The 245,650-nt window shown below is 42.5% G+C and overlaps 1 protein-coding gene and 1 pseudogene across 1 annotated transcript; one reads left to right on the top strand and one right to left on the bottom strand.

Annotated features, from left to right (window-relative positions):
* Positions 1 to 2,176: 2,176 nt before the first annotated feature.
* On the bottom strand, positions 2,177 to 136,984 carry LOC148025160 (putative serine/threonine protein kinase IREH1). Its single transcript, XM_087694915.1, has 18 exons — positions 136,170 to 136,984; positions 134,566 to 136,030; positions 114,090 to 114,169; positions 113,787 to 113,975; positions 112,280 to 113,620; positions 84,819 to 84,991; positions 57,173 to 57,422; positions 52,312 to 52,404; positions 51,772 to 51,912; positions 51,587 to 51,679; positions 50,634 to 50,841; positions 50,428 to 50,513; positions 49,960 to 50,048; positions 36,648 to 36,699; positions 10,673 to 10,729; positions 10,422 to 10,583; positions 3,411 to 3,488; positions 2,177 to 3,288 (listed from the first exon to the last, which is right to left on the bottom strand). The coding sequence occupies exons 2-18, from the start codon at positions 135,632 to 135,634 to the stop codon at positions 3,193 to 3,195; spliced, it is 4,257 nt and encodes a 1,418-aa protein (XP_087551041.1). The 5' UTR covers positions 135,635 to 136,030; positions 136,170 to 136,984; the 3' UTR covers positions 2,177 to 3,192.
* Positions 136,985 to 140,357: 3,373 nt separating this feature from the next.
* On the top strand, positions 140,358 to 141,367 carry LOC148025159 (uncharacterized; annotated as a pseudogene).
* Positions 141,368 to 245,650: the final 104,283 nt, after the last annotated feature.

Genomic DNA, 245,650 nt, shown 5'->3' with positions numbered 1-245,650 from the left:
CTCACCCTAAAGGGAATAAGGTAGACCCCTATGCTCCAACATGGACTGGGCCATATTTAGCATGGTCCAATTTGCTCACTCTACCACAACATTCTCAGATGGTGTTCGGATGGGAGTACTCCACCCGAATCCCATGAACCTAGGAAAACTCAAAAAAGAGGATCTACCCATATGCCTTGAATCTTGAAAGTTGTTTGCCTCCACAAACACCTTCCATTCATGGAAAAAGCAAAGTATACATAGCTTTTATACTCTTAAAAAAAAGGCTGCACATAATAATTGAAGTAGGCAACAATCAAATTCAAATATTTGACCTTCCCAAGGGAGGACATGACCATAGGTCCACAAAGGTCGACGTGAACCAACTCAAGCGGTGAAGAAGCCCTCCACATGGCAACCTGGAGATGTGGCTATGATGCTACTTGCCCCTCAAACTAGTAGAGCAAAGGGGGTGAAGAGGAGGGAAATCACAAAGTTGCTCTACCATCTTCCTTCAAGAAGCTCAACGAATCATGTCGATGTTGGGATAAATTGTAATGAGCATGACAAGGCAGGCCAAGCTCGTGGATAGGCCTTGCAACTAAGATTGTAAGTGTGTAAAGCCCACCCTCCTATGTACCAGTCCAAAGAGCTGCTCTCGTACACTCATGCTCTACAATCATTGCATATATGGTAAAGACCACACGAGTGCCTAGCTAGGTAAGGCCATAAAAAGATAAGAGGTTAAAGCGTAGCTTCAAAACATAAAGAACTCTTAACATAAGAAGATTGTTTGTCTGCAAATAAGAGAATGGTCTCCATTCCACGAATTGAAACTATAGAGTTGTCACCAATGGTCACAATGCCTCCTCTGTATGTCAAATCCTGAAGCCAATCCTATCTATAGGTCATATGAGAAGAAACACAACTATCCATAAGCCAAGGGTTCTCCTGGGAAGAAATAAAAACCATATCCTCCTCGATAAGTATATGCACAAAGATAGATTGTCCTTGTGGGGGGTCACCTTCAAATGCTTCAGATCCTTCTTTGGCTTCAAATGGAGGTACTTTTGCCAACCCTTCTCCTTGAGTCAATGCTCTTTCCATAGTGTGGACACTAGGGCTTTTTCTCCTTCAAGTCCTTTTTATCCTCTTCCTTCTTTTCCTTAGCCTTATCCTTTTGCTGTTACTTCTTCCCACCTCATGTATTAGCAATAAATGCCTTGGTGGAGCCAAAACCATTGGGTGCCACCTCTTTGAGTTGCTCGTCATGCTCCAAGACAAGTAGTGAAAGCTTCTTCCATAAAAGTCTCTCATGGGTTTGCTAGGTGGCAAGCTTTTGTAGAGGATATCGAACACCTCCTCTTGAGATGATGTCGCCTCCTCTTGGATGGTTGCCTTTGCAACAAAACGCAGACAATAACACCAAAAATCTCACATACATTTGCAACAAATGCAAGGACTAAAGGTTGTGTTTGATGATTGACCTCCTTTGCAAGAGATCTCACCTCCATTCTCTTAGTTAAGCTATGATATCATGCGAGAGCACACGATAGAAGAAGAAACAAGCAGAGAGAGAGAGAGAGAGAGAGAGAGAGAGAGAGAGAGAGAGAGAGAGGCAAGGGGGAGGAAGCAAAAGATGAAGAAAGAAATACTACACTAATTGAAGAAGAATTTTAAGTACAATGATTAAGATTGATCAATCACTGCACACAACCCGAAGTGTTAGTGGGGGCACTAGATTAAGCTGAGATGATGAAGGTAGCACCAATGTCAAAGAGTGTTGGAGAGGAGTGTGCTAATGATAACTTGTAGAAGTGAGCCATCAATGAGGTGGCTAGAAATAGCCAACATCCTCCAAATTTGATTGACTACTGCAAGAGGCCCTAAATCTATCAAGCTATAACAAATGCGCAAAAAATGGTTGCAATAAATGCAATGCGATTGTTGGAAAAAATGATGACAAAAAATCCAATAGTTGTGAAGCATAACTTATCTATGGGTTGCAAACCTACAAAGCCAATTTCAAGAAATCTTAACTTGCTCGAGTGAATGTGAATAATTAGTACCACTTTTTATCCGAGCGAGATTTCAGTGTCATATACTATTTCTAGACGTTTTAGATTATCCTGTGAAAAGGTTTTCTCCCTGAAATTGCTGGGTGGATTGAGTGCTGTTAACATTCATCTTTGAGTACTAACATGAAAATTGGCTTAATTGCACAAATTTTGCTAATGATCAAAAACCTTGAATTCAAATGCTGGCTGCCTTGTGCATGAATGCATTTGGCAATCAAATCATTAAGCATAGAATTTCGGGACATCCTCAAGGTTACTCCTGTGTCCTTTTGCTACAAAGTTGCTGTAAAGTTGATAGACGCCCTTATATGGCTGTCAAATTGACAGAATTCAGGGGCGTGTTGGTCATCTTCTCCTTTAATTCATGTCTGGCGAGTGCTTCCAAGCAAAAGAAAAAAGATCCGATCGTTGAGCTTGATAGTGTATTTACGCCACGGAACATTTTGCATTTTGGACCAGCGACTTCCAAGGAACCTCGTTGAAATAAGCACATTGAGAGAGAGAGAGAGAGAGAGATGCCCTTTGCCAAACTAGTTGAAGCAAGACCAATCCCGTGGTAGATTGAGAATTACCTTTCGTGATTGCCAATAATCTAAATGTGGTAAGGAGTAATGATATAGCTGCATTCTGCTACCTCCACTCAGGAGGAACGCGTTAGTCCAGATACTTCCACGCATTGCCAGTAAGTATACAATGAGCTACATCATAAATGTCCCATATGCGTACGATCATGCGTATTTCTGTCCTGTAACTTTCCAGAATCTTCTCAACCATCCTCTGAAAGCTAGCGCACCAGTTTTTGGGGACTTTTAACGGATGCTGTAATTGCTAGTTGCTGAACACTTATCCAGTACATCGATCGGAAAAATACATTTGCTGATGCTATGCTGTTCTGTACATTACAGTAAGGGACTTGCCCCCAAAAACTCTACTTTTCACTAAGGGCCAATATACACTCTACTGCACTCAACTGAATCCAGTGGCAGTGCACAACTGGGTCAAGTGCTGACAAGGATATCAGAGTCAAAATTGGATTGCTAGTGAGTGGCTCCAACGTGTGGCAGTGGTCAGAAGAAACGGTTCAGTATTTGCACATAATTTACATTAGACTGGATTCATCCATTAGTAGAAAAATTCATGATGCTGATTGATTCCGAGAATGACCCTTGGAAGAGTCCCTTCCGGTTTGTGAAAGAAGGTCATAATTCATATGGACGAGTTGCGACAAATTCTGCACATGCACAGATAGTCCTTATGCAAATTAGCAGCAGAATCTAATTATGTGCTCGGTAGCAGACCAGTAGGTAAGGGCCTAAGAGAGTTGAAATATTTCCTGTATTGATAATATAATACCTTGAAGGAGAAATTGCTGAAAGTCTGTTCCACAGAAGGGCTGCTTTCAAATTCAGCAAGCTCCCCACATTCATCATCCTGTTACAAGAAAGTTAGAAACTAACTTCTCTATTGTTGCCCCTGATACAGCTGTCATATGATATTAATTGAAAGGAACAATTGTAAAAGTCGAGGGAAAACTGAAGTACAACAAAGCAGGAGAGATACAAACATAAGTAAAACAAGCATTTACAGAGAAGGATGTACACCCTCATCTACATAGGCGCTTGCAGACCCATTGTCTGTGCCACAGCATCCCTTCACGCTTCTACATCATTTTCTACTACCAAAAGGACACAGAAATTTCACAAAGCACATTAGTCAGGCCAAGTGAGACTGATCAGCAGGTAATCGTGGCTGATCAAGGCACTGTACCCTTGCACAGTGGAGTCTGGACATGCCCTAAGGTTCTTAGTGTGAGAGTGTGCTCTTAGGCTATAGAGTACAGGAGTTGCACGAAATCTCATTTCGTTCCTGGAAAACAGTGTTTCCATATCTTGATGTTTCGACAAATGCAAAAAGCATTTCTGCTTGTCACATTGATGTGGGTGAGAAATCACAATCATTGGTCGTTCAAAGGTGAATAAGCTTATGTGGATTATGAACTAAAAACAAATGATTTAATGTGTATACTTGTACACCTTTAACTGGAGGCCTGCTCGTGCTTCCCAACAGCTGCTGACGATTCGTCCAACCTCGTTAGGAGGAAAGACAGGGAGAGCCCATGTTTACAATAATAGATACAAATAACCTGAATTGGCTATGTAAAAGATAGCTTGACATCAATTGTAGAACCAAAGCAAAATTCAAATCACTATGGAACTTGACTTTCTATTCATGTGTAGATCCTAGGTAGAGAATGAGACTACAAATGACTATAATGTACAATGCCCCTATTCATCACAAAGCATTTGAAAGCAATATGTTCCTAAAACATATTGCAAGCTCTATAACCTTTATTTGAAAATCCATTTCATCGTATTTGCAACTATGTTCTAGAATTGCAAAAATGCATCTACTAATTCTAATTCCATTAATTTTAAAAAAAGCTCCCAAGAAAAGCCTTGCTTACATGTGTATGCACGTATAGGTGAATAGGCGTTGTGTTTTGACATTATGACATATGTGGGGTTTATCAAAGTTTTGCATTTGCGCTTTGTTTCATGATGAAAGGCAATATGAATCCTTTGTCATGAGTTGGTTTCCGTTTTGTTGCAAGAAAGAACAATCCAAGTAAAACAAGTCCATTATGTGTGTTGCGGACCAAGCTTTTGTGGCTAGTCAAAAAGGTGAAGAAAAATCTTATATTCTGCTAGTCAACAAAAATTTACAAATGCTCTTCAAACAAAGAAGGTTGATAAGAATGAGAAGAAAAAAGAGAGTTAAACATTTGCAATTATTGTAAAACAAAAGATCATGTAATTAAGGACAATCCTAAAATGGTTGTAACCGATACTAAGAGGGAAGAGGCTAGTATGCTTGTTAGAGATGCCTCTAATTCTAAGTGAAAATCTGCAAATGTTGTGCAAGATACGGAGTGGGAATTTAATGTGTAATTATGACCCTTCTTAACATGATTCTTGTATATCTCTTGTGGATTCAAATATGTGGGGTTTCAAAAAACGTGCCCCTAAACATATTACTTCTTTACATAGTCTGTTCACTTTTCTTGAGCATGCCGGTTAAGGGTAGTATTGTGACATGTGCCAATAACTCTTCATTATATGAAAGGAGTTGAAAAAATTGTGTTGACTATTGTTAATGCTAGTACTTTCTTAATTACAGATGCTTCGTATGTACCAAAGATCAACAAGAATTTATAGTCAATTTTTGAACTTGCTAAGATTGGCTTGATTGTGAAGTTTGTTGATGACAGATGTATAGTTCTTGATCTCTCTTATGGAGAAACAATTATTTCATCTAGTTCACTATGTCGTGGGCTATATAAGCTCAATAACTATGATAAATCTAGGGAAGACATGGCACATGCAGGTAAATTCCCAAGCAATTTTAGATGCAAAACTTCGACATGTGTGTTTTAGTCATCTAAATTTAGAGGGTTTGATGTGCCAATAAAAATCTGATATGGTGTCTTCATACCCTAGTCTTGAGATGCCTAGAAAACACACTAATAAAGATTTGGGGTACTTTTGTAGGACACTGTTTCAGATGCGGTTAGTTGGGCCATTTCGTTTCGGAATGCGACAAAAATACGGAGGTAGTGCACGGCCCTATGGATTAAGATATGGAAATGCAAGACCACCACCCTCAGCACATGTTTCAGCAAACAGTACTTGATCCATAGCACCTTCCCCAACAAGGTCGTGAGGAAGGCAAGTAGAATGACCCTCACGAGGGTGGGGAGCGTCCTTCGACTGTGATAGGGCGGAATTTGTCTCCTCGAGAGGATTCTTGGGTCATTGTGGTTCGTCGTAATGCTAGGCAAGATTTTGGATTGATTCCTGCCCATCCTTCGCCGCCCCCAATCACTCAAACCTTCTAATGCAGAGGTAGGGTTCTTATATGAAACCTCAAATCTTTGCGTACCCCAACAGTGGAAGTTAAAAGGACTTATGATTCAGCCTTGCAATTCGATGCTCATGGAAGGCTTGTGCCTCCTCGAGACGTTTTCTGCTCCCAGCAATGGCAGTTGCCTTCCCGAGCTTCGATTGCGGGTCTGCAGAGAGTAGATCTTGTAGATGTTATACGTATTGAAATGGAGAGATTCCAAGCTGCCAAGGCTATAGATGTAAAAGGGAAAGGGAAAGTGAAGGTTTAGTAGTTTTTCTTATTTTTTGATTGATCATGAAACTTGCTTTGTGGAATGTAAAAGGTATTTCTTCGGGCAACAAGCAGTATTGGTGGTGGAAAGTTATGCTTGCTGGAACTTGGGATGTTTTTTGTGCTGTGGAGCACAAACAACATTCTTTGGCTGGATCTTCTGATGATTATGCGGTCTTATTTAGTGGTTGCGCTCTATACAAATCAAGAGTTATGTTGGCTATCAAATCCTCCTTGCAACCAGCATTGGTTTCTCAAGATACCCGCGGCCGATTTCTGAACCTGGAAATATGTTATGAGGGGGAGGTTCTGTGGATTGTAGGCATATATGCTCCTTCTAATGCAAGGGATCGTTCTCAGCTTTGGGATGACCTGCACTGCATTGCCTTGGCTCGTTAAGGCTTTGTTATGGGTGACTTTAATGCATGTGTTTCTGTAGATCAGGCGACCTCCACATTTGGTTATGGATGGTCCTGAGCGGCAAGCTTGGGATGCTTTTGTAGTGGCATCTTTGAAACAAGACATGTGGTCTTGGATGTATCCATCACAAGCTGGATATACTTATCGCTCTTTTCAGCATCCAAATACTTGGGCCAGACTGGATAGAATCTACATCTGCCAAAGTGACTTCTTTCTTCCTGCAGTAATTGTAATGCGGATGGAAAGACAACATGTTCTGTCAGATCATTCCCCTTTGGTCCTGGAAATGAGCCACAGACCTGTTCATGCATTCAAGGTTCTCCTTGCCCATTTGCCTCTTCGGTTTAATCAATCTTTTTTGAAGCAAAATCAGTTTTTGGTAGATGTTCAACACCTGATAACTTCTTTTAGCTTGAAGGTTCTATCTACAGGAATGGAAGCATGGGCGGTTTTTAGGAATAATGCGTGAGCCTTATCTCGACAATATGGTATTCAGCATGCTTCCTTGTTTCAAGCTGAATTGCAACATGCTCAAGCTTTTTTAGCCCATTCCTTGGCTTTGTGTTAGACTAGGGATTCCGATGATGACTTGCTCACTTGCATTGAATGGCTGAAAGGTAGGGTCCAATCTCTTCAGGAAGAGGAGTATGCAAAATACAAACTGTTAGCCAGAGCCAAAGCTTTACATGATAACAATAGTCAAACTCATCAATTTTTTGCTCGTCTGTATTAGAAATATGCGTGGGAAAATATTGTGCGCTTAAAGGATGGGCAAGGTGATATGGTGATTGATCTTGCCTCCATTATTCGGATGACTGTAGACATTTATAGGGCCTTGTTGGGTCCGCAAGAGATCCTTACAGACGTCGTTCTCTCTGCTCGAACATACATTTGTGGCATGGTTAGTAATCAGGTCGCACCAGAATGGGTGAATCTAATGGAGGCTGATATTTCTGAAGAGGAAGTGGAAGAAGTGCTATCTCACTTGCCTCGAAGAATAAGTCTAGGCTGGGATGGGCTTTCTAATGAGTTGTTTTCAGCCAATGTGCAACTGCTTAAGAACCCATTAACTCGATTGTGTTAACAGGTGTGGAACTCGGGTATGATGCCTTCAGATTGGAAGATTGTAGTCATTAGGTTGTTGCCCAAAGTTCCCTCTCCGTCCTCTTTGAAAGAATGGAGACCCATTTCAGTTATGGGATCGTTATGTAAAATCTTCTCTAAGATCATTGCCAACACATTGCAGAATGTATTTCAGCACCTCATTCATCCACATCAATACAGTTTCATTAAAGGTCGGAATATAATGCACAACATTTTGAATGTCCAGCTAGGAATCGATTATGCCAAAGCTTCTAGCCAGCAGGTTGTTATGCTTCAACTGGATATTGAGAAGGCATTTGATCATGTTAGTTGGTCAATTTTGCGGCAATTAATGTCTACAATGGATTTTGACCATGTATGATTTCTCTAGTTGATACCATTAGTCATGATGCTGTGGCCCATATTGCTCTTAATGGAGGGATTACGGAGGAAATTGCCTTATCTCAGTCTCTTCCGCAAGGCTGTCCACTCAGCCCCTTGCTGTTTGCTTTGGTAACTCACCCGATGCTCTCTTTATTGGATAAGTTGGCAGGTCAAGGTGAGATAGTTGGCTTATCTCTTCCTGGCGGTGATTAGCTGGTGGGCCAATCTCTGGCAAATGATTCTTTTATGTTCCTCAAGGCGGATCCTATTAATGTCAATCAGGCAATGATGGCCTGGAACCTTTTTGCTTTGGCATCGGGTCTTCACATTAATACTCAGAAATCCATCTTTCTCTCCTGTACGGAGAATGAGCTGCAGGCCTTGGGATGCAATGGAATTTTTGATCCCGAGGGGCAATATAACTAGACACCTGGGATATCCTATTGGTGTGGGGGTTGCTCCTCATGCTTTGTTGGATTGGATGGCATCTCGAATCCATGACAGGTTCATGTATTGGAAATCTCAGAGTTGGCCTATTCATGTTAGACTAAAAGTGGCTCAATGCAAAATGATCAGTATGATTTCGTTCTTTCTGCCGTTGTTGCGTTGGACTAAGAAGTCCCTTTTGGAATTGGTCCAGCCTATCAGATTTATGCTGTGGAAAAAAAAAGGCAATCGTTTGGGGCAAGTATGGATCTCCTAGCAGTATGTGACCACTCTGAAAAGGATGGGGGGTGCAGCTTTGTTGGATGTTAATTTGCATATGGCCACTTTGAGGCTGTCTCTTTTGCAGAGTCTATGAATTCAGTGTCATCCTTGGTCAGATATTGCCAAATTCTTCATAGAAAAGACTGGCATCTCTCATGGAAGCACAATTATTCATGCTTCTTGGTGGCATGCACTTAATTCTACGAGGCCCATAAAGGTCTCCCAATCTTTTCTGCTTTCTCATTTAATTGCTTCATGGTAGGAGATACTTCGTTTTGCTGTCTGGCGTGCTTCGGATATTCGTAAGGAGGAAAATTTGCTGCAAGAAGAAATATTGGCTTCCTCAAGGTTGTTCGATCGGCCACACAAGGATTTGCAACGAGATAAGTTTGATCGGATGGCTAGGTTAGGGTTGAAGACAGTCTGTGATGGGGTTGTTCCGGGGCAGCCCCGCCTTTAGATGTATTCGTGAGTACTTTAGGGTGCCTCGTGGATAGAAGGAGATTTGGTCATCAATACAAGATTGTCTTCAGAGGTTCTCTCCTTTGCCTGTGTTACAACCATTGCATCCATGCCTGACTGGAAGTTTGTGCTTCCTGATGATTTTCAGAAAAGGTTAGCAAATCAGATATATCATTAGATGGTGGAAGCTAAAAGATGGGTCACGCGGAAGGTTAATAAGTTTTGGCATCTCAGGGATAGCAAAAAGAAGTGGCAAGAAACATTTATCAGCTTTGGAAGTCTAAGGTTCCATATTAGGGTAAAGTGTTCATGTGGAGGCTGCTCATTGGGGGTCTTTCAACGGCAGAAGTGCTCCGTGCCCAAAAGATCTCTGCAGGCCGCTGTGTTTCTGTACTACCTGCGATGAGACATTGCTTCACCTCTTTGTCTCTTGCCCTGTGGCGAGACAAATTTGGAATTTCATTTCCCCCGTGTGGTTCTTGGTGTGCCAGCACCGCATACTTGTTCGTTCATGGATTATGGGAAATATGTCCTCTATGCCCTCTTTGTCTTGAGATTGTTCCTACCTGTTCCATTTTCTTAGATGGACAGCCCTGTGGCACATATGGCGTACTCGCAATGCCTTTATTTTTGATTTGGCATCGGGCATCCATGGGCATGTGGTCTGTGTGCGTGGATTGGTCTTATGGCAAATCACTTCTATGTTGTCAGCAGACCTGGTCCTTCTGGACATTGCTGCTCCCTGGCTGGCGATTGTTCGCTCTACTCCCGCTGTTCTTTCTGTCTGATTTATTAGAATTGGTTATGTAATACGTTGTTCTGAGAAGCCTGCTCACATCTTGTAAATTTCTACAGTGACAGTGTGAGAGAGACTGATGGTCTGATGTAATAGCATGTAAGAGATACAGTGAGAATGTTGACCTGATGGTCTCATGTAAATATTTACTACTTAATTCAATTATCTTCACGAAAAAAAAGAAGTCTACATGGTACAGAGCCTGATACAGATATCATTTCACATAAAGATCTTATCCAAGTCGAGCACAAAACATATCAAATTAACAACACCTAGAGTGGTCTGCCACTGTCATTTTCCAAAAACATGTGCACACATCAAAGTACAGTTGCTCATACCCCTTCGTTCAGTATCGCCCTCAATGAACTGGTACTTGAAGAACTTGTTGAGCAATCACTTGAATCTCCAAACTGAGGGGATAAGTGAGAGTATCCTTCCAAGTGTCTAGAGGTGAAATAGCTGGTATCTTCAACACTTTCAGGACTTGGAACAAAAGCAGCCTGCAACCAGATGGACACTCCATTTACTCCAGCTGGCTTTATAGATTTTGCATCCAGGAAGTTCTTTTCCTGATTAATAAAAGATGTACCTTCTGTCTTGCAAGGTTGTCCCAGCTTATATCTTTAAAGAAAGGATGTGCTTTTACCTGCTATACAAAAATCATTAGCTCACATGGCAAAGCTCCAACTTTTACTAAACAAAATAGGACAATGAATTTAATTATGCTTAGTAAGAATTGAACAATTAAACCTACTTGTTAGCTCCCATGGAAAAGCTCCAAACTTTTCGTTAAACAGGCCATGCTAATGCATTTCATTATGCTAAGTAAGAATTGAAGGATCAAGCATCAAAAAATGTGTTACACTCTTAAGGAACAAAAAGGTATGCCCTGCTGGTAGTGCATAACCTGTCAAGGTTATGCAATTCATCTGGTGGGACGTCCAGCATGGCTCCACCATTGTCAGCTCTCCAGGTACAGCCTGTGAGCCTTCAAGCCTGGGCCTGCAATTGTCATCATCTGTACCTACACTAGATGACTAGGATGTCATTGTGGAAGCCATAAAGCTTGTGCTAAATTTTTGAACAACTTGGATGAGACACAGCAGCCTTGACCACTCAGACCACTGCACGAACAGCCCTAGAATTCCTATACAAATGACTTCTAGGCCCATTGGTTTTGGATCTAGACCCTTTGGGGGTCTTAATAACAAAAGGACCATAGTTGCCAGGGGTTTCTAAAACAGGAGGAATGATCTCATACGTTTCACTAAAAACGTCAAAAATGGGCTTCCTTCAAAACAGGACCATAGTTGCCAGGGCTTTCTAAAAACGGAGGAATGATCTCATATGTTTCACTAAAAACGTAAAAAATGGGCTTCCTTCAAGATGGAAAAAAACTATGTTACTTCATATCCATACAGAAGACAACTCATATGACATAGCAAACACACATTGATGATGATTCGTCATTTTGTACCATACAAACAAACATTCAGCATAACATCAATATTTACTTGCATTATGATTCATTATCCATGACTATCATCCACTTTGCCTGTAGAAGAATCCTGGATGGCAAATAAACCAATACACATTATTAATTATATCCATGTCATTGTATCTAAGGAATCCATGGCAAGTGTTAATTACAAAAGTGAAAAACTTTTTTTAGGATAGAGTTTTCCTCTCTTAAGGGTTTCAAATAGCATTTATTAAATGATTAAGTATGAAATGAATTTCCTAACCCTATGAAACAGGTTTTTTGGCAATTATGCATGGGAACAAACATCTTGACATAGAACAAAAATGTGACTGGCCAAGAATTGTCATTCCTTGTGACTATGCCCCGCTACTAGCCCAAAGCTTAAGGCATAGTTTATATTGGTTTTATGGCAGAGTGGTGGGCTTGATAACCATTCTTCTATACTTCCATGGTACACTTTTATATGTATATCATGTCCAATGAGTAGGTTCATTTGATATGATATGGGTGTTTCATTAGTATCAAAGTAACCTACTACACTCTACCATCTACCATGGAAACGTGCATGAAACCACTTGAAGCTCATGGGACCATGATCATCTTGCCTGTGGCGGCAAGTCTACTCCAGTCCTAGATAGAGTAGCAAAAGGAAACCTCTTTGATTGTCTCCAAACCTTTGAAGGGGAAAAGGGGGAATCAATGCTCCATGGAAGCCTTAACATCAGCAAGCACATGTTCACATGGACCAATGTCTTTATTGGGCACATGGGCAAGATGATCTTTGATCCTTGTGGCTGCCCCTCCTCTTTGAATGCCGCAATAATTGCATTGCCACTGCTTGGAGCCACCACCACCTCCGTAAGCTTGGAGCACTGTGACATGACTCCATGCTTGATCCTTTGGCATGTTGATTATTCCCGAATCCCACCGGAATCCTGAGTTTGCTGGGTCGCGCGCGCGCATGTGTGTGTGTGTGAGAGAGAGAGAGAGAGAGACTTGCAAGTGCCAAGGCTGAGACTCCATTGCCCACGATTGTGTGTGCACTGTGTGTGAGAGTCTAGAGAGAGAGAGAGAGAGAGAGAGAGAGAGAGAGAGAGAGAGAAGGCCAAAACGCAGGTGTGTGCAGAGCCCATGGCTGCCGGCAGCATTTGAGAAACGAGCATGCGCAGGCTGCAGCAATTTTCAAATCGGGGCTCTCGTTTTTTCACGTGGGGGCTCAAAAACGTAGGGCAAAATTGCCTAAAAAGGCCTGCAAAGAATGTGTTGAAAAGTCAAAAAAAAGGGGGAGGGGGATCGAAAATGGCAATTCTATGTAGCAGAAACGACAAGAAAAGCTTTAGGATAGCATGCTCTAGAGCGGACCATGCTAGAGCTCATAGACTTGCCTAGGACAAGGCAAGTCTACGAGGCTCACGATGGCCCCCTCAAGAGCAGACCATGCCGAAGCTCTCGTATCTACCTAGGGTAAGGCAAGTCCAAAAACTTGTAGACTTCGTTAGGGAAGGGCAAGTCTACAAGCTCTAGGATGGTGCACTCTAGAGCAAACCATCCCATAGCTCATACACATGGTTGGTGGAAAGGCACATTTACAACCTTAGGGATGGTCCCGCTATAGGACCATGCTAGAGCTCATAAACTTGCCTAGGTCCAACTATCCCAAAGCTCTTACACTTGCCTTGGATCCAAGCTACATCTACGAGCTTTGGGATGGTTCACTCTGAGAGCACCATAACAAAGCTCGTAGACCCATGTGGTGCAAGGTAGGTTTACAAGCCGCGAGATAATCTACTATAGACTGGACCATGCTAAAGCCTATAGACCTGCATGGAGCAAGGAAGATTTGCAAGCTTTGGGATGGTTTGCCCTATAGGAGACCATGCTAAAGCTCATCAACCTAGTGGGACCAAGGCAAGTCTAAAAGCTCCAAGATGGTCTACCCTAATGAGGACCATGCCAGAGCTTGTAGACTTGTTGGCTAAGGCCAAGGTAAATCTACGAGTTGCAAGATGACTTACTTGGGTCATTCGTAGGTCCAAGGCAAGTCTACAAGCTCTAGAATCTGATTGGAGCTTATGGTTTAGCATAACTTCTTCTTAAGAATTTGCATTATTGAAAGGGAGTCCATGCCAAAGCTCGTAGACGTGCCTTGCCCCAAGTAGGTTTATGAGCAGGTCTACAAGCAAACCATCCCCATGCTCATAGACTTGCTCTGCTTGACCCAAGATTCCATGCTTTGGGATGGTTTGCTCTAAAGTAGACCAACCTTGAGCTCATAGCCTCTTCAAATGTTATCTTTTAAAAATCATCTAACATAGACATTCATGTTATTTCTTTCATATTCATGAATGAGAAGTTTCTTTTTTTCAATATCTTTGTACTCCAATATAGTCATAGGGAAGCAACTTTTTGAGCTATGGCATGGCCTGCACTTGCATCCCAAAAACTTTATTTGGAGATGAGGTCAAGAGTGTAGCTGAGCTCGTTAAAGCTACTGATTGTGAGCAGAGGTGCATGCATTTGATTCCCAACTCCCATAAATTTGCAATGTCCTCATCTACCATAGACAATTAAGATAGCTCTATCTAGAACTAAACTAGGTCATGTTTATGGTCATTTTGAAGGTTTTGGGCCTTATGAGCTCAAATTTGGGATCAAAATCACAATATTTTGTACTCTTGTGTGTTCTATGTATGGATCATGGCAATGCCTCTCTCTCTCTCTCTCGCGTAATAGACGATTGTATTATTTATGAAAAAAGTACAAAATTACTTGATTATAAGATACAGGATGGCTCTAGGCCATCATGCATAAAATGAGACAACACATTCAAGTGCAAAGGAAGTAGAGTGACTAGAGGGGGGTAGAAGAAAGTGTAGCATGCCAAGAAGGCAAATCCTATCTAGGGAGAATATTTGCTAACATTGATCAATCAAGTCGGGGCTGCCAATGAAGAAGTCCTTTAAAGCAGACTACATAACTCAACATCCCCAATGAAACATCAAAGATGAATGCATTCCTTGTGCTCCATATATGTGAACAACCCCAGAAGCATAAGAAGTGAAAGAGTACTTTCATATCAGTTTGCATCAAATCTCTAAACCTAGGATGTCCAAACTTCAAAGACACTATCCCTTGTGAAAGCATCGATAGCCCAACCACTCGGAACCAAATGGCCAATAGTAGTGACTAAACCTTCTATACCACTGAGTAAGTAAGAAACCTTTGGTTCCATAGAAAGTAGCCTCGAATTGATCTAAAGGACATAAAAGCCCCATTGGCAAGGAGAAGAGCATCAACAATAGTGACTAGTCCCAGGCATGCCATCCTAAACAACATCAGCCTTTGTTCTTATGTGCCTTGCTAGGAGAGAAGCTTTGAAATAGCCAGCACTTCGGCTCTCAGAGAATTTGTTGCCTCTCGATCCGGAGGTGGGTGCCAAGAAGGAATAACAAGGACCCATCTCCAAGAGTGGACCAAATGATTTAACAGCATGGAAGACTTAAGATGGAAAGGTGGTTCAGCGTTAACCACGTGCCACGATGAGGCAAAAATCCTAGTGTTCCCAAGCTTAATACCCCGAGTCTAAATTAAAAACTTGGCAGTCAAAGACCAAGGTTGCCTTCCCTCACAGAAAGCCTAGAATAGCTCTCTCTCTCTCTCTCTCTCTCTCTCTCTCTCTCTCTCTCTCTCTCTCTCTTTTGTGAACAAGAGTATATTCATGATAGTTGGTCATTTTTGCGGCAATTAATGTCTACAGCGGGATTCGGCCCTCGCATGATTTTTTTGGTTGATACCATTAGTCAAGGTGCCGTGGCTCGTATTGCACTTAATGGAGGGATCGCGGAGGGAATTGCCTTATCTCGGTCTCTTTGGCAAGGCTGCCCTGTCAGACCTTTGCTGTTTGCATTAGTCACCCACCCAATGCTCTCACTGTTGGATAAGTTGGCTGATCAAGACGAGATAGTTGGCTTATCTCTTCCCTGTGGTGCCCATCTTGTGGGTCAATCTTTGGCGGATGATTCTTTTATGTTCCTCAAGGCTGATCACACTAATGTTAATCAGGCAATGGTGGCGTGGAATCTTTTTTCTTTGGCATCGAGTCTTCATATTAACACTCATAAATCTACTCTACTCTCCTGTACAAAGAATGATCTGCAGGCCTTGGGCTGGAATGGAATTGTGATTCCATGGGGAAATATAACTAGACACTTGGGATATGCTATTGGTGTGGAGGTAGCTCCCTGTGCCTTACTCGATTGGATGGCCTCTCGGATTTATGATAGGTTCATGTACTAGAAATCTCAATCAAAGCTGAGCTCTACCTGTCAGACTAAAAGTTGCTCAATGCATTATGATCAGTATGATTTCGTTCTTTTTGCCATTGTTTCCCTTGACTAAGAAGTCCCTTTCGGAATAGGTTCAGCCTATCAGATTCATGTTGTGGAAAAAAAAAGGCAATTGTTTGAGACAGGTGTGGATTTCGTGGCAGCATGCGACTACTCCTAGAAGAATGGGGGATGCAGCTTTGTTGGATGTTAACTTACATATGGCTACTTTGAGGCTAACCCTTTTGCAAGCTCTATGTATACAGAGTCATCCTTGGTTAGATATTGCTGAATTTTTCATAGAAAAGATAGGCATATCTCATGGTAGCATGGTTATTTATGCTTTGGTGGCATGTGCTTGATTCCACAAGGCCTATTAAGGTCTCCCAATCTTTTCTTCTTTCAGCTCTCTCTTTCTCTCTCTCTCTCTCTCTCCCCCTCTCTCTCTCACGGTATTATGACATGTGAGAAGCATGAGCCCTTCAATTTCCATGCCATGCATGTCGAGAAGCACACAAACAAGTTCAACTCCCACCAATGGACATGCAAATATTGCAAGAAGCGGTACACAAGTGTTGAGAGCTGACTTCTCCAACATCTTTCCAAGACCCCACTAGAGTGAGTTTGCTCCATGCAAAGAAATCCCTCAAAACATCATAGACAAGATTCTCAACAAGATGAGAGGGGGATCCACTAGAGGAGGAGAAAGTCACTTGCATCAGTTAAAGATACACCTGCATTCGAGACTTCCTCATAAGTAGCCATGGGTGTTGGTGCCAATACGCCACCCAGAATCCTTAGCTAGTGAATCGCTATCTGAGTCCGACAGGACTTGGTCATTCCCATTCTCTATTTGCTGGTCAAGAAAAGTCATATCGATACCATTTGTCACCTGCAGATTATCCATCACCCAGCGAGCAAGAACTTCTTTCTGCCCCTTGTTGCAAGTTTGTCAAGACACACTCTGTCACGAGGAGCTATAGCAAGTACCCAGCACCAGGTGGCACATGATAGTTTAGCAAGACGATGGGCAGTCGAAAGGGCGTAGCTAATCCTTATTTGCCCTCTCTCTCAAATGCAAGGCTAGGCACAGGTCGCAGAGCAGGGTTGGGCTACTTGCGACTGGGTGCAATAGGTGTGCTAGGGTAGGGTTCGAGCAGGAACGGGAGTTTGAGCAAGAATGGGCCATTTTCTCTCTCTCTCTCTCTCCTTGTGTGTGTGTGTGTGTGTGTAAACTATAATTTGTGGTTGCAGATGGGCCCCTCAAATGTGGTGCAGGTTGTTACCAACAATGCACTTAATTGTCAGTGCATGGCCGTTTGCTTGAGGTTAAGTTTCCTATGGTTGTGTGGGCAGTTGAATTAAAGGAGCCTTCTTCAATTCAGTTTGCTTACACGTGGTTGTTCTTGAAACGCATTCATGAGGTATGGTCTCCCCTATGCCAAACAATGGTGTCCACTCTATGGAATGAGTGGAAGAAGCACGAGACAAAAAGGGCCAAAGTCATTCAATGCCTATGTCTTAACAAGCAATTTTGGCAAAAAGTCCATGCCATTGTTATTGTTGTGACTCCCTTTTATAGGCTGTTGCGTACGAGCGATTGCAAGGGGTTCACCATGGGTTGTCTTGTCACTACACTTCCTTAAATCGACATTGGTGGAGGCACATGCTTGCACGCTAATCATAGTGACACAACATGCACATCTTCTAGAGATAGAAGAGAGGAGATGGGCCATCCGTGGTTTTGCAACATTCGTATATCTGTCCTACAAATGGCGAGCGGTCATGGATGATAGAAAGCATTGTCTAAACCAGCTTGCATATTTCACTCGTGTGGTTCCCATGGATGACTGCAACGTAGTGTTAGAGGAGCTAGGATGCTACACAGATGAGAGAGGGCCTGTGGCATTTGTTTATGCCACTTGTTGGAGGAGAGAGTCACTAATAGGCCTCTCTTTTGGTGGCAGAATTTTGGATGCACACTAGAGACTCTTCATCCCTTTGCCATGAGACTCTTTTCTTAGAATTGCTCTTTGGGTACGTGTGACAAAAAATGGAGTGTATATTCTCTCATTCACATATAGATTCGGAATCAGCTTAGCATATGACAATAAAAGCAACTAGTCTCTTGCCGCATTTGCTTATGCATCATGAGGATCATGACGAGCATGGGTGGTCCAAAGCAAGTAAACACTTAACCATGAATCATGATTCATAAATTTCAAATGATAGGTCAAGTTTTAATTTGTTGTTTTGACCTTATGACACTCGTTACATTCATAGTTAGTGTGTTGGTGGGCAAGGACTTCGGGTAGGTGGTAGTAGGGGTTCAGTCTGCATCCTTGGACATCGATCAAGGGTAGTTCAAGTGGTTTGCAGACATATGAGAGGGGTATGAGCACAAGGAATTCGAGTAGGTGGTCGTAGGGGCATGGTCATTCTACACCCTTCAACATCGATGAGGGGTGGTTCAAGTGCCTTGCAGACATGCCAGGGGGACTCTAGTAGCTCTCATCCCATGCCTCCTTTGCATACATAGCCATTGCCTAGGGAGCCATCATTTGATGATGATGGTAACTTCATCAATCAGAATGAGTATGAAGGGTCTCACCACTCAATGTTGATTACTCATCTTCAGACTCTCTTGATAAGCACTCCAAATAGTTATGATGATGATGATGATGATAGTGATGGCTCATCATAGGCCTCTCTCTTTTCTATATGATTGTATCCACTCTTGATTCCTACCTATGATCTATGATCCATGTTTGATGTATTTCGTTGTACTGCATGTTGCAGATGTGACTACTAGGACCTAGCATATGCTAATTTTGGCTTTTAACATCATGTATTCATCTTGATTCTTATTTAGTAATGGCATTGCTATTTTCACCTTAAAACATGTGTTCTATCATTTATAGCTTTTTTTTAAAAACCGAGGTAATTTTTCTTTTCGTACTAATATTGTACCCTACCATATAAAATCGTAAGGTACTATTTCGTATTGTATATTTTTGTACCATACCTTTGGTCTTCAAAACATGCATTCAGCAAGCACTCTTGGCTCTTTGGCCACATGTTGAGATGTTTGATGCAAAGCCTGTTGATGACACAACCCTTTCTATTGAGGATGATCTAGAGGTGCTTAGGGGCACCTTGTATGCCCTATTCACATTTTTCTTAGAGGCAGCTACCAAAATCAGGTGGAAAAGTCCATTGGTAATCTCAAATATCCTGCCTCGTGCTTGGAATGGGAAAGTGTAACTCTATTTTTGGATAATTATTAGTAGAGAACAAACCATAACGTTTTAATAGCTTTCGCCCGGGGCTAGATGCTTCAGCAGTTAGGAACCTTGAAGTATTTTTCAAGAGAGATTTTTTTTGACTCGATAATAGTTTAGTCGATTCACCACAGAGCATGTCACCACAGTTGCCACTCTTAATCAACAACTGGACTGTATAAAAAGCCTGTCCATCTGAGAATGATTAGGAGGCAATTAATTTATTAAGTATAGAAAGACTATCTCAGTACTCTCTCTTCTTATTGAAGAAGGCAATAAACTTTAAGAAACTTGGGTTCAAAAGCCTTTTGATCAAATTATACCCTCTGATCAAGCTATCTGCTCAGCCTTTTGAACAAATCACACACTCTGATCAAGTGATCTTCTCACAGATGAGACCCAGTCCTTCGAAATGCCCCCCCTACCTGGTGCCAAGAATTGAAATATTTTATATGCCACATGAACTTAAGAGTGTGGTCATCTAGGCTGGGTGCTTAGCTCTAGGTGTCAATCTTGTGCTTCCATAGAAAGAACTTATGTAGGCTTCTCTTATCATTTTTCATCCAAGTTGGGATGCCCAACCTATGCACATTCACCAATGCACAATTATGCCTTACACAATTGTCAGCTTGATGTCCACAACTGTGACAAATATCTAGACTCTCTTTTAATCTCATCTCCTTGGCACCCTTGAAACCACTTATGATAAAGAAGCTTGTTTCTCAATTCTAATGTACAGTAAATGCACCAAACACATAACAAACGTGACATACTTTGCTGGATTGCTTCAATGACTACATAGAGAAGGATTTGTTGTGTTGTAGTAGTGACTACTTCAATACAACCTTGCTGGACCTAGTTCTCTCTTTGCTAAGAAAGTCATCATGCAAATGCAAGCTTATACAAAGCTAGCGCCAAAATTGCAAGCATAGCCACAAAACTACTTGCAACTACCTTCTAAGTCATAATGCCAATTCAATCTTGCACAGAACCAGCTATAAATTTATAGCCATCAACTATCTGCCAGGAAATTTATAATGCAAATGCAATATTGAACAAAGCCATGACTATTGAAGTAATTGCCATGGAATTACTTAAGAAGGTGCTACTAGTGGGGAAAGGATACTGGGCTTGGACAGTGATTTGTGTGCACACACACACATGCACACGTGCATGCGCACACGCACTACGAGAGAGAGAGAGAGAGAGAGAGAGAGAGAGAGAGAGAGGCGCGATGGCTGAACATCGAGGTCTGGCGAGTGACGGCTGAACATCGAGGTCTGGCCCTGGCGACTTGCCCTGTACAGTGGGCGCGCTTCCTTGCCCTGTGCGCAGCAACCTGAGATCTTTCCTCGGGGCTGCGCAAGTTCTGTTCGGCCCACCGTGCAGAAGGAACGAGAGAGAGAGAGAGAGAGAGAGAGAGAAAACAGCCGAAGACTTACTGGCCTTGGTCCGTTCCTTGCTCCTGGATTCCCCTGATGATGATTTTCTGCTGTCTCTGGAGAGGCGGTTGGCCCATCTTATTCAAGTGTTTCAGTTGAAATCTTATCAACAGGCCAAGCTGCACAACTTGATGGACACAATGCAAGATAGCACCTGCCAGTCTCATAAGTTCTTTCGCGCCTTGCATGCATCTCCGCCCCGCGAAAATATGACCAGACTCCAGGATTCAGAAGGTCGCATGGTCACGGATCCACAGACCATTGTCACTATGTGCAGAAACTATTTTATGGATCTTCTTGGTTCCTCTTCCTCGCCTTCTGGCCAGGTTACGCATGCCCGTGCGGTCTTCTATCATCTGGTCCGCCAGCAGGTTCCAGTTGATATGCAAGCCGCTTTGGAGACGGATATTTGCGAGGACGAGGTTATGGATGTTTTGTTGCACCTGCTGAATGATAAAAGCCCTGGCTGGGATGGTCTCACTAATGAATTCTTTTAGACCTCGGCCACGCAGTTGGCGAAGCCATTGGTGGCCATGTTTCAGCAGGTGTGGGAAACGGGGGTCATGCCCTCCTCATGGAAAGAAGGCCTTATCAAACTAATTCCAAAGGTCCCTTCGCCGTCAAAGTTGCAACACTGGCGACCAATCTCGTTGATGGGCTCCATGTATAAAATCTACTCCAAAGTGCTGGCGAATCGGCTCCACAAGCACCTTCCAGCTATTGTGCATCCTCTCCAATATGGTTTCATTAAGGGCCGCAACATTCTGCATAATATCTTAAATGTGCAAATGGCCATTGACTATGCGCGGCACTCCGGTCAGGAAGTGGTATTGATCCAATTGGACTTGGAAAAGGCATTTGATTATGTGGACTGGTCTTTCATTGCAAACCTCATGTCGGCTATGGGCTTTGGTACCCGAATGTCCCGATTGATCTACACCATTAGTGCTGAGGCTTCCTCCAGAGTTATGCTTAATGGTGGAGTTACAGAGCCATTTGTCCTTGCATGCTCGGTCCGACAGGGTTGTCCTTTGAGCCCTCTCTTCTTTGCCCTGGCGACTCACCCGGTCCTTTCAATGTTATCCTCCATGGCAGCCTCTGCCCAGCTGGCCGGTCTGTCTCTTCCGTTGGGTCAGCACTTCGTTAGCCAATCTTTGGCGGATGACACCTTTATGATTTTGCAGGCGGACAGGGACAACATTCGAAGGGCATTAGATGTTTGGACACTCTTTGGTCAGGCCTCTGGGCTTCGCATCAATGCCCTTAAGTCAGCCCTTCTCAGTTGTACGGAGCCTGATTTGCAGTCCTTAGGCTGGCAAGGCCGGGTGGTTTCCCGTGGCTCCATTGTCAGGCATCTTGGATACCCATTGGGGGTGGATGTACGGCCAAAAGCCCTGCTGGAGTGGATTTCACAAAAATTGGCAGCAAAGTTTATGTATTGGAAGTCGCAAGCGTGGCCATTCCATGTCCGCCTCAAAGTGGCCCAGACAATCATGCTTCCAATGCTAACGTATTTCCTGCCATTGTTGCCATGGACTCCTACTACTTTGAAGGCCCTCACTCAGCCCATCCGTTTCATGCTATGGAAGAAGGACTCACTGCAGGCCGGCATTTCCTGGATTTCTTGGTCACACGCATGTACCCCTAAGCGCATGGGTGGCGGAGCGATTTTGGATGCACACACTCATATGTTAGCTCTCCGTTGGTCCCTTTTTCGTGCCATGTGTGTGGATCACCACCCTTGGTCCATCATAGCCCGTTATTTTCTTGAGGACAGCGGGCTCCGCCATGGCAACACACGGCTTCGGGCTTCCTGGTGGCATGTCCTTAATGCTGACTCTCGTGTTTCCAGTCCCTCTTCCTCGTTGTTACTGCACTTGGTCGCCTCTTGGAAAGTAGTGCTCCAAAAGGCCCGCTGGCACCTAGTGGGGGACCGCTTGCAGACTAATTCCTTTCAGCTGGAATTGTTGGCAGTATCGAGACTCCTTTCATGGGAAGATAAACATCAACTCAGACCAAGATTTAATCGCATGGCCCGTTTAGGTGTGATGTCGGTTGCGGATGCTACCCTTGCTACTCGCAATGTCCTCGTCTCATTTCGGACTGCTCGGCGACTCTTTAAGATCCCGCGTGGATACCGTGATTTGTGGGAGCTGCTTTCGTCGAAGCTTCAGGATCGGCAACCCTTTCCTGCCTTGACGGTGGATCGCCCTTGGCAGGACTGGGATCTTGCAGGCCGCCTGAGTCTGGAAAAGGCCTCCACTAATCAGGTGTATCATCTTCTTGTTCAAGATTACCAATGGCTGGGAGAGAAAGCTAACACTGTTTGGGGACTGCGGAAATCGCTGTCATGGTGGCACAAAACGCTGATGGAGGGCTGGCAAAATAAGACACCTTTCTAATGCAAGGTTTTTCTTTGGCGGGTAATGATTGGTGGTCTTCCTCTGGCCTCGGCCCTTGCCAAGCGTCGCATCTCGAATGGCAATTGTTTCTTCTGTACCACACCGGCGGAATCGGCCCGACATCGTTTTCTCTCTTACCCGCTCGCCAAGAATATCTGGTCACTCTTGTCGCACATTTGGCGCGCGGTGGTGGGATCCTCGCTAACTCCTTTCGATTGGGTTTTTGTGCGCCCGATGTATTCCGCACCGCCACAGTTGCATGAGAAGATCTTATTTCACTTTTTCAGATATTGGGGATGCTGGCACATTTGGACAACGCGCAATGCTTTTCTCTTTGATTCGGCCTCTAATGTACCCCGACATATTGCCAGGCTTAAAGGGCTCTTGCATTGGCAGCTGGATATCATCCGACACTCCGACTTGCTCCCTCGAGAGGATTTGCATCCGTGGCATATGGCAATTGCCTCTGGGTCGTTGCCATGATTGGTGTAACTTTTTCAGTGCATTACTACGAGGCTTCCCCACACGTTGGCCTAGGGCCCTCGTGTATCTTGTAATCAGAGAAAAGAGAGAGAGAGAGAAAGAGAGAACCTCTTCACATGATGGCTTTGTGTCATCATGTATCTTGTAATCCAGTATTTTTTTCGTAATTAATATAATTACCTTTTACGAAAAAAAAAAAAAAAAAAAACAGTGCAGCAACCTGAGATCTTCCCTCAGGGTTGCGCAAGTCCTGTTCGGCCCAGCGTGCAGAAGGAATGAGAGAGAGAGAGAGAGAGAGAGAGAGAGAGAGCCACACCCTACTCGTTTGTGCCCAGCGCTTCCTACCTGCCCTGCGCCCCCTGTGCTCCCGTGGGGCTGGGACCTGTGTACCACCAGCAGGCATCTCAGCCTCCTGTCGCCTGTTCCTGCAGCGTGCAGGGCAGGCTGTTTGCCCCGTAAGCTCGCGTCTCTGATCCGACCTGCCAGAAGAGGAGAGAGGGCCTCGTCAGGAGCAGGAAATAAGCAGACAGACTGCATGCAGCAGGTCGGAGAGCCATAAGCTCCTCGCGGCGGAAACCCTACCGTCGTCGATAGCCTCTGGCCCCCGCGATTGATTTCCTGTCGAACGGCCGCCCCTATCAGGGCCACATCTGCGCACAAGAAGGCATGCAGGGTTTGCATTTACCTTGAATCGATCGGCACTCAGCAGCAAAGAGGGGACTGTTTCAGGTCCAGGTTGCCTGGGCTTACAGGTTACAGCTAGAAGCTGCCCCACCACTCAGGCGGCTGCACTGCAGACTTCACCTCTTCTAGGTTTCGGGCACAACAGAAAGAATTCTGTGATACAGTAGAGGGTCGTCCTCCGCCGTGTGAGAAACCAGCGTACAGGGGTACAGATATCTAACTCAGCAGACAGCGATCTGCACTGTGCGTCAGTCCTCCTTCGAGATCAGATCGTGATACACGATGGCTGGTTTGGATCTGGATTTCATAGACCAAACGGTGGCAGCACTTGGCCCGGATTCTGATGCTGAGGAACCTGAGGATATGGTTCCGTGCACCGAAGAGATGCCCCCTGGTCCTGACATCTAGCCTGCGGGTAAACGTACCAAGCATACTTCGGAAGAGATAGGTGTTCATCAGGATCGTTCCTATGCTCAGGTTGCTTCGGATTCTGTGGACTCTCAGGATGTTGACTGGGAGCATTTGCTGGAATTTGCCAACACTCTGCTTGGCGATTATGTTCAACATAATCAGGAAGTCTTTTCTGACTCTGCACCTGACGATGTTCCGGAAGCCACCGTGGACCCAAAAAGTGTCCTGCGCTCCTTTTCGGTGTTTTATGATCGCGCCGTGATACTCTTCTTCACTGGTCGAATCCCGCTGCTTTCCCGTATTCGCCAGTGGCTGCACAGTCTGCTACAAGGGGAATGTGTTGAAGAGATTTTTGTTGGGTCCCGAGGTTTTTTTGAGGTCCTGTTGAAATCTGAGACGCACCGTGCTGCTGTCCTGTCTAAACTGCCTTTGTTTTTTGATCGCCGGTTGGTTCATGTGGTTCCATGGCGCCCAATGGCAGATTTTCAGCGTCTGCTGCAACGTGAATGCCCTGTGTGGGTAGAAGTGGAAAATTGTCCGGCTGTTTACTGGCCACTATTGAAGGATGCTATGGCCGCTGTGGGCACTGTTCTGGTCCCTCCCAGTCTCAGGGCAGTGAATCGCAACCGCTTGTGTATGTTATGGGACACTGCAAGGAAAAGGCTTGCTTGGTTACGCCTCAATTGCTCTGGCATGAATCCGTTACACTTTCGTTTGAAATGGGGCAATTTTGCAGGACATTGCTTTTCCTGTGGACAGTTGGGGCATTTTATGGCCGAATGCCCGGAGCAGCAACACACTTCAGATGTTGGCCATGTGGCGCCGTCCATGGAAGATATGGTGTGTGATGCTCCGACGCTGGATACTATCCACCCGCCCCAAGTTCTGGCCAAAGGTAAACAACAGGTTTTGGGTCTGGATTCCCGTGCCACTGATTGGGTTGAAGTACGTGCAAAAAAAGGCAACAGGGTTGTTGCTGGCATGGAGAATACTGTGCCTACTACATCACAAGATTCCATGCGTACATATATGCGCAGGAAGGAAATGTTGTCTTCCGAGCACTCTGCTCCTGCTATGCTTTCCTCTGCCCCCCGTCCTCAGCCCGCCAGGAAAATGTATTCGGATCGTCCAAAGGGTCCACCTGCTAAGCTGGCTTTTGATACTAGAGGCAATGTCATTACCCCGTGGGACCGTCGTTATCCTCGTTCCTACTCCAAGCCTGCAGATATGCCGTCTACTTCCAAATCTGGTCCTCAGAACTCTTTTGCGGTGTTGGTGGATTTCTTGGACGAGGGACTCCTGGACATTCTCGCCGACAAAGTCAAATCGAGGCAAGCTGTGCCTCGTACCTGATTTTGTTTTGAATACACATGAAAATAGCCACGTGGAATGTGCGAGGAATTTGTTCTCGACACAAACAACATGCCATGTGGACTGCATTGTATGAGAATCAGTGGGATGTCCTGTGCGCTGTTGAGCACAAGACTCACGGTGAAGCCGGAAAAGTTGTGGATTGCCATGGCTTTCGTTTGTTCTATGCAGGGACACAGGCCATGCATTATTCGGGTGTGCTCATGATTGTACATGACAAATATCAGCCTGTTCTTATTAAAAATGATGTTCATGGCCGCTTTTTGGTGATTGAAATTTTATTCGAAGGGGAAATCTTATGGTTACTTGGCCTCTATGCCCCGAATGATTCGTTATCTCGTCGGGAGCTTTGGCAGACTTTGCAGTCCTCCTTGTCACTTGGCAGACGGGGCTTCTTCATGGGGGATTTCAATATGTGTGTTGATTCTTCCCAGTCCACATCGGAGCATTCGGTAATCGATGCGCCGGAAAGTCGTATGTGGCAGGAGTTGGCTCTTGCTGTTCTTAAGCAAGATCTCTGGTCCTGGCTACACCCGTCTTCTACAGGGTTTACTTTCCATTCTGCCCAGTATGCAACAACATGGTCGCGGTTAGACCGTATATATATCATGCAGAATGATGATTTTCTTCCCGAGATGCTTGGAATAAAAGTGTTGCAGCAATATGCCTTGTCGGACCTTTCAAGCAATTTCTGGAGAGACTCCCTTTGCGTTTCAACTCGTCTTACTTGAAGCATGCAATCTTTCAGGGCTATATGCAGCAATTGATTGACAGATTCTTCTTGGACTTCTCCTCTCAGGGCACTGCGTCATTTGACAGATTGCTCTCTAATGTGTAGCGGGTTGCTCGGCAGTATGGGATCTATCATGCCTCTCTTTGTCGGCAGCGTCGACAGGCAGCGGAAGACCTGCTGGTTTTGGTTCGTTCTCTGCTGTGGTGGACACTCCGGATGATGCATTTCTGCTCGCACTGGCCATGCGTGTGGCTGATCTTATTAAAGCGTTCCAGTTGAAATCATATCAGTAGGCCAAATTGCAACATCTGACAGAGACTTTACAAGATAGTGCATGTCAGACACATAAGTTCTTTCGAGCTCTCCACGCCTCTCCTGCTCGAGAGAATATGACCAGACTCGAAGATGCAGAAGGTCACCTTATCCTGGATCCGCAGACTATTGTGCATATGTGCAGGAATTTTTTCCGTGACCTTCTCGGTTCCACTTCTCCACCTTCAGCCCAAATTACTCAGGCCCGTTCGGTTTTTTATGACCTGGTCCGCAATCAGCTTCCGCAGGACATGCAAGCTACTATGGAGTCAGATATTTGTGAGGCAGAGGTCATGGACGTCTTGTTACACTTGCCCAAGGATAAAAGTCCGGGTTGGGATGGTCTCACCAATGAGTTCTTTGAAGCTTTTGCTACCTAACTGGCGAAACCATTGCAGGCTTTGTTTCAGCAGGTGTGGGAAACGGGGATCATGCCTTCCTCATGGAAAGAAGGACTTATTAAACTGCTTCCAAAAGTTCATTCGCCATCTAAGTTGACACAGTGGCGCCCAATTTCTTTGATGGGTTCCATGTACAAAATCTTTTCCAAAGTAATGGCGAATCGGCTCCCTAAGCATCTCCCTGCCATTGTGCACCCTCTTCAGTATGGTTTCATTAAGGGCCGAAATATTCTGCACAATGTACTGAATGCTCAACTGGCAATTGATTATGCAAGGCATTCTAACCAGGAGGTAGTACTGATTCAACTGGACCTGGAAAAGGCTTTTAACTATCTGGACTGGTCTTTCGTTGCTGAACTTATGTCTGCTATGGGCTTTGGTGCTCGGATGTCTCGTCTAATCTACACCATTAGCGCTGCGGCGTCTTCGCAAGTCATGCTGAACGGAGGAGTTACTGAGCCATTTGTCCTTGCCCGCTCTGTCAGACAGGGGTGCCCTTTGAGCCCTTTATTCTTTGCCCTTGCGACACATCCAGTTCTTTCGATGTTATCTCATATGGCAGCCTCTTCTCAGTTGGCCGGATTGTCGCTTCCTACAGGACATCACTTCATTCGCCAATCCCTGGCGGATGATAGCTTTATGATTTTGAGTGCGGACAAGGATAACCTTCGAAAAGCATTGGATGTTTGGGGTCTCTTTGGTCAGGCGTCGGGCCTTCGGATCAATGCGCTCAAATCAGCCATTCTCAGCTGCACGGAGTCGGATTTGCAGTCCTTGGACTGGCAGGGTCTGGTTGTTCCTCGTGGCTTCATTGTCAGGCATCTTGGGTACCCTTTGGGTGTTGCTGTTTCCCCAAAGCAGCTTCTGCAGTGGATTTCTCAGAAAATGGTGGCTAAGTTTATGTATTGGAAGTCTCAGGCCTGGCCCTTCCATGTTCGCCTCAAAATAGCACAGACAATTATGTTGCCAATGCTCACATATTTCTTGCCATTGTTGCCTTGGACTACTACGACTCTGAATGCTCTTACTCAGTCTATTCGTTTCATGCTATGGAAGAAGGACTCATTGCATGCAGGTATTTCCTGGATCTCTTGGTCGCATGCGTGCACCCCCAAACGCATGGGTGGCGGAGCTATTTTAGATGCCCAAAGTCACATGCAGGCACTCCGTTCGTCTCTTTTCTGCGCCATGTGCTCGGATCATCATCCATGGGTCGATATAGCCCGTTATTTCCTTGAGGGCCATGGGCTTCTGCATGGCAATACCCAAATCCGGAGTTCTTGGTGGCATGTTCTTAATGCTGATTCACGGTTCTCCAGTTCTTCTTCATCGCTGCTTACTCATTTGGTATGTTCCTGGAAACAAGTCCTCCAGAAGGCTCAGTGGCATCCAACGGAGGATCGCTTAGCTACTAACTCTTTTCGATTGGAATTGCTGGCAGTCTCGCGTTTACTTTCATGGGAAGGTAAACATGAGCTTAGACCACAATTCAACCGGATGGCACGTTTGGGCTTGTCTTCGGTTGCGGATGCCACCCTTGCCAGTCGCAATGTGCTTATATCGTTTCGTACAGCTAGGAGGCTTTTCAGGATCCCTCGTGGATATAGGCCTTTATGGGAACAGCTTTTGAGGGTGCTCCAAAGCAGACAACCCTTTCCTGCCCTTGCTTCCGATCATCCCTGGCAGGATTGGGACCTACAAGGCCGGCTGAATTTAAGCAAAGCTTCTGGTAACCAAGTGTATCATCTTCTGATTAAAGATCATCAATGGCTAGTTACTAAAGCGAATGCTTTATGGGGATTGCGTAAATCCCAGTCATGGTGGAGGGCTACTGTGATGGAGGGCTGGTTGAACAAGACACCCTTCAAATATAAAGTCTTTCTTTGGAGAGTGATGATTGGTGGTCTTCCGCTTGCTTCAGCTCTTTCCAAGCGACGAATCTCCAATGGCAACTGTTTCTTTTGCACCACTACTGTGGAATCCGCCCGCCACCGATTTATTTCTTGCCCCATCGCTAAGAAAGTCTGGTTATTTTTGTCGGCTGTTTGGCAAAGGGTGGTTGGTTTCACCCTGCACCCCTTTGATTGGGTTTTTGGGCAGCCCAAATACCCTACTCCGGCACAGCCACATATGAAGCTCATGTATCACTTGCTTCGATATTGGGGCTGTTGGCACAACTGGACCATTCGGAATGCTTTTCTTTTTGACTCCGCCTATAATGTTCAGCGGCATATTGCGAGGCTTAAGGGCCTCTTGTATTGGCAGTTAGATCTTCTCCAGCATTTTGATTTACTCTCTAGGGAGGACTTACGTCCCTGGCATATGGAAATTTCCTCCGCGTCTTTGCCATGACGTTGTAACTTGTAGTATCTCTTCACATGATGGCTTAGATTGTCGTCATGTATCTTGTAATCAAGTAATCTTGTATTTTTTTCGTAATTAATACAATTACCTTTTACGAAAAAGAGAGAGAGAGAGAGAGAGAGAGAGAGAAAGAGAGAGAGAGAGAGAGAGAACACATTGGTCACTCTTGTAGCAGCCCTCTGTCTGTTCCTCCTCACCAGTTCTAACATCGCCACGATTAGCCAGAGAAGGTTCACCACTGACGTGGTGCTGTTGGCGGGGGCGCTGTTACTCAGCCAGACAGTTATAGGCACTGCGAGTCTGGCTACGATCTCATCACCAGGAGGCGAGGGAGTGAACCAGCTAGCGGGTGCAGTACAGACAGGAGGTGAGTGCAGGAGAATAATTGGTTGCGGGCGCAGATCAGGTGGTGGGTGCTATTCAGGTGACGACCTGCAGGTAGCTTGAAGGTCAGACCTGGGCCCTAAAGAGTGCAGGGTCCGTTCTGCCCGAGAGACGGAGAGAGAGGCCTGCGTCGTTTTTGCCCCCTGTGAGCTCCTGGCTCGCCCTCTGACCGGCACAAATATTGACACAACATGGCTAGTCTAGATATGGCTTTTATAGACCAAACAGTGGCAGCTCTTGGTCCGGATTCCGATACAAAGGAACCAGAGGATATGGTTCCTTGCACAGAGGAGATGCCCCCTAGTCCTAACTTCCAGCCTGTGGGCAAACGCACCAAGCATACTTCGGAAGCGACAATGGATAATCAGAAATGTTCTTATGCTCAAGTTGCCTCTGATTCTGCGGATTCTCAGGATGTTGACTGGGAGCATTTGCTGGAGTTTGCCAACACTTTGCTTGGCGATTATGTTCAACATAATCATGAAGCATTTTCTGACTCTGGAACTGAAGATGTTCTGGAAGCCATTGTGGACCCGAAAAATCCGTGGTGGGCTCTGTTCTGGTCCCCCCGAGCCTTAGGGCCATGAATCGTAACCGTTTGTGTATGTTATGGGACACTGCTCGGAAAAGGCCTGCTTGGTTAGGTCTTAATTGCTCTGGCATGCATCCTTTGCACTTTCGTTTGAAATGGGGTAACTTTGCGGTGCATTGCTTTTCGAGTGGAAAATTGGGGCATTTTATGGCCGAATGCCCAGAGAAGCAACTGACTTCAGATGCTGAGCATGTTGTGCTGCCCATGGAAGATATGGTGCTTGATGCTCCATCGCAGGATGCAACCCAGCCACCTATAGTTCTGGATAAAGGTAAACAACAGGTTTCGGGTTTGGATTCCCGTGGCAATGACTGGGTAGATGTACGTGCAAAAAAAAGTAAAAGGTTTGATGCTGGCATGGCAGATACTGTGCCTACTGCTTCACAAGAGTCCATGCGCACTTATATGTGCAGGAAAGAAATGTTGTCTTTGGAGCACCCTGCTCAAGCTATGGTTTCTTCTGCTCCCCGTAATCAGCCTACTAGGAGAGTATATACGGACGGCCCAAAGGGTCCACCTGCTAAGTTGGCTTTTGATACTAGAGGTAACGTGATTACCCGATGGGATGGTCGTTATCCCCGTTCCATCCCCAAGACAGTGGATGTACCGTCTACCTCCAAATCTGGCTGCCAGAACTCTTTTGCCATGTTAGCTGATTTTTTGGATGAGGGAGTCCTTGACATTCTAGTAGAAAAGGTTAAATCGAGGCAAGCTGTACCTTGTACTTGATTTTCTTTTTTGAATACACATAAAGATAGCCACGTGAAATGTGCGAGGTATTTGTTCTCGCCATAAGCAACATGGCATGTGGACTGTATTGCATGAGAATCAGTGGGATGTCTTGTGTGCTGTTGAGTACAAGGGTCACGGTGAAGCAGGCAAAGTTGTGGATTGCCATGGGTTTCGCTTATTTTATGCAAGGACACATGCCATGCATTATTCTGGTGTGCTTATGATTGTACATGAGAAATATCAGCCTATTCTTCTTAAAAATGATGTACATGGCCATTTTGTGGTGATTGAAGTTCTATTTGAAGGAGAGATCTTATGGTTACTTGGCCTCTATGCTCCGAATGATCCTTTATCCCGCCGGGATCTTTGGAATACTTTGCAGACCTCCTTGTCACTTGGCAGACGGGGTTTTCGAATGGGGGATTTTAATATGTGTGTTGATTCTTCACAGTCCACATCAGAGCATTCGGTGATGGACGCTCCGGAAAGTCGTGTGTGGAATGCGTTTGCTCTGGCCGTACTTAAGCAAGATCTCTGGTCTTGGCTACACCCTTCTTCTATAGGGTTTACTTTCCATTCTGCGCAGTATGCAACTACATGGTCGCGGTTGAACCGCATGTACATCATGCAGAATGATTATTTTCTTCCTGAGATGCTCGAAATGAAAGTGTTGCAACAATATGCCTTGTCAGACCATTTCCCTCTACAGCTTAAGATGCTTGCACAACCCATTGCACCTTTTAAGCAATTTCTGGATAGACTACCTTTGCGTTTCAACTCGTCTTATTTGAAACATTCAATCTTTTAGGGCTATATGCAACAATTGATTGATAGATTCTTATTGGACTTCTCCTCTGAGGGCAATGTTTCGTTTGAACAATTGCTCTCTAATGTGCAGCGGGTTGTTCGGCAGTATGGGATCCATCATGCCTCTCTTTGTCGGCGGCGTCGACAAGCAGCGGAAAACTTACTGGCTTTGGTTCGTTCTCTCCTGGTGGACTCTCCAGATGATGTATTTTTGCTGCCACTGGCGATGCGTTTGGCTGATCTTATTAAAGAGTTTCAGTTGAAATCATATCAGCAGGCCGAATTGCAAAATTTGACTGAGAATTTGCAAGATAATGCTTGTCAGACTCATAAGTTCTTTCGAGCTCTACATGCTTCTCTTGCTCGAGAAAATATGACTAGACTCCAAGATCCAGAAGGTTAAATGATCATTGATCCTGAGACTATTGTGAATATGTGCAGGAATTATTTTCTCGACCTTCTTGGTTCTTCTCCTTCACCTTTTGACCAAGCTACTCATGCACGTTCAATTTTCTATTATTTGCTCCACAATCACGTTCCACAGGATATGCAAACTACTTCGGAGACAGATATTTGTGAGGCAGAGATTATGGATATTTTGTTACACCTTCCCAAGGATAAAAGTCCCGGTTGGGATGGTCTTACCAATGAATTCTTTGAGGTTTTTGCTACTCAACTGGTGAAACCATTGACGACTATGTTTCAGCAGGTTTGGGAAATGGGGTTCATGCCTTCCTCATGGAAAGAAGGTCTTATCAAACTGCTTTCAAAAGTTCCTTCGCCGTCCATGTTGAACCATTGGAGACCAATTTCTTTGATTGGTTCGATGTATAAAATCTTTTCCAAAGTGATGGCGAATCGGCTCCACAAGCATCTTCCGGCCATTGTGCATCCTCTTCAATATGGTTTCATTAAGGGCTGAAACATTTTGCATAATATCTTGAATGTGCAAATGGCTATTGACTATGCAAGGCACTCTAATCAGGAAGTGGTATTGATTCAATTGGACCTAGAAAAGGGTTTTGATTATTTAGACTGGTCTTTCATTGCACAACTGATGTCCAATATGGGCTTTAGTACTTGGATGTCCTGCTTGATCTACACTATTAGTGCTGCAGCCTCTTCGCGAGTTATGTTAAATGGCGGTGTTACCGAGCCATTTATCCTTGCACGCTCTGTGAGACACGGTTGCCCTTTGAGTCCTCTCTTCTTTGCCCTTGCAACTCATCCGGTTCTTTCGATGTTATCTTCTATGGCAGCTTCGACTCAGTTGGCTGGATTGTCGCATCCTTTTGGACAGCACTTCATTAGTCAATCTTTGGCTGATGATAGTTTTATGATTTTGCGTACAGACAAGGATAATCTTCGCAAAGCATTAGAGGTTTGGACGCTCTTTGGTCAGGCGTCTGGTCTTCATATTAATGCTTTCAAATCAGCCACTCTCAGTTGCACGGAGTCAGATGTACAGTCATTGGGCTGGCAGGGAATGGTTGTTCCCCATGGTTCCATTGTCAGGCATCTTGGGTACCCGTTGGGTATTGATGTTCGGCCAAAGCAACTACTAGATTGGATTTCACAAAAATTGGCAGCCAAGTTTCTGTATTGGAAGTCGCAGGTTCGGCCCTTTCATGTTTGCCTCAAAGTGGCTCAGACAATTATGTTGTCAATGCTCACATATTTCTTGCCATTGCTGCCTTGGACTACTACTACTTTGAATGCTCTTACTCAGTACATTCCTTTCATGTTATGGAAGAAGGACTCCTTGCATGCAGGCATTTCATGGATTTCTTGGTGCATGCATGTATCCCCAAACACATGGGTGGTGGGGCTATTTTGGATGCCGAAACTCATATGCTCGCACTTCGTTGGTCTCTGTTTCGTGGCATGTGCTTGATCATCACCCGTGGGTCGTTATAGCCCATTATTTTCTTGAGGATCACGGGCTTGTGCATGGTAATACCCAAATTCGGAGCTCCTAGTGGCATGTTCTTAATGCAGACTCTCGGTTTTCTAGTCCTTCCTCATCCCTGCTTGCTCATTTGGTATGCTCTTGGAAATTGGTTCTCCAGAAGGCTCGGTGGCATCCAGCTGAGGACCACTTACATACTAACTCTTTTCAACTGGAATTGTTGGCAGCCTCGCGATTACTTTCTTGGGAAGGTAAACATGAGCTCACACCAAAATTTAACCGCATGGCACGTTTGGGCTTGACTTCAGTTGTTTGCAGATGCTACCCTTGCCAGTCGCAATGTGTTGATATCGTTTCGTACAGCCAGGAGGCTTTTCAAAATCCCTCGTGGATACCGTGATTTATGGGAATAGCTTTTGCTAATGCTCCAGAGCAGACAACTGTTTCTTGCCCTTGCTTTGGATCGTCCTTGGCAGGATTGGGACCTTGCACGTTGGTTGAATTTGGAAAAGGCCTCAGCTAACCAGGTGTATCATCTTCTGATTAAAGATCATCAATGGCTGGTTACTAAACCTAATACTGTATGGGGATTGCGTAAATCTCAGTCATGGTGGAAGGCAACTGTGATGGAGGGCTGGTTGAACAAGACACCTTTCAAATGCAAGGTCTTTCTTTGGAGGGTGATGATTGGTGGTCTTCCTCTTGCTTCAGCCCTTTCTAAGCGCCGAATCTCTAACGGCAATTGTTTCTTTTGCACCACCAGCGTGGAATCGGCCCGTCATTGATTTATTTCTTGCCCTCTCGCTAAGAATATTTGGGCACTCTTGTTAGCGGTTTGGCAAGCAGTGGTTGGTTTCTCGCTTAGCCCTTTTGATTGGGTTTTTGTATGGCCCAAATACCCCGCACAGGCACAGTTGCATATGAAGATCTTGTTTCACTTTCTTAGATACTGGGGCTGCTGGCACAAATGGACCACTCGGAATGCCTTTCTTTTCGATTCGGCCTCTAATGTTCCTGGACATATTGCGAGGCTTAAAGGTCTCCTGCATTGGCAGATAGATCTCATTCGCCACTCTGACTTACTCCCTCGGGAGGACTTACTTCCCTAGCATATGGCAATTTCCTCTGCGTCTTTGCCATGACCTTTGTAACTTGATGGTTTAGAGCCATCATGTATCCTGTAATCATGTGAACTTGTACCTTTTTTTGTGTGTGTGGATATATTTGGTCCAACAACTTTGTATATTTGAGCCAAATACACAAACTCCTTGTCAAGGGTTCTGAGAGTCCCAAGTATTTTTCTACAAAGTGAAAAAAAACCACACAAAGGGCAGTTGGCTATGTCAAACTAACAAAAATAATGGCCAAGTTTGGCTTGAAGTTTGTAGCAACTGGTTTCATTTGCTGCTCATGACTTGCACAATTGGATATTCAAAATGTTTGGCCAAATACTCAGCCAAATATTTTGAACTCCCCTCCATCAACCTCTTGCCCTCTTGCCTCCACTAAGAGATGCCTGCAACAGTGGTTCTGGGCACCAACTCAAAGCTCTTTTGAAAGGAACTTTTGTAGAAAGTGCCTCTTTTGCAGCAAGAAACTTCAATGAAATGCTAGCTCATTTGAATATAAGTATGCCCATACCAAAGCTCACATTCCAAAGAAATGCTATTAACATACTCACCTTTCACCCACTAGGGATAAACAAAACCTACACCAAGATTCATCACATTCCTGGAGCATCTTTCTGCACATATTGCCATGACCATGAGCCTTACAATTTGGATTTGCAAGTTTCAACTTCATTCTTCACAGAACAGACTTGAATCAGTAAATTATGTTTCCACACACTCTGACCCGATACCTGCTATCACAATACCGTTGTTGTTCCATAAGCTGACGAGCTTGTTTTCCAGAATACTTAATCTAGTAATTTTACGATAGCATTTTCCTTGCTTGTTAAGCAGGAAGCAGCTATTTCATTCCCCATATTTTCTACATTTAAACAGGGAGGTGAAAATCATGTATAAAGAACTTTAGTTTAAAAAGTTCCAGACTGACTGTAAATTTCAAGATTACATTCAAATGAAATCAAGGGAAATTCTTCAAGTCTGAAGCCTAGATTTAGATACCATCCAAAGTACTCTCTCCAGATTTAGAGACCATCCGAAGTACTCTCTCCACTCACTCCTGCCCCTGCCTTCTCTAAATTTTCAAATAATTCTGCAGGCTTCTGAGTGCCTCAATCAATCAACCCTCTGACAATGACAGACCAGGTTTACTAATAAGATGCATTCAAACACACTATTGTCAGAATTTATTAAAAGCTCTCCAAAAGCTATTGATGTCCAATTTTAGATTCGAATTCTCAGCATGCTATGACAATTTACAACTACACAATATACCTTTCGAATTCTTAGCATGCTACAACAATTAACAACTACACTATACCTCAGCAGCACCTTTTGCTCCCAGCCGCTCGTTTGGATCTTCAGTAAGTAGTCTGCATTAATGGCAATTACAGTTCACCACCACCTCATATGCAAACATTACTAGGGAAGCAAACAAATGAACAAGATAAAAGGAGTAGTAGAACAAGAGACCAGGGAAGGCAAAGAATGTGTCATATGTGCATAGATGCATGTCTACGTGTGTTTGTGCATGTGTGAGCATGTGTGTGCACATGCCCATTTGTAAATAAATGACTTAATGAGCATTGGACTCCATTCAGAAAATTCAATTTTGTGTGCGCGTGCACATGCATGAGAGAGAGAGAGAGAGAGAGAGCTCAAAATAGAACATTTTCCAGTTTTGAGGCATTTTTGAGGTGTTGATCCTTGGAAGTGTCAGATGGGTCAAATTGTGCATGCAAAAAAATATGTAACAGATGTGCAGCCACAGTAACGTGGGACAGGGGCAGGAACAGGGATGGGTCGGGGATGAAGGTCGGCCAAAAGTAGGGAACATGGATGGAAGAGTTGGACAAGGGGTGGGATGGCATACACAATAACATTTTAAATTCCAAGGTTACTGAATGCATGCGTTTGATATATTGGATGGAGGTGTAGTTGTGCTAAAAAAGGTGCACTACACATTAAACCTTCATGTGCTAATCAAACAGCCCAAAATATCAAATGGACTTAGCATGCTTTCTAGTGCCTACCCCATTCAGTGGCTGCACTGCGTTTCTTCCCAGCCTTCTAACACCGTCAAATTCCTGCTGTTAAAGTGGCCTATCTGAATCCTGATGCCGGCCTAATCTGGTGGAGTCTTCTCCATCTGCGTTCTTCTACCTACACTTTCTATAGCATCTGCTCCAGCAGCTGCTACCCAACCTGACTTGGTGTAGTCAGGCCCTCCAGCCCCTATCACCATCAACACTAGCCTAGGTTTTTGCTGTTCCGGCTGATGCCTGCCTGCTGGTCAACATCTGCATCTAATGGATTGCCTCCTTGACATCCATGACATGGTGCACTGCTGCATTTTGCTCCGCATTAGGGCCTATGGTTGTCACCTTGGTCATGGTGAATCATCCTGCTGACACTCCTCGTTCCAGTTGTATTTTTGCTGCCTGCCTACTCCATCATCAGCGTTTCCTCCAACTAGTTTTTCTACACTTGGGAGATCCACCTATGGTGGATGAAACATTCCAACACCTCCCTCAACCTACTCCCATGAGAGCCATCAGCTATTGGACAGCCCTATCCTTGAGCAGTGTGTATGCATTCATTCATTACTCAGCTCTTTTCATGCATTCAGTTCACCTTCAATTTTATTGTTTGCATTAGCAACTTTGTTCACTATGTTTTAGTCATGGTCATACACTTTGCCAATTCTATCTCCACAAGGTGGGTAAATGTCTCTTATCACAGAATATGTGCATGTGCATCCACACATACGTGCTCTTTCCATTGTAGAAAATCTGTGTATCATGTGGGCTGATTTGGTACGGCTCCATTAGAAAGTATGTAGATTTTAAGCATGTAAGTGTGACAAGGGGAGGAAACAAATTTAATTAACATAGTTAACAACCTAGAGGATGAAGGCTGAAAACTCAAAACCCAAAAATAAAAGTCCCCTCTCAACCACCCTCAACTCTTAGGATAGTGATGATAGTGCACATAGCACAATTAGGGCTAAGTTTTGTTAGGAGACTTAGTACTAGTAATAACCATCCTCAACTTAACTCTCACTTAGGATAGTGACGACAGTACACATAGCACAATTAGGGCTAAGTTTTCTTAGGAGACTTAACACTCACTTAGGATAGTGACGACACTACACATAGCACAATTAGGGCTAAGTTTTCTATGGAGACTTAGTACTAGTAATAAACATCCTCAACTTAACTCTCACTTAGGATAGTGATGACAATACACATAGCACAATTAGGGCTAAGTTCTCTTAGGAGCCTTAGTACTAGTAATCTTAAGTTTTTCTATTCAATAAAATTTTGTGCATTTTAACACACCCATAGTAAACGTTATTCATTGTACTCTAATTCATTCTAATGAGTATATTCATTCATGTGCTTTGTGTGTGTGTGTGTGTGTGTGTGTGTGTGTGTGTGTGTGAGTGAGTGAGTGAAGAACCTTAAATAAAATGAAAGAATTTACATCACCCCTTCTAGCCAGCCATAAAACCCATGAAAATGCCAACAATTACAAGTAAAGCCAAAAGACTACAAAAACATAGCAAACAAATATCACATAGGCACCATAATATAAGTAGAGGGAACAACGTCGAGCCAAGGAGCAGCCATGTTAGGGAGAACCACATCCACCAAAACCATGGACGAGATCCTCAATAACAATAATCCTGAAACACAAGCCACACGGCTACGAGGCTGAATAAAAAATGAAGGCATTCTGAGTGTGCCAAATGTGCCAACATCTAAGAAAATGTAAGAGGCACAGATGATCTAACTAGAGCATATACAAAGAGAGCATGTTATGGTAGAATTCCACAATTGGAGAAATATATCCCTCCATTTCCCTCTTGAATGATGGACATGCCATACTTTATTGGCTTTCATAGTGACCCTTCTCTTGTCCTCTGCCATCTTATGCTAGATTTGATTAGCTGATCTTTTCTAAAAGATCATACAAACATCCAATTCTACCAAGGTGAAGAAGGCTGAAAAGTACACACAGAGTATACTACTAAATCTGCTCTTGTAAGGACGACCAAACTTGGTTGCAGCCTTTCGGCACGTGAAAGTACTAGCAAATGCAACAGAAAGAATAAAGATGTGGTTGCCCAATAACAACAACATCATCGATTGTGTACAATTCCAATCGAGTGATCCAATTAAATGTATATTGCTGCAAGTCTTCATTAGGCAAATCTAATAGCCTAGAAGTGGCCAACACTTCTGCCTATAATGAATTCCCCTCCTTTCAAAGATGATTAGGACACTAGACTATGAAAAGGAATATCCTACTAAGAACCAATCAATTGAGTAACATTTGTAAAGATTTAAGAGACCAATCTCCTCAACAAAAAGTCCCGCAATATCAGTCCAAGGATGACTCTGCACACATAGGGCTTGCAAAAGCAACATTCTTACAGCTACCACATGGAGAGAGATCCAACAAAACTGCTCCCCCAACCGTTTTGTAGTAAAATACCACCAACAAATCGACACCTAGCCCAAGTGATTCCCTTTTGTTTTACAGAGCATAAAGTGGATAGGCTGCACCAATTCCAACAGAGACTTCTTGGTCTAAGGAACTATGGGCCAAAAATACAAGACCATAATACTCATGATGGAATAAGCCACTTTGAACCACACATGAAGAGGCTAGCCTTGATATTTCCAATACACAAGCCTATCATGAATCCAGGAGGACATCCACTCAAGCAAGGCCCAAGGAGCCATATCCACATTAATGGGATATCCTAAGTGTCAAGGAATTTTGCCTTTATAGACAACAATTCCTTGCCAACCCAAAACTTGCAAATTAGTCTACAAGAAATCATTGTAGACTTCTCGAGATTAGTATAAAGCGCCAAAGCTAAACCAAACAAACTCCAAAGAGCCATTGCCCGATTCACATTGGTCCAGTCAGCCCTAAGTAACATAAAGAAATGGTTTGCCAAAGATTGACCCAAAAGTTGAGCAACACTAAGAAGAGTCAAACCAACAATCTTTCCATCATCAGCTAGCCTATTCAATAAAGACAGAATCCGGTGATGATCAATGCAAACTATGAAGGACTAAGAGGGAATCCTTGACTGAGAGAATAGGACAAAGCAATCTCATCTATGAACCCCCCATTTAGAACAATATAAACCATAGCGTCCTAGCGTCTAAGCCCTAAGCTCACAAGCATAGGTTTTCCGTGATTTTTATGTGATGGTTTTTATTTCTTGGGTCTTGGTTTTACCTATGAGACACCTTTTATTGGGCTATCTCGCTTCCAATCTAATTAACAAGATGATGCTTCTGTTTGCCGCATCGAAGTTTTTCTTTTTAGAAAGATTATCCTTTTGTACCAATTTCATCAAAGTTTTTGAAATCAATAAGAGAAGTCATATTTGACCAAAACCCATGGTAGACATCAGTTGTCGTAGGAAAGACCAACTAACATGATCATAATTCTTTTCAATATCCAATTGGATCATAACAAACTGCAAGCTAGCTCCCTCTTGTACTATGAAACTGTGAATGGCTGATTAAATCAGTTATGATTTTACCAAGTTGATCCTACCAGTAGTTATATGCTTGTCTCAAAGATTAAGCTCTCTCTTGCTCTCTCTCTCTCTCTCTGTGCATTCCCCCCCAAGAAAAAGTGGTATTACAGCCCTCCAACACTCACCACCATCGGACCTCACCAACATTGCTATTCAGCTCAACACTTGGCCAGTCCTAGCCACCATTCAAGATATTACCTTTGGCGTGGCTCTTGTCATCCATTCACTGATAGTCCTACAACATTCACCAGTTCACCGGCAGTCACCATTCTGCTGCCCGCTGACTCAGCTTCCAACACCACCATTTGCAGAAGCTACAGCTGAGACACCTCCTGCTAGCACCAGCAGATTGCATCGCCCTAGCCGGCTCCACTACCACTGCCTTAATCTTGTTCATTTCCACCTGCCTCTCCAGCCTGTACAGCAACGCCCTTACCTGCAGGTCAGCACCCTGCCTCCTCAATGCTGCCCCAGTCCACATCCAGCAGCTGAGACACTGCCACCCTTCTGAAGGTCTGCTGTGGCTTCTGTTCCCTGCCAGCTACCCATGCAGCAGCTCTGCCTCGGCTCAGTCCTTCAGCACTGTCCATTTCAGCCAGCCACTTCTTTGCAGAATCCATCTCAGACTTATGGGTCTTTTCAAACATTTGCGGCAATTTCACCCCTATACTTTTGGACTTTCGACCAATTTAAAGACATTGGCAAATATCAGCATCCAATTTGGCAATTCCTTTGAGATCAGCCAACATTCAGCACACAGTAGTATCTATTTCATCAATTTTCTAATCTGAACACATTACAAATTGGGGCTTTTCCTCAAACTGCCTTCCTCAGCCCTCAAATCATCCTCCCTTACATTGTCTTTGTTATCTCTCACCCTGAGCCCACAAACTTTGGGGTAGTTGCTACGGTGCATTGAGGATGTCATTTTCCAGATTCTCGGAGCTGATTCAAGCACGCATCAAAGCGAAATTGAGCATTTGAACATTTTCAGGATTCTCAGAGCTGAATCGGTCACACATTGAAGCAAAACTGAGCACTTGCATATTTTCTAAGGCATCCCAATCAAGCACCTGCTGCTGCCATTTTATTGAGGATGTCTACAGCCTTCAGACACTTCATCAGCACTTTATTTGCCGGTCACTATCTCAAATAAAATATACCAATTTGTATTTCTAATTTCAGCATCATTTCTCTCTCTTTATTTATTTGATTCAAGAAAGAGATAGGCAGTGTGTGTCCTTAAACCTGGCATTTAAGGCAGGTAGCAAGCTATTCTATACTTGGTTGAACACCTATCTTCTCTAGGGTGATAATTTCATTCTCTTCATCTATCTATTGTCATCTTTGATGATCAATCACAATGACTATGAACATGGCATGCTTAGACACCTCCAATTATCCTATGTGGGTTCATCTGATGCAACAAGACCTTGTTGCCAGGAACTTATGGAAAAATAGAATCTAGCACTAAGGGGAGGACCACATCTCTAGCCCCTCACACACCCGTGACCATGAGCTCTCCGTTACTCAGTGGTGATCATGATGCATAGTCAGCTACTCTAACCCTTCCTACACAAAAGCACATTTGTTGGGATAATCATGAATGCCTAAGCACATGATCTCATGGCTATATTAGTAAGCACAGCAATTGTCTCTCACATTAGGTCATGTCAACCAACAAAGCAAGCATGGGATCAGCTTGCTTGCCTTTATCAAGTATTGAATGAGGCACATGCTCATTAACTTTGTAAGGAACTCAAGATCCTTCACATGGATGAAGGAGGTAATATGGATTCTTTTTTTACCAAGAATTAAATATCTTAGGAGCAATTGTTAAACATTGATCAAGTTAATCCTAACAATCAGCTTGTATCAACTATACTTCACGGTTTGTCTCGATCAGGGTAGACAAGTACGATTCGTCCGATCCGTCCAGTCTGTGGACTTGGTATAGTACCAAACGTACACAAAAAAACCTCAAATAAAATCCGATGTTCCATACGGTCATTAAAAAATACATTAAAAAAAGGGTTAGGCTAGTAAATATTACTTGTTTTAGCATGAGAGTAACTACCCATGAGATAGAGTATCATAAGATATTACAAATCCGATATTAATACAATTTACAAACCACAAATGACTAGAGGTTGAGACAAATTGTAAATCCAAGACTTTAATCACAAGTAATTTCCAAGATCCAATGTTATTTATAAGATTGAAGACATGTACAATGGATTTTAAAAAAAGTTAGCTGCAATGATGCATCATGGTTCATGGATTAGGATATAGCAAGTCACAAGTGCCAAGTAGCAAGTGCCAAAAGTAGTAGATAGTACATACAAAAAGAAACTTAAGGCTAAGACTTAAGGTGAACTATGTATAATGGGAAGGCTTCATGAAGAGACTTGGGTATTGTAAGAGGAGTAAAGAATAAGGAGATATAGGTAGAGGGAAGGGAAGGGAAAGAAGAGGAGGTAAAGGAAGAGGAAATGGAAATAGAGCTATACGGGATGAGACACAAGAGGAAGAGGATGTAGAGGTAGAGTCTAGAGAGAAGTAGATGGAGTAATAGACGAGCTTGTAAGAGAGAGGTAGAAGAAGAGGAGGTGGTAAGTGAGGTATAGGCAGAGGTCAATTAGGAGAAAGGGGAAAAGGGTAGAGCAGAAAATGACTTTTCTTTGAATAATTCAAAAAAAAAAAAAGGGGGAGGGGGGGGAGGTAGCTAGGCGGATTGTACTATATGGATCTATCTGCAGATGGAGTGCAACCATGGTCTGAATCTTATCCAGGTTTTGCTACCATGACTATGGATAACCAAGTCAACTACACCTTTGACCAACTTCTTTCTTTGTTATTACAACAAGAGCAAACCTGTGTCATTCGCAATGCAACAATGGCATTCGAGCAAGCCTAACCCCAACAAAAAGGAAAAGGAAAATCTCAAGGTGAATCAAAGAATGTTGATCAAAAACCAGCAAGCACATGGGTTGGTCATAATGCGTCATATTGCTTGATTACTCTTCAATCACTTCAAAAAAGATTTTCGATGTTAGGGTTGATTTGAAAGTTTAAAAAGGGAATAGCCACTCCAAACACGGAACAACAGCAGGAACATGCTGCAAAAGGCTGGAATGGGACAAGGAATGCCAGGGAGCGTACTTGCAGCATTTCACCTCTGGATGCCTACAAGCTGCAAGACTGCATTAATCCGTTCCTAAGTTCCAGAACTGCCATTCCCTGTTTCTATGGTGTGACATCAGCAATATAAACCATTCTTACTCCTGCCATCCTATTGAACCTTGGGCAGCCATCTTGTTGTCCTTCCTGCAAGACTAACCTATGGTGTTGGCATGCAATCGATCCTCCACTAAACGCCAAAGCACCTTCTGAAGCACAACCTTCCATAAGCAAACAAAATGAGTAAATAGAAGAGAAGACAGTACAGTATTTGGGTAATCAATGTTGAGCATATGCCACTAGGAGCCTTGGATTTTAGTGCTCCTGTGCACAGCACCCTAGTCCTCAAGAAAATAGAGGGCAATAGAGACCCAACGTTGTTGACCAGCATAGATCGATCATTGCTTGAAACAATGATGAACAAAGGGCAACCATATGACTCTCCACATCCAGAAAACAGCACCAATATCAATGTATTCTAGGGAGCAAATATGGCTCCAGGAAGCCCAAGAAACCTATGGCAAAATGAAACCCTAGTGATCACAGTAAAATGCACACTGCCCTGCAGACTACACCTGCCTCACATCTGAGTCTACAGCAACTTGCTTCAATTCCCTGGACTACACCTGCCTCACATCTGAGTCTACAGCAAGCCAGAAGGCCACCAAACGCAATACACAAATATCATGCGAAGCGCACAACAGGAGTGGAGCAAACAATATGCAGCCACCCAGCAACCACTTCAAGGAGAACTAGGTCTGCCAAAACCATGGAAGAGACATGGGTCACGTGACCATGGATACCTAGAATAAAAAATAAAGGCATTACAAGTTCACCAAATGTACTAAAGAGCAATCCATCAAAGAAACTGGAAGAGACAAGGATGACCTGGCTCCAATGTGGTCAAAGGCCCCTTGCCCATCACCCAAGAATGAATGGCCATTTGCAGCAGCTGAGTCACGGAGGTCCAAAGAAGGAAGTAAAGCCCCAAATCTTTCTAGTAACAAGGCAAGAGATGAAGAGATGAATCGAGAGCTCTTCACATGTAATACAAACGATACAACGGCCATGGGAGCTCTTGCAAAAACACAGCACATGCCAAGTGGGAAGACCCCCCAAAAGCAGCCTCCATATGAAAACTTTCTCCTATAAAGGAATCTTAGACTTTCACAATTGAAAATGTCTGTCCAGCAGCCTCCCTCTACTATACCGAACACGCCATGCTTTGTTGGGTTTCTCATTAACCCATCTGTTATCCTCTACCATCTCATGGGAAATCTAATTAGCTGACCTTTTCAAGAAGTCATCTAGTTTCACAAACACCCAATCTTGCCAAGAGGAAAAAGGTTGAAAAGAAGCCAACTGAGTATGCCACTGAAGCTGCTCCTACAACATCAACCAAATCTGGCTATAGCCTCTAGGTACCCAAAGGTACTAGCAAATGCCGCAGAAAAAATATCAAGGCGGGGTTGTTGACAAACGATAACATCCATAGTCTTTTCATATGCTTTTCATAGGCATACACATATGGGTATAAAAGTATGTTTCACCGTTACTATTTGAAGCATTTGTGACCTGAAAAATTAACATGCTTTTCTACAAGTATACATTTAATTAACCACATTTTCCCAAGACACACACATTTTAAAACATATATTATAATGTGAAAACTTGACAAAATTTGAACCATATGTGACCTGAAAATTTAACATACTTTTCTACAAGGGACCCATAATAGAAATGGGTCTCCATCTATTTCAAGCTGCATGAGGGGCCTTTTTCTGTCTCTCTTTTTTCATAATAGGTAATTGTATTAATTATGAAAAAAAGGTACAGGATTACAAGATTACAAGATGTAGGATGGCTCTAGACCATTTTACAAAATCTCAAAAGTTCGGCATGTCCAAGAATACAAAGATAGAATCACGATCAAAAGTACAAATGAACCAGATGGCATGCATGGGCACGCGGGCTGAAGAAGCTAGAGTGTGCCAAGAAACCAGATCTTGTCTCAGGACGATAGCCGCCATCTCAATCATGTGGAGTAGCCAATCAAGAAGGCCTCTCAAGCAAGAACTCTCTCAAGCAAGCACGAAGTTCTATCTCAAAGCATATTTTCTTGTTAGGGCACTATATGAAAGGAATATCTGTTAAGGCAGTCCATCTAAGGAACTAGAAATGGCAGGAATAATCAGAATGCAAAGAAGGCACAGAGGGCAGCTTTCCCATAATCCGTGAATGGGCTGTTATCCGGACCTGAGTCGCTGAGATCCACACATGAGAAAAAAAACACCAAATCTGTCTCACAACTAGACAAGAGGCAAAAAGATGAAGCAAAGTTTCATCACATGTAGTGCAGAATACACAACGACCAGCAGAGATCTTTCGAGCACGCAACACCTCTCCAATTGGAAGACCACCAATCACGAGTCTCCATAATAAGAATTTACCCTGATAGGAAACCTTAGACTTCCAAAGCTGAAGGAATCTTTCCTGCCACTTCTTTTTGCCATCCCTAATATGCCATAATTTATTCACCTTTGTAGTGACCCATCTCTTGGCCTCCACCATCTGATGGTATATCTGATTAGCACACCTCTCCTCGAAATCATCCAGGATCACAAACTTCTAGTCATGCCATGGAAACAATGTCTATAGCACCGGTAAAAGAGAGAACCTTTGAAGTTTGACCTGTATCGATGACCAGATATCACAATATCCACGGGGTACCCGAAAGTGTTGACGAATACGCCGAAAAGAGTAAATCCGGGACTACCCAAGAATAACACCCTCAAAAACTGTCTGCAACCCTAAACGAGCCATCCGATTAAACTTGAGTCTATGCAAACCTTTGTCCGGCCAATCCAACAACCTGAAGGAGGCCTAGCCTTCTCCTTGCAGCGAATTCGCCTCCTTGCGAATCTCAGAGGGACGCCAAACTGAAAAACGTAAGATCTCCTACCACGATGTAATCACATGAGAAGGGAGAAAAAAATGGGTGATCTTAATAGGCCTCGAGGAATTAAGAACATGCTACCAGGAGGCACGAATAATTGTGTTACCATGAGAGATGCCAATCTTTTCAATCAAAACTTTTGCAACGTCTGACCAAGGATGACTCTGTACACATAACGCCTGCAAAAGGCCCAACCTCAAGGGTTTCATATGCAAACTAACATCCAACAAAGCTGCTCCCCCCATTAGTTTAGGCGTAGTCACATGCTGCCAAGAAATCCCAGACCTGACCCAAACGATTCCCTTTTTTTTTCCACAACATAAACCTGATAGGCTGAACTAGTTCCAAAAGGGACTTCTTAGTCCAGGGAAGCAGTGGCAAAAAGAATGATATCATACTAATCATAATACTTTGAGCAACTTTCAGTCTGACATGTAAAGGCCAACCTTGAGATTTCGAGTACACGAACGTGTGATGAATCCGGGGGGCCATCCAATCCATAAGGCTCGGGGTGCTGCCTCCACACCAATAGGATATCCCATGTGTCTAGTGATATTTCCCTTTGAGATCACAATTCCATGCCAGCCCAAGGCCTGCAAATTAGTCTCCGTACTAGATAAAAGTGTAGATTTCTGACTATTAATACGAAGACCAAATGCCAAAGCTAAAAGATTCCACACCACCATTGCCCGATTAACCATAGTGCGATCAGCCTTAAGGAACATAAAAGAATCATCTGCCAAAGATTGGCCCACAAGTTGAGCACTATGGTAAGACACAAGCCAACTATCTCACTTTGATCAGCCAACTTATCCAACAATGAGAGCATCGGGTGAGCGACCAAAGCAAAGAGCAAAGGGTTGAGAGGGTAGCCTTGCCTTAGAGACTAAGATAAGGCAATTTCTTCCGTGATCCCTCCATTAAGAGCAATACAAGCCACATCTCCCTGACCAATAGTATTAACAAGAGAAACCATGCGAGGGCCAAATCCCATTGCAGACAATAATTGCCGCAAAAAGGACCAGCTAACGTGATCAAATGCCTTCTCAATATTGAACTGAAGCATAAGTACTTGCTGTCTTGAAGTTTTAGCATAGTCAATTCCCAGTTGAACATTCAAGATGTTATGTAATTATATTTCAACCTTTAATGAAACCATATTGACGTGGATGAATCAGGTGTGGAAAAACTTTATGCAATCTGTTGCCAATAATTTTGGAGAAAATTTTATATAACAAACCCATCGAAAATAGGTCTCCATTGTTTCAAAGAGATTGGAGAGGGAACCTTGGGCAACAACCTCATGACAACAATCTTCCAGTCTAATAGCATGATACCAGAATTCCACACTTGATGACATAGGTGAGTCAATGGGTCTTTAAGCTGTTGCACATTAGCTAAAAATAGCTCATTAGGAAGCCCATCCCAAACAGGGCTATTCCTTTGAGGTAGGTGGGATAGCACTTCTTCCACTTCATCTTCTGAAATATCCGCCTCCGTTAAACCCCCCCATTCTCCTTTGACCTGGTTGCTGACCAACTCACAAATATATTGGTGAGCACAAACAACAACATCAGAAAAATTTCCTTGTGGACCCAAGCACAAACAACAACATCAGAAAAATTTCCTTGTGGACCCAACAAGGACTTATAAAAGCCAACACACATACGAATGATGGAGGCCAGATCAGTCACCATAACACCCTATTCATCCATTAAACGCGCAATATTTTCCCGAGCATATTTCTGGTGCAAGAGAGCACAGAATTGATGGGATTGACAGTTATTATCATATAAAGCTTCAGCTCTGGCCAGCAGTCTCTATTTTGCATGTTCCTCTTCCTAAAGAGAATGAACCCTGCCTTTCAACCATTCAATGCATGTGAGCACCTCCCATTGTATCCCTACGTGAGCACTATTTTGTCTTGTACACTGCCTTAGCTTCTTTTATAGTATATCACTAATCATAATCAAGCACGTCACATTTTGATGTCCAATGACGATCAACATTGGACATGATTTTGTTTCATAGGCTGATTTGGGCCTTAGAAGACGTTTTAACACACACACACACACATACACACACACACACACATTCCCTCCCCTTGAAATTTGGAAGTTGGAAATTGTGGCTTTCCTGTAATCAATGGCAGCAAGCTCTTACAGCTCAATTCCTTCATCTAGTACATATGATTGTCTAGTTGGCCTGATTGCACTTACTTTTATATTGACTCAGACTTCAATTTTATAATTTGTGTCTTGTGCGCTTTTGTATCTAGTATGATTTTTTTTAAAGTTCTTTAAAGATGCTTTTAAATTTAGTACTTCTCTCATAAAATGTTAAAATATGCTAAAGATTTAGGGTCACATATGATTCAGGTCCAGGGTTCAAATCATACTTTTGCATACACAAAAACTATGCTACCATCAACCACCCTAAGAGCACATGTAAACTTGGACCAAACATACTCCTCAAAGGCCTTCCAAATGTGGGCATCTACACAAAGTAACTTCAGAAGGCATAAGACCTACGTGATGGCCATTATAACAAGGAACATGAGGATTATTAGATAAGAATATTGGAAGTAGGAAAGAAAAAGATAGAGCCCATTACGACTATAGTCAACCCATAGATATCATACCCAGAAAGGAGAACAGCTGTCCATTTTCGCAATGCCAACTGAAGATATGACACACACTAATACTGGTGCTGCATACTACTGTCAGTCCTCTAGCATTCCCATTTCCATTCTAGTTACACACTACTTTTCCTTGGAAATTCATAAGTCACTTGTTGCGAGGCAGATAGACACCACTCTTAAAAGATTTCTGAAGCTTTGCAAGCAATTTAGCATTTAACTCCACCAGAGAATCAAAAGAAAGAAAGTTACTGAGCCAGCCAATTCCACAGGATGATGAAAGAAAGACTCACTTGTCAATCAAGTCTTTAGCCTGGTAGGACATTTCTTCCGGAATGTGTGGCCACAGAATGTTCCGATTAAGTATGTTATCAAAAATCATCTGTCATAGGCCTTACATTAAAGATAATTATGCAAAACCAGCTGGTCAAATTTCAACATGGTGCACCTCTATATAAAAGTTCGACAAGGTTTGAGTTTATTTGACCAAATTACAAAACAGTCTAGGCCGTGATACTATATGTACAGCACCTTGGACCTGCCTTCTAGAGGAAGATGGCATCATCTTTATCAATAAACAAATGATGAAATACAAAGACCTTTCAATAGCATGCTCTTAGAGATGGCCTGTAATAAAAACCTAGAACATGCAAGATTTAAAAGCCAATTAATGTTATATGCTTGCTGTCCTTAACATCCTTTCAGGAATCAGAACTAATTCCCATATAAGGCACAACGGATGCTTCAAGCTTCTAGATTACCTGAGGATGATCCGCATTGAAAGGTGGCACACCAGCGAGACATTCATAAAGGACGACACCAACTGACCACCAATCAGCCGTATAACCTAATTCAAGTGTAGAAGTCGAATCCCTCCATAAGCATATCAAATTCATGTAAGACTATTCTAAACAGATTGATATGTTGAATCATCAAACACTTTACAGAGAGTACAAACAGTGCATACCATGCTCTGTCCCTAGAAGAATTTCAGGTGCCAGATAATCTGGTGTGCCGACAGCTGACCGTCCTTTCCGACGCTCTCTCTGCATTGCTTGTTCCCCTGCATCTTTGAAAATTGTTTCATCCATAGGAACAGGGCCATTTGCACCAGGACCAGACAGGTCATCTGTACTATCAATTAGGCCAACTTTTGAGAGGCCAAAGTCTGTCAACTGTCCAACCCAACCACATTGTCATCAGAAAGGGGGGGGGGTTTCACTTGTTTTTCTTTTGTAATGCAGCCTTTGGGTCGCAAATAAATGATCCTGAACTTAAGTCCTTCCAAATTCACTCAAGCAAAATGAGAAAGTGCATATTCTTTCAGGTAAATTGAGATAATGCCACAATTGTGCTTAGAATTGCATATATCCCTAAGATGCGTTTGCATCTTGTTGAAAGGCTCAAATGTGTTTGTATATATCAAAGTGTTCCAGTAAGAAAAGCATGATCAGCAAAACAAGTGATTTAGGTCGAAAGCTGTGATAGTCATCAAGCCTTTCCCAGTTCAGTTATCACAAGCTGACATCCTTGTCGCCACAAATACTGAGATGGATTACGCCTCCTGGAAATTTATTTCTTTAGTGGAATACAAATTACATTCGAACCAGTAAAAATTTGCACAGAACCAGCACTCCAACAAATCATCCCACAACCAAATGGCACAGCTTCGTAGCAGAACATGCCAATTCTACAAGTACTGACATTTGTGACATTCGGGTACATGACTAGCAGGGGAGCAGGACTCTCACTATTTTGCAAATAATTTACCCACAGCATGTATCACAGTTCTTTTTATAGTGCTAAAATGTGCCTACAGTTTTTGATCCTGCCCCTGCATATCCGGGTGTGTATCTGTTTCATCTATACTTCAAAACTGGGCATGATCACAATGCAATTAAGAGGAGTTTTGAAAGCCACCTTGATGTGCCCATCTCGAGCAATAAGAATGTTGTCTGGCTTCAGGTCTCGATGTACAACACCTAGTGAATGTAAGTACTCCAATGCTAGAACCTGAATACAAAAGCTCAACACACTTGGCCACAATGAGATGTACATAATACAAGACGGAGCTACAACAAGCAGAGGCTCAAAGGCTCACTTACAAGTTCTGCTATGTACACTCGAGCCACATGTTCATCCAAGCAACCCAGGTGTCTCAGCAAGGAGTACAGATCACCTCCATTTAGATACTCCATAACAAGATAAAGATTGTCTCTACAAGTGAAAGAGTAGAAAAAACGCACCTACAGCCCCAAACAAACACAACAGTGGAAATTACATGTAGAGTAACTGTAAATACCCTCAACATCTTCCTCTCTTCTTTTGAAGAGAATAAAATATACAAGAGCTTGTGTCACTTGATTTTCTTTTCTTTTGCAAGAAAAGATAATCAGCATGTAAACAATCAGCCGCAATTCAACATGTCATTCTGTAATGTCTGTTTCCTTGCCATGTCAGCTATGCATGCATAAAACAAGATACTTTCATACTAATTCTCCAGCATTCCTTCTTGTAAAGAACACTGACTATCAGTTGAAGAAATTCAAAAAGAAGACTCAATGTAAGAGTATTGTCGAGAACAATGCCTCCAACATCAACTGAGCTTCCAAATAAACTAAGCTTCAGTAAATCTGATCACTTACCACAAAAGGATTGCACACTGTAATTAATATGTCACGCTCGGCTAAGATATTCTCTACTGCGTTCTTCCTAATCATGTCAATCTTCCGCAGAACCTGCAAACAGGTAATTTCCCAAAGTTTAAAAACATAAGAAGGGAAATTCACACTCTTGTTTGCAAAAACTTGGACAAAGTAATCAAAAAGTCTTCAATAATACCTTTAAGAAAGAAGATTCAGCACAACACGATTGCCAAAGTTAATGGGTGACAAATGTTGCAGTAATAAATTGAAGTTGTACTATATTTCATGTGAACCAATCTATGAATTTAAAAAAAGGAAACAGCTCATGAGAGACTTCTAAAAAAGAGCTGTGAACCAACCAGCGGACAAACAAGTGACGCTTTTCCATCACAAGAAAAGAGGTACTGAGAGTTTTGCATGGTTCCTGCCGCAAACAGGAAGCAGAGTGAGGAGAGACAAGGCAGAGAGGGGAGGAAGAAGGGGAGAGGAGGGCACCTAGTCGTGGACAAGAGATGTCTTCTTGGTTGGCCATATGAAAAGTCACTCTCTTTTCTCTCAAAGCTTGAGCTCTTGCTTGTTAATCCAATAAAGAAACCCTCAACTTACTGACGATCTGATTTCGGTACCCAAGTCCCCTGAACTTACATATTAACAGCTACATACACCAAGCACATTTATAAACACCAGAAAGTACATACAAACAAAGACGACTACCCTTTAGCAAAGAAGTTCAGCAAATTTCTTCTGTTGGAGAGAAATCTGCATACATGTACAAGACAGAATGAAACTAGGGATTTCATCAAGGCAACAGTGTGCTACCCTTATTAGTATAGAGAAAGAGGCGGAGGTTAAGACAGGGAATTCAATCGCCGGAATATCATCACAAGTGTTATAGGTGGTGTTCAATCACTTGATCAGGCAATGTCTAAGCTGTTAGTATACTCCATCGAAATAAGATTGTTTATATCATATCCTAAAAATTGTCAAGTTAGTCTGCTAGCACAAAAAGTAGCAGAGACAGCGAGGTTCACTTACATCAGCCTAGCCACAGACCTTCTATGACACTTACATCAGCCTAGCCACAGACCTTCTATGACCAGCTCAACCCTAGGACCTATTTGAGCATCAAAGACCAATAAGCTGAAGACCACAGAGGAAAGAGACCCATTCCATATGACAGCCAAGAAAATTTCAGGTATGGTATGCTGATGGCAATACCCAATTTTTTTCACCACAGAAACTTTGCTTAGCCAGCAACAGAACCCAGGAGCTTCCGTCATTATCGAAGCACTAGAAGTAATACGAACTTACCCATATAGTGTTGCATGCTGACAGAGAAGAATTCTGACAACAGCCAGTAGATGTTGGATGGACAGTCTCAAGACAACCGATCTTTTTTCTCCACTACTGGACTGTCCCCACCCATTTCTCAGCATTGTTTTTGCCATTGTTATTAATCCTCATCCATAATCGGCAGATGCAAACCACTGGAGACCTAAGCCAGAAAAATAGATAATGAAACTGTACACCTGAGAAAATGGGATACATATCAAGTGTAAGAGTTTACCTAGACAGATAGGAAACCCTATGTAAACCATTAATAAAATGCCATGATGTGCACACTCCCTTGTGAACACTCCTCAACTATGGATGGACCAACAAATGTAGGGAATCCACCATGATGTCATACTTTCCAAGTCAACACTCGCAACCTAAAACGGACTTAGAATCTACAAAAATTCATACCATCTACACACCTGGACCGGCAAGATAGGGGATGACACAACTGGAAACACCTTTTCTTTTGGCTGTTTTCGCATAACACAGGCTGGTGCACCAAAAGCACACCACCCTCAGAGATGGAGCAGCATGAGCACCGAAGGAACCACTGCAGCTGGAGGCCAAAAAACCAAGGTGGCAGTCTCCATCAGGCCTGCCAAGCTAAGCAGCACACATTCTAGTGTCAAGGTTGCTATGCTTCTTGCTGTTTTGCAAATTATGTCACCAGGTGATGATACTTTTTGCAGTTGCTTTCCTTAGTTACTTATAGAAATATTTTATTTTTCTTTTCTTTAGTTGCTATTGCCTTTTACCCCAAGAGTTCTCTTGGATTTAGCCGGGATCTTTGCATGGCCAAAAGAGGCAACCATTGGGACAAATTTGACTAATGGTTTGTCTGAGCCTTGGGACTGGATTGAATGGGCACTGAAGAATAGAATGCCAATGGCTTGGGACTATATGCTTAGCCACTGGAGATGGTGCAGGACAATGAGTCTGGCCAAGACAGAAGATGCACATGTGAGAATGCCCACGGAATAAAAGTCACCATAACTGAGCCACATTACACTTTTTGATGTGGTTGCAATCATAAAAGGTGCTTAGAATAACTAGAAGAATGCAAGGTCCACCATCCCTACAATTTAGGGAGTTACTATTCTTGGACCCCAGAATCTCTTTGCGTCATTATCTTATATTTTACACGAGGATTAATTCTGTGGTTTGTGCTGAGGTCTGGAGATGGTGCAGGACTGAGTCTGGCCAAGACAGAAGATGCACATGTGAGAATGTCCACAGAATAAAAGTCACCATAACTGAGCCACATTACACTTTTTGATGTGGTTGCAATCATAAAAGGTGCTTAGAATAACTAGAAGAATGCAAGGTCCACCATCCCTATAATTTAGGGAGTTACTATTTTTGGACCCCAGAATCTCTTCGCATCATTATCTTATATTTTACACAAGGATTAATTCTATGGTTTATGCCGAGCTCAAATTTTGCACCGATCATGGAGAATTTTAGACCCAAAGGTTTAAACATAAAAATTGCTACATTTATGCCATGTGTCACAATTTGGGCACAAATTTCCAAAAGAGAGAGAGAGAGAGAGCATTTAAAGAAAAAATGTAATAGGTAGAAGGGGCAGATCTGAGCGTGCAGTTTTCAGGGGCTGAGGGCAGATTGTTGCAAGTACATCAGCTATGGAGAGTACTTCTTCATCTCTAGCTCATGTACGGAGGTAGAGCTTGCTCCCTCTGGTCAACCCTCTCTCAATTCTCAGAGGAAATGCTCTGCATGATGGGCTGATTTAATCGAATGTACAGTTTTGTGTTTCTTTGCTCTTCTGCTGAGGCAAGAGCCTCACTGTTTAAGTTCAGGAGCAGCTGATTGCTCCGACAATGCAGGAACTAAAGAAAGTGTTGACCACGCCACACAAGAACAAGGTTTTCAGCTTTGATTTAGTGTTGTTTGTGGGACCGTTTTATTGTTGGAATGATATCAAGGCTAAAGGGTTTGTAGTTCAACTAGTATGGAACAGAACTGGAATGGAATAAGGCTGAGAACAGGTCAAGAAACAAGTGAAAAACAGTAAATACAGAGTTCTGCAGATTGCAATTCTACACTTAAATTATTTAGTTATACTCACAAAAAGTGTTTTCCTGCTTGGGATGTTGTTCTGGATATGCTGTATTGTCCTTATGCACCTGAAATTTACTCAAAAAATATGAAATCCAATTGTTCACAGGTTTTGTACTTTGGAACACTTCTTTTTTTTTGTAACCTTCCATCTTTTAATTGATAAAGAAATGTTGAGAGGGGCGCCGGTCTTCGGGGCCAATCTGGTGTTGAGCGAGGGACTGAGGTCTCTATTTGTGTGTGTATGTGAAAAGACCAAGTATTAATTGAAGGGACTACCGCTTTATGTGAGTCATAGACCGGTTTCAAATTAGGCCAGAGTTTACATGACAGCCTTCTTATAGCTATAGTGAAATTTTACAAAATATAATGGTAAGTGTCAAAAACTTCTCAAATCCCTTATTTCCTTTGGGCTCTCCTTTTCCATTGATACATCAGCCTCCATTGTTGGAGGAAACGGTGTATTCACTTTCTTCCTGGATTTAGGGAAGCACATTTGTGCTGCATTCATTTCACTAAAGGTTGATTTTTGTTTCTTTCACTTCTCACCCACAAAGTCTTTCTATTGGCCCTTGGAGGACAGTTGCATGCAGATCAAAGTGTGTCCGGTGTAAATCCTTGACGTTGTTCTTAGATCAGGTTGACTCCCCTTGCCAATTGGGACCGACAATGCCTAGTTATTATACCTTCTTGTTTTGTATGTCTGATCACATCCATCGATCAAAGACTTGTCTTTAGGCACTCTGGAAAGATTGTATTGCTTAACAGGGTTGTCTGATGAGAATTCTACTAGTATCCTAACTTTCAAACTTTTATTTCCCTCTTTTGGGAGTATCTTTATGTGACTTGCCACCTGCCAGCAAGTTTCAAATAAAACTGAACTAACAGAACCCTTTTGCTCCCCAGACTCGCTTATCAGCACTTACTGAGACCATGAAAGACTTATAAAAACCAATGAACTAACCAATCTAGATGGGCATAGGCATTGTCTAACCAACGAAACCTCAAGCACTTAACCAAGGCTCCTTCTAGATCAGATCACAACTCCCCTTGCCAATTTGGACTGATAATATTAAGTTCTCATACATCCTTGTTTGGTATGTCTGACCACTTCCATCAATCACAGACTAGTGTTTAGGCAGTGCATTCTGGAACAATTGTATCAGTTATGAAAGTTTTTCTGGCACTCAGAGAGAAATCTACAAGTATGTATTGTCACTTTTTTATTTCCCCTTTGGTAAGTATCTTACATAACTTGTAGCCCATCAACCAGTTCCAGTTGAACTTAACCAATGAAGAACCCTTCATTTCCCAAAATCACTCATAAAGACTTCCAAACTGAAAAGAACAGAAAAACTTATCCAAGCAAAATAAATTGAAACAATCTTGAGGAGCATAAGCACTTCATGAGTAAAGAAAAAAGCACCAACAAACTTCAGCTCACTTTGATTGCAAAAAGGTCTCCAGTTGTCCGCTTCCGTGCAAGAAATACCCTTCCAAAAGCACCACGACTAATTAGCTTCAAGATCTCAAAATCCTCAATACTGATCCTGTCATTATGAGAAGAATGAGTCGGAGTCGATTTGAAGCTTTGAAACCCATCATCTGTTGACATGCCATCATCTTCAAAGAGACCACCCATTGAATCAGTCCTCCTATGATCACTTGATCCACTTATTAAGTAGATCTTCTCCCTGCAGAAATAGATAAGCATTCTTCAGAGCTGACACTGATACGGTTAGTGACCAATCTAGTTTTCAAGTTTGTCATTTCAGGTCAATTTGCACTCACAGCTCAAGGGTTCTAAACAACTCTATGAAACGAAACAAACTGATTGAAAAGCATGCACACTAACATATCTACGCAACTGGAATTTTTTCTCCCAGTTGTGCAGCACTTAACGCTGCAAAACCTGCACAGCCCCTTATCACTTGAATAGACATCCAATTCTAGGCCAATAAAAGAGGTGAAAGGTAAAGCATTTTAACATAGCTCTTACTCATACCCTTCCAATCTCCACTATGAGATACACTCAGCAAACATTGTATTCATGGATAAAATCAACTCTGCTAATCTCCATGAGCTTGGAAAGGTGAACTCATGACTAAAGCAACTCTGCTAGTCTCCACAAGCTTGGAAAGGTGAACTCAAATCACAGACCGGGAAAAAGAGAACCCCTCCAGAAACAGAATGTTCACATCACTTGGTTGTCGATTTGCATAGACCATTCAAACTGACCACAGTCCAGGACAAAAGCATGCTACATAAAAGTTTTACATTCAACAGCCAGCTTTATTTTCTAAGCAACAGTAAATCACTTCCTCACACTCAACATAAAGTCCAGCAAACGCAATGGTTTGACAAACGCAATGATCCTAACCTCGATCGGAGTTTGATGGAGATGGAGGAGCTCTGACATGCCATTGTGTGTGCATAAACTAGGAGTAGTCATTTGTTGCTGTTTTCAGCCTAATCAGACTCTATATAACCTGCTTTTTGGTGTGGTGGCTTAGGGTCTAGGTGCTTAGAAGCTAAGACTTAGAATACAAGTTTCATACTCAAAATTAAGGCTTTCTAATTTCCAAGCTTTAAAAGAGTTCTACAAAAGGCATAACTTCAGAGCAGCTTTCTGATGCATACAAGAATTTTGACACATTATAAATATGCTGATTGCAAAGAAAGAACGATTGTAAATAAGTGCAAAACCATACAAGACAGTGAGTGATAACTATTTATTGCCTCTTAGTTTCTCTTACTCTCTGTCTCCCTCTTCCTCATCCATGTCATAGTCTTCAGTTGTTGTAGGCAAATCCTCTTCATTATCCTCCTCCTCATTAACGAATAAAGTTGAAACAGATAGAGAGGACTCTATCATTTTAAATGACTAAACATTAAATATTTAAGGATTTAAGCTTAATTAATGAAACATTTAACATTTCAACATTAAATATTCAACAACTATTTAATGTTATAAGTTTTAAAGAAAACCTTACATTCAAACATTTAACATTTAACAATAAAACACTAACAATGCTTAAGAACATTTTTTTCCCGATAAAATGTGGCTGATTATATTACTCAAAAAAACTAATTACAACGGAGTGCTCATGCTCAACAGACTAGCTGGAGCTGATGCGAAGTCACAAATACATCATGAATACAAGCCTCTCAAGGCGGTCTAGGGGGGATGGGGGCAAGAAGCCATGGAGGGGGGGTGTATCACCATCTGGGGCTGCCTGCCAGCATCACAAAAAACAGGTCCTGGCCAAACCCAATATGCATGAAATGACTATGGAGTTCCTGACGAGCCCGGGACTCACCTTGCACCTAATCCCAACAGCCGCGGAGGGAGTGGATGGTGCAGGTCCAAAGCTCTGCTAAGGTCGCCTATGCTGAAAGTCTCTCTCCGCCGAAAGTCTCCTGACACTGCGCCTTCCAGATATGCCATCCAGTAAGACTCCCTATGATCTCCCATACCTCGGAGTGGTCTACTATGGGCTCCAATACCTGATGGATGCGTAGCGCCTCCTAGCCAACCACTGCGCATGACCCTGCCTTGATGATGAATATCGTGTCCTGCATCCCGGCCTCATACAGAAGGTGTTGGCCCTAGCTGACTACCTGCCAACACAAAGCTCCCCATGAGATATATCTAAGGCTAAGTGCTATATGGCGAAGGATGCCTCATGCTCCTCCCCACACGAGCTGCGCCTCCTCACATGACCAAAGGCAGTGCTTAAGGGTTTCCAGAGGCTGCTGTGTCCAACCCTTACACCCTCCCTACTTCTGCATCTAGGCAAGCCAACTTCCCACCACCAAGCCTCCATGTGCCACCAGCCATAAGAAGTACGATACCCTCATCGACCTCCAGCTATCCCATAGGCGGTGCAAGAAGGTCCGTCAGAACGGCTCCGTGATGCTCCGCTCCACCCAATGCTTGCTACGTGATGGCGCTCAATCCATGTCCTTCTGCATCAGTACGTGTCTGCCAATCCTGACAATGTATTACAGGAACCTCGGTGGCTTCTTGGCGACTGCCGTGGCCGGCCATAGCCACTCTCCTGGATTCCATTCCAGCTCATCAAGTGGTCTCCCCTCCCAAATCCAAAGGCACCACTCCCAGAGCTCCTTCCAGAAAACATAGGGGTCCAGTCGCCATGTCTTCCCCTAAAGGCCCACCACTCGAATCCTCCTCCATGGAAGCAATGTATCTATAAGAAGTAAATGTAAACTCCTCCATCATGGCCAGATGGGATTTCAAAAGACAATATCATATCACCCTTTTGGAGGGTGATGAAAGCATAAGAGAAGATTTAATCCATTAGGCATTTCCCTCATTAAGCTTGCTCCCTAATGAGTGGGAGTTCTTGTCATCAGTGTGCATCGAAGAGGTGCGAAGGCCTGTGTCATAGGTAATACTGAGATTGACTTTGACGAAAATGCAATTGTATAATGGCCAATAGAATTGACAGTAAGCAACCCCTCTCTTGATTTTTATTATGGCCGCTTTATCTCTCTCTCTTACCTTATTTTGTATCATTGTTTATAGGAAAGAGAGCAATGATCCGAACAAGTCTCCCGAGGACTAATTAATCCCTCATCTTGTTGCCCTCTGTCAAGGGCCAGACGCCCCCCTCTTGAATAGTAAAGAAAGTCCCCTGCGGGGCGCCGCCCACTCTACCTGCCACCTGTAGGGTGATGCCTGCTGGTGAAAACCTAGGACCCATACCTCCCCGGGCTCTATCGGCACTCATATCAAGGGAGCAAGCCACTCCACAGGTATTTCTACGCCTATCTCCCTTCGCCTCAACTCCACTCCTCTCTCGCAACCTAATACTCACTGCAACACCTCCTCGTCCGCCATCCTGTACACCTCCCGCCATGTCCTGATGGTACGAGCCAGGCCGGCCTCCCAACTAGCCCACTAGATGTGGGGGCGCTCGCCAATCTGTGCCCCTTCCCGATCTTTGACCTAGGGGTTCCATTCACCGGCTGACGATCTATCTCCTCTTGGCAGCCTGGGGTGCTCTGGATTGGGGCCTTACAGAGGCCCTACCACACGCGGACTAAGCTATGTAGAAAAGTTGATCTGTTGGGCCCGGGAGGGGGGGGGGAATCTGGGCTGACGTGAAGATCCATCTCAGGGACGGCCTCCACTCCCCACCAAGTCTCGGTCTACAATCCTGAAGACCCTCTTGCACTAGGACCTTCCAGGTCTACCCTCCCGATGTGAGGCCGCGGACTACACAAGACGAGGAGAAACACCAACATGAGACGATGTACTAGAACGTCGCTAGGACCTGGTTAACCACCAGGGCTTGGCCGGCTAGTGAGAAACGAGCCATCCTCCATTAGGTCAGCAATCCGAATAGAATCGAGGACTGGAAGAAACTCTTGGCGGGAGTGATGTTGAGTCCCACCTAGAATCCTAGGTACCAGATGGTCTGCTCTCTGCTCACTCATCTAAATCCAAGGTGGACGCCCCACTTTGTGCTAGAGTCCGAGTCTGTGAGAAAACCAACCGACTTTCGCCAGTTGATTTTCGCTCCCGCTGCTGAACAGAGCAGCTCAAGAGCCAGGCTCACTCTCTCCAACATCAACTCATCATCGTCTATGTAGAGTGTTGTATCGTCTGCATAAGTCTAGAAACTCAGTCTCCTCTCTCACCGGAAGTCGGAGGCCGCGTAAACCCCTCACACCGGACCCGAGGAAGTGAGACATAGCCTTTGCAAAGAGTAGTAACAGGTACGGAGCTAGGGGGCAGCCCTGTCGGACCAATCTCTCCAACCGAAACTCCTCTCCACGCCTACCACCTATAAGAACCCTGCTGGTGGCCGATCAATAAATTGCGGAGACCCCGTGAATCCAAGCCTGTGGCAAAACCCAACCTCACCATGGTGCCCTCTAGAAAATCCCAGTCCACCCTGTCATAAGCTTTCTCCCAATCCAAGAGAAGTACGGCTAGTCTCTGTCCACTGTGCTGAGCCCACTCTGTCGCCTCGAAGAAGGTAAATACATTGTCCAGGATGCTCCTATCCTGGACAAAGCCTGTCTGTGTGTCATGGATGATGTCTGGCAGCACAGGGCATAGTCGTCTACCAATCATCTTTGCCAATGCCTTATAGGCCACTGAAAATAAGGTGATCGATCTCCACTGGGAAACCTCCAATCGATCTCCCCCTTTGGGGAGAAGACTGATAAGGCCTGCCGAAAGGATCCCTGTGATCTGTCCTGAAGTGAAAATCTCTTGCAACACCATCAGTAAGGGGTCCTTCACCACTTCCCAGTAGGTGGTAAAGAAGACCTTGGAGAGGCCATCCTCTCCCGGGCATTTCTGCCCGTCCTGTGTATGGAAAGCCTCTTCTAGTTCCTTCTCTGTGAAGGGGGCTAGGAGGGAGCGTCCCATCTCCTCTATAACAAGGGACGGGATGTGATCCCACACCTGCTGTCTACATTTTGATGTCCTCTAGCTGAGGTTGTCTCCTGCTCGAAAAGGCGAACGTAGTAGTCAATGGCAATCTACATCACCTCGTCTGAGCTAGAACGAGTCCTCCCATACGGATCACGGAGGCTGCGTATCTGCACTCTTGAGGTGCGAGGCTGGTGCACATGGAATAACTCCTTGCACATCGTATCCCCCTTCCGCCCCCAAAAATCTGCTGAGGTGCGGAAAGAGAACTCTGAGCACCTGTCCTCTAGGCCCGCAATGGCTACTTGCACTCGCATCTCCTGTGCGTGGAGAGTGGGATCCCCTGGTGCCTCCTGTAGTAATCTCTGCGTGGCTGCAAAGTCCCGCCGTAGTGCTCTCTCCTCTTCCCAACTCTGTTGCCTGGCCTGTATGGCTACCTCTTAGCAAATATTGCATGATTCGGCTAGGACCTCTGCAACCTCCTCTACGATCCGATCCCTCCTACCCCATTCCCTAGTCCAAAGCAGCTCTATCTGTCTTGCCACCTCCTCCCTCCTATAGATTCAGTCAGGGATCCGACAGGATCGTGTATCTAGGGCAGTTGGGGGTCTAGTGTCAGGAGAACCGGGTAGTGCAGACACGTGGTGCTCGCAAACTGCCCGATCTGGCCTCCACGAGAACCTCCGCACTCTCCCACATAAAATCTGTCCAACTGCTCCACTAGGACTCCGCCTAGCCGCCTGTATCCCCAGGAGAAGTCCAGCGACCTCTCCATCCTACGGAAGGCAGGGTCTCTCCAGGCATCGCGTGCACCTACTACTAGTAGAAATACCTCCCATGCCTCCTACTCCTCCCCGGTCATGCCCTGGTAGTTTCTACCTCTGCCTTGTTGGTCCTCCAACGCCTCCAAGTTGTTGAAGTCTCCTCCAACAATCCAAGAGTCCACCTCTGGGAGTCTCTCGGCGATCTCCACCCAAAACCTGCTGCGTGCCCTAACCTTCATAGGGGCATAGACATTGAGGACTCCCAAGCACGAGTCCCCAATGTCTAGTCTGATCCATAAAACCCTCCCTGCCACTATCGTCCTGTGGTCTCCTACACAGGCAGTGAGACTCGTGCCAAAAGAGGTGCATACGCCTCCACTCATGCCGTGGGCACCTATGGCATGCTCCCAGTAGGAGACAGCGGGCACAAGCAACATGTCACAAACAGACACGCAACGCAAGAGGTCAACCTACTCAGCTTGCCAAGGCAACACGGAAACAAGTCCAACAGGTGGGAGACCAGGTCCGGGTCAACGCCAGGACAGGCTTGCTCTCTTTTTTCTCAATTTTTTTTACTTTCTACCATTTTTCTTTCTCCCCTTTGCCGGGCATTCACATGCACAAGTACAATGTGCAATTTTGACAAAGAAACTAGGGATTTCCTGGATTGGGGGACTTCAACGCAGAACAAGAGAATCTGACTCAGAAATCGCACATTCTGTGCACATTTGCCTGACAAATTTTGGGGTTTTTCACATTTTCGTGGAATTTCTTCAATTTGCAAATTCCCTTCAATTTGTCCAACAACTATTTGGTATATGCACTTGGGTACATGTATTGATATAATCTCAACAGATTTCGTTCTGAAAATTTAGGACTTTTGATCAAAATTGTTGAATTTGTGCCCGGCAATGCTTTTGGAGCAGAAATTGCAATGAAATTTTGGGGATTTCACATGTAATCGGTGCCTTGGTCTCTAGATGTGTCAGTAATTTCTTGAGGAGTGCAGCAATAGACACTCTAATTCTCAAAATCCATTTGTAGATCTAAAACTTCTACAATCTCGTGATTTTCATTGCTGGTTGGTACTGGCAATGTACCGTGGTTACTTGTCTTACGTTTGGGCTTGCCTTTGGTGACTTTTTTAGTTAATTTAGTATTGCAAATTTTGGCTGGAAACAATGACAGCAGCAATCTTTTGCACATCAAGAAGCTTGAGAGTGCACATAATTTTGCAATATAGCAAAAACAGTGCTACAATGTCTTGGTGCAGAAGAAACACGTGAAGCCCATCAAACTAAAGGGAATAAAACCAGCAACCATGGAACAAGAAGAGCGGGATGACTTGGATGAGCTTCCCCACTCTACCATTGAGCTCTTAGTGTCAGACAACTTGCTCTTTAACATTGAGAAGCTGAATTCAGCCTATGCAATGTGGCAAAGGCTTCAAGAATTGTATGCCTAGAAAAGTGCAGCCAACAAAGTTTATTGGCTGAAAAAATTAATGAACTTTCACATGAAAGAAGGTACAACCATGTTTGTACATTTGAACGAGTTCAACTCAATTTTCAATCAGCTGATTGCTTTGGATTTCCATATTGATGATGAGTTCAAGGCTACTTTCTTGCTATGCACTTTTCCTAAAAGTTGAGATACTTTCACAATAGCTTTGAGTAATTTGAATGCTCAACTATTGTATTCTGATATGGAGAGCTCTTTGCTAATGGAAGAACTCAAAAGGCAAAATAATTCAACAAACAAGTCTTCTAATGCATTGCACACTAGAGGCAGATTTCAACAAAAGGGTAGTTCTGAAAATAGAGCACACAATAAGTCTCGTGGCAAAAATGTGGAGTGTCATCATTGTGGCAAAAAAGGGCACTACAAACCGAACTCTTTTCAATTGAAGAGAGAGAGAGGCAAAAACAAAAACACTAAAGACAGCAAGGTTGAGAAAAAGGACAGCCAACCTACAACAAAGAGCAATGTGAAAATACAAGAGGTCAATGTAATCACTCATGAGAATGACAATGACGGTGATGTACTTCTTGCTTCTTCTTTGAGTGCACATGCATTGATTGCAAATTCTAAGGGTGACATGCACACTTGGATACTTGATTCATGTACGTTTTTTCATGTCACACCACATCATGAGTGGTTTTCTAACTGTAATGGTGGTGCACATGGTATTGTCCACTTGGGGGATAACTATGCATGTAAAATTGCACACATTGCCAATGTAAAACTGGAATTTCAACATGGCTTCATGTTTATTTTGCATAATGTGAAACATGTACCTCAACTCAAGAAGAGCTTGATAAGCACAAGATAGCTAGATGATGAAGGCTATCACACCACCTTTGGGGATAACAACTGGAAAATTTGTAGGGGCTCTTGTATTGTTGCCAAGGGCTCCAAAAGTGATACTTTGTTTCCTTTGCATGTATCTAGTGTGCGTGACCATGTAGTCGCCATAACCGAGCAACCAAGTGTTTCTTTGTGGCATAGCCAGTCAAACTATAATGAAAGTACTTTCTCGCCTGGGTTATTTGCGATCTTGGAGGTATGTTGATTTTGAACATTGTTATCATTGTATTTATGGTAAACATGCTCAAACGTCATATAAAAAATCTATTTCTCTAAAGTCTTTACCCTTAGAGTTGGTACATTTACATATATGTTAAATGCCAGGATTATCTCTATGGGAAGAGAAGTATTTCATTACCTTTGTTAATGATGTCACACGCAAAGTATAGGTTTATTTAATCCATCGCAAAAACAAGGCCTTGGATAAATTAAAAAAATTCTAGACACTTGTTTAAAATCAGACCAGCAAAACATCAAAGTGTCTTCGCTCTAACAATGGTGGAGAATATGTATCCAAAGCCTTTCGGGAGTTTTGTGACAGCAAAGGAATTAAAAGGAAACTCACTGCTCCTAATCCATCCCAAAATAATGTTGCACAGCGTATGAATAGAACCATTCAAGACAAGGTCCGTACAATGTTGTCACATGCTACTTTACCTTGTGGACTTTGGGCAGAGGCTATTATGATAGCCATATGGTTGATTAATCGATCACCAAACAAGTCTTTTTGGGTGGGGGAGAGGAGTCCCTCAAGAAGCATGGTCGACCAAGCCACCTTTATATGCTCACTTAAGAGTGTTTGGTTGTAATACCTTGGTGCACATTCGCAAGGAAGAACATAGAAAACTTGAGCCAAAGTCTTGTAAATGTATTTTCCTAGGATATGGTGATTAAGGTGAGATGGGGTATCGATTATGGGATCCCAAGAAAAGAAAAGTAGTATGCAGCAATGATGTTATCTTCCGAGAACATCGCATGCACAAACAGGCTAAAAAGACAGAGGAGGTCAAGAGGGTTGTACTCCAAGAGGATGTACAGAATGCCCATTAGACAGCAACATATACCTGCTATAAATGTCCTTGAAAATGCAGGGAATGATACTGCAAATGATCAATAAGATCTTGCCCATGATGTACCACAAATTCAGCAAGAACAGATGCCTTTGGAACAACCAGAACCGGTTGTACAGCATGCTGAACATGCAGAAAAGCAAGCTGTTAATACAGATTTGCAGGTTAAACAGCCAACAAATCTTGACCATTGGGTCCGTAGGTCGAGCAAAGTGCAAAGACAGCAAGATAGGTTTGTTCTTGGTGTCAATCATGGGGCTGATTATGTCATGTTAACAGATTGTGGTGAGCCATCATGCTTCCAAGAAGCAATGGATAGAAATGATAGTAAGAAATGGCATAAGGCTATGCTGTCAGAGATGGAATCTCTCATAAAAAATGGCACTTGGGATTTAGTGGATTTGCCTAAAGGGCAAAAAGTACTACCATGCAAATGGGTTTACAAAATGAAAGTCGCTTTTGGTTCTTTGCCAAAGTACAAGGCACAACCGGTTGCTAAGGGTACACGCAAGAACATGGAATTGATTTTGATGAAATCCTTTCTCCAATAGTCAAAATGACTACGTTGTGAACCATCTTGTGCTTAGTTACATCTCAAGATATGGAGCTCGTACAGATGGATGCGAAAACCACTTTCTTACATGGTGATCTGCATGAGGAGATCTATATGCAGCAACCTGAGGGTTTTACTAAAGGAAAAGAGCACATGGTTTGTAAGCTCAAGAAGCGTTTGTATGGGCTAAAACAGGCACCACGAGAATGGTATCACAAATTTGATACATTTATGCAATCTTAGTGATTTCATTGCTCTAAAGTTGATCACTGCTTATACACCAAGAAGGCAACAAATGGCAACTTTATTCTCTTCGTTTTGTATGTGGATGGCATACTCATTGCAAGGAAGGATGTTCATTCCTTGGACTCCTTGAAGCAAAGTTTACACAATAGCTTTGCTATGAAGGATCTTGATGAGGCCAATCACATTCTTGGTATGCATGTACTCAGAGACAGATCGAAGGGTCTTCTTTATTTGTCACAACAGGAGTATGTCACTAAGGGTTTGCAACATTTCAATATGGAGGGGGGAAGCCATTGGTGTACCATTGCCTCCATATGTGAAACTTAGTGCCAATGACAATCCAATATCTAATGATGGAAAGGCTGAAATGGCCAAGTTACCTTATGCTTCAGCAATTGGTAGCTTGATGTATGCTATGGTTGCTACACTACCTAACATTGCATTTGCATTGGGAGTGGTTAACAAATACATGGCATATCCTAGCAAAAAGCATTGGGAAGCAGTGAAGGATATCATGAGATACCTTAAGGGCACAAAGGATTTGTGTATCTGCTTTGGTAAGCAGAAGTCATCTGTTGTTGGCTTCATGGATGAAGACTATGCTAGTCATCCTAACTGCGGAAAGTCTACTTCAAGATATGTGTTCAAGTTCACAAGTGGAGCAATCTCTTCGATATCCAAGTTGCAAAAGTGTATTGCATTATCTACTACAGAGGTAGAATATGTGGCTACCACTGAGGCATGCAAAGAAGCTTTATAGCTTTCACGTCTGGTGAGAAAGCTTGATATTACAGAGGTTCCCATCCTCCATTGTGACAGTCGGAGTGCTATCATGCTAGCACGGAATCCTGCATTTCAAGCAAATAGAAAGCACATACAGGTGAAGTATCATTTTATCAAGGATGTACAGATGATAACCTTGCAAACCTTCTCACAAAGGGTCTTCGAGAAGAGCCGTTTGCTCATTGCCGCCTGATAATGGGGGTTGGATAGTATATATGTGTATTTCAGCTTTGTACGTACATAGACCTAGCTCATTCTTTTCTCTACCTTCAAGCATGTTGCCTTTAGGTGGCAGGTTGTTGGAAATAAAGACTCATCGTGCCTTTTATGGTCTTCGGATGTGAACGCACCCTTACACTCTTATACTTTATATATTATCTAAACCTAAAGTCGTACACCCATCATTGTACCAAATACTGATTGTGTAGTGCTCTCACTCTCCTTCTACTCACTCTTTCTACTCTTCTTTCTGCACTCAATCTTGATCCTAGCTAGGGTAACAGGTATTATAGAGCGACAAAATCAAACCATGTTGGAGATGGCTAGTTCATGCTTTTGCACAAATGGCTACCTTGTAGCCCTTGGGCCAAGGTTATTGCCACAACCGCCCATATCCACAATTGCTCCCCTATAGTTGTAGTAACTTGGAAGACCCCAAATTAGACCTATTTAGGTGGAAGCTCCTTTTGCCCGTTTTTGGGTATTCAAATGTGATGCGTACATACATGTGTCGATGCCAAATCCAACAGACGACACTTTGGCAAACGTATGAAGGGTTTATATTAAATTTATGTGTACCCATGTCATCAATCATGACCTTGACCCTATGCCCTCCTACTCATCAGAAAATCTTACTAAACTCATGTGACCCAAATGAGGATTGCCACATAATATCTTCATATTTGTTTCCTTGGCAAAAACGTTTACGTTTCCCTTTTTTCTTTTTAGGGAAATTCCAAGCAAAAGGATTTGGCCCAAAAAAAAAACCCCGAAAAAAAAATCTAAAACCTAACTTTTCCTTTCTAGCACCTTCAAAACCCTATGGAGAGTGTTAGATGGCGTCATACGAAATTCTGATGTTTGTAAGGTCCCCAAGTTTATTGCCATTTATTGTATGCTCTCCTTCATTGGACAAGGGTGTTTCACCTAGCAGTCACAACTTGAATTCAACCCCAAAAGCCTCTCTTCTTATAAGCTCTTACTCTCATTCGCTCTTCTCATTCTCAACCACCTCTCCTCTCATTTACTCTTTCTCACTTTGTGCCTACTCAACTAAGAGTGCCCCTCTCACTTGCTTTAGGGTTTTATATCAGTAGGCTTGAGGGCATGTAGTCAAGCAAAAACTATGCCACTAGAGCACCCCAAGTGTAGACTCAAGCAATCGAGTCAAAGTATGGTCATACCAACATTTAATGGGTCTTTATTCTCTCGAGCAATGTGTGAAGATGGCACCACTCAACCATTGGGGGCCATCAGTATCTTACACTCTTTTTAAAATGAGGTGTCCTGACATTCTTAATGGCTTTAATAATGGCCTTTTTTTTTTCCAATCACTTGGAGAAAGAGATCGATTGTTTGAAACAAAATATGTCTTCTTACTCCCAAATCTATTGAGAGCAGCATGCTCCTAACGAACCACCTGCAATAACTTTACAAGACTTAGGTGGCTGAAAATGATGATGTTTCATGAGAAGTAGATCTGAGTAAGGCATTGGTCTTGCACCAGATTAGTAGAGCTATGTTTGGAGCTCCTCCATTGTGATAGAGGCTTTTACCCAATCAGTATCATTCTCATACATAAATTGAGAGCTCCCCAAACATGATATGCATGGCTGGCCCTTGAGTCCTCACAAGAACTTGCTAATGAGGATGATACTTCATGTTGATATGCTTAGATGGCATCATGGTTTCAATTACATGGAATCGCCATGCACACATTACCACCCTTTCAACAATCCCTTCATGTTAGCATCTCTCACTTACAACCACTTAGAGATGGGCAAGCATAAATAATACACATCCTTGTGCCAATATTACTTAGCCATAACTCATTAAAAATGAATCATAACTACTATTAGAACCACATGGGATGCATCCATTAACTCTAAACCAGAATTGTTGTGATCAAACAACCTAGTAAAGGAAAAACAAAGCATAAACCTGGTTGAACTACCAATGGCATCCAATAACACTATCGTCCACAAAAACCAACTGAATACCACTCATTAATGATGATCATCACCCTCTTTTGATTTTCCTATGATCTCTGAAATGCATACTTAACCTTCTCATAAACTCCATCCATGTTCTCCACATAACAATTAGTCTCAAAGATCTTATTCTTAGTGTGCAAAATAGGAGGCGCTTTCTTGCCATCCTCCATAACCTCAAATGGAGCCTTACCAATGGAACTATACACCATATTCTTATATCCAATCTCTACCAAAGACAAGCATTGCTTCCACTTTGTCTTACACTCTAACATATAGCACCTCAAGAGATCTAAGACTGTGGAGTTTGCTTCTTCATCAACCTTTATCTCCTTCCTCACAGCAATGAAATAGATCTACTTACTAAACCTAATGATTGTCAATATCCCTTCATTCCCTGCAGATATCTTAGGAAAATCAAATATAAAAATCCATAGCAATGCTTGCCAAGGTCTATTAGGTATAGACATGGGCTATAATAAACCTAGGATCTTTTGTCTCTCATACTTGACCTTCTAATAAACAATGCATTTGTGTACAATTTGATCATAAACATTGGTAAAGTCCGAATCAGCACCATGCAGATTTTTCATGGCATCCGACTCAAGATGATAGACCGTAGTTACTATTGAAATCTCAAACTTTCTTGATAGTGCATCAAACACTACATTCTCTTTGCCATCAATATGCACAATCTGAAAGTAAACCATTAAGAGGAAGTTTTCCCATCTCATATGCTTCTCAAATAACTTTGTTTTGGTCAAAAAGTAACACAATGTCTTATCATCTATTTGTACAATGAAATCAACCCCTAGAGAATAGTGTTTCTAGGTGGAAGGAGCATGAATCACAATAAGTAATTCCTTTTCATAAACCTGTAATTCTTCTCTGTACCATGGAGGACATGACTTTCATACCACATGACCATCTTGCATTGAAACAACCCCAATGCTATTACTATATGGATCACACTTTCTACTACTACCTATCTAAATGGAACACCCTTCCTTTACAAAGCATCCAACAGAGAAGCAATTTCACCAAAGTGCCAAACATACCTTTTGTAATAAGAAGATAAGCTCAAAAAGCGGTAAACTTCATGTACATTTCACAAGTGTGCCCTTGACTATATTGCCTAAAATTTCATGGGATCCATGCATATCCCATCACTTGATACAATATGCCCCAAAAAGTGGATTTTATGTAAAAAGAACTCACTCTTCTTGCCATCGATCACTAACCCATGCTTACGAAGCTCATTAAACACTATGTCTAAGTGCTTTCTATGCTTCTCCTTATTCTTTCAACGCGCAATCATCTCATCAGGCAATGTACCCACAAATGCTTTATGTGATCTAAATATATTATCCGTCATCCAGTTGAGCGTGGCAAGAGCATTTGTAAACCCAAATGGCATGACAACAAACTCATAAAGCCCAAAAGATGACCTAAATGGTGTCATTAGCACATTCCTAGCCTTATACAAATTTGTTGAAACCCACCTTTCACATCAAAATGGCTCAAAATGGTTGACCCCTACAATCTATCAATAACATCATCAATCCTAGGAATTGGAAATTCATTCTTCATCGTGATCTTCTTCAATGCATGGTAGTCAATGCACATACACCACAAGCCATCCTTCTTTTAGACCAAAAGTATTAGCAACAATAAGGAGATGAGCTGGGCTAAATTGGTCCCATTTCATCCCACTCATTAACTTGGCTCATAATCTCCTCATGTTAGACTGCACTCACACTATACAGTGGCTGGCTTAGAGGGCTGCTTCCGACGATCAAATTTATACCACGACACAATCTTCCGATTGTTCAGACAGTTGCTGCCTCAAAAGTAACTAACAAAAGCAATTAGCATACATTTCCAAATATGTGATCCCTATCCAACTTAGATATATTCTCTACATTTTTATTATCATATTCATACTTCGTAAAAGCCAAGTATGCTAAAAGATTATTTTTCTTTACTTTGAAATGCCAAAAGTTAATACAACATGGACATATTTCCCTTTTACTTTTACATCCAAGATATGGCCCTTGCTCTTACACCAAATACTAATGACTTTGTCATGGGAGTCAATCCCTACATGCACACGATGACACCAAGGAATACTTGTCTTGAGGACATGTATTTTTTAAAACTCTCTTAACATGTGGATTAATTTATAATCACATGGTTAAGTAGATGTTGCACATCTGAGGTGTACCTAAGGTTAGAGTAAATCTACGAGCTCGAAACCAGAGGAAATCATGGGATATCAAAGGCAAAAGTTGCTATTAGTTATGCCGCACAGGTACTTGGTGGTATCCGTTGTCAATTGCTAGCCTAGGTCATTCATCTGGCCATAAGTGTCAGTTGGTGACATTACAAAAGTGGTATTTAATAATACCTAATGCCAATCTAATGATCAAAGATGGTGCAAAGACACTCATGAATGGGAGTTGCCTAGCCAACTAAATTATTGGCCGGTCTGATTATTTTTCAAGGCATCGAAATTGTTATTAGATTTTTTTAGTATTTAATCAATGAAAATTAATATTTAAGTATGGATAATGTTGAAAAAACCATTTGGGAACATTGCCACTTGTCAAAAATGCTCATGCAAGACTCAAAAACGTCTTTAGAGGCTAGACAGAGGCATTTTAGTATATTCAACTTGCAAGAGAGAGAGAGGAGATGCTGCTGGTCTCATTTGCAGCCATTGCAAGACCTTCTGAGGCAGCTAGGGGCAGGAGAAGACCAACCAACAACAAGTGACAGCATCTATAGGGTGTTGAGACAAGGCAACATTAATAAATGACAGATTTTCTTCAGTTCTTCGCGAAGAAGTCTGAATTTTCTCTCTCCTCAGCATTCTCACTCATCTCCCAACCTTTCTGCAGCCTTGCTCCGAAGATTACAGCATTGAGATCACCACAGGCTGAGAAATTTCAAATTTCTCTGCTGTAAACCCTAATCTGCAGCAGAAATTAGGGTTTAGCAACAGCCTCAAGAAGCGTGCTAAAAATTGGAAGCTCCAAGGCTTGGATTCAATAAGGCTGAAGCTGTTTTCAGTCAAATGCAAGTTGAGGGACCAGAAAATCAATGAATTTGGGGCATTTTCCATCTCCATCAAAGCGGGTGAAGGCAAATTGGTTGCCCGAATCAAGGGGCAAATTAGATTGAAGACTTGCTTGTCATTTTGGACAACAGCAAGGGGAGTTGAAATATCGAAAGGGATTGAAAGAATCCCATTGTACTTCAATTTTTTCTTCAATTAAGTTAAAGAAGTACCGAAAGGGGTGCCAGTTTTGGGGCCAATAGGGTATCCATTGTCCAAGATTGTACGTTAATTTGCATTTCTCAGTTTTGTAATAAATATTACTCAGTTTTGTAATAAATATTACTGCAGGAACTAAGTTGTAATCAATGAACTACAACCCACCCACGGAACGAAGGCTAGTTTCGATACGTCACAACCCTCAAGTGGTGCAGTTGTCCACGTAACTCTCAATATGCAAGCAAAGCTTCCCAATAAGAGGTGTGACTAGGTCTACAAGGCCCTTGCATGCCATATCAATCTCTCCCAAAGATCCCATCTCATCCTGTTGATGCCGAGAGAGGCTGCTATATTTGTGGAGATAAAATTGGCTCTCGCCTCATTATCAAAGAAAATCAATGCATATTGATCCTTGATCTTCCCCCATACTCTACAAAACTCAATAGCAACATCATTGGGTTAACCACTAACTATATCATATCAGACACCAAACCAGCCGATGTTTTAGGTTTTCCCCTTGAGATCTCCCTTATTTTCAGCTTTTACAACTTGCTACCTATTGGGATAGTCCTTTGTCTCTTCTAAGTCCTATTTTTAAATCTACTTTTCTAACCAGCTTTCAAAAACTTTTTGGATGGCTTCTCATCATCATCTTGGAAGCCCAAATCCTTTCCACACAACAAAGAATTGACTATACTTGCCATCCCTATGAGCAGTGAAACATTGGTCAAAATAGTTTTGACACAAAAATTCATTTCTCCTTTCAAGAGCCCACAATAATACTTCACAATTTTCTCATGAAAAATAATAGCACGATAAGAAGTAACGGGCAGCAATGCCTCCCAAAACTACTAATTATATTGCTCCAAATTTTTGCATTGTGATACATCCAACTTATCACAAGTAGTCTTAACATCACCTTCAAAGGTACTCATCAACCAATTAGGAGTAAACATTTGCTTAAATTGTATCCAAGTTGTTGGTGCTCTACCTTGCATTAGAAGTATGGACAACTATTGCAGTACCTTTCCATTCAAAAAGATAGCTGCCTATCGAATCTTAGAATACTTGATGAAGTTGCCTCTTCAAGTAAGTAACATCAAACTCTTAAATGAAAGTCAAGGCTTTCAATCCATCTTGCACACCACTAAACACCTCAAACCTTCAACCCCTTACCACCCTCATCATAATCCTTCATTTGCCCTTTTGAGTCAAGTTATCATAAACTAGTAGTTGCAAAAAGCATTCATTTGTTGTATTTGCATTATAATCAGAATTGTATGAAGCATTTCCATGACCAGCATTCATTCCTTGAGGCCCATACACACCAGCAAGTGCAAAAGCATTACCATATATGCCACTTTGTGCCCCAAGCATCATGTACATACTACAATACATCGGGTTTTGCATTCCACTTGCCATATCTGGATACATTGAACTTTGCATTCCATGCATTGGTTGCTACATATCATAAAGATTTGTACCATGTATGTCCTCAACTAGCCATAGCATGGAATATCATACCACCACCAAAGTACCCCACGTGCTCCATATTTGCATGCATATCTTGTTGTTCGAAATCCATTGGATTGGCACTACCAAGATAGCCTTATATTTGTGTGTCCTTCTAAACTAGCACTAGTTGCTTCTACTCATTACCAACATCTAGTATCTTGAGGTTGCGGTGGCTCTTCTTTCAAGCTTTTGGCTGTCCCAAACCCTCAGAGGATGACAATTCTTCTCGCTCTCGTTGTCCTTCTTTGGAGAGTTCAAGAATCTCATGAATTGAGGATCCTTGGCCAACTAAGCCAAAATATTTGTTGTTGTCCTCAGCTAAGCCTTAAAATGGTCATCAAATTCTTCATCTCCTTCCTGGTCATCAGCATCTTTGGCCTACAAGAATCCACTGCTTGCTCTAAATTTACATTTTTTTCTTGCTGCCCACGCAAAAAGCCAGTTTCAAGATAAAGCATTACATTTTCCCTATTGCTTTTTCTACCTTTAGAACATGAAGCATCGTCATGACTTGATGTTAAATCCATAGTTGCACTCGTACTACATACAGACCGGTCCATTTGATATGGTTCCCATACTATGTGTATCCATACCAATTCATACCAAAAAATAGGCTATTTTTGGGCCATGCAAACTTAACCATAAAATATTCCAACTTCCAAATCTTACATTTATAATCATAATCCCAAGCCTCTTGGGTGTCCTCTCTCTCTCTCTCTCTCTTTTTTTTTTTAGTAAAAGGTAATTGTATTAATTACGAAAAAAATACAAGATTACTTGATTACAAGATACATGACGACAATCTAAGCCATCATGTGAAGAGGTACTACAAGTTACAACGTCATGGCAAAGACGCGGAGGAAATTTCCATATGCCAGGGACGTAAGTCCTCCCTAGAGAGTAAATCAGAATGCTAGAGAAGATCTAACTGCCAATACAAGAGGCCCTTAAGCCTCGCAATATGCCGCTGAACATTATAGGCGGAGTCAAAAAGAAAAGCATTCCGAATGGTCCAGTTGTGCCAACAGCCCCAATATCGAAGAAAGTGATACATGAGCTTCATATGTGGCTGTGCCGGAGTAGGGTATTTGGGCTGCCCAAAAACCCAATCAAAGGGGCGTAGGGTGAAACCAACCACCCCTTGCCAAACAGCCGACAAAAATAACCAGACTTTCTTAGCGATGGGGCAAGAAATAAATCGGTGGCGGGCGGATTCCACAGTAGTGGTGCAAAAGAAACAGTTGCCATTGGAGATTCGTCGCTTGGAAAGAGCTGAAGCAAGCGGAAGACCACCAATCATCACTCTCCAAAGAAAGACTTTATATTTGAAGGGTGTCTTGTTCAACCAGCCCTCCATCACAGTAGCCCTCCACCATGACTGGGATTTACGCAATCCCCATAAAGCATTCGCTTTAGTAACTAGCCATTGATGATCTTTAATCAGAAGATGATACACTTGGTTAGCAGAAGCTTTGCTTAAATTCAGCCGGCCTTGTAGGTCCCAATCCTGCCAGGGATGATCCGAAGCAAGGGCAGGAAAGGGTTGTCTCCTTTGGAGCACACTCAAAAGCTGTTCCCATAAAGGCCTATATCCACGAGGGATCCTGAAAAGCCTCCTAGCTGTACGAAACGATATAAGCACATTGCGACTGGCAAGGGTGGCATCCGCAACCGAAGACAAGCCCAAACGTGCCATCCGGTTGAATTGTGGTCTAAGCTCATGTTTACCTTCCCATGAAAGTAAACGCGAGACTGCCAGCAATTCCAATCGAAAAGAGTTAGTAGCTAAGCGATCCTCCGCTGGATGCCACTGAGCCTTCTGGAGGACCTGTTTCCAGGAACATACCAAATGAGTAAGCAGCGATGAAGAAGAACTGGAGAACCGCGAATCAGCATTAAGAACATGCCACCAAGAACTCCGGATTTGGGTATTGCCATGCAGAAGCCCATGGCCCTCAAGGAAATAACGGGCTATATCGACCCATGGATGATGATCCGAGCACATGGCGCGGAAAAGAGACCAACGGAGTGCCTGCATGTGACTTTGGGCATCTAAAATAGCTCCGCCACCCATGCGTTTGGGGGTGCACGCATGCGACCAAGAGATCCAGGAAATACTTGCATGCAATGAGTCCTTCTTCCATAGCATGAAACGAATAGACTGAGTAAGAGCATTCAGAGTCGTAGTAGTCCAAGGCAACAATGGCAAGAAATATGTGAGCATTGGCAACATAATTGTCTGTGCTATTTTGAGGCGAACATGGAAGGGCCAGGCCTGAGACTTCCAATACATAAACTTAGCCACCATTTTCTGAGAAATCCACTGCAGAAGCTGCTTTGGGGAAACATCAACACCCAAAGGGTACCCAAGATGCCTGACAATGGAGCCAGGAACAACCAGACCCTGCCAGTCCAAGGACTGCAAATTCGACTCCGTGCAGCTGAGAATGGCTGATTTGAGCGCATTGATCCGAAGGCTGGACACCTATCCAAAGAGACCCCAAACATCCAATGCTTTTCGAAGGTTATCCTTGTCCGCACGCAAAATCATAAAGCTATCATCCGCCAGGGATTGGCTAATGAAGTGCTGTCCTGTAGGAAGCGACAGTCCGGCCAACTGAGAAGCGGCTGCCATATGAGATAACATCGAAAGAACTGGATGTGTCGCAAGGGCAAAGAATAAAGGGCTCAAAGGGCACCCCTGTCTGACAGAGCGGGCAAGGACAAATGGCTCAGTAACTCCTCCGTTCAGCATGACTCGCGAAGACGCCGCAGCGCTAATGGTGTAGATTAGACGAGACATCCGAGCACCAAAGCCCATAGCAGACATAAGTTCAGCAACGAAAGACCAGTCCAGATAGTCAAAAGCCTTTTCCAGGTTCAGTTGAATCAGTACTACCTCCTGATTAGAATGCCTTGCATAATCAATTGCCAATTGAGCATTCAGTACATTGTGCAGAATATTTCGGCCCTTAATGAAACCATACTGAAGAGGGTGCACAATGGCAGGGAGATGCTTATGGAGCCGATTCGCCATTACTTTGGAAAAGATTTTGTACATGGAACCCATCAAAGAAATTGGGCGCCACTGTGTCAACTTAGATGGCGAAGGAACTTTTGGAAGCAGTTTAATAAGTCCTTCTTTCCATGAGGAAGGCATGATCCCCGTTTCACACACCTGCTGAAACAAAGCCTGCAATGGTTTCGCCAGTTGGGTAGCAAAAGCTTCAAAGAGCTCATTGGTGAGACCATCCCAACCCGGACTTTTATCCTTGGGCAAGTCTAACAAGACGTCCATGAGCTCTGCCTCACAAATATCTGACTCCATAGTAGCTTGCATATCCTGCGGAAGCTGATTGCGGACCAGGTCATAAAAAACCGAACGGGCCTGAGTAATCTGGGCTGAAGGTGAAGAAGTGGAACTGAGAAGGTCATGGAAATAATTCCTGCACATATGCACAATAGTCTGCGGATCCAGGATAAGGTGGCCTTCTGCATCCTCGAGTCTGGTCATATTCTCTCGAGCAGGAGAGGCGTGGAGAGCTCGAAAGAACTTATGGGTCTGACATGCACTATCTTGCAAAGTCTCCGTCGGATGTTGCAATTTGGCCTGCTGATATGATTTCAACTGGAACGCTTTAATAAGATCAGCCACCCACATGGCCAGTGCGAGCAGAAATGCATCATCCGGAGTGTCCACCAGCAGAGAACGAACCAAAACCAGCAGGTCCTCCGCTGCCTGTCGACGCCGCCGACAAAGAGAGGCATGATAGATCCCATACTGCCGAGCAACCCGCTGCACATTAGAGAGCAATCTGTCAAATGACGCAGTGCCCTGAGAGGAGAAGTCCAAGAAGAATCTGTCAATCAATTGTTGCATATAGCCCTGAAAGATTGCATGCTTCAAGTAAGACGAGTTGAAACGCAAAGGGAGTCTCTCCAGAAATTGCTTGAAAGGTGCAATGGGTTGTGCCAGCAGCTCGAGTTGCAAAGGGAAATGGTCCGACAAGGCATATTGCTGCAACACTTTTATTCCGAGCATCTCGGGAAGAAAATCATCATTCTGCATGATATATATACGGTCTAACTGCGACCATGTTGTTGCATACTGGGCAGAATGGAAAGTAAACCCTGTAGAAGACGGGTGTAGCCAGGACCAAAGATCTTGCTTAAGAACAGCAAGAGCCAACTCCTGCCACATACGACTTTCCGGCACATCCATTACCGAATGCTCCGATGTGGACTGGGAAGAATCAACACACATATTGAAATCCCCCATGAAAAAGCCCCGTCTGCCAAGTGACAAGGAGGACTGCAAAGTCTGCCAAAGCTCCCGACGAGATAACGACTCATTCGGGGCATAGAGGCCAAGTAACCATAAGATTTCCCCTTCGAATAAAATTTCAATCACCAAAAAGCGGCCATGAACATCATTTTTAATAAGAACAGGCTGATATTTGTCATGTACAATCATGAGCACACCCGAATAATGCATGGCCTGTGTCCCTGCATAGAACAAACGAAAGCCATGGCAATCCATAACTTTTCCGACTTCACCGTGACTCTTGTGCTCAACAGCGCACAGGACATCCCACTGATTCTCATACAATGCAGTCCACATGGCATGTTGTTTGTGTCGAGAACAAATTCCTCGCACATTCCACGTGGCTATTTTCATGTGTATTCAAAACAAAATCAGGTACGAGGCACAGCTTGCCTCGATTTGACTTTGTCGGCGAGAATGTCCAGGACTCCCTCGTCCAAGAAATCCGCCAACACCGCAAAAGAGTTCTGAGGACCAGATTTGGAAGTAGACGGGAATAACGACGGTCCCACGGGGTAATGACATTGCCTCTGGTATCAAAAGCCAGCTTAGCAGGTGGACCCTTTGGACGATCCGAATACATTTTCCTGGCGGGCTGAGGACGGGGGGCAGAGAAAAGCATAGCAAGAGCAGAGCGCTCGGAAGACAACATTTCCTTCCTGCGCATATATGTACGGATGGAATCTTGTGATGTAGTAGGCACAGTATTCTCCATGCCAGCAACAACCCTGTTGCCTTTTTTTGCACGTACTTCAACCCAATCAGTGGCACGGGAATCCAGACCCGAAACCTATTGTTTACCTTTGGCCAGAACTTGGGGCGGGTGGATAGTATCCAGCAACGGAGCATCACACACCATATCTTCCATGGGCGGCGCCACATGGCCAACATCTGAAGTGTGTTGCTGCTCCGGGCATTCGGCCATAAAATGCCCCAACTGTCCACAGGAAAAGCAATGTCCTGCAAAATTGCCCCATTTCAAACAAAAGTGTAACGAATGCATGCCAGAGCAATTGAGGCGCAACCAAGCAGGCCTTTTCCTTGCAGTGTCCCATAACATACACAAGCGGTTGCGATTCACCGCCCTGAGACTGGGAGGGACCAGAACAGTGCCCACAGCGGCCATAGCATCCTTCAATAGTGGCCAGTAAACAGCCGGACAATTTTTCACTTCTACCCACACAGGGCATTCACGTTGCAGCAGACGCTGAAAATCTGCCATTGGGCCCCATGAAACCACATGAACCAACCGGCGATCAAAAAACAAAGGCAGTTTAGACAGGAGAGCAGCACGGTGCGTCTCAGATTTTAACAGGACCTCAAAAAAACCTCGGGACCCAACAAAAATCTCTTCAATACATTCCCCTTGTAGCAGACTGTGCAGCCACTGGCGAATACGGGAAAGCAGCGGGATTCGACCAGTGAAGAAGAGTATCACGGCGCGATCATAAAACACCGAAAAGGAGCGCAGGACACTTTTTGGGTCCACGGTGGCTTCCGGAACATCGTCAGGTGCAGAGTCAGAAAAGACTTCCTGATTATGTTGAACATAATCGCCAAGCAGAGTGTTGGCAAATTCCAGCAAATGCTCCCAGTCAACATCCTGAGAGTCCACAGAATCCGAAGCAACCTGAGCATAGGAACGATCCTGATGAACACCTATCTCTTCCGAAGTATGCTTGGTACGTTTACCCGCAGGCTGGATGTCAGGACCAGGGGGCATCTCTTCGGTGCACGGAACCATATCCTCAGGTTCCTCAGCATCAGAATCCGGGCCAAGTGCTGCCACCGTTTGGTCTATGAAATCCAGATCCAAACCAGCCATCGTGTATCACGATCTGATCTCGAAGGAGGACTGACGCACAGTGCAGATCGCTGTCTGCTGAGTTAGATATCTGTACCCCTGTACGCTGGTTTCTCACACGGCGGAGGACGACCCTCTACTGTATCACAGAATTCTTTCTGTTGTGCCCGAAACCTAGAAGAGGTGAAGTCTGCAGTGCAGCCGCCTGAGTGGTGGGGCAGCTTCTAGCTGTAACCTGTAAGCCCAGGCAACCTGGACCTGAAACAGTCCCCTCTTTGCTGCTGAGTGCCGATCGATTCAAGGTAAATGCAAACCCTGCATGCCTTCTTGTGCGCAGATGTGGCCCTGATAGGGGCGGCCGTTCGACAGGAAATCAATCGCGGGGGCGAGAGGCTATCAAAGACGGTAGGGTTTCCGCCGCAAGGAGCTTACGGCTCTCCGACATGCTGCATGCAGTCTGTCTGCTTATTTCCTGCTCCTGACGAGGCCCTCTCTCCTCTTCTGGCAGGTCGGATCAGAGACCCGAACTTACGGGGCAAACAGCCTGCCCTGCACGCTGCAGGAACAGGCGACAGGAGGCTGAGATGCCTGCTGGTGGTACACAGGTCCCAGCCCCACGGGAGCACAGGGGGCGCAGGGCAGGTAGGAAGCGCTGGGCACAAACGAGTAGGGTGTGGCTCTCTCTCTCTCTCTCTCTCTCTCTCTCTCTCTCTCTCTCTCTCTCTCTCTTTCCTTCTGCACGCTGGGCCGAACAGGACTTGCGCAACCCTGAGGGAAGATCTCAGGTTGCTGCGCACAGGGCAAGGAAGCGCGCCCGCTGTACAGGGCCTCTCTCTCTCTCTCTCTCTCTCTCTCTCTCTTTCCTTCTGCACGCTGGGCCGAACAGGACTTGCGCAACCCTGAGGGAAGATCTCAGGTTGCTGCGCACAGGGCAAGGAAGCGCGCCCGCTGTACAGGGCCTCTCTCTCTCTCTCTCTCTCTCTCTCTCTCTCTCTCTCTCTCAAAAAGAATGAAAAGCCTCTCTCTCCATCACCCTGCACTTTGCTTTTTTGCATGATGTATCATGTATTATGTATGTATCCACTCCCATTTGTCTACTTGTAACTTGTTGTGCATGTTATACATCAAGTTTTGTCTTGTTACCCTCATGTATTTATGGTATGAATTCTAATGGCATTGCTATTTTGTTGTAAAAATGTATTCTATCATTTGTAGTCCAAAATTACGAAGTTCTTTTTCGTGCTAATATCATATCATACCTTATAAAATCTTACAATACCAATTAGTACCTTATTTTATCGTACCCTATGGTATCATATCTTTTATACCTGACAACTATGCCCAAATCACTATATGATGATATGTCTCGTGTAACACACTCAGCTAATCACAATTTCACTAATATGAAACTTCACTGACTTGGACACAACAGCCTCAACCCCACCTACTCAAGGAAATTGATGTATGCCACCAATGGAACCATGAAATCAGCCTTCCTTCTTGGCAAGGGTGGTGATAACCTGATTTAACTCAAATTACACCAAGCATTAGATGTCAAAAGAAGATGTACAAGCGAGACAATAGGGTTTGCGGGGAGGAACAAGGAGTGAACTCGGTAAACATTGAAGAAGAGAAGAGAAGAGAAGAGAAGAGAAGAGAAGAGAGAAGAAACTCTGATGAATGGAATAATGAAGACTTGAATCATGGAGTGCCGTAGCACAAGGAAGATGATGATGACAACCACGAACCACAAATCGCAATGTCCTCCTAAAGGGATGTTAGGGTAGTGGGGAGGCTGGAGAGAAGAGGTGACGTACTAAATGAATCAGCCCTGAGGAATAAGTGAGAGAGTGGCCTATAAATAGGTAGCATCAGCTAGGATGGCGCCCCTTTTTGGGGCTGCAAACCCTAAACGCAAAAACACAAAAACGCAAACTACGGGTGAAGGGTCAAGGGTTTCTCAACATTAGATACACAAATCTGGAAATACACACTTTATCACATAATCTTGGACACTTGACAACCAATTGGCCCCAACGATGGGTGTCCCAACGAGGGCTAGCTCTTCTAGGAGGGCATAATTTGCTCCTTGATTGTACAACAACTTGGGCTTGGTTTAGATCTTCAATTTCTTGCATGCAAGCCACAATAATTTAGAATGGCCTACCACTCAGATCAATTGTAAAATTAATGCCTTCAACTACAACCATGAGTACCTCAGTCTTCAGTAATTGAGCACAGATCCAAAGGTGGCTGTGGAAACCCTAATGGCTGCTGCAAATCAGCGTTTCAGCAGCAATTTCTTCAATTGCTCTTCACCAATGCATGATGAGAATTATTGAGGGAATGTCAAAGAATAAGAGAGAATCAGCTGAAAGGAATATCTTTTGAATGGTAGCTTTAATGAGATTTCTAATGGTGCCAACTGCTTCAAAAGGGGGATAAAACCCTAGCGCGTCTAATGGGTCCTCCTCTTCTATCACCACCTCTCAGTGAGGTAGACAAGGAAACCTGCTACCCGTCCTATCAGGCTGCACAATCAGCTGTCGCTTCTCTCAAAGCTCATCCGATGGCAGTTCCCTCCAACCTCAGCCGGAATGACCCTCAACCAGCCCCCAAACAGCCTTCTCTCAGTTTGTATGGGTAATTCTGACAAGTGGCAGCCTCTTTTGGCACCTAGCAGCCTTCTAATTGTAATTTCCAGCTTTAATTAATTTCTTACCAGAATTTAAATTTTGAAAATTAATTAGTTATCCACTTGACCCTGCCCAAGAACTAGCTAGTGCCCATTAACAATTAATGTCCTAACCCCCATCTGACATTTTATGGTCCCAACATTAATAGGCTTTGGACCTAGCAATGATTTAATCATTAATGCATAGTCCTACAATGACACCACTGGACATTTAATGGCCTAGACCCCAAACTTGCACCAAGTACCCACAACTACATGTCCAGCATAACTTTGTACAACTTTTGCCAATGTCACCCACTGTTCACTGGTGTTATTTAGGTCATCACCATTACTCAACTGACTTGCACTTCACATATGCTCCTCACATGTGCACAACTCAATAATGCCAAAGCTAAGCATTTAAAAATACACGTCCTCATGACAAATGTCTTTGGAATTAGGTCTTCTCCAACACAAATACGCAAAGACGCCATGCCACCTATTGCCCTCAACTCAAATGTTCAGGTATGCACACACACAAGAGAGGAAAGACATACTAAAGGCTAGAATTTGAGTTTTATCTAAGTGCGCTCAACAAAGAGAACTGAATTGTAAGAGGCGGTCACACCATGAAGTAAATGTTACCATCAAAAATAGTGCCTCGAAAGTAGCCCAGTTCAAAAGACTTGATATTTCCCAAAGTGTCTAGAAGCACACTCAAGAAAGGACAGTAGCATAAGCACACATGCATACATAGAGAGGACGAGTATGGAAAAGTAGAATGTTCTACAGTTATCTTACAAGTACAAGCCTGCTCAATTCAAGTGAACTGCTGAAATGACTTCTTCTCTGTGCCTCATGAAACTAGTTCTTCACCATAAACGGCCAGAAAATAGTCAAGGTTCATGAAACAAGCGATATATTTAATTAAGTTCCTCTTACTCACTAGACACGAGACAGAAGCAATACAGTCAACACAATTGTGCTTATTAAGTAAAACTAGCCCTCCTCCACAGACAACAAACGAAAAGATTTTGACACAAGTGTCAAACATGCATGGTTGTAGAAAGAGATGATAATGTTGAATAAACGACCTCACAAGCTTATCAATACGCCTTCCAAATGTGTCTACAGTGAGAGCCTCGATCTTGTTGCGAGCCAGAAGTTCGTGCAGATCTTCTAGATAAGATGCCAAAAATTCCACTGCTCCCTCCTCTAAGACACCTTTGTTAGCTACATCACGTGCAATACATGCAAGTTCACATATCTGTCATAGTAACATTGATTAGTCAAATAGACAATTCTTTCAAAACTAGCAGAACTTTGTAAACAAAGGACATCTACAATTGTACCAGTAACATGCCCAGAATTTGCCAGGGTCTGGCACCCATGAACAAAACAAACAGCTGCATCTCATATAGGAAACCCTGAACATTTTTTAACTCAAAAAACACATAAAATGATAAATATATTTCTTACATACAAAACATTTTAGCATAAAGCTTTAAATACTCCCCTCTCAGGTTCTTCATACTCAAAATTCTTTAAGTGTGGTTTGCAAGAACATTTGACCCAGTCCAGCCAATCCACCAGCTCACTGCTGCGCAGTTCTTACTGGCTGCTCCCACTTCACTGCTTAACTGTCCTGAAATTGTAGCTGGAGACTGCTCTTCTATGTCTCTGACTTTTGCATTTCGGCTGACTCCCTAGAGGTAACTGTAAGAACCTCTCCCACAGGTTGACATATCCACAATTGTATTATAGACTATACCTAAGTCTGTACACATAGCTACAAAATACATCCTGATGCATGAAATTGGCAAGAACTGTCTGAGATGCTGATCTACAGTCTGTTGAACATGTGGACAAAGTGACATGACAATGTAACAGGACTATGAAGATGCCAGATGCAGAACAGGGAACCCGATGACAATGGCAAGCTGATGGCAGCTGATTGCATGGGTAGATACAAGACATGGCTTTAATTAAGGCTGAACGTAAAGTGCAAGGTAAAATTGAATTGACAAACCAAAAATGTAAGTGATAGACACGAGGTAACCATCGATTGGACCTATTATAGTCCAATTGTGGTTCTATCCTGCTGGCAATTAATGAAAAGAGACACCTTGTGCACATTAATACATCCTGCTGCCGTGTGGTTCATATGTGATTTCGCAATTAGCTCTGGTTATAAAACTAAATTACTGCCAGTACATGTGGACAGTAATACAAGATGTTGAGATGAAGTTGTTTTGAAACATGCTTTGGCATCTTCAAAGCCAAATAAGTGGTGGGTATCCTAGTGGAGCCACTAGTGAGGATACACTAGAATTTGCATGGAAAACACTGGTGAGTGCAAACAAAACAAGGACAATGAACTCACACAAAATACAAATGGACGAGGAAATTAGTGAATGCTGAAAATTCAATGACCAACCTCAGTATGCAAGGTGTGATATAACAGATGCTGGAAGAGCGGAGAGCTGTCCAACAACTCTCTTGTGGGAATCAGCTGAGAGAGAGTGCCAAAGGGTGTCATCCTCTGGAATGGATCCTGAGTGCAGCAAGCCACTTGTGCTTGATGCTAGATGCTGATCAAGATGTGTGGAAACAACAATGGCTGGAATAAATGTCAAACACAGTATGTCCTAAGTAGGAGAGGCTGTAGAGGATAAATGGAGCCCATCCACATAAGGGAAAGTGTGGCCAGAAACTAAAACAAACTTGTCCAAAGAAATGGATCCCCAAATCCAGCATATACAAGGTGTTGGAATGACAAAGTTTGAATATTGGTAAAAATGAGAAAAAGCAACATGGTGAAGATAGATAGCTAAACAATTGCAGGAGTGAGACTTGAAGCTCAAAAACATAGCAGTCTACGCAGCCGGAACAGCGAGTGCAAGCACTATGATGCTCCTTGCTATGAAGGTAGACTAGGGTACCAAAGAAAACACTACCGATGTACGAACCCGACTAACACACGGTTAACTTAAGAATGCCAAAGAAGAAGAAGAGACTGAAGAATGAAAGAATGATGAAGGAAACTACTACAACAGTGTGGGCACAAGCAGCTAGGGTTGTCCAACAAACATTTTCTCTAATGGGATCCTGCAGAGAAAGAGCGTCAAAGAGTACAATCCTCCAAGAATGGATCGCAGGTGCAACAAACCATGAATGTTGGACAAGAAATTGTTGAGCTAAGAAAAGCATGACATGCTGATTAACCTCTTAAACAGCCCCAAAACATGCTTTATTTAATGAAAAACACAAAAACGGTGCACAGTTCAAGAGAGTTTATGTGAAACCTTAATTTGGGAGGATGCATCCACATCTATAAATAGACAAGCTGCCCCATTCAGTCTTTACCCTTTTGTCCGGGTTTCTCACTCTACAGTGTAGATTTCAGCCATCAACCACCTACCATTTGCTGTCCAACCATCATCGACTGCAGCCCATCACTATCAAAAGCTAAGCAACCTGTTTCTAACCATCGCCCTGTTATTCGGAGGTCTTGATATGGGACGTCATCATAGAACCTGATCAGCCTACATTTTCAACATTTAGTACCAACCGAAAGCTTGCTACTATCTCTCACACCAAGCGACTATTGCAATACTTGCATTTTTTCTGTCCAATAGGCCATCTACATCAACAAATACCTCTCCTATTATCACCTGACACATCTTTGCCTCTAGTGATGAGTTTTCGACTTTCTCTAGTGGTACACCATTCCATTTGCCACATTTCAACCTCTGACTATTGTGTTTTCATGACCAGCATGTTGCCCTTCATTATTCAAGACTCTCTCATCTCCAACTGGTAGGTACACTACTTGGGATTTGTCTCCATTGGATGTCACTCTTCGACACTTTTGCTCTGCCCTTGGGCACTCTTGACACTCTTCATTCATTTACAATTTTCATTCACTTCAAAGATGTGTTATTTCTCTCTCCTTCTACTTGAGTTTGTTTGTTTCAGTTTTCGGTTATGCTTTTAGGGTTTGAGTTTTGCACGTCTGTGTCTGTATCATTGTGCTCCTATCATGGTGCTACAGTGCAAACCCTAGCAACTATTCCACAATTTTCTTCACATGGTATCAAAGCCAATGCTCTTGTAAAGAGTATCCTACGGATATTGTGGAGTGCTAGGTTTTATGTGAGACACACAAACAACTCGTAACCAAATCACAATGTCTCAATCACCTCCTTCTCCCAACCCCATGATGTCAATCAAGCTTCTCCATCATTGGAGGCCCTGAGGAGGCATTATGGACTTTGCGGGAAAGACGACACCCCAACTTCACCTTCACCTTCTTTGTTTTCTCCTCCTCCAGATTTCAATCTCATGACAAAGGAGTTTGAAGAGTGCTTACACATCACATATAGTCGAACTTAAACCACCAACTTTGCTACTCCATTCGGAGCGGTTGGTGAGGCTGGCGACCTCTCTAATCATGGACAACATACAACATTTGGGACGACTAGCAACCCATCTCCTTCATCTCAACCAAGCCCACTATCAAATTCGTACAACCCCTTTGCGTCTTATGAATCAAAAACCTCTCCTGTTTCTCCTTTTGATGTGCAAGATCCAAATGTTTTTTTGTATGTAAACTTCAACAGATAGGGCTCTCGAGGCAAACATCCTCCATTAAGTATATCTACATTTTCTGTTTCACTTGAGCATGTAAGCCACTCTTCTCAAATCCCTCACATCAAACCTTCTTCTAGCCCACATATCGATTTTCTCTCTTCTTCATTGCAAAACCCTGCATTACTCTCCACATCCACACCTTTCAAATTGGGAGTTGGATCCGTAGTTTTCGCTACTAGCACTTCTCATTCTCCATTCCATACTAACACTTTCCTACCACATCACATCACAGCACATCATTACAGGGAATGCCACCCTTTAACACAGTGCCATCCACTCACCCTCAAGCCACTTTGCAGTATCGAGCTTCATTACAAAGAATCCCACCCTCTGACACAGTTCCCTCCACCTTTCCGCAAGTGAGCACATCATTTCCCACTAGGAGAGCTGTGATCGAAACCCCCCTTACTAACAAAACTTACATACCTCCTTTAAGCTCACACGCATAGGGATTTACATCCTCTGCTTAGGGCACGTCATCATACTTTCCGTGGGTCATTCCTACGAAGGGATTCCCATCCTCTACTCCACATGTCCCTATCTCTTTACAAATGGCTCTGCATGCGGTTACCATGCCCATGCCTATTCTGTGTATGCCCACCTTTGGATCCACTGTGCACACTTCTTACATGCATAGGCAGTACTCTGTGACCTAGTCCCAAGTGTTCTCCATTCCCCCACCCTACCCATGCTATCCATTTATCCAAGCACTATCACTCCTATTGCAACAGCCAAGAATGCCTTCACAGATAAGACTAAATTTAAAAAGTCGAATTTCACCACTTAGTCGAACTTCATGCAACAACTCCAAGAGTCTCAAGGACTTTGAGACCTTGTTATTGGTCTTTAGCTCACAGTGATCACATCAAACAATGGAGAGAACCCGCAAGGCCACAATCAATGTTGAATTAATGCAAGGGTTGCTTCCTGAATTCCACTCTCAATTACAGCATTTTTCCCTCCCATCTAAGCATTGGAGTCATCTCATTGACTTTATGCAGCAAGATATCGCACTTGACGTCTTAATCTCGATTTTAAGCTTCAAGAGTTTTCCATTAAGGAAGGGGATGATCTGAAAGTCAACTTGGCCAAATATCGATGTTTGCTCACTGAGTTTGCCACTATTGGCTCCCCGAAGTCAACAAACAATGATTAGGTCACATCGTTCCTAAACAACTTGTCCAAAAAAAACCTCCATTTTATCCAGCACATTATCTCACTACCTATATTGCCGACCTTCCACGAGTCCGAGTGTCAATTCTTGCATTACGCAAGGCTACATGATCAAGTCCACAAGAAAGCCTCCACGTAGCCTTACTCCAAGGAAAGAGGGTTGCTTGCCTCTTCGAGAGAGAGAAAACCAACAATGACAACAACTTGCAAGATGCAAAGGCAAGCCAAACCAAGGGTGACTCCTCTTCTTCAAAAGGAACCAAAGAAACAAAGCCCATCTAGCAACAACTCCCTAAAGAAAATAGGTTTCACACAAATTGCAAAAAATTGGGCCGTGTGGATGAGGACTGTCGTACCAAGGCCCAAGGTCTTCCACCTAGAAAACGACATTGCACCACGGCAACTGTCTCCACTCTAACTAGCCAGTCCAATGACGCTCTCCTCCTACTACCACCCCATTGACTCCTTCGACCCCAACAGCTACTTAACATGTAGCATGCGGTTAGCCTCGACAAACAACCTTTCTCACTACCCCTGAGGATCTCCTTGATTGATCTACGAGTTCCAATTCAATTGCACTTTAAACATTTACTTCATATTTACCCCCATCTATGACTACCTCACCCCTCGTCAAGCGTTTCATTGGCATAACCCTGCTAGTCGGCAGACTTGATGGTGGCCACATCCGTACCTTATCTCCATCTTTGCACTCTTAGGTCTTTAAGCCATTGAGCTGCGCCCATAGGATTTTATCCTTGGATTTTTATTTTTAAGTGTTCTTCTGTATTTACCCACACACACATAACCATTTGCATCATTGCATTGTTTATTCGTTTAGCTTTTTACTTTTGTTTTATTTTATTTTTTCAAGCATCTCACTATTTATCTATGCGTTTGCAAATTTTCATCTCTTTTGCAAGGTTTTGTTTCTCATGTAAGGCTACCATGTAGGTTTGCACCAATCCTAAGTGTGCTAAAGACTTGGAATGTGCATCATTCCATTCTCAATTTCATCTTTCTAAGAGTTTTGCTCTTCTGCCAGCATGGAGGCTTCTCCTCCTAAGGCGGATCATGCAACATCTCTCTTGATGCTATCATGGGAGTGAATCCTACCTTTATCTTCCAATTGTGATGCTTACTCACATCATGGTTCTCGATACCACCCGAAGGCTGGCAACATTGGGCTCCCCTTCCTTCCCTCACACTCAACATCCATAGTTGAGAGGGGATTGCTACCATTCTTGGTATTCTATGGGTTTCAGCAATTGTCTTCAACATTGGCCTTTCCACCCCCATTGAACCTCCTCCTTTTGCATTGCATGATTTCATCATCTTTCTAAAGAGCACTTGGGAAAGTGGAAAATTTTCCCACGAGGGACACTGTCCAAGTGAAACCTGCTCCATGAGCATTTCACATCATGTAGCATCCTCATTGTGTAGAGCCTCTCTTGACAGATCAAGTTGTTTCCACTAGCGGTCTATATACCACACCACCATTACTTCATCACCCTTTCCTCATCATCGATACACTCAAGTGGATAGGTAGCTTGTCTATTTTATAATGGGTTGAACCTAACCATCCCTTCTCATTCTCCCATATGGTACAATTACTTAATCGACCACAAATCATCTCTCAAATCACCTTTACCAAACAAACAAATTTTATTTAAAAACCAAACGCACATACACACACACAAAAAGTTCATTGTGGTTACATCCGCCTTTGCAAGACTGGGTAGGCCACTGGGTAGCCAACACACACCCTTTGTCCGATACCTTATCCTCTCTAAGGTGTCTACTTGGACTCCCTTGGTAAGATAACCAAGGCCTCTATAGGATTTGGTAAGCCACTGGGTAGCCACCGTGTACCCTTTACCCGATACCCTCGTTACTTTGGGATGGGATGCCTTGGGCAAACCTAGATTGGTCTTCCTTTCTAATGATGTTTTGGGCTTTAGAAAGGGTGTTCAGCTAAGAAATGCATAACATGTTGATTAGTCTCTTAAACAACCCCAAAACATGCTTACTTAATGAAAAACACAAAAACAATGTGTGGTTTGAGAGAGTTTAAGTGAGAACCTAATTTGGAAGGGTCCATCCATACCTATAAATAGACAGGCCACCCCCATTTAGTCATCATTTTGTGCAAGTTTCTCACTCTACCGTGAAAATTTCAGCCATCAGCCACCTACCATCTGCTATCCAATCATCACCAATAGCATCCCATCACTATCCAACCCTAGGCGACCTATTTCAAGCCATCATCCTACTGTTTGGCGGTCTCCATCTGCTGCGCCATCATAACACCTGATCAGCTTGCGTTTTCAGTGTTTGGTGCCACGGGATACACTACTACCATCTCTCCCACCAGGTGACTATTGCAATACCTGCGTTTTTGCTGTCCAACAAGCCGCCTACATCACCAAATACCTCTCATCTTGTCGCCTAAAAGCTCTCTACCTCGTGTGATCAGTTAACAACCTTCTCTGGTGGTACACTACTACGTTTACCAAATTTCAGCCTCCTACTGCTGTGTTTTGGTGGCCAGCTTGCTGCCCTTCATTATTCAACTTTCTCTCATCTCCGACTGGTGGTTACGGTATTACTATGACCTTGGACACTCTGTACACTCTTCACTTATTTCCAGTGTTCATTCACTTCCAAGTTGTGTTCTTTCTCTCTCCTTTTACTTATGTTTGTTTCTATGTTTGAGTTTTGAGTTTCGCTATTAGGGTTTGAGTTTTGCACATTTGTGTCTCTTTCATTGTGTTTCTGTCGTGGTCATACACTCTATGTTTCCTCAATGCAAACCCTAGCAACTAATCCAAAGTTGTATTCACAGAAACCTCATATGAGTGCATAGCTCAAGACAATACAGTAGCAAACCGGATGTAAAAATTCAGCAATCTATAGGGCTAAAATGGCAAAAACCAAATAGTATACCCACTAGTTATCACTTTGCTAGCTGAAACCGCATTAGTCTAGAGAGGTACCATAGTTGTCACAAACACCAAGTCAAAAACGCAGCTATAGGATGCAACATTGCAAGCTTGATGTAAGCAATAGCAAGCCAAGACAAAATACAGTTGTTTTGGAGAAGGCAACAACTAGGTGAAACCACCAAAGCTGGCAGCAGCATCAACAAGGAAGAGCCACCAACTGGCTAGGCGACAGCAACTAGATGGTTGGGTGGCAAAAAGTATCATGAGGACGTGAAATTTTCACATGTTTCAATCTTGTCGATAACATTTAATTAAGTTATTGATCAAATATGCAAGATTGCTTAGCACATGTGATACGCATGGTGGTTATTTCATGGTGATAGACCAAGGACCCTGAGGATGCAATGTGTGCTAAAGGCAAAAGTTGCAATAAGTTATATCTGACAGATACTAGGTGATACCCGGTGTAGGATTTGGGCCTAGACCAATTTATTTGCCACTAATGTCAATGGTGATATTACAGACTAGGCAGTAATTAATTAATTATTGTCAGTCTCAAGGTCAACAACTACTCGTAGATGCTTGGAAGACAAATTGGCCTAGCCAATTTAATTATTGGCTAGTGGAATTAATTTTTCGAGCACACTAGAATAATTATTAAATTAATTTTCAAAATCAATATCCTGAAAATTAATTTAATAAGCTGGATAATGCTGAAAAATGGGATTAAAAGACTGCCACTTGGAAAAACTTGCCCTTGCAAGTGGGAGAAACGTTTTTCGAGGCTAGTGGAAGTTTATTCCAACCATTGTGACAGAGGAAAAGACTGTTAGAGAGCAAGGAGAGACTATTGATGTGGTTTCTAGCCACCATGGATCAATCCACCAGGTGACAGCAATTTGGAACACTCCAGGAGCACGTGAGAGCAGCCCAAGGTCGTTTTGGTGCAAGTGACAACATATGAGAGGGGGCAGCAATCTTTCTAGTAGTCCTAAGTTATAGGTGACAACTTCCATGGCTATTTGAGGAGGACAGCAACAGTTTATCAGCATTTCTTGCAATGAAACTCTGAAATTTCTCTCTTTACAGCATTCACTCTCATCCCCTAGCCATCTCTCAAGTTATCTCAGTATTTTCTAGCAATTTGAGCCATTAGAAGAAGAGATTTCAATCAATCTCTGCTATAAACTCTAATTTACAAAAAAGATTAAGGTTTTGACAGCCGTCTCAAGATGCATGCTCAAAATTGAAGGCCTAGGACTTGAATTCCGGCAGCTGAAATTGAGAAATTTTACGTAGATTCAAGAGGCCAGCCAACCAATATTAAATTTGGGACTGATTTTGTCTTTCAAGGAGTAGAGTAAAGGTCAATCTCCAAGCAAACCAAGGGGCAAATTGGTTTGGAGGCTTGCTAGTCAGTTTTGACAACAAGAGGCACTTGCATTACCAAAGGAGTTCAAAGGATCTCAGTTATACTCCTTCCATTTGCAATATAAGATAAAGGAATACCATAAGGGGTGCCGATTGTGGGGCCAACAGGGTGTCCAATGTCCAAGATTAAAGTCGTAAAGTGTGCATTTTCAGTTTACGTGAATTTTATGTTTGTTGCAATGAGTGCTAGATCGGGTTTTACCACCCTATCCGAAGAGAAAGGCTAGTTTTAGTAAGTTCAGTGTGTTAAAGAACAACTGGTTAATTAACTTTGACCTCCTTTTTTCAACTCATTAAACACCCCCAAAACTCAACTATAAAATGTACCTAAAGTATCTAACACCTAGATTTAATACACTCAAAGTGCGAAGGTGCCAAGACACGACAGAAAAAGTACTTGAAGTGTCTGAACGCCCACACTTAATACACCCAAAGTGTCCGAATGTGAAGACACAATAAAAAGCAAACGGGTATTCTTTTCAAAATGTTTACATAGTCTGTTACATATTAAATTGTTTCCTTTGTATGTACTTGGAAGAGGTGAGAGGCTATAGATGGGAGACGGCATACTATTCCAAAGCTCATCACCAAGGGGGGCCCAAAGGGTCTGCAAGAGTGGCAATATTGTATAGGGAGGGGCTACAGCATATGGTACAGGTCATGCAAAGAGATGAGGAGCCTTGCTCTATGTGGATCTAGATACATACAAATTGCCCACGTGATATATGCATGGCAATATGCTACTTTACTCCAACAAATTCTCCATATGCACCGCAAGGGTAAGAGTCACCATATCTACCATTATATGAGGATATTATTCATTATTCCAGTATTTGAGATGTTCTATTGGCTAGGGACTTCAATACTCACATACCATAGAGATAGGTCCCTTCTTCAAGTGCGAGGGCATGTACACACACACACAAAGAGAGAAAGAGAGCACCAAAGGAGATGGGGCTCAGCCTAACATCACAAGGCACAACTAAGCCTACAAATTATGATGGCCACCTCCTAGCCTTGGAAGGCACACATGGATTAGCCATACTTAACGGCTTGGATAGATGGCATGGATCGAATACTCTCACTTGCTTTCCACATAAGCATGCATCCAAACGTACATGAGAAACCTCCTTCGGAGAATCTATACAAAGACTAGGACGAGCACGGTGCACTATCTCCTCGTAGGGGCCTTATTTCTCATCCCCAACATAGTCTTTCAACATGTTCTTTGTTCACTAGAAGTGGCAGCCAACCACACATTCCTACAATTTACCATCACCTATAGACATGATGTGATCCCTCCAATGAGTAGCCACCCAAGATTCCCCAAATATCACTTCAACAGAAAGATAGCGACTGCTTACTCAAATCATCTCTATTGGAGCTTATAGGATTTTACAACATAGCTTGCCAAAGCCCATTTCACCCCCCTCCAAGAAAGAATGTTTCAGACCATAGTTGGTATCACGAGGACTACAAGGAAACCTATCTTCATCTCCAGCCACATGAAGCAAACAACCAAACATGCTCTATCTCTCGCCGCTTAATGCAACTAAACAAGAGATCATTTCTATCCAGATTGGAGGATGAGTTTTACAAGGAGACATGGAAGGCACTTGAGGAACCCCGAGCCCATACACCCATCATGTCCCCATATACGTGGCACACATATCCTACCTCACTATATTAGGTACATGGGCAACCACCATTGCCCCAACCACAAGAGGACAGACCCATGTCATCTACCTTCTTCAACAGAGCAAGGGTTCGTAACACCATCGATAGACTCCAAAATGGCCATACCCAAGACCATGATGGACTAGTAGCAGAGCACCTATCACATGCCAAAGATATCCTACCAGCCCTTCTAGCCCAGCTATTCAACAAGGCCCTATGTGAACACTTACCTGCTAGTTGGTCAGCTAATACTACAGTACCAATCCTAAAAGTTGGAGACCCCACGGTTCCTATGAACTATAGGACGATCATGGTTGGCCACGTGCTAGCCAAGCTTTATGGATCAATACTAGAGTATGAGCTAAGAAAATGGGCAAAGAAGCACCACCATCAAGCATGTTCACAAGCAAGGTTTAGAAGGGGCTACTCTACTCTTCGCCATATCCTCACACTCAGAGCCATCATCGTGGAGAGCAGGGCACAAGGGAGACGGGTCTACTGCTACTTTGTGGATTTCCAAAAGGCCTTTGATACAGTACCACGTGCTAGGCTCATTTAGAGACTACAAGAGTTGGAGGTCTCAATGGAGATCAGATGGGCGATACTATCAATGTACGTATCTATTATAGGATGGGTACGAGCACCAACAAGGCTATCGGAGGAGATCCCCAATACCATTGGAGTGAAACAAGGATGCCCATTTTCACCTACTCTATTCGGCCTTTATATTGATGAGATGTCAAACTACATTGATCAACATGGAGGGAAGGGAGCTGGCTTGGGAGGGGCATTGATACCCATATTATTGTATCCTAATAGCATAGTCCTGATCTCCAACATACTGGAGGAATTGCAATGCCACCTTGATGCACTACAAGCCCTCTCTCAAGACAGGGATCTCATAGTGAACCTTCAAAAAACCAAGGTTATGGTGTTTAATACTTTCTCACAGTGGATTCGGCGATCAATATACCATTTCACATCTGTAGAAGAGATAGTGGACATGGTCCAAAGATATACTTAGTTGGGGATTATATTTTCATGGCCAAGATTCACTTTGAGGAGAGCAGCGGAGAATAGATTGACACAAGGCTATGCGGCTCTGGGGTAGATAGAGAGCCAGTGCCCACGCACACACTTTCAGGAGCCCCAAACGAAGCTCTAGCTCTTTAACAATCCTAAGGTATGACCACGTCACTTGCACTAGAAAGCAAGAGAAAGAGGGGCTACCAAGCCCCTCCCTTGATCTGAAGAAGATGATATTGTCCACACCTTAGCCTTGGCCATAGGATTCAAGTCAGAGTCAGAGGAGGTGGATGACTCGGCGGAGAAGTCTGTATTATGCTTCTTCTTCTCCTCCTCGATAACACTGGGCCTTTGACTTCTTCCTTCTATCACCTCTCTCTAAAGCTCTAAGGGTGTCACTAGAGGCACCACACTCCAATGGAGGCCTCTCCTATAACTGCAAAGATGTCTCATGCTTAAAAAGCTATTGAGAAAAAAAATGCATTACATGCTGATTAGCCTCTTAAACAGCCCCAAAACACACTTATTAACTTGAGAATGCAAGAACAATGCGCGGTTCAAGAGAGCTTCAGTGAACCCTAATTTGGAAGGGTCCATCCACATCCATAAATAGACACACTATCCCAATTCAGTTTTCATCCTTTTGTGCAAGTTTCTCACTCTACCATGTAAATTTTAACTATCAGCCACCTACCACTTGCCATCTAGCCATCACTGACTATAGCCCATCACTATCCAATCCTAGGTGGCATGTTTCCATCCATCACCCTATTATTTGGAGGTCTCCATTTGTTGCGTCATCATAGCACATGATCAACTACATTTTCAACACCTCGTGCCAAGCGACATGCTATTTATTGCCATCTCTCCCACCAGGTGACTGCTATAGTACCTGCGCTTTTTATGTCCAACAAGCCGTCTACATCGGCAAACACCTCTCCTGTGTCGCTTAACAATTCTCTGTCTCGGGTGATCAGTTTTCAGCCTTCTCTGGTGGTACACCACTACATTTACCAAATTTCAACATTCAACTACTATGTTTTGGTGACCAACTTGCCGCCCTTCAATATTCAACACTCTCTCATCTATGACTAGGGATTACAATTATAACCAGCGTTCCTTCCGTGCATGGGTGGTAAACCCTTTATTACAACTTAATTACAGCAACAAACAATAAATGCAAATCTGAAAATACAAATTTACCTACCGATCTTGGACAATGGACACCCGATTGGCCCCAAAATTGGCGCCCCTTTCGGTATTTCTTTAGCTTTATTGAAAAAAAAAAGTTGATTTAAAATGGGATTCTCCTGATCCCCTTCGCAATCCAAACTCCCCTTGCTATCCAAAGTGACCAGCAAGTCTTCAATCTATTTTACACCTTGATTCGGACACTTAATTGCCCTTCACCCACTTCATAGACGATGAAAATGCCCCAAATTCAATGGGTGGCTAGTCCTCCACCTGAATTTAGTTGAAATTCACCTTCAGCCTTGAAAAATGCAAGTCTTGGAGCTTGCAGTTTTTGGCACGCTAACCGATGCTTCTGCTAAACCCTAATTTCTATTACAAATTAGTTGCAAATTAGGGTTTACATCAAAGAAATCTGAAATTTCTCAACCTCTGGCAATCTCAATGCTACGATCTTTGGAGCAAGGCTGTAGAAAGGCTAGGAGATGAGAGAGAAAATTCAAACTTTCTTCGCAAAGAACTAAAGAAAATCTGTCATTTACTACTGCTGCCCTGTCTCAACAACTTATAGATGCAAAGAACTGAAGAAAATCAGTCATTTTCTACTGCTGCCCTGTCTCAACTGCTTGTAGATGCAAAGAATTGAAGAAAATTAGTCATTTACTACTGTTGCCCTATCTCAACAACATGTAGATGCTATCACTTGCTGTTAATTCGTCTTCTCCTACCCCTGGTTGCCTCAGAAGGTCCTCCAATGGCTCCAAATCAGACCAATAGCATCTCCTCTCTCTCTCTTACAAGCTGAATACACTAAAAATGCCTCTCTCCAGCCTCTAAAGACGTTTTTCAGACTTGCATGGGCATTTTTTATAAGTGGCAGCCTTCCCAAATGGTTTTTCCAACATTAGCCATAATTAAATATTAATTTTCAGTCTTTAAATACTGAAAATTAATCTAATAATTATTTCGATGCCTTGAAAAATAATCTGACTGGCCAATAATTAAATTGGCTAGGCAACTTCCATTCTGGAGTGTCTCTGTGCCATCTTTGATCATCACATTGGTGTTAGCTACCATTAAACGCCACTTCTCTAGTGTCACCAACTGACACTTATGGCCAAATGAATGACCTAGGACAACAACTAGCACCAAATACCACCAAATACTTGTGCGGCATAACTTATAACAACTTTTGCCTTTGACATCCTGTGATTTCCTCGGCTCCCATACTCGTTAATTTACTCTAACCCCAATTACAGCTCACATTGCAACATTTACTTAACCATGTGATTAAAAATTAATCCACATGTTAAGTGAGGTTTCAAAAATACATGTCCTCAAGACAACAATACTTGGGATCCATCTTCAATGGACATCACTCTCCGACACTACTACTCTACCCTTGGACACTCTATACACTCCTCATTCATTTACAATTTTCATTCACCTTAGAGTTATGTTCTTTCTCTCTCCTTCTGCTTGTGTCTATTTCTGTGCTACGATTTTCGGTTTTGCCTTTAGGGTTTGAGTTTTGAATATATGTGTTTATATTGTTGTTTCTCTCTCATGGTCATACACTCTGTCTTTTCTCGATTGCAAACCTTAGCAACAACTCCACAATTTTCTTCACCATGGTATCAAAGTTGATACTCTTGTAAAGAGTATCCTACGAATATTGTGGAGTGCTAGATTTTGTGCAAGGCGCACAAACAACTCGTAATCAAATCACAATGTCTCGGTCACCTTCTTCTCCAATCCCCATGATGTAAATCAAGCTTCTCCATCATTGGAGGCCATGAGGAGGCATTATGGACTTGGTGAGAAAGACGACACCCCACCTTTACCTTCACCTTCTTTGTTTTCTCTTGTTCCTGATTTCAATCTCATAACAAAGGAGTTTGAAGAGTACTTGCACATCATGTATATTCGAACTTACACCCCTCCTAGCAACTTTACTACTACATCCAGACCAATTGGTGAACCTGGCCACCTCTCTAATCATGGATGACATATAATATTTGGGATGGCTGGTGACCCATCTTCTTCATCTCAACCAGGGAAATGTCAAGTTCATACAACCCCTTTGAGTCGTATAAATCAAAACCCTCTAACTATTTCTCCTTTTGCTGTGCAGGATCCGGATGATTAACAACTTCAATAGAGGGGGCTCTCCAAGTAAACATCCTTCATCAAGTTTATCTACATCTTTTGTTTCATTTAAGCGTGTAAGCCACTCTTCTCAAATCCCTCACATCCCACCCTCTTCTAGCCCACACCTCTATTTCCTCTCTTTTTTATTCCAAAACCTTGGATTACAATCCAAATCCGCATCCCCTACATTGGGACTTGGAATCTTCATCTCCACTCCTAGCACATTCTCATTGTCCGTTCCATACTCACACTTTCCTACCACTCCACATCACAGTGCATCGTTACAAGGAATGCCACCCTTTCACACTGTACTATCCCCTTACCCTCAAGCCACTTTCCATCGCAGGGCTTTGTTACAAGGAATGCCACCCTTTAATACATTTCTCTCCACCTTTCCGCAAGTTAGCACATCATTTTCCATGGAACGGCTATAATGGGCATCCCTCTCACTACCCACAATCACATATCATTTAACCTCTCAAACACATGGATTTTTATCCTTAAATTATGGTCACTTCTACGCAAGGATTTCCATCCTCTGCTCCACATGTCCCTATCCCTCCACCATGGGCTCCCCACATAATTACCATTTCCATGCCTCATCAATCCATGCTCACATTCGGATCCACTGTGCACACTTCTCGTGTGCATGGTGGGCACTTTGGAACCCAATCCCAAGTGTACTCCATTCCCCCACCCTATCCACCCTACCCACCCTATCCATCTTATCTGAGCACTACCGCTCCTATTGCAACGGCCAAGAATGCAACAAGGATTTTACACGTTTCAATGGGTTAAACTTCACTCCTTAGTCGAAATTCATGCAACAAGTGCTCGAAACTCAAGGCCTTTAGGACTTTGTCATTGGTCTAGATCCTATGTCAAACCCTCGATTGGCTTACCCTCATCACATCCATCAATGGAGAGTCCACAATGCCACAACTAATGTTGAGTTAATGCAAGCGTTGCTTCCTAAGTTCCACTCTCAGTTACAGCATTTTCCCCTCGCATCTGAGTACTGGAGTCATCTCATTGACCAATATGCGGCAAGAGATCACACTTGATCTATCAATCTCGAATTTCAACTTCAAGAGTTTTCCATTTTTCCATTTTATCCAACACATTATCTCAATACATATATTGCCGACCTTCTAGGAGTTTGAGTGTCAATTCTTGCATTACACAAGGGTGAGTGACAAAGTCCACAAGAAAGGCTCCACACAGTCTTACTCCGAACAGAGGGGGTTGGTTGCCTCTTCTTCGAGAGGGAAAACCAAGAGTGACAACAACTTGCAAGATGCGAAGGCAAGCCAAACCAAGAGTGACTACCCTTCTTTAAACGGAACAAAAGAAACAAAACCCATCTAGTAACAACTCCCTTAAAAAAATAGGTTTTGCACACACTGCCAAAGATCGAGTCATATGGACGAGAAGTTTTTTAGCAAGGCCGATGCTCTTCCACCTAGAAAACCACAGCAAACCACAGCAATTGCCTCCACTCCAATTGGCCAGTTCAACGGGGCTACACCTCCCACTGCTGCCCCATCTCCTCCTTCAGAACCCCACAACTAGAGCACCTGTGACACGCGGACAGCCTTAGCATATAGTCTCTTTTGCTACCTCCGAGATACAGCCTAATTGGTCTACAAGTTCCAATCCCATTGCACTTTGCACATCCACTTCAAATTCACCTCCATCTGGGACTACCTCAACCCCTCATCAAGCATTTCATTGGCACGGCCCTATTAATGGACGTACGCAATGGTGGCCATATCCTTAGCTTCTCTCCATCTTTGCACTCTTAGATCTTCAGGCTATTGAGTTGTGCCCGTATGATTTTTCCCTTAGATTTTTATTCTTAAGTCTTCCGCTATATCCACTCACATACACGTACACATTTGCATCATTCCATTGTTCGTTCAATTATCTTTTCCTTTCACTTTTGTTTTGGCTTTTTAAGCATTTGACTACTAACCTTTGTGCTTGCAGATCATCTCTTTTGCAGGATTTTGTTTTCAAAGTAGATCTACTAACATGCAGGTTTACACCAGTCTTACCTAGGCTAGAGAGTTGGGATCCACGTTGTTCCATTTATCATTTCCTTATCCTAGGAGTTTTGCTCTTCTAGCAGCATGGAGACTTTCCCTCCTAAGGCGGATCGTGCAGCATCTCTCTTGATGCTATCATGGCGGTAACTTCTATCATGTTCTTTAAGTTGGGATGCTTCCTCACATCATGGTTCTTGGCAGCACACAAAGACCAACATCCGGCTTCTCTTCCTCCTTTGGTATCGATATCCAAGGTTGAGAGGGGGTTCCTAAACTTCTCAATATTCTACAAGTTTTAGCACTTGCCTTCAACCTTGGCCTTTCCCCCCAATTGTATCACCTCCTTTTACAATGCATGATTTCATTATCTTTGTAAAGGGCGCTTGGGCAAGTAAACAATTTTTCCACAAGACACACTTTCCAAGTGGCACCTACTGCATGAGCATTTCACATGTAGCATATTCATTACGCATAGCAACACTAAACGGATCCTAAGTTGTTTTCACCAACGGTTTGTACACCACACCACCATTACTTCATCACCCTTCCATCATCATCAGCACCCTTCAGTGAATGGGAAGCTTATCTATTTGTGATGGGTTGGACCTAACCATCCCTTCTCATTCTCCCATTTGATACAGTTACTTCGACCACAAACCATCTCTCAAAGTACTTTATTTTATTTTAACCCAAAAAAACAAGTTCATTGTGGTTCCATCCACCTTTAAAGAAGTTGGTAGGCCACTGAACAACCAATGGGTACCCTTCATCCAATGCCCAATCCTCTCTAGTGACTACTTGGACTCCCTTGGTAATATAACCATCACCCTTGTAGTCTTGGTAGGACACTAGGCAACCATCATGCACCCTTCGCCCGATATCCTAGCCGCTTTGGGGTGTGATACCTTGGGCAAAACCGGGTTGGCCTTACTTTATAGCCCTATTTTGAGCTTGGGAAAGGGTGTTGAGCTTAAAAATGCATTACATGCTGACTAGCCTCTTACACAATCCCAAAACATGCTTATTTAATGAAAAACAAAAAAGAAGATGCGTTGTTCAAGAGAGTTTTAGTGAAACCTTGATTTGGGAGGATCCATCTATATCTATTAATAGACAAGCTGCTCCCATTCACTTTTCATTCTTTTGTGCATGGATTCTCACTCTACCGTGCAGATCTCAGCCATCAACCACCTACCATCTGTTGTCCAACCATCACCCACTTGCAGCCCATCACTATCCACCCCCTAGGCGGCCTATTTCCAACCATCACCCTGCTGTTTGAAGATCTCCATATGTTGCATCATCATGAAAAGCTTCCTTTTCTCTAACAAAGTTTTATCCTATTGCAAGCATTCCTTAAATACAACATTCCCTTGAGGTGTCTCTTGGGACTGGTTTTCCTTCTTTGCCTTATTAGGACAATGACCAACCATGTGTCCTTTTTCTCCACAAGAATGTTGCTAAGTGATGATATGTTAAGCTTCTTTTTGGATAGCAAGGAAGGTGTATCTCCATTCTTATACTTTGGTTCTTGTCTATCTAACTTCTTTTCGTCAAATATCTCGGTCTTCTTCTTTATGGTTCTTCTTTTAAGGCTTACCAAAAATCCACGGCATATGCAATCTTTCAGCTTCTAAGGCCACATCTTGAGCTACTTCCAAAGTATTATGCTTTGTCATCTTGATAGCTCATCGTACCATTGGATAGAATCCATGGATAAACTTTCTCATCTCCATACTGAAAGGAACTTCATTAAAGATATAAATTTAAGAGATACAACTACAAACCTGTTGATATATGTTTCAACATTGTCTCCATGGCTTTGCTTTAGCTCAGTTTATTCTTCTTCCATATCGGCTTCAATTTAAAGCAGTATTTTTTAGATGCATTTTAACCATCTTATTCTTTGATTATTCTATATAATCTTCACCACCAAAATCAACATCAAATTGTTGAGTAAAAGATACAACTTTCTTAGAATCTCTTTTGCCATAGAAAACATCAAACTTCACGCTCTTCTCTCCAAGCTTAAAGTCTCTTTTAGCATTGTTTTCCTTTACTAAAAGCATCTTTGGAGATTCAACTACCATGGAAATAGCCGATTCTTTGACTTTCTCCTTATCCTTCTCCATAGAGAGATGCTTGGGACAAGAGAAAATAGCTTGGGTATAATGAGACTTTGAAGTCAATGCTTGGGTGGATCTTTGAATGATAGGTAATGTGTTACCTTTCATATACTTAGTTGCACCAATAACATTGGTGCCTTCCACGCTGGGATAGGCCTTCGCGGCTATAATACCACCTATCTCAAGAGCCTTCTTTGTAAGGAAATTTTCAAAGACCTTCGCTTAAACCCATGCTTTAGCCCTTCTCTACATCAAAGCTCGAATTTCTAAATCAGCTTCTAGCTTCTTGTATCTTTGTATCTTCTCATAATCACACAAGCATACAAATATAGAATATCGAAAGCCTTTCAGTTGTTCACCTAAATTCTCCTCTTCGCCTCTTGACATGGTGAGAAAGTTGGGCCCAAAGATCTTGTCACCCAAAAAAGTTCTTGCAAAGAAAAATTCCTAGCTCTGCTACCAATGCAAGCACAGGAAAGAGTATGAGAATGACAATACTTTGAGCTTAACCAACTAGATCAATTATCACTATAAAAATTAAAAGATAAAAAGAGACAGAAAGAGAGAGAGAGAGAGAGAGAGAGAGAGAAAAGTCAACACAACATTGAGAGGGAAATAGGTCTCTTCCCCTTTATAGAAATTTATTAAAACAAACCACGGGCACCAAATGCCTAAACCATATACAAAAAAATTAATTTGCCACAATTCTAAAATTTCGGATTTTGAAACGCTAATTTCTAAAAAATCCAAGTAACAAGCTGATTTTCATCTTTAGTGCTTAGATTAGATCAAGCTAAATAGAAAGTGCTTCTTGGATGAGAGATAGATACGAGAGTACAAAGCATATGGCTGAAATTTCAACACAAGTGCTTATTCCAAATGAAGAGAGAGACTTCCAATATATAGATGTGAGACTTGGGTACTCAAAAGTGAAGAGTAGAGATTATAAATGACGAGTGTTTGTTAAAAATGACAAGTGTAGGAACACTTGTCTCTTCAAAATGACACATGTCCTATTCTAGATGCCACATGCCACTTTTCTAGAGAAAGAAGCTTATAAACCTTCTACTCTAAAAATCTATCAAATGGTTAAGTGAAGGGAGAAGCCCAAGTGAAAGTATGAGCAACGGAAAGCAAAAGAGGTGTGAGCTATAGCAGATGGACCAAGAAAACAAGAGAGAGAGACTCACGATGTGGAAATTCCAATAGTCACAATGTATGACCGGTCTTTCCTTTATTCAAATGTCACTGAAAAAATAAAGAATAAAGTGACAGTGATGGGCATTCGCCGCCTGCAATGTGCAGGTGCAGGAACTGTCAGAGTAGTAATACACGGGCAGCTAGGCACAAGCGCCTTTACTCCCAACAACCTTCAACTTAAAAGTGAATGTGCGTCGAGAACAACAAAAAAATGACAAAGTACAATGTGATATAGAGTACAAGAAGATGAGGAATAGAGGTTATCTCATTCAACGCCCATCAACTTCCTAAGGAAGGGAAAACGCTCTACTGAGAGACTTTTCATTAGCAAATCTGCAGGATTTTAGTCCGTTGAGATCTTGACAAGGTCAACAAACTTGTCCTCAATGACCTCTCTGATAAAGCGATACCGTATCTCAATGTGCTTCATCTTCGCATGGAAGACCAAATTCTTGGATAACTAGATAGGACTCATAGAATCCGAATGTAGTATAGAGACCACGTAAATCATACTAAGATCGCCACCAGGTGGCCTAACCAAAGAGCCTCCTTGCAAACCTTAGTGGCTGCAACATACTCAACCTCTGTAGTAGAGAGAGCCATGCATTTTTGCACCTTGGACATCCAAGAAACAGCATCCCCAACAAAGGTAAACACATAGCCACAAGTGGATTTCCTACTTCTTGCATGTCTTGCATAATCAGAGTCAGTGTACCCCACGACTTCTATATCTTGGCCACAATAACATATACGCATATCTGTTGTATCCTTTAGGTACCTCATGATACCCTTGACGGCATCCCAATGCCCTGCTAGGTGTAGCCATATAATGTACCACACCTCCCACAGCAAAAGCTATGTCAGGACGAGTAGCTATCATGGCATACATCAAACTGCCCACTGTGGATGCATAAGGGCCTTCTACTCATCAAATTGCGGACAACCGGCCTGGCCCACCTTCACATGAGAAGGCAGAGGACAACCAATAGGCTTAACATCCTACATATGAAACCACTCAAGAACCTTCTCGATATACTCCTGTGGAGAAGTAAATGAGCCCTTGAGAGCGGTCACACATAATGCGTATCTCAAGAATATGTGAGGCATGTCCCATGTCTTTCATCTCAAAGCTCCTGTTGAGCTAACTTCTTAGAGCATCCACCTCATTAGGAGCTCTCCCAATAATCAACATATCATCCACATAGAGTACAAAAATCAAAAGGCTGTCATCACAAGCCTTCTCCATGTATAAATACAGATCCATATCACGGTGTGTATAGCCTAGTGAATGCATAAAAGCATCAAATTCGTGGTATCATTTCCTAGGTGTCTGCTTAAGGCCATAAAGACTCTTTCTCAATCTGCACACTAGGTGTTCATAGAGAAACTCGTTGATAAACTTTAACTTTGACATATTTTGAAGGCAATAGACCAAAGTGGCCATTGACTTAATGTTGAATTCGTTACTACTTGAAAAACACTGATCATTGCAGTCTGCATAGCTAATTGATCCATCAATTGTGACTATACTTGTTCCATGTTCTGCTTCTCTTGTAATATTTGCTCGACAAAATTCTCGGTTTGGAACACAATATCTTCTAAATGATTCATCTCCTCGTCGTAAGGATTGAGCCAGCTTTTTGTTCTTTAATGCTTCACGCTCTGCATCAGCTATCTATTTGTAGTTGAGTGATTTTATTCAACAAAAATGAATTTTGATACCTTCAAAACTGAATATCTTCCCCTTTATAGTGGAATGAAAGAAAATTTCAGAGACGTTGAAAAGAAGAAAGTAGAAGAAATACTAGTAAGAAAGTTCTCTAGAGATTGAGGCCCCTTTGATTCTCTTCTGTTGAGTACAAACAAACTGGGTGGAGTCAATTCCCTGATAAATGATATAATCAAGAGGCAAGCACTAGCACCAATCTAGAGATATGTGAGAAGAGAAAATGCAAAAATCAAAGCCAAGAAAAAGCTAGTAGTAGAAGCCTGCTTTGATACCCTTATGGTATTCTTTACAAAAGTCCAAATGGTGAATCAAGGTCCCCTTCCCAGTCAGACCCCTCTTGGAAATGTTGATGGCATGCCAACAAATATAATCCTCTTGCTAATCTTTAAGATAGAGTACAATGAAGATCATGATCTTCATATAGCCAAGTTCATGTAGCCTGAGTAGCTAACAATGCTAGGACCCCAGAGCATTAGTTGGCGATATTTCCCACCACTTTCAAAGGCATGGTGTTTCGATGGTATAAGAGACAAACAACAAGAACTTTTGGCACATGAAATGACTTGAAGGTGGCATTTCTCACCAAATTCAGGCATGAAGATTTTGAAGAGCACATGCCAGAGGAGTTCATGAACTTAAGCAGTAGTCTAGAGAACGGATGGAAATATATGTCTTTACAATGGAATCATAACGAAGAGGTGGACCAACCATAACTTGGATAAAGGCTTCCAGGAGGGAGTTTTTCTTAAAGGCATACAACTAGAAGTTCATAAGTTTGTGGAGCTGAGAAGATTAGTCAACCTACAAGCTGCAATGAAAGATATAAGACTATATGAATGAAGTTGAAGCAAGGTTGTCTATGACTTCTTTTCAACTGCATGCAAAGCATGCGTCCATATTGCAGCCTCCTTTAACTTGGCATTGTTCTTGGCTAGCAACAAGCATATGTGTGGTTGACCTTCACCTCTGTATTCTTGGCAACTGTATCTAGGTCCATCGACAGGCCCACGATATCCCGCCCATAGTCTCCAAGATCCATTGCTCCTTCAGCTTCTTTGTCCTTCTACTTGATTGCCCTTCATTGAATACATTTCTACTTCTTTCTCCTTCCACTTGATTGTCCTCCATTAAATACTTTTCTGCTTCTGCTTTGTCTCCTCATATTTCATCATCTTCTTTCTATTCCTTGCTTCTTCTTCTTCGTTCCTTTTATGTTTCATCTTTTTTTTCCTTTTCCTTCCATTAATCTAAGTTTGTATGGCCTCCATGAATGACCTCCTATCGAAGACCCTCTCAATACCTTTTACTAGTAAAGGAGGTAGCATGCAAGTCCCCATTTAAGAAAGTCGTATTGACATCCATCGGATAAAGATCTAGATCTAACTGAGCAACCAATGCTAGTACCAAGCATAGTGTAGTCATCTTGACTATAAGAGAAAAGACTTCCTTGAAGTCAACACCATGCTCTTGTTTAAAATCCTTAGCAATCAATCTGGCCTTATAAGCAGGCTTGGGGCGTCCAAGGATACTCTTCAACTTGTACACCCACTTGCATCGCAATGCACACTTTCTACTAAGCAAAGGAACCAACTCCCACGTATGATTTTTCTGTAAAGAGTCAAACTCTGACTGCATGGCCCTCTCCTAAGAATGACTATCACCACGGCGCATGGCCTCATCATAAGTGAGAGACTCACATGCATCTGTCACCGTCACATAATCAACGAATGTCTCAAACTGCTCAGGAGGACGTCTAGCTCTAGCAAAGCGTCTCAAGGCAAGCTAAGGAGCCTCCACATTCTATCTAACATCATGATCATGGACAACTAGAGCATCAATTGCCGCTACAAGCTGTCTACATGGCTGCACAGGAGCAAGAGGCTCCTCCTAAAAGACAACCCTACGTATCTCAACTATCCGCTCAGGCTGCTTATGCATCTTTTCCTCATCGAAAACTACATTATGGCTACGGATGACTTTTCGAGCCTGTGGATCCCATAGGTAATAGTCCATCTCACCTTCATCCCCATAACCAAGAAAAATGCATTTCACAAACTTAAGATCCAGCTTTGTCGCTTGTCCTTGGATACATGGCAAAAAACCTCATAACCAAAGATATGCAAAGGCTCCCTCTCATCATAAAATTGCTCAAAGGCTTTAGAGACATACTCACATCCATTATTTGACCATAAGCATTTCAGCCCATACCCAGACTGGTTCTCAACCAATGCAACCCAACGTCGAAAGGTAGCAAAACATCAGATTTTAACTTTATGGAATATGCCCAGACCTTATGTGAGTAATCATCAATGAATGTGACAAAGTACTTTCCACCTCCTAACAACTGACAAGTCATAGGTCCACAGACATCAGAATAAACAAGAGCCAAAGGCTCGCCCATACACAGAGTGTCAGACTTCTTATGCGTACCACATGTCTACCTGCCATACAAACAATGATCACATGACTCAAAACATTTATAGTCAAGAAACAAAAGATACTGCAAACAAGTAAGCATTTTCATTTTCTTTGAGGGCATGTGCCCAAGGCAATGATACCAAAGCGATACATGTGAAACTACAACCATTGACAAAACATAATCTACGGATCCAAATATAACCAAGGGATATAAAGTGCCAACCTTGGCACCACATACCAAAACAAGGTTCCCACGGGTGATCTTCCAAGAAGAATCCCCAATGCTCTAATTGTCGAGAGACGGTATGGCTATTGAGCAACACCTCAATGCTATAGTCTAAGGTTCCACAAATGAAGAAAGTCCATCTGAGAGTGAACAGAAAGACATCAACATACTCGAGTAATATCATATTCAAATACCCACTTACATTTAAATAAAAAGTTGAATTACATTGCAAATCAGATGATTCAACTTTTTTAATAAACCAAATATAAGTAGTAACACTTAAAAGGAAAAACATTCACTAAATTCCAATGCTGAAATCATATGTATATTTTTTTTAATGACCCCAAATAATAAATAGCCCTCAATGATATAAAAATGATAATCAAGTTCAAAAGAAAATACATGATTTTTGCAATCAATGTACAACGAAAAATATTTATCAAAAAACCACAGTATGCCAAGAATGGTATCGATATGGCTAAGGCTCATAGATTGGAAGTCCATAAGCTCATATTACTGTCGGATCAAAAGATCTAAACATGATACCACATGATCCGAGCGATCCACAATAAGGCCCTCCGTAAATTGAACACAATAAATTCTGTTAGCAAGTATTGTGTAGAGTTGTACTTTATGTACCAACAAAGAAAAAATAAAAATATGAGTGGAGTCATTATCAAACAAAACTATAACTTCTTGGCCATTTATATGTCTAATGACCTTTAAAAGGTCATGCAAGCCAAACACAATTTTATTAACATAACTATCATTGCAACTACTCATATTAACAAAACAATCTTCCAATAAAACTTTAGAAGATATACCTCGAGCTTCAAGAGTATTTATTAAAGTCTTAGAAGTAGGCTTCACCTTCTTATTCTAGGTGCACTCTCAATCATTGCAGAAGTAATAGGTTTGATGGCAAGTGAATCAACGATCCTTTCAGCAATTCTTGTTGAGCTGACCTTGCAATTCTTCTTTTTATGCAACTCCAGATATGGCTGACAAATTGCTGCCAAGATAGAAGACTTCCTTGACTTAAAGATAGAGGCAGCTCGATGGAAATCCCCTATCGACGATTGGCTACCCCTATTCATACCCAAAATATTATCAATTTCTTTGCATATCTATAGACATCCTCAAATAAGAGTAGCGGTGTAGTCCAATGACAATCCAAAAAGGTATGACATGTAGAGCAATGCTTGAGAATCGTCCAAGACCCTTGTTTTATACAAAAAATCTTTAAACTCCTATGAATATGCATCCAAGCTCTTCTTCCCCATATCTAGCTGAAATAATTGTTGAAATTTTTCAATCCCATCATCGGTTACAAAAAGTTGCTAAAAATGGATTGAAAATCAATCCATGTCTCCAACTTGGCATATAGCCTTGCCCACAAAGCATACATCTTCTCCTATAACATGATTTGTATCTGCCTGATACATTGAACATCATCAAACTGATACAAATCAAAATACACCATTTATTTGGCTTGCCATGAATCAATACTCGTCTCATCACATTCCATCTTTTCCCCTTTAAGGAGATTAGATTGAAACTAAAATACAACATCCTCATGGTTACAAGCACAAACAAAAAATAGGGAGTGCACAATTCGGGCAATTGTCGTGGCATGTCCTTAATTTAAGCTTAGAGAATCACCACTAGCAATGAATCTCCATTAGATTTAAAGGAAGAATACACTTCCAGATGCATCAAAAGGTATCCTCCTATGTTGAGGTTAGATAGAAATATGTGCATCGAAAGGAGAGACACCGCAGGAAGTCATGATAGTAAGAGAGAACGCATAAGCCAAGAGAAAATAATAAGATTGAGAGAGTGTGTAAGGATGTGTGCTAATCAGAATTGAGAGAGAAACAAGGCATTGTGGAGAGTAGGATTGCAAACAAAGTGCATTTAATGCAAATCTATTCAGTTGGTCCCTCCCCCGCAAAATAAGCAAGGGGGCAGCTTAGTTAAAAATAGTGTTTACTACATTGAGCATTGCATTATTCATTATTCACTCTTCTTCCTAAGTTACTATTCACCTCTAAGTTCTATTATTATCTCCTATCCCATGTTTCTATGCTCCCAACCTAGTTCCAAAATCATCTACCCTTAGCTCCAAGCGCTCCATGTCTCTAGGCTAGTTAGCCAAAACCTTGACCCTAGAGTTTGTATTGCAAACATTGTACATCATCCATGCATATAACATCAGAACTAGCTAAAAACAAGAAGGAAAAAATGTGGATGTGGGGAAATCCTTGATTCAAACTTTGGCCAAAATGTCTCTATTTTATTGTAGCTTTCTGCTGTCAAATTTGACTCAGCAGCTCTTGTATGTGCATCTTACCTGGTTAGCGATATGTAATGTGCTCCATTGACTAAAATCGTAAAAACTAAAGATCAAGTGAACATAACACATAACATACAACTTGCCTATGCAATGTCTGGTCCTCGTTAATTGAACTACATCAGTGACTTTCTGAACAAACTTCTTTGAATTGGTACACAGTACACACCACAAAATCCATGTAAGAGACATGCACAAAAAATTGACCAACCTGTGTCATGTCTTCTAACTCTGCAAAACTGTTTCGCTCAGCACACAATAGATCAAGCTGGCTGGTTCTGGGAGTGGTTAGAGTTGAGCGAGGTGTTCCACTTCCTGCAGAAGATGATGCAACACCCTGGTCTGATTTATATCCAAGAAGCCGCTTGAAATTTATCAGGCTGGGTCCTCGTAACTCCTCAATACTTGCACTATCTATACACATGTCATCATATCTGCCCTCGATAACTCTTCCCTGTAGATCATTTGATTGAGGGGATGCATTGTCAAATGCATCATGTAGACTTGATTTGAATGGTCTCATACCATCAGGACTATCTTCAGCAGTTGTCTGATTGCTTTTTGGTGTATTCAGTTCTGCTATCTTCTCCAAATTATCTGCCAGCATTCTCAAACGTTCATCTAGGTTCAATCCTTGAACATCACAATAATCAGCTAATGTACACCGTAAAGAATGGGACTCCAACCGCAATGTGGGAACCTCTTCTTCACAAATTCTACAGATGACAGATTCAGGTTCTTCTCTTTCCGAATCAGTCCAACACCATGGTGCTTTATGGGCATGTTTTGAGGGACTTGACACCGACTGTCCATCTACCTCAGCAACTTTCCCTTCTGTTTGATCCCATTTGTCTTGCACCTGTCCTGAAGCCAGGTTGTAGTCACTCCTCGCATCAAAGCCCTCAGACAATGCAGCAGTCAATTTTCTCAAATCAAGGCCACTGGAATCAGCTTGAGAGACTTTAGGTGAGCTTGTTTGCTCATTCCTGAGCTTTACTTTTTCTAAAGGAAACCTAGGCTTTCTAGGTTTTTTTAACACCTTTGATGGTGGCACACCTAAATCATTTCTAGCAGATAGTTCTAAAACTTCAGGGAGGAGCTTTCTGGAGGTGGCTGCAGCCTGTACTCTCTTTCCACCAGCAGATGTCAATGTGCGTTCAACAGATGGAACACCTTTCAAGCACTGTTGAACTTTATGCAAACCTTCTCCCTCAGGACTTGACTCCTTTTGAAATTGAAGCAACCTAGTGCAACGCGTCAGTATGAAAAGCATGCGAGTATGGAGCTGCTTCAACAAGCCCATAGGTAACTCCTGCCGTCGCTCATCTAGCTCACGCACAATCTTTTCACATTCCCGACGGAAGTCAACAGGCGAGAACAAAGTGCACTTCCGAGCTAGAACCAGTAAATCTTCCACATTTGCCTTCCACTGTGGAAAGGAATCGGCATTGCGGTCTAGAATCTCAACTAGATCAGCTGCAAACAAATTAAGGTCTGCATCCACTTCTTCCTTAGCAGTATTAAATCTTGCCCGTAAAGCAGCCAATAATTCCTGCAAATACATGAAAAACATCAGTATGTAAAATGGCAACCTAAATGGCAAAACAAGTCCCTACTGCAAACTCCATCTCAAAATAAATAGATTGACTGCAGCAGGATCAATAAGTAAGAAAGTGAAAGTTAAGACATTCGACCAAACTTCATAAAATGTCAAGTACCTCCATATCATTATCACTATGCGGGCGAGAAACATCATATGGACGTCCTCCTCTGGGGCCCAACTCATGTGAGAAACTTTTTATATCCTTAGGCCACTTCTTAAAGATACGGACCTCAGAGACCTGTGGTACGGACTGGAATGTTGGAGATTCCGTTTCTTTAATTACATCCAGCTGTTTTGAAGCAACCTGCATGCAAAAGCAATCGCTATGTAATTGAAACTGAATTGCAACTAGTGAGAATTAACATTTTTAGGATAATGATAATATCACAATAAATGTGCTCATAACTGAACACGGTACCTCAACTTCATAGCTGTCATCAAACTCACTGTCAAGGTACGATAAGAGAGAGGGTGGATCCTTCTTCTCCACCACACGATCTTCATGAAACAGGTCATAACATGGTTAGCAGCCATAAATCTCAAGTTCATTACATAAAATCACAAAAGGTGTAGCAGTGTGCTTAACACCTTGAATTCTTTCCAACTTCTATGAGACTCCCAACCTATCACTACCTCCCTCATCAACATATATCTAACCATGCAGCTTGTTGTACTACTATTTTCACTGAATAGCACTCTTCATGCACCCTGTTTGACAGTCCCAAACGTGAATAAACTGATACCTTGAATCCTTCAATATGTACAAATCGCTCCCTATGCATAACTGTATAGTAGTTCTAGATCTCTGGTTTCTTTAGAGAGAGAAACAAGCCCAACAAATGGCCTTCAAGCCCATACAAAGAGGTCTTGGCTTTTGGTGCTTAATATGTCAAAAACCATCTGCCTCCAACACCAGTGCTGAAGAGAGAAAGCAATGGAAGGCCCTGCCATCAAATTAAAGGCTAAAACACTTTCATGAACTGTCAAGGTCTGAGTGATTGGTGCTTCATACATTAAAAATCATCTACCACCCACACAAGTTCTGGAAGGTGTGCACACAGCTGGCACATAGCAATATTAGGTCCTGGGTAGCTCCAGAAACTGAAGCAGCTTCTGTGCAGTTCTTCTCAGCAAGCCCCTGAAGGCTGTTCTCGGGATTGTGGAGGAAGCACTTAGCAGAGAATCTCATATGCATCATTGGCACTCCAAGAACCATAAGATTACCAAAACGTTCAAATGCTGCAGCCCATGTAACGAACATAGGAATCTTCCCACTTACTAAGTTCGTTAGTACTACTTTATGAGCCCAAGGCACAAGATGCATGAGAAGCTGCATGTGTAGAATGTCCCACTTAGTAAGTCTACTACTGCTACTCTAAGAGCCAAAGGCATAAGATGCTTGATAGGCTACATCAATGCCAAATCTTTTTACAAGTTCAAGTTTCTGATTTCATTTGCAGGTAAACCCCTTCTTGTGACCATTTGAATGGCACTGAACCCCTTCTTGTGACCATTTGAATGGCACTGCACCTCCATGTGCTCTGATATCACTGAATATGCAATTACTAGAGGTCTTCCACGTACCTAACATGCATATAGATGTGTATTACATATATTTCATTCCTACTCAGAAACTTTTCAGAGGCGGTCAAGCATTAAACACTACAGCAATTCAAAAGCTTACAGCATGCACATAAATAAATCATTTCCCTTTTATATGAAAACCTTCAAAGGTAAAGGGACTAAAAAAACAATTGTTTTCAAATGGCTGAGATAGACTCTTGAGCCAGAAAAATCAAGGTTTGTATTAACAGTAAATTGACACACATTAAGGCCAAATTTTCTCCATAAAACAGCCCCAAAAAGCTTTATTTATGTTGAATGAGTTTGTTTGTGTGCAATAAGACAAATCCCCAAAAATCCCCTACAAAAAAGCATGTCATGCACATCCTTTGTCTACTCCCACACTTGCATTCTTCATTCAGTCTTCTCTTCTACAGTGTTCCCTGTCCATCAACCAGCCTCCCTTTTGCGTTTTGGAGTGGCATAATGCCACCCAACTACCCTTCAGCCAGCCTATGCTGCCACCCAACCAGGAGGAGGTCCACCAGTCCTCTAGGCTGTTCCCTGCTGCAACCAGCTGCCACCACAACAAACAGGTTGCTACTTAGTGCACAGGAGCTGTCGCCAGCAGGTTCTTACTTCATCCACCTGCAATTTCTGCTGCTGCTCCTGCTGCAGCCAGTCATCCAAGTTTAAAATGCTGTTGCCACCTCAGTCTTGTCAGTCTTCTGCTGCCTTTACAGCAGCTGCTAACCCCTTTTGCTGCCTCTTGACCAGGAGCTGTCACCTTCTCACAGCAAACTCCTGCGCTGCTGCCCCTAGAGGTCACTTTTTCATCATCATCAGCTACAAAGGACTGTGTTTGCTCCCTTCACTGCTGTCTGCATCTATCTGGTGTCTTCTTCAACACCCCCTGCTTGGAGGACTGCATTTTGCTTCCTCCACACTGCATACTCCTTCACAGCTGCAGCCTCCCTTCATCATCCGGGACAGCGCAGCCATATCAAGTCACTCCATCATCACTATATCTTTGGTGCATGCCTCAGCCACCATCCTAAAGACACGAGGACCTAAGACCATTGTATCATCATTTGATTTCATTCATCATTCTTCCATTTTTTGTGTTTTTGAGTTCATTCACTACTAGCATTTGTCATACACTCTCATCTCCACTGCAAACCCTACTGTTTCTTTACATAGTAAAGAAGGCTAAGCAAAGTGCTCTCAAATCCAAAGATCCTCATTCTCCATGAACACAAGTTGCAAGAAACAATGAGATCACTACTAACTCAAATTCCTTCACTATACTTCCCCTTTGATTGCCACACAAACCACTACATCCACCTATTGCAGTAAGACAGGTCTCTCCGCCTCACATTGTCATCATCAACCATTGCTTCCTACACCACCGGAGCATATGTGTCTTCCCAAAGCAACTTGCTACAGATGTTTCCCCTCCCAAGTCTTTACCTACACAAAGCAATAAGACATTGGCGAAGCACGCTAATGTTGAGAATGTAAGCATGTGAACTCTCCTTATACTGGAGGGGATAAGGGTAGCTAGGTGTAAGTGAACTCGAGGACAAGGGCACAAGAGGAAACTGTCATAAGGACATGTATTTTTGAAACCTCACTTAACATGTGGATTGATTTTTAATCACATGATTGAGTAAATGATACACGTGTAAGGTACAACTGGGTTAAAGTAAATTTACGAGCCCGGGACCCGAAAAAATCACAGGATGTCAAAGGCAAAAGTTGCTATAAATTATGCCGCACTAGTACTTGGTGGTATTTGGTGCCAGTTGTTGGTCTAGGTCATCCATTTGGCCATAAGTGTCAATTGGTGACACCAGAGAAGTGGTGTTTAATGGTACCTAATGCTCATCTAATCGTCAAAGATGGCACAGAGACACTCGGGAATGAAAGTTGCCTAGCCATTATTGGCCAATCATATCATTTTTCAGGGCACCGAAATAATTATTAGATTAAGTTTCAGTATTTTAAGACTGAAAATTAATATTTAATTATGAAAAATGCTGGAAAACCCATTTGGAAAGACTGCCACTTATGAAAAATGCCCGTGCAAGATTGAAAAACGTCTTTAGAGCCTGGAGAGAGGCATTTCTATAAATTCAGCCTGCAAGAGAGAGGGAGGGGGGCTGCTGGTCTGATTTGCAGCCATTGGAGGACCTTCTGAGGCAGCCAGGGGCAAAAGAAGACCAATCAACAGCAGGAGACAGCATCTACAGGCTGTTGAGGCAGGGCAACAGCAGTAAATGACTGATTTTCTTCAATTCTTTGCATCTACATGCTGTAGTGGCAGCGCAACAGCTGCACTTCACTGATTTTCAGTCATTCTTCGCGACAAAACTCTGAATTTTCTCTCTCTACAGTTTGCCCTCTCATCTCCCAGCCATTTCACAGCCTTGCTCCGAAGATCTCAGTACTTGGACCCTTGGAGGCTAAGAAATTGCAAATTTCTCTGCTGTAAACCCTAATTTACAGCAGAAATTAGGGTTTAGCAACAGCCTTGGGAAGGTGCCAAAAATTGGAAGCTCCAAGTCTTGGATTCAACAAGGCTGAAGGTGAATTTTAGCTGAATTCAGGTGGAGGACTAGCCAGCCATTGAATTTGGGGCATTTTCATCGTCTATGAAGTGGGTGAAGGCCAATGAAGTGCCCGAATCAAGGGCAAAATAGATTGAAGACTTGCTAGTCACTTTGGACAGCAAGGGGAGTTGAAATACAGAAAGGGATTGGGAGAATCCCATTGTAAGTCAACTTTTTCTTCAATAAAGCTAAAGAAATATAAAAAGGGGCGTCAATTTTGGGGCTAATCGGGTGTGCATTGTCCAAGATCAAGAGGTAAATTTGTATTTTCAGATTTGCATTTATTGTTTGATGTTGTAATTAAGTTGTAATCAAGGATTTACCACCCTATCCGAGGAGGAAGGCTGGTTTCAGAAACCCTAACCCTAACTTTTCCAGATGCAGAATGAGAGTGTACCAGTTGTACCTTTGAACAACTTACTAAGCAAGATCTTCTTATACTTGAACTCTCTCTCTCCCTCATGTGCACACTCTCATGCTTCCACTTTGTCTTTCCACATGGTATCAAAGCCAACTCTGATTCAATAAGCTTCCTTCAGCCATATCCTAGCCTAAGTGCACAAGAAGATCCTTTATCTTCTCATTTACCTTCTTTTCCACCATAGCCAATCTAGTCCCCTGACCTTGGAGGAGCTGATGTGTGCAAAGGAGGCAGTATTAGCTCCTGATTTCTTTCTTAAGACTTCATCCTCAGCTCAAGGTGCTCCAATACGGCGCATCTCTCGTTGACATTGGGCGACGTGAAGGGCAGCATTGTTGGGATGTAAAGGTCCTTTATTCACCTCCGTGTATTTTACACGTGTATTGTTATGTTGTACATGTGAATGCACCCTTACGGGCCCTAAGTATAAATACATTTTATTCTTTGTGTACCAACACATTGTTGGTACACCCAAATCTGTTCGTCACTCTTACTCTCACTCTCACTCACCTGTTCACTTCCTCTGCTGCAAATCTTCACCCTTCCGCTACCCGCGCGCTCCAACAACTGGTATCAGTGTTGAGGTCAAGGTGCTCGCGCTCCTCGAAGTCCGCGTGAGACATCACCAGCTCTTCGCTCGCGAGAAATCAGTAAGTCGTCACTCATACAGGTCAGGTCGTCACTGTTTCAGGCACGTGTATGTGCTGGACAGTCAGGCGACACTGTTGCAGGTCACGTTTTGTGCAAGCGACAGCCTGATAGACAGGCTATGGGTCGTTTTTGACCTGGCAGGCAGGGACAGGTCGTTTTTGATCAAGCGGCAGTCAAACAGGTCACGAGCAGCCAAGACAGGTCGTTTTTGACCAGGCAGGCAGTCACGAACAAGTCACGAGCAGCCACGCGCAGGCTGCACAGGTCAACGCTGGTGACAAAAACTGCAGCGACAGGCTGCGTGGCACCAGGCGCAGGCTGCACAGTCACGGGATGCAGTTTTTCGGCACGTTTTCTGAGCAGGCGACAGCTCACGCAAGTCTGCGTGGCATCTGACAGGCAGCGCGACAGTCAACGGCTACAGTTCGACACATTTTTCTTCCAGAAATTTTTACATTTTTCTAAGGTTTACTGCAAGCAACCCTTTGGCCACTGACGGGAGTTCACGTGCGCAAGCATAGTTCTCAGATTTGGTCAAATTTGAACCTGGAAATTTGGGGCTTTTCCCAGATTTGATGCTGTTTATGCTTGACAGTGACATCTGTGTCAGAAATTGCAGACATTGTGCGCATTGACCTCAATTAATTTGGGGATTTTTCAAAATTTGTTGGAATTTTGCTCATCCGAGTAAAATTTCTTGGCATTGGACCAAGAAAAATTGGGGCATTTTATGTATTGATGCAATTTTTCTCAGCTGAGTCAGTTTGGGTGACATTTGCGCACATTTGGACCTGGAAATTTGGGATTTTGTGCAGAATTTGATAAATTTCTGCATTATTTGCCTGTGCAATGGCTGGTTTATGTCAAAACAGCAAAGGATTATTGCTGGTTATGCAAGAACAGCAGTGTATTTGCTGATTTAGCTTGTGCTCTTGCAGTTCAGTGCTTTTACACTTGTACTTGTGAAAAAATGGCTGCAACTTCTTCCAGTTCTGACATTAAAAGTTTGATGGAAATCAAGCGATTTGATGGTCAGGGCTTTGATCTTTGGAAAGATCGTATGCAGGGCATACTGTTCTTAAAGGATTGTGAGGATGCTTTGCAAATGGATAAACCCGCACAAATGTCTGAGGCGGATTGGGCCAAAGTCAATAAAAGGGCTGTGGCTTATATAAAGATGGGTGTCACTGATGACATTTTGACAGACATTAAGGGTTTAGACACTGGTCATGCAATATGGGAGAAGTTGAAGACTACCTATGAGATCACCACACCTGTTAATCAGGTGCATTTAATGCGCAAGTTGGTGAATATGCGGCTGGATGAGTCCAAGCCTGCAGCTGAGCACTTGAGTGCATTTACTGGCATTTTAAATCAGCTCAAGTAAGTTGAGGGCGATCTTTTTGATCATGACATTGTCTGACTCTTGGGAGACTTTGGTTGTTTCTCTCAGCAATAACCCCAATCTCACATATGATGGTGTGAGGGGTTCCATCTTGAATGAAGAAATTAGACGTAAGTCTAGTGGAGAAGGCAGCAACTCAGCTTATAATGTTAGAGGCAGGGCTGAAAAGAAAAATGCAAATGCTGGACAAAGAAGTAGGAGCAAGAGCAAAGGAAAAGAAAAGAGTGATGTTACATGCTATCAGTGTGGTCAGAAAGGGCCACAAGAAGCCTGATTGCAGGTATTACAAGAAGGAACAAGAGAGAAAGAAGAATGCAGGAGACAAAAAGAAGAAAGAGGAAAGGACAGATGCATCTGAGGCAGGTAAAGGCAAGGAAAAGGCCAATGTGGCCTCTAGTGTTGTCATAGAGGAGCTCTCAGATGCAGAGGCTGATGTATTATGTGCAGTGGATTATGATGCCCTTGTATGTCACATGCAGGATATGCAGATTACCAAGGCTGATGTGATTGATGCACTTTTGTCAGTTGATGATTGTGTCACTCAGACTTGGATTGTAGACTCTGGTGCCTCTTTCCATGTGACTCCATGCTTGGAGTGTTTTGCTACTTTTGATGCAGGCTGTTATGGCAAGGTTTAAACACCTTGGAAATAATCATGCTTGCAGCATTGATGGGATTGGCACCATACACTTGTCTTTGGATAATGGGCAAGAACTTGTGTTGAAAGGTGTCAGATATGTGTCTGGCATCAAGAAGAGTTTACTATCTGTTGGACAGCTTGACTTGCATGGTTACACCACACTGTTTGGTGGTGGTTTGTGGAAATTAAAAAGGGGTTCCATGCTGATTGCTAAAGGAACCAAGAAGGGCACTTTGTATTGTCTGCACTGTAAAGCCTTGAATGGCAAGTTTCTTGCAGTTGCTGAAATTGGCTATCATTTGGAGTTATGGCATAAGAGGGCCATATGAGCCAGAAAGGTCTTGATGTTCTTACCTCTTTGAAGAGGGTTGATGGAAAAGGCTCTAAACTTGATTTTTGTAATGACTGTTAGTTTGGAAAGCAAATGAAAATTTCCTTTTACTCTGGTGTCTCCCGTAAGTCAAATGTATTGGACTTGGTGCATCTGATGTATGTAGCAAGCCTTTGAAATCGTTGGGTGGTGCTGCATACTTTGCCTCTTTTATTGATGATTGTTCCAGGAAGATTTGGGTTTATTTGTTGAAAAAGAAAAGTGAAGTGTTTGCTGTTTTTAAAACATTTCACGCATTCGTGACCACTCAGACAGGTAGAAAGTTGAAATGCTTGAGAACTGATAATGGGGGTGAGTTCACATCAAATGAATTTAAGTCCTCTTGTGACTTGCATGGGATCAAGAGGGAGCTTACAGCCCCTTACAGCCCTTCTTCAAATGGTGTGGCTGAAAGATACAATAGGACTCTATGTGAGAGAGTGCGGTGCATGCTGTCTACTGCTAATCTCCCTCATGAATTTTGGGGAGAGGCACTTAAAACCGCGTTTCACATTTGCAACCGCTCTCCAAACAGGTCCCTAAATAATGGCATTCCTGAGGAGGTTTGGTCTGGCAAACCGGCCTCATATGACCATTTACAAATATTCGGCTGTGATGCTTTTGTGCATGTTAGAAATGAGCTGAGGAATAAACTTGACCCGAAATCCACCAAAGGCATTTTCATGGGCTATGGTGATGAGGGTGAATTTGGCTATAGAGTGTGGCTACCTCAGTCCAAGAAAATTGTTCGCAGTCGTAATGTTGTGTTTAATGAGGCAAAGTTGCTGAAAGGTACTTTAGCCTCTGATGAAGACATGAAAAATGTCAAATTTCAGAATTTGCAGCCACCTATTACTTCAAATGATGAGCCTCATGGTGCTGTACCACAGGCTGAAACTGATGATCAGCCAGTTATCTTTGAGCCAGATGATGATGGACAGCAAATAGAAGCACAGGGAGGTTATGGACAGCAAGATAGACTTGCTGATTATGAAAATGCAGGTGCTGGAAATGAAAATGAAGGTGCTGTACAGCATGAACAGCATGCTGAAAATGGCTTACAGCAGCCAATAAATGCTGAAAATAACATGCCTCCAGATGTAGATTCAATTCCTGAGAATGTAGATCATTGGGTACGTAGGTTTACACGCCCAAGAAGGCAGCCACATAGGTATGACCCCTCTTTGCATTATGTGATGCTTCCTGATGAGGGTGAGCCTCTGACATATAAAGAGGCTAAGTCATGCAAATTCAGTAATAAGTGGGAGCTAGCTATGCAGGAAGAGATTAAATCTCTGTATGCTAATGATACTTGGGATCTTGTGTCATTGCCCAAAGGAAGAAAGCCTCTTCCAAACAAATGGGTTTACAAAGTAAAGACAGTTGATGGGAAACCCAAGTACAAGGCAAGATTAGTTGCCAAAGGTTATGCACAGAAGGAAGGGATTGACTTCCAGGAGGTCTTCTCACCTGTTGTGAAGATGACCACACTACGTGTGCTTTTTGCTCTCACTGCTGTATTGGATTTAGAGCTGTACCAAATGGATGTGAAAACAGCTTTTCTGCATGGTGACATTGATGAGGAGATCTACATGAAACAACCCGAGGGTTTTGTGGTTCCTGGAAAAGAGCAGTTGGTGTGTAAACTAAAACGCAGCTTATATGGGCTGAAACAAGCACCACGGCAGTGGTACAAAAAGTTTGACACTTTTATGCTCTCTCATGGGTTTACGCGCAGCCATGCAGATCATTGTTTGTATATGAAAAAGGATACAGATGGCAGCCCTATCATACTTGTTTTGTATGTGGATGATATGTTGTTAGCTGGGAAGAGAAAGACTAGCTTGGATGCTCTCAAAGATCAGCTGAAATCAGCTTTTTCCATGAAAGATTTGGGGAATGCAGAGCATATATTGGGCATGAGGATTTGTAGGGATAGAACGCAGAAATTGCTGTTCTTATCTCAAGAAAAGTACATTGAAAAGGTACTGGACAGATTTAACATGGCTGAAGCTAAGCCTCTCGGAGTACCCTTACCTCCATACCTTAAGCTTAGTAAAGCCAACAGCCCAAAAGATGACATGGAAGCCAATGCTATGAAGGGAGTCCCTTATGCATCAGCTTGTGGCTCTCTTATGTATGCTATGGTGGCTACTCGTCCAGACATTGCTCATGCAGTGGGAGTTGTCAGCAGGTTTATGTCAAATCCTGGCAAACCACATTGGGAGGCTGTCAAGAGTATTCTTAGATATCTGAAGGGTACACAAAGAAAGTGTATTTGCTATGGGCAGGGTGCACTTAATTTGCAGGGTTATTGTGATGCAAACATGGCAGGTGACTTAGACACTCGCAGGTCCACTAGCGGGTATGTCTTTACAGTTGCTGGAGGGGCCGTCTCTTGGTGCCCCAGGTTGCAGAACATTGTCGCACAGAGTACTACTGAAGCTGAATACATATCAGCTACTGAAGCTTCTAAGGAAGCTATATGGTTGAGCAGACTTGCAGAGGATCTCGGCATGTCTATGAGTACTCCAGTGTTGGGATGTGATAGCCAGAGTGCTGTGTATCTGGCTAAAAATGCCATGTATCATTCACGCACAAAGCATATTGATGTGCGATATCACTTTATCAGACAGATTCTGGAGGATGGTCTAATCACATTGACCAAGATCAAAACACAGGATAACCCTGCAGATGTTCTCACTAAAAGTCTAGGCAAGGCTCAGCATGAGCATTGCATACGACTAGTGGGAGTTGGTTAAAGGTTCACTCCGGACCTTTAAGTGGGAGGTTGTTGGGATGTAAAGGTCCTTTATTCACACCTCCGTGTATTTTACACGTGTATTGTTATGTTGTACATGTGAATGCACCCTTACGGGCCGTAAGTATAAATACATTTTATTCTTTGTGTACCAACACATTGTTGGTACACCCAAATCTGTTCGTCACTCTTACTCTCACTCTCACTCACCTGTTCACTTCCTCTGCTGCAAATCTTCATGCTTCCGCTACCCCGCGCTCCAACAAGCATTGTAGCAGACGCAAAAATCGACGCAGTTTTGGCAACGTGAAGTCCCAGAGCTTGGCGTGACCTGTAGACGGCACAATCCTCCCGGCTATCATAGGGCTATTGTAGCCCCTATAGTGGACTATCTTTACCTAAGAGGGCTTGCACTAATTCCTCCTCTGTTGGTTGCTGTGACCAAAACCCTAACTGTCGGTTTTCTCGCAGCCATAGCCAAGAAGCTTCAAACTTCCTATTTTTCGCTTTCTTCAATCTAGAATCATTAACAGTGATTCTAATCACTGAAGCATATGCTCTAAAGTGTGTTCCCGATCTGTAAGTAGCTCCAACACTCGGGGGACATCATAAGTTCACCGAGAAGCATGCTCTCAACACCGGTAATGAGTCAAGTATCTCACCAAGCTTGACAAGGTAAATACCTAAACATCTCAATCTTGAGATGAGTGCTTCTAAGCACTAAAAGGGCATTTAGTGACATTAGTGCTATTGCCTTATGTCGAAACATGAATATTGATGTGATTGAAATCTCCTCAAACTCTTCACCAAGTGTCAAAGTCATTAATCGACCTTGCTCAACCAAATGCTCGTACACTAAACCACCAGGTGGGGTGGAGCCAAAAGTCCAGTCAAAGTTCACCTCATTGAAACCTAGGAAAACAGTAAAAGTTAAATCAAGGTTTGTTTGAAGGACGGGACCACCAAAATCTTACCTTGAGATATTACTGTTAGAGAGTCATTTCCTGGACAGCAAAGTGCCACGTCAGCAGTACGGACAGCAGAGAAGCCATGTCAGCAAAGCAGGTGCACAACAGGAGCCACGTCAGCTGCCGCAGATGCCACCTGGCAGCAGACTCATCAGTCAAACAATAGTTTGATCAATCAGACAATTTTTATCATTATTTTATGCAGTCGGCTGCATTTACTACAACCGATTTGGTGTTGGGCACTATTTTTTCTTGGCTATTTATAGTCAGTTTGTGGCACACTCTCACATATTCTGATCTGAAATCTGACAAAGACGGCCTGCTGAGACTGACAGCACGCGGGCTGACGGAGATCGAGGTCCTCAAGGCAGAGACACACGCAGATATTTTCTCTACACCCGTGTATATTTCTACACTCCTATACAGCATACTACACTGCAGATTTTCTGTGTTTCACTATCTCCTTTTCTCTCTCTCTCTTCTCTCTGTGTTCACTCTCTCTCAGTCTTTGTCCTACACTTCCGCATCGCTACACTCTGACATGGTATCAGAGCAGTGAAATCGGACACACTAATTGAAGAACCTACCTGAAGAGGAGATTTCAACGCAACACAAGGCTGCATTTTCAGCATTCGAGGGCGAGCGGGAGGGCGAGCATCGGAACAAGGCTGAAGCAAGTGTGGGCATGCGGAAAAGGAGTCCAGCTGGTGAATTTGCTGCAGGTTATTGCTGTTCAAAGAGGAGGAAGGCTGTGTTATAGGCCTTCCACTGCAGATTTTACCTTTTCATCGCCTCCGGCGGCTGCAGAAGGTTCGGGACGCAGAGGAAACAGCCCTAACAAGCTGCGTTCGTCACTTACACAGTCAGAGGGGGCTGATTTTGCGTTTGTGCAGGCATTGCAGGTGAACATGTCTACAAAAACTGATTTGGAGTTCCAAGAGATAATGGACAAGAAGGTGCTTGTCCTACCAGCTCTTCCATCGATCAGAAGCTTGATGGTGACAATTACCGCATCTAGCGGGTGATGATGTTGGCCATTCTAGAGTCTTATGATTTGGCGAAGCTTGTGATGGAGGAGATTAATAGGTCTTCAATGAGATGAGTCCAAGCTCTCTTCAAGTGCTCGTGCGGAGTTGACCAAGGCCCAGTCTCATTGGGACAAACTAAATGCCAGGATTCGTTCTTTTCTTTTTCTGTCTTGCACTACAGCCGTGATAGCTCACATCAAGCACTTGATGGTGGTTCGAGAGATATGGCTAGAGCTTGATCAAATGTATAACCGGATGACCCTGATGAAGAGGGTTTCTTTGGAGGTGCAGGTGTGGACCTTGTCCGTGAATAAGTCTTCTTCACTTCGGGAACACATCAATAAGCTTTGGCAGTTTCAAATGCAGGTTCAAAATGCGGGGAAGCCAATTTCCTCCAAAGACATGGCGATCACTTTATTGTCCCAGTTGCCGCCACGATTCAATACCTTTTATTCCGCTCTTATTGCATCAGGGCGGGAGTCGACTCTTTGGTGAAAAGAGTTGGTTCCTATGGTCTTGGACCAAGAGAAACAGTTGATTGGACAGAATGCTTCCAAATCGGAGGCTTTGGTTGGTCAAGCCTCTCAGAAAAAGGGGAAGGACCAAAAGAAGAAGGAGGACAACAAATCCAAGAAGCCAAGGAGAAGGAATCGACTTGTCATATTTGTGGTAAGGCCGGTCATTGGAAGAAGGATTGCCCCGACAAAGACAAGAAGGACACCAAGAAGAAGGACACAAAGGATTCTGGAGCGGTGGCTGCACCCTCGTCAGCTGCTTTTCTGCACTTAGCAATCATTAAGGACTCTTCACCAAAGACTTCTGATGCTGCGATGACAGCTCCCTAGGCTCAAGAGTGGATCGTGGACAATGGTGCCTCACGGCATATGACTCCTTCTCCCATTGCTGCTGCCATTCGCGACCTTCGCGTGGGCAGATTCTCATTGGAGACAGCTCTTCTATGTATTGCTACGCGGGATGAGATGCAACTGATTCCAGATGGACGTGGTGGTACCCATACTTCCGATGTGTTACATGTGCCAGGCTTGGGGTATCATTTGCTTTCGGTCCATGAGATTTGTTCTCTTGGTCTCTTGGTGGAGTTTGACAATGATGTTGTTCAAGTTCTTGATTGTGAATCGAGGCAGATACTCTCTGCAGGGTATGAGGAGAATGGCATCTACAAATTGAAGTCTTCTACAGCTCTTACCTCTCTTCTTATCCCTTAGACACAGTCGGAGCTATGGCATACTCGGTTTGGCCACCTGAACTATGCGTATCTTCGAAAGGCGTCGCGAGCATCGTTTGTCCGAGGTTTGGAGGACATAGTTGTGAGCCATCAGCCATGTGTCTCCTGCATTCATGGAAAACTGCATCGGGATGCAATTCCCAACAAAGCTTCGAGGCGGTCTTCTGCACCTATGGAGCTTGTATCTACGGATCTTTATGACCCGATGAGGACCGAGTCCCTAAAGGGGAGCTTGTACTTCATGTTGATCGTAGATGACTATAGCAGGCTAACTTGGGCCTATTTCTTGACATTGAAGTCGAAGACTTTCTCTCACTTCAAGGATTGGCTTCTCTTTGAGGAGAATTGATCTGGCTGGCAACTGAAGACCTTGCGTTCGGACAAGGGCGGTGAATTTATGTCTAATGAGTTGGCTTGTTTTTGTGCGGATAGGGGCATTCACCAGGAGTTTGCTAACACCAGCACTCCTCAAGAGAATGGCATTTTGGAGCGGAAGAACAAAAGTGTGATCAAGATGGCGCACACCATGATGGAGCACAGACAAACACCTCAGTTTCTGCAAGCTAAGGCCGTGGCTACTGCAGTTCACATCCTCAATCAATCTCCCACTTCGACTGTTGACAGGATGACACCTTCTGAGGCTTACTTTGGAACTAAGCCAGATATCTCTTATTTCCGGATCTTTGGCTGTGACGCTTATGTGCACATCCCGAAGATGCAGCGTGACAAGTTCGAGCCGGCTTCTCAACAACAAATTTTTGTTGGCTACAACTCCCCCTCCCAAGGTTATCGTCTGTTTGATCTCGTCAAGCGAGATGTCTACACGAGCCGAGATGTGCGGTTCATGGAAGTTCCAGCCACATAGGGGGGTAAGGAGCACCCTGTACTTGGAGATCCAAGGGAAAGTTGGGCTCCCGAGACAATTCCTTTGGAGCCAGAGCCTCTTGATGAAGATTCTTCTTCTGATTCAGAGTCTTTCCTTGCACCGGCCACCCCAGTGGAGCTTCTGCCAGTGGATGTTCCCGAGTCTTCAACAGATAGAGAGCAACGGCGAGGAGAAGTCCGGCCTTCCCCTCGTTGGGCCCGTGACACACTCCAAGATTCAGGGATCGAGGGGGTCCCTAAGGAGTGGGAACTACATGATGGACCGCGAAGGTCACGGAGAAACTAGGCACATTCTACAGAGCTTGTTTGCTCTAACTATTGTTTGATGACCCATGTTATGCAGGATCGCGAGCCCACTGCAGTGAAGGAGGCTTTGCAATCTAACCATTGGCAGAAGGCTATGGAAGCCGAGCTGGAGGCTATTGAGAGGAATGGCACTTGGTCCCTTGTGCCTCATCCCTCTCACAAGAAGGTGATTGGCGTCAAGTGGGTCTTCAAGACGAAGTATCTTAGCGATGGTTCTTTGGACAAGCACGAGGCTCGCCTTGTTGCTAAAGGTTTTGCTCAGCGTCCAAGCATTGACTTCCATTATACTTTTGCCCCCATTGCTTGTATGGCGCCTATTCAAGTTGTTCCTGCCTTGGCTGGCCATAGGGGATGGCATGTCTATCAGTTGGATGTAAAGTCGGCCTTTCTCAATGGTGACTTGCAAGAGGAGATCTATGTTGAGTAGCCTCCTATCTTTGGATCCTCGGATGGGCAAGTTTACAAGTTGAAGAAGGCATGTATGGCCTCAAGCAAGCTCCGCATGCATGGAACGAGAAGATTAACTTGTTTCTTCAGTCGAAGTTGGGATATCGGCGATCCAAGGCCGATCTGCAACTTTATGTACACACTTCCGAGGCTAGTCGTGTGTTGTTTGTGTTGTATGTTGATGATTTGATTCTGACAGGGGATCATGCACAGAAGGTCCAAGAGACCAAGACAGCTTTACATCAGACGTTCAAGATGATGGATTTGGGGCTTCTTCATTTCTTCTTGGGTCACAAGATTTATCAGTCTCAGAGGGGGATTTTCATCTTTCAACAGCGATACATTCAGGAGCTCTTGGTGACTTTTGAGATTGAGACTTGTCGGACCAGTTCTACTTCTATGGATCCGAACTGGAAGGCCACTTCACACTCCGATTCTCCCTTGACGGATGCTTTCTGCTACCGTCAGTTGATTGGATCCTTGATTTGGCTACTCAACACTAGTGTTGATCTTTGTTTTGATGTGGGTCTTTTGGCGGAGTTCATGAGTGAACCCAAACAGGTGCATTGGCAGGCTGCTCTGAGGATTCTTTGGTATTTGAGAGAAACCTCTGACTTAGGGATCTCGTATCCCGCAGGTACAGATGCTTCCGATCTTATTCTTGTAGGTTGAAGCGACTCGAATTGGGCTGGCGATGTGGACCACCGGCGGTCTACTACAGGCTATTGTTTTACCTTGGGTACAGGTATTATCTCTTGGAGTAGTAAGAAGCAGCCCACAATAGCCCTTTCTTCTACTGAGGCAGAATATCAGGTTGCGTCTTCTACCACATGTGAGGTTGTGTGGCTTCTGGAGGAGCTTGGCTGCCCCAAACTCGTCCTACTCTTCTGGGGTGCGACAATGAGAGTTGCATTGCCTTGGTATGGAATCCTATATTCCATGCCAGGATAAAGCACATTGAGATCCAGTATCATTCATTCGAGAGAAGCTTTTGGATGGGACCATTGATGTGGAGTACTGCAAGACGGAGGATAATCTTGCAGATTTGTTCAGGAAGGCGCTTCCCCACGCTCTTCTTCGAAGACGTTCTAGATCCCTCAGTCTTTTGACCTGTCCAAGATCTGAGAGGGGGTGTTAAAAGAGTCATTTCCTGGATAGTAGAGTGCCACGTCAGCGGTACGGACAGCAGAGGAGCCACGTCAACTGCTGCAGATGCCACCTGGCAACAGACTCATCAGTCGGACAGCAGTTTGATCAATAGGATAGTTTTTATCATTATTTTATGCAGTCAACTGCATTTACTGCAATCGCCCTGGTGCTAGGCACTATTTTTTCTTGGCTATTTATAGTCAATTTGTGGCACACTCGCATATTCTGATCTGACATCTGACAGAGACGGCGTGCTAAGATTGACAGCATGCGAGCTGACGGAGATCGAGATCCTCAAGGCGGAGACACACGCAGATATTTTCTTTGCACCCGTGTATATTTCTGCACTCCTATACATCATACTACATTGCAGATTTTCTGCGTTTCACTCTCCTTTTCTCTCTTTTTTTTTTTCGTAATCTCCTTTTCTCTCTCTCTCTCTTCTCTCTGTGTTCACTCTCTCTCAATCTTTATCCTACGCTTCCACATCGCTGTACTCAGAGAATTACATATATATGATTTTCAACCTTTTTCATCCTTACAGCTTTAAAGTTGGTTATCATTTGTAGAGCTATCAATTCCCTTATTTGGTTCGTACTTGGCCACCTGTAAAAGGACTAGACATTGCCATTGCCTAAGGCAATAGGTAAGACCTTCCTATAATGGCCATGGCCTATGCAAATGTAAGGCCTTAAATCCACAAGTTTAATGGAAAAGATTTCCATCCCTGGCAAGTCCTGGTAAAATATAAAATGATGGAATGAGGCTACTGGCCCTTCATAAAAGGGACCAAAGTTATTGACCCATCAAATCCCCTTGATGTAGAAGACGATGAAAGAGCTCAGGCCATCATTATACTTCATTTGGATGAACCTTTAATTTATCATATTGACCAACTCTCCACTGCCAAGGAAAAGTGGGATGAGCTTGAAAGGCTCTATGGCGCTACAAGGAAGAACTCCAAGATTTTTCTAAAGATTGAGTTTTTTAGCTTGGAGTATTAACAGGGAGAAGATCTAAGCAAGTTTATTTCACATACGAAGGGGCTCATGGCACAATTGGCCTCCTTTCAAGCACCAATTCATGATGAAGATGCCATTGCCATCCTTCTGAAGTCTGTAAAGAAGGTCTTTCCAACCCTTGTTACTACCCTTACTAATATCCCAAACCCAACTTTGGCAAGTACCATCCAATCATGCCTAGATGAAAAGAAGAGAAACCATAACGAAGGCTCTTCAGCATTTACTTCACGTGAGCAAGTGTTAGTCCCTACAGCTTCTACAAAGTGCTCCTTTTGTCATAAAAAATGACATATTGTAAGTAATTGCTAGAAGAAGTACCCCAAAAAAATGAAGTGAAATAAATGCAAAAACACTGGGCATATCACAAGTAAGTGTCCCAATGTTCTAGAAGTACCTAAGGAATTAGAGGCCAATTTTGCCTCCCAATCCATAAATGATCAACTCTTTTGAGTCTTGTAAACTCTCTACCACAAATGATCAACTCTTTTGAGTCTTGTAAACTCTCTACCTATAACCATCTTTTGTAGCTTGATTTATAAAGGCATCTCGTTGTGGATTGGGGGGGGGGGGGGGGGGGTGTCCTATCATGCTTTATCCAATGCCACCTGGCATTGAGGGGGGGTGTTGAGAATGTAAGCATATGAACTCTCCTTATACTGGAGGGGATAAGGGTAGCTAGATGTAAATGAACTGGAGGATAGGAGAGCAAGGGAAAACCCTAACCCTAACTTCTCCAAAGGCTATATAAATTGCCTAAAGGTCACTCTCACTGTAGAGGAGAGTGTACCAATTGTACCTTTGAACAACTTACTAAGCAAGATCTTCTTCTTGTACTTGAGCTCTCTCTTCCTCTTGTGCACACTCTCATGCTTCCACTGTTTTTTTCCACAGCTAAACCCTTTTGAGCACCTAGAGGCCATGAGACCCTAGTGCACAATAAGCCCTCCTAGAGATCAATGCAACCAACCATTAAGGTTTTCCCACGCCTACTTTCAAGTTCAGCAACCTCTACGGACCTTAACTCCATAGTGCCCTAGATTGAGAGACTAACTATTTGCCACTCTCAACTCCGTAATCGGCTCCATCACGGGACACTAATTATCGCTTGTAAAGGAAGCAAAGGGAAACCCAATGACCACTCTCATATCATTAGTGTACTTCATCCAATTGCAATTCAAGATAATGAAATACTGCAAGGGGCACCAATTTTGGGGGCCATCTGAGTGTCCATTGTCCATGGTTAAGTTTTAACATTTGTCCTTCAGTTTATGTGCATTTAATGCTTGCTGTAATTTGAGTTAAATCAGGCTTATACCACCCTTCTCAAGAAGAAAGGCTGGTTTCATCAAATGTGGGGCTGATAAAGAGGGTGCAACCTGCTGGACAGCCTAAATCTGTTCTGAATGCAGCCTCCATAAAGTGGGTGATGGCTAGGAACTATCATCTAGGTGCTCAAGTGGCAGCAAGAGCTGGAAATACACAATAATGATGAAGATGATATGTTGTCCATGGAAGAGTGAAACTAACAAATGCAGCAATGGAAATGATGAACACATTGTGAGGCTGCTGGGTGGACTCAAAACACAGCAATCTGGAGTGTCTGGAGCTGATGGCAATGTGAAGACAACCTCCAAAATGAAATCGCATGCTGATAAGGCATCGTGATCAGCTAGACAGCACTGCAAACTGAGATATCTACTAGGGTAGGGGTATGGCCAGCAATGGTAGAGGGCTGAGGCTCAGTGTGTGATGGGGGAATGATGATGAATAAATGAGAGAGTAAGTGTGGAGTGAAGACTGCCCATGCCCTATTTATAGGCACATAAGCCACTGAACTATCTAGGGTGGCGCCCCACTCTCAAGTGGCGCCCAAATACTAATAAATGATACAAATAAAGCCTTTTGGGGGTACGGCGGTAAATGAAAACCAAGATACAAATTGACAAAATACAATGAACTTAATGACTTTGGTATCTCAAGCCCACAAAGGTACCCTGTAAGGAATGAAAGAGACATTCTCCACCTTGTAATCCAAGTATTCCACCTGAAAGGAAACCTCTAAGAGCAATAGATGGCGCCACAAACGCGACCTTGGGAGAGAAACCACTAACTTCACGTCTCCATGCTAGCAAGAATACGAAAGCATAGGCACCAAGTCACGGCTGAAACATTCAAGGTAGAACCTACAGATCCTAGGTAGGTAGGTGAGATGGCAGCTCAATGTCAACAACCCCATCCAAGGAAGATGAAGAATGCAAAGGCTTTTCGCCAAGGTGTGCAAAGGACCACACCATGAGTAGTGACCCCCTCTAAAAGTGGAGAATAGGATCCCCCTCTTATAGAGATAGGGAATCTGAAAACCCATAGATCACAGCCTCCAAAGTGTCTGATGATGAAGGAAGGACTGCCGGTGTTGCTGGAGAAGGTATCTAAGACTGCAATGGAACACATCATTGCATTGGGGAGACACATACCTGACAGGTGGGACATCCCTTAATCTGTCCCCGACAATTGTCCCATCCCCAAGACAAGATACCAATTAGGGGATGGTCAGCAAGGGACATTCTAGCCTGGTTTGGCCAAATTCAGGCACATTTTTATGCTTGTTCTTGGCCTCTTTTTGGCCCTTTTTATTGGACTTTTCTTGGCGAATGTAGCCCATTTTTTGTGTGTTGTCTCTCGAAACTTGTGTAAGCAAACAGTAGCTTGCAACCTTGCTTCTCACCTTAACTTATTCAAAACTTATGCCTCAGCCATCCAGCCTCTTCTTGCAATTCATCCGTGCATGTCAGCCCATTTTCAGGCCCTTCTAGCTAATTTCAGCTCATACACAGCCCGTAACATCATTCTCATCCCTATTTCAGCCCATATCAGCCCCATTCTAGCCCCACCTCAGCCATACATCATTAGTGCATTGCATTTTTACATGACGTCTGCTGGATTTGACCATCTTCTGTTCCCATCCCAATCCCCGTACAACTGCAGTATCCTAAGCTCACAACTGGAGACACCCTGAGGAGCTCTTCTTGGAGCAACGAAATCAGCCATGATGCCATCACATACACACAGATGGAGCTCAAGGTACAGCTAAAACTGTTAAATTTAGTTACATTAGCTCCAAGTCTCCCAGCTCTACTTTCACAGCTAATGGCTGGAGAAAAACATTACCTTTGGTAGTAAGCTTGTTTCGTTCTAGCTATCAACAACAAAATAAGGCATACAGCCATGAAACCTTCCTCTGCCAGAACATGTCCAATACCTCTCGTTGTTCCTGTAGCAGGAATCCTAATCACTAGGCTTTTCCTCACATTTGCTTTTAAGATTATGAGTGAAAAAGTTCCAAGTTGGCCACAGCTAAGATTAGTCAGACTTCAAGTCACTTTAATTACACAGAAGCCAAAATAGTCCAGTATACCTCACCTGATTTGTAGGGGGGAATATCAAAATACTCCATTGAGTAGAAACCATCGTTTTTCTTCATTGCATCACTGGCAGCAGCATGACTGCCCACTAAATCTGATGATCTCCTTCCAATCTGCCCCCTTTGAGACCATTGTGTATCTGCCTTCAACTTACGCCTATTTTTTCCTTCAGAACTTTGTGGTGTCATTACTGAATCACGTGAGCCTCTTCCAGCTGGAGTTTTACTATGCTTCCCATCCTGAAGGGTTACACTCACACTCTCACCATGTGGTTTATCTGCATCAACTCTCTCTTTAGAATCTACGTCCTGTGAAAAAAGATTGTCTGCCTTCTGCACACCAACTCTTCCAGCGTCACCTTTCATAGACTTACTTTCTATCTGCCCAGCTTCACCTCCACTTTCCAAGCCATCCTTGTACAGAGGTCCAGAGCGAGTTTTTATTGGATTCAGCCCACGTGAGAAGAGAGTCAGAGATGAGGTGTCCAGATCTGAACTTTCATGAGCAATCACACCAGCATTTGGAGATTCTGCAGTAGCAACATGTTTTGCCTTGCCCTTCTCTTCTGCCTTGCTTTCACCTTTCCTTACAGGACTTGGGATTGAAGAAAAAAAATCCCATGTTTTCTGTACACTCAGATTATAGTTGCCGTCTCTCCAGCCTTTTTTTGACTTGGCATCTTCGGCTCCAGTTCGATCGTCTTTCTGTGGAGGGGCCTCTTTCCCATCTGTAAAAGCACAATCGGTATCAAACTGCAGCCTGGTTTCACCAACCTTATCTGACACTTTGGAGGTTTCTTTGAGTGAGCTCAGATTTTGTTGCTTTAATGCTTCCCCAGCTACAACGTAACTTTTCTGCCCACCTTTCTCTTCTGCCTTTGGAGCAGGAAGACAATGCTTTGACGTGTTACCATCATCTTCAACCTTGCTAGCAGCCAGAACCTGCAGTTTCTGATGCTGATCCTGCTCCTTCTGTGAAACCACCTTAGCATCAGAATGCTTACCGTTTTTCCATGCCTCCTTTTGCTGCCCTTTCAGCTTACTGGTAAGCTTGCCAAAAGGCCCCATGCTGCACCAGAATGTTACTGAGATCAGAAGAAACCAGAGTGGCAACTAACTGTAGGCTGCATCATCAGCTTACTGCATAAGCTAAAGGTGAGCATAGGCCAAAGCCTAAGGTTATGATTGCAAATACCACCGACAGATTGCACGAGGCTAACATGACGTGCTGTTCAGACGCTGCAACAGATTCCTTCTCTTCTCCCAACTGCCCTACCACTGACATTATGGGTGCTAATAGAAAAAGACTGCATTCAAAGGGACTTGCCAGCAAAAAAACAAGCTGACACTTCAATAGTCTGGCTTGGAGTGCAGCACCTGTGCTCCACTGTCTGCTCCCGACCCAAGTGAAGTTCACAGAGCAGTGATCCTGTGGAAACAATGGCACGGATCTTGCTACCCGACCTGCAGAGCAAGAGCGACACTAGATCTGTTTACATCGATAGTTTGTACAGGCCCTGTAGGAGAGACTTGCGCCAAACCCTGGAGTGGATTCTGGACAATGGTAGGGCAAAGAAGGCGATGGAGGAAGGGCATCCCTTACCTGCAAGGAAGATGTGTTTTTTTTGAAAACATGCTGCAATCTGGCAACTGCCACTGATCCTGTTGTTTCATCGGCCCTGATTTTTGCTCCTCTCGGGAAGAAAAAGAAAAAACCAGTTTTGTTGGTGCCGTGAAAAAGCTCTATAAAATCCAGCCTAAATTGCGCACCGACATGGCCAATCTCCCGCGTCCAAATCCAAGCCTGGCCCTTATCCAATTATCAATCCACCATTCCTTCCCTCCTTGTCGAACCAGCCCTTGATTCCTCCCCTTTCTCCCCTCTTCCATTCCCCTGGTCCTCTACCTGCGTATCACTGCTAGCACGCGCACACTGGCGAGGCCTTCTGTGTCCTCCATGGCCGCTGATCTAAAAAATCAAATAGAATAATGGTGATAATAATAATCACTGACTGAGGAGAAAAGAGTGCACACGTAGGAGACCGACAATGGTGAACACACGCACACAGAATAGAGTCCTCTTTGTGGGGCGATAGGCTAACTGCTTTCCACGGGATCTCACAAAATCACAAAGGGGCGGGACCTTTGAAAAACAAATGCCCTGTGCATGTGTCCCACTCTGAAAGAAGCGAATACTCTGCCCCCACACAGGCCAAGGAGGGGAGGGGCCCGAGCGAGAGAGAGAGAGAGAGATTTTTTGTGTATAAAAACACCAGAAAAAGAGGACGGCTGCAGCCTGCTGCTCTCTTCTGTGTGTTTTAGGTAGCACTTCTCGGCGAGCTTCTTGCTCTACAACATTTTAGCTTTGCTTGCCTGGCTTTGCTCCGTTAGCTGCCCCTTCCACCAATGATTATCCTCCCGTCTTCGCATTGCGAGCGTTTGCCTCACATATTCCCATCCCTTAGGCATTTCACACCTAGATTTTCTCGGTGCTATGCACGAGTGTTCTTTTGGTGCTTTGTACCACGTATCTTTCACACTAACATGGAGCACAAGTGCTACCTCATACTCCATCACTTCGGTTCAACATGGAGAATGACTTCCATCCAAGACATCTACAAACTCCATCCCTTTCTTCCACTTGAGATTCTTACTTTCATAATAAGCCCTCACATATTCCATCTCTTGAGTCCATAATACACACATGGAGAATGACTTCAATTGAAGACATCCACAAATTCCAACCCTTCACTTGGGATCATGACTTGCATAATACACCCATATAAATGACTTTCATTCAAGACCGCTAAACAAATCCCTTTCCTCGAGTACATCACATTACACATAGAGAGAAAGACTTGCATTGACTACAAGTGATCCACAAATCCCTTGAGTTCTTTACACGCATTGGGAAGACTTTTGATTAGAAGACCATGGTTTCTACTACTTGTGATACGAGTCTTGCACATTTGTTTATTTTTTTTTACCAATAGACACTTCCACAACTTATGGTTGCATACGTTTTGATTTTAAAGGGTGAGCATTGGGCTTGCTATGTAATTGTACAACTCCAAATACAAGTTCCATGCAAATTGGATATTGAACCTCTACCCCTTCTTTGAGCTCATTCAACCACTTGAAGTGATTTCAAAGCACATATATATATATATATATATATATGCAATTTTTTTGAACCACTACCCCTTCTTCGAGCTCATCCAACTCCTTGAAGTGATTTCAAAGCATGTACATATACAATTTTTTTAATTATTGTGTAAAGTCTGGCAACAAAGCCCTTGCACTTCCAAGCAGTTCAAAACAAATCTATAGTTGATCATATCTATGTTTAGATTTAGAGGATATCTTTGGGAGAAACTTAGATCTTAACATTTTTAACATCTAGGGTTGTGTACACATGCCATAATCGAAGTGATGTGATTGACACTCTTAATAGAACATGATCATTGGGTAGCTACCTCCTAGATTCTCAGTAAGTTGTGAAGCTTAAAGCACTATGCATTATGCTATTGCCTTGCTTTTGCTTATGGTAAAACTCATGTATCATTGCTCTTTCTTATTTCTATGCTACCAACTTTATCTCTTATTGCTAAAGCTTATTGGCCCCGGGACATTCTCCCAATCTAGTATCTACTAATCTTGGATGGCTTATGATTCTCAAGTCCCTAAACTCCTTTATGCAATAAACTTAAAGGCAACTCTCTTTCTTGCCTCTAAAGATATGAATTGTTAATAAAGGTTGAGAGAGTGTTTCATTTCTTGAACTAGGACATGGTGAAGGGAATGACAACCAAGTTGTGCCCCTAACACTTGCAATATGTATCTAATGCAAGGTGCTAACCTTTTTCTTTTGTATGGATGCAGGTAACATGTGCAAGCTCTCCATATCATTTCATGTGTAGAGTTATTTCAGCAAATATGGCTACTTAAGTGTTGTACTTTATGATTCTGAGATCATTTGCCTTGTTGTTATACATTTTGTATCATTCATCATTATGGATTATCAAGCATTAACCCTTTTGTAAATATGTTGTATCTTGTTTGGAATTGTTTTCTTATTGGATCTATGCATGTTATGCTAAGGCCTTGTTGTAACACACACGCATACATAGGAATAACAATTTCTCAAATGATTATTAAGTAAACTAAAGGCCTTGTGATATAACTCCAATGTTCAATTAAGAGTATCCGTTGCTTTGATTACAGCCCATGTACATGATCCCATATCTTACAAATGTTTGGATCTAAGTTTCTCCCTAAGATACCCTCTAGATCTATTAAGAGTATCAGTCACTTTGATTATGACATGCACACGACCCTATGATATATGTAGCAACATGAGACTTGGTTAGTTAGCCAAGTTAGCATATCATCAATATCAAACGTAGGTGGCAATTTTGGGATCTAATCCAACCATGTGTTCAAGACACTAGCATGGGATTAAACATATCCCACATCAAAGCTTATCAAAGCATTGGGTTCTTGCCAAACAACTAAACAATGGTTAGGATAGAGTGAAGTTTGATAACTTTGATCATATGTATTATAGCTTGTAAGGTGTAAACCATATCTACAAAGTCACAATATTGTACCACATTGTAGCTTGCAAACCTTCCTTTAGCACCTCAATCAAGCCATCAATAGCATTTCGCACTGTATAGCTTCAACCTATGAATAGTTCTTCAACTATTCTATTTAATAGTCATGTTAATGAACACAATTGCTGCTCGAGCAAGCGGTGTCAAGCCATGAAAGGTAAAAGATGTAAGATTACCATTACATGTAGACTGTCCAATAGTAGTGCCATCAAGCCATAGAGCTACAGTACAATATTGTAGCTTAAGCAATAGTAAGCCAAGAGAGCAAGCCCACCAAAGACTATGCTCCCACGAGAGGTATACACATGTAGCTAGAGCCATTACAATTGTTGCTGGTATTGCTAAAGTCTACGAATAGTCATTCAATAGCACCATTTAATGTTTATGCTATAGTACACTACTATCACTCACGTAAGTTGTGTCAAGCCATCAAAGGTACATCACACAAATTTACCATAGCATGTCGATTGTCCAACAATAGCACCATCAAGCCACTAAGTTGCAGTATACTACTACAACCCAAGCAATAGATGCCAAGGGAGGAAGACCACTAAAGATTGTGTTTCCACTACTAGTATACACATGAAGCTCGAGCCATTGCAGTTGTGGTTGGTACTACTTTTACAATAGTGAGCACATGAAGTATTACCAAACAATGTGATCAACTTCCAAGAGTCACTTGTGAAGATGTTTGCCTTGGAGGTTATGGGTACAGTAGCAGCTTATGATGAGCTCGATAGTTGATGCAGGCAAAACAAAGCTTTGGGGTAAAGGGGTTGAGTAGAGTAAGAGTGTAGCCTTATCTTTTTTTTTGTGCCAACCAACTATTGAATAGCTCAATGACCTTGCCATTAAGATGATATGTAACTTTACCACAAGGGAAGCTTTTTGAAGTTAGTGTCATTAACTAGCCACTTTAAATTACACGTGGGATTAATCATCCATTCTTTGGCAAGATCAATAGAGCTTGGGGTGACATGTTAGGCCACAATAAGGGTGGCAATCAATTACAAGTGATTATCGGTCAAAATAGAGATGTAAATGGCATTATACTAATAATAAAGGAAAACATATATGCAAAAAAATTGGAGACATGTGTGTGTGTGCGTGCATGTGTGTGTGTGTGTGTGTGTCTCCTCAATATAAGATATCATGTCCTTGCAAGGAAGGCTACCATGTTGCATACTTTCTTCCGTCAGCAACAGCCATGGACTTGTATGCTAGCATCCATGTGTGCCAGCATGAGCACTTCTGCATATGGTCATTGGATTATGGATTTCTGGGAGGTTGTCATTGGCAGATTTGTGGGCAGAATACCTGGCTGTCCTTTCTCTACTACTTTGATACTTGATTGGAAACAGGTTCTCTCTAAGGTCAAATGGGCTTCTGATAGTTGTTTGGGGACAAACTCCATGCGAAAAGAAAGCATTCACATTGGAGTGCCATATTTGACATTCCTCTTGCTTTACAAGAACCTGTTCGGGCATACAATCTTATGAAACTGGGAATTAGGTACATACAGGATGTGGTGGATGATCGGGGATATACTTTATCCTTTCCGCGTGCCATGACCTCTTATGCATTGGGAATGCATCATAGGTTTATATGGAAGAAAATTGCTGATTTACTGCATCCCTTTCTACCAATTCCACCTATGCTTGATACAGACAGGCTTATGGATTGGCAATTATAGCCATCTACTGCATGCATTCGTCCTGTCTCTCTTTCTGCCTTAACTTCCATCAAAGTATACAAGCTTCTTTAGCCTGCCCCATGGATTCAGCAACATGCTAATTCTCAGTGGCACTTAACAAAGTCTCTTGCATGGTGGCGGAAGAATCGTAGGATGCTCTAGAAGTGTAAAATGCCACTGAAACAAAGGCTTTTCCTTTGGAGATGCTTGACATGCACACTGTCAGTGGGGGTCACACTTGCTAAATGTCACATTGCATCATCCGCATGTCTGAGATGTTTGGCTCCCTCAGAGACTGTCCCTCATTTATTTTGGCATTGTCCTTGTTCCAGGATCCTCCTCAGGAGAATTTCAGATTCACTTCGGCTTCGTTTCCCGAGTCATCTTTGGGAAACATTTCTGGCTCTTTGGCAGATTTATGCATTCTTTGTCTCAATACTCACTCTTTCTTTTTTGGGTGAGATATTGGGCTCTTTGGACAATCTGGAGTGATCATAATTTGGCATACTTGGGTCGCCAAAATCACCAGCAATATGAATCCTTCCAAGCCTCACTGTAGCAATCTCTATATGATGCCAACTATGAGGGTGACATGGACGTTTCGTGCATAGAGCTTTTCTTTTTATGTTTCTGATAGTTTGAGAAGAAGCATAAAAAAATGGATGAGAGGTTACAAAAGTAGAGGATAAATTGAGTGGGTGATGGGGTCTTCGATGTCAGTGGTTGATTATGGGTTGTCAAATGTATTTGACCTTAGGCAAGCCCGTGGTATTGTCCCACGCTTGAGAACCCAGTTCATGTACAAGGGGAGGTGATGTGGGTGTGACTTAGGGAGACAGGTTTACCCTAGGCGAGTGTAAACTCCCTAGGTGTGTCATGCCCTTAGTGTGTCGTGAGTGTGAAGTGGGGGAGGGGCTAGGGATATAATTGTCCCTAGGTGTAGTGTTTGTGGCACTCAAATGGTATATGCGAATTCCATTTCGTCCTTTTCTTATACTTCATCTTTTGTCCTTTCTTTTCCTATTCTTTCACTTGTTTGTTTTTTGTTTTGTTTTGTTTGTTGGCATTCAATACATTGGGAGGGGGCACAAATGGTATATGCGAATTCCATTTCGTCCTTTTCTTATACTTCATCTTTTGTCCTTTCTTTTCCTATTCTTTCACTTGTTTGTTTTTTGTTTTGTTTTGTTTGTTGACATTCAATACATTGGGAGGGAGCACGCTAGATGCATCTCGATGCTCTTCAGGAGCTATACTACAAGGGGGCCTAAGAGACTTAGTAAGGAAGGGTCTACTTTGCAAGTAGTCCTTTATGTTAATGCATACATTTAGAGGTGTTATTGATAGAAAGGGGTGGTTTCACTTAGTGAAGCAGTTGTCATTCATATCTTCGAGAATGCCATACAAAATGAAGGCAAGAGTGTAGCTCTCATTATAAGATGGGCCATCGCATAGCTATCAATTTCTATATTTAGATAAAAAAACAGTGGTGATAGTCGGCGGGCCTCTTTTGCTACGGGCTTTTGCTGATGAAAAATCCTAAGTACCCTAAGATAATTACATGTAGTAATAAAGGCAGGGTCAGGGCATGATTAAACTCATAGAGAAGTGCATAAGGATGGCCGGATATCTCGCTTGGTGAAGATTAGGCACTCCTTCTGGATTCCCTGCATTCACGTTGTAGATCCTTGGGAAATTGTACCTGCCATGCATATCCAAGTTATAATCTATCCCTATTCTCTACGAATATGGCATTGTAGGTGGGATTGTTGCACTTGTCTGGTATGGTGCTGCAAAAGGCCATCCAAACATCAAGATTGGAGTCCCAAATGCATGGCCTTCATTTTAGTTGGGCTTCGTATCCACACTGACGGTCTTTGGAATCTCCCAAACCTTGTCTTGCCAATAGTCCATGGGCTCTCTCTACCACCTTGTAGGATGTCTTGCTCTTTTCTCTATCCATCTATTTTCTAATCATTGGGTGAGCCGAATCACATGTTCCACCACTCTTAGAGACAAGGCCCTATCTAGGAGTGAGGGCACTGGAAGAAGAATTTGAATGGTTGGCATTTGTTCTCCCACTGCACCCAAAAAAGGTCTCTAAGTCTTCCATGGGTCTTTTCCTCCTAAGCGCTGGCCTTTTTCTCCATCCTTTCCATGCCTTGATTCTGGCATTAAGACAATATCATGACCATTTGTTCGTACTCTTTCTAGATTCTGAGCATCTCCTCTTTCTCCTGTCTAAGGCGGTTGAGCTACTTTGCCATTCATTATTGCTCTAAAAGGGCCACTTAGAGTTGTTTTTTCCACCTCTCTCAACTTTTTGGTCGACACTTCATCTCTCTATGCCTTGACCTCATGCAGTTCCTTAAGCAATTGTTCCTTTTGTTGTTTCTCCTTATGGAACTCTGCATAAGCTTGGGTCCTTACTCTTTCCAACTCCTTAATGAGCTTGTCTCCGATTTTCTTCAGTAGTTGATCGAGGTATTCTTGCATTTTCTTATTTTGTTGTTGCAAGAGGACTGAAAACTCCTCCTCCAGCATCATCTATTCTCCTCTTTCCTCACCTTGGGGCTCTTTTACATCCTTCTTGTCCTTCATCCCTTCGAGTCCCTTTTTAGCTTCCAACTCCTTCCTTAGGTCACTTATTTGCCTTTGTTAGGTAGCTATTTGGCATGTTTTTTCAAGTTGTGGTAAGCCGAGAATGGTTCTCTTTTAGTTTCCAAATCCACCACTATTGCCTTCCTCTCTTCTTTCACTCTTTCTAGTTGGCCTGGTAGTTCTTGGACATATTCATCATACTGTGCCGATCTTGACATGGCTGAGAGTATGGACATAGCTGAGGCTTGTACCCTGGCCTTCTTTGGGTATTTCCTTGATTGTGCATCCACAATGGCAAGCCTCTTCGTCCGTGACACTAGGGTTCCTCCATTAGGTGTTGGACCAAGCTGTTGCACCATGTTGACTAGCTACTATACCCAAGCCATCATGTTGCTTTGGTTCACTATTGCGTCAGTTGTTTCTTGTGTGGTGGTAGTGGTGGCAACCATGACGGGCGGGGGTGGGTCCAATAGGGTCCTTCCTTTGCCTTCCACTACAAGTCCTTGAGTTGTTTCTACCACTATGGAGTCGGTACTAAGTGCATCTTCTAGGCTCCTCCTAGCCAACTGTTCTATTTCGGAGGATTCCTCGACTAACAGCTAATGGCAAGAGCCATCTGCTCATCTCGTCTCTTTACTCTTTCCTTCTCCTCTTGTTGCTACTTCTTTTGTTCCTCCTCTAACTTCCTTGATTTCTTTTGCATGACTGCTAAGGCTTTGTCCTCTCTTGTTGTAGTTTCCTTCTTCTTGCCTAGGATTTTTAGCATGCTTTTTTCCTTCTTCCCTAGCTTGATGGGACTGAACCCTTCCCACCTTGCTCACTAATGGTCCTTTCGCTGGAACCCTTCTATTGCCACTATGCTTGGGGTTAAGCTCCTTCCTTCCTTGCAACCCGCTCTGTTTTTCTTTCTATGGCTTTCTAGGTTCTTTGTCTCACATTTCTCACTTTTGGAGACATTGACGGGCTTTTTTGTGACCAAGAAGAGGTGCTGCTCTTGAATAGGAGATCTCTTAGGTGTCTCTCCTACTTCTTCCCTTTCCATCTCTTCCACGACTTCTTGGATTATGGCCATCTCAACACCCCTCCAAACCCTATCATGGATGCTTTCAATGCAGACATTTTCCTATTTGATTTAGTCGCGGTGGCCTTGGGGTTGACGATTCAATTGTTTTACGAACATAGGCATTCAAATTTACTTTATCTAGGGCCCCTGCTGTAATGCTTTCAAGCATCGACACTAGAATCTAGGCCATGAGTGTGTTGTACCAGTGACTAGAGAAAAGGGCATGCACCATCTTTGCCTGTAACTAGACGGCGGGGTCAAGGATGTCTGCTAGACTAATCCCATCATTGGCATGCACCTTAGTCTTCAACATCTTCAGCATGCTGTAAACATCCCTCTTCTCTCTTTTTCCTTGTGTGTTTGCCAATCCTAATGCCTTCTCCGCAATTTCAAGGATAAGTACAACTTCTACGCTTTTGGGTCAGTCTCCTTGCTTGACGATTACCATACCATTGTTCTTTCTTGCATCAAAAGTTCTCAAGAACTTGGTGCATTTGTCATGGTTGATTTTTTTGGCTAACCTTCTCTATGTATTTGTGGAGATTACATTGATCAACTATTTGCTTCACCGTGCATTCCTTGGTCACCAACTCTTCCAAATTGCTAATGTTGTGGTACTCTATCTAATTGTAGACTTGTGTCTTAGTGGCCAATCGGTACCTATTGTGCTCTTCCTCCGAGAATGGAAGTTGTCTAGCCATCTCAAGTTCTTGTTATGGCACAATAGCTTACAATTAGCTCATTTGAGAGTACCTTTTGCATAAAAGGAAAAATTTTAAGAACAAACACTATGGAATGGTGTGATGTTCCAGTATGGAATGAAGTTTTTTTTATACTTCAAGCAATCCATACATTCCAAATACAAATTCCATAAAAAAATTTCTTCAAGTATAAGTTCACTTTATTCATCCTTTTTTTCCTTTGAAGTTTTGAAGTTCAAGTCATATTTTCTTTTCCACCTTACCCCCTCCTCCTCTCCCCCCCCCCCCCCCATGAATGATGAAGTTCATTCCTAGGATTAGAGGATGAAGGGTTAAGGGCATTAAACACCTGCTTGTTGTGCTTTATTTCTTCATGAGCCAAGTGTAATATTGTGGGTTATACTCTAAGTGGGCGTGATCGTCCATGTTTTTTACGCCTAATGCCTATGTGTATGAGGTAGGTCAAGACATCAGTTAGGAAGTCATCAGTGTTTATCCTGCTAGCGATGTGCAATTCTTCCTCAGTCAGGAGTTGATCCAAATAGGGATGGGCCATAACATGCTCTTCTATTGGTCGATTACGTATGATGGCCAATACTCTAAATGAGGTAGGAGCAACATAGGTTGGATATACTCAGAGGTTTTGATTGCGCATCTCTGTTGCTCGGCATTGGTCATAATTTGGCAGCTCTCTTGCTCCCATTAGAGACAGAGAGCATACCATTTTCGCAGAAAGGAATAGTCAAATTCGGCTAGCTATTTCAGCTCTTTCAAATCTTGGGTTGTGTAGAGTCTTTGCTCTTGTTGTAGGAGGCGAGCAACCACTGTTTGAGAGCTTACTCTCGAGAGATCTTATTCACAATCACCTTAGGAATCTTAATAAACATGAATTTGTATTCCTCCCAAGTGCATGACAAAAGCATACATTTGTTTCTAATGGCTTGTCAAGGAGGCCTAAATCCAACCATTCATAGCTTTTAGCAAACGTGGTGAATTTGGCATCTAAGCATTTGATGCAAGTGACTAGGTTGTCCCCTGTATTCGCGGCTGGGTTTGAGGCCAAAGTAAGGATAGATCTCCTCTTATAGGAGGGTCTAAGGCTTGCAGTAGGAGGTTGGGTTTGGTTGGACTAGATAACTTAGCTACTAATGCATGTCTCATGGGCTGGTCAGTGGAGTGTTTGGTAGTCACTTGTGCAATGGGTTTGTCTTGTAGCTCAGTTGACGTGTTGGTTTCTGCTTGTGGAGCAGTTGGAATATTAAAAGTATCAAGGTGAGTCGGTTTAGATGCAGCGGGATGTGGTTTTGATCGATAGACATGTTAAGGCTCGATGGGTTTGGTTCCTTTTGGGTCAATTCGGTTCTCATACCTAGCTGGCTTACAATCTCATAGAGATGGATTGGAAGGCGGTGGTTGAGAGACACACATGCCACTCGTGGTCTGGGCAACCAAATCCAAGCGTGGCCTTCGTACTAGCCTTGAGCATGCAATAGGGCTTTGGGCACCCATCGCGGCTTAACCATTCATTGGTTCTTCCTATAGCATCAACTTTGTCTCCTAGGCCTAGGATGTGAGATTATGGGATTATGAGTTTGTGTGGGTTAGCTTCTAGTCGAATGCGACGATTGTCATTTGGGTACCCATCTGAGTTGCTACTTAGTGGTTTATTGTGGTAGTTGTGGTTGGTTTATTGTGGTGGATTGGGATAAGTTATGACCCCCTTCCTTCTTAAGGTTGGTACTAAGTTGCTCTATTGGTGGCATTGTGACCTTACATGGAGCCGTGTTGTCCTTGCTAAAAGTCATTACTATCTGAACATTGCCAATGGTAAGGGAATATGCTGTGAGTCATAGTTGATACTGCACTGTGCTTGTTTCTTGAATGCATATCCTAGAGTAGTGATTCCTTAACAACGGCCTTGGTATTAGGCATTATGTAGAAGATCATTAGTAGGATTTCGGATGCTAGCTTGCACTTTTGCAATAGTACATAAGGCTGTCTTCCAAACGGATTGAGTTTAGCATTAGTAGGTTGCAATTGGGACTGACCAATGAGGGTCCAATGATTGTGTGTAAGGATATTACAAGTCAGCTCCCTCGTCAATGAGTGCATCAAAGGCATATGTCTTGTGACCGATATGCGCAAGTATGCAGGTGCCACTACTTTCTCGTCCTCATCCTCTATCTCAGTGATGGTGGCTACTCTTGCATTTATAGGCAGGTCAGCATTAGAGGCTCATGTAGTGGGTGCATTGGAGGGTAGCACTTCTTGAGGCAACTGCCATTAAAGAAGCCTATGCTCTCTCCCTCTAGAGTCTTGAGCTCTATGTTGTCAGTTTGACTAATGTAGCAGACCTTGAAAGGTCCCGATTCTCTAGACTTCATCTTTTGCTTTTGGCCCTTCATCGAGTACAGGAGCACTAGGTCACTCTGCTCGAAGTTGCATTGTTTAACATGCTTGTCAACCCAGCTCTTGCATCTCATCTTTTCGTAGATAAGTGTATGAGTTACCATGGGTCAAGTTTCAGAGAGCATTCTAACTCCACCAAGTGTTTTGTCTATGCTTGCTTTTCATCCCATCTCTCTTTTATTGCCACTCTCAAGCTTGGAATAAAGAGCTCCATTGGCAAGATTGCTTTGGTCCCATAGGTTAGCTTGAATGGTGTCTATCATACGGTTGTCTTGTAAGTTGTCCTATAGGCCCATAGTGCTGCCATGAGCTTACTGTCCTAGTTAGTGTGCGAGGTGGAGACTACCTTAGTCAGGACATTTATTAGGATCTTATTCGTAGATTCTACTTGACCATTAGCTTGAGGGTAATATGGTGAGGATTTCCTATGGATGATCAAGAAGGTGGATAGAAAATGACCAATCACTTCATTAATAAAGTGTGTGCCTTGATCACTAACTAGTTCGATGGGGTAGCCAATTTGCAAGATCACTTGCTCCTAAAGGAACTTAGCCATGATCCTAACATCATTCTTTCTAGTGGCTCGAGCTTTAGTCTATTTCATGCGATAATCCATTGCCACAATTATGTACTTTGCCTGTGAGTACTGCAGTGTAGGACTAATTAGCCTAACGAAGTTGATTCTCCACTTTTCAAAGGGTTATTATGCAATTACCAGGATCAACCCCATCTTGTTCTTATGGAGGGGGACTTTGGTTCTTTGGCACTCGTCGCAATGCTTCATGAACTTAGCTGCATCACGAAATAGGGTGGGCCACCATAGTTGAGATTGCAGCACCTTGCATGTTGCGGTGTCTCGGTTGAAGTGTCCTCCAACAATTCCACCATATGCGCTTCAGCAAAGTGCATTGTGCATCTCGTGCTCACACACACATCTTCATAGTAATCCGTCCTATCCTAGTCTATAAAGCTATCCGACTATTAACTGATAAGATTAAACCTTGAGGATAAGGTGCTGTAGCCTAGCCTTCTCTACAGGTCTCTCAAGCCATCCATGCTCTAGGATTTGGACTATGTCATCTGTCTAATACGGTGTTAGATCCGCCCTAAACAGGTCTCTCTCACTAGACATTCTAAAAAGTTGCATATCTGGTAGGTTGTCTACGATGCTTTGGTCAATAGCTTTTCTTATGGGTATGCAAGACATATGGTTTGCCATTGTAGTGCTACTTACCCTTGCGTACAACCATGGTGAAGCTAAAATCTAGAACCAAAATTAACCATGTAACTATACATCCTATAGCACAAGGGTTGTTTACTAAATAAAGCAAATCTTGATGGTCAACGAAGAAGGTAAAGGGCATAGCTAAAAGATAATGATGGAACTTCTTCACAGTGAATACCACAGCTAGGCCTTTCCTCTCCATTGTGGAGTAATTTATCTTCGTATCTGTGAGTTGTCTGCTAGTAGCAAAGCTCACATGATAATCAAGATTATGTTGACCAGGTTGGCACACAAAAGCTCCCATGGCGAACTTTGATGCATGAATGTACACATGAAATGTTATGTTCCAATTTGGGACTCGCAAGATTGGTATGGTCGTAAGAGTATTCTCTAGTTCCTCGTAAGCGTGTTGGCATTCCTCGGTCCACTCAAATACGATCAATAATTTGTAAAGGGGTCTAGCAATCGATGCATAGTTTAAAATGAATCATTGATAGTACCATGTGTGTCTCAGGAAGCATTAAACTCCGTTACAGTTCGTGGGTGGTGCTAAATTGACAATGACCCTAACTTTGGAGAAGTCAGTGGCAGTGCTATTCTTAGACACTGCATGCCCTAAGATGCATCCATGCTTTACCCAAAGCTGGCACTTCAGGGGGTTCAAGGAGAGATTATACAATCTACACCGCTCAAAGTTTATCTAGGTGTTCGCTCCAACTAGATTGGATACATAGATTGTCGATGAATACCTCAGATTCTTGCCTAAGCATGTCTTTGAAGATGACGCACATTAGGCGCTAAAAGATAGCTGGTGCATTCATTAGCCCAAATGGCATAACTATGTAGGCAAATACATCCCATTCGGCCGTGAATGCTATCTTATATGTCGTCATGGTGTATCTGCACATGGTTTTGTAGCCTGAGAAGCCATCCATAAAATTGTAGGCTTCCTTTCCCGCTACTCTTTTGAGCATGCGGTCCATGTAGGGTAGTGGATAGTTATCCCTCTTAGTTGCAACATTGATCTTTTTATAATTCACACACACTTGAATTTTCCTTTCTTCTATATGACAATTACTATAGGTGACACCCAGTCTGTATGCTTAATTCTATATATGAATTTTGCCTTTAATGGCTTATCTATCTCCTCCTTAATGGTGTGTGCATGCTTGGAATTTATTGGGTATGGTCGCTACTTAACTGGCATTGCATCAGGAGTCATAGGGATGTTATAAGTCACAACCCAGCAATCTACTCCATTTAGTTCATTTAAGGACCAAGCAAACACATCTATGCACTCTCTATGAGAGTGATAAGATTAGCCTTCTCTTTTTCAATTAGGCTATCGACTATGAATATGGGTCGAGGCTTTTTACATTTCCTTGCTAAGTTCACTTCCTTAACCTTAGTGGGCCCTTCTATCGGTTCACTTGCATATCCTTGCCTCTTATCTTCTAGCAAGATCACCACCCTATTGCCCTTGTTGAATTTCGTGAAGCGCTTTAGTAGATCTTGGGGCTTCCTTTGCTCTTTGACTTCTGATCCCTTTGATTGCTTCCTCTTTTCCTGCCTCAACCGCCTGCGCCTTAGGTGGACCGGTAGGTTCCCTTTGGTGCATTTGATCTTAGGTGGTTGGGCTATCTTTGGATTGCTCTTGGAGCTCACTTCCAATTCCAAGTTAAACTCACAACCCTCGCTAGAAGAAGGAGTTTCCCTTGGTGGTTGAGCTTTGAGGCTGATTTGGTCCTAAAGAGTAGTGTGGTACTTGATTGAACCAATCCAGCTTGCTCATAGTCCATTACACCTAGATGTTCCAATCACATTCCAACCTGATGACTCCTCTTTCAATCATAAAGATGTTGGCTTCCCGTGGCTTGGAGTCTACTCATATTTGTTCGATCACTCGGCCGTCCATATCATACTCTATTGTATCCACCTCTTCCTCTCTCCCCTCATTCGTAGAGTAGGAGTCTTTGTATTCATTGTCCAAATGGTGATATTTTGACTGGTCATCCTCTCCTAGGTTTCTTCTCTCTTGGCCTTCCTTCCATTCGTTAGCAATGCCCAATTGTACAATAGGTTCAAGTCACGCTTTTTGGTCCGTTACCACTTCAGCTTGTCCATGAGGTCCTTGAGGAGTTTGAGATTGGAAGTTGGGTCACTAGCTAGCTCTCTCATCAAGTATTCAAGAATCCCTTGGAGTTTGGGCCAATTAGATGGGATGTGAAAGGGGATAGGTGTTGGTCGATTACTAGAGCTCTTGACCATCATGTAGAGTGATATTGATGGTGGGATCCTACTATTCAGCAGCAACTGAGATGGTGTGACTTTGTGGGAGTCACCAGCTACCCTCACAGCCTATTTATAATCCTCCTCATCATTTGAGAATGGAAAATCGATGGTGGCTAGCACATGCATCCAATCTCGCTCATCCTCAAGGAAAGGGATATACCTTGTTAATGGCATGTAGAAATCATCGGCTTGTGTGTCTCCTTTTAAGATAGAAAAGATGGCATCTAAGTTGATTGGTGCTGTCTTCCAAGTGCCCATCTCGACTCTTATAGATTTTGATATGTTGCCTAAGAATATTAGACCGTTGTCCTAGTCTTCTATCACATGTGCACTTCACATCTAGGTTGGCCTAGCAGGATGTTGTAGTCCACTCCCCTCATGACTATGAAGTTCATTGTGAGAATTAGACTCCAACTATTTTCAAGGGTTAGTCTTGTAGTACTCCAAATGGTCTAACCTACATTCCATTAGCCAATGTGATGTTAAACCTAGCAGTCTTCATAGGTGGGTCACCCCAAGCTTGCAGGATTATATGGCTAGGCACATTGACTCCCACTCCTATATCTATAATTCCCTTGTGGCATCTCTTGATGCGTTGACAGGTAAGACCACATATATCTCCATGCCTTCCTAAAAAGCATTTATGTGCAAAGACTTAGGCATTGAGTTTAGGGTTAAGCTCGATATGTGCATTACTGCACCATGGTTAGGCAATTTGGTCGCTCCAGGCTTGTCAGGTCTTTCTACCCACTACTTCAACCCTTGCCATAGTATTGGGTTTTGCCTAAATAGCTCTCCAAGAGATAGAGTTACATGGGCTGATATTGATGTTGTGCGTAGGTTTCCAACCACTTACATTTCATTAGGGTCTATACTCTTTTACCAATGATCTCAATTGGTCTGCCTGCTTGTGGTGTCTAGGCTTTGTCCATGCAGTGCCACATGGGGTGTGGATGTGTCTCTCAATCTTAACCACATTGGCAAGACTAGTGTGCACATGCTAGAGAGCTCATCGTTCTCATTTTCTATGATAGGTTTAGCATCTTCTTTGAGGTGTTCTTGGGATTCTCTCACAAAATCCTTGACCTTATCCACTACTAATTGGCGCCTTGGGTCGGGATACTCCCTAATCTTGGCACTCCCTTTTTCTACCATCTTCGGAGTAGATGTTTTTGCTTCTGCATCTGTGACTTGCTTACCCTTGGGTAATGTGGTGGCACTATTTGTCTTAAGCATTACCTTAGTCTCAACCCTCTTTCTCCTTCTCCTATGGCTCTTCTTTCCTATTGAAGTTATGCCAAGGTTACTAGGTCTAGGTAATGAGATACCGATTTGCTTCATTTATGCTTGGGTCATGATATTTAATAGAATCATGGTGGCCTTACCATCAATTATGTTGCCTCCGAATAGTCCCAAGGGTACGAATGGCACAATTATTGAACTAGTGGAAGGTTTCCACCTAGTGTACTCGGCATACAAGTGTGTGATCCCACACTTTGGATATGTTAGATCGGCTTTGTCTCGATCGACTTGCTCACTTTTGAGGCACCCAGATGAGATATATTCTAGGTGACCGCAAGTCCAGCATGCAATGTGTTCTTAGTTTTGTTCTCCTAGTCCTCTACCTCTTCCCCTACTTAACGCTATTATTGACATTGGTTTGAAATCCATCAAGATGGGGTTACCCTTTTCATCATACGAGATGTAAGGGCTCACATATACTTCATTCCTCATTCAACTCCTCTACATAATGTATCGAAGTGTCGTTCAGTGGATGGGTCCGGATGGGTCCAGGTGGTCTAGGTATCCCTATATGATTGATGTCCAACCATCCTAGGAATGGTTGGTTTTTAGTCATTGGGTGCTTGGAGAGGTAATGGAGCTCCCCTCTCAAAGTGCAGTGGCCTATTCCCTAGGAGGTAATAAGACTGGTTGTATGGTCGCGTGTATGAAAATCATATTGGCAATCTACAATGCACCGCATCGTGGTTAAACCTTTTGCAATTGCACATGGTCTTGACCTAGGATCCAAGCACTTGGGTGGAAGGTGATTTCCTCTGCAATGCACACATTGCACGTGGGGTTGTGTGGTCCTTCTCATCATCTCTTAAAGCTTAGCCAACTCTAGCTTCATATTAGCCAACTCTTGCGACATCCTTTTGCTTGTCTTGTGTGCCTTGGCTAGATCTCTCACTAATGGTCGTAGCTCTCTTTGAGGATCTAGTGGCAGTCTCTTGGATCGTGGTTTTGGAGCTTCTCACCTTGAGCACATCATCCACGCGTATGGCTTCTTCAAAGACCCTAACTAGCACATCCCTTTGCAAGTTCAAGTTTCTCACCAAGGCCTTATAGAGCTCCTCGCTTTGGATTCCATTTATAAATACAGTGGAGACTACTCGTTTGTTAGGTCATTTCACCACTGGCATTCTCTTAAAGAGACTCTGCACATGGGTGACGTAGTCTCGGATATCCTCCTTATCATTTTGATTGACATTCATCAACCTGACAATGAGGTTGTTAGAGTATCCCACTTTGAAGAACCTCTTGATGAAGAGACTCTTGAGGTTAAAATTATTCCATTCGGCATTGTGGAGGCTAGTAAACCACGTTTGTCATTTGTCTCCTAGGAAAAGTTCGAAAGCTTGTGCTCATTGAGCAAGATTTGTGAGGCCGTTCAGCTCACATACTTGCTTGAACTGCTATGATGAAGCTGTATGGCTCATTGCTAGACTGTGAGCTGCTTAGCAACTGTAGGTATTTTGGTATGGCTCTTAGAGTTGGGCATGATTTTTAGTCCTATTAGCAAAATAGTCGCTATGGTTTCTCCGCTCTGCTTTGTAGTTTGATTGTCTAGGAGTCGCTTTTTGTGAGAAGCTCTCTCAGTGTAAGATCAACCTCTAGCATGCTCTCTCTCTCTCTCTCTCTCTCTCTCTCTCTCTCTCTCTCTCTCTCTCTCTCTCAACATTTGGTCCTACCCTAGTTCTGTTGGCTAGAGCTAAGCCATGCTAGACCTCGTGCATTTCTATGTCTTGTCTCAAATTTTAAGCTTGTTGCTCTTTGTTGTAGGCGGCAATGCTTTGCAATGCTTTTCTTGCCAACCTTCTCTCTTCCTCGAATTGGCTATGATCTCCTTGATTAGTCTACCATGTTGGACCATTTTGGTAAGTAGGTTGTATTGGTTTACTATTTGTGCTGAATGTCAACTGGGAATTCTCCCAAGTTGAGCTCATTGTTTGTAGGGTTGCTGCTAGCTCCCGACATGTTGAGGGTATCATGAGCAACCAGGGTGTTGATCAGATTGGGCAAAGCTACATCCCTAATCATGTCAGTTCTCAATTATTTGCTTCAAGTTCTTGTTCTCAGGCTGTATCCGTTTTTTTGGGGTTTGCTTCTATTGGTGGGTTTGTTCCTTAGGCCTCATTAGTGTGTTCCTTGTTATACAAATTAGTTTGCAATGTTACATGAATTGGACACATGAGTGGTGGAGTGGACTTATGTGTCAAATTAGACTTTCTATCTTTCCTTGTGCATTTTAAGTATTTGTGTGATGAAGTATGTGAGTTCAATCACAATCAATGCAAATCACACTCCCTTCAAATAAATTTAGCTAGTGCTAGCTCTCCCATACAAGCGGCAACCACCTATAATGGTCCACTTTAGGTCCTTACTACACGATTGATGCGTTCAGGTTGTCAGTTCAAACCTCTATTAGGGTATGGTCAGTACTGTAGTAGTCGCTCTTGGACTGTCAGGCTAAACCTCGAGTTAGTCGGCTTGATTGCCCTATCTACTTATTGGGGATTTGCTGGGGTGTCCTATAGCTAGGTTTTGGCCCCTATAAGGTCTTGGAAGGTAAAAAATCGATATTCTAATCTCCTATCAGATTTTTAGGTTTTGGTATGATTTCTAGAATTGGATGTCCAATTTTCAAAATCAGATGTTTGATTTTGGGCTTTTTGATTCCGGATTGTCTGAGTCTTATGTTCAATTTTGGACTATTTGAGTCCAATTTTTAGGATTGGAAGATCAAAACTGTCTAATTTTTGAGTGGCCAAGTATTATCCGATTGGACAATCTGATGTGACCGATTATGAAAATCATACAACTTTTGGCAATCAGGTGGTTCGACTCTAAGAATCGGATAATTCGACTATGACGGAAAAAACACACGCAGACTCAACAAATCTTTGGCACAACACTCTCAGTACATCCTCCTAATCCCCCTGACAAGCTCCAAGATCAAACAATAAGATGTTAGCAATAAAAAAAACTCACCTACAACCAGTGAATGTGCTTGATCGCATGAATCAAAGCTCTCTTTGCCTCCCTGTTGCCTACGACAGACCTATCAAGCTCTTCTCTGTCTCTGTCTCTCTCTTTGTGAAACCCTAAGTGTAGAAATGACCTCCCCTTTGCTCGCTCTGCCTCTTAAGCTCCTTGTCCTTCAATCTTCCACTCCCCTCCTTCTCTCTTTCCTCTCTTAATTCCTTGAAGTCCCTTTTTCTCCATGTTTTATTCTATTTTACAGCAATCACCCTACTGTTTGTTTCCTTGCTTTTCTTGAGTTTTTCCTACCTAAATGCATCCAAATCACAACCAAGCACTTAAGCTAATTCAACCTATTTGCCTAAACCTTAAAAACCAAAAAACTTACTTGCAAAAGAGATCAAATGGTCTATGACTCCCTTGCTTTCTACCTATCTCAAGAACTGGTTCAAGGCAAACCCTACTCCAATGCTCAATTCAGAGTGCGCAAGCACTCAAAGCTTGAATCTGTTTGTCCTGGCAATAGAACCAAAATGTGGGAGCTCTCGCTCAACCACCAAGTCCCATGGACCACTTATTATTTCAAACCAAGTGCAATGGCTATCTCTCACATAGCTATACACACTCTCACACCTACGAGTGTAGTGAGCTCACCTTCATGCCGCCCGATCGAGTTGCTTTCTCCTGTGAGTTCTCCGTTAGCTCCATGATCCAAGGTTCAAGCAAGCTCGATCCTCAAGCTCCAAGTTCCATTGCCGCGTGCAAGAGAAGAGAATAAAAGAGAATAGAAAAGAAGAAGAAAAGAGGAGAAGATGGAGAGCTTCTCCACCATGGTCCCTCACCCTCACATACTCACTGCCTCACACTTCCTCTCTCAAGCACAAGCACAAGCAAGAAGAAGAAGAGAGCTAGCATTCACTTTTTTGCTTTTTATACATGCCCTACTTCTCTTGGGTGCCCATTTCTTTTTCACATGACTGGCCATTTTAGTGTAGGTCCTCTTTCCCTTTTCCCTTCATATTTACATTGTTCCTTTATCCATGTCCATCTACATTTACAAATTGCACAGGAGGGACCCTGGCACTCTTTTACAAGGATTTAAGGTATACTTTTATATTTAAAATGCACATTTTCCCTTTTACACTTTCCTTGGACTTTTACATTTTTTTCTTGTGCTTTTGACCCTTTTCTTCCTGCTTTTCCTTTGGGTTGTCTTTTTCCTCTTTGTCTTGCGGCTTTTTGATATTCTTTTCACTTTCTTTGCACCGGGGTTAACAATATACAACAACCTAAGGGCTTTGAGGAAAAAGATAAGGAACATGTAGTGTGCAACTTGAGAAAGAGCCTTTATGCCCTTAAGTAAGCACCTAGGGAATTGTACCACAAGTTTGATGCTTTGATGTATCCATAGGGATACACTTGTAGTGATATGGATTCGTGTTTATGCACAAAGAAGTCCTATGATGATAGTCTTATGGTTTTGGTTCTCTATGTGAATGAAATGTTGATTACTAGGAGTGCTTATGATGAGTTGGATGCTTTGAAAGGTTAGCTCAAGAAGAGATTTGAGATGAATGAGATGGGATAGGCCTCACATTTTCTTGGTATGCACATCACGTGAAATTGCTCTAAGGGCTCCTTTACTTGTCACAGAAGGAGTACATCCAGAAGATCATTGAGTGATTTTATATGCAGGATCTTAAGCCTATTAGTTGTCCTTTACCTTCTCATGTGAAGGTTAGTTAGGTCGATTGTCCACAATCTAGTGAGTAGAAGGCTGAGATGGCTAAGATCCCTTATGCATCCGTAGTTGGCAATTTGATGTATACAATGATAGCCACTCGTTTTGACATAGCATTTTGCAGTGGGGATTGTAACACACGATATGGCTACACCTAAAAGGTGGCATTGGGATGCCATGAAGGATATCATGGGGTACCTTAAGGGCACTGTAGATATACACATATGTTATGGTGGCAAGGATACATGACTTGTGGAGTACACTAACTCTGATTATGCAGGACATGTAGATAGTAGGAATGCTATCTTTGGCTATGTCTTTACCTTTGCTGGAGGTGTTGTTTCTTAGATGTCCAAGGTGCACAAATACACGGTCCTATCCACTAGAGAGACAAAGTATATTGTAGCCACAAAGGCTTACAAGTAGGCTCTCTAGTTAGGCCGTTTGGTGGTGGCAGACCTTGGTATTATTGATGTGGTCCCTACACGGCATTCAATTTCTATGGGTGCTATTCAATTGACCAAGAATCTGCTAGTCTTCTATGTGAAGACAAAGCACTTTGAGGTGCATTACTACTTTATCCCAGGAGGTCGTTGTGTGACAAGTCCATGGAGCTTGTCAAGATCTCAACTGACTGAAATCCTATACATTTACTCATTAAAAGTCTCTTAATTGAGCATTTTGCCTTTCTTAGGAAGTTGATGGGCATTGGATAAGATGACGTCTTTTCTCATCCTATACTGACAGTAACCGTACATGTATACATTGCAAGTGGCGATCCCGCACAGCTGTACAGTACATGGGGTGGGCCCACACACCTATACATCACTGTCACTTCATTCTTTATCCTTTTAGTGACATTTCAATAAGAGAAGGCCGGTCACACATTGTGACAATTGGAGTTTCCACATCTTGATTCTCTCTCTTTTACTCTCTTGCTCCATCCAAAATAGCTCACTCCTCTATTGCTTCTGCTTGCTCATCCTCTCACTCACAAGCTTCTCCCTTCACTTCATTCCTTAATGCATGTTATGTATGTAGGGAAAATGGTCATTTTGAGCACAATTGTTTCAAAAAGGACAATGATGAAGCTAAAGAGGGTAAATCTTCATAGATTGAAGCTTCTTAATCAGGGCAATTAGAAGATCCTTATTGTGCCAATGTTAGAGCTAATCTTTCTTTGGAATGATGAAAATACTTAAATTCCTTCTAGTTTTAGGTGAAGTAAAGAGAAAACTCTTCCACTACAAGATAGAACTAATATAGATAAGAAATCTTTGGGGGATCAATAATTAAAAAATGTTCAACCAACAAGTTTTGAAGCTTCTAATTGTCAATAGTGGCGGAGAATCTATAGTTCAAATGACATGCACTCTTCCAAAAATGTGCCTAGAGGTCCAGACCATGTTAATGATATGATCATGTAGGTGGCCTTGAAACCAACACATAATTCTTGGTAAGCACGAAGAGCCGAAGTGTTTTGTCACAAAATGTACAATTGGTAAGTCTTGTTAAAAGCAACACAAATTTCATGTCATCTATTTGTAAGAGGTGAAATATGGAGCTGTTCCTAACTGTACCTTGAAGATTTTGAGGTTCTTTCATGTGCCTCTTAGAGATATAATTGCTTTATGTAGAAAACCTTTGTCCCCTTCCATTTTAAGTTCTTTTAATGATGGAATAGCGTTGGAAATCATGATTTTTTATCAAAGAATTCATATATCCATATGTTTTCATGTAACATGAATTTGGACCAGAAAGAATTATGGAATGGATTAGCTAGTGTTAAATTTAGTCCTTATGCTACCTTTACCAAAGATTGGAATATGAATTTTCTTGCTCTAGACTACTTGCGTGCTTGTGATAGTAAGTCGTATGATTGATGAACTATAAGCTCAAGAAATGTTTCTTATCTTGTATGTTCTAGTGGATGTAATTGAGATTACTTGATCATAATACATTTTTGAAATGCATTTCATGGACAAACAAATTCTCCCATGAATCATGTGGGCATGCTAACTCAACAAAATCCACTTTAGCTTTAGAGGACGATGAGTTCATCCATTGTTGCTTTTAGTATACTTTGTGACTATTGTGCTTTTTACTATATTCCCTTTGTTGCTTGTACTTCTTACATTAAGGATCAGGTGTAGGGCAAAGGGCCTCCTCCATTCAAATTAAAGATTTGTCCTCGGCCATGATGTTAGTTGCAATGTGTAAGATGCCATCACTTTTTTTTTTGAAGGAAAGTTTTAAGATATTGTACTATCAACTCTTGATATTTAATGTGGACAATTGAGAGTTGAGCTCCCTCCCATGCAAATTGTAAGCAACTTTGAATAGTACCATAAGAATGTCCACAAACGAATTTATACATTAGAAGTATGGTGTAAGCCAAGGTAGGTACCTACAAATTGAGGAAGACTAGCCAAGTGACTTGGATATGGGCTGGATGCCCAAGGTGAGGGTGGGAACCCTGACCTTAGAAACTTGCATAAAAAGGATGAAACAAGAGATTCATATCTGTGCTAGCTCAAGCTTGCATAATATTTCTACTCAATGGCCTATTGCATAAGAGTGGAGAGGTAGGGTGTGAGAGAGCGAGGGACAAGAACATAAGTGCTCTTCTTCTCTTTCTATTTTCTTCTCCATCCTATCTTAAAAGGTTGTATGTATGAGTGAAAGTGTGTGTGGCTGAGAGAGTGAGGGAGTAAGGGTGTAGTGAAAGCTCACACTTGACCACCAAGACCCACAGAACGCTTATTGTTTCAAGCGTTTCAAGTTGAATGCAATGGCTATCTCTCACTTAGTTGTATGCTTTCTCAACCTATGGGTGTAGTGAGCTTACCTCCATGCCCCGATCGAGCTTCCTGCTCTCTCAAGCACTCTGGTAGCTCCACGATCCAAGTGCAAGCTTCGAGCAAGCTTGATCCTCAAGCTCCACGCTCCAAGCTCCGTTGTCGCGAGCAAGAGAAGAGAAGAGAAGAGAAGAGAAGAGAGGAGAGGAGAGGAGAGGAGAGGAGAGGAGAGGAGAGGAGAGCTTCTCCACCATGGTCCCTCACCCTCACACACTCACTTCCTCTCTCAACTCTTCATTCACTTTTTGCCTTTTATACAAAACCCTAACCCTAATTCCCTTTGGGCGGTCATCCCCTTTTTGGTCCGGGCTTGGCTATTCCTCCGGCCCTTGTCCTTCTCTTTTCCTATTGGCATGGCCTCAACCCGTGCCTCTAACCATTTACAATTTGCACCTGGTGCTCTTTTACAAAATAAATCATGGTGCGCCTTGCGCTCTTTTATAAAAGTATTGACTTGCACTTTTTCTTGTGCGCCTCTCTCCCTGATTTAGGATTTTTTTACACTTCCTTGTGTTTCCAGATTTTTCTTGGTACGCATTCATCTTCCATTTCACTTTTGCCTTGGCCTTGTCTTCTGCTTTAGATTTTTTGGATTTTCCACCTTGTTCTTCTGAGGGTTAGCATTAGCCCTCTCCTAGTCGAGTGCCAGTCCCATGGCACTCTTCGTTGTCGTAGGTAGCAAGCTTTGGCATGCACTGAAGACATAGGTGGAAGGGACTAATATGGTTTGTCTTGGAGGAGTTTTGGTGGTGGTGTGGATGAAGGTTGTTGTTGGTAGCACCTAGTTGGCCTGATTGGTTGGTGATAGGGTTGTTGTAGTTGGTGATAGGGCTGTTCTTTGTTGGGAGTTGTACACATGGCTAGCACAAGTGTTGGTGTTCTAGGGATTTTGCTCATGAGATGATTCTTTGGTGGGCTTGTATGATGATAAAGGGCAAGAGTTCAGAGTTGAGTGTTGATGAAGAGCTGACGGTACTTTCATTGGAGCCTTCAATAACTGCAATTGAAAACCTCTCAAATGGTCTCTTCCAAGGGGTTAGTGCTAGTCTTTGTATCGTGTATAAAACATAGTCTGATTAGTTTGGGAGACAAGTCAAACTCTAAGCAAGTTGAGAGTATTGTCCTGCACTTGAGGACCCAAACTGTCTATAGGTTGTGGTGTAGATATATATGTGAGTGCATGTGCATACTTACATATTACATAGGTAGAAGACTACTAGTCTGGTTCTTTGTAGCAATGTGTGTATGAAGCGAGGGTTCAATGCGGTGGAAAAAATTGTCGATGTTGAGGAGAAGTACACTTGAAGGCTTCTTGAGACATAATTTGTGATTTTGACAATATGATGTAGCATATTTTAGCTCATTGATGCCTTAGCTTTTGGTAGCTAGTGGCTACTTGTAGTGTTTGAAGAGTAGCAATACTTTCCATGGTCTTTCATGCCTTGCTTACCATTGTTGATTGCAATGGCACTGAGATGGAGTGCAAAAAAGAATTATGCAAATGGTTCAGGGTGATAGGTCTCCCTAGGTATGTCCTGCCCTTGATGTGCCCTGAACAATTGTGGGGGATATATAAAGGGTTAAGGGACTAGGGACAGAGCCAATCAACCAAGGTCACTGGACATACCTAATTTGAGGACCCTTAGGTGCTATGCTATGATTGTGGGTGCTCTTTTTTTTTTCTTTCTTTCTTTTTTTCTTTTTTTTGGATAGAATGAATACAATCAATGCAATATGTTGAGGCTATCAACCTTTCATTTGGATTGAGAAATGTCGAGATCCAAAGGCTATGAAAAATGGATATTACAAAGATGATTGTGTTACTAGCCTCGATGCTAGAGGAACAATTGTTGAGATGAAGAGATACATTTGAGATTTTGCAAACCTCTGAGTAATATGTGAGACATCGGACCAATTGAGGTAGCAATTGGAGTGATCTATGCATAGACAAGGGATAGAGCATCTAGAGAATTGAATCTTGGTTGATGAAGAAACGTTTGTCAATGTTGAGAGCGTGGCTTCTACCCAAATGTAGAGTTTGTGGCCAAGGAGAGAGTAGCCTCCAATGAGTATGCTTTGGCCATGCTCAAATGCAATGTGTGCTTTTTGCAGGGGTAATTTTCTCTTCCAGCGTGGGGCTTCCGTCATGGCTCTTTGTTTCTTGGTATTTATGTCGCTTTCTCCATAATGGTTCTTTGTGAGGTTGGTGGTGTTGTGGTGACTTGGACATTGAAGCTTTCGTATAGAGACATGTGTTGTCATGCATTCACTTGGCAACTCGTGAGAGTACATGCAAGTCATATGCTTCAACCATAATGAACAGGTGTAGCTCAAAGAGGCATCACTTATCTGAATCCCATAGTGTTGACTTTGATGCATATCACATGTGCTTGATTATCATTGCTTGTGTGTGTGCTAGCTTTGCTTCTTTTGGTATTATTTATACACAATCACAAAACAAATTGTTTATTTATGTACACGTATATGAATCCATACCACTTTATAAGGATAAAAACCAATTTTAGAACTCAAGATTGTACTGGAGTGTGGCATATATATCTAGTAATCATGGCAGTCTACTCAGTAACAATAGATACTTTGTAACATCGAGTAGCATGGTGCCTTGTCCGAGTCTACTGGCAACATGTAGCTCCTCCTCAGTGAGAATTTTATCAATTAGAGAGTTCTCTTGATGAGTTCCAGCTAAGTCCATACCCGAAATGATAGTTAGTACTCGAAAGAAAGTTGGTGCCACATAGGTAACTCCTCTAAGACTATGTCATAATCTAGGCTCCAAGTTTGGCCATTGTAGTGCGGTTTTCAAACCAACATTTTTCAAATCGACTTCGATCCTCTGATTGTCGCTTTAGATGCTCCATCTCTAAGAGATTTGGTTGGCAAAGCGCTTCGTCGAATGTCACACTTAAGCGTAGTTCGTCAGCTTTCTCATTAGAGATGATTTGCATGTGTTCATATAGGAGCTTGTCATAGTGCTCATTAAGCTATTATTGCTCTTCTCAGGATAGCGGATATGGAAAATATTCCTCAAGCTGCTCCCTAGGGAATGTACCCATGTTTGCAAGGATGTAGGCAAGTGCGAATAATTTGAGTTTAGCATCCAACTCGGTCAAGCACTCTGTGACACTTCTATGTTCTATGAGGGCTTGCTCGATTGCTATCTCATGAAAGGTTCTGGGAGTTTCCCTAGGCTTTAGCATAGTTGGGGGCTCAGGCCTAGATGAACAAGATTGGCCAATGCTAGGATTGCTTATGTCCTTGGGGTTTTCATGTTTCTCATGAGGCTTTGCTACTATTGTGTCATGGTTCTCCTCAGATGTGATTGGTACAGTTTTGTCAACCTGTTGTGACACTGTTGTATCCACTCTTGATTGGTCAATGTAAGTTCTGTTGTCAGTGGATTGAGCGTTGCAAGCAACCATTGATGGTAATGGTTGCTTTGATTTATCAGAATACACAAATGTATCTGAGGTTTCACCGCCATTAGGAGCGATGGAAATGGGTTCATTTGTGGGTGGACTTGCTGCTTTATTCCTTAGCTCTTCAGCACTCTTGGACTCAATCTTCTTGGCATCTACAGCCACTTGTAGAATTGTTGTTGTTTTTGTTGTTTTCTCCTCTTTTTCTTGGGCAATTGAGGTATATCCTTTAAAGACTCAGGACCCTACACTAGGTCAGCCAATTGATGTGCTTGGTTGGGCCTCAACATTCTCTTTTTCTTGTGTGTCCTCATGGGACATAGCCATAGCCTGTTGAATAGCCTCGCTAGGTTGTGAGGATACATCTACCTCTCTTTTTTGAGAGTCTATCTCTTCAATTAATTCCCCTCCATTTAGCCCCTCATCCAATTGCATTGGCAGTTGCTCTTGGTTGGTCATTTGCTTTAGACTCTTTTCCTTACTCATTGGAACATGCCTCCATTACTTCTTATCAAAGCAAGTGTTGTGTTTAGAGCTGTTTTTCTCTTGTTGTGGAGGTTTCGATGACTCTAGTGTTGTAAAACTAAGAGACATTCTAGGGTTCCCGTCATGTAGGCTTGGATAAAACCAACTGAAGAAGTCAAGGTTGTATTGATGGGAAGCATAGAGATCTAGGTGTTGGGGGTAAAGTCGCCTCCGCCTAGCCGCCCGTGTATTACTACATTGATAGTACCTGCACTTGCACACTGCAGGCAGTGGGCGCCCATCACCATTACTTTATTATTTATTCTTTTAGTGACATATGAGTAAAGGGAAGGCTGATCACACATTGTGACTGTTGGAGTTCCCACATTATGAGTCTCTCTCTCTTATTTTTGCTCTCCCACCATAGCTCTCCCGTGCAAGCTTTGATCATTCTCACCTTTCAATTGGTATCAGAGAGTGGTTACTTGAGCATTCGATCTTGATCTATGACTCCTTTAGCATTCATTTGAATCCCTACACCATTGGTTCTCACTCTTGGCAGCCATATTTGACTCCTTCGAGCTCCAATCACTCCCCGGCTTCCTGAGCATCTACCTAGCCCATTTAGGCACCCTCAGGGCATTCCGTGAGAGGTATTGAAGCATTATTTTGAGTGTTTATTTCAGCTTGCAAGGTGCAATAGGAAGGGGTAGCCATAACTCCAACCATTGGAGCTCCCCCATTTCATATCTTGGCTCCTATCTAATTAGGCTTGACAAGGCTTTGTGTAGGCCTTCTTTAGGCCCTACTTGAGCCCCCCTTCCACCCCATTAATGCCATGTGGACCAATAACATACCTAATAACATATCCAAAAATATCAATCCTATTTGTGACAGCTTGAATACCTGCGAAAAATTCTTTTTTTACTTCAACCCTCCCTTGGCACTCATTGGCAACTTAAAAACACTTCATTTGGCACTTGGAAACATACCCTTATGCTCGGCATTGGTGGTTATCATTGGCATTGATTTGTGGACTAATTTACCTCAGTCGAAGGCTATTTTCCATAGTTCATAAGTAGCCACAAACAGTGTTACATTAGCACTTTATGTTTATGCTTGGTTGGCATTGACATTTGATGCCTGGTTAGTCCTGAATGGTCCCTGAATGTTTGGGAAATGTATGCCTATTGATTGGCAATCATTTGGGGCTAATTTAGTGGCCTGAAATAATCAGTTTCACACATAAATCATTGTTGTAAACTCCAAGGCTGAAGCTTATTTAGTCACTTTATGCTTTGCCTATTGGTCCTCACCGGTGCTTCTCGGGTATTTCATATGCCTATTGGGATTCAAATGAAGGTTGGCAAATGCTTTGGATGGTTCTGGAATGTATTTTGAGCCTTGTTTGAGCTCTGTATTGATTGGCATTTACTTGACATTGGTCTACACTAGCATGCTTTGTAACAAAGGTTATACCTATGGTCTATGTATGACCCTGTTGGTACATGATTGATGCTTATGTTACCTACACATGCTAGTTACATTGTTTAGACTTGAATTGTATTGGAGCTTCATTTGGGCTTGACTTTGAATATTTGGGAGCTTATTTTGGTATTGCTTTGGCTCATCAAAGATTGATTGGGATTGTCTTCATGACATTTGATGCTATCATTGGATACTTGATCGCTCAAATGCTTTGGATATCTTATTGATGTATGATCTTGGATACTCTGTCACATTGGTGCTCTTACATGCTTTTTTTGAGCTTATTTGCTTGACATCTACGTCTTTTGTGCCAGTGGGAATGTCTTTGTATGCTTACCAGACATTGCGCAGTGCGGGTTATGCATATTGAGCTTTTGGATCTTTGAGACTGAGATCTCCTTGTGGATGATGTATGGTTGATATGCCTTGGTCGGTGTAGATGTACTTGGGCTGATTTGGGTTTGTATTCATTGAGTAGACACCAACTTGTATTAGGTCTTGCCAGTGGTATGCACATTTTGCATTGTTGATTGGGGGTGTACTGACTTTACTAATGACAGATTTTGTTTGACATGCTTGGGTGTTGGCTCATGTTAGTTTGACTGTTACATGCTTGTTAATGCCCGCTTGATGCTAGTTTTGCATTGATAGTCAGTGATTGACTTTGAATATCGGGTTTTGCCTATTGTTAGCTCTCATTGTACACTGTTGTCATAAATTACAGCAAGCATATATCTTCGGGCTATCATGTATTTTTCATGTTGAACCATCCTAGTTTGATATACTTTTGATGGTACTCGGTGGGTAGCATCATTAAATACTCGTTTCTTGCTATTTTGCCTTGGTTTTGGTGGTTTTTTGGTCATTTTTTGCAATTTACAGCAAGTAGTTTTGAACTGTATGTACTGTTTCAACTTGCAATATGACATCTTCTTCCTTTGATAGTGCTATCTTCAACATCACTAAGCTTGATGGTACGAATTTTGCCTATTGGAAGAGCCAAGTTTGGTAGGTATTTGTGCACAAATTGCAGATAAAGCCACTAAGGTTGAGTGAAGAGCAGCCTGAAACTATGACTAATGACGAATGGATGGAGCTTGATGAGTTATGCAAGTCCACCCTCATCTTGTCTCTCAGGTGCATTACTGTTGGGTGTAAAGGTGCCTCTGCCTAGCCGCCCATGTATTACTACACTGACAGTCACCGCCACTGCACACTGCAGGTGGAGGGCGCCTGTCACTGTCACTTTATTCTTTATTCTTTTAGTGACAGTTTGAATAAAGGAAGGCCCGGTCACACATTGTGACTGTTGGAGTTTCCATTTCTAGTCTCTCCCTTTCTTGCTCTTGCTCTCCCGCCATAGCTCTCAAGTCCAACCTTCGATCCGTCACTCCCTTTCAACTGGTATCAGAGCTTTGCTTTCCGACTCTTGAGCTTGGTTCGTGGCATTCTCAGCATCCCATCGACTCCCTACTTGCATTGGGTCTCCTTCCCAGCAGCCATATCCAACTCCTTCGAGTTCCCGTCACTCCCCGGCTTCCCGAGAACCTTTCTGACATTGTTGGGCACCTTCAAGGCATTACATCAGAGGTATTTGATCATTTTCTTTAGAGTTTTACTTCAGTTCTCAGGTCTCACAGGCTGTAAACAAGTTGTGGGCAGCCATAGCTCACACCTCTTGGAGCTTCCTTCACCTGGATCTTACTTCCAGTCTATCAAGGCTTGCTGAGGCTTGGTGTAGGCCTTCTTTGGCCCTCATTTGTGCCCCCTTTGGGCCCCATTGTTGACATGTGGGACAGCAGACCCCTCCAGCCAGCTCACTTTTTTTGCGCCTGTTTCAAAATCTGGCCCAAAAATCACTCTTTTTGTCATATCTCGGGCATTCGGAACTCGATTCACGCAAGGTAAGAGTCTAAGTTGGGATTTTGGCATGCTCCGGACACGATGGTGATGTCAGATTTATCAAATTATGATGACATAATCTTTTGCAACAGATTTCAGGTCTGAGATAGCATGTATTTGTATGCCTATGCTTGTTTAGGCATGACTACATAACCGGTTTGATGCTTATTGCATCATGATTGATTGGGGGATTGAAGCTGCATATAATGCTATGATTTTGGCTTGATTTTGGGGCTGGAAATACACAATTTATAACAGTAAATGCATGCTGAATACTCTTGGGCTGAAGCTATCTTTCATGCTTTGATATATGCCTATTGGTTCCGGATGTATGTCTTGGGTTATGCTATGATGTATTGATCATCGAGGGACGACTTTGAGATTGTCATTGAATCCGGATGCTTTTGGAAGCTTGAGCTTATTTCAGCCCACACTTATTGACATTGGTATATGCTTTGACAGTGATGCTTCTTGGGTTTATGCATACCTGTTGCCTACGGCTTGATGCTCATGTCACAGTTGATTACCCTATGCATACGTTGAGCTTGAGTGCTCATTGAATCTCCACCTTTGGATGCATTTTGGATTATCTGGAGTAGTCTTGGATGTTACTTGGCTTGTCAGAGTTTGGATTGGCATGTATTTGATGTCTTACATGCTTACGGATGCTACATACGGATGCTCTACCGCCTACATGTTCGGGATGTACTATTGATGTATTGTCTTGGACTTATGTCATTGGCACTGTGTCTTGCCTTGGTTTGAGCTCTTGAGCTCGTATATATGACTTTTGTGCTAGTGGGAGTATTCTTGAATGCTTATCAGACATTGAGCAGGCGGTACTTTTATGCATTGAGCCGTTACATGCCATTGAGTAGTTACAGACACTTGAGACTTTGGGACTTCTTACCTTTTGGAATGATACATCATATGTCTTGGTTCCCTTTATGCTTATGAGCTAAGTCTCAGTTTTGGATCCGTATCTTTGTGAACTAACACCTACTTGTGTCAAGTTTTGGTAGTGGCAGGAATACTTTGCCCTGTTGACTGGGGGGTATGCCTACTCATTGGCAGATGCTTGTATGACATACTTGGGTGTTGGATTCATGCTTATCGACCGTCATATGCTTATGCTATGCCCACATGATGCCGGCTTTGGTCTTGGCAATATCTAATTGCCTTGGGATCCGATTTTGGCACTGTTAGCTCTCTTTTAATGAAATCTGAAATTTATTACAGCAAGCATATATGTATGGACTGACATGGATTTTTCATGCTGAAACACTCTGAAGTGATGTATTTTCGCTAGTACTTGGTGGACAGCAGCTTTGGTTCCACTTTCCTCGCCATTTTCCCTCCATTTTGGTGATTTTTTTGTCATTTTCTGCAGTAAATAGCAAGCAATTTTGAACTGTCTACAGTCTTCCAGCTTGCATTATGGCGAGTTCGTCCACTGATCATGCTATTTTCAACATCACTAAGCTTGATGGTACGAATTACTATTATTGGAAGAGCCAGATTTGGCAGGTGTTGATGCAGAAATCGCATATCAAACCTTTGAGGTTAAGCGGGCATCCGCCTGCAACTATGCAAGATGAGGAATGGCTTGAGCTGATGAGTTATGCAAGTCCACCATTGTATTGTCTCTCAGAGAATAGGTTCACTACAATGTATTTGAGGAAGAACAGAGTGCATGGCAGTTGTGGGATAAAATCAAGAATCTCTATGACAAGAAAAGTCCAGTGAGCCAAATATATTGGCTGAAGCAGCTTATGGATCTGCGTATGAAGGAGAATGTGACTATGTCTGCTCATTTGAGCCAGTTCCATGCTATACTCAAGAACTTGACTTCGTAGGACATCACTTTTGCAGAGGATGTCACTCCTCTTTTCTTGCTTGGTACTCTTAATGAGTCATGGGATGTATTCTGCACTGCATTATGTGCCTCTAGTGCTACCTTGAAATTATTTGATGTCGAGAGTGCTCTTCTGCAGGAAGAGGTTAATCGTAAGAATTTGGATGCCTCTCGTGTGTCTCATACTATGACAGTTAGAGGCAGGAATGATGGATATGGAAAGCATGGCAGTGGTAGTGGCCGTGGACGGGATTCTCAGAAATCTCGGTCCAAGTCTCATGGGAAGTCACGTAGCAAATCCCGTGGCAGGAATGTAGATGTTACTTGTCACCATTGTGGGAAAAAGGGCCATATTAGGCCATAATGCCATGAATTGCGCAATGAAAGGCGCAAAGATAAGGGGAAAGACAAAGTGCAGGATAAGTCTTTTGATTGCAGCATAGTACCTGCAAAGTCCAGTGTTAAAATTGAAGAGATCAATGTTATGCAGCCTGAGAATGTTGTTGATGATGATTAGATCCTAGCAGCATCTTCTAGTGCTTCGCAGATGACAGAGATACACTCTATGTATGCACAGTGTTGGCTCTTGGACTCATGTGCGTCCTTTCATGTGACACCTTGCCGAGAGTGGTTTCATTCATACCGTACTGTTTCGGGTTCTGTGCGCTTGGGTGATGACATCTCTCTTGATATTGTGGGCATTGGTGATGTTAGGCTACAGTTTCCTTCTGGCAGCAATTTTGTTATGCAAGATGTACGTCATGTACTTGCTTTGACACGCAGTCTCATGTCAGCTAGACAGCTTGATGATGCATGATATCATGTATGTTTTGGAGACTCTGCATGGAAGATCACTCGTGGCAGACTTGTGATTGCGAGAGATGCTAAGACTGGCAGTCTCTACCCCTTGATTGTATCAGCTTCTTCCCTTGATCATGTTTTGTCTGTGGGCTCTATCCCACATGTATCTCTTTGGCGTGCCCGTTTGGGCCATATGTCTTTGAAGGGAATGAAAATGCTTTCTGGTTTGTAGTACTTACCGCCCCTTGATTATACATGTTTTGATTCATGTGAGCATTGTCTTTATGGCCACGCATGAGTGAGCCCTTGGCATTGGTACATTCTGATGTCTGTGGGCCCATGCCTTGTCAGTTTATGGGTGGTGCAAAGTATTTTGTTACGTTCATAGATGATTTTTCTGGGAAATTTTGGGCTTATGCCATTAAGCTGAAATACGATGTCTTAGCTGTGTTTCAGAGATGGCTTGCATTAGTTGAGAACCAGTTTGGGTATAGGCTAAAATGCCTAAGGACAGATAATGGGGGTGAGTATGTCTCACGTGCTTTTGAGCAGTTATGTGATGAGAGGGGTATTAAGCGTCAGTTGACTGCCCCCTATATTCCCCCCCAGAATGGTTTGGCTGAGCGGATGAATAGAACCATCCAAGAGTGTGTACCCAGTATGCTTAGCCATGCAGGCCTACCACAGAGCTTTTGGGCTGAGGCAGTTAGTACAATTGTGCATGTCATAAACAGATCACCTTCTAGCGGTTTGGATTTCTAGGTTGTAGAGGAGGTATGGACTGGAAAACCCCCCTCTTATGCACATCTCCGTGTCTTTGGATGTGAGGCATTTTTCCATGTGCCCAGGGACAAGAGAAGTAAGCTGGATCCCAAGAGTGTCAAATGCATTTTCCTTAGTTATGGGAATGTAGGCGAGATGGGTTACCATCTCTGGGATCCGCAGGCGTGGAAAGTCATCCGCAGTCATGATGTAGTCTTTCATGAAGACAAGATGCATAGGCAGCCTGAGAGAGTTGTTGAGATCCGCAGGGTCATATTTCAGGAGGAGCCGAGAGCTGTCGCACAGCCAGTTGGATAGCCTACAGCTGTAGTAGATACTCATGGTCAAGGCATTGGATAGGCAACTGGGCAGGCAGCAGAGCCTGTCGTGAGACGGTCTACTAGAGACAGACATCCACCAAATGGATTTCAGCCCTCAATGCATTATTTCTTGGTTACAGATGCAGGAGAGCCTTTCACTTATGATGAGGCTATGTGCATGGGTGACAGTCACTCCTAGGAGAGGGCTATGCAGCCTGAGAAAGACTCCCTGCATAAGAATAACACTTGGGATTTGGTTTCCTTGCGTACGGGCAAGAAGGCTTTGCCATGCAAGTGGGTGTACAAGCTAATAAGTACCCCTAGACACCCCAAGCCGGCATACAAGGCTAGATTGGTAGCAAAGGGTTTTAAGTAGGAGCATGGTGTGGACTTTGATGAGGTCTTTTCTCCTGTGGTTAAGATGACCACCCTGCGCTTAGTCTTGGCTTTGGTTGGTCATCTTGACTTGAATTTATAACAGATGGATGTCAAAACGGCTTTCTTACATGGGGACTTGCATGATGAGATTTATATGGAGCAGTCTAAGGGCTTTGTAGAACCTGGCAGCGAGCACCTAGTGTGCAAATTGAAGAAAAGTCTTTATGGCTTAAAACAGGCACCTAGGGAGTGGTATCATAAATTTGATGCCTTTATACAGTTACAGGGCTACAGTCGGAGTGCTATGGATTCTTGTCTTTACAGAAGAAATGTCGTGATGGTTCTTTATTGATTTTGGTACTCTATGTGGATGATATGTTGAAAGCAGGGAAAGCTCATGATGAGCTAGCTGCTCTTAAGGCTCAACTCAAGAAGAGCTTTGAGATAAAAGATCTGGGACAAGCCACTCACATACTTGGTATGCGCATTAGACGCGACATGCATCAGGGACTCCTCTACTTGTCATAGAGGGAGTACATTCATAAAGTCCTTGAGCGCTTCCGCATGCAGGACGTAAAGCCTATTGGCTGTCCATTGCCTTCTTATATGAAGGTATCACAGGCTAATTGTCCACAGACAAATGAGTAGAGGGCCAAGATGGCCAAGATTCCCTATGCATCCACAGTGGGCAGTCTTATGTATGCCATGATAGCCACTCGTCCAGATATTGCCTTTGCAGTTGGTGTTGTGGCACGCTATATGGCTACACCTGGCAAGAAGCATTGGGATGCCGTAAAGGGTATCATGAGGTACCTGAAGGGCACTACAGATATGTGCATATGCTATGGCAGCTAGGATACAGGAGTCGTGGGGTACACTTACTTTGATTATGCAGGACATGCAGATAGTAGGAAGTCCACTTTTGGCTATGTATTCACCTATGCTGGAGGTGTTGTTTCTTAGATGTCTAGGGTGCAGAAATGTACGGTCCTTTCTACTACAGAGGCCGAGTATGTTGCAGCCACTGAGGCTTGCAAGGAGGCCATTTGGTTGGGTTGTTTAGTTGCTGACCTTGGTATTGATGCTATCCCTACACTGCATTCGGATTCTATGAGTGCTATTTAGTTAGCCAAGAATCCGCCGGTCTTCCATGTGAAGACGAAACACATTGAGGTGAGGTATCACTTCATACGTGGGGTCGTTGAGGACAAGTATGTTGATCTTGTCAAGATCTCAACTGACGAGAATCCTGCAGATCTGCTCACGAAAAGCCTCTCTACAGAGCGCTTTGCCTTCCTGAGGAGATTAATGGGCGTGGGATGAGATGACGTCTTTCCTCATCCTATTGTACATGTGTACATGTTGCACTGTCTTTTTTCTTTTTCTTTTCACTCCTCACTGGGGCAGATTTGCCTTTAAATGGGAGGTTGTTGGAGGTAAAGGTGCGTTTGCCTAGCCGCCCATGTATTACTACACTGACAGTCATTGTCACTGCACACTGCAGGTGGAGGGCACCCGTCACTGTCACTTTATTCTTTATTCTTTTAGTGACAGTTTGAATAAAGGAAGGCCTGGTTACACATTGTGACTGTTGGAGTTCCCATTTCTAGTCTCTCCCTTTCTTGCTCTTGCTCTCCCGCCATAGCTCTCGAGTCCAACCTTCGATCCGTCGCTCCCTTTCAATTACAATGTGGTTGAGGAAGCACAGAGTGCTTGGCAGCTTTGGAATATGATCAAGAACCTCTATGACAAGCAAAGTCCTGTAAGTCAAATAGATTGGTTGAAACAACTTATGGATATCTGCATGAAAGAGAATGTGACAATGTCAACTCATCTAAGCCAGTTTCATGCTATTCTTAAGAACTTGATTTCATAGGGCATTGATTGCAAAGAGGATGTCACTCCGTTGTTCTTGCTTGAAACTCTTAATGAGTCTTGGGATGTATTCCGCACTGCCTTATTTCTGCCACTATCTGAAGCTATCTGATGTTGAGAGCTCTCTTTTGCAGGAAGAGATAAATCGTAAGAATCTGGATACCTCTCAAGTGTCTCATACTTTGACAGTTAGAGGTCAACATGATGGAAATGCAAAGAATGATCGTGTTAATGGCCGTGGACGGGATTTGCAAAAATCTCGATCCAAGTCGTGTGGCAAGTCATGCAGTAAGTCTCATGGGAGAAATGCCAATCTGACTTGTCATCATTGTGGGAAGAAGGGCCACATAAGGCCACAATGTCATGAACTATGCAATGAAAGGCACAAAGAGAAGGGGAAAGAGAAAGTGCAATAAAAGTTTTCTAATCGCAGTATCATATCTACTAAGTCAAGTGTTAAATTAAAGAGATCAATGTTATGCAGCCTGAAGATAGTGATGGGGATTATATCCTTGCGGCAGCTTTATCTAGTGCTTCATAGATAATAGAGATACACTCTATCTATGCACAGTGTTGGCTCTTAGACTCAAGTGCATCCTTTCATTGACACTTTGCCGAGAGTGGTTCCATTCATACCGTTCTATTTCGGGTTTTGTGCGCTTGGGTGACGACAGGTCTCTTGAGATTATCGGCATTGGTGATGTTAGACTGCAGTTTCCTTCTGGCAGCAATTTTGTTATGCACGATGTACGTCATGTACTTGCATTGACACGTAGTGGAGCCCCAAGAGGAACATCAAGGAAAAGGGATTCTACTACAAGAAAATCTATCTTGTAACATCAACAAGCTTTTATTTCATTCTTTTGATGACCAAAACAAAGAAAACAACAAATCTTCATGCAACATCATAGTAGATATCTCCCACAGATTTGATAGAATCAACCATAATCTTCAACATCTTCATAGAATCCATCAATAGAACAAGGAACATAAAAGAATACACCATTTTTGAATGGAAATCAATCACATAGTATTCATCTTCAATGTCTTCACAGTTTTCTCTCTCAATCTCTCATATACAGTTACACTATTTTGATAGAATTAACTATCTCTCTCTCTCTCTCTCTCTCTCTCTCTCTCAATAGTACATCATCTCCTCACTACAATACTCAATGATGACTCTCAATAATCCTTCTTAGGTCGTGGATGCACTTCCCAAGAGGTATGTCTGATGAGAAGAGGCACTAGAGCCACTACAGTGTCTCTTCATAGCTCACTACTGTCACTGTCACTCCAGTCTTCTCTTTAGTCTTCACCAGCTGCTTCTTCTATTTGTTTTAGCTCTTTTGAACTTAGATTCATCCTTTCCAAAAGTTAGAAAACTTTCCCAAAGTCACACATACATTCCACAGAACACTTATAGAAGATCTATAGAACAGAACATAATAGAATAGGAAGAGAGCAGAGACAAAACAGAGACAAAGCAGAGATAGAGCAGAGACAGAGACAGGAGGTCTATAGAGGATTTATAAAGGGTTGTCAGAGAACATAAAATCCTCATAAATCGTACTAAAACCATTCCATACTTTCAAAAAATATTCAATAAACCTTCAAAAGATTTCAAACTTCATCAATCATCAATTCATGCTTCATACAAAAGAAAATTAGAACAAAACAGAAGCTATACAGAAGGTATCAGAACCAATCAAAACCTCAACATAACCTATCAGAACATCACAAAGCTTTATATTTCTACTAAAAATCATCATAAAATTCCAAAGCATAATCAATATCATCCAAAACGTTCTCAAACACTTCCATTAACAACCATACATCACTCTAAATCCATAAAAAATCAATCATTCATACCTCAAAAACAACAAAAATCAGTCAAAAATTCAGTCTTTTTCCACTCTCAACATATCCCCATACTTAGAAAGGAAGCGTCCTCGTGGCCTAAGGAAAAGAAGAATATAAGTTCACTAAAGAGCTCAATTTGATTTTCTTCAGTATCTTCAACAATCACTCCAAACCACGACCCCAACTTATCACCTATATCTCTAGAAAAGAATATAACCAAAGGAAAACTTCATTATTCATCAACATATCTGATAATCAATAAAAAGTCATAACAAATTTGTAAAGGATATAAGAGGTTCTTCAACTATCCATCGTAGGCTTGCCATCCACCATCACCATCAATAGTTGAAAAGAGAGCTCTCGAACAAATTATTCAACTAGCACGAACTCATCTCATACAAATTATTACAACACAAACATAACAATCTAAATGGCACCTCCAAAAAATGTCTCATTAAGAAGCAGAAAAGATACATCTAGGGGTATCAATGAAGATGATCCCTTTTGAAGGCTTGATGATTTCGAAAGCGATCCAGGGAAGACTCATCTACAAAGGATTTCTGAGGATTCTGAAAGAATTAAAGGCAACACATCAGTTCTAGCAAAACAAGGTATCTGCTAGGTAGACAAAGGGCATGAAAATATAGGACATCCAACTGTTGGGAATCAATGTTCACAGTGACATTCATACAATGCTTTGGAATGGCCTTTTGATCGTTATGGGAATGCCTACATATATATGCTAGGTACCAAGCAAAATGGGTTGTCAATCTCACTGAAGGATCTAGAGATTGTGAATATTGTTGATAAAAATGGAGGTAATTTTCGTATGCTTGACTAGCAATTGTCTAGTCCCCTGGAATTAATGGCTAATTAATATGTGGTCCTGTGAGAGAATTAGTTCAGCTCCATCCTCTTCTTCTCGGAATCTGCTGATCAAATCCTTCGTACCCACTAGCCAACTAAGGGGGTTGAGAAATAAAAGTGGTAGGAGATGGAAGTGAAATAAGTAAAAGAGGATGAAGAGATGGGTAGGCAAATTCATAAAATGAGGAATAAGCTAAAGAAGGAGTGGCTGAAAATTTAAGTGAATCAATTAGGAAAGGTGTCAATTGATAAGTGCGAAAAGTAGAAGGTATATGGATAGATGGAGAAGGGCATGGCGGAAAAGGGGAAAAGACGCGATCTTCAATGAAAGAGCAATAGGTAAAGATTGGAATTTGAGGAAAACCCTGAGGTTGGAAAAGGAGAGGTAAGATAGCTACTGAGTTGGATTGATAAAGGGAAAAATAAGCATCATAGCGATAGGCCATTTGTTGATAGTACAATAAGCTAGGAACAGAGGCTAAAATAGATCGTCTATGGTAGGCATCAAAGAAGGATGAATCAAATGGATTGTTCTTGGAAAGATAAGCTAGGAGATCCATCCTCAGTTTGGTTAGAGCTCTACACATAAGTAGAAGCTGTATTCTGACGTTGGTTCAGGACTACAAAATCAATCATTGAATGCCATGAAGTGTCAGGGCAAGTAGCCAGTTTAGAAGAATAGCACTGGAACATGTCATCTATCCTCAACTCCAAATGATTGACATATAAGGCAGCTTGTAAGATCACATCCCCCACATACCAAGCCAGATCTACATCATCTGAAATTAACAGATCACCTCATAGATACATATAAGACAGCAACATGGTATTCGTTGCTCGTCACAGAATCTTCAAAGACCATACGGACAACTTCTGTCAGCAAATCAAAAGACCAAGCCCCACTCCAACCATCCTCTGGAAGAGGGAGATCCATTGTTGAGAGCTTAATATAGAAGGTCAACTTCTGTAACTGATAGTGGACAAAAAAGGAATGGTCCGGAGGAACATAGTCCTGAAATTGCTCAAATGTAGACCATAATAAATCCATCCTGGACTGCAATCTTTCCACTTTATCTTGAAACAATGGACATAATGTGGCCTATCTTTGGAGAACTCCCAAGTCCTACTGAGATATAGAAGGAATCATAGGAACACTGGGACTTGGAGGAATGGACCGTGACTGCACCAGTTGGTCCTGCAATAGTTTAATCTGGGAAGCTTGGGATTCCAATGTATTATGAGCAGTCTGCAAAGCTGAGAGTTTCGTATCTAAAAGAGTCTTAAACTCTTGAGATTCTTTAGCTTTGTAGGGAAGAGACAAAGCCTTCCCTAACCCTCTACGTGTCAAGACCATGGAAGTACCACGAACCAAGCCCGATTTCTTACTGTATGACGCAAGAAACTCATCACATAGGGCTGGATCGTCTAGAATCAAAGGGAGTGAAAGTTGCAAGGCCTGCTTTCGCGATAGGCTCAAAAGTTAGTAGGGAAAAATAGTCCCTACTGATCAATGGAACATACTGAACAGGAGGAGGAGCTTGAGGTGCCATTCAGATGGAATACACACACACACCACAAACACAGACAATCACAGAGAATGCTTGCAAAACAACAAAATAGCTATAAAAAAGAAATCAATCAAAATAAGCACACACACAGACGTAACTAACCAATTAACCACCTCAAACAACCCTCATCCTAGAAAAAATTCGACATGACCCCTACACATATACGATCGAAAGCTTCATGCTATGCAACAAGTAGCCACCCAAGACCCCGTATCAGGCAAAATAGAAAATGACAGACCACACCCGTAATCGTATCACACAATCAAACCATAATACCTCAAAAATCGACCAGGACTTTGATAAACAATGTCAGCTTAAAGGATTGCACGTAGCCATCCCATGAAGTGTACTTATTGAAAAGGGGACAGACTCAAGTCTCTAAATGCATATTCATTGAGTAAAAATTTAATGTGTCTGAAGCGCTCTTCTTTTACAGCGCATGCATTTTTGTTATGACGGTTGGTTCATTTTTATTAAAAATTAAAGTGCCTCTGAAGCACACGTAGTGCGTGCAAAGTGAACGGTGGGTTGATTTTAAGTTATTAGAAAAATGTGTGTGTGGCGCGAGCGCGCGTGAAAAAGTCGGGGAATAAAGTTCATTTTAACAATTAACTGTGGTTAAGGGATGACCAATAATAAATAAAGCACAAAAAATAGATACTTGGTAGGGGTGTGTATGCAAGAGACTGAGAGCGCACTAGTCACAAATGCAAGGAATCTAATAAAAAAAACAAAAACCACTGACTGGAAAAAATAAAGTACCTTAGTATTAAAAAAACAAAATAAATATCAAAGCAATGTTAGTGGGACCACATTTGGTTTAGGCAATGTTCATTAGTGTTTGGGTGAGATTGTTATTAGTATTTTTTAATTGTTGTAATTTAGGTGTGTTTTGATTTTGTATTTTATTTTTTTAAAAAATTTTATTTTTTGGGTATATTTTTATTTTCAAAAATATTCCAAAAGCAATCAAATGCATTGATGGAATTTTTTGTAAATTTTTTGAATTTAATTTTGATTTTTAGGGATTTTTAATGAAATTTTCTCAATTTATAGTAAAATTTAAAAGGATTTTAAATATTGTTAAATTTTTTACAATTAATTCTTTATATTATAATTAGCAAGATCAACAAGAAAATTACACAATTTAGTAAGGAATTTTTTAGTAATTTTTTGTTTTTTAATTGATTTTTAAATGATTTTTTAATATTTTTAAGTATTTTTAGGTATTTTTCTCGAGTTTGTGGAAAATCAAAAGAGATACCCGCGCTGTGTGTGAACAGCTGTGTGCTCGGGAACAACATGCACCATCGCACGGAGAAGACCAAACGCGCGTCCACGTGCGTGAACACACGCTGGAAAATTCCCACAAACGTGTGCATGAACTGGGCACACAACACGAGAGGGGCTCCCACGTGATGCCATGAACATGCGCACACGCAAATACACAAGCTCGGGAACACATGGTAATGGGGGGTGGGGTAAATAGAGGGAAGGGGGGTTAAATGTGGGGGTAGGGTCAAATGTGGCGGGTAGGGCCAAAATGGGGGGGGGGGGGGGGGGGGGGGGTTCCCAAGAAGGTGGAAAAGGGAGGGATAAGAAGGTGGGCGGGCGGGGGTAGTGCCCAAGGAGGTGGAAAAGGGAGGGATAAGAAGGTGGGCGGGCGGGGGCGCGCGACCAAGTGGCCAACGAGGAGGGGAAAGGCGAGGGGCAGCGTCGGTCCAGCGAGGAGGGGGCGAGCGCGCGGCAAGGCGGCCAGCGAGGAGAGGAAAGGCGAGGGGTAGCGTGGGAAGGAGAAGGAGAAGGGCGAGGGGCAGCGTGGGAAGGAGAAAGGCGAAGGGCGAGGTAGGTGAGGCGTCTGAAGGGAGGAGGAGAAAGGTCGTGGGTGTTCGTAGGCGGAGGCTGTGTGTGAACAGTTGTGTGCTCGGGAACAGCATGCACCATCGCATGGAGAAGACCAAACGCGTGTCCACACGCGTGAACACACGCTGGAAAATTCCCACAAACGTGTGTATGAACCGGGCACACAACACGAGAGGGGCTCCCACGTGACGCCACGCGAACATGCGCACACGCAAATACACAAGCTCGGGAACACATGGTAATGGGGGGTGGGGTAAATAGAGGGAAGGGGGGTTAAATGTGGGGGTAGGGTCAAATGTGGCGGGTAGGGCCAAAATGGGGGGGGAAGGGGGAATTTTTGGGGGGGGGGAAGAGGGGGGGGGGGATAGGGTAAAAATATGGGGGGTAGGGCCAAAATGTGGGGGGGAAGGGGGAATTTTGTGGGGGGGGGGGGGGGGGTGGTGCCCAAGAAGGTGGAAAAGGGAGGGATAAGAAGGTGGGCGGGCGGGGGTAGTGCCCAAGGAGGTGGAAAAGGGAGGGATAAGAAGGTGGGCGGGTGGGGGCGCGCGACCAAGTGGCCAACGAGGAGGGGAAAGGCGAGGGGCAGCATCGTCCCAGCAAGGAGGGGGCGAGCGCGCGGCCAGGCGGCCAGCGAGGAGAGGAAAGGCGAGGGGTAGCATGGGAAGGAGAAGGAGAAGGGCGAGGGGCAGCATGGGAAGGAGAAAGGCGAAGGGCGAGGTAGGTGAGGCGTCTGAAGGGAGGAGGAGGAAGGTCGTGGGTGTTCGTAGGCAGAGGCAAGGAGAGAGAGGGAGAAGGTGGGCATTGTGGGGGAGGAGAGAGGGAGATTTTGTGTGGGGTGTGATGGAGAGGGCGACCGCGAGGAGGAAGGAAGGGACATGGGGGAAGACGCGGACGAATCAGGTAAGGCCGTTTAAAAAAAAATATTGTTAAAAAACCTTGAAAATTAAGTGGTTATTATGATTGTTAACTGTTTATGTGGGTTGGTGTGTTTTTTTTTTGTTATTATTATTATTATTTTGTGAGAGTGTGTTTTAAAAAATGGGTTTGAATATGTTTTTTTTTGTGTTAATTTATTTATGTGTGGTTGTTGGTTGTTGGGTTGTGTGTTAGGTGTGGGTTTTTTTTTTCCTTCTTCTTTTCTTTTCTTTTCTTTGTTTATTGTTGAAATATTTGATTGTTTTATTTATTTATGTTTTTTTTGGTTTTTTTAAAATAAAATAAAATTTGTGTGTTGTGTTTGTGTTTCCATTAAAAAGTGAGCACGCCCCCATCCCATGTGCATGCACGGAGCGGGAGTAAAAAAATTTGCATCAACAAAATCAGATGGGGTAGGGACGACGTCATGCAAGGCACAAAGGCGACGGGGGCATCCCGAGGCGCTTAAAACCAAAAACAAGCGCGTTCACGTGCGACACGAGAGACGCGGCCACATGGCGAAAGGAAGAAAAATTAACAAAACCCAAACCGTATATTGGATTGAAAAATCGTAAAAAGAAAAAATGTGCTGGGAGACGAGGGGAAAATAATAGAAAAATGCGACATGGGTTCCGGAGCCAAATCAAGGGTTCACATAGAAAAAACACAAAAAACAGACTCGAAAACACATACGTGTATTAATATCAGAAAATTCGCTTGTCAGAATGAAGTGTAGAAAGAAGAAAAAATGTGCAAAATAACGTGCCCAACAACCCTATCATTTCAAAACACAGTTTCGATCGAGATAGGATGCATTCACATGGGAAAAACCCAAAAAGCAGACCCGAAAAGGGATTCAGAAATCAATATGGAATGATCCGTGCACCGGAATAGAGGAAAATAAAAAGGAAAAATGTCCAAAAAAAGAAAATCGTTAGGGCTATCACATCAAATCTCAGTTCGGATGGGGTTAGAAGGCGTTCGCATGGAAGAAACAAGAAAAAGACACTAAAAAACACCAATGAAAATTAATAACAAAAAATCCAGATGGCAGAACAGGGTAGAGAAAGAAGAAAAATTGTGCAAAATGGGTGGTTGGACAAGGTGATCTAGTCAGAATGGAATTCCGAAAAGAATAGGGCAAGTTCACATGGAAAAATGCAAAAAATATGCATGAAAAGGACCCAAAAACTCGCAAAAATGAATAGCGGATGAACCGTTGTCGTATTGCTGCACATCCGAGGTGTGAAATCTACCTAGATGTTGTGTGTGTGACATTTGTTACTTTGTACATACTTAGTTGTTGTGTTTACATTTATTTTCTGCGTGTGAGTATAGTGGAGAGAAGTTTGGAGGCATAGTGGTGGGCATGAAGGGATGCTTTTAGCCTATGTTGAGCAGGGCTAAGGAGAGAAGGCTTTACATTGGACAAGTGTTACATGTTGATGCCCTTCAGAAAGGATTCACATCAGACATTTATGTTCGTAGTACCCTGGTGTCTATGTATAGCAAATGTGGGAGCATTGTAGAAGTAGAGAATGTGTTTGATGGGTTGTCTGAGCACACTGTTGTGTTATGGAATGCTTTGTTTTCTGTCTATCTAGAGGTTATGATCTGCTTCCTGAGTTTGGAATGGCACTTATCTGCACGTATGGTGACTATTCATGTATGGTTGATGCTCAAGCCCTCTTCAATGGAATGCTCGAATGGGAGAAGGCCGCTTTTCTGGTTTAAAAACAAAAGGAGGCTGCTTTTCTGAGTGGAATATATAGTGCTGGGGAAGAGGACAAAGGGGGTGTGAGAAAGAAAAAGCAAGAAGGACTATTTTTGAAAGGGGAGTTTTGGAGGCAAAAGGGGGCGTGAGAAAGGGAAGAAAAACACGAGAATGAAGGAGGATGGGATGCAGCAGAGAAGTTCTCTCAGTCAATGTAGCTGAGGGGAAGAGAAGTGATGACAAAGCTGAAGACAAGAACGATTCATGACAATGACGCATGACATGGAGGTGACGAAGACAAAGGTGATTTGTTGCGAAGACGACGTAGGCCGAGTGTGACTCCGAAGGAGTTCAACGAAGCTAAGACAAACCAGAGAAGACTGTAACGGGACGAGGCTATGAGGAAGAAGATGACGACAATTACAAAAGAAGGGGCGAGGAAGATTGGAACAACAAAGAAGGAGATGATGAAGAACGAGGCCAATAACAATTGTCAAGCCTACGGTGGACGTGGCAAAGGGAGAAGCGAGTGCTGCTGTGACGACACAGATGGGTCAACAAAGCTGCAGGATTGAGACGAAGACGAAGCATCTATATTGATCGGTAGACCTCCATTCATTAATCCCTTACTTGACTCAACCTACTAAAAGTCTCGAGAAAAGGATATGGTTGTCGCACCTGAATGCTCCCCTAGGACAAGGTTTTGCAGCTTATGGAGCAAAGCATTATCTCTCTTCATGCTGCTGACACTTGGGCACCGAAACCTGGAAATGGCAGCATCCATTTCTAAGTTTACAACTGCAAGCCTTCCAGGTGCACCTGCTGTCACTATAGCCATGAAAACTCGTACACAGCAGTAATGCTCTTGATGGTGGAGGCTAGATGGGCTGGTTTGAATCCCTGGGCAGCTCTTGGACTGATTTGATTAATGGAGATCACCATTGCAATGCAAAAGGACACATCACAAACATGGAGGACCTGTATACAGCATCTTGGTCTGTTAAAATCATGTATCTCAAGCTGATATAATTTGTAGTACCTGGCTATGATCTTGAACTATCTGGATGTAGAAAGATGTGTCTGGGACATTGATGCCTGGGGATTTGAAAAATCAATCAACAAATGGGCGATCAAGGCAGATTAGTTTCCCCACTCTATCATGGAGATAAATTTATTGTTAATGTTGCCCTTTTCCCTCAAACAAAAGAGCTACCATTTAAGCCTGGTGAAGAACTGCGAGTCTCTTCATTTTCAAGTGCCAGTGGATCGCTGCGTTCCTCTGGTTGTCCTCCACACTGTAGCAACCGAGGGTGTATTGTTTAAGCTTAAGCCTTGTATATCTTCAAGATTGGCTTAGTTGCCATTTTAAACCTTATATACTGGATAACAGAATTTATAACTGTTTTTGCTCAGACAGACTTTATTGAATGTATTCTGAAATTGCTTTGTGGCTATTAGAAATTATATGATTCAGAGTTGAAGGCCAGTTTGATGATGACTCTAATATTGGATTATTCACTTGATTGATCTTCCATCTTGAAATTAGTCAAGGTCCTCTATGGTCGCGACTTTGCTTTCGAAAACCCTTCGACATCTTTGGTGAACCCGACGTGAAAGCGTTGCAGAAATTTCAGGATGGGAGATACTTCAGCATCCATTTCAGCCCCTTCTACAATTCCAGCTGCGTCCTCTACTTCAGCTCCATCATTGACTGCTACGTCAAGTACTTCAACATATGATCTAAAGCGAATTTTGCAGAATATGTCCATGTATACGCAGCTTCAAAATCAGTAGACACAATTGTATATGCAGCAGCAGCAGCAATTGCATCAACAACAGTTGTCTCAGCAAAGGCAACTATATTCGGAGCAGGAGAATGCAATTAGCGCGACTAAGGCGATTGAAGCAGTTGAGAATGAGAAGAAGCTATTTGATGGCCGTAATGTTTCAGCATATCTGAAGACATATGAGATCAAGATGGGGTTTTTTGGAGTTCCAGCTGGACTTATGAGTAAGTATTTCCTTCGTCTTGTCACACCCGCCTTGAGGGCAAAAGTGACTGATCTTTTTATTCAATTGGCAAGATTTTAAGAAAGCCCTGAAAGAAGAGTATTTCCTTGAGGACTTTGGTATGGCTACATGGCGGACATTCTGAGAGTGGGTCTACATGCCAAACAAAGGTCTAGCTGCTTCAGAGTTGATACGAGAATTTGAAGAAAGGTATAGTCAGCTTGATGCCATTGAACAAAGAGCATTGGATGTTGAGAAAGTTGAGCTTTTCTTGCAAGCTGCGGATCTTGCTCTTCAGGAAGAATTGGGAGAGCTTCTTGAGGATCGCACAAAGCCTATGGGTCTTAAAACGGATTGGCAAGATGCCCAGGATGCAGTCTCGACTTTGACCAAGAGGAGGATATGGAAGACCTGCCTACAGAATGGTTCTATGACACCGACACCGTCTTCTGCTCCTATGCCTACTTCTATCCCTGTTATTTCTTCTTCTCCTCAGCCAGCTTCTTGGCCTATGCCAGTGCCTACTGTTTCCACTCCTCCTATTCCTCCTGTTCCACAACCGATGCCGGCTCCTTCTGCTCCAAAACCATCCACTCTGTCGGTGCCTACCTCTCTTGATGACATAATCAAAGGCATAACGGATTTGACATTGGAGCCAGTTAAAGCATAGTTGGTGGGAAAATTGAAAGAGCAGTTTGCTTCGACTGCGCCTACTATTTCTTCTAGTGCTCCTACTGCACCTAGGAGTGCTCCTAGTGCACCTAGGAGAGATCGAAGATGTATTTGGTGTGATAGTACGGACCATCAGCATTGCAGGGATTGTGAATCTTTTCAGGATGCAAGGAGGAAGAATTTGGTATTTTGGGGACAAGATGGTAAGATTTGGTTGACTGAAATAGGAGCTCCGCTTGCTACCAACTTTGGGAAAGGCGGAATGAAGAAGTTAGTGGATGACATGGCTGCGTGTACTTCTTATGTGGCAGGTAGAGGAGATGCTTCTGCATATGGAGTTCAGATTGAGAAGGGATCAGAGAATCAGTCAGCATTATGGACTTATGCTATGGAGATTGCAAAAAAGGGAAAAATTCAGCAAACTGTTTTGACTAGTGCAGGCTCTAGCATCAGATGGTTGGGATTTGCCTGTTGACAGGTACTCTATTTATGCCTACTTGGCTAAGTCTTAGGGAGCAGATGTACTTGTTGAGGAGAAGCGTAAGAGGGATGAAGAAAATCCAAGTGCAGCTAAAAAGACTAGAGGGGGTGAGTTTGTTACTCCACCTACTACTGCAGGACCGTCTTTGAGACCAGGGCCAGAACGACAGATGGAAGATGCTCAAAAGAGAGAAAACAGGCAAGAGCCTAGAGAGAGAAAGCAGCCAGGGTTTAGATTGACGTCCGATATTGGGACATCTACAGACATGAAGAAAATCTTTAATGACAAGATACTTGGCAGTGAGGTGACTTTTACTATTTCTGAGGTTTTGGGCATCTCGAAAAGAGAGTTTCAAGATCAGTTTCAAGAGGTCCTGAAGAGGAAAAGACATGCATTGCCTACTACTGATACACAGGGAGTTTTGATTAGGGAGTTGGATGAGGATGAGGATGAGGTTATGGTTGAGAATGCTTCTATTTTTCCACAGATAGAGAAGAGGGTTCAGCCTATGCATTATGCTGAAATTGATGAGCCTGTCTTGATACCGCGTAGTCACTTTTCGCGGAGTCATTGGACTAGGGCAACTACAGAGACGATGGTTAAAATTGGAGAGAAACAGGTGCCTTATGTTGCTTTGGTGGATCATGGTTCAGAGATTAATCTCATAGTTCGTGGAGTTTATGAAAGTAACAAATGGCCTATGGATGTAGAGTATGGGTGGCGTATGAGAGCTGCCAACAACACTGCAGGTGATTTGTATGCTGCCTGTCCCAGTGTTAGGGTTTCTATTGGAGATGTAGAGGAGGATTTCCATTTCTTTGTGCAGGACTCATGCTCTTATCCCATAATTCTTGGACAGCCATTCATCACAGAGATGCGCATGGAAACAAAGGTAATGGATGATGGATTTGCTTATGCACGGATTCGCAGTAAAGATGGCATGAGAGCAGTACAGTTTATGACTGTGTGTGTGAACCATGTTAAAAACAAGGATACTCTCAGAGATGCACCTTTGCCCACTGTGAGGGATTCAGGTTTTCATTAGGTACCGCCGTTTCGCGAGACGACGGTGGTACAGAGCAGAGGAGATTGGAGTTCTCGCCTCCTGGCAGCAGTGTTTTCTCCTCCAGTTTTGTTGGGATTTCAGCAAATAGTTCGATGAGCTATCAGAAGACTTCTAAGTTGCCTAGAGCTGCCAGGCAGTACATATGCAGGAAGGAGAAAATTTTGAAAAATGCAGGAATTTTAGAGGATGATGAGCATATAGATGGGATGTATGATAGTATGATTTGTGCAGATATGATGACAGAGATGGAAGATATGCTGAAAACTGATATGCAGAGTTGTCACAGTAATGTATTAGTGCAATCCCTGGACATGTTTCATGAAATTGCAGATTTTGTGTCATAGATTGAGTCAGAGGTTGAGGTGATTCAGCAAAAAGTGTTGAGTGCTGAAGAAATTCAGCAAACAGAGTTTCCGGCTGATTATGATAAGCTTACAGAGACATAGAGGGCTGAAAACTTTCAGCCAACAGAGTTTACTGTTGAAATATTTCAGCATCCAGAGTTTAGGGCTGTTCCTATGCAGTCCATAGAGCAGAGGGCTGAGGATATTCAGCCATTGGAGTGCAAAATTGCTGATTTACAGCAAGATTTGAGTAATGCAGAGGATCATAATGAAGCCAGGGTTGACACGAAATACAAGACTGTGGATAAGAAGGTGAAGCTGGTAGTTGTACCCCTTCCACCTGACAGTGATCAACAAATAGAGAGGGCTGCCAAACAGCCAATTTTGAGGAATCCAGAGCATATAGGCCATAAATTTTCACCAGAGACTCTTGCTGAATTGAAAATTGGAAATGGTGAATTCTTGCTACCCACAGAGAAGCAATGCTTTCAGGAGATGCTTGAGTGACATGAAAGGGGGTTTGCTTTTTTTCCGCATGAGATTGGATGTGTGAATCCGGATATTGTTGCTCCTATGGTGATCTTTACTATTCCTCATATTCCATGGAACCTCCGACCTATTCCAGTGCCTAAGGCACACATGTCAAAGCTGATTGACCTGTTGAATGAGAAAATCAGGATGGGAATTCTTGAGCCTTCATCTGCACCATACTCAAACAGGTGGTTTACGGTTCCAAAGAAGAATGGTACTCTCCATTTATACAGGACATGCAGCCAGCAGACAGAGTTACTATCAGGAATGTTGGTATAGGTCCAGTTGTGGATGAGTTTGCAGAAGCATTTGCTGGACGTGCCATCTATTCTTTAGGTGATTTGTATTCGGGATATGATCAGTTTCAATTGGCTTTGGAAAGCAGGGACATAACCACCATGAGAACTCCTATTGGGCTTGTCAGGATGTGTACCTTGCCTCAAGATGCCACTAATTCTGTTGCGCATATGATGAATGCCATGCATAAGGTTCTTCGTGATTACATACCTTAGAGAGAGGTGGATTACCTTTGCGGGTTGTCTGCGATAGAGAGACACAGTTACAGGTGATTAGGGAGTTTCATGAGAGTCCTTGGGCTGGTTATAGAGGAGTGTGGGCTATTTATGAGAAAATCAAGGAGAAATATTGGTGGAAAGGCATGTATAGAGATGTTTCTCACTTTGTAGAGACTACCAGATGTATTCGGTAGTGCATCATCGAGATGAGCTTCATCCGACCTATCCGCTATGCATTCATTATAAGTGGGTAGTTGACTTGGCTACTATGCCTATGGGTTTATGGCAGATGAGATAGATTGTTTTGGCTAGAGAGGATCTTACCAATCATGTTGAAGGCAGATCTTTGAGAACGAAGACCACTAGTGCAGTGTGTAAGTTCTTATTGGAAGAAATTTTTTGCAGGTATGACTGTGTGGGTAAGATCACTGCGGATCACGGTGAATTGGATGCAGATGAAGCTAGGGAGTTTTTCTCTCAACTAGGAATCAAGTTGGCTCTAACTACAGCATACAATTTAGAGGGAAATGGGAAGAGTGAAAGAGGGCATCCGCCGATAGTGAAAGCATTAGCCAAAGCATGCAGAGGACGGATTGGAGAATGGCCGAGACTTGTACCATTTGCTTTGTGGGCTGATCGTACGACTCAGTGTGTTACCACATGATATATGCCTGCAGAGTTGATGTATGGTCAGAAACCGGTTATGCCGACTGAGACTTGTGCTTTGACTTGGTCAGTTTTACCTTGGCAGGAGGATTTGACGAGAGAGGAGCTTTTAGCTCTTCGGATTCGGCAGTTGGAGAGAAGACCAGAGGATATTCAGCTAGCTATTGACAGGTTGAAGGTTGCTAGACTAAGAAATAAGGACAGGTTTGATAGCAGGCATCGCTTGTGGCCTAGAGCAATAGAAGAGGGAGACTGGGTATTAGTCTTTGATAGCAGCCTTGAAAATCAGCATACTGCACTTCGGAAGATGGTGAAAAGATGGTTTGGGCCGTACATAGTCAGACATGTCTTTGATAATGCAACATATGAGTTGACAGAATTGGATGGGACAATGCTTAGAGTGCCTATTGCAGGAAAAAGAATCAAGATTTTCAAGAAAAGAGATGATGAAGATTATGCATTGAAAGAATTTGCAAGAGAAGAGCAACGAGAAGAAACTCCAATGGAAGAGACAGATGATATGACAGATAATATTGTTGTTATACCAGAAATGCACAATGAAGAGATTGATCTGTTTGTGGATCTTGATGATAACGATCATGGGTAGTTGGCCCATCCGAAGGATGTGTAGGATTAGAGGGGTGGATGTCGTATTGCTGCGCATCCGAGGTGTGAAATCTACCCAGATGTTGTGTGTGTGACATTTGTTACTTTGTACATACTTAGTTGTTGTGTTTACATTTATTTTCTGCGTGTGAGTATAGTGGAGAGAAGTTTGGAGGCATAGTGGTGGGCATGAAGGGATGCTTTCAGCCTATGTTGAGCAGGGCTAAGGAGAGAAGGCTTTACATTGGACAAGCGTTACATGTTGATGCCCTTCAGAAAGGATTCACATCAGACATTTATGTTCATAGTACCCTGGTGTCTATGTATAGCAAATGTGGGAGCATTGTAGAAGCAGAGAATGTGTTTGATGGGTTGTCTGAGCACACTGTTGTGTTATGGAATGCTTTGTTTTCTGTCTATCTAGAGGTTATGATCTGCTTCCTGAGTTTGGAATGGCACTTATCTGCACGTATGGTGACTATTCATGTATGGTTGATGCTCAAGCCCTCTTCAATGGAATGCTCGAATGGGAGAAGGACGCTTTTCTGGTTTAAAAACAAAAGGAGGCTGCTTTTCTGAGTGGAATATATAGTGCTGGGGAAGAGGACAAAGGGGGCGTGAGAAAGAAAAAGCAAGAAGGACTATTTTTGAAAGGGGAGTTTTGGAGGCAAAAGGGGGCGTGAGAAAGGGAAGAAAAACACGAGAATGAAGGAGGATGGGATGCAGCAGAGAAGTTCTCTCAATCAATGTAGCTGAGGGGAAGAGAAGCGATGACAAAGCTGAAGAGAAGAACGATTCATGACAATGACGCATGACATGGAGGTGACGAAGACAAAGGTGATTTGTTGCGAAGACTACGTAGGCCGAGTGTGACACTCCTCCATGATTTTGTTAAGGAAATGAGTACCTTTGTCACTTACCAGCTCGAGGAGATTGCCAAAATAGGTGATAATATTCTCGTACATGAATAGTGCTACGCTGTTACCATCGTCCCGCTTCAGAGCTTTAGCTTCATAGCACTTTGTGACATAATCCGTACATACTAAGATGTATTTGTTCTGCCTTCGTCTGGTGGGTGGATCAATGGGACCGACAAAATCAATCCCTCGCTTCTCGAACCACTTTAGGGGAAGAATGGGTTACAGTGGCGTGACACTTGTTTTGGTGGGTTTTGTTGGGGGTAAAGGCGCCTCTGCCTAGCCGCCAGTGTATTACTACACTGTGACTTCATCGCCACTGCACACTATAGGTGGCAGGCGCCCGAACCGTCACTTTATTCTTTATTCTTTTAGTGACAGTTTGAATAAAGGAAGGCCCAGTCACACATTGTGACTGTTGGAGTTCCCATTTCTTGTCTCTCTCTTACTTGCTCTTGCTCTCCCGCCATAGCTCTCGAGTCAAAGCTCTAATCCTTCTCACCTTTCAACTGGTATCAGAGCTTGGCTTCCCGACTCTTGAGCTTGGTTCGTGGCATTCTCAGCTTCCCATCGACTCCCCACTCGCATTGGGTCTCCTTCCCGATAGCCATATCCGACTCCTTCGAGCTCCCGTCAGTCCCCGGCTTCCCGAGCACCTTCCGGCATTGTTGGGCACCTTCAGGGCATTACATCAGAGGTATTGCTTCATTCGCCACATGGTTTTACTTCAGTTTTTAGTTTGCAGATCTGACAACAGGAAAAGGGCAGCCATTGGTTGAGCCTCTCATTGGAGTTGAAGCTCTCTCTACCACTTAGTCTTGATTCAAGCCCTCCATTGGCCCCTTTGGGCCCCTTGAGGCCCACGCTGCATGCCCCTTGAGCCCAAGAGGGCCTGCAAATCTGTACATGTTGGCTGAACAGTTTGCTCCAGTAATCTAGGCCATTCCCACAGCACGTTTTCAGCCCTTGGCCTTGTTGTAGGCTCTTGGGCAGCCTTCTATCTATTGGGCATTATCCTTTGACTCCTTGTGTGGGCCCCCTTCACTTGGCATTGAGCTTTAAGCTCCCTACATTCAGATCTTGGCTGAGCTTCACACTGTTTACAGGTATACCTGCTGTAATACAGAGCAGCCCTCCTGCATCTCATGCCTATGGTGAGTGGTGATAGCTTGATGATGCTCCTATGCCATTGGATGCCTACATATTGTTGGTGGATGCTATGTTGATGATTTGCCATCAGTTTGGCCCTCATTTGGGTTTACAAATACTCAATTTTGAGTAGTGAATCACTGTTGTAATAAAAGCGGGCTGAAGCTATTCTACATGCTTTGGGTTATGCCTATTCGTTCCGAATTATGTCTTAGATGCATGCCATGAAGTATCGATCTTCAGGGTACGACTTCGAACTTGGATTTCATTCCGGATGCTTTTGGAAGAGCTTTGACATTACGCACTCATTGACATGGTTCATGCTTGACAGTGGTATATGCTTTGACAGCAATGCTCCTTGGGTTTATGCATACCCATTGCCTAGAGCTTGATGCTCATGTTACGGTTGATTACCCTATGCATATGTTGAACTTGAGTGCTCATTGAAGCTCTACCTTGGATGCAATTTGGATTATTTGGAGTTGTCTTGGATGTTACTTGGCTCGTCAGAGTTTGGATTGGGATGTATTTGATGTCTTATATACTTGTGGATGCTACATACAGATGCTCTACCACCTACATGTTCGGGATGTACTATTGATGTATTGTCTTGGACTTATATCATTGGCACTGTGTCTTGCCTTGGTTTGAGCTCTTGAGCTCGTACATACGGCTTTTGTGCCAGTGGGAGCATTCTTGAATGCTTATCAGACATTGAGCAGGTGGTGCTTTTATGCATTGAGCAGTTACATGCTATTGAGCAGTACAAATACTTGAGACTTTGGGATTTCTTACCCTTTGGGATGATACATTATATGTCTTGGTTCACTGTATGCTTATGAGCCGAGTCTTAGATTTGGATCTGTATCTTTGTGAGCTGACACCTACTTGTGTCAAGTTTTGGTAGTGGTAGGAACACTTTGCCCCGTTGACTGGGGGGTGTGCCTACTCACTGGCAGATGTTTGTATGACATGTTTGGGTGTTGGATTCATGCTTATCGACTGCCATATGCCTATGTTATGCCCGTATGATGCCGGCTTTGGTCTTGGCAGTATCTGATTGACATGGGATCCGATTTTGGCACTATTAGCTCTCATTTATTGAAATTTGTAATTTATTACAGCAAGCATATATGTATGGACTGACATGGATTTTTCATGCTGAAACATTCTAAAATGATGTACTTTCGCTAGTAATTGGTGGGCAGCAGCTTTGATTTCACTTTTCTTGCCATTTTCTCTCGATTTTGGTGATTTTTTGGTCATTTTCTGCAGTAAACAGCAAGCAATTTTGAACTGTCTATGGTCTTCTAGCCTGCATTATGGTGAGTTCGTCCACTGATCATGCTATTTTCAACATCACTAAGCTTGATGGTACGAATTACTCTTATTGGAAGAGCCAGATTTGGCAGGTGTTGGTGCAGAAATCGCAGATCAAACCTTTGAGGTTGAGCGGACATCCGCCTGCAACTATGCCAGATGAGGAATGGCTTGAGCTTGATGAGTTATGCAAGTCCACCATTGTATTGTCTCTCAGAGAATAGGTTCACTACAATGTATTTGAGGAAGAACAGAGTGCATGGCAGTTGTGGGATAAAATCAAGAATCTCTATGACAAGAAAAGTCCAGTGAGCCAAATGTATTGGCTGAAGCAGCTTATGGATCTGCGTATGAAGGAGAATGTGACTATGTCTGCTCACTTGAGCCAGTTCCATGCTATACTCAAGAACTTGACTTCGTAGGACATCACTTTTGCAGAGGATGTCACTTCTCGTTTCTTGCTTGGTACTCTTAATGAGTCATGGGATGTATTCCGCGCACTGCATTATGTGCCTCTACTGCTACCTTGAAATTATCTGATGTTGAGAGTGCTCTTCTGCAGGAAGAGGTTAACCGTAAGAATTTGGATGCCTCTCATGTGTCACATGCTATGACAGTTAGAGGCAGGAATGATGGATATGGAAAGCATGGTAGTGGCAGTGGCCATGGAGGGGATTCTCAGAAATCTCAGTCCAAGTCTCGTGGGAAGTCACGTAGCAAATCCCGTGGCAGGAATGCAGATGTTACTTGTTACCATTGTGGGAAAAAGGGCCATATTAGGCCATAATGCCATGAACTGCGCAATGAAAGGCGCAAAGATAAGGGGAAAGACAAAGTGCAGGATAAGTCTTCTGATTGCAGCATAGTGCCTGCAAAGTCCAGTGTTAAAATTGAAGAGATCAATGTTATGCAGCCTGAGGATGTTGATGATGATGATTATATCCTTGCAGCTTCTTCTAATGCTTCGCAGATGACAGAGATACACTCTATATATGCACAGTGTTGGCTCTTGGACTCATGTGCGTCCTTTCATGTGACACCTTGCCGAGAGTGATTTCATTCATACCGTACTATTTCGGGTTCTGTGCGCTTGGGTGATCATAGCTCTCTTGATATTGTGGGCATTGGTGATGTTATGCTGCAGTTTCCTTCTGGCAGCAGTTTTGTTATGCAGGATGTATGTCATGTACCTGCTTTGACACGCAGTCTCGTGTCAGTGGGACAACTTGATGACGCATGTTATCATGTATCTTTTGGAGACTTTGCATGGAAGATCACTCGTGGCAGACTTGTGATTGCGAGAGGTGCCAAGGCTAGCAGCCTCTATCCCCTGATTGTATCCGCTTCTTCCCTTGATCATGTTTTGTCTATGGTTCTATCCCATATGTATCTCTTTGGCATGCCCATTTTGGCCATATGTCTTTGAAGGGAATGAAAATGCTTTCTGGTTTGCAGTACTTACCGCCCCTTGATTATACATGTTTTGATTCATGTGAGCATTGCCTTTATAGCAGGCAAACTAGGTCTACGCATAAGAAGTCTGGTAGGCCACGCATGAGTGAGCCCTTGGCATTGGTACATTCGAATGTCTGTGGGCCCATGCCTTGTCAGTCTATGGGTGGTGCAAAGTATTTTGCTATGTTCATAGATGATTTTTCACGGATAGTTTGGGCTTATCCCAAAGCTGAAATTCGATGTCTTGGCTGTGTTTCAGAGATGGCTTGCATTGGTTAAGAACCAGTCTGGGTATAGGCTAAAATGCCTACGGACAAATAATGGGGGTGAGTATGTCTCACGTGCTTTTGAGCAATTATGTGATGAGAGGGATATTAAGCGTCAGTTGACCGCCCCCTATACCCCTCCCCAGAATGGTTTGTCTGAGCGGATGAATAGAACCATCTAGGAGCATGTACGTAGTATGCTTAGCCACGCAGGCCTACCACAGAGCTTTTGGGCTGAGGCAGTTAGTACAGTTGTGCATTTCATAAACAGATCACCTTCTAGTGGTTTGGATTTCTAGGTTTCAGAGGAGGTATGGATTGGCAAACCTCCTTCTTATGCGCATCTCCGTGTCTTTGGATGTGAGGAATTTTGCCATGTGCCCAGGGACAAGAGACGTAAGCTAGATTCTAAGAGTATCAAATGCATTTTCCTTGGTTATGGAGATGCAGGAAAGATGGGTTACCGTCTCTGGGATCCGCAGGTGTGGAAAGTCATCCACAGTCATGATGTAGTCTTCCATGAAGACAAGATGCATAGGCAGCCTGAGAGAGTTGTTGAGATCCGCAGGGTCATATTTCAAGAGGAGCCGAGAGCTCCCGCATAGCCAGTTGGATAGCCTACCGCTGCAGCAGATGCTCATGGTCAGGGTGTTGGACAGGCAGCTGGGCAAGCAGCAGAGCCTGCCATGAGACGGTCTACTAGAGACAGACGTCCACCTGATAGATTTCAGCCCTTGATGCATTATGTCTTGGTTACAGATACAGGAGAGCCTTTCACTTATGATGAGGCTATGCACAGGGGTGACAGTCACTCCTGTGAGAGGGCTATGCAGTCTGAGATAGACTCCTTGCATAAGAATGACACTTGGGTTTTGGTTTCCTTGCCTACGGGCAAGAAGGCTTTGCCATGCAAGTGGGTGTACAAGCTGAAAAGTACCCTTGGACACCCCAAGCCAGGATACAAGGCTAGATTGGTAGCAAAGGATTTTAAGCAGGAGCATGGTGTAGACTTTGATGAGGTCTTTTCTCATGTGGTTAAGATGATCACCCTGCTCTTAGTCTTGGCTTTGGTTGCTTAGCTTGACTTGGATTTATACCAAATGGATGTCAAGATGGCTTTCTTACATGGAGACTTGCATGATGAGATTTATATGGAGCAGCCTAAGGGCTTTGCAGAACCTGGCAGGGAGCACCTAGTGTGCAAATTAAAGAAAAGTCTTTATGGCTTGAAACAGACACCTAGGGAGTGGTATCATAAGTTTGATGCCTTTATGTAGTCACAGGGCTACAATCAGAGTGCTATGGATCTGTATCTTTACATGAAGAAAGCCCGTGATGGTTCTTTATTGCTTTTGGTACTCTATGTGGATGATATGCTAATAACAGGGAAAGCTCATGATGAGCTAGATGCTCTTAAGGCTCAACTCAAGAAGAGCTTTGAGATGAAAGATCTGGGATATGCTGCTCACATACTTGGTATGCGCATTAGACGCAAAAGGCATCAAGGACTCCTCTACTTATGACAGAGGGAGTACATTCATAAAGTCCTTGAGCGCTTCCACATGCAGGATGTAAAGCCTATTGGCTGTCCATTGCCTTCTTATGTGAAGGTATCATAGGCTGATTGTCCGTAGACAGATGAGCAGAGGGCCGAGATAGCCAAGATTCCCTATACATCCGTAGTGGGCAGTCTTATGTATGCCATGATAGCCACTCGTCCAGATATTGCCTTTGCAGTTGGTGTTGTGGCACGCTATATGGCTACACCTGGCAAGAAGCATTGGGATGCCGTGAAGGGTATCATGAGGTACCTTGAAGGGCACTGCAAATATGTGCATATGCCATGGCAGCCAGGATACAGGAGTCGTGGGGTACACTGACTCTAATTATGCAGGACATGCAGATAGTAGGAAGTCCACTTTCGACTATGTATTCATCTATGATGGAGGTGCTGTTTCTTGGATGTCCAGGGTGCAGAAATGCATGGCCCTTTCTACTACAGAGGCCGAGTATGTTGCAGCCAATTGAGGCTTGCAAGGAGGCCATTTGGTTGGGTCGTTTGGTTGCGGACCTTGGTATTGATGCTATCCCTACACTGCATTCGGATTCTATGAGTGCTATTTAGTTAGCCAAGAATTCGGTCTTCCATGCGAAGACGAAACACATTGAGATGAGGTATCACTTCATACGTGGGCTCATTGAGGACAAGTATGTTGATCTTGTCAAGATCTTGACTGACCAGAATCCTGCAGATCTGCTCATGAAAAGCCTCTCTACAGAGCGCTTTGCCTTCCTCAGGAGGTTGATGGGCATGGGATGAGATGACGTCTTTCCTCATCCTATTGTACATGTGTACATGTTATATTGTATTTTTTTCTTTTTCTTTTCACTCCTCACTAGGGCAGATTCGCCTTTAAGTGGGAGGTTGTTGGGGGTAAAGGCGCCTCTGCCTAGCCGCCCGTGTATTACTACATTAACAGTCACCACCACTGCACACTGCAGGTGGCAGGCACCCGTCACCGTCACTTTATTCTTTATTCTTTTAGTGACAGTTTGAATAAAGGAAGGCCCAGTCACACATTGTGACTGTTGGAGTTCTCATTTCTTATCTCTCTCTTACTTGCTCTTGCTCTCCTGCCATAGCTCTTGAGTCAAAGCTTCGATCCTTCTCACCTTTCAACAGTTTTCCCATTCGGTTGATAAGCATCACATCTCTTGCAGTAGTTATATGCATCCTTGTGGAGGGTCGGCCACTAGTATCCTGCTAATAGAGCCTTCTTGGCTGTCGCTTCTTCTATGAAGTGTCCACCACATGGTTCGTCATGGCATGCTTTCAATACTATTCCGATTTCATCCCCTGCAACACATCTTCGCAATACTTCATCTTTGCCTCTCTTGTACAGTGCACCACCTAGTAAGGTGTAGGGGACTGATTCTAACAGAAGCTTATTCTTCTCACGGCTTGAGATGCCAGGAGGATACTCTTGAGTTGCTAGGAGGTTGGCTATGTCTGCATACCAGGGAGTAATTGTTTCAACTAGAAACAAGGAAGCATCAGGAAGGTCTGGATCATCCTGTTCCTCTTCTGCAGTTTGAGGGATCCGTGATAGATGATCGGCTAGGACATGCGAATGGCGAGGCTTAGTGACCACTTCAAAATCGAACACCTAGAATAGGAGCAACCATCTCATCAGTCATCCTTTAACATCTGCTTTGTTCATCAGGAAGGATAGGGCTTCATGATCCACATAGAACTTGAAATGCGTTGACAATAAATAGTGTTGAAACTTCTCTAGTGCAAACACCATTGCCAAGCACTCAAGCTCTGTCACTGTATAGTTACGTTCCCTATCAGTGACCTTCTGGTTGATCTAATTTAGAGGGGCCCTTTTGACATAGGACAGCACCTAGCCCTTCAACTGATGCATCTGTGTGCACATGAAACTCCTTCGTTCAATTAGGAGGCTGTAAGATAGGTACTTGGATAAGGCATTGTTTTAGGGTATCAAAGGCTCTTCTTGGCAATGCCATTTCCTTCATTTTTAGCCTCTTCTGACGCTTGTTGATGGAAAGTTTTCCCCGGATGTGCACCAAAAATATGGAGTCTCAAGAGGAACACCAAGGAAAAGGGGATTCTACTGCAAGAAAATCTATCTTGTAACATCAGCAAGCTTTTATTTCATTCTTTTGATGACCAAAACAAAGGAAACAACAAATCTTCATACAGCATCATAGTAGATATCTCCCACGGATTTGATAGCATCAACCATAATCTTCAACATCTTCATAGAATCCATCAATAGAATAAGGAACATAAAAGAATACACCATTTTTGAATGGAAATCAATCACATAGTATTCATCTTCAATGTCTTCATAGTTTTCTCTCTCAATCTCTCTCTCTCTCTCTCTCTCTCTCTCTCTCTCTCTCTCTCAATAGTACATCATCTCCTCACTACAATACTCAATAATGACTATTAATACTCCTTAGGTCATGGATGCACCTTCCAAGAGGTATGTTTGATGCGAAGAGGCACCAGAGCCACTACAATGTCTCTTCATAGCTCACTATTGTCACTGTCACTTCAGTCTTCTCTTTAGTCTTTAGTAGCTGCTTCTTCCATTTGTTTTAGCTCTTTTGAACTTAGATTCATCATTTCCAAAAGTTAGAAAACTTTTCCAAAGTCACACATACATTCTACAAAACACTTACAAAAGATCTACAGAACAGAACAGAACAGGAACATAGCAGAGATAGAATAGAGACAGAGCAGAGACAAAGGCTCTACAGAAGGTCTACAGAGGATTTACAAAGGGTCATCAGAGAACATAAAATCCTCATAACTCATACTAAAACCATTTTATACTATCAAAAACTATTCAATAAACCTTCCAAAGATTTCAAACTTCATTAATCATCAATTCATGCTTCATACAAAAGAAAACCAGAACAAAACAGAAGCTATACAGAAGGTATCATAACCAATAAGAACCTCAATAGAACCTATCAGAACATCACAAAGCTTTATATTTCTACTAAAAATCATCATAAACTTCCAAAAGATAATCAATATCATCCAAAACACTCTCAAACACTTCCATTAACAACCATACATCACTCTAAATCCATCAAAAATAAATCATTCGGACCTCAAAAACAACAAAAATCAGTCAAAAATTCAGTCTTTTTCCACTCTCAACACACAATCTCATGTCCACTGGAAAACTTGATGATGCAAGATATCATATATCTTTTGGAGACTTTGCACGGAAGATTACTCGTGGTAGACTTGTGCTTGTGAGAGGTGTCAAGATTGGCAACCTCTACTTCTTAGTTGTTTCTAGATCTACAGTTGATCATGTTTTGTATGTGGGGTCTTTATCTCATGTATCTCTTTGGCATGACCGCTTGGGACACATGTCTGTTAAGGGAATGAAAATGCTTTTGGGTTTGCAGTACTTACCGCCCCTTGACTATTCTCATTTTGATTCCTGTGATCGTTGTCTTTATGGCAGGCATACTAGGTCTACTCATAAGAAGTCTAGCATGTCACGCATGAGTGAGCCCTTGGCTTTGGTACATTCTGATGTTTGTGGGCCCATGTGTTGTTAGTCTTTGGGTGGTGCGAAGAATTTTGTTACCTTCATAGATGATTTTTCATGTAAAATATGGGCTTATTCCATAAAGCAGAAGTCCGATGTCTTGGCAGTTTTTCAGAGATAGCTTGCTTTGGTAGAAAACCAGTCTTGGCATAGACTGAAATGCCTTAGGACAGATAATGGGAGTGAACATGTATCACATCCTTTTGAGTAGTTATGTTATAAGAGGGGTATTAAGCATCAATTGACCGCCCCTTATACCCCTCCCCAGAATGGTATGGCTGAGTGGATGAATAGGACCATCCAAGAAAGGGTTTGCAGTATGCTTAGCCATGCAAGCCTACCCCAGCACTTTTGGGCTGAGGCAGTTATGACTACCATGCATATCACTAATAGATTGCCTTGTAGTGCCATTGATTTTCAAGTTGCAGAGGAGGTATGGATAGGAAAGCCTCCCTCTTATGCACATTCACGTGTCTTTTGATGTGAGGCATTTTGCCATGTGCCCAAGGACAAGCGTAACAAGATGGATCCTAAGAGTGTTAAATGCATATTCCTTGGTTATGGAGATGCAGGAGAGATGGGTTACCGTCTATGGGATCCGCATGCGTGTGAAAAGTCATCTGTAGCCATGACGTAGTCTTCCATGAAGACAAGATGCATAGGCAACCTGAGAGAGTCGTGGAGATATTCAAGGTTATATTTCAAGAGGAGCCACGTGCTCCCATATAGCCAATTGGACAGCCTACAGCAGCAGCAGATGCTCATGGCCAGGGTGTTGGACAGAATGTTGGGTAGACAGCACAGCCTGCAGTGTGGTGTTCTACTAGAGATAGATGCCCACCTGACAAATTTGAGCTCTCCATGCACTATGTCTTGGTTACAAATGTAGGAGAGCCTCTCACCTATGATGAGGCTATGCGCAGGGGTGACAGTCTTCCCTAGGAGAGGGCTATGCAGTCTGAGATAGACTCCTTGCATAAGAATATGACTTGGGATTTGGTTTCCTTGGCTGTTGGCAAGAATGCCCTGCCATGCAAGTGCGTGTACAAGCTGACACCCCAAGCCAGCATACAAGGCTAGATTGGTAGCAAAGGGTTTTAGGTAGGAGCATGGTGTTGACTTTGATGAGGTCTTCTCTCTTGTGGTTAAGATGACCACCCTAGGCTTAGTCTTGGCTTTGGTTGCACAACTTGACTTGGACTTGTACCAGATGGATGCCAAGATAGCTTTCTTACATGGGGACTTGCATGATGAGATTTACATGAAGCAGCCTAAGGGCTTTGCAAAGCCTGGTAGGGAGTACCTAGTGTGCAAGGTCTAGAGTGAGGTAGAAGACATATGTGCTAATATCAAGTACTATACTCCCTACTCCTAGCTTGCTAGCCACGTGTAGATCTTCTTCTAGAAGTAGTTTATCATACAAGGGATGTTTCTGGACAATGGCAAAAAGCTGGACCTCATGAACCATTGCCAACACTTTTAATGAGGTCGAGGCAACATACGTGGGATCATGTATTGATGTCCAAGGGCTTTCCTTTGCTCAGTAAGTGTCTTTAGGTATTGACCAATTTTGGCTATCAAACTTTGGTTGGAGTACCATTTCTACACAAAGTTACATTGTCCTTTCCCTTTTCGCTTGATTGCTTTGAGCTTTTCCTTGGTTGTCTCACATTGAGAACTATAGAGTGAGGGTGTCAAGTGCAATTCTCTAGTTGTGGCTTTTGGGATGTCCTTTATGACTTCTTCAATGATAGCTACATAATGGGAGCAAACATGTTCTTGCTCGGGGATTCGGCTCTATGAGCTTTGTGTGCTCTAATGTTGGCCTTCCGATTTCGATATGGACGTACACACGTGTGATGGCTGTCAACTTGTGATAAAGCTTCATCATGCACTTCATCTCTGGTTCATTGGTCAAATGCGCTATCTCTTTGGCCAAATCTTCGAGAGATTTCTCATGGAGCCTAGGCTTTAGGTACTTCGAAAGTGCTAGAGGTGTCAAGGATGTTGGTTGCGATATCTCTTCTGTGGGAGCTCTTGCTCAACCGCCAAGACCCACGAACCGCTTATTGTTTCAAGCGTTCCAAGCCGAGCACTAATGGCTACCTCTCACATAGCCGACGCGCCATCCATATCTACGGGTGTAGTGAGCTTACCTCCATGCCGTTCGAGTTACCTTCTCTCCCGCGCACTTCGGTAGCTCCACGATCCAAGTACAAGCTTTAAGCAAGCTTCATCCTCAAGCTCCACGCTCCAAGCTCCATTGCCGCGAGCAAGACAAGACAAGAGAAGAGAAGAGAAGAGAAGAAGAGAGGAGAAGATGGAGAGCTTCTCCTCCTCGGTCCCTCACCCTCACACACCCTCACACTCTCACACTCCGTCTCTCAAGCACAAGCTCAAGCAAGCAAGAACAAGAAGAAGAAGAAGAATAGGAGAGTTACTTTTGGCCACACACAAGAATGAGCTTCTCATTCACTTTTCAACTTTATATACAAAACCCTAAATCCCTTTTGGGCGGTCATCCCCTTTTCCTCTTTTTTACATGGCCGACCGTAGCCTAGGCCCTTTTTCCCATTGTCCTTCTATCTTCCTAGCTTTCTTTCCACCGCCCGTCTACATTTACAAATTGCATGGGTGAGAGCCCCGGCACTCCTTGAATTAAACCATGATGCGCTTGCGCTCTTTTGCAAAATTTTTGACTTGCGCTTTTCCTTGTGCGCCTTTCTCCCTTATTTAGGACTCTTCTCCTTGTGCGTCCTTGTCTTCCCTTTCTCTTTGCCTTGGCCTTTGTCTTTGTCTTCTGCTTTAGCTTTTTCGGATTTTCCACCTTCGTTCATTTGAGGGTTAACATTACCCCCTCCTAGACGAGTGCCAGTCCCATGGCACTCACCGTCGTAGGTAGCAAGCGTTTAGTATGCACCAAAGACGTGGGTGGCAAGGACATCTGTGGGTGCCATGGCAAAGTGTTGGTAGTGGTGGGGAGGAAGGTCATTGGGGGCACATTGGTGGGTTGAGTGGTAGGTGGTAGGGCAATGGGAGTTGGTGGTAGGGCTGTTCTTTGGGGGGGTTGCACTAATGGAGTACAAGTGGCGGTTTGTTGGGGATTCTGTACATACTGATTCTTGGCAGGCTTACAGGGTGATAAGGATAGGAATTCAAAGTTGAGTGTTGATGAAGAGCCAACGACGCCTTCGTTGGAGTCTTCAATATCTGCAATTGAAAACCTCTCATGTGGTCTCTCCCTAAGGGGTAGTGCTAGTCTTCTTATTGTGTACAAGATATATTTTGATTAGTTGGGAGACAGGTCGAACTCTAAGCAAGCTGAGAGTATTGTCCTGCACTTGAGGATCCAAACTCTGTATATACTTCGGTGCAGATATTATGTGAGTGCTCGTGCATACTTAGATATTACATAGTTAGAAGACCGCGGGCTAGTTTCTCGTAACAATGCATGGATGAAGCAAAGTTGTCCATGTTGAGAAGAAGTACACGTGAAGATATATGAGACATCCTTTGCATTGTGATTGCACGACGTAGCATAATTGAATATAGGGACACCGCATTTTTGGTAGCTGGAAGCTATTGGACTTGCTTGATAAGGACAGTGTACATTTCATGGCCAATCGTGTGGTGCTTACCACAATTGATTGCAATGGTATTAAGGCAGAGTGCAAGAGGAAATTGTGCAAGTGGGTCAGGGTGACAGGTCTAACCACAGGCGAGACAAGCTCCCTAGGTATGTCCTACCCTTGATGTGTTCTGAACAATTGTGGGTGATGCTAAAGGGCTAGGGGACTAGGGACGGAGCCAGTCGATCAAGGCCACTGGACATACCTAATTTGAGGACCCCTAGGTGATGTGCTATGATCGGAGTGCTTCTTATCTTTTCATTCATTTCATTTCTTTTTTCTTTTTCTTTTTTCTATTTTTTTCTATTTTTTGTTTTCTTTTTTGTTTCTTTTTCTTGTGCTTTTTTCTTTCTTTCTTTCTTTCTTTCTCTTCTCCAAATTTTTCTTTTTTTTTTCCCTTTTTTTTTTTGACTTGCCTGAGTACAACCATTACAATATGTTGAGGCTATCAGCCTTTCAGTGGGTTGGAAAATGTCAAGCTTCGAAGGCTCAAGAAATGGATATTATAGTGATGATTGTGCCCTAGCCTCGTTGTTAGAGAAGCAGTTGTTGAGATGGGGAGATACACCTCAGATATTGCAAACCTCCTTGCAACACACGCAATGTTGGTACAATTGAGGTAACGACTGCCGTGAGCCAACTATAGAGCTTGACCTAGAAAGAGAGCGTAGCCCATGAATATGCTTTGGGCTATGCGATGTGGGCGGTCGGAGGGTGATTTTTGCTTTCGGCAACGTGGCTTTGTCGCGGCTCTTTGTGGGGTCGATGGTCTTGCGGTGATTGGGCATTGAACACTTTCGCACAAAGACCTGTATCATCCTATATCCACTTGTCACTTCATGAGAGTACATGCATGGTATATGCCGCAATTATAATAAACCAATGCAACACAAGGCGACATCACTTATCTGAATTCTATGGTGTTGACTTAGATATTTATCACATGTACTTGATTAGCTTTTTCTTTTGCTAAAGACGTGAAATATATTAAATGCAGATATAAAAAGTTCGCACAATTCGGAAACATGTCAACACTGAACCATTTAAAGGCAAAAAGTCCTAGCCAGGTAGCATTTGATAAGCCTTTATTCAACATGGGGCTACTCCATTTGTACGAGGTGGGGCGAGTCTGGGTGGTCGGGTGACTGGGGCTCTACTGGTGCGGGGCTCCCGTGGGGTTGGGTAGGGAACATGTCGGCCGGGACATGAATGGTGTAGTCCTGGGCCGCCACCGTTGCCAAAATGCCTTTAAATAGTTCATTGAATTCTTCCCTGTCCTGAGCTGCCCTTTCTGCCCTTGAGCATCTAGTGCTTGAGCGTACATTGGGGGTTTGTGCCACTGGTGTTGCCACATTGTGTGCGCCTCCTCGAGCGTCCGCTCCCCTGGCCCGCGGATTCTTCGGCCTTCCTCCGGGGCGGTGTCGCTTGGGACTGCGTTTCTTGGCGTACCTTTTAAGAGTGGGCACGTAGCGCACTGGCGGAGGGGCGTGTGCTGCATGTTCCCGTCGGCCGCGGAGAGCATCCTTACAAGCTAGCTGCCCTTGGTTCTCCATGTTTTCCTCGCAGGGGGCCTGTAAGATGTGAATCAAGGATTAGAATTTGTTACATGATAAGACCATTCATATGTAAGGGATTATAGTGCAGGTTATCAAGCGCATAGGACGAGAAGGGGAGGGGTGGGGCATGCAGTGCTTGTTGTAGAGGGATGGCCCCCATGATGTCTATTTAGCCTCCTGCCATTAGCAGATCTTGGCTCATGTCGAGTTACGTCGGCTGGTGGTCATGAAGTTAGGCAAGGCTCAACCTTGGAAGGATAGATCGAAAAGGGAAGAAGGTGTATAGAAAGGGGGCTGCACCCTGTCTACACCATTAGAGTTGTTGATCAAGGCTTCCTATGGCGGTAATGTGGGTTGCATGCCCTTCACTTGGAGGTGGGGATGGTCACACGGCTTTTAAATGCGTCATGAGAGGAGGACTTGAGGAGCTTAGCCTGTCAGACCCAACTCTTCTCCCTGCACTTGACTATCATTGCTTGTGTGTTGATATTGTTTATACATGTTGACACAAAAATCAGTGTTTATTTATATACATATTTATGAATCCATATCACTTCACGAGGATAAGAACCAATTGTAGAACTCGGGGTTGTACTGGAGCATGGCACACGCATCCAGCACTCGTGGCAGCTTACTTAGTACCGATAGGTATTTTGCGACATCGAGTAGCATGGACCCTTGTCCGAGTCTACTGGCAACATGTAACTCCTCCGCAGTGAGAACCTTATCAAACAGAGAGTTTTCTTGGCTAGGTTCAGCCAAGTCCGTACCCCGAATGGCAGTCAGCACTCGAAGGGAAGTTGGTGCCACATAGGTTGGGTCTCTTTGAGACCGCCATTTGACCAATCGCTCCTCAGATACTGTCATGATCTGAGCTCCTAGTTCAGCCATTGCAACGCGGTTTTTACACCAACGCTGTTCAAATCGACTCCGGCTTGCTAACAATAGCTTTAGTTGCTCAATGTTTACGAGATTCGATTGGCAGAGCATTTCATTAAATGTCACGGTTAAGCGTAGTTCGTTAGCCTCCTCATCAGAGATGAGTTGCATGCGTTCATGTAAGAGCTTGTTATAGTGCTCGTCAAGATGTTCCTGCTCTTCCCAGGATAAAGGAAAGGGCAAGTAATCTCCAAGCTGCTCTTTAGGGAATACGCACATGTTTGCTATGACATAGACACGGGCGAACACCTTGAGCTTAGCATCCAACTTAGTTAAGCATTCTGTGACACTTCTATGTTTGACGAGGGCTTGCTCGGTTGCTATCTCATGCAAGGTTCTAGGAGTTTGCCTAGGCTTAAGCATAGCTGGGGGTTCAGGCCTATATGAGCAAGATTGGTCAACGCTAGGATTGCTCATACTCTTGGGGTTTCCATGTTTCTCTTGAGGCTTCGTTATTGCATCATGGTTCTCCTTGGGTGTGACTGGTGCAAATTCGTCGCCCCGTCGTGACAGTGTTGTATCCACTCTTGATTTGTCAATGCGAATTCTATTGTCAATGGATAGAGTGTTGCAAGCAGCCATTGATGGTAACGACTGCTTTGATTTGTCGGAACACACGGATGTGATTGAGGTTTCACCACTATTAGGAGAGACATCAATGGGTTCATTGGTGGATGGACTTGATGCTTTATTCCCCAGCTCTCCATCGCTCTTGGTCTCAATGCTCTTGGGGTCCACAACCACCTGCAACTGTTGTTGTTTTCATTGTTTCCTCCTCTTTTTCTTGGTCAGCGCAGGTGCATCTAACGTCTCAGGACCCTGGGCTATATCGACCGTTGATGTGCTTGGTCGGGCCTCAGCATTTCCCTTCTTTAGAGGGTCCTCATGGGACCTAGTTGTGGCCTGCGAAATAGCCTTGCCAGGTTGCGTGGGTACAACTGTCTCCCTTTTGGGGGAGTCTAGCTCTTCAGCTGTTTCCCATGTGTTTAACTCTTCCAGTCCAGGCTTTAGGCTCCTTGGAAGTGCTGGAGTTATTAATGAAGTTGGTTGCGACACCTCCTTCATAGGTAAACTACTAAGGACATGTTCCATAAGGGGCATTGTCACGGCCAAGGGTTGTGACTGTTGTGTTCCCTGATTGGAAGTAGTAGCAGCTAGTTTAGTGGGCTGGCTACCCTTAGTGGATTGCGGTGTCAAGTCCCTAGGGCGATCAGAAATGGTCGCATCTCTTGTTGCCCTTTGAGCATTCATCTGTATAGATCGAGCATGAGTTGATTTGGTCACATTGGGTTGCACAGGCATATCCTTGGGCCAAGGGCTGTGGCCAGTGTCATGTTTCCCCTCTTGGGTATTTGGAAGCTTTAATGGAGACATAGGTTGGGAGTGAGCAGCTACCATCGAAGACCGCTGTTGTGCTTCCTATGTCTGTTTGGAAAAAGAGGATGTAGGAGATCTAGGACTCTTAGGTGGACTTGGCACTGGCTGAATGATTTGCTTGAGGCTATTAGAGGATTGTGCCATTTGCTTTGTTGAGCGATCAGCCTTGCCCTGAGCAATGTTGTGCCTATGATGCCCATTATCCTCTTGGAAAATCAAAGGCTCTTTAGACACTAATGGCTTTTGTGCACGCTCAATGGCTACATATGACATCTGCTTATTAAGCATGCTAGGTTGTGGCTCTTTCTTTTGAACACTCATGTCTGGTTTCTTGCCTCGAGACCTAGAGTTTCTCTTAGATTTCCTCCTGTGCTTCGTTGCTTTTGATGCAACCTTGCCTTCAGCTGATAGAGATGGTTTAGCAGGGGATTTTGGTACCCAAATCCATCGATTACCTGCATAATACCCTTGAGCATGTAGCAATGCTTTGGATATCCATCACGGCATTGTGCTGACCCTCCATCGATGCCTGCGTCTATAAGGTTTGGGCTTCTTTTGGGGTCTTCTACGATATTTGTAAGTCCAAAGCCCATCCTTGGCATTATCTCTTGACCTTCTTGTTTCAGGCATGGCCTCACTCACTGGTTCTCGTCGTTCGACCTGTGCTTGTATTAACTCTTCCAACAAGTCCTTGCTCTCGTCAGCAGGCTTGGCTGTTATGTCAGAATCTTACTTGCCTTTCCCTCAAGGTTCGATGAGGTCACCCTTGCTAAAGGTCGTGACTATCCTCACACCCGGTAGTGTCAGGTGTATCCTCTGTGCTACATAGTCGGCCTCACATTTGGTCGCCCTTTTGAAGGGTCTTCCAAGGAGGGTTTCCTTACCATATTTAGCACTATTTGGAGGAATATGAAATATGATAGGCAAGCTTTCCATTTCAATTGTCGCAAGGATTTTGCACTTCCCTATGAGTGCTTGTGGGTGTCCCCCATAAGGTCTAAGAGTTGCACTAGTCAATGTGAGCTCTGGTTGGCCTAGTAGGGTCCATGATTCATAGGTCAAGATGTTAAAATCTGCTCATTCATCAATCAGAGCATCAATAGTATGCTCTCTTTTCGCGGTGAGTTTGACCCTAAGATAAGCAGGTGGTACTATGTCTTCATCTTCCGGGTCTTGGCTTGTAAATTTAAGCCTTCTGACAGATGCCTTTGAGTCCCTAACTGCATAGTCAGACGTGATTCTCTACTGAGGTCTTGGGTCATTTGTGCAACGTTGCTCAAGGTACATCTATCGTCAGGACTGTCATGCCTAGTCATTCTGGCATTGATAGCTTGATGATGTTGCATTCTGCTTCGACTAGATGCAGTTTGAACACAACATACATGTGTTCTTGTGGTATGGCCTTTTTTCCCTGGATGGCTAGATTGGCCCATTGAGGTTCTAGGGTCTCTATTTCTCTCTGTTCGGGTATGGGCTTTTGGTTGCTCTTTTACAAGTGAGGATCCATGCTTGTGTAGAGCCATTACTACACTAGGGTCTAATTTGGAGGACCTTTTACGACGCGCGTTTTCCCTCCAACCTACTTGGGGGAGGTGCGGAGGGGGCAGAGCTCCCTCTGCGGGGGTCTGAGGGGGGCAGTCCCCCCTGGCCCGCAGGGCCGTTAGGGTAAACACCATGCACAATTTGGAGGACCGTTTATAGCCAAATTTTGAACTACTTGCTCTAAGTTTTAGCCCAGTGACGGATCTGTGATGTGCCTTTAGCTCTATGTAGCCTTTGGGGTCGATTTCATGGTTTAGATGTGTCAAAATTTGTGTTCTAGATACTTGTTCGATTTTGATAGTTTTTTTTTCGATTCTCAGATGTTCGATTTTCAAGAGTCTGATTATCAAAATTGGACGTCCGATTCTGGGGTGGTCCGATTATGGACTGGTCCGATTTTGGGTGGTCCGATTATGGATTGGTTCGATTCTGGGTGGTCCAATTATGGACTGTTCCGATTCTGGATGCCGATTCTGGATGGTCTGATTATGGACTGGTCTGATTCTGGGTGGTCCGATTATGGACTGGTCCGATTCTGGGTGGTCCGATTATGGACTGGTCCGATTCTGGATGGTCCGATTCTAGGACTCGGACGGCCTGGTCCTTGTGGACTGGTTCGATTCTGGGACTCGGATGGCCTGGTTCGATGGCGTGGACGGCGGCCCGCGAGTTGTGCGCGATGTCTCTAGGTCAACATCTACTCCACCGAATCATCTAGCGCCTTCCAAATGGGTACAAAACACTACAAGGAAATGCCAGACATGCCTGGAATCACTATGGTGCTCGAATCAAACGGCACTCCAAGGATCTGTGCCCCTATTTCCCTATTTTAGCATGTTATACAGCAACAGAAAACCCTACTATTTGCTTTTTTTTCTTTGTTTTTTCCTATCATAAATGCATACAAATCACAAAGCAATCACCTACACTACTCCAACATGCTTTTCCAAATCCAAAAAACCAAAAACCTACTTGCTAAGGAGATCGAATACCTCTTCAAACTCCCTCACTTCCTACCTATCTATCTAAAGCACCGGTTCGGGGAAAACCCTACTCCAATGCCCGATTCGAAGTGCGCAAGCGCTCAAGGCTTAAATCCGTTGGTCCTGGCAACGGAACCAAAATGTGGGAGCTTTCGCTCAACCGCCAAGACCCACGGACTGCTTATTGTTTCAAGCGTTCCAAGCCGAGCACTAATGGTTACCTCTCACATAGCCGACGCGCCATCCATATCTACGGGTGTAGTGAGCTTACCTCCATGCCGTTCGAGTTACCTCCTCTCCCAGCACTCCGGTAGCCCCACGATCCAAGTGCAAGCTTCAAGCAAGCTCCATCCTCAAGCTCCACGCTCCAAGCTCCATTGCCGCGAGCAAGACAAGAGAAGAGAAGAGAAGAGAAGAAGAGAGGAGAAGATGGAGAGCTTCTCCTCCTCGGTCCCTCACCCTCACACATTCACTCCCTCACACTCTCACACTCCCTCTCTCAAGCACAAGCTCAAGCAAGCAAGAAGAAGAAGAAGAAGAAGAAGAGGAGAGTTACTTTTGGCCACACACAAGAATGAGCTTCTCATTCACTTTTCAACTTTATATACAAAACCCTAAATCCCTTTTGGGCGGTCATCTCCTTTTCCTCTTTTCTACATGGCCGACCATAGCCTAGGCCCTTTTTCCCATTGTCCTTCTATCTTCCTAGCTTCCTTTCCACCGCCCGTCTACATTTACAAATTGCACGGGTGAGAGCCCCAGCACTCCTTGAATTAAACCATGATGCGCTTGCGCTCTTTTGCAAAAGTTTTGACTTGCGCTTTTCCTTGTGCACTTTTCTCCCTTATTTGGGACTCTTCTCCTTGTGCGTCTTTGTCTTCCGTTTCTCTTTGCCTTGGCCTTTGTCTTTGTCTTCTGCTTTAGCTTTTTCGGATTTTCCACCTTCGTTCATTTGAGGGTTAACATCTTCTGCGAGTGAATTGCTAAGGACACGTCTCGCAAGGGGCATCGTCACGGCCAAAGGCTATGATTGCTGTGATTCCTAATTGGAAGTAGTAGCGGCTAGTTCAGTGGACTGGCTATTGTTGGTAGACTATTGCAGTGTCAAGTCCTTAGGAAGAACAAAAGTGGTTGTGTCTTTTGTTGCCCTTTGCGCATTCACTTGTGCAGATCGATGAGCTAGTCACGGTGGATTCCACAGGCATATCTTTAGGCTAAGAATTAGGGGTGGTACCATGTCCCGCATCTTTGACATTTGGAAGCTCAGATGGAGATAGAGATTGGGATTGAGCAATTGCACTTGATGACTATTGTCGTGCTTTTTGTGTCCATTTAGGGAAGAGGTGTAGGAGATTTGGGACTCCTCGGTGGAATTTTGGCATTGGTTGGAAGATTTTCTCATGCGCTATTAGACGATTCTGCCATTTGCTTTGTTGAGCAATCAGCCTTATCATGAGCAACAATGTGCATGTGGTGCTCATTATCCTCTTGGTAAGTCAAAGGCTCCTTGGGCATTAGCGGTCTTTGTGCACACTCGATGGTTACATCTGATATATGCTTGTTAAGCATGTGAGGCTGAGGATCTATCTTGTAAATAGTCATGTTCGGTTTCTTGATTTCAATTTAGAGGGGCTCAGTCACTCCAATGTTATTGACTCGAGACTTGGATTTTCGTTTAGATTTCCTCTTGTGCTTCTTCACTTTTGATACGATCTGGCCTTCAGTTTGCTGTGATGAAAGAGGTGGCTTAGTAGGAGGTTTTGGTATTCAAATCCATCGGTTACTTACATAATACCCTTGAGCACGTAGCAACATTTTGGATATCCATCGCAGTGTTGTACTGGCTCTCCATCGATACCTTCGTCGATAAGGCTTGGGCTTTTTTTGTGATCTTCTACAATATTTGTAAGTCCAAAGCCTATCCTTGGCATTGTCTCCTAACCTTCTTATTTTAAGAGTGGCCTCGGTCACTGGTTCTCTCTGCTCAATATGCGCTTATATCAACTCTTTCAACAAGTCATTGCTCTCCTTACTAGGCTTGCCTAGTATGCCAAAATATTCCATGTCTTTCCCTTGAGGTTTGATGAGTTCACCCTTGCTAAAGGTTATGGTTATCCTCACACCCAGTAATGTCAAGTGTATCCTCTTTGTTACATAATTGGCCTCACACTTCGTCACCCTTTTGAAGGGTCTTCCTAGGAGGGTTTCCTTTCCACAATTTGCATTATTTGGATGAACATGGAATAGGATAGGCAAGCTTTCCATTTCAATAATTATAAGCATTCTGCACTTCCCTATAAGTGCTTGTGGGTGTCCCCCGTAAGAATTAAGAGTTGCATTAGTCGGTGTGAGCCCTGGTTGGCCTAGTTGAGTCTATGCTTCATAGGTAAAGATATTAAAATCCGTTCCTTCATCAATGAGAGCATCGACACTGTGCTCTCTTTTTGTGGTGGGTTTGACCCTAAGATAAGTAGGTGGTACTATGTCTTCATCTTTTGGGTCTTGGCTTATAAGTTCAAGCCTTCTTATACATACCTTTGAGTTCCCAACTGCACAATTAGATATGGATTCTCTACTGATTTCTTGGGTCATCTGTGTAGTGCTATTCAAGGTGCATCTATCATCAGGACTGTCATGTCTAGTCATCCTCGCAATTGTAGCTTGATGTTGTTGCATTCTGCTTTGACTAAATGTAGTCTGAATGCAACACATACATGTTTTTGTGGTGTGGCCTTTTTGCCCTTGCTGGCTAGATTGGCCCATTAAGGTTCTAGGGCCTCTGTTTGTCTTTTTCGAGTATGGGCTTTTACTTGTTGTTTTGCAAGTGAGAATCTATGCTTGTGTAGAGCCATTACTACATTAGGATCTAATTTGGAGGACCTATCACGGCACGTGTTTTCTCTCCAGCCTACTTGGGGGAGATGTGTAGAGCCCCCTCTGTGGGGTTCCCCCCTGGCCTGCAAGGCCGTTATGCTAAATACCATGTGTGATTTGAAGGACCGTTCGTAGCCAAGTTTGTACTACTTGCTCTAGATTTTAGCCCAATGATAGATCTATGATGTGCTTTCGGCTCTATACGGTCTCTGGGTTAGTTTCAGGGGTTAGATGTGTCAAATTTGTATTATGTTCACCTATCTGATTTCAACAGTTTTTTATTCGATTCCAGGAGTTTGATTATCAGAATCAGGTGTTTGATTTGGGGTTGGTTTGATTGGCCAATCGGATGGTCTGATTTTGGTAGGTCCAATTTTGATGGTCTGATTATGGGTTGGTTCGATTTTTGTGTGTCCAATTTTCATCCGTTTGATTCCTAGGTAGTCTGATTTTGAGCATCTGATTGTCCAATTGTTCGATCGCTGGAATCAAATGAGTCCTGTGTGTCTGATCGGACGGGTTTCTAGGGTATCCAATTCCGAGAATTAGACCTATCTGATTCTGGGAATTGAAGCATTGAGTTTGATTCTAGGGGTCCGATTCTAGGAATGGGACTGTCTGAGTCCAATTCTGAGTCTGGGAATCGGACTCTGGTAATAGTGTTCGATTCCTGTGAATGAGTTTCCAAGGATGACAAAAATCAACTCAATTCTAATGATTTTGGTTATGAGGGGTCACACAAACTTCCAGAATGTAAGAATAGATCCTAATGAAGGATTGTATATACTTGAAATAGCAAATAAACTCCAAAATGCAAATCAGCAAATAAATCAAACCCTCTCGCCTTGTTATGATAGAAGAAACCCTAATACTTGTTTTCCTTTTTTAAAAAATTTGTTTTTTCCTACCCTAATGCATCCAAATCACAAAGCAAACACCTACACTATTCCAACCTACGTTTCCAAATCCAAAAAACTAAAAACTTACTTGCTAAGGAGATCGAATACCTCTTCAAACTCCCTCACTTCCTACCTATCTACCTCAAGCACTGGTTCGAGAAAAACCCTACTTCAATGCTCGATTCGGAGCACACAAGCACTCAAGGCTTGAATCCATTGGTCTCGGCCAACTGAACCAAAATGTAGTGGAAGCTCACCCTCGACCACCAAGACCCAAGGACCGGTTATTTTTTCAAGCATTTCAAGCCGAATGTAGTGGCTATCTCTCACCTAACCGTATGTGCTCTCAACCTACGAGTGTAGTGAGCTTATCTCCATGCCCAATCGAGTTGCCTCCTCTCTTGAGCACTCCGATAGCTCCACAATCCAAGTGCAAGATTCAAGCAAGCTCGATCCTCAAGCTCCACGCTCCAAGCTCCATTGCGATGAGCAAGAGAAGAGAAGAGAAGAGAAGATAAGAGAAGAGAAGAGAAGAAGAGAGGAGAAGATGGAGAGCTTCTCCACCATGGTCCCTCACCCTCACACACTCACTCCCTCATACTCTCACACTCCCTCTCTCAAGCACAAGCTCAAGCAAGCAAGAAGAAGAAGAGAGCTACTTTTGGTCACACACAAAAAATGAACTTTTTCATTCACTTTTTGCCTTTTATACAAAACCCTAACCCTAATTTCCTTTGGGCGGTCATCCCCTTTTTGGGGTGGTCCGAGGTTGGCCCATTCCTCCAACCCTTCTCCTCCTCTTTCCCTATTGGCATGGCCTCAACTCGTGCGTCTAACCATTTACAATTTGAACGGGTGAGAGCCCAACGCTCTTTTACAAAATAAATCATGGTGCGCCTTGCGCTCTTTTACAAAAGTATTGACTTGCGATTTTTCTCGTGTGCCTCTCTCCTTGATTTTTTGCACTTCTTATGTTTCTAGATTTTTCTTGGCACGTGTTTGTCTTTCGTTTCACTTTTTCCTTGGCCTTATCTTCTACTTTAGATTTTTTGGATTTTCCACCTTGTTCTTCTAAGGGTTAACAAATGGATATATGGCGAGAAGTTCTCTTCTTCTCGCATTCTCCTCAAGCTTACCTACATAGCACGGGCGACAATGAGCGACACTGGGTTGTGAAGCAACACTTAATGAGGTATACAACTACAACATAGTAAGTTTGGTATAAGTGTTTCTCACTGCAACCATTTTGAAATGGTCTATCCTTTCACAAGTGGTAGGTTAGGTCATTGTGTTTCATGCATGTGAATAGACTTGACAAGAGAGTTGTTGACTATATGAGTCGAAACCCTTGAAGATAATAAGGTTTCAATGGTTTACATTAAGGTAGGTTATGGAGTTGAACATTTTGGTTCCATTTTACTCAGAGAAGGACAATACGATCATTAAGTTGCTTATACACCTCACATCACAAATTAGGAGGGGCATGCATGTGCCAACTTCAAAAACATAGACAAGGAGATAGTTTTTGTTTTTTCGTTGGACGTTGAGTACCCAGCCCTTCATCTTTCCATCACATATAATCAAATTTTTATTTCCAAAAAAATTTACTAGAATTCTTGACATGAAAAAAATAGAGCAAGTTGTTTGGAATAAGAACAAGAAAATGAATTTTTGGAACAGTATTCTGCATGATTTGGAAAATAAAATATGTATTGCTTTGCATTTTTAAAATTTCACGTTGTGCTAATGACGCCCTTCCCATGTGAATGGGGAGCTATATAGCTAACTTAGAGCGAATAAGAGAGATGCACATTGAGCACATGAACTTCTCGAGGATTGGGAAAGAAAGAGAGATGGTAAAGTCCCATGCAAGAACACCTTCTTAGCCCTCGAACCACCACCTACATGGAAACATGCTTTTAGTGTTTTTAATTTCAGGGTGCAAGTAGAAGGTAGTAATAGTTCATTATATCAATGATCTTTTATGGTTATATAGATTTATAACTATTTTTACCTTAGGGGGATTCCCCCTATACCATTGTGTTGTTTATAGCTCGAATTTCTAGGAAAATTATTATTTCACCTCATTCTCTTCTAGTAAAGTGCTTATATTCTTTTTGGAACATCTAAGGATCAAGAGAAAGAAGCCTACAAAGCCTCAACTCCATATGAAAAAAACTATGGACATAGTGTGTCTTCAAGATTCAATGAGCTAGTACAAAACTCACGAATGCTCAAATGCAACCACGACCATATTTCCAAAACGTTGAGTGAGTACATTATGGGAGCGACAACTTTCCATCTGAGTGTCTCCAGACCTCCTCTAGTTTGTACAAATTGGAGATGTATTGGACACAAAGAAATCTACTCTCGAGCTTCCTAGATACTTACCCTCTACAAACCTCTTAACGACAATCCATATCCATATAGAATAGGGTACAATACTATCCTAGCCCTCGGCAATTAGCCTTGTAGCTCCCACTAAATAGAAACCAGTGGTACAAAAGAGTCAAAATCAATCCTTTAGGCATACCTCTGGCTGTGGTTATCACCACTCATCCTTTGAGTGATGCTTTAGTCCACTATATAGAGGAACAAAGAAGAGGAATATACAAACTTGTACATAACCTATGACAAGGAAGGTAATTTATTTCTTATGGATAATCATGATGTTAGTGTGAGGGAGAGGGAGAGCTCCAAAGGAGTTTCAGGACCCAATCAAATGCTAGAACTATGGATACATTAAAGATGTATCCTTGAGATATTTGTAGAAAATTGAACCACCTAAGGATGATCAAGTAAATCAACAATGTCGTAAATGTGGCATAACACTTACGTATCTTGATTGTCCTAAACAAAAAGCTAGCACAAGCAAAGCCATCATTTTGTCTATGCCTCTCATGCTATTTGAAGTAGAATTGATCCACAATGAGGACACCATATTGATAACTATCAATGTTATTACAAAATCTCAAAGCAAGAAGGTAGCCAATCAAGATTCCAGGACCATCCAATACTAACAGATCCATTATAAGGAAAAAGAATGCAAAGAAAAGGAAAAAGAAAGCAATAGAGAAATTAATGTTGCAAATTGTGGAGATTACCATAAATTCGACCAACAAAGTTGCATCCTAGACTGAGAATGCCACTATTGCTCCTCAAACCAAGAAGGTTCTAGCCTCAAAAGAAAGAGAATATCCTAATGCAAAGTGATTGCTAGAAATAATCAATAAAGTCAAGAAATCAGTGCAAGAACCTTGGGTAGCTAAGTAAGTACTAAACTTTGCAATCGACATGAGTGCCATAAGATTATTGAACATCAGTCCATTATCTTACTTGGAACAAGAGGTTGAGGCCCCAAAAAGTTAGCCTCCAATCTGATTGGAATTAGAATGAACCAAAGTCTAGAACAAACTATAGGCAAAATGTAGCCAGCGAAATCATTGGTTTTAGCATAGAGATGTGGAACTCAACCTTGTTACTACACTGGCTTCAAGTACTGTGACAATACAACTAAGGTTGTTGATGTGCAATACTCCTAGCCTTTACAAAGCATTTAAATGATGGATAGAGGATGGAGTAGAACCATAGGAACCACCTCTTCATGTACTACAAGAAAACAACACGAGCATTGAAGCATTTGACCCTTCTCTAAGATATCTCAGAGTTGATATGTTCTAGTAGGGAATTGAGCATTAGGCTGTCCTTCCTATGGAATCTCTAGGTGACTCATTGAGAAGAGGAATCATTGACATGGGCGTAGAAATCAATATATTCAACCAATTAGGTCGACAAGAGAGTGCAATATGACCTACTATTATGTTACCTTTGGATGTGGAATATCCAACTGTAATACATCATAAAATACCTTAGTCTAGGATATGTGAGGGTTTGGTATAAAAGGGTGGAGATGTAACATGCGAGGCATCTTTTTGCCATTTTGAAGAATACAAGATTGAGGGATCCTTCCTCCCACCTATCATAGGGGTGTGTACCTATGTCCACCATAGCAAGAGGTGAGTATCTTGTTGCAACATTCATCTTTGATTCTCAGCCATTCATGGCAATACATTTTCATGCCTAGCCACCTTGGCTATAGTTTCTTTGGCATATTTGGTGTATTCTTGTATTTTCCAGTTATTTTGTTTGCTGTGAGAATTGCCTCTTTTACATTGATATTAGAGCTTTGCTTTGATCCATGAGAAAGGTCAATTTCATGTCACTATCCAGTTTCAGACATTAAAGACAAAGAACTATAGTTAAAGATTTAGTTACAAGGTTGGGTTACACCATAACTGTGACTAAATAGGTTCTTCTTCATCAAACCATGGTTATTTTGAAGCATTTGACCAAGACCTAGGGCAAAATGGTGGAGATCTTCCAAGTTTAGCAGGTCGTGACCATTTGGCAAGGTATTTTGGAGGTCCTTAGTTCAAAAATGGGCTACAAGGAGTTGGAAGAGACTAAAAGTTTCACTACTTTTTGAAGAGACAAGGTCTTCTCTCTCTTCCAAAGCTTCCATTGAGCTTCCATGGCTGAAATCTTCTCCTATCTCTTCTCCCAAGCTTCAATGACCTTCTAAGCATCCTTCATTTGATTCTCCTTGCCCAAGGCTTACATTTGATAACCATCTTGGAGAGTTTTCATGCCATGTGGTCATGCTGGAAATCAATGCAAATTGCGCTGATTTTCAGACTATTGTCCTCTAAAATGAGAAGCTTATCCATCAAGTATATGAGCTATGGCTTATGAAGGGGACTATTTGGAGCATTAACTTGAAGATCTTGGCCTCAAACGTCTTCTTCTTCACTGACATTTGAGCTATGAACACTTATGAAACCCTAGCTATGGCACATTTGGGACAGCATGAAACTTCTTCAAATTTCTTCAAGATTTCATGTGGCTTTTGATCTTTCTTGCTTGTTGAAGCTTCCCCACAACTCAAGGACCCAACATTGAAAGTTTTTGTCAAGATTGGAGCAACTCTTCTTCTCAAATTTGGGGGAAAACAGGGCAGCCACTAATTTCTTCAAAATTTTTTGTCTTAAAGGCTCAAATCATGGGGCTTTTGTATTCTTCAACTTCAAGAAGGTCTCATTAAATCTACTACATCAAAGGATGGCCAACATTGGAGAAATCTATCAAGAATTGTAGGCATGTTCTCTTCACGAAGGCAAGAAGGTCCTGAATTCTCATAAATTCTTGATTCTAATCACGAATTGAGGCTTCTTCAAGGTTCTTGGATTATCTAAGCCCTTTCTTGAAGACATTCAATCAATGATGGCATTCCCATAATCTTGATTGCTTGGAGTTGGAGCAAGCGCATTATGGGGTTAATCTTCTCTTGAAGTTGAGCCTATATCCTTCAACTTGGATCAATTTGATGGTGGATTTTATGGAGTATTGACCGATCGTGATTCATCTATCATTCTGCATCAACAATCAAGAGGTATTTCTATTGCTCATTGTTAAATCTCTCTTTCCATCCTATTGTTGAGCTAAGTCCTATTGTTGATAAGAGAGATATTGAGCAATTTGAGTTTCTAAATTTACTCTTATATACAATGAGAACTCAACCTAGGGCTGATTGATGTTGTTTACTGATTCACCAACTCTGTCCATTCATAAATTGGTGGCCAAATGATTGCATAGAGTGATTCATTGCTCATATTTTGGGTCGAACTTGTACTTGACTTGGTTGAGCTAACATTGATGCTTAGGACTGAAAAATGCCAATGAAAATGGTAAGTGGGATATTGTAAAAGTAGTGAGTCACTACAAAGGGGTAATCCCTATCCTAAGCTCTTTCAATTTTAGCAAATTTTCCCATTTTCCACTTGCATTGCATTAAAGAATCAAAGGATTTTTCCGTCTATACATAGCATCACCGTTTTCTTAGCCTAGAATGTACTTGCCATGTCGATTCCAGTGAGGAAAAGTGGATAATAGGTGAGTTGGGAAGACAAAAGAGAGGTGACCCTCCCTTCCCGATTATGACCCTGACGGGGTGCACAACCAGGCATGGGAGGAACTTTGCACACCTCCCGTAGTCTCGGAGCCCACGTACTTTTCAAGTTTAGGTGCAGGTGCATGTACATTCATTTGACAGTGATTGGCAGATAGAGCAAGGTATTTCATACTCTCTTGATACCTACAGGGTCACAGTTTTCACAAGTTTATACTGCATGTACCCCCTATTTACAGGTCATTATTGAGCCCTACAGGTGCCCCACTACCCTCTCCAAGTACCTACAGGGGTTTGCAGGGTTTATTCTTACATAGGGAACTCCTACATGTCCAAACAGGGCACTTATAGGTTGCTAATAGGTTGCAAGAAATTCCAGGATAGCAGTAAAGATCTTATTACAGAAAAATTCTGTATAGATCCATAATTGGAGCTTGATAGCTTGTTGGATAGTAGGGCATAATAAGCTTTGATCTGAATATAATATCTCCGCACAATAAAAGTTAGTTGGTTATTTTGAAAGTTAGTTAGTCAATTAATAAGTTAGTAAGGTTACTAACTAAAGACTAATTAAAATAAAAACTAATTAACATTAATAATTAAGGACTTTTATTTAATTAAAATATTTTATTTAGAAAAATCGAGAGTCGTAAATTCGATATTTTTCTCGGATTGACAAGGACCATAGCCACCCTTCACGTAAGTTACAACGTGAACGAGACTTATGAGCTATATTAATCACTAGTATTAATGTGTATAGTTTGGATGGTCCAAAAATATTAGATTTTGGGCAAAACTAGTATATTTTAGATATTTTAGATAATATCATAAAAAGAAGATATAGAGATTTTTAGAACTGGATGTTATTTAAAAGAAAAGACAAGTGATGTTTTAGCTAGTTTTGGAGAATTTATAAAAAGAAAAATAAAGAAAAGTGATTTGCGAAATCGCGCGCACCGTGATCGCAGTCTACAGGCAATAGACAGCACTTCGAACGGAGAAAAGAAGAAGAAGTGAACTAAGAGCTTTCTAAGCAAGTGTCTTGGGGTTTTACCCCCCTTTTGGAGCCAATGCAACCATCAGATTTATGATCTGAGCATCAGATCACTGAGTCGTCTAAGAGCCCCTCCACTCTTGTTCTCAGACTTGTCCCCTCCTCTCTAATTCATTATAAATAGGAGGCATGGGAGAGGCATAAGGAGCATAAGGAGACCCCCAAAGGCTACAAGAGAGAGGAAGAGAGAGAGTATACTCCTCCAAGAGATTGTGAGAGAGAGCTTGAGAGAGAGAGAGAGAGAGAGAGAGAAGAGTTACCCCGAGAGGCTGCACAATTTTCCTCTATCTCGATCCTCGATTTAAACATCTTCTCTTTCGCTCTCCCATCTCGAATCTATTCCACCTTCTTAATCTCTTGAGTCTACTTGCGGACGATGGTCTCCAAGCGAGGAATGTCGCGTGCAGATGACAATCCTACAACCAGCAACGAAGCTTTGAGCGAAGGCATCACCATCAATCCAATTGTGGTACCGGTCGTAAGTAATGTATTTCCAAATTGATAGATTCTTGTTTTGATTCTCGTATGAGATACGTTAGGCCCATACTATGATGTACGATTATAGATCATTTCATCTCACATATTTGTAAGATGGAGCTTGCGAAGTGCATATATTAAGGAAAGTTAATTGCACCTAGTTGCATGTGGCTTATTCGTTGATAGAGCAATTACAATGAAGAATTGGGCAAGGGTTATGAATGGCATAATCATGACATTAAAAATTTTGCATACAAGTGTTAAGTAAATTTTATATAGAATCGCTCGTTGATCCCAAGGGTGAGAGCAAATATACGATGGAAATGTTAAATCGTCTATTCTTGCATTGGTTGAAAAGAATGCAATTGGTTTTGTTGGTTGATCAAACAACATCCTAAATGCTTTTACATTCAATTGGTTGTTAGTGTTGTTTGGATGATTATTCCAAGTGCTTGTGATTTATGGTAAATGCATGGCAAGGGTCTGTGATGACAAGTCGCCATGGGAATAAAGGAATGTTTTCTTGGAAAATGATAGTGGGGCTGAATGCCTTGTTTGTGCTTGATTCTTAAAGGATTTAATTAAGGAAGGATATATTCCACGGGTGGATCATCTCCATGATCGCACCACGGATTAACCTGAGAGGGCACTGCTCGATTCATGGGCCGAAGGTCCAATGCTGAAAAGGCCAACCACGGGAATGATGTTTCGCTCCTAGACAGCTTGTGGGTTAGTTGGAGCTCTGGACACCCCTTGCTAGGTCTAGAATGGAGTTGAAGACCTCCGTGAGCCCAACGTCTGGGACGTTGGAAGATCCTATTCTAGATAAAGGATGGAAATTTCGATGCCATGAGATTTGGATCGGGTACTTCTGTTGGACAGAAGGGATACATAATTCTCCTGTATGGGCAGGAGACAAAGATTAACTTAAAGATAAGTTAAGGAACTTGTTTGATAAAAGGACTACTTGTTTTGTTTTTGTGTATGTGTTGTAAATTACGTGAACGAACTCTCTATCCTAAAAGGCTTAATTAATGAAGCTGATTTTAAATGTCGCACATAAATGTGGTAGGACCTAATTAGATAACTAAAGCTATGAAGGGAAGTGGGTGGACGGAATCCCCCGATGGGTCCGTCCTACGGCTGGGTGGTCCCAGAGAACTGGGAGGCTTCTCACAAGGATTTATCGTCGGATGACTTTAGGTATTGTTAAGTTAGAACCTGATTCATGTCGTTTTAGGGGACCGGAATGGGACTATGCCCTACGGGCAGAGAGGTTGAGCGGTGCATCCCTCTCGTTTCCCATTCTCTATGAACCAAGTGCAGCATAAATCTGCTTCGACTTTGTTGTTCCTACTCAAAGTGGATCATTTGGAGCTCGACACTAGCTACTTCCTAGAGACTTGGATGATAGGAAAGAAACCCTGACTTCAGGTCAGTCCTAAGTGGGAATGGTCGGATACTTCCGCTTCGGGGCAGACTCGGGAAGACGTAGATCGCAAATCCTGTGACATTCCTTGAGAGTGCCAAGTGGCACTTTCTAAACTCCCCTTCCTGATGGGCTGCTAAGACGTGTCCCACAAGTAGTCAAGCGGTCACGTTACACTGAATTAGGTAGTTTAGCAATCTGACATCTGTAGCTCAAGATATTTCAGTTTTAGTGACAATTGGTATAGTTGGACAGCACCTGGACAGCATAACAGGGATTCACTGTTTGTTGGTATTTCACCTAAGACCTGCATCCCAAGTTGAAATCTCTTCAAATATGGTATATCCCTACATCATAATCTTTCTTTGGAGCTATTAAGCTTCGAGATTGAAGTAATACTTTGAGAGATACAAGGGATTTTGTGATTGACAGTCCATTATTACCGTAACCATTTCCAATGGCCAAAGGCAAAAGGAAAGACCAAGTGATGGAGACAATTCAAGAAGATGTTAGAGAGTATGCCAATGAACAAAATAACACTAATGAAGCCCGAAATCAAGACCAACATGATGATTGTGTAAGTATTGGTAATGCCCATAGTGTGCAACTTGGAAATGAAGAGAACCAAGCATTCCATGAACCTTTTGGGGAGCATACACTTTCAAATGAGTTACATATGATGAGCATTGGAATGCATGACGGATTTGAACAACTTTCTAAGTCAATGGGGAATATGGAAAAGACAACCAATGCAATGAATGAGAGTATTCAACAATTGGTCAAGTTCATGCAATATGGGTTTGAAAATATAGTAGCAAAGACTATGAAAAACGGGTTTGATGAGGTATTATCAACCATCAAGGTTCAAAATACACCCTCTTCTCCAAATAGACCCACTACTCATGGTGAAAATACTTTAGCCCAGCCATCTAATGTAAAAGGAAAAGGGATTGATCAACCAATCATGTCCACTTTTGAGAGAGGAGAGCCTTCTACATTGAAGAATACCTATGGTTAGCCATCAAAGTATTATGTCCATCCACATTTTAAACCAAGACATGAGGCAACTTATGTAGGGGATGAAAACTTAAGAGAAATGGATAATGAAGAGTTACATGGAAGCATGGGAAGATTTTAAAAAGGCAATGTTTGAGGTGTTTGTTTCTCCAATGGAAAAGAAAAAGTTGCAACAAAGATGGTATGATCTTCAACAAAGAGGCATGTCCGTGCATGACTACTCCAATATGTTCGTCAGCCTCTCTATGTACATTGATGGAATTGATGATATGGCAAAATTAAACAAGTATATCTTTGGTTTAGATCTGGCCCTTTCTTTGGAAGTAGGTGCAATGTAGCCCAAGAGCATTCATGATGCTATTCAACATGCTGAAAGGTATGGACTGAAATATAGGAAGGATTCAATGGGTTTTTAGCCTAAAGGTGTAGGATATTCTTCCTCAAATCAGTCCTCAAAGTTTGGAGCTTACTTCAGCCAACCAAAGGACACTTTTAGGCAAGAAAACAGGGGGTATAACATTCCTAACATTTGTAACAGTAAAGTACCAATCTTTCCTATTGTTTATATCTCAAAACAGGGTGGAAATTATGCACAAAAACAAGGGTAAAATTTAAAAAATGTGGCTGAAGTAAAACAAAATTTTATAAGGGCTGAAAATACACAAAAAGGATATCCAAACAGCACTTACACCAAGATCCTTTCTAATGATCAAATTCGGGACATGCGGGCCAAAGGTTTATGCTTTAAGTGTGGAGAGAAGTGGACACAAGACCATAGGCTGAAATGTAAATCTAAAAATAGTAAGCTCAATTTTTTCATCATTAATGAACCGGATGAAGATGAAGGACAAGAGAATCAAGAGGTAAATGTGTTTCGAGTGGATGCAAACCCTATGATTGAAGACATGCATAATGAGGATGATGGAATCAATGATGAGTTTTATGACATTGTGGGCAGCTTTCCTTTCGATCCGGGTGGTTCTTTGTGTGCCATTTCTCATGATGCATGGACCGGTTGTAAGGGAGAAAACACTCTTCGACTTGAAGGACTAATTAATGGCAAAGTGGTTCATCTCTTGATAGACACTGGTAGCACCCATAGCTTCATAAATACCAAATCTTTACATGGGCCGAAATTGTTACCTCAACAAATGTAAGTGCCATTGAAGATCCAAGTTGCGAATGGAGCTTATGAGTCAAGCAATGAAGTGTGCCTACAAACTCCTATTACTCTATCTCCTTCATGTATCATACAAGTGGACTTGATTACTTTGAAAATGGGTCCTATTGATATTGTTATTGGTTGTGATTGGTTAAAGTCCATTGGAAAATTTTCATTGGACTTGGAGAGCATGTAAATGGAGTTCAAATGGAATGGATAGCATATAGAATTGAAGGGCATTGGTCAAAAACAGTTGGAACTCATATCCATGAAGAAGTTAAGAAAAGAAATCAATGCACGATCATGTATCTTCACTCTTTTGCTTGCAAAAGTAGATTAAGAGCAGCCATCAAATTAGCCATCTTCTTCTTCAAAGAAAAAGGATCCAAGGTTGGAAGAACTATTGGAGGAGTACAAAGATTTATTTCAGCCACCATCTTCTTTGCCTCCAAATCGAGAGATTGACCATCCTATCGATTTGTTGCATAATACCAAGCCCATCAACAAACGTCCCTATCGCTTATCAAAGTTTGAAAGGGAAGAGGTGGAGCGACAAGTCAAAGAGTTGCTGCAAATGGATCTAATTCAACCAAGTCAATCTCTGTTTGCCTCTCCCGTGCTCTTGGTAAAGAAGAAGGATGGATCTTTCCACATGTGCATTGATTATAGAGAGTTGAACAAATCCACGGTGAAGAATAGATACCCGATTATTCCACGTATTGACGATCTCTTGGATGAACTTAAGGATGCAAAGGTCTTCACCAAGATTGATCTTCGTTCGAGCTATCACCAAATTCGAATGAAGGAAGGAGATGAGTATAAAACAGCCTTTAGGATTGAAAGACGTCTATACCACTTCTTGGTCATGCCATTTGGGCTCTCAAATGCCCTAGCCACTTTTCAAGCTCTCATGAACAAAATATTGCAGCCTCTCTTATACAAAACAGTCCTAGTATTTTTTTATGACATTCTCATTTATAGCAAGTCCAAGGAGGAGCATTTGATGCATGTACGAGAGGTCTTTGACATATTAAGAAGATGCACACTCTTCGCCAAAATGTCAAAGTGTTCTTTCATGGAAGAAGAAGTGGAATATCTAGGTCACATTGTGAGAGAAAAAGGGATAAGAGTGGATCCTAACAAAGTGAAGTGTGTCAAAGAATGGCCTACACCGACTTCTTCTACCTCTTTGTGGGGATTCCTTGGATTATCATCATTTTATAGAAGATTCATAAAAAATTATGCTCATGTAGTAGCTCCTTTAACTGATAAGTTGAAGAAAGAGTCTTTCTTTTGGAATTCCATAGCTGACAAGAGTTTTAACGAGCTGAAATCTCTTTTAATTTCAGCACCTATTCTTGTTTGCCCGGATTTCTCTAAGGAATTCACTATATGTGCGGATTCTTGTGGAAGAGAAGTTGGGGCTGTTCTCTATCAAGACCATGGAGTCAACTACATGTCTATGAACAAGAGATGTTGGCAATTTGCATGCTATTAAAAAGTGGCATCATTATATATATGGTAGCCATTTCAAGGTTAAAAGCGACCACTGTGTGCTAAAATATTTCCTTTCCCAACAAAATTTATCTCCTAAACAATGGAGGTGGCTAGCTACTCTTCAAAGTTATGATTTTGAAATATCCTATATGGTTGGAAAAGATAACATTGTAGCGGATGCTTTGTCAAGAGTGTAGGCATACTCCATCTCTACAATTTCAATTGTGCACAAGGATTGGATCAATGATATTCAAGAAGAATATTTGCTTGATGAGCAAGCATCACAGATGATGAAGGAATTTCAGCAAGGCAAAGGAGACGCGTATCCAAATTTCAAATGGCATAACAGTCTTCTATGGTATCATGGTAGAGTCTACTTGACACCACAATCTTCTTTTAAAGATCGTATTTTGCATGAGATGCACTCTTTGCCTTTAGTGGGACACCATGGGCTGTTCAAAACCTTTGATAATATCCATAAGAGCTTCTATTGGAAGGGCATTTGGAGGGATGTCAAGGATTTTGTTATGCAATGTCTTCCATGCCAACAAAACAAGGACTCTTCTCTTCTACCCGATGGCTTACTTCACCCACTTCCTATTCCTTATGGTAAGTGGACTGATATTACCATAGATTTTATTGTGGGATTACCTACAACAAAGCATGGGTGGAATAGCATTTATGTGGTGGTAGACCGATTGACTAAATCATCCCATTTCATCCCTACCAAAGCTCAATTTACAACAAAGCAAGTGGCTGATTAATTTATGGAATCTATCTTCAAGCTTCATGGAATGCCAATGAAGATTGTGTCCGATCGAGACACTAAGTTTACGGGTAGCTTTTGGAGGAGTTTATTCTCTTCAATGGGGACTCTATTAACTCCTAGTGCAGCATACCATCCGCAAACCGGCGAGCAAATAGAAAGAGTTAACAAATGGTTAGAGGTATACTTGCGGCACTTTTGCCATGACAGACAAAATGCTTGGGACCATTGGCTTCACCTTGTGGAGTTTTGCTATAACAATACTTATCATATGAGTATTGGAATGTCTCCTTTTGAAGCTCTATATGGTTACAAAGTGCAAGTACCCTCCGCCTTATTCCATGAAGATGTGAATCCACAAGCTCGTGAGGAGTCAGAAAAGATGGAGGCTCTTATGAAGCAATGCAAGGACAACATTCGGAAAGCTCAAGAGACCATGAAAGCCTATGCGGATGAGAAAAGAAGACATGTGGAGTTTGAGGAATATGATTGGGTATTCTTGAAAGTTCCCAAGTCATGATATGATTCTCTCAAAGGAGGGCACAATAAACTTGCTCATAGATTTTATGGTCCTTACCGCATTGTCAAATGAGTTGGGGATCTTGCTTATTAGCTTGATTTACCTTCAAGCACAAGAATTCGTAATGTTTTTCATGTGTCTCAGCTTAAAAACTATGTTGGTCCCCAAATTCAAGTTCTTGAAGAACTCCCTCCCTTGGATGATGATGGTTTGATCATCTATGAGCCCGAAAAGATTATTGGTAAGAGGGAGAAGGTTCTAAGGAACTGAATTCTTGTGGAATACCTTATCAAATGGAAAGGTTTGCCTATCGAAGAATCTTCTTGGCAACAAGCATCATACTTGGAGCAATTTCCATGGCTTTTACAAGAGGACAATTCATGAACAGAATAGTAAACAACTTGCTGTAATAATTTCCTGTTGGAAAGTTAATTGCCTTATCTTCATCAAAATTTGATTTTGAAGGCATAACTGGATACTACATGTTGTCTTCTACAAGGGTGGAGATGTAACATGTGAGGCATCTTTTTTCCATTTTGAAGAATACAAGATTGAGGGATCCTTCCTCCCACCTATCATAGGGGTGTGTACCTATGTCCACCATAGCAAGAGGTGAGTATCTTGTTGCAGCATTCATATTTGATTCTCAGCCATTCATGGCAATACATTTTCATCCCTAGCCACCTTGGCTATGGTTTCTTTGGCATATTTGGTGTATTCTTGTATTTTCCAGTTATTTTGTTTGCTCTGAGAATTGCCTCTTTTACACCAACTCATTCAGGACAGCATTATTAGATTAGTCTTCATGGGAAATAGGCAAGATGGCAAGTAATCTAGTTTTGATCAAACTATCATATGAAGCTTAAATAGTTTTGGGCAGTGAAGTGAAAATGGAACATTGGAAAACCATGCCCATAGAGCTAAATCCATATCATGTATGCTTCAAAAGAATAGGATTACACAACCACTATGAACCCTTGAATAAATACATTCCCTCCTAGATGATGAACAAAAATTGGATGCACATCCTTGCCATGATTGAATTACCCTTTGCAGAGGAAAAAGAATATAGAAGGGTGTATGAATTGATGAGTCAAGCAAGAGAAGAAAATCTCATTGCACACATAATTAAGCTTGACACAACAAAGTTAATGATGCTTGTTCTAATGAAAAACCCACCATCATCTTGGCCTAAAGGTATTGAGAAAAGTTCTAGCATGATGACAATGGTGTCCCAAGGACAATCCCACCAACTTGCTAATTTTTGAAGAATTGCTTCTACAAAAAGAATGGAAATGGATAATGTTGCATTAAGCATTGTTTGACTATCATGTTGTATTAGTCACATCATTAATGAAGCTTGATGAACCAGGGGAAGAAGAAGTTAGTGATTTTGAGAAATCTTTACTGACAAAGGAAGTGAGGATGAATGAGATGATGGATCTAGAGACTATGACTTTAACGGTAATACCATAGAGTATATTTACAGTAGATCCCAAACCACGAAAGCTAGAAGAATTGTTTGTGGATGTAGGATTAGTAAAAGTGAAGCCAAAGCTAGAATGAATAGAATATCTAGAGGTCCTTGACCATGGGCAAATACGGTTTTAGCCCTTGAACCTTATTCCAACTCTTGGCATCATCACACTTGAAAAATCCATAAACGAGAACAAAGAATCATTCCATGAAAGAGACACAATGAGCTTAGAGTCACACTATAACACTGATTCCAATCTAGAGATTCCATAACCAACTCATTGAGGCAATCTAGGATAAATCTCAAGGGAGAACAATTGGATGTACTCAACCACCCTATACTGATTGATCTAAAAGTCAAAACCACTAAGTAGAGACCATACCCAATGAGCCCTAGATACATACATCTTATATAAGAAGAACTAGAAAAGCTTCTCAAGGTAGGGTTCATTTATGATATCATAGTTGCACTTTGGTTGCACTCAAGAAAAATGGAAAAATCGGAGCATAGTAAATTACAAGAAAGTGAATGTAGCCACCAAGAGAGACCATTACCCATTGACGTATAGTGAATAAATGATTGAGCATATGCCAAACAAGGAGGCTTGCAACTTTCTTGATGGCTTTTAAGGATATGTAGATTCACTCTAGTTAGGTGCAAGATAACTAGAAAATGATATTCCACGTGCATATTAATGCATCCAAAGTCACCATTGGAGTAGTGCTTTTCCATTCAAGAGAACAAACAAATTTGAGTTGAACTACTCAACCATAGAATGTGAGGAACTTGGCATGATATATGCTATCAAGAAAATTTGGGATTATCTCCTTGTAACTCCATTCAATATCTTTATAGACCATCGAGCTTTGTTGTATTTAGTGAATAAGCCATGTGCCATAAGATGTATTATGAGGTGCCTAATATTTTTCTTAGAGTTTTATTTTAATGTGATCACGAGAAAGGGCAAACAATACTACATCGTTGATCACATGACAAGAGTGAGGAGTGGAGAAAATGCAAGGGGGATTGATGATAAACTTCCAAAATTCCTAGTTATTCATTCTATAGTAGGATGCTCAGCTTTTCAAAGCTAAGCTAATAGCCTATTAGGCTGAAGGACATATATTGGAGAAAGAACTTTGTGAGCGGCAAACATAGAAATGCCAGTTTGCATGCCTCTTCATTAAAATGAGGCCCTAAAACTGATCACATAATAATTGTATAGGCTAGGACAAGATAGATTACTGAATTGATGTGTATGCAAACATGAGCTTGAGAATGTTTTGCAAGAGGCACATGCATGAATAGCTAGAGGCCATTTCAAGGCCACTAGTATGGCACAAAAGGTTTTGCAATCCCAACTTTGGTGGTAGACACTATTGAAGGATGTAGCATGATTCATAAAATATTGTGAATAAATATTAGTGCATGAAAGTGCCCATCAAGAAGAATAAAACAGAGCTAGTGTCAATTTTTGTCCATCAACCCTTCAAGAAATGTAGTATTGGTTGTATTCCCAAGCAAGTGATGTCATCATACCATTTACATTACCTAATGGGCTAAGGCACAAGCTATAAGGAAAAATGATGTAGTGAAAATGGTCAAATCCCTATGAGAACAAGTGATGTCTAAATTTCAATGCCCGATACAAGTAATGAGAAAATGAGGAATTCATTTGATAAATGAAGTAGTGGAGCACATGCTCTCTATACTCCTTGTCATTCATAGGAAATCAACACCTTATTATCCATAAGCAAATGGCCAGATTGAGTCGACAAAGAAAACCGTGATCAACATACTGACCAAGACAACATAAGGATCACAATTGAATTGGGATAACAAGTTAATGGTAGCTTTATGGGCCTATCAAACCGTATATAAAACATAGAACAAACCCATTTTAGGTCGACCTTCAACATTGATGCTATAATGTATGTAGATTTTTTAATCCCTAGCTTGTGCATTGAAGTACAAGAATGTTTGTAGGAGACAATGCCTAGACCAAGTGACTCATTGAATTATAATGATTGATGGAAAGTCAACTTTTAGTCACCCATACACTCATGGTAGAGAAAGCCCACAAGATTGCTTGGTTTGTGTAATGGCTCAAGCCAAGCACACAAACTAGGGCAATAATCCAAAATAAAAAGCTTAAAAGCTTAAGAGTTTTAATTTTTTTTTATCAATTCTTATGTCATTGTCATCAATGTGTCATCATGCCAGACATAGGTAGAGAATGAGAGATGTTGATGTAAGCACGGGAAGGAGAGGGGAAATCAACTAGATCTACCCTGCCATCTTCATCCTCATCAACTAATCATCACCTATCTTCAATTGAATGATGAAGAAGAGAAGATTAGCAACCATAGAGCTATGACTAGGTTAATGATGCGGGCTACTCTCCTTCCTTCCTTCTGTCTAGAGCTCTCAGAAAATATGAGTGAAGAAGAGTAGATAAATAGCTATGAAATGTGGCTTTATCCAAGCCATTAAGGTTGGATCCTTCATCCCCCAAATTGCAGAGAGAGAGAGAGAGAGAGAGAGAGAGAGAGAGAGAGAGAGAGAGAGAGAGAGAGAGATTTTGGTCCCCTCAACATTGCAATCAAGTTCATTGCCCAATTATTCAAGTGCTAGCACATTATTGAGTTGAGCCTCTCCTAGCAGCCATTATATTTCACTCCTTTCATGATCATCATTCTCATCCTATCATCATTGCCACCCAGCCTAAGATGGAGATAGAAACCTTTGTGGCCTAATATCTCTTGATATTGGAAGACCCTATTCGAGAGAAAGCAAGGATTAAATGGATTGTGTCCATAAGAGTTGGATATGGATATCTAAATGTTGAAACGCTACATGAGAGGACAATGAAGACATCTTTTGCAAAAGTGAAGTTTTTCAAAGAGATGTCCTGACAACACTACAAGATAAGAGAGTTAAAGTAATGTGTCTTACAAATTGGGCTCCAATCATGAAAGCAAATGACCCTCCTAAAAGTAGTTGAGATCCAACAAAAGTGTGATTCCAAGTATCCATTCCTCAAAGTTAGGTATGATCATCATCTAGACATTACCTATAATAGAAGTTGATTAATGACCAATGTAGAATAGCGACACATCAAAACCTTGTAGTACAATCCAACTTAATGTAATGCAATTTTGCTTTGTATAGTCCTCGTCCCTTCCTAGAAGGTGTTCGACTTTTTGCTTGATTATTGAGGGTATCAAGTGAAATAGGAAGATTTAAAAGAACCCTGATTAGGGTGCTCTTGTCCCTAAGTCTTTGACACTTTCAATCCAATGCAAATGCTTAATAGAAGCTCCTTTTGTTGTCATTAACCATTAGCCGTATAGGATAGGACATCACTTGTCATCAAACCAAAAGTGTATCAATAGCTAATAACATTTTTTTTTACAAACAATCTCCAAATTTTCTTGATGTCTTTTAGATTTAAAGATAATGAAATTTTAAAAATTTGTCACCTTTGGGACATTTGGTTTCCACTCTATAAATCTTTGTCGAGGTCTCACTTCACCTTGTACTTTATTATGGCATTATCATTCACTTACACAATGCACTTAAAGTACCCTTGTAAAAATCTTGGGACAAAATGTCATGGGCACACAAGCCCTCTTGGGATACTTAAAATGATGCATCTCACCATTATGCTTATGGACACCTATGAGAAGTTTTTTTTTGTAATGCATTTTCATCTAAGAGAGAAAGTAGTATTTACAACACCACATAGTAGTACGGTGTAGCAAGCTCTAGTGGCCTCAAGATAGGACTAAGTCATATCCTTTATTTTTTTACAAAATATACAAAATATTTTAAACACCCAATGATAGGATTCTAATGCTTGTAAGACCATTGCAATCTTATCTTTTAATTGTCCCATGCATTCAACAGGGTTAGACTGATAGTTCCCTCTAAAAATGGTGTGATTCCTTATGTACCAAATGAACTTCATGAAACTATTAATACCACTATGACTAGTCTCCAAGATTCTTCATGAAGCGCTCCACGATCACCAAACTTTGTTGTGAACCCAAAATCTGCCCTAAAGTTGGCCCTTGTCAGCCACTTCCTAGTTCTATGCCATAAAGGTTTTACTACTTGGTAGTTCCAAAAGACATGTTCGTCATCCTCCTCATGCCTTTTGCAATTTTCTTTGCTAGTCTTGCTTTGACAGGTAATTTCCTTAGCATGGGTGTGGAAGCCAAACTTTTCTAAGCGTGTGTTACCAACAAGTGAACATCATGGCATATGGGCAGTGTTTCTTCCATTTCTCACTAAGAGTGAGAGGAATCCTAGGAGAGAGGAGCATAAAATGTTTCTTTTCTTGACATCTTATAGGGTCCTTCCTAGTTTGACTTGTTAGTGCAATCACGAGAGGGGAGTTCTAAACTGTACTTGATGTAGGCTAGTCATCTTTGATGAAGATAAATAGATGTTGCATCCATTGGTGCTCTTTATTAGTTAAGCCATAGATCTCCTCGAGTAGCCCTAGTGGGAACCAACTCCTTTCTTGAGAATTCTATAGTCAAGACTAAGTTCTTATGCCTTTTTGTGCAATTGACTTGGCTAGCAAACAATGGCTAAAAATAGGGGCTATCGGGGGGTCAAAGGCAAAAGGATTGATCCATATAGATGAGATCAAGGAGGAGTCCCCATCCCTACTATAGTTTATAGTATGGTTGGATTGGGAGATCACATTCTACTAGTTCCTAGCCAATCCTTTCATTGCTTGGGACTAAGGCAGTTGGATTGACTTCTAATACTGTAGACCACATCTTGCCATGTTGCTCTTGACCACTCATGGCCATCGTCCTTGGACTTGGTAATCCATGATTTGAGGATTATAGACCATGGTTGTCATTTGTTCATCTTAGCAATTAGTTTGATAGACAATTTGCTAGCTTTATCTACCAAAGAGACAATTCTAGCTTCTCCCTCATCCTTCTTTGCCATGATGATGTCCTAGCCAATCTAAGACATGCCCACCTTCTCATCTTTTTTTCCAAATAAACTATCTAAACATTTTCTCCACCAATCAATCTACTAAAAGAAAACAAGGAGGCCATGTAAATTGACATAGATTTAAGCATACTTTTAACTATAGTGATTTTCCTAGCAAGGGTAGAGGGGCATTGAACCACTTAATAAGCTTCAGTTGAATTCTTTCTAAGTACTAAACCTCTCCTTTGATGTGAGGCCTATACAAATTGGGGCTCTTAATTATATCACCAAGTTTCACAACCTTAAAACCATAGGTCAACATCCATTCTTGAGGGCCCTCTAGGTTGATCGATACGAGTTTAGTTTTACTCATATTGATAATAGATAACGATAACACAACAAACTCATCAAATGTTTCAATGAGGGCATCCACAAATTCCTTTTCTGCACCAACAAGAAAAGCACTATCATCCACAAAAAATTGAGATGGAGAAACCAAACCATCTGGCAAAGGCATACTTTTCATAGTCCCTTCTTCGGTCCTTTTGTCAATCATGCGAAGTAAGGGGTCAATTATCAAAGCAAACAACAAAGCAGCAACATGACAACCCTGCTTGATTGATCTCTTTAGAGGGAAAGATCGTGTCAGATAGCCATTGATGCTGATTGTGGCCAAGGCATTTGAGAAAACTGCATTTACCATACTGGCCCAAATCTTAAGGCCTCCATAACACACCTAATAAAACACCAGTTAATCACTTCATATGCCCTGCCTAAGTCAATATTGATTAAGACAAAGTTTGACTTATGAGTTAGAGCAAGATCAATCAAAAATAGTAAACTCAACATTGCATCCTAGATCTACCTCCCATTTACAAACCCGTACTATCTTGCATGTAATATTTTACCTATTAAAAGCTTGATCCAAAGTGCCAGGGTCTTGCAGATCACCTTGTAGGTGAAATTGAGCAGTGTTAATGGGAGCTAGTTTTCCATTTTAGTCTTGAGTGGAAACTTAGGAACTAATTTTATTAATCATTGATTCGCCTCTCTCATTATGTAGCAAGACCTGCATTATTGCATTCATCATGTTACAAATGAGAAGGTTTTGTCCAATGGAAGAGCTTCTACAAGTGAGAGTGATACTACAGATCCTTCAATAAAGTTGCCAAGTTGCTTCTCATAATCATGAGGGAGGAGTAGTCCACTCCCCACTACTAATGATAGATGCTTCTCAAAAATTCTTGATATGGAGTGTTCATCTGTTTGTAGGGCACCATGCTCATCCTTGATGCTCGTGATGGTTTCCTTAGTATGCTTTGCTTTAAGAGAGCAAAAGAAGAAAGAATTAGGTGCATCTTCTAACTTCTCCCATTGCCCCCTCATAAGGGTTTTTACTGTTTGCAACTTCTCTTAGCATTTCATGAAAAAGCTTGACATTTTTCATCAATATTTATGCAATCTAATCATTAGGGAACTCAGCAAGTACCCTGAGAAGATAGCCCATGGTTCTCACTATCCCATCATTGTCTTTCCTTCTCTTAGCTACTGCCTTTCTACCATGTTTGTTGATAGTTCTTGTAACTACCTCCAAACATCTTTGCCATTTGAAATATAGTGTTAGGGAAGGGTCTCTAATTTGAGCCCATTCAAGTTCCAGCTTCTTTAGAAAGGCCTTATCGTTCAAAAAGGATGTGTTGAAAACGAAATGGCAGAGGGCCTCTTTGGGACCAGCCTATAATAACAACACAAAAATATGTTAGAATTGGAAAATGATCAAAAGCAATGACTTTAGTTAGTGTGTCATACGTTATATTTCCACACATCCACCAAGCTCCCTAAGTGGAGTAGAATCTATCAAGCCTACATGCTTGCCAAGAAACTCCTACATGGCGATTATGCCATGTAGGATAGGGGATATCAATGGTGCCTAATGCAACTATAGCCACATCTTTTAGATTATACTTGAGCTCCAGGAGCTCCCATGCTTCAATCTCTTCTTGCATCATACATCGCGAACCATGTGATCAATCACGCGGTAGACATCTCATGCTCAAATCAATTGCTAAAAGTGTAAGGCCATCATGCAATAACTCCTTAAGCCAATGCCACTATTTGGTCTTTTGTGTAGATGTATTTGCTGCATAAATTGCAACCAACAGAATTTTCTTCCTCCCACAAATTCACATAAGCTATGGCTATAGATTCATCACCTAGTTTCCACACTAATCAAGGCTTGAGCATGCCATGAACTAAAAGAACAGTACCACCTTACATCTACCTCTGAGATCATGCAAAATAGTATAGTCATCCAATGTTAGTGAAGTTGTTGCTTCCTCATCTAGCTTAACTTCTTACAAAGCTATTGCATGGGGTTTGAATTTCTTAATGACACCAAAACAGATTTGCTTGCATAGCTCAAAACTGAGCCCTCATATGTTCTAGGATATCACATTCATCATAGGAGTCCACCTTAACTGCTAAGAATGAAGTATCTAGGGCATCCTGTTGGGGGTAAAGGAGCATGTGCCTAGTCGCCTATGTATTAGTTACAGTAACAGTACCCGTACACCTATACACTATAGGTGGTGGGCACCCATCGCTATCACTTCATTCTTTATTCTTTCAGTAACATTTGAATAAAGGGAAGGCTAGTCACAGATTGTGACTATTGGAGTTCCCACATATTGTATATATCACTCTCTTGCTCTTGCTCCTTTCACCATAGCTCTTGCTTTTGCTCTATGCTTCCACTTCAAGACTCACTCCCTTCAATTAGTATCAGAGCCATTGCACTGACATGGAGGAGCTCAACCTAATGTTGCTTCATCTTGTGGAGAAAAGCTTCAATTCAAAGTTTTAATGGCAACCATGCCTCAGCTTGAAGCGGTATGTATCGTTGCTCATTTCCTTTCTAACTCATCAAGGCATGTCTTAGCTCCCCCTAAGCTTTCCTTGAGCTCTATTGAACTCAGACTAGCTAGCACTGAGCCCAAGATAGCAAGCATAATTTGTGTTGACTAGGCTGCCCCCTTTCTTACTTAGGTCTACTTCCACTTCAAGGTTCACTTGCTTCAATTGGTCAATAGTCTCACTCTCAATCACGTGGTCAGTCTCATAGTAAGTCCCGTGTGGTCGTAAGTCCTCATTGACTTGTCATTACTGTGGGAAAGCAATGTATATTCAACCACAGTGCCATAAGATGCACGAGGACAAGTGCAAAAAAAGGGCAATGGGTAAAGTACAATACAAAAATGATGATCACAACATTGTCCCTAGCAAGTCCATTGTTAAGATTGAAGTGATTAATGCTATGCATAGTAATTTTGATGATGATTTCATGCTTACAACTTCTTCTATTGATACTTCATAGTTGATTCATGCTTCATCAGGGTATCCTTAGTGTTGCTTGATAGATTCATGGGCTTCCTTTCATGTGACCCCTCGTAGAAAGTGGTTTCACTCTTATCACAGTATGACTAGATCTGTTTGTTTGAATAATGACTTGGCATTGGAAATAGTTGGTATTGATTATGTCTAGTTGTAGTTTGGTTCAAGTTGCATATTTAATAGTTGCAGTTTGGTTCAAGTTGCATATTTACTAGTAACTTCATGATGTATGTCATGTATTGGCTCTCACCTGTTCTGGCACTTTGGATAATGCAGGTTATGTAGTCTCTTTTGGTGATTCCTCATGGAAGATTTCCCTTGGGAATCTTGTCATTGCATGTGGTGTAAGTGCAATACTCTCTACCCCTTGCTTGTATCAGGGTAAGTTAACCATATTTTGGCAATGGATGCAATTCCACATGTATCTCTTTGGCATCGTCGTCTTAGGCACATGTCCTCAAAAGGAATGAAAATGCTTCCTCATTTGTAGTATCTTTTGCCCCTTGACTATAAATGTTGTGAGTCTTGTAATGATTGTTTATATGGCTAGTAGACACATAATATACATAAAAAATTCGATATGACATGCATAGGTGAGCCATTGACTCTTGCTCATTCGGATATATGTGGTTCCATGTCCTACAAGTCATTAGGTGGCGTGAAGTATTTCATTACTTTCATTGATAACTATATGCATAAGATTTGGGCATATCCTATTAAGCAAAAATTAGAAGTCTTGGCTACTTTTTAACGTTGGCTTGCTTTGGTTGAGGACTAGTTTAGGTATAGGGTAAAATGCCTAAGGTCAAATAATGGGGATGAGTATGTCTCTAAAGTCTTTGAGAAGTTTTGTGATGAGAGGGATATTAAGCGTCAATTGACTATCCCATACACCCTGCCCTAGAATGGTATGGTTCAATGCATGAATAGGACAATTCAAGAGCAAGTTTGTAGTATGATTAGCCAGCAAACTTACCATAATAATTTTGGGCTAAGGTAGTTACTACTATCATACACTTGATTAATCGATCCCCATGTACTGTTCTTGACTATCAAGTTGCAAAGGAGATATGTTTTGAAAACCTTCCCTCATATGCTCATTTACGTATCTTTGGTTGTGAGGCTTTCTGTCATGTACCCGAGGATAAGCACAATAAGCTAGATCATAAGTCTAGGAAATGCATCTTTCTTCGTTATGGGGATGTAGGTGAGATGAGGTATCACGTATGGGATCCGCAAGCTCGACAGGTTATCTGCAGCAATGATATTGTTTTCCATGAGGAGAAAATGCATAATCAGCCTGAGCATCTCATTGAGGTATGCAAGCTGATATTTCAGAAGAAACCTTGTGTAACTATAGAGCTAGCTAGACAACCTGCCACAACAACTAATGCCCTAGTGACCCAAGTCCCTAATGCTCCACAAGATGTACATGCCCCATAGCTTGTTGTCTTGAGGCAATCTACTAGAGATCGATGATAACTTGCATGGTTTGAGCCCTCTATGGATTATATTGTGGCTATAGATATCTTGGTGAGCCTCTTGCTTATGATGAGTCCATGTACACAAGTGATAGTCATTCTTGGTAGAGGGACATGCAGTTAGAGTATGATTCACTGCAGAAAAATCATACATGGGATTTGGTTCATTTGCCTAGTGGCAAGTGTGTTTTTCCATACAAGTGGGTCTATAAGTTGAAATGTACTATTGGCATTGGGATACAAGATCAAATCGGTTGCCAAGGGCTTCAAGCAAGAACATGGTGTGAACTTTGATAAAGTCTTTTCTCCTGTTGTGAAGATGACTATCGTAGGCTTGATAGTAGCTTTGGTTACTGAGCTTGACTTGGATCTTTATGAGATGGATGCCAATATTTACATGGAGCAGCCTAAGGGCTTTGCAAAACATGGTGCCACAAGTTTGATGCATTTATGCATTCACACAGATATTCCTGCAGTGATGTAGATACGTGTTTATACACGAAGAAGGGTTGTGATGGCAACGTTACGATTTTGATCCTCTCTGTGGATGATATGTTGATTTTCTAGGAGTGATCATGCCTTGAAAGGTCAGCTTAAGAAGAGCTTTGAGATGAAGGACATAGGACGCAAGCCTCACATATTCTTGGGATGCACATTATGCACGATTGCTCTAAGGGGCTCCTTTACTTATCACAGGAGTACATCCAGAAGGTCCTTGAGTGGTTTCATCTACAGGATGTTAAGTCTATTGGTTGCCCTTTATCTTCTCACATGAAGAATAGTTGGGAAAATTGTATGCAATTTGATGAGCAGAAGTTCGAGATGGCCAAGATCCCTTATGCATCTGCAATGGGCAATTTGATATATGCCATGATGGCCACTTGTCTTGACATAGCATTTGCCATGGGAGTTGTGGTACGCTATATGGCTAGAAGGCATTGGGATGTTGTCAATGTATCATGAGGTACCTAAAGGGCACAATAGCTATGTGCATATGTTATAGTGGCTAGGATACAAGAGTTATGGGATACACTAACTCTAATTATGCATGGCATGTACTATCCCATTAACTTTTACTTGTGATGTTCTCTCTATTCAATTCAAAACAATAAGTAAATAAAGAAGTAGACTCCACCATTGCGATGAAAACTTCTTAAATGAAAGGAATTTTGGTCCATTATTCCTCCTTTTCAAAATATTTTACATGAAGGCTTACATTAGCTTTAATCTTTTGGATCAATATGTATTTCATTCACATGACATCATGCCTACACCTATTATGCACTTTAAGAGCACATTCTTTGAAGGGAGTGAGCCCTGAAGTGGAAGCATGGAGCAGAAGCAAAAGCTATGGTGGAAGGAGCAAGAGAAAGAGAGAGTCCAACAATCACAATGTATGACTGGTCTTTCCATTATTCAAATGTCACTAAAAGAATAAAAAATGAAGTGATAGTGATGGGTGCCCACCACATGTAGTGTATATGTGTGCAAGTAACTAATACACAATGCGAGTACTGTCAACGTAACTAATGCATGGGCAGCTAGGCACAGGCACCTTTACCCCCAACAACCTCCCACTTGAGGTGGTTGTGTCCCTAGTGAGGAGAGAACAAGAAAAAAGTGGCAAAGTACAAATGTACATAAGTACAATAGAATGAGGAGAGACGTCTTCTCATCCAATGTCTATCAACTTTCTAAGGAAAGTAAAATCCTCCGCTGAGAGAGCGAGCAAATTTGCAGAATTTTGGTCAATTGAGATCTTGGCATGCTCAATGGACTTGTCCTCAATGACTTCTCTAACAAAGTGGTAATGCATCTCAATGTCCTTCATCTTTGTATACGGAAGACCGAATTCTTGGCCAATTAAATAACACTCATAGAATCTGAATGCAGTGTAGGGACCACATCAATAATTTCAAGATCTACCTAACCAGAGAGCCTCATTGCAAGCCTCTGAGGGGCTACAATGTACTATGCCTCTGTAATAGAGAGAGCAATGCATTTTTGCACTTTGGATATCCAAGAAACAGCACCTCCAGTAAAGGTGAATACATAACTAGATGTGGACTTTCTATTGTATGCATGTTGTGCATAATTAGAGTTAATGTAGCCCACGGCTGCTATACACTAGCTACCATAACATATGCACATAGCTATTGTGCCCTTCAAGTACCTCATGATACCCCTTGACAACATCCCAATGTCATCTGCTGCCAGGTGTAGCCATATAGCATCCCACAACTCCCACTACAAATGCTATGTGAGGATGAGTGGCTATCATGGCATACATCAAATTGCTCACTATGGATGCATAAGGGATCTGGCCATCTACTCATTAAACTGCAAATAATTAGCTTGACTAACTTTCACATGAGAAGGTAAAGGACAACCAATAGTCTTAACATCCTGTAAATAAAACTACTCAATGACCTTCCGGATGTACTCCTTTTGTGACAAGTAAAGGAGCCCTTTAGCATGGTTGCGTATAATTCACATCCTAAAAATATGGAAATCTTGTTCCATGTCCTTCATCTCAAAAATCTTCTTGAGCTGACCTTTCAAGGCATACTGCTTATCATGAGCAATCCCAATAAGCATATCATCCACATAGAGTATCAAAATCATAAGGTTGCCATCATGAGTATTTTTCATGTATAAACACAAATCCATATCACTATGGGAATATCCTTATGAGTGCATAAAGGCATCAAAATTGTGGTACCATTCCCTAGTTGCATGCTTAAGGCCATAAAGACTCTTTCTCAATCTACACACTAGGTGGTTCTTGCCCAATTCTACAAAGCCCTTAGGCTTCTCCATGTAGATCTCATTATACAAGTCCCTATGAAGAAAAGCCATCTTGGCATCCATCTAATAAAAATCCAAGTCAAGCTGAGCAACCAAAGCCAGAACCAAGCATAGGTTAGTCATCTTCACAACAAGAGAAAACACTTCATCAAAGTCCACACCATGCTCCTACTTGAAACCCTTAGCAATGAATCTAGCCTTGTATGCCGGCTTGGGATGTCCATGGATACTTTTCAACTTGTACACCCACTTGCATGGCAAAGTATGCTTTCCACTAGACAAAGAAACCAAACCCAATGTATGATTTTTCTATAGTGAGTCATACTCTGACTACATGGCTCTCTCCCAAGAGTGACTATCACCTTTATACATGGCCTCATCATAAGTAAGCGGCTCACCAACGTCTGTCACCATTACATAATCCACAGAGGGTGCAAACCACTCACTCTGTTGTCTATCTCTTGTAGATTGTCTCAAAATAGGGTGTGGGGCATGTACATCCTATGGAGCATCAGGGTCTTGGGCCACTGGAGCATGAGCTTTTGCTACAAGCTATCTAGCTGCTTGTCCAGTAGTAGAAGGCTCATCCTGAAATATCACCCTGCATACCTCAACAATATGCTCAAGATGCTTATGCATTTTCTCCATGGAAAACAACATCATGTCTATGGATAACCTTCCGAGCTTATGGATCCCATAGGCGATAGCCCATCTGATTTGTGTCTCCAAAACCAAGAAAGATGCATTTTACAAGCTTAGGTTCCAACTTATTGCATTTTTCCTTGGGAACATGGCAGAAAGGCTCACAATTAAAGACATGCAAATGAGCATATGAGGGAGGTTTTCCAAACTATACCTCCTCTATAACCTGATAGTCAAGAGTAGTATATGGGGACTGATTAATCAAGTGTGCGACAATAATAACTACCTCAGCCCAAAAATGTTACGGTAAGCCTAGCCAAGTATACTATGGACTCGCTCGTGAATTGTCTTATTCATATGCTCAGCCATACCATTCAGGGATGGGATGTACAAGGCGGTCAACTAACACTTAATATCCCTCTCATCACAAAATTACTCAAAGGCTCTAAAAACATACTCACCCTCATTATCTGACGTTAGGCATTTCAGCCTATACCCAAACCGGTTCTCAACAAGAGCAAGCCAACGCTGAAATGTAGCCCTCATTATCTAACCTTAGGCGTTTCAGCCTATACCCAGACCGGTTCTCAACAAGAGTAAGCCAATGCTGAAATGTAGCCAAGACTTTCAATTTTTGCTTTAATAGGGTATGCCTAGACCTTATGTATATGGTCATCAATGAAGGTAATGAAATACTTCACACCACCTAATGACTTGCAAGGCTCACCCATGCATGTCATACCAGAATTTTTATGAATATTATGTGTTTGTTTGCCATATAAATAATGATCACAAGACTCAAAACACTTATAGTCAAGGGGTCGGAAGATACTGCAAATGGATCATCATTTTTATTCCTTTCAAAGATATGTGTGCAAGGCAGTGATGCCAAAGAGATATATGTGGAACTACATCCATTGCTAAACCATGGCCAACTCATCGAGATATAAGCAAGGGGTCTCTAGAGAGTATTGGACTTAGCAACACATGCGATGACAAGATTTCCATGAGTAATTTTTCATGAGGAATTACCAAAAGAGACAACATAATCTGCATCATCCAAGGTACCAGCAAAGATAAGGCTCTTCATGAGAGCTGGTATATGACATAGATCAAATGTCATCATGGACATGTCTAAGCCCATACATCAATGCCAAGTATGTACATTATTATCATTTGTCATACCCAAGAAGCATATAAGCCTTCAACGCATAAAGCTTTCAAATGAAGTACTTGATATCCACTATATATACAATAAAGAACCTTGCTTCAAAGTGAGCAAAGAAAGCTCAAACCTATCCAAGAAGCATCTCAAGTTATGTACCAAGCATCTCGGCATCAATGCATAGGTGTATGAGTATTAGTGAAGCTCAAATAGTGAAGTAATGGCTATCCACGTTTGTATTACACCAAATAGTCATGAATGTACAAATAATGGCTAAGGTATGAACTTGCAAAGGAGGCTCCAATGCATCCCAAAAAATGTTGGGAGAGGTGCTAAGCCTCATCAGATGCTGTAGGAGCTACTGGAGCTGCCAATGACTGCAATAGTGCAAGGGACAGGAGCTAGAAAACCGGCGCAAATCACCTTGATGATGCTACTGGCCTTGTTGCTTGCAATGGTTGCTATTGAGCACTTATTGAGGCTCAAGCAAGGGTTCTCAAGCTCTGGAAAAAGCATCAAGTGGAGGGAGAAATCAAGGAAGAAGTAGGAGCAAGATTCATACCTCGGAAAAAGAGGGTTGAACTGCCATGGAACCTTCAAGTTGAAGTTTTTTTTGAGCTGAAGCAATTTGAAGGGAAGAACTCATAAATGCCAGTGCAATGGCTCTGATACCAATTGAAGAGAATGAGCCCCGAAGTGGAAGCATGGAGCAAAAGCAAGAGCTATGGTTGAAGGAGCAAGAGCGAGAGAGAGAGAGAGAGAGAGAGAGAGAGAGAGAGAGAGAGAGAGAGAGAGAGAGAGAGAGAGAGAGAGAGAGAGAGAGAGAGAGAGAGAGAGAGAGAGACATAAGATGTGGGAACTCCAATAGTCACAATGTGTATTCAAAAGTCACTAAAAGAATAAAGAATGAAGTGATAGTGATGGGCACCCATCACATGTGATGTATAGGTGTTCTTGCACATAAGCAAGGCATTCTTGTGCATAAAGGTCCATTCACATTACATACACATGTGCGCACATGCACGCGCGCGCACACACACACACACTCATATATTTATATATCTATGATGCATTTGAAATGTACCGACACGCACTAATCTTCTACTTGTTTGAGAGAGAAAGATATCATTTTGGGGCTAATGATCATGCTGCATAACCTATGTTGCTATATGGCAATCGAGCCTGCATTTATATATATGCATATGTATATATATATATATATATATGTATTTATTTATTTATTTATTTATATTTATATTTATATATGTATTTATGTATGTATTTTTTTATTTATTTATAGAGAGAGAGAAACTATGGCCATTGATCTTGTAAGTGTGACTTGCATGTGGTCGTGACTATGTGTTAGTTGAAAGCATCGCAGGTTAGGCTATTAACATTCATGTGGCATAGCTCTAGTTCCTCTAAATGAGTCAATAGTGTTCTCAAATTAAGTTAAAGAAGATTGAAGTCACCTTGCATGCTCATCTTTGATATCCTTGCAAAGCACAAGTTGTACTGTGCACACATAAGTGAAACCAATCTCTCTCTCTCTCTCTCTCTCTCTCTCTCTCTCTCTCTCTCTCTCTCTCTCTCTCTCTCTCTCTCTCTCTCTCTCTCTCTCTCTCTCTCTCTCTCTCTCTCTCTCTCTCTCTCTCTCTCTCCTCTCTCCCTCTCTCTCTCTCTCTCTCTCTCTCTCTCTCTCTCTCTCTCTCTCTCTCTACCAAGAGCCTGAGACATCTTGAAGAACCTCATTGATCAAGCTTTTCTCATTTATTGAATTGAACTTACCTATTGAGATATGTGTTGCACATCTATTTTGAGGAAAAGTATAAAAGAGAACAATGCATTGAGAGATGATTACATAGATTCTTCCCAAGAAGTCAACTTCTTCCCTTCATTATTAAGAGCCCAAGTAAAGCTTCTCAACACATTGCAACTTAATAAAACCATGCAATCAACATGGATCTCTCCTTTGAAAATAAAGGATTACAATTTATCCACACGCGCATGTATTAAATTTATAAGTCTTATACAAAAGTTCAATAAATGAAATCCTATATTATGTATGCTAGTTGATAGTCTTCTTTGTGTACATTATAGTTGTGTGCAATAAAAAATACATGCACGATACATTTCGTTTCAATAAATTGCATATGGTTCTAACTATGTTATATGCCCTTCGAGTGAGGTACGATACTTGTTCTCAATGTTTCACCCAAACAATATGAAATCATGTGCAAGTGCTTACCACATCATCCCTTTTCTTATTATAAAGTGCTTTGCATCTTTATGATTTTTGAAAATCCTCATATTATTAGCAAATGGAGCTTGATAAGGAGTTTGGTACATTTGATGAATAAAAGTTCTCTATATGAGCATTGGGCCACTTGAATTGGATGATTATGATGCAAACTCTTGATGAAGCAATTCATTATCCTAAAGGTTTCCAATCTCCATTGTCCATCATTGATAGGCAATTTTGTCTTTTGATGGTGGAAACTTTGTTTACTAAGCCAATGTCTAGACAATTCCACATAGTTTTTGAAACAACATATTACAAAACATCTTCTATTGATTTTTCATATTGGCTCTTTCTTTCTAAATAGTAATAGGATGGCCTTCATTAAACAATTTTTGAACAAATGCACTTTCAAAGTTCAAAACATTCTTTATATTTTTCTTTGTCAACCAATCACTTTGAACTACATGATATTACACTTGGCTAGAAATTTAACACCTTGAACATTCAAATCTTACAATGTTGGCATCAAAGAAAGCTTTCTTATTCCAACTTGCAAGTATGCCAGCCTTCCATGCCCATGCATTTTGTCATTTTATTCT

Source organism: Lygodium microphyllum, chromosome 15, assembly GCF_053477565.2.
Source record: "Lygodium microphyllum isolate KBCC chromosome 15, Lygodium_microphyllum_v1.1.10, whole genome shotgun sequence".
Classification (NCBI taxonomy): Eukaryota; Viridiplantae; Streptophyta; class Polypodiopsida; order Schizaeales; family Lygodiaceae; genus Lygodium; species Lygodium microphyllum.
The sequence above is the reverse complement of the archived record's forward strand: the minus strand, read 5'-3'. Positions and strand labels throughout refer to the sequence as shown.

Bases quoted from the DNA above. Each gene is read 5' to 3' on its own strand.
- LOC148025160 (XM_087694915.1), bottom strand. From the start codon at position 135,634: ATGGGGCCTTTTGGCAAGCTTACCAGTAAGCTGAAAGGGCAGCAAAAG. The intron at 113,976-114,089 runs GTACCGTGTTCA...TTTTGCATGCAG, and splicing joins ATGACAGCTATGAAGTTGAG to GTTGCTTCAAAACAGCTGGA. The intron at 10,730-36,647 runs GTATAGTGTAGT...TTTGTATAGCAG, and splicing joins GAGCAAAAGGTGCTGCTGAG to GTAAAAGCACATCCTTTCTT.